Genomic DNA, 243793 nt, shown 5'->3' on the forward strand with positions numbered 1-243793 from the left:
ATCATCTTTGCCCCTCCAGGATCAGACATTGAGCCTGGCATCCAGTATGTGTCCAAAACATATTTGCTAAAATGACATAAAAGCAGAACTCTGGGAGGGGTTCCTGTCATTGAAGGGGGTTGTATCAGCTAGCTCTGGGCTGCAAGTAACAGAAACTCAGCTCAAACGGATTGAAACTGTAAAAAGGATTTATTGGCTCATATTAACAAAGAGCTTAGTAGCAGGGTGAGCTTCAGGCTTGGTTTGATCAGGGTGCCGACTCTTTTCCTCTTCCATTTTCCCAGCTCTGCTCGCTTCTGTGTATTGATTTTTTTCTGTGTGGCTGGTTTTCTTCATGATGTTAAAACAAGTACAGCAATTCCAGGGCTTGTTCTGTTCAGACAAAGATCTCTTTGAGTGGCTAACTTGGAATGCGTCTTTTCCAGAAGCCCACTACGTTGAGTCTTCTCTAGACAAAACTAAACTGGTTACATGTCCATCCTTGAACCAGTAAGCGGCAGCCAGAGGGTGTGATTTAGAAAACTAGCTGGGATTTGGAGCCAGGAGGATGGTCAGCTCCCCGAAAAGGAGGGGCGCATGAGAGAAGTATGGCTATCCCCCCCAAACTGGGGTAGTCACCAAGAGAAGAGAAAGTAGACAAGACAGTCAAAACATCCACTCCAGGAGTTTAATTATATTAAAGTGTGGAGGAAAAAAGTTGTTCTTTGAGTAAAAATCAACCCAGGGAAACTGCCAAACGTCCAGATATTTCACCAGAACCTTGTGCCAGACACAGGAAGATAACAGATTTCTCTGCTTCTCTGAGTGAATTTTGCAGACCGAAACCACAGCCAATTCACAAAGCCACAAACGACTTTACTGAATATTTTTAAAAAAACATGTTTGTTTTTCTGATTATGATAACAATACATGCTTGTTGTTAAAATATTTAAATAATGCAGAAAGGCATTTAAAACAGTGGTTCTCAACTGAGGGCGGTTTTGTCCTGTAGGAGACATGTGGCAAGGTCGGGATACATTTTTGGTTGTTATGACTGGGGGCAGGGGTGCTACTGGCATCTCGTGGGTAGAGGCCAGGGATGCTGCTAAACTTCCTGCAATGCACGGGACAATTTTTTGCAACAAAAAAACTATCTGACCCAAAATGTCAATAGTGTCGAGAGTGAGGAACCCTGATTTATAGGAATGTAAAAATTACCAAAAATATCACCACCCAGAAAAAAACACTGCTGACTTTAAGTAAACATCCTTTAGAATACTCTTTTTAATATACATCCATGCATGCGTGTGCACACAGAGCATAATACAAATGAGATTGTGCATGTGAAAATGTTTTTCTCCACAATGTTAGAGCTCGTCTCTCTCTATTGCCGTTTTTAATTAGTGTTTTTAGTACAGCTTAACACAATGTTTTGTATTTATTTAATACAATTTAATACAACTTATAATATGGTATTTCATTATATGGGTACTATTACTCTGTAGTTTGGCATTTCAGAATTTTTTCCCAATTATGAACAATGCTGCAGTGGACACCCTTCCCCACAGAGAATACTTGGCCTATTATATCTTAGAATAAATGCCTCCAAGTTAAGTTTCTAAATCGCTTTACAGTTTCTGCCCATTGAACAGCATGGTTTGGGCTGCCACTCTGTTCCCAGAGACCTTTGCAGTGCCTCCGTTTCCCTACATGCTCTGCAACACTGAGACTTGCCAATCTTTTTTTTTTTTTCTGTCTTTGCCAATCTGTTAAGTGAAAAATGACATATCATTGTAGCTTTTATTTGCATATCTTTGATTACTGGTGGGGTAGAACTTGTCCTCATATGTTTGCTGGCCTTTTGTACTTCATTTGTGAATAGCTGAGTTTTAATAAGTATTTACCTCTTCCTATTGTTTTGCAAGCACTCTTTGTATATTAAGGATACTAACCCTTTCTAAGAGTCCCATAACTGACTATAGAAGTCTCCCTCCCTCCCTTCCTTCTTTCCTTACTTCCCTCTGTTCTCTTATGCTTTCTAAGGATATGCCTAATGTTCTGGCAAGCATTTCGTGAACTGCATTAGGAAATTACTTTTGTAACAAACCCATTTAACAACCATTCTTTGTTCCTGCCTGCTGATAACGCTCCGAGCCACAGCCGCAGCCTTTGCCCAACTCCGTGTCATTAACCCTTGATCTTTTCTTGCTGAATAGCAGATTGCTTTCTGGGGCTGGGAACACAGTTTCATTTTCACCTTCCCGGCTGATGGAACTGCCACTGGCTCTGTGCCAGACGGCTGTTTATATAAGAAATGATTTGATTATATTGTACAGCCAATAGCAGCCTTTCTCAGAACGAAGAAGCCAGAAACATATAATCAAAGCCATTAACTGTGTACAAAGAAACGCGGCCCACTCTAAATTTCCCACCAACCATAATAACAGTTTTCCAGGGAAAAATAAGAACAGGGTTATGGTTTTTTACTAAAAACGTGTTAAGGGAGAGACTTTTAAAAGGAGATTGTGGTGTTAGCTCAGTTGCACTCTTGAATCAGAACAACCTCGACTCAAATCCCAGCTCTGTAACTTACCGACTTTGTGACCTTGGGAAAGTCACTTAACTGCCGTGAGCTGTGAGTAAAATGGTTGGGACAGTAATATCGACCTCAGAGCGTTCAGAGGATTAAATGCAATCATGCATATGAAACGCTTTCTTAGTCAGAATGTCTTAGCCACAAGGAACAGAACACTTGACGCAGGAAGGGGGAAAAAAAACAAAAAAGAGATAGAGGGAAGATTTATAATTTCATTTAACAGGACTGTTTAATTTGGAGGCATAAAGATGTAACCGGTGACACATTCTTTCCATTTTCCTGCTCTGCCCTTCTCAGCAATTTATGGACCCCCCCCCCATGGTTTCAAGACAGCTGCTGCAGCTCCAGGCATCACCTATAGACATGATAACATCACACAAAGAAGAGGAGAGGTATTTCCTCCCAAGCATCTCCTTTTATGAGGGAGAAAACTGTCCCCAGACATTTCCCCTGCATACTTCCTATTGGCCAAGATTGTCTCACATCTGAAATCCCAAACCAATCACGGATAGAGGCTGAAAATTACAATTGGCTTAGATCTATAATAACTCACTCTGAGGCTGGGGAGGGGAATAGCCACTGTCCCTGAGCACCTGCATGGATGCACACCCAACAAAACTGACCCCTGCTAGCAAACAAGTCACGGATGTGCAGCCACCGTGTCTACTGTAGCACGATTCCTGACACACATGAGGTGCGTCAAAGGCCAGCCCTGGGCAAGCTGCAGACTGGGGGTTCAGGCAGTGCTCCACATGGGAGGACCATGAAGACGCTAGGCCAGGGAGCCCCTCCGTGTGCCAGACCCCTGCAGCCAAACATCCACCCACCATCTCCCATTGGAAAGCTCATGGGAGTCTCAAATCCAACGTGCCATATCTGAACCCAGCGTCTCCCCTTCAAATGACCTCCTCATCCTCCTCTTCCTCCGACGTTGCCTGCCTTGTCCAAGCCAGAGCTGGCTGGCCCTGGAGCCCCCCTGCTTGCCCTCACCATGTGCACCCGCATCTCTGCATCTCTGCCATCGTCCTCCACCCCGATACCCACGCCAGCCCCCCAACCTCTGCTGCTGTCTGGGCTACTACAGCCCACGCTGCTCTCTCTGCCTGTTCCCCCTTCCGCTTGCTCAGCGAAGCTCTTCTGACCGACCCACCCCATTAAATTCCCCCCTCAATAGACCGCGCATCCCTGCACACCTCCCCGGCATTCCCTGCTCACACCTGGTGCTTATTTGACTCGGGTCTCAGCCCACCAGGCTGCAGACCAGGGTGAGAATTGGGTCTGTTTTGCTCACTGATGTTCTTCAGTGTCTGGCACGTAGTAAGTCCTCCATTTTTTTTCCTGAATATTGTACATGGATAAGTTCATTCCCTGCCCTAGAGCCAAAGAGATCTTTCTAAGAAGCACATCTGACCACCTCCCCCTGCTGCCTGAAGCCTCCCACTGTCCCCTTTCCCCTCTGGGCAAAGTCCAAAGGGCTCACCGTGGCTGTTCCAGGCCCTTCAAGGTGGGTCCTGCCCCCCTGTCTGTAAGGTCCAGCCACCCTCGGCTGCTTTAGGTGCCTCCAAATCCCAGCGCTCTCTTGCCCCTGGATTTGCCTATATGCTCTGCCTCTCCCAGTAACTTCGTCTTGGAAAAGAATCCTCTTTTTCCCTGTCAAGCCTCTATTTTAAAGTTGCCTCTTTGGGGGATCCCCCACCAGGCCGGGTTAAGCCCCCCGACGGCATGTGTCCATCCCTGTGCAGGAGTCAGGCCCCCCTCTGAGCCGCTCTTGCAGAGACTCTCAGGGGCGCAACAGAATTTTATTTCCAGGGCAGAGGTGAAAGGTCCAATTCTTAGTGGGTTGGTTTAGTTCTGCAAGGTCATTCTGGAAGTCTGAGTTCCTTCTATCTAGTCGTTCTGTCGTCCTCAATCCATAGCTCCCGGTCAGGTCTGAAATGGCTGCTGCGGCTCCTCCGTCACATCTACGTTCCAGGCAGTGGGAAGAGAGGAAGGGTCATTCCTCTTAAGGACATGACTTAGAGGCGGCACCCGTCACTTCTACTTACATCTCACCGGCCAGAGCTTAGTTACATGGCCACACCTGACAGCAACGAAGGCTGCGAAACAGAATCGCTCTCCAGTGACCGTGTTAGCACGTGCCCCGCTCACGCTCCAAAATGAGGAAAAGGCGATGGACGTTGGTGGGCTCTGGTAGCCCCTGCCACACTCGTCCGCACAGCGCTGAGCACGGTGCTACCTGGTTACTCTGCCCAGCCAGACCATGAGCTCCCTAAGGACAGGGACCATACACGGGGGTCACTGCAGCATCCCCAGCAACTAGCAGAGTGCCTGGCACGTGGTGAATGAGAGTGAATGGCAGAGACCAGAAGTGCAAGGTGGAGAAACTGAGGCAGGGCCCAGTTCAGTTCCACACACATTTTCTGGGTTCCTGTGATATATACGATCCTGGCCTCACAGCCCAGTGCAGGTGACTGGCGGGCAGTATCCCAGCAAACACGGGGTCTGGGGCTGCAAGACCCCAGCTGATGGGGAAGCTGAGGAGTCCCAGGGACAGAGCAGAGTCCACAGTGGGAAAGAGGAGGGGCCACAGGGGCCCACAGGTGGGGCAGGTGCCAAGTCCTGATCCCACCTGACCCTGGGCCCACTGCACTTCCTGCCCTGCCCCAACTTTATCTGGCCTTGGGCCCAGCCCTGAGCACTTACCCTTCCCTGCTCTCCCGAGAGAGGGCTGGGGTGGGGTTCCCTCCCCCAGGGCTGCTGAGGGCAAGGCCTTATGGGAGCTCTGCAAGCTTCAGCCCGGGTTCCAGGCTCCAGCCTCACAGCCGTCATACTCACTGTTCCCTAAGGTTGGATCTCTCTTCCTTGCTGGTCCAGTTTCTCCTTTTCTCAGCTTAGATGTCACCTCCTCACTATTCCCAAAGAGCCACCACTCACCCAGGTGTCTCTCCGCCACACTGGATGTCTTGTTGGCTTCCAGCACGGATCAGCATGTGACCATGATGAGAACATTGTTCTTGCTCATTCATTTGCTGGCTCCTTTGCTCGCTGTCTCCCCCAGTAGAGCACAGGGACCATGTCTGTCTTGTTCTCCACTGGATCCAGAGCCTAGCACACGGCCTGGCACACATGGGTGCTCAGTCCATATTTATTAACTAAATGCATACATAGGTCGTGAAGAAAGCCAGAGGAATTAGCACTGACTGCACTCCTACCACATGCCAGCCACATTCATCACTCACCTTGAGTCTCACCACATCACTGCCTGGTTAGAATCGTTCTTCCCACGTCATAGTTGGGGAAACTGAGGCTCAGAGTAATGAAGCAACTCACTGAGGTCACACCAGTAAGAACGGTATATCGTAGATTTGAAGCCAAGCCTGACGCTGGGGGAAATATTTGCAACTGAACATAAGGATCCTGAAGAGGGTAGTAGAGTCTTGGGTGTGCATCTGTCAAAGCTCATCAGACAGCACACGTTAAACCAGAGGTTCTCAACCAGGATGATTTTATCCCCTGGGAGACATGTGGAGATGTGCAGAGGCATTTGTGGTTGTCGTGGGGGTGGGAGGTGCTACTGGCATCCAGAGGGTGGACGCCAGGGACGCTGCTGAATGTCCTACAATGCACAGGACAATGCCCCAAGATGTCAATAATATCAAGGCTGAGAAACCCTGCATTGAGTGGAAGCACTTTATTGAACATAAATTATACCTAATGTATTGAGGTATAATCTACTTTATGTAGATTTTTTTAAAAAATGATCTATATCCAAAATAGAAAAGGGCTCATACCAATTAGAAAAAAAAAATAAGTACAAAACAACAGTCAAATAATTTTAAAAGGCAAATAACAGATCAGAAAATACAAGTAGTCAAAACATGATTGACAAGGGCCCCACCGCAAAACTGACAGGGAAATTCAAATTATAACAAAAATAGTCACGCTGGGAAAACGTTTTGAAGTGACACTATCCCAGCTGGCGAGTTCAGGGGAAGCTGCCAGTCACGTACCTGGGTAGGGGGAGGGTAATGGGCACAGCCCTGGGGGGAGTTTGGGAGCAGCTGCCAGCATCGCCCGGCAGTTCCGATTTTGTAGAAATTGTAGAGATTGTGCACCTGGGTGTAAAGAGTCTGCGTGGGCATGTTCACCGCGTTATTGTTTACAATAGTGAAATTTTGGTGGGAAACACTGAATATCCATGAACATGGGGTTAGTAATACACTATGGTACGTCCAGGCCATGGAATACTGCACAGCAGGTCAAAATGATGATAAGGCAAATCTCTAAACACATGTCATCAGGTGGAACAAAAAAGCAAGCTGCAAAACCATGCTGATGATCTGTTTCTCTGCAGGTCACACAAGACAAATCCCGGGTAGTTGTCACCAGGGCTGCCCTTCGTCCATCGCCCCTTCTTGTCACTGGTAGCACCCTGATTTTGAAGGGGCGGCAGTGAGCCCAAACAAAATAATCACCTCCCCAGCCTCCCTCGCACCCACGTGTGTGCAATGGGCTGGCCACGTGACCCAGAATGCCAATGAGCTGTAAGCAGAAATCTGCCAGGTGGGGCCCTGAGAAAGTCATCATGTCCTTGATCAAAGGGAAGGACCCAGCTGGCACACACTTTACCCTCCCTGCCCTCCTGCCTGGGCTGAGCACACGTGTCAGGCGGGGAAGCAGCCCTCTCGTGCCTTGAGTTTGAAAGTCACATATCAGAGCTGGTCGTTGGTGACATCCCTGAACGAGTCCACCAGCCCAGAGCTGCTCACGTCTGGACTTCTTTGTCACACAATGAAAATGGAACTCCCATCTGGCAAAACCGTGATATCTGTTACTTTTACTTGCGGCCAAATGCGATCCCTAAGATGCAACAAACTTACCATGGGGAGTGTGTCGCTTGAGTCTTTTGTGATAGAATTGTGTACAACTATTATTTATGCAGTTAAGACTTTTTAGGGCCGGGTGTGGTGGCTCACGCCTATAATCCTAGCACTCTGAGAGGCCGAGACGGGTGGATTGCTTGAGGTCAGGAGTTCGAGACCAGCCTGAGCAAGAGCAAGACCCCGTCTCTACTAAAAATAGAAAGAAATTATCTAGCCAACTAAAACATATATATATAGAAAAAAATTAGCCGGACATGGTGGCACATGCCTGTAGTCCCAGCTACTGGGGAGGCTGAGGCAGGAGGATGGCTTAAGCCCAGGAGTTTGAGGTTGCTGTGAGCTAGGCTGATGCCACGGCACTCACTCTAGCCCGGGCAACACAGCGAGACTCTGTCTCAAAAAAAAAAGACTTTTTTAAAAAACTTAAAATATAAATCAAATAAAGCCTTTCTGGCTAGAGTCTGTGGCTTCTTGCTGTTCCTTTTAAAAAGTGTTTGCTGATTGGCTCAAGCTCCTCTTGACTCACGCAAAAACGCCAAGGGACAAATGAAGGGGCACCAAGAGGTTTCCCCCGACCCGCTGAGGGAGCGGCTGGGGGTGCTGGCTTCTTAGGAGAGCTCCACTCTGACAAGAGCACTCAAGCCTGAGTCTCTGACCTGGAAGGCCTGGCTGCCCCCACTTCGCAACCCCTATCCCTCCAGCCTAGACATGCAACCCCCCAGGCAGTGGCCTGGCCACCTCTCCCACCTGTTTGTCCTCTTCCCAGAAGCAGGACACTCCCTTTATCTCAGGCCAAAGTCCTCCCGGGAAGGGGAGGAATGTCACCTGTCATCACGGGGTGGATGAGTCACCTACTACTGGCTGGAGGCCACAGCCAGTCCGACCCCTCCCTTTGGCCCCCAGCTCTCCCCGGTGGGTGGGGAAGGATGGGACTATCGTCCTAAAAATCAGTGAAACAGCCACCATTTCTGGGGTGCTGGCCTGGAAGTTAAGGCCCTGGGTTCAAAGCCTGGCTCCCGTCCTAACCTGGTGACCCGGGGAGGCACTTAACCCCTTCCCTATCCCCATTAGTGCACTTGCCAAACATTTATCACATGAGCACTCTGAACACCCCTGAAACAATCCTGCCCTGTGGATTGAGATGGGGAGAGACTTTCAAAACGAACAATGATAATAATGTTAATAAATCTGAAAATTCCGCATGTCAATTGGTGATGGTGTCACGGAGAGAGAGGGCAAGGAGTGTTGATGCAGAGGGGCTTGTCAGTGTGACCAGGGTGGTCCAGGACGCCCCTAGATACATTCGGTGGAGAAGGCAAGAGGGTAGCCATGTGGTTATTTCTGAGCAGGGAGTCCCAGGAAGAGGGCACAGCAAGTGCAAAGGCCCTGAGGCAGCAATGTGCCTGGCGTGTTCCAGGAGCAGGGAGGAGGCCAGTGTGGCTGGAGAAGAGCCGTGGGAAAGGCAAGGGGGCGGGTGCAACTGCACAGGACTTACGGACCACAGCCAGGACCTTGTCCTTTACTCTGTGACATGGGAGCCACAGGAGGTTGTGGAGCAGAGGAGGGACGTGATCTGGCTTCCTTTGGGTAGTGAGACGGCTCTAGGGCTACCAGGACCCCCATTGGCCTCCTCTCTTGATGCCAGTGGAGACCCAGAGCTAAGTCTGGGATGACTTTTCCCCAACTCTGATCCCGTCGAAGGCCTCTGGCGCGTCGGGGAGACGACCTGGCGCTGCAGAAAGAGCCCTGGGACCTGGGCACAGGCCTGGCCCTGGATCTGCCTCCTCCCTGCTGTCTGCCCCTGGGGGGCGGGGCATCATTCAAGCCTCAGTTTCCTCATCTGTTAAACGGGGCTAATAGCGGTGCCCTGCTGGTGAGGCTGTCGCCAGGATGCACAGAGAGGAGAGGTGTGCGGGGCCATGGCTGCGGGGGGCTCACAAGGATAAAACGCTCCGACCCAAAGCGAACAAAATAAAGCAAAGCAGCCGCAGCAGGTGGGGGCGATCCCGCTCCTTGGGCCAGTCCCTAACCTCTCGGGGCCTCAGGCCCTTCGTTGGGAAAACAAGGATGATATCCGCACCCCCTCCCCCACAGGGCTGTTTGAGGACTTAATGAATAACCCGTGGAGACGTTTAGAACAGCGCCGGGCATGCCGGATGTGCGCATGCGCTGGCAGGTGGCGTCCTTCCACTCCGGGCGGGGAGGGGAGGTGCTCGGCAGCTCAGGGCCGACTTCAGGGAGCCCGGGCCCTATTGCTCTGCTGCCCGGCCCAGGCCTTGGTGCCCTGGTGGGTGCGGGTGTGGGCAGCGGCCCCCAGCCCTGTCAGATCCAGCCGCAGGTGACCTGGGTCACGGAGCCGCCAGGCGTGTCCTGGGCTCCTTGGGTCGGCTCCCCCCGCTGGGGCAGATTGCTTCCTTCCTCTCCTCTGGGTGCCAGGCAGGCCCAGAACCGCCTGATGTCAGCCGGGCCTGCCCGCCCACTGGTGGGGAGGAAGTGGGCGAGTGCCCAGGGACAGATGAGCTGGGCAGACGTGCCCTGGGGCGGCACAGTCAGGGCTGACGTGGGCACCACGCACCCTGCGGCTTACTGCGCTGGGCCGGGTCTGGTTTGCCCAAGCCGAGCCGGTCAGAGCGGGGCAGTGCAGAGGGGTCGGGGGGCAGGGCGTGCACAGGCCCGTGGTCTGCCCCCACTTCTCAGGGTGGGGTGTGTGTCCTAGGAGGTGTGGCTGGGGGTGACTGTGTCTGGCATGTGAATGTATGTGTGACTTTAAGAAGGCACGTGGGCTTGTGTGTGCGTGTGCGCAGCGGAGCACACGCTAGTGAGTAGGTGTTGGGGGGGGTTCCAGGGCACGGGCAGTGTGTCTGGGTGTGGAATGACAAAACAAGTGTGCATGCTCAACTGTGTGAGAGTGTGAGTGTGTGTGGGGAGGGGCGTGTGCATTCCCTGCTGCGTGTATCCCTCACAGTGTGTGAGAAGTTCTGCAAGGAACCCCTTTTGCATGCAGAGCTCAGCTCCCGTGCACGAGAATGTTCATGGATGGGGCTGGGGTGTAGGGGGGGGTGGATGTGTTTAAAATCATAACAAAAGTAGCCAAGAAGCTCTCCAGAGAGGCTAGCGGGGAAGGAAGAGGGGTGACATCAGATTGAGCACTGACCAGTCAGAACAGGGGCCAGCTGTTAAGATCTGGGCCAGCCGAACCAGCCCTGGTTACCCCAACTTCTGCTGCCACCAGCAGTATCCAAGAGGATTTGACCTCGGGCCATTCTAAGGCAGCCCCTAAACCAAACCAGAAAAGGGTCAGCTTTTCATCAGTCAATATTAATGCAAACATTCATTCATTCATTCATTCACCAGTATTTACTGAGCACCCACGGTGCCCAGACACAGTTCCTGGTACCTGGGATGTATAGTAGCTGAAACCAAGGTGGACAAAAATCCCTTGGCAGGTGGTGCCAGCATACTGGTGGGAACAAGCAGATAATAAAATAAAAGAACAGCATGTGGAGAGGGTTAATTGCTGCCAAGTGCTGTAGATAAAAATAAAGCAGGGGCGGTAGATTAAGAACACCAGGTGGGTTTGCTGTTTTTAAAAGGTTGGTCAGCTGAGACTTCAATGGGAAGCCGGCATTTGAGTGAAGTCCTGAGGGAGGTGAGGGGTGAGCCAGGTGGCTCTCCAGGGCAAGAGCATTCCAGGCAGAGGGCACAGCAAGTGCAAAGGTCCTGCGGTCCATCCCTGGCTTGTTCAAGGAGAAAAGGGGCCAGGACGGATTTAATAACTTTTTAAAAACTGATTATGAAACTAAATGGTACTTGTGGAAAGACCAAACAATAGAGACACGACTAAAGGAGAAATTGAAAATCCACAGGAACAGGAGGGTGGGAGGGGAGAGTTGGAACAAGGATCAGGATGTCTGTTGTGCAGTTCACTCGATAATCGAAGCGGTTTTCCACTTTGACAAGGCAGCACTGAAACAGCGCAGCTGCGCCCAAACTGCCCACCGCAGCGGAACGCCTGGCTTCGTGACGGCTCTCGCCCAGCCCTGTGCGGAGCCAGGCGCGTAGTGGGTGCTTGCTCTGCCTCACATGGCCTCCCAGTCCCCCCTCCGTCCCCGACGTAGAGACTGACTTATTCCCAAACCCCCATGGGCCACCGGCCAGGCCCCCAGCGGCCCCGGAATGACAGTGTCGCCTCTTCCTCTCCTGCTTTTATGAGCTGCGAAGGAGGCTTGTCCCGCGTTGCACAATTGCTCCCTAATTGCTATTTCCTCTCAGTTATGAATTATGTCATGGAGACGGCCGCTCACGTTATTAAACTTCTGCGGCGGCCTTATCGTCTGGACCCCGGCCAGCCACCCGGCCTGACCTACTTTCCCACCGGATTTCAAAACCGCCTCCCTCGTCCTCTCGTTGGACTTTTCCTAAGGAGACTCTGCTGTGCCCAAAAACTCGACGCTAAAAATAAAAACTAGAACGGAGAAGGGGGGCCGCAGCTGGCCCCACCGAAGGCCTGAGGCTCAGAGCAGCCCCCGGTGACCGGGGCCAAGCCCCTCCCCGCCTAGAAGTTTCCTCGGGAAGCCTGTCCTCGGGATGCAGGGTTCCTTTCAGGACAGGGGGGGACACCAGCCACAGTCCCGCGGCCCTGGCCGAGCAGATCCCACTCCCGCCTGTCTCAGCCACGGTGGGCACAACTGCCTTTGGGGGGCAGGCAAACCTGGCTTCCAACCCCGGCTCTGCCTCTGAGCGGCTCACTCATTCACTTATTCATTCATTCATTCATTCACCCGCAGGTATTTGCTCTCTCCTGAATGCTGGCACTGTCCTGGCACCGGGGAAATATCTGAGAGCAAGGAAGACACAGTCCCCACCCTCACAGAGCTGATAATCTAGTGGGCAGAGCTGGGCATGAAACACATAATTTAGTAATGAGTGCAATCAAGAAAGCAAGGCTGTGGTAGGTTAGATAGTGATGGGGACGCCGTTGGCTAAGACGGGCAGGGAGGCCACGCTGTGGGGGGGTTGCTTAACCGGGGCCCGCTTGAGGAGAAGCCCCAGGTCGGGAAGGGGGCTCTGAGTGGGAGAGGTGTGGGGGGCACCCAGCGGGCGAGACGTGAGGAGGTGCTTGCCCTCAGGCTCGGTCACGTGCACGCAATGCCCGAGAGTGAGAGCCTCCTGAAAGTCTCAGCCTGGGCACCTCGCGTGCCTCGGCCTAATCCCAGGCCTGCGGGAAGGAAAGGAATCCAAGTCAAGGGCACAGCAGGTGCAAAGGCCCTGAGGTGGGTCTGTGCCTGGCAAGGTGGTGCAGAGAGAGCCGGGGAGGGACGCAGGGAGGAGACGGCAGGGATGAAGTTGGAGAAGTGGGGGCAGATCTCAGAGGGTCCCTCGAAGGCCGTGGTGAGGATTTGGTGACAGACAGGGATCTATTGTGAAGGCAGAGCTGACAGTACTGGTGGGTGCAGTGATGTCTGCAGGGGCGGAGGGGAGGATGCAGGACCAGTTCCCAGGCTGGATGGCGGTGGCCCCTTTGCTGGTGGGGGAGAGACTGGCAAGTGCTTCATTCTCCTGAGGCTGTTTTTCTTCACCTGGGAAGTGGGGACGGTAACACCAACCTCCCCCGAGAATGTACCATGACTCACCTGGGCTCACCCAGAAAGTCAGTGGCACAGCCAGAACTGGAACCCAGACCCTGCACTCCGGAATGTGTCGCAACAGGCCGGGGCTGAGCCTTGGCACGGGATCCTCCAGCAACGCGAGCTCCCTGCCAAACCGGCCTCGGCAGTGGAGGCTGGATTTTTCCTTTCTGAGTTGTGCTTATGCATGGAGTTGCGTCTCTAACTTGGCTGAAGTTTGGGTCCCGGGTCTGTAAACATATCCTTTTAATTATAATACAAACGGTACATGTTCGTGCAGTCAAAATTTGAAAATGCAAATAAGCAAAACAAAACAAAACACAGAAAAAGAAAGAGAAAGAGAAAGGAAGAAGGGAAACAAGGAAGGACCAAGTATCTAAATGCACCAAGATGCATTATATAAGGACCTTCATTGGAGCATTTATTGACATAGCAAAAGACTGCAAACAGCAGTATCCAAGAATAGGGGCCATTTTTAGCTGCATAAATTAAATAGTCTTTCAATTCTGCGTAGCCACCGAAGTGCACGCAGCAGACCTCTATGTACTGATTTGGAACAACAGCCAAGATGTTAACTGAGAAAACAAGATGCAAACTGATTATAGAATGCTACAATTTGTGTATGTGTGTGTGTGTTTTAAGGAGCGAGGGGGGAATATATTTACCTGTTTGCTGGTAGACACACAGATCGTTTTGGCTTGTCCTTTTGCACTGTTGGAAAGCTTTTGGCTTTTGGTTGTCTTTGTTTTTCCGTGTGCGTGACTGTCTTCTATGCTGCTTTAAGGATGTTTCAAAGATCAGAGACTTCCCTCTTGGACTCGGAGACTTTTCGAAAAGCCTTGAGATAATCTGGGCTGGTGTTTCCTAAGAGCACCCCGAAACCCCAGGTTCCAGAGGGCCCTGGGCCTGGGGAGGAGGCTGCAGGCTGCCCGCGCCTCCTTCTCTGAGCAGTTTCTCTTTCATCTTTTTTTAATAGGCTGGACAATGCTTTTCAGCTGTAAAAGGGTTTTGCCTGCTTTGAAATGAAATTTTTGAAAAACTTTGATCTTGAATAATCTCTTCATTCTACTGATGAGGAGACAGAAGCAGAAAGGAGGAAAAAACATGGTCTCAGCGTCAAGCAGACCTGGGTTCGAGTCTAGCTCTGGCTTTAGGTAGTAAATTTTCCTCCCTGAACCTTAGCTTCCTCCTCCAGGGGGAGAAAAAAACCACCGGAACTTGATCAGTCAGGACGGCCCACGGATACTAAAAGCGGAGGCAGACCCTGAGTGCTTAGCCGAGGACCAGGGGGATCCCAGCAGAAAGACGCCCAGGAAATCAGACTGTCCCTGTCTCCCCCTTGGGTTTTCCGGGACCGGCAAGAGTGTTCCCTTTTCCCCATCTCACCCAGGTCCAGAGCCAGGCAGGCCTCAGTGCATCGGAGGTCAGCTCGCTGCGACCCGCAGGTATTCACCAAGACACGTTCCGCTGCAAGGAGCGGGACAACCCAACACAAAATGGCTTAATTGTGAAGGAAGTGCGTCTTCCCGTATGTTCAGAACCCAGGGGACAGTGTGGTGGCTCCATGGGGCATGCACGCAGCTGTAAGGAGCCCAAGCCTGCTGAGGGCGGCAGGGCTCTTGCTGCCTCCTGCTGCTAGAGATGTGGGAGGAGCCATGGGGCTGATAGGACGACCCTCTCGTGACTCTAGAGTCTTGAGTTCTTTCCCAGTCTCTGCTTGGCCACCTTGAACATGTGGCCTTCGTCCTCATGTTGGTCACGGTTGCGGGACGGCCGTTCCACCTCCAGCGCGTATCCGGATTCCAGGCAGGAAGAGGGCCGGGGTGAGCAGCGTGCCCATCGCGTGTGCCTCCTGTCAAAAAGCTCTTCCAGGGCCCCACTGGGCGAATGTGGCTTCCTCTTCGTTGGTCACACCTGGATCACGCGGCCTGTCCTAGCTGCGAGGGGCCCAGGACAGTGGTGCCTGTAGCTGGCCCGCTGCCCTCCCGGTAACCCCAGGTTCTGTAGACCAGGAAGGCCGGGAGAGTGGTCTTGGGCAGCCGGCAGCGGAGTTGGAAAAGGCTGTGGTTGGGGGTCCAGGGCCTGCTACACCTCCGTTCGCCAGAACTTCTCGTACCCGACCCTCTTCTCTCCTCAGCGCCCTGTGATCTCAGTTCCATCTTAGCACCTGCGTAGATCACCTGCGGCGACAAGTGTGCTGCCTAAGAAACTGTCCCCAAACCCTTGTTCTCAGGAACATGGAGCTGGCTGCCTGGAGGTCGGCTGGCTGGGCTGGACTGGGCTGGGGGCCCTGCTCTGCCCCAGGGGTCCCGCCCCTCACCCTTCTCCTGGGTCCCATGGGCCATTCTGGGCATTCTGTTGGTAGTGGTGGCACAGGCACAAGAGCCAGGTGGAAACATGCGAGGTCTCCTAAAGCCTAGTCTCAAATGACACACTGTCCCTTTCATCTCATTCTATTGGCCAAAGCAAGTCACACGGCTGCACTCAAGTCCGGGGCGTGGAGCTACACTCCACTGTCCTGCAGGAGGACTCCCTCGGCTTTCATGTCACCACTACTGGCTGACATGCCTCTCACCTCTCTGGCTTTTTTGGTCTCATTTATGGGTTCCTCTGCTCTCTCCCTTCAAACACTGGAGGTCCCTAAGGGTTCCACCCCTACTCTCTTCTGTCTCTACACGTGGTCTCTGGGCCATCCCAGCCATGTCTGAGTCACCACCTTTGCACCAGTAACCCCCAAATCTGCAACTCCAGCCTTGGCCTCTCTCCTGAGTCCAGCTGCCGACCGGACATGCCCACCCAAACATCTCACAGGCCCCCCGATATTGTTCCTGCTCTGACCTCAGCACCCTTAGCCTCAGCCCCACCCCCAGATTCCCTCCTGCTTTATTTCCCGTGGCATGCACCCCACCCCTGCAGCTGCCCAGCCCAGAAACCTGGGAGTCAGCGAGTCCCCTCCTCTCCACGGTCCCATGCATGCGGCAGCCGACACTAACAGTGACCACTGGTTGAACACTTCCTATGCGCCGAGGACGGAGCTAAGCCTCATGCAACTATTATCTGATTTACTCCCTGAAACATTCCTCGGGGAGGCACTATCACCAAGTTGTCGGGATTCCACTCAGCACTGCCTGGGGTCTCGCCTAGGAGCATGTCCACGTGGGACACGTGGCCTCACTAAAGCTGCAGTGATCGTTCCCAAACCAACTGATTATATAAACCCCCAGTGTAAAATCCTTCATGAGCCTCATTGTCCCCAAGACCCCAGCTAAACCCCTTATCCCCCGAGACCAGAGCTAAACCTCTTGGGTTAAAGTAGTTGGGCCCAAGATTCTTTCATTTATTCACACATGCATAAAAATGACTGAGCCCACTCAACGTGCCAGGCAGCACCTAGGAGCTAGAGAAACACAAAAGTTGCTGGGAACTTGGGTCCAATGGCAATGAACAGAATACTAGACATCTAACATGTCAGAAAAATAAAGCAGGGTAAGGGAATAGTTATTCTGGGGACCGGCCACTGTATTAGGTGGGAAGCAGAGCCGGCCTGTCTGGTCAAAAGGTATTGCCAGGAAGGAAGTAAGGGGGCAGCAAGTGCAAAGGCCCTGAGACAGAAAGGGGCTTGGTGGTGGCTCTTGCCATGAGCATGAGAGGTGGAGGAGCCACAGTACAGGCTTGGCTTTCACCCCAAATGAAGTGGGAGCCATGGGAAGACTTTGAGCAGAGGAAGGACCTGCCCTGACTTAGGTTTTCACAGGATCCCCCTGGTTGCATGTGGATAACAGTCCTCATGGGGGCCAGGATGTGGACGCGTCTGCAGCAGGAAGCAGGGTTTTGCAGGCCTCATGACACTTAGATCACAGAGGGGTTCAGGGGTTTGAGTGACATTCTCAAAAAGCACAGGAAAACCAAACAGGATTTTCGGGTTAACCAGAATCTGCCGGAACATGGCAGGTACCCGGCATGCCCCAGCCCCAGGCTCCCGGGTCCACCAGCCCTCTCTGCAGCATCGTCAGGGGTGGGGACGCTGTGGTGCTGGTGTCGCCGGCGGGTTTTCCCCTGTGCCCGCTGCCTGGCTGCGTTGGGCAGCCTTGGGGAGGATGTGAGAGCTCAGCACCCCAGCGTGGTCTGGGCGACGGTGGCCCGGCTTCTGCCGAAGGTGCTGACAACTTTGAACCTGAGAACAAACCCTGATGTTCTTAGTTCTGCAGAAACAAGCCCTGTCCATGCACGCTGTACCCCGCAGCACCAAACTCACTTATCGCACTGCACAGTCCTTCAAAGAATAACACAGCATATTTATGTCTGTGGTTTGGGTTCCCAAAACCTGTGACATCAGATAAGTGCGATGTTCACGAAAACAAACAACATCGCACAGACGAAAAGAAAAAAAACTACCCCAAAGAAGCCCCTAGTTTCAGCCTCAACTTCCTCTCCCAGGAGGAAGGGGCTCCTCCGGCGGAGGCTTCACCGCGTGGAGGCTGGGGGTGGAGGAACGAGGCCCTGCCCCCTCCCGCGCTGCTCCCGCCTCAGCCTCCACGTTTGACTTTTGGAGCCTTAAAGTCTCCCCTGCAAAATGGAAATGCTGATCTCCACCTCTTGGGGCTAATGAAAAAATAACAATAAAATGACAATAAAAATGTACCAATAACGGTGACTCTTTGGGTCAATCGTGTTCCACAGGTCACTTTCTTGATAAATCTTCGCATTAGCGTGTGTTTCACCCTCATGTGGGGTGGCCTCTAAGGACAGTTCCAGTTGACAGGTGGAGAAACTGAGGCTTCCAGTAAGAAAAGGAAACAGTTCTAAAACTACCTGGCCACTTTTGGTATATAAATTGAATAAATGAATAATAAAACACATAAATATAAAAATATGGTTAGACAAAATGGTTTGGCAGGATATACGGCCAAATGCCACAGTGGTTTTCTTGGGTGTCAGGGTGCCCAGGGAGAAAGGGAGGCCTCGGCTGTCTGTTTCTCACCGTTTCTGTCTCAGCAAAATGTAGGGCGGCCCTCCGCCCGTCTTATTCTGTTCACCTTGTTTCATCTCTTCAGGCACCGCCTGGCCCCGGAATGCGCCTCATTCTTCATCCGTTTCTGGGCCTCCCACCTGTGCTCCCCGCCTCAGAGCTTCAGGCCCACGGAAGCAGGAACTGTGCCCCGTCCCCAACACCTGGGGTAGTGCCTGGCACTGGTGGGTCTCAGTAGATATTCCTTGACCAACTGACCATGTTTTCTTATTTTTTAAAATATGCTGTTTAAAAAGCATACCGTATAGGTTATTTTCGATTGTTGTTTTAAGTGCTAGTCAGAAAGGAGCTGGCTGGAGCCTCGGCAGGAAGGCATGGCCTCGGGCTTATCTGGCCCAGCGCGAAGGAAGTGGGGACCTCGGCTTCCCGCAGAGCAAGTCAAGCTGTGAAAATCCCGGAGTTTCTCAGCCCAGCCTGCCCTGAGTTCTCTGGGCCTGGAGATCTCCCCGCCTGGGACAGGGTTATCTGGAACCACAGTGTTTAATCTCCCCCGCAGGGCGAGGCTGCCCTGAATCTGGAGGGCGTGTGGGGGCAGCAGGGAGCCCCCCACCCCACCCTGGGCCAAACACAGCCCCCGGGAGGTGTTACTTGGCCTGTGAGATTCAAATAGCTTGGGATTTTGCCATCATTTCAAAAATCAAGAGATTTTGGAAGAAAACAAACAACACAAAAAAATGTTTCCAAAGGGCACAAAATGGGATGAGAATAAATGGACGTTTCTGCCAACATATATGAACTTAGTGCAATTTCGAGTAATGGCCCACAGCATTTTAATTGGATAAAACAATCTTTGAGTTCACAATGAAAAGTATAAAATAAAAGAAATGATGGGAGAGATTAGGACAAAGGTAATACTGCAACTTACTGGGAAAATGGAATACTGAATCCAGGATGGCCGCAGAGCACACTATTGGCAAAAATTAAACGTGGACGCCTACCTTCTACTGCTTCCATCCTTCTGCATAAAGAAAAAAATCCAGAGATTTCACAGGAAGCACCTGGAGTTCCAGCCTGCCCCAGAGCCCTGGCCACACTGGGCCCTGGTGCTCGCAAGGCAGCCCGGTGGCACCTCAAGGGCTCTCCAGGTCACCCCAGTCCCCACCACTCCCTACTGCCTCCTACCTGACAGCCTCCAGTCATCTGTGCGTCTTGCCTGGACACGGTTGTCACAGGTGTTTGCAGTCCCTGAACGCGAGACAGCCCAGCAAGGGGCTAGACACAGCAGAAGCACTTGGGGAACACTGAACTTGGATTTCTGCTGTTGGCCACCTTTGTACTCATTGCATTTTTCTTAGCGGAATATACATGTGGGGAAGAGACGTGGCTTGAGGAGTGATTAAGAACATGGACCCAGGAGTCAGAGAGCCTGGAGCGACCTCTGGAGAGTGACTTTCCCTCTCAGTGCCTCAGTTTCCTCTTTTGCCAAATGGGGGTAACGAGAGCTGTCGCTCGTCAGGCTGTTTGTGGGAATCTCTGCCATCGTCCCCATCAAATGCTGAGCCCCCGGCCCAGCGCAGAGCCGGCGCCAGGGAAACAGGGGATGACGCAAGTGCCCCCCTCGTATCCAGGGCTGTTAGTTGCTTCTAAGGCTCCTAAGGGAGGAAAGGAAAAGAGGAAGAAACGGAGAGAGAAGGTGTGCTGGGTGGAGGGTTTGCTTTTACCTTTGATCTCCTTTTGCCAAAAAGGAGGAGGAAAAGTAAATCAACAGCCCTGGCCTCCTTTGATTCCGCCGCCTGCCCCGGAGCCGATAAGAACCGGCCAGATTCTAACCGGGCAACTCCACCTCCTGGCCTGGCGCTCCTCTGGAGTTTGGAATCCGAGCCCCCAAAGCCTTGCCCCGCGCCCGCCCGCCGTCCGTGCGCACCACTGTTCCCTCCTTGCCATTTCCCACAGTGGGGGGGACGAGATGGAGAGAACTTCCCCGCCACGGAACCCCACACAAAGCAGTCAGGGTTTCCAGACCAGAGAGGGGCCTGGAAAGGGGCCTCTGCACACACTAGAAACCCCCAGTCCCAGGAAGGAGCCCCCAAACTGGGGACTGCTGGGAAGATGAAACCCTCGGGGGTTTGTTCTGGCAACGGATGAAGCGGAAGGGGGATGAAGTTCTTGGTTTGGGGCAGAGACACTTCCTCACCCAGCGGTTGGTGAGAGAAGCCATATGGCACCGTGGTTAATGGTGTGGCTTTGAACCCATCCATCTGTGGCTGTGCGACTTTGGGTAAGTGACCTTGCCCCACCGAGCCTCAGTTTCCTCGTCTGCCCTAGCACCTGCCTCCCGGGATTGTTATGGGTTGTGCCTCAGAGGCACATGAGGTCATGCCCATCGGGTGCCTGGCACATAGTAGGTGCTCACGATTGGATCCTATTATTATAAAATGGCTCAGGAGCTCCAGGGCAGCCTCAGGAGGAGAGAACAAAAAATAACCAGGCCTCCACCCCAGGAAGATAAAACAGGATCAGTTTGAAATCTCTAAAGGCACCAAGGGCCATGCGGTGGACAAGGTCAGGACCTGGGTTTGTTTGAAGTTCAGAAGAGGTAAATTTGGGACAAAGTTTAGCACAAACAGAAGACATTTCCATCACGTTACCCCCAAGGGGGCTCTAGCTGATGGCTGCTGAGTAGCTAAGGGCCGGGGCAGAGGGGCTCGGGGCAGGGGAGTCTCTCCCCCCACCTCTTCCTAGCTGTGTGTGCCTGGTCTCCACCTGTAAGATGGGTTTTGAGGATAGAATATATAATATATGGCATTCAGTTAGCGCTCAATGAATGAGCAAAAGTCACAAGCAACAGCTACTGCCAGCATAGGTGCCAGAAGCAGGGCTTGGTGGAGGAAGAGCTGACAGCTCTTCCCTAGTAAGCCCCAGGCCCAATTCCACACCTGCCGCCCCGGCATGTGCCCTGGAGGCAGGGGCTTGCTCTGCGCATGCTCGAGCGCCAGGGCAGGGACAGCGCCGGGAACGCAACAGGTATTTGTTCAATGAGTGCGTGGCTCTGGGAGCTCTGTGGAGCCAACCTCCACTGAGAGCAAAGCGGGGCACAGAGAGGCCGGGTAACTTGCCCAGGGCCACACAGCCTGCCCGCCCACCGGGATCAGAGCTGGAGCTGGGGCTGAACCGAGCCTGGCTCCCGCCTGTCCTTGCTCTGTCCCTTCATCCTGTGGAAGCCCGCCGTCCCCACTGGGCAGAGGGGGCACAGGGAGCTCCTCTGGTGACTCTTCCAAGTATGTTCTTTCTGGCCCCGTTGCCTGAAGCAAGGACGAACCTTCCGCTCTCTCCCCGGTCGGCTGACAGCCCCAGACTCACAGCCCGTGGGCCTCAGTTGGGCTTCAGACATGTCCTGTGACCTGCACTCATGTGTGTGTTTCCTCATAATTTTGAGTCATTAGCCAACATTTAAAAATTGGAGATTTCACATAAAACCTTCCGGCTTCAGGCAGCGTTAGCCCAGCTGCCCTACGTCCTGCCTTCCACGGCCCTCCTGTCCCTTCGTGTATAACCCTTGTCTTCCGCTGACTCCCTTGAACGTCTTCCTCATCTCGAATACCATCTGTGGGCCACAGTCCATGTTCCAGTCTCTCTTTTCAAGCACGTTAGCAGTAAGAATTGCTGCGAGTTTTTGAGCACTTGCTAGGAGCCTGGCATTTTCATTCATTCAACAAACAGCCTGAGCACCGCCCTGTGCACCAGGGTCATCAGTAAACAGCAGATAAAGATCCCGCCCTCCCTGGCGGGGCTCACGTTTCAGGGCAGGACGAGGGGGAGGAGTACACAGCAAACAGACCTGCAAAGTCCACAGCTGTTCCTTGTGTGCATAAACCCACTGAATCACAGCAACCTACGGAATGTTCATCCCCATTCTCCAGGTGAGAAAACCAAGGCTGAAAGAGAAGTGACTTGTCCACAGTCACCGAGCTAGGAACAGTCCAAGCTGGGACGCGAAGCCACCCCTGCCAGACCCCAGCACCCTCATTCTTTACCTCCCTGGGAGCCTGTCTACGAAGACGCTGGCCCAGTTCCACCTACAGTCACCTGCCTTGCCAGTGGCACATTTGGGAAGGTCTATAGTGTCTGAGGCTGCGGCTGTTGGTGCCCGGGGGCCCGGCTCAACTACCACAAGGCCTCGGGCAGCGTGAGCTCTACCCTCTCTTCCAGCAGCCTCTGACCGGGAAGGCCAAGTGCACGGTCACTCTCTGGCCAGAGCCTGAGGGAACAGGATGTCCTGGTCCTGCTGCCCTGGCCGGGCCCAGTGAGCTATTTTTGGGCATATTTATTGATGGGCCGCGGGTGCCCGGCTGGACTCCTGGTTCAAGGAAGGCCCCAGGCTGGCCCATGATGGCTCTGCTTCTCCAGGCCCTCAGTGGCCCCGGGACAGCCACCGTCTGCATCGTGTCTACACCTCAGGCCAAGGGTGTAGCCTGAGCTGGCCGGCTCCAGGAAAGGCAGGGGTCCCCGATGGTGTGGATAGATGCCAGCAGTGACAAGGACTGCCCGGACTGCTGTTTCCCAAAATTCTGGAGGCTGACTCAATCTCTAGGCAAGCAGAACACAGAATGGATGTGAGAACAGGTTTTAAGACCAGACATGGGTTCAAACCCCAGCTGTGTCCCCTACTAGCAATTTTACCTGGGACAAGCCTGGAGACTCAGTTTCCCTGTCTGTGAAATGGAGTTGATAATGAGCCTCGCTCACAGGGAGGGAACGAAGCTTACTTTTGACAGCAGGTAGCGCAAAGCCTGGCAGACAGCACGCGCTCAGTAATTAGTAAATTTGCAAATAGTGATAGACAGCTGACGTTTATTGGGAGTTTAGCATGCGCTAGGCACTGGGCTAAATTACTGACATTTAAAAAATCTCATTTCACCTCCCAACAATTCCAGGAGGAAGGGGCGTGACGCTCATCTAGATGCCATTATTATCCCTTTGCACAGATAAGAAAATTGAGGTTCAGAAAAATGAATGATTTGCCTAACATTGCACAGCAGTTACGTGGCAGAAAAGACTGGCCTTTGAACACAGGCCCAAAGAGGTGACAGCACTCGCCCTGGTCCCAGGGCCAGGCAGCAGAGCTGTGCACCATGTCCCCCATCAACCCCTGGGGACTGGTTACAGTGATCCTGTAAACATTCAAGTCATGCCAAACCGTGTTCACCTTGGCCACCCCCTCAGTCCCAGGAAGTGACCTCCTGAGCTTTCCTGATGAGGGAAATCCAGAGAGCAAACATTCCGGAATATTCCCTCGACCCTTCTTCCTCCCCTAAGGGTTTTGTTTTCCTGGTTCATTGGAAACCATCTTGGAGAAACTGGCTGGGTTGGCAAAGGCTCTGGGCGACGTGGAGGGTGTCTTGCTGTGCGTGCTGGGGGGCGGGTAGGGAGCCCAAGGCCAGAGTCCACGCGACGTTTCCTTGCCTAAGTGCCCTTCTGGCCGGCACCTGCCTGCACAACCCAGCGCCCCGAGGGTACACAGCACCCTCCCTTGGCTGAAAGAAGCAGCGTTTTGTGATCTGCCCTCTGCCTTTCTTGCCCTCTGTCCCACCGCTGGACCCCTCAAAGGATCATCCTGCAGAAAGCCCATGCCCTTCCCTGCTTCCAGGCCTCTGCTCCTGCAGCGTCCTCCTCCTGGGATGCTTTGCCTCCACCGCCCACCTGACAGGTGCTTCTGACGCTTCGCAGCTCCTCCTGCACCGTGAGGCCTTCCCGGAGCCTCCCCACCCTCACCCCCAACAGCATGGCCGCCCTGGCTTGCGGTTGCTGTTGCTTCCAGGACCACCTTGTGCTCCCGCAATGCCCAGCTGGCAGGTTGACAGCTCCACGTGGGTTTCACACAGACCCTAAACTTCACAGAACGGGGCCCTCCACTTATTCCCCTCCCGATGCCCCAGCCCGGCGCGCCTGTCTTCCCATTTCGGGAAATGGCGCCACCCTCCACGCAGGCACTCGGGTCAAACCCCGGTGGCCTGATTGGTTCCTCTCCCTCACCCCACACCTCCCGTCTGTCACGAGTCCTCAACTGCCAAGTACACCCCGAATCCATGCCCTCATTGCCACGTTCACAGCCACCACCACAGCGCAGGCTGCCACCCTCCTCTTCCACCTGGACTGTGGCCCTCGGCTTCTCCTCCCTGCTCTCCTGGCTCCCAGCTTCGCTCCACTTCACCCACACAGTTGCAGGAAACATTTTAAAAGACAAGTCATGTTCCTCCCCTGCTCAAAACCCTCCAGGACTCCGCATCCCTCTTAGAATAAAAATCCTCCTCCTCACTGTGGCCTATAAGACCTTGTATGATCTGACCCTTGCCCACCTCCCCAACCTCATCTCTACCCCTCTCCCCTCACCCACTCTGCTCCTGCCACACTTGCCTCCTTTCTGTTCCTGAACTCGCAAGCTTTTCCCTACCTCCAGATGGAAACTTGCTTTTCCGTTTGCCCGAACCTTCTTCCGCCGGTGTCTGTCTGGCTCACTCTCTCACCTTCTTCAGGTCTGTGCTCAAATATCACCTCCTCAGGGAAGCCTTCCAGGACCTGCCCATCTCAAATGCTCCCCTCCGTCACTGTCTATCCCTCTACCTGCTTTATTTTCCTTTGCTGTAGTTACCACTACCTGACGTGGAACGCATCTGCCGGTACATTCGTTTTTATCTGGTTTGCTGCTAAATATTTAACAACTGGTTCTCAACAAGGGGGAAGCCCTGATCTTTACACTTACCAATTTCCATGGTGTAAATGCTCCCACCATGGCCAGTTTCAAGCTGCCAATGCGACTTCACTGAACGTGGCATTGGGAAGGCCATTATATACTATGTCCACCATGTGACATGGCATACGGTATGATGTGACACACAGCGTGTCAACGACTTCAAGAATGTGGAGAACAGTAAAATAACTAGAAAATGATGAGTTTGGAGCAGTTGTTATCTTTGTTTTTATTAAATGTATTTGGTTGTAAGTTCATATGATTCAATTTTTGGTGATGGCTGCACATCACAACTAACCCGCAGAACTCGGGAGCCCGTGGGAGCCGGGGTGTGCGCAGTGTGAGGATGGGGACGCGCCCACCCTGCTCCCTGTCGTGTCCTGGGGCCTGGAACGGCAGAAGGAGCTCGTGGTGGGTGCACGGCCTGTATGTGTTGACTATTGTATAACCCACCCGTTCGCATCAGAGAGCACAGGCAGCCTCAACTTGACTTTGCGGGCTAAGTCCCACCCACAGACAGGTTCCATTTGGCTCTCAGAATGTTTTCAACATATTTTAAAATTCATTGCCAACAGTTAAAAGTCAAGAGTTCTTGTTTGTTTGTTTGTTTGTTTTTGCATGAAATCTTACATCAGCCTAGATTGGAAATCTTTCTCTTGGAAAATCAGAAGCTCTGGGCAAAATGGGCCCAGTTCTCTCGTGACAACCGAGGCCAGAACTGGGGAGCTGCCACCCCCCCCAGATGGGACATGAGCTCACTCGGCACTTTACCACAACCCCCACCCCTCCCTCTAGTCCCACACGGGGCTGTTTCATTCCTTACATAACCCACCGGGCCCTGGGGATATTTGAGTTGCGATTGCTGTCTTAGCCTCCATTTTAGCACTTGCCATGGCGTGGGCCTGTCACCGTGTCCCACCAGGCAGTGGGCGCCTTGAGACAGGCTCTGGGAGGTAGACCCAGAATTCCCACTGTGGGTCCTGGCACACAGTAGGCCCACACGTTCTGGGATTTGATTAAATATTTGTTGTCCAGCAAATCCCAAACCCCCAGCTCCGGTAACTGGGGCACGCACTAAACTCAAGCCCCGACCGGAATGTGACAAAGAGGTTGGCCGAGGCCAGGGTTTAAAAATACTTCAGGGCTGGTCAGCTGCGAGGTGCTGGGAGGTGTTGAAACATCCAGGCAAAGGCTGGCCAGAGGCCAGCCCAGACTTCGCTCTGTGCGATGTGGGCTAGCGGGAGGGGTCACCGGCGGGTCCTGGGGGGTGAGGGTGGGGAAACCGGCTGCGGCCCCATCCCCCGAGGCCCTGCTTGGGAAAGGTCAGTGCTGTTTATAAACAGCATCTGGTGACATGACACAATTTCGCATAAAGGGTTACCGGGCAGGGCATGGACGCAGGGCGGCCTCCCCTAATGCCTCCACGCTGTGGTCTCCTGGCGGCGTCGAGCAAGCCAGGATGTCGCTAGCTCTGTGGTCTTTCCGTGGCCTTCGGAGCCACAGCCCAGCCCGCTGGAGCCATGCTTAAAAATAACGCTCCCCGCACGGTCCCCTGGGGGCCAGCCAGCATGGCGGACGGGGAAGCAATGGGCTCTGATGAGCGCCTGCTGGATGCCAGGCGCTGCAGGGGCCTGGGGGGGGGGAATCATCATCCCAGAGGGGGAAACTGAGGCTCATGGAGTGATGCTACTGGCTCAGTTTCCTGGTAAGTAAGTGGGAGAGATGCCACACAAGCCCAGGAGATGAAGTGACAAGACGTCAGGGAGCTCTGTGTCCCACTCTGCTGGGTCCCGAGCCACTGGAGCGGTGTTTGGCACTAGCAAGCACTAAGAGGTGGCTCCCATGGAACTTGTCCCCAGCCTGCTCCTCCTGCCGGCTGCTCGGCTGGGTCACCGGCAGCTCCATCCCTCCAGATGCTCAGGCCAGAGACTTCATCCCCAGCCCCTCTGCTCCTGTCACCCCCACCGAGTCCTTGCTGCTCCTGTCCTGGCCCAGCCCTGCGTCTCTCACCGGGCCCTGCAGGAGCCTCATGGTCCCGTCCCTGGTCCCGGCCTCCATCCCCGCCCCCATGGTCCACCCCCGCCCCGACGTTCTTCCTCCATCAGCGCCTAAAGGGACACAGTCGACTTTTTATCCATCACCCACATGCATCAGGATGCAGCAGGGAACAAAACACAGACATCCCTGCCCTCGTGGAGCCGACGTTACAGGGTTATGGGAGGAAGGGGGGATATGCCTTAACAGATAAGTTAAATATATCGTGTTTCAGATGGCAGTAAGTGCTGAGGAGAAAAATAAACCCGGGAAGGGCACAGAGAACATCAGAAAAGTCCAAGTCTACATGGGGGCGGGGGGGCAGGGGCAGGGACTGTCTTACCGAGCAAATATTTGAATACACACTTGAAAGAGATGAGGGATTGGGCAATGGGGAATTCTGAAGGAAGAGCCTTCCTGGCAGAGGAAACAGCAAGCGCAAGGTCCTCGAGGCTGGACAGTGCCTGGCATGTGTGAGGATGACAATGAAGGGCCCAGTGTGGCTGGAGCAGAGTGAGTGAGGGGCAGCCTGGGAGGAAGTGAGGTCATAGAGCTAAGGGGCAGATCCTGCAGAGCCTTGCACATTAGAGGAAGGACCCGGGCTTTTCTCTTGGGTAGGTGGGAGCCATGGAGGGTTCTGGACAGAAGAGGACATGATCTGAGTTAGGGTCTGAAATAATCCCTCTGGCTGGGTGTGGAGAATGGACTGTCAGGGACAACAGGGAAGGAGGACAACCAGGGGGAGGTGAGTGCAATGGTCCAAGTCAAAGATGACGGTGAATGGGCCCAGGGGGTGGCTGAGGGGGTATGGAGAGGGGAGAAGTCCATGCTCAAAGATCGTGGACCGGCTCTGTTCTGAAGGTGGAACTGGCAGGACATGCTGCTGGACTAGATGTGACAGAAATCACGAAGCTGAGGTTGACTCCAGAGTTTCAGGCTGAGCAACTGGAAAGACGGAGCTTTTGCCTTTCAGAGACGTGTGAGCACCACGCTGGGCTCCACGGAGGGATGGGCACGGGGCCCGGGGCCACACGGGACCTGCACGAAGGCCATCCCTGGTGTGGTGGGCTTTGCTTCTCGAAATTCCTGCCGGGTCAGCTCAGGATTCCTCTCCAGCTCCCCAGCCCCACCCCTGGCCCAGAGGCCCTTATACATCCTGCAGGAGCCACCAGGTCCCTTCTCCCCTTCGATGCCTGAAGAGCAGCAAATGCTTCTCTAGTCCTTCTCGTGTGCCTGGCAAGATCCTCCCTTTACCTCCGTTAAGTCACCTGGTCATCACAAGAATTGAAGAGCAGAGGGCCATGAGTACACCCGTTCTGGGGATGGAGAAACCAAGGCCCACAGAGATTAAGTCGCTTACCCCGGACCACGCAGCCAGCACACGGGACAGGCAGGATTTGACCCGGGGGCCAGGCCCAGGGCTCATTCTCTTAACCGCTGCACTGTCGCATGAGCGGCTCACCGTTGGCTACGAGGCGCTAACCTGGGCTTGAGGGGCTGGGCTGGGGGAAGAGGGCTGCGGCGGCCCCTTTCACACAATGGGAGCAGTGGCCATTTTCTGGGGACCTGCCCCGGGGCCTCGTGCTGCACTCAGCTTTCTGGATTCCACACGCCAGCCGCAGGGGCAGGTATCACAGTGATTGTACCCATGCTACAGATGAGGAAACCAAGAGAGAGGAAGTGCCCCGTCCAAAGTCACACAGCCTGCTGTGAGCGCCTGGGGCTTCAGACCCTGTTCTGTCCCCTCCTCCACACTACTTGTGCTGGTCACCTGCTTCCTGCCTTGGTGGTGGGGGCCAGTGGCCACGCTGCCTTTTCTTTCTCTGGCTGGCGTGGGACAAGGAAGCCGAGGATGGGCAGAGGTACTCGGGATGGCACAGCTGGGTGGTTCCCGCTCTTCGGGCTGGCAGCCTCTGCCTGGTGCAGCCGTTGCTGAGGCCGGCGCTGGGCCGGGGGCTCCACAGCTGAGCGTGCGAGACAGGTCGAGGCCATAGTTGCCTCGGACGGGGCAGAAAGTGGTGGGGTTGTCACGGGAGTCGAGGTTGGGAGCAGCGCAGAGGAGCAGGAGTGTGAACCTTGTGCCTGGGCAGCCTCTTCGCCCCTCTGGGCCTCAGCCTCCCCCTCCACGCGACGGGATGACAATGTCTGCCACAAAAGGCTGCGGTCGGGGCCAGAGGAGAGCAGCGAGGGGCACACGCCGTCTCCGCCTGGCTCTCCGCTGGCTTCAGGGCAGGAAGAGCACGGGACGTGGCTTGTCACACGTGTTCCGGGAACCCGGCACATAGGAGGGGCCCAGAGCCTGCTGGACACATGGCAGAGAAGAAAGGAACCTTCTGGAGACTCACTTTCCTCCCCAGTAAAGCGCATGTTTTCCATTTACATGGACACAGACCCTCTCACCTGGCAAGGTGAGTACTAAGAGCATCTTCACTTAACAGGTAAGAAAATTGACACCCACAGAGGTTCTGAGATTTACCCGAGGTCACAGAGCTAAGAAGTGACGGAGCAAGGATTTGAACTTGACTCCCCCGCCTCCTCAGCATTAGCTCTTCAATCACAAAGCGGGAATAATTACAGCCTGCATTTTGCTGAGCACTTGTTATGTGCCACGCATTATCCTAAGCACTTTACATGCATTAACTAATACTAATTTTGACCTCAGGTGGATGAGAGGGGTGATGTCTTCTTACCATTGTACACACAAAGAGGTTAGGTAAGGTATGCGAGGTCCCAGAGTTAGCAGGCGCAGAGCCAGGACTCAGACTCAGGCAGTCTGGGCCCCCGAGTCCTTGGTCTTAAATCACAGTGCCCTATGGAGAGGGTTAGTAATGACAGGCATGGCAGGCACACAGGAAGCGCTTACTGAATCCTGCAAGCCTTGAACTGCGTGAAGCGATAAGTGGGGCTCTCCTACTCGCAGCCACACTGAGGTCTCCCCTGGGAATTCGCTCGTTTCCACGCCTTCCTCTTGCTCCCACTGGACGGGGCAGAAGCTGCCCAGGGGCCATTTTCCCCCTTCTCCCCCTCCCGCGGGAAAATCCTGTGCGGCATCCACCAGGTCGCCGGCTGCCGGCCAGGGGACTGGCTCGAGCGGAGTTTGGCCAGGTTATCGGGTTTCGTGGTCAGCCACCTTCGCCCCTGACCAGAGCTGTCTTTCCAAAACAGAACATTCAGTCACTGCCTGTCCCTGCGCGCAGCTGTCCTTGTGCCCCGACCTTGCTTTCTGCCCACCCGCCTGGGGTTTTCCCAGTATCCTTGTCTCTTACTGACATCTCGCGAAGACGACAAGAGCGGGGACAAGAGAGTCAGAGAACGGGAAGCGGAGAGGCTGGGAGGGACAGTGAGAGAATCTGAGAGACCGTCAGATACTAACGGAGGGAGACAGAGACAGATACGGAGAGAGACAGAAAGAGGAGACAGACGGAGAGGGAGAGACAGAGACAAAGAAAGAGACACACAGATGGAGAGACAGAGAGAGCCCTGCAGATACCCTCTGCCCTCTGAAGCTACCTCGTGGGCAGTGTCTGCCATCTTGGGTCTGCTTCCAATGGGTCTTGACCTTCTCCCAAGGCAACAGCATCTTCTCCCAACAACCCTCCTCCCCACCAGCCCAGCAGGCCACCAGAGACACCCCCTGCCTCTCTGCCTCACCTCCAGGCACAGTCCCTCACCCAACTACCTCCAGCTCGTCCCCTCCTCCAGGAAGCCCACTCTGCTCTCACAGCTCCTCTGTATACCCTGACCACGCCTGTCTCACGACCCCATGGTCCAGTGGCAGGTTTGCCTCCTGCACCCCGTCGAGGTGCAGGGCCTGGGTCTGTCCTGCTCGCCCGCATCCCTGTGCTCGGCACAGTGCCTGGCACGGTAAATCTGGGTACTCAGTAAACAGTGGCTGAATCAAGGAGGAAATGAGCAGATTATGTGTCGCACAACCTCCCCCCACCCCGCCCCGGCTGAGCTTATCACTGTTCGCATTTCCCTTGTGATAATCTGATTAGGGCCTGCGTCCCTTCGGATCCCAGGATGGCAGGGTCTGTGTCTGTGATAGTCATCCTGTTTTCCCATCGCCTGGAACAGTGCCTGGCACAGAGTAGGCGCTCAAATACTGGTTGAATGAATGAATGAACAAGCCAATGGATGAATCACCAGCCACCTGGAGATTTTAAATCATATATTTTAACCCATTTGAACTCGGTTCACACGCTCTCCATTGTCCTTCAACTCGGACCCCGAGTCCTCGCCGAGGCCCACTAGGGGCCGTTGACAAGATCTGGCCGTTGACACCATCCCCGACCTTTCCCCTTCCAACTCCACTCCCACCGGCACCAGTGTCTCCAGGGCGCCGTGCACGGGAGCAACATCAGCCACCGCCCCTGCACCCCGCCGTTAGTCATGTCAGCGGAGTTGTTTTTTTTCCATGAAGGAGACTGCTGAGAGAAATGGAACACACATTTGCACAAACGACCTCAATGTCACCAATGGACCTTGGTCACTGTGACAGTCTCCAAGGTTCGGCCAGGCAGCTTCCCAGGGCCTTGTCCTGAGACAGGGCTTGAGTCCTGGCTGCTCTGTCCCTCTCCTCCTATCTCGACCCCCTAAAGGGCTGGCTGGGTGGGAGGCGTGTCCCGGGGGCCCCTGGGTCTGGCCTTCACGTTCTGCAGGGAGCCAGGGGAGGGGTGCTACCTGGGCAGACCCCATGCCACCCTTCAGGCTCAGACCAGGCCCCACCTCCTGCCCTGGCCACCTTCCTTGCTCCTGTGGACTCCCAACTGAGCTCATGTCATGCTCAGCTGAAATTCTGTTTCCACGAACCACCTCCTGTGAGCCCTGGTCACAGCCCTAGGAGGTGGGTGCTGTCAGTCATCCCATCGCACAGAGGCAGACGGGGAGAGGTTCACGGTTTGCCCAAGGTCATGGAGCTCGTGTTTCAGCATCGCTGTGACTTGAGCCTGTGAAAAGCCCCAGGTCCCACTTTTCCTCGTCGCTTTTTGTGAGTACCTTAGACTTTTCTCCATTCACAATAATGCTGTCTATGACTAGAAATAATTTCATTTCTTCTTTTCCCATCTGGCTGCCTTGGCACATTTGAGGACAGAACTTGCACAACACACATTGTAGCTCAAGTGGATTATGTAATCTGCAGAGGGATTTTTTTTCGGGAAGTTAAGTTTGCTCAATTATTAAAAATTTGAAAAATAGAGAACAGAAAGAAAAAATAAAAATTTTTATTGGATCACCCACAAAGACCAATTTTCTAGCAGTTTTGTTCTCTGAGTGGCTTTCTTCCTTTTGAAATTTTATTACAGAGTTGTAGTCACACTCTGTACACAATTTCAATTCTTGCGGTTCCCAAATTGTACAAAATCATGTTTTTCCTCTAATTACAAAGTCTTCTTTGATATTACTTTTAATATTTGCCTATTGCGGCAGGATCCATGTTTCCCCTTAATTCTCTGATCTCTCCCTCTTCCTTACCAGTAGAAATTGCAAGTTTTTGCTGGGCATCCGGCCACCCAGGAAAAACTATATTTCCCAGCCTCTCTTGCAGCTAGGTGTCCATGTGACTTAAGTTCTGGCCAGTGGGCTATAAGTAACTTCCAAGTTGGCTGGCTGGAGTGCAGATGGGATGGCCAGAGCCCGACTGGTCCTCTGGGCCAAGGTGGAACAAGAGAACAGAACCTGAGTCCCTGATGAATTTGTGGAGCCACCCTGCTGGCCCTGGGCTGCCACCTCCACACACCTTTTATATAAGAGAGAAACAATCTTCTATTTCACGAACATTCTTAAACCTGGTAATACCTATAACCAAACTGCCTTCCAAAATGGTTCAGCTGACATGTAGCCCCGTCCCCCAGCAGGGCACGTGAGGATCCATTCGGGGCCAGGGTAGAGATTCCAATGTTCAAAATCATTCCCTCTAGCAGCCAAAGATGAGTCAGAGATAGTCATTCTTGATAGTTCTAGAATAAAAGACATTGATGAAAAGTCATTAACCATGAAGCTTAGGAGGCCTAGAATGATCTACTGTCAGTCAAGCGGTCTTAGTTGCAAGTGACAGAATCCACCACTCTGGGTAGTTTACCCAGAAAAGGAGTTTATTAAAGGTTACTGAGTGGTTCGTGGAACCCTCAGGGGCGGTCCCAGGGCCAGGACTGGAGGCTTCGCAGCCGTGAGCAAGGCCCGAGTTTTGGAGCGAGCGGCCCCAGTGAGCCCTACTGAGCGCAGGCGTGCCTTCTACACAAGGACCCCTCCCGCCGTGTCCTCTGGGACCAGATTCTCTTCTGCACCTCTCTCATCCTCTTGTTCTCCTCTAACGGAATGCTCCGGTCACATGCCTGCACCCAAGCCACAAGGGAGGCTGGGGAAGCCAGTTTTCTGGCACCTCCTTTGGAGAGGTTCTGGCTACAAAGGCAGGAAATGCCCTGCAGAGTGTACGCAAGGTGTGGGGCCGCCGGAAAGGAGGGCTCTATGAGTACAGACCCGACTGGGCCTGCGGGAGGGATGTAAGAAGAGCTCCAGCATCACTGTTTTATTTCTCCTCCACTTACAGTGGGAGAACAGCAGAGAGAAGCAAAGGTGACAACAATGCCATTCCCATCCGTGTCACTCATGTGGTTTACCCAGCTCTGCAGGGGCTAAGTGACAGTGCGGACCCACATGGCAGACCCCACGATTTGTCCTCACTCCACCACCGAGCTGCATGTCACCATGGTTACCTGATGTAGGTGTGTCTCCGTGACCACTGCCCACATCCTTCAGGAGGAGGCCGTGCGTGGCCACCCACTGTTGGACAGGCCCTGGGACACAGTAGATGCTCAGCAAAAAATCCTGAATGAAAGAACGATGGCATTTGGCTCCCAGCCTTGGAAGAAACCTTGGAGTCCTGGAGTTAATGTTTATTGATTCACCACTATTTCCTGAGCACCTACGGTGCTCCAGGCCCGATTTTAGGTGCTGGGGATTACTGTGGGAAAGAAAACAGTGGTCCTGGCTGGGCGTGGTGGCTCACACCTGTAATCCTAGCACTCTGGGAGGCCGAGGTGGGAGGATCTCTTGAGCTCAGGAGTTCGAGACCAGCCTGAGCAAGAGCAAGACCTGGCCTCTACCAAAAATAGAAAAAAAAGAAAAAATAGCTGGACAGCTAAAAATAGAAAAACTTAGCTGGGTGTGGTAGCATGCACCTGTAGTCCCAGCCACTTGGGAGGCTGAGGCAGGAGGACTGCCTCAGATGAGGAGCTTGAGGTTGCTGTGAGCTAGGCTGATGCCACGGCACTGTAGCCTGGGCAACACAGTGAGACTCTGTCTCAAAAAAAGAAGAAAAGAAAACAGAGGCTCAAGTCCCTGCCCTCATAGTGGAGGAGACAGACAATAAATAAGAAAACCAAACATATTAATACCACATAACGTGGTATAACACAATGCCCAGTAGTTGCAAATGTCTTGTGAATAAATGTGAAACTGGGTAAGTGACTTCGGGTGCCAATTTAGAAAGACAGTTGAGGAGGCCTCTCTGATCTCAAACTCCTGACCTCAGGTGATCCCCTTGCCTCGGCCTTCCAGAGCGCTAGCATTACAGGCGTGAGCCACCGCACTGGGCTTTGGAGGCCTCTCTGAGAAGGTAACATTTGAGCAGAGACCTGAAGAGCCAAGCAAATATGCATTCTAGTTGGAGGGAACAGCCAGTGCAAAGGCCCTGAGGTAGGAATGAGGTTGGCGTGTGCTTCTTGGGGTGAGGTCGTCAGGGAGGCAAGGGTTACACCCAGTTTCCCAACTTTAGCAAATCTACAGAACCCTTAACTGGTGGAAACAGCGGGTGGGGAGGGCCGAGTTCTTCACTCTTAAGCTTCTCTGGAAAAACATGATGTCAGGAACAGTCAGTAAATCTTGACTTGTCCCAGAAAACAATGGGCCCATGTAACCAGTGAAGTGTCAGGCTGAAAGTAATCGGCCAAAGGGCTGGGGCGCGAGTGGATCATATGGCATTTGTTAACAGATCTGCGTTTGAAAAAGAGCTTCCCAGTTGGGGGTAGATGAAGCTTCTGGCCAACATCAAAAAGATGTTTATTGTGGTGACTCTGTGCAGACATGAAAAACGGAGATTCGCTGCATAGAGATGTGGAAAGATGTACCCGACGTGTTAAGTGAAAAAAAATAGGTCACAGGGTAGTATTATATATGGCACGATCCCTTTTGAAAATTCACTCATTCATTTACAAAATATTCATTATGGATCTACAATGTGCCTGCATACTGCTGGGTAGGGAAGACGCAGCCATGGCTGTCCCAGCCTCCTGGGACTCACCGGATAGTGGGGAAGGCAGATAATGATCAGATCAGTACACAAATGTGTCATCTCAAACTTTGATCAGTGCTAAGGACAGACACCTGGTGCTACAAGAATGTGCACATACATCAAGTGTTGCGAAAAGCCCACAGGATGTACTCCAGAATGTGAAAGGGGTAAAGGCTTCAGGGGACTCCGCTTTCCTTTTGTTCCCCTTTCTTTGGATTGTCTGTAGGTTCTGATTTGTTTATAATGTCATGCTTTCTAATTGAGTGAATTTTAAAAAGCAACAAAATGAGTGCGTGTGGGGGTGGTTGGAAATCATATGTCTGAAGATGACTTAAAACCAGGGAAGGAAGGACACATAAGAAACTGGTGACTGTATTTGCTTCCAAAGGCGGGGGTGGGAGAGAACCTCGATTCTCACAGGATGCCTTTTGAACCCTTTGAATGGGTATGTATTCAGAAAATAATAATAAGCAAAGATATTTTAAAATGAAACTTCAAGTTTTATTTCCATGAAAAATGAGAACACAGGCAACAGTAGGATCTCAATATAAATACGCTCGCTGGGTGGAATTCCCACCAACATCTTAGAGTGATTCTCTCTGGGTAACCTTTTGCTTTTTTCTTTGTACTTTTCTGTATCTTCTATATTTAAAATAAGAAGAATTTTAAAAAGTTAAAAAGGATCCTGTATATGGAGCACTTACCACGGGAGATCCCGTCCGGGGTGCTTTACAAATGTGTTTTTGCTTCATCCTCACAACAACCCTCTCATTTGTTATTTCCTTTTGACAGATGAGGAAACTGAGGCTCAGAGGGTGCAGCCACTGGCCCCAGGTCACATAGCTGGATCTGTCCCACATCTGTCTGATCCTAAAGTCTGTTTTTAAACAGGAAGCTCAGGTGCCCTCCCAGTGTCCTTTAAGGAAATGACATTGCTTTGAAAATCAGGGGGAAAAAACAAACAAACCAAACAAGAAATATTGCATTTTTTTTAACCACTTATTCAAGCTCTGATGGGGCCTGAGACCAGCCAGGCCTGGGGAGGGTTTCTCGGCAGGGCACTGTTTGTATTTTGGGTGGGGCTCTGCTGCCTGGCTGTCCCCCTTGGCACATCCCTGCCTGCTAAACAGCAGCCACGCTCCCCTGTCACTGTGACACCCAGACCCCCTCCTCCACCTCCGCCAGCCTCCTCCCCAGGAAAACTGCTTGTTTCAGTGACCGAGCTCCCGCTGTGGGCCGGCACCCCCGCTGTGCTGCAAGCCACCTTGTGGGTTGACCCTCCCTGCAGACCCGATGCCTGGGTGGCCTTATTTTACAGGGAGACAAAGCTCTGAGAGGCTGGGTGACTTGTCCCAGGTCACACAGCCAGGACTTGGCCGCATGCTGTGCTGTCTACGCTCTGGGACCAAGTGTCCTGCGGCCACGGGGAAGGGGAAGGTGAGTGGAGGGGCCGCAGCCCCAGGCCCGCAGGCAGGGGGGCCACCAGCGCCTGCCCGCCGCCCTCCCGCCAGCTCAAGCCAGCGGGGAGATCCAAACCCGGGCGGGCGGGCGGCGGGCAGGCGGCCACTACGGTGGGGACCGGGAAGCCCAGCGCTCCCTCCCGCCTGCCCGGCAGCGTCCCGGGGCCGCCTGCCAGGCCCCGCCTGACGTCAGGCTCTGACCAGGGACATAATGTGCTGGCGCTGGGGCGAGGGCGGACTGCGGAGACGGCGGGAGGCGGGCGGGGTGGGGGAGAGAGACAGAGAGAAGGAGAGAGAAGCAGGGGGAGACAGGGAGAGACAGAGACGCAGGGCGGGACGCAGAGGGAGGGAGGGAGGCGGGGAAAGTGAAAAGGAGAAACTGAGACAGAAAATAAGAGACAGAGAGAGAGAAAACACACAACTAGGAAGATGTTCAGAGACAGGGAGGGAGGGAGGGAGGGGGGATGGGGGGGCGGGACATGCAGAGGAGGGGCAGTGGCGGGGGCGGGGCGCGGGCTGAGTGCTCCGGAGACCCCAGACCTGCCCTGTGAGCTGGTGACGCCCCTCTGGGAGCCTCCCACCCCTCACCCAGGCCATGGAGTCATAGAAACAGGGCCTCGCTCATCTGGGGAGGGGACAGAGCCCCCCATGGTGTGGGGAGGGGTGGGTGTCCATCTACGGAAAGTGCTGTGGCGGAGCCCTGCCCTGCCCGTGGCCAGTGCTCGGTGACATGCAGGGGAGGTTAAGAGGGCGTCGGGAAGAGAAACGAGATGCCCAGAGTGAGGGCAGGGGTGGGAGTTGTCCCCGTGGGGAGCAACTCCCCCTCCATAGCACCCCCTTCCCTGCAGCCTTGGAGCACCCCCTCTCCCGCCCCCCCTGCGTGACTCTAGCATGAGGCCACCAGCACAGACCTTGGCCCGGCCTTGCCTGTCTTGGGGCCCAACCCCCTGTTTATGGGCTCAAGAAGGCCATGATCCCAGGGCCATCGCGTCACCAAAGCCCAGCAAGGCCAGGCCCTGGTCACTTCTGGCCTTCCGGCCGTATCACTCCTTGTCCAGCTTAATTATTAAATGGCCTGGCAGGGCTGAGGGACTGAGCCAGCTGCCCTCCTGGGTGGGGATAGCTGTGCCCATGTGCCCTCCATTAGTGCAGGGCCCGCACTCCAGAGACCACTGGTGGCACTTGGAAAGGTGAAGATGCAAAGGCTCCTTTCTCTCGCTCCAACTTTTCCCAGAAGCCTTCATCACCCTCATCCTCCCCGCAGAATTCCCATTTATCGAGCGCTTACTGCGGGCCAGGTGCGGTTCTGAGAACATCACAGGGCTCGTTTACTTGATCCTCCCGACAGCCCCAAGACGGTAACTGCTGTTATTATCCCATTTTATAGATGAAGACTCTGAGGCTCAGAGAGCTGGGGTCACTTGCCCAAGGCCACCTTTAAGGAGTGGCAGGACCAGTTACCCCCTTAACCAGAGAGCAGCCACGATTTGCTGGGCAACTCCTTCAACCGCCAGGGTAACGCCACCAGGCAGTGCTTCTCGGCCGGGGGTGATTTTGCTCCCCAGGAGGCATTAGGCTGTATCTGGGGACATTTTAGGTTGTCACGACTGAGGAGCAGGGATGCTGCCCAGGACAGCCCCACAGCAGAAAATTATCGATAGCACCAAGGTTGAGAACCCTGCTATGATGTAAGTTCTCTTATGATCGCCATTTTATAGATGTGGAAACTGAGGCACAGGGAGAGGCTGCCACTTGCCCAAGAAGCCCCCTTGACCCCCTGCTTGTCATCATGAGACCCCACTGCCAATGCCGAGAGCTCCCACCTTAAGGGACTCCTCCTCTGTCCGAGGCCCTTCCAGGTCCTCGCTTGCTCGGTACCGAGGACGCTTCACTTTAATCACTGAGAAACGAGATCGAGTCCAAACGTCGCTAGGAATGTGGGACTGCCCTGGAATGAATGTGTGTGTTACGCACGGCAGCACTGAGGGACATGTGAGATCGACCGCACATGGATTCATGGAGCAAGCACGTTCTGAGCACCTACTGTGTACCAGGCCCTGTCCTTGGAGACCCAGCAGAGGCGCAGGCAGACCCGGCCCTGCTCAGTCTTTGCAGCTGACGCCTAGTGGGAAAGGCAGACAACAAACAAGAAAACCAATAAGCAATCAAGGTCATTTTAGACTGTGTTACATGCCCCTGTGGGGAGGGGGAAGGCCACTCTCGAGAGGGTGGTGTCCAACAGGACCTCTCTGAGGAGATGAGGCTAGAAGGATGAGAAGGGACCAGCCTCGGGAAGAGGGAGAAGGGAAAAGGTCCACGCAGAGGAATGACATGTGCAAAGGCCCTGAGGCAGGCGCTTGCCTGGAGTGTTAAGTACATTGGATGCCAGTGTCTGCAGTCAAATGCGGGGGGAGGAGAGAGAAGGAGATGAGATTCAAGACGTAACAAGTGAACAGATGAGCAGCACCTGGGACCGCTGTAAGGGCTTTGCATGGGCAGGTGGGAGCCCTGGGGAGATTTTGAGCAGCGGAGGCACCAGGTCTGATTTAGGTTCTAACAGGATCCCTTTGGATGCGTTGGTTAGCTGCAGTGGCCCCCGCCAAAGATGTCCATGTCTCAATCCCCAGAATTTGTGAATGTTCCTTAATATGGCAAAAGGAACTTTGCAGCTGTGATTTAGTTAAGGCTCTTAAAATGGGAAGATTACCCTGCATTATCCAGGTGGCCCCAATGTCATCACGGGGGTCTTTATAAGACGAGAGCAGAGGGAGACCTGACTACAGAAGAGGAGAAGGCGGAGAGAAGAGAAAATGACAGACGCAGAGATTGGTGATGTGCCTTGAAAGAGGAGGAAGGGGCCGTGAGCCACGGGACGCGGGCAGCCACTAGAAGCCGAAACGGGCAAGGAAACCGATTTCCTGCTGGAGCCTCTGGAGGCAGCCCCGCCAGCACCTTGGCTTCTGACCGCTGGAACCGCACGAGAATAAATGAGTGTTGTTTTAAGCCACTGCGTTTGCAGTCATTTGTTTTGGCAGCAAGAGGGACTAAGAGAGATGCTGTGGGGAGGACAGCTGCAGGAGGGCCAGGGTGGGAGCAGGGGACCAGGCGGGAGGGGCTACTGCAATAGTCCAGGCAGAAAATGGCGGTGGACGGAGAGAAGTGGCTGCCTCCCTCAGCCGTCCCCGGGCCGGTGCCCAGGACAGAGCAGGCCACCTCCTTCTAATGCCAATGACACTGCTTGCGTTCCAGAAATTTCCGCTTTGTGGGGGTAGTGCCCTATCCTTCTTGAGGTGTCAGACATTCTAAACCAGCACCCTAGGGAACGTGCCGGACAACTGACCTGCCCAGGGCTGTTACTACACAAGGAAGCTGAAGCGGGGAGGTTGGGGTCTTCCCCAAAGTGCACAGCTGGCCAGTGGCCGAGTCCAGAGCTCGGATTCAGCCCTTGCCAGACCCACAGCTGGGGTCTGTCTTAATTTCCAGCCTGCTGGGGGCCCTGAGAAATAAGACTGTCTTGGCCTAAGAGGCACAGTAGGTATAGATAACCCTGCCCGATGTCCTGGCTGAGCCTGGAGAAGTCCATCAATACCTCAAGCTGGAAACTTCTAAGAAATGAGGATGGGGGCTTAGATCTGGGCCCCTGGGTCAAACCCCAGCTTCCATCCTGCCCTGCTGTGTGGCCTCAGGCTAGTGGCCTCCCCTCTCTGGCCCAGGGCTCCTCTAATAACCCCAGCTAAAATTCTGGGCAGAGTTGATAAAGCCTTACGGACCGTATTTTAAAATAAAAAAAGACCCAGTATGTATTCTAGCTGACATGTTATATCAGATTATACTGCTTGGGGCATACAAATGCAGTCATAATAAGTATAATAAACTTAATTGGAAAAATTCGACAATAAACAAAAGAAGAGTTTATTTTTCTCTCGTGCGAATGAAGTCCAGATGTAGGCAGTTTGGGATGGGTTTGGCAACTCCAGGAAGCCCTTAGTGTCTCAGGCTCCTTCCTGCACACCACTCTCCCATCTCTATGTAACCCTCTTTCTCATGGTCCAAGATGAAGGCCACTGCACCAGCCTTCTCGTCTGCCTTCCAGATGGCAGGATGGACAAGGAAGGAGGATGGGCAAAGGACAGAGACCAACTGAATCTCTAGGAGAGATTCCAGAAACTGTCACACAACTCCTAATTTCACCCCTTTGGCCAGAACTCAAGCCCATGGCTGCACCTAGCTGCAAGGGAAGCTAAGAAGAACTATGTTCATTGTGCATGGTCAGGAACTCAGCTAGAAGTCAATCAAATATCTGTAAATCAACAAGATAGTTTCAAATAGTGATATATCCTGTAAAGGAACAAAATGGGGTAATCTGGAGGAGAATGAGGGTGAGGAGACAACATAGCCAAGAACTAAATGATGATATGGCCTGAGGGACAAGCATGAGGAACAGAAAAGCGGGCTGCTCTTGAGATAGAAACAAGCCTGGTTATGGTGAAGAAACAAAAAGATGGCCAGCGTGGCTAGAGGTGGGGCAGGGATGCGGTGCGGGGCACAGCTGGAAGGAAACAAGGTCAGAGATGTCGGCAGGGCTAGATTCTGGGAAAAACAGTAAGGCCCAGGGAGGAATTTGGGATTTTTTTCTCTGAGTGCAGTGAGGTGATATTGGAGGGCTGACTGATGTGGTATCACAGTCGTGAGAATGCCGAGCTCCCTGAGCCCCAGGGGATTGACGGGAGCCCTTCTGAGAGTGTCATTCATTCATTAGCCTCTAATAACTATTAACAGCTGACCTGCTATGTGGCCGGCTCTGTGCCCGGTACTGGGCTGTAGCAGAGGAAATGACCCTTCCCATCCCCGTCCTCGGGAAGAGGGGAGAGAGATGGAGCCATCACAGAAGCGGATCACTGCAGCTCGCAGGCGGTTGCAAGGGATTTGGAGGGAGGTAAACAGGCCGCAAGAGGGCCTGAGTCCGCCCGGGGATCACACGGGACTTCCCACTGTAGGTGATATTTGAGCTGAAATTTGAACACTAAGGATGTATTATCTTGGTGAGGTCTAGAAAGGAGGAGAGAACATTCCAGCTTGTGCAAAGGCCTGGAGGCAGAAAGAGAGTTGCGTGTTCTAGAAACTCAGTGGGCTCCGGCCTGGCCAGGGTTGAGGAGGATGAAGGGGAGGTAACTGGAGATAGCCCTGGAGAGGTTGGCAGAGGTCAGGTGACAGCAAGCCTGGGAGGAGGCGCTCAGGGATTCCATGTTCTGGGCAGGATGATTTATTTGACCCCAAATCCCTGGGAGGGGCCTGCAGCTGATTCAAAACAAGCAGGGACCCAGATCTCCTTGGAGGGTGTTTACAAGCTCGCTGATGACTCGGGCCTCTGCCTTCCCGTGGGTGCCCTGTGCCGGGATGTTCTCTTCTGGCTCCTCAGCCCTGAAACCACACCCTGACTCACGCCTCCTGCCCAGCCACCCCTCCCGCCACCGTCACCGCAGAGGCCGCCAGCCCCGGCCCCACCCCCTTGAAGGATCCACAGACTGGACTCGCGGGACCCCGGCACCCGGAAGACACCCACGTGTCCAATGAGACCTGCCTACTTCACAGAGGGAGAAACTAAGTCCCCAGGAGGAGGACACCCTGCCCCAAAGTCTCACCCAGGACTGGAATAGAGCCAGGGCCTGGTCCCAGGTCTCCTAACAGCTGGTCCTAAATACACCACTTAATTAAAGAAGAAAAAGAAGGAGAAGAAGGGAAGAAGCAGGAAGAGAGGAGGGGAGGGAGGAGGAAGAGCTTGAAAAGCAATACTGAAATGGACAACTTCTAAGCCTGAGCCCTTCCTGGGCAGGGTGGGGGCAGGGATTAGTGTTTGTTGGACAGCCACTATGTGCCAGGGACCTTCCCTACGTCAGCTCGTTCAGTGGAACCCTCACAGTAGGATGAATACAATTCCATACTCTGTTTAGAAAACAGAAGCTATGCAACCCATCCACCATGACACAGCAGTTATCTGGCAGAGAGGAGAACTGAACCCGGGTCTGGCTGCAATTCCTGGCCCCCAGCATGCTCCAGTCCCCAGCCCAGCCTCTGCTCTGCTCCCTTCTTTGCAGCAGTCGCAGTCCCGTCTTCTGAAGCTAAACAGCAGAGGTTTTCACCTGGCTGCCCACAAGCCTACAAATATGCTTCCTTTGGCCCACGGGGCATTTTAATTAAATTTGAGCCAATGTTCACAAATCAAGAGATTTCACATGAAATCTCAGATTTCCACCTCCCTTAAAACACTGTAAGATTTGACTGTGCTGGGCCCACCTTCCCTCCTGGCAAGAAGCAACTGGGAATAGGGGTGTTCGAAGGAGACTCTCGAGTTCTCCACACTCCCCACCTCTCCCTACTGCCTCCCTGGTCCTGAGGCTGAACGTCAGGTGCCGTTTATCACAATACACACTCTGTTATTTTTCTGAGGACAGGGACATATTTTTCTGTGCCCGTATCTCTCAAAAAGAGGAAAACAAGTAATATTCCAAGAAGGGACAGATTTCATGAAAAATGGGAGAATGCCTATTTCTTTGTGGAACTGAGGGATATTGCCCTGTGTTTATTATGCAAACAAAGTATGCCTGACCCTCCCTCCCACTGCTTAGGTTTCCTGCCTAGTGACCCTAGTAGGAGTGTCAAGTTTAGCAAATAAAAATATGGGCTGTCCAGTTCACTCTGAGTTTCAGAGTGACAATGAATGATTTTTCAGTATAAATATATCCTGTGCAACATTTGGGACATTCTTATACTACAACATTTTCTTAGTTGACTTGAAATTCTAATTTAACGGGGCGTCCTGGATTTTATCCGGCAACTTCCTCTAGGGGGGTTGAGAGCGGGTCTCTAAGGGGCTTGCACTTGAACCCAGGTTCCTCCCTGCAGCACTCACCTCACTGAGTGATCTTGGGCAAGTCATTTAAGTTCATCATGAATAGGGATGATAATAGCATGAGGACTTGATGAAATAATGCACGTAAAGAGCTTAGGACAGAGCCTGGCTCCCTTTACGTGCTCAGTAAATGTCAGCTGCGCGGGCAGATGACACCTGTCACCTGCCCAACACCTGTGCCCGTCTTCTTTGCTAACTGAACCCTGATTGGTGCCAACCATACTTGGCCCAGCCCCAGCAGATGAATGTGATTGGTCAAGCCAGTCATGGCACACCCATTCCAGTCTGCCAGGGACTGGTCCATGGTGAGCACGGTCCACTGGTTCAGCCAATGAGACAACAGGGAGTCTGCTGGGATGAGTGCTCCCAGGAGACTTTTCTCCCACCAAAGAGTTGGCAGACCTGCCCCTGTCCCTACCTTTTTCCTGCCATCTTATAACAATAAGGTGGCAGAAAGCCAGCATGCTGAAGATGGTGAAAGTCAAGGTTGGAGGACTCCTAGGCTGACTGCACTAAACTTCCTTTTAAGTGAATGGTAGATGTCCTTATGGCTGAAGCCACTGATGATTGGCAGATAAGGGTCTGGCCTCTGGAGTCAGGTGCCTGGCATCACGTTTCAGTTATGTCACATACTAGCTCTGTGCCTCAGTTTCCCTACATGGAGAATGGAGGGAACGATAGTATCAGCTTCATAGGGTTGTGGTAAAGATTAAATGAGTCCATGTACGTGAAATGCTTATTATAGGACCTGGCAAGTTACACTCACCGTACAAGTATTAGTCACTATGACTCTTCTGTCGCTTGCATCTAACCCTTTCTAACTGGCACAGTCAAAAATCCCCTAAATGCTGTGAAACTCTGAGAGTTGACACTGCATCAAAGAATCTAAGCCCCAAAATAGAAGCAAATGTTGTGCCTGTTTAAACTGAGTAAATGCCAACGTTTCCGCCAGGATGTGTGTTTCTTTACATCTCGTTCACCCTGCAAAGGATCCAAGCAGGTTCAGCGGGCTGCTGTCCATCCGCTCCCAAGGAGGGGAGGCAGGGCACAGGGGTCTGCACCATGCCTGGAAATAAGGGATGGTCCTACCATCTGGAATTTTGGGTGGAAACTCCAGGGCCAAAATATGGTGGACTAAACACAAATGTGCTGGTTGGGAATGACCCATTAACAGTGCATTAAACATAAAGGCATTTAATTATTTCACAGACAAAAGCCTGGAGGTAGACAGTTTCAGGGTCTAGACAGTGCCAGGGCCAAGGAAGCATCTCAACAATGTCGTCCAGTATCCAGCCACTTCCAGCCTTCGCATTCTGCTATCCTGTGTGTGGGCTTTTTGTCATTTTCCTTGTTGCCTCACAGTCACAATAGAATTGCCACAGCCCAAAGCATCACATCCTTAATGAAGTTTAAAACAGGAAGAAAGCGTTGGGTGGTGGGTAAAAAAAAAAATCTTTCTCCTTGAGCTCTTTTAATCTGGGCAGGAAATCTTTCCCGTGATCTCCTTGGAAACATTTCCCTTCACATCTCATTGACCACACTGGTCATATCTCTGCTCTATGCTGCAAAGAAGGTGTGAAAAATGAGTTACAGTAAAGAGTAGTGAGCTAAGGTGACTGGTTTAGCCCAATCTTAATCTCTCCCTGGGGCTGGACCTATCACCTCCTACCCCCAAACAAAATCAGGTTCCGCTGTTGAGGACTCACGGGTCCAGCTATTGGGGGTGTTGCCACAGTGTAAACCTCTGCTTCTTTCAGAAATCCCACTAACGGGTGGTAAAGGGATTAAAACAGAAAAGGGCATAAACTCACAAGGACAGAATAGGCGACTAGAAGGCAGAGAAGGAGGGATGCAGCTGGGTTTTAAAATCTGAAAGGTGGCTGATGGGTGAAGGGGTCTTGCTGATCTGGCCAGAGAAGTCTGGCAGCAGAGTGCAGAAGGCAGGCTGATGGCTCCCCAGAGCCCTGGCAGGGCTGGGTCCTCTGCAGGGGGCACTGAAAACTCTTCCCAGGTCCCTTCCCCGGCTCCACTGCCACAGAAGATTCTGAGGGAAAGAGGTGAACCAGGGAAGCTCTGGCCTCAGGACTGGGCCTCCCCACAGAAAACAAGGGCATCAGGTGTAAATCTACTTACAGAACAGTGAGCCCCCCAGACCCCCTGCCCAACCTGGCCCCCAGAAGCAGCTGCCTGGGACAGGGGAGCATGGCTGGTGTTTTCTCCAGTCTACTTGTGGGTCTCATGCAGCCGTCCCTAACCACGGTTGCTTTGGCACCCCAGGGCACATTTGGCAATGTCTGGAGGCATTTTGATCGTCATGACTGGGAGAGAAGGCCAGCGACTGGCATCTAGTGGGTGGGGCCAGGGATGCTGCGAAGCAGCCCACAGTGCACAGGGCAGCTCCCACCTTGAATTATCTGGCCCCAAATGTCAACAGGGCTGGAGCCCTGGTCTAAGGGGACGATGCCACCACTTACCTGGCGCCCAGGGCAGGCGGGAGGCCTCGGGGCTTCCAGGTAATGGGCAGGATTCTTTGGTTTCCTCTGCTGGAAGGCGGCCCTCCGCCCACCGCATCTTACACCCCTCGCCCTCTCTGTCCACACGGGCCCATTGGCCGGGCCAGGGGATTTTCATGGGGGAAGCTCACCTCATTCCGTCCCTGCAGCTCACTTCGGCCTGGGGACGTGTTCCGACAGCTCTGCCTTCCTCCCCACCGCCCGTCCCGTCGCAGGTTTCCGGGTGGTGGGCGGAGGGCCTGGTGCCATCCTGACGGGTCCAGTTTTCCCGGGGGGGGGGGGGGGGGGAAGGGAGCAGGGTTCTGCCCCTGGAATGCAGGGCCTGCACCCTCAGGCTGCCCGTCCGTCCATCTGTCTGTCCCTCTGAGGAAAGACTGACCTCTGATAAAGGAGTGCAGCCTGTTTAGGAAACTGCTTCCTAGAGAAAAATCCAAATTTCTCCTCTCCAAATTCCCAGAATGTAGTGAGCCCCAGCCTCCTGGGATGGCAGGGCAAGCTTCCAGAACCTTCTACCCCAGCCACACAGACACCAAGAGACTGGAGCAAAAGCTAAGCCCCCGAGGAACTCTGGAAATTTGCTAAAAATTCAAGAGGAGGTGGTGCCCATGCTAAGGTATTCAGAGGCATGTCCCAGCCTCGGCTGTTCCGACAGTGAGCAGTCATCCGTTTTCCTGAACATGGCCTGCACCCTGCAGCGGGCAGGCGGTCCGCTCGGGCTCTCCAGCCGACCTAATAGCTTCCAACTGCCAGCGCCTACATCTCTTTGCTGAGGGTCGTGTCTGGCCACCACGGCCCACTGAGCCCTTGCAGGACAAGTGGCAAGTGCCTGAGAGTTCACGACCCTGGCAGCAGCCCTCAGCAAACCTGCCCGCAGAGTTGGTGGATAAAGCCCCCAGTTTCCTTGCCCCCTGGTGGGAATAGCTTGGAGGCACGTTCTAGACTGGCTCCCCGAGGTCCCCAGTGGGATTGAGCCCCACTTGCCCACGGCAGTAACCTGCCCAAAAGGTACCTTGTGTGGGCTGCCTCCCCTTCCCTGTCTCAGGTCCCCACCCCCTTACTTCCTGAGGTCACCTCCCAAATGAGCAACTGGAATCCTTGTCTCAGCATCTGCTTCCGGGGACCCCCAGCCTGAGCCCGACATGCACTATGGGTCGGATGCACAATTATTTAGGGATCAGAATGAACGTGCTGTCCCCTCTAGGAACCCACAATGGAAAGCCGGACACCACTCAAACAGTCACACGAATGCAGCGTAGCAAATGGTGACAAAGGCTGGGCTGTGAAGAAACACAGGACCTTGTGGTTAAAAGCCTCCAATGGCTGCCCTCTGCTCCCAAGCCAAAGTCCAGGGTCCCCACTGTGGCCCTCAAGGCCCTGCACCATCTGCCATCGCTCTACCTCCCTGAGCTCACCTCCCCTGACTCTGCTCCAGCCATACTGGCCTCCTGGCTGTTTCCCAATTGTGTTGGACACATTTCTGCCCCAGGGCCTTTACACTTGCTGTTCCCTCTCCCTGTACACTTTTCCTTGGAACTTCCCATGGCTGGCTCCTACTGCGGGTTCAAACCCTGATTCAAACATCACCTCTTTAGGGAGAGGCTATCTAACCACCCAGTCCCCACCTCTCCCATCAGTCACTCTCACCATGTCACCCTGTTATGTTTACTCTGTAGCACATATTACAGCTTGAAGTTTCTTTACTTATTTGTTGAATGATCCCTGAATATGAGCTCCACAAATATAAACAAGAGCTCTGTCCCTGGTGCCTGGAACAAAACCTGGAGCAGAGTAGGTGCTCCAGTTTGCTGGATAAGTTAATATTTAAGTCATTGGGGAAAATAATGAATGAATGAATGACATAAGGACATTTAACAGGGGGACCAAACCTTGTCTTAAAATCAGGGAAGGCCTCCCTGAGGAGGTGACATTGGAGCTGAGCTATGAATGGGGATGGGGCATTAACTGAGCCAAAGGGGCAGTAAGAGCTACCCAGGCAGAGGGAACAATGTGTGCAAATGCCCAGGGGGATCCCAGAGGACACACCAGAACTGTGCAGAGGAACAAACCAGCTGTCACCAAAGGTTTTCCTTAATACTTTCCAACCTACTACGTGTCGGGTTCATGGGTACGTGGGGAACAGAGCAGGCAGGTTGCTGTCCCCCTGGAGCTCCCAAGCTGGTAGGAGGACAGACACCAACCAAAGAGTGGGACAGATGTTTACTGCAAAAGGTTGAGTTGCCATTGCATGGCCCCTGTTATGGCACAGTGTGAACTCCTTTTCCAAAATACCCCAGCTGGATGCCGTGTAGAAACACATTTGGCGCGTGTGTGTGCGCGAGCACACACACACACACACACACACACACACACACACACACACACACGCCCCAAAGAATCCCCTGCTTTGCTCATCAAAAGTAGGCAAAAAAGACATTCAGTATAGTTCCTTTTTGTTTTTAATAATTTACTTAATCATCCTCTACCAATGTGATCACCATTAGCACAGCGCTGCAATTTCCTGAGTTCAAGAAAGAATGAAACAGCTATGCCGTTTATATTACAATGAACACTCCCATATAAATTCTCCCCCCTCCAATTTGGCAAGAGCCAAAGCCGGGCCCAGTCACCTAATGGGTTCTATATTAAGTGCTGGGAAGGTGCCAGGTTTTATCTCCCGGCCTCCCAGTTCAGGGCTCATGTTTTCCCCTCCCAGCAGTCAGAAAAAGTTTCCAGCTGGATACTCAAGCCTGTCCTCCCCTGTGCGGCCGCAGCAGAGTTGGTCTCACTCCACGGCCCCACCTCATCAAAGTGTCCGGCACCAGCAACTCCGGAAGAGCCTCTTCCTCCTGCCTCACTGGGGCCTCTGTTAGACAGTCCTTGAGTGTCTGATGAGCTGCAGTCATGGAGCTCAAACTCAGCAGTTAGGCAGTGATAGAAGGACTCTGAGGCCAGAGATCTTGATGTCCTTGCTGTCCCCCAGAGAAAAGTCACTTGCCTCCAGGCACAAACCCCAGGTCCTTCAACAGAGGGAGTTTAACACAGGGAATTGGTCACACAGGTGGTGGAGCAGCTGAGAAGCCACAGGAGGGCAGGGCAATCCGGCAGCAGAAAGCTGCTACTGTCCCTGGGGCTGGAAGGGCAGAGGAGGGGGTAGTGTCACCAAAGTCCAGATGCCAGCTGACCAGAGAGGGGCAGAACCAGGGAAGATCTGCCCAGTGGGAGCTGGACCACATCTAATGCCCAAGGCACAGAGAGAGGGGTGGAAATACCCGGGTTTCTCTTTCCCCTCCCCTCCCACCCTCCAGTGCCACCTCCCGTTGGCCAGACTCCGGAGCAAGTGGCGGGCACGTGAAGTGGGGAGGTTACTCCTGCCAGGCAGAGCCGTTCCACAATGTATACATATTTCAAAACGTTATGTTGGACACCATAAATAAATACAATTTTTATTTGTCAATTTATTAAAATTCTTGGGGGAAGGGAGGGGGTGATTAGGAAAAAATATCTAAAAGGGCTCCTGGGGTGGGAGAAAGTTTGGACACTCTGTATTAGAATGAAGCATGGAGCTGTGGGAGTGCCTAGTAGGGGGCCTTAATCCGACCTGGGAAATCACAGAGTGCTTCCTAAAGGAGGAGGCATTTCAATTCATTCTTAAAGGATACGGAAAAGTCAGCAAAGCTTCTCTGTAAAGGGCCAAATAGTAAATATTCAGGCTTCACAGGTCTCTGTCACAGCTACTATTGTAGATCTAAAGCAGCCATAGATAAAACTTAAATAGATGTGGCTGTGTTCCAATAAAACTTTATTGGCAAAACCAGGTAATGGGTCAGAGTTGGCCCCCAGGCCATAGTTTACTGACCTCTGAGCTAAATAATGGAAGAAGGAGAGGCAGCCAGAGGGCACAGCTTGAGTGGAGGTGTGGAGGTGCGAAAAGAATGGAGAATTAGGAAAGAGCCAGCCCTGTGGTTTTTCTTCTCCCTGGGGCACGGGAAAGAGACGGCTATGTTTGCACAGAGACTCAGGCTCTGACACAAGCTGAGTGCAGGATCCTGAATTCATTCGACCCACAAGTATTGACTGGGTGCCTACCACGAGCCAGGCACTGTCCTAGACACTGGGCACAGAGGTGCCACAGGTGTTCTCGGGGTGGGGGGGGGGGACAGACACTAAACACACAGACAAATGAACAAACAAATAAGCAAAAACGTGCAGCTTCTTCACTAGTTGTGTGACCTGGAAGAAGTTGCTTAACCTCTCTGTGCCCCTGCAGGATGATGCAAACAAATGCAGGCCCAGCACATAGTGTCTGTTCTATAAACATTGCTGCTGCTATTATTTTAAGTCACTATGCAAACAAATACACAATTTTTAAACACTGGCGGCAGGTACGATGCAGGAACAGAGCAGGTGCATGAGAGAAAGAGGGGATGACTTTGGATAGGTAGTCTGGGAGGGCCTCTGAGGAGGTGGCAGTCAAAGCTGCTCTGGATCACATCCCGTGAGCTGATGTCCTAGAATTAGTAGTGTTTGCAGCCCCCATGCCCTGCGGCCTCACAAGAGGCAGTTAATTAAAAATACCTGCCTCTCTGGAGTACAGGAAGGTGTCTTCTCTAATTACTGTGTGAGTGTACAGTGCTTTGAAATCCGAGGATAAAAGCGGACCTAGGGGTGAGGCTCTGGTCACAGGGCGAGGGCGCCCCACTGGGAACTGATCCATAAACCCGAGAGCTAGACTCATGCCCACGCGCACAGGCCTGCTGGAGCTGACCCTCTCTCAGGGTCTAAGTGGAATTTAGGATGGTGGGAAACACCCACCTACGGCGGGGTGCGAGGAGCTAGACTCCAAGGTCATGCACTTAAAGCAGTGGACCCAGCACATGGCAACTAATGGTGCCAAGTTGATATTAGCTGTGTCCAACTTGGTTACATTATTGCTTTTGATGTTGTTGTTGTTGTTGTTACTTACTAGCTGGGTGTTGTCACTTACTAGCTGGGCGACCCTAGGTGAGTTACTGACCCTCTCTGAACCTCAGTTTTCTCTTCTGGGCCTCAATGCTTTTTTCTTTAAAATGGGACAATTATAGCACAGCAGTGCCAAGTGCAGGTAAAGCACGTGACATAGAGCAGAAATAAGAAGGCTTCTGCGGGCAGATGCTCGGGGAGCAGTACCTGGTGCCGGGCACTGCTTCGAGCACACTGTATGTGTTCGTTCATTTAACCTTCACAGATATCACCCCCATTTTCCAGACAAAGACCCCGGGGCCACCAGGAGCAGCCATGCACTCCCCGGCTCTGGAGGGCCCCCATCGCACAAACCATGACTGAACAGCAGCCCTGAAGCTGTGACACACAGAGAGGTTAAGTTACTCACCCAAAGTCACACCACTAGGACTTGGCAGAGCCAGGACTAGACCCCAGGCAGACTAGCTCTGAGCCCTGGGTCAGTGTGGGCCCTGGTCAGGTGGTGACTGTCATGGAGGGTCGCTGGGATGCAGAGAACTGGCTTTCCCTTTGCCCAGGCAAGCAGGTGGCAAGTCTCGATCCGCCCATTCTCATTCCTCTCTGTGCAAGAGCTTGTGTATTTCCGCGGATTTTTCATGTTCTTGTTGTCTCCTAATTTTATAAGAACAACACTTGTATGTTTTAGTGTTTGTGCACACTGCAATCCTAGGAAGCTTTTGAACATGCTGGGACATCAAGCCTCAAAGATTGACACCGAATGAGTCGCTCCCTCCATAATCACACGCTCAAGGTCTTCACTTGCCTCAGAGAGGCAAAGTGGCTAGCCCAAAGTCACACAGCTGGGAAGTGGCAGAGCTGGACTCCAGCCTCATGCTTAATTCCCACATCTGATATCTCAAATTGGTGGCCCATGGGCCAATGCAGCCTGCAGACTGATTTGGCCTCACGATGTTTTAAAAAATTAGAATTTGTTGTCAGTATGTAAAGAAAGGGATATATCCAGCGATAATATCCAAAATATTTCCCCACACTGGCCTGGGCATTGCCCATTCAGAGCGGATGCTGGTGGGCCAGCTGAAGGCATGGACGGTGCAAGAAAAAGCAATACAAAATCAGATGTGGAAAAGGCAAAGCAACGGAGACAGTAGAAAGATCTGCAGGGGTGAGAGGTGGGGAGAGATGACGAGGCAGAGCGCAGGGGACGTTTTAGGACAGTAAAGCCACTCTGCGTGATACTACAATGGTGGATCCGTGTCAGTATACGTTTGCCCAAGCCAATAGGATGCACAACACCAAGTGTGAACCTGAATGTCAACAACGGACTCCAGGTGACAGTGATGTGTCAGTGTAGGGGTGACAATTGTAACATGTGTCTCTTGTGGGGGTAGTGGAGGCGGAGCATGTGTGGGGCAGGGGACATATGGGAATTCTCTGTACCTTCTTCTCGATTTTGCTGTGAACCTAAAACTGCTCTAAAAAATATAGTCTATTTTTTACAAAATTCAGAAAGTCTGACTACGCTGCTCCCACGTTTTCATGGGGCCACATGGTTGCAGCTGAGCTCCAAGCACCTCCTGGGACCGAGCGTGTGGGCCTGAGTCTGCCAGTGCCCTGAGCCTGCCCCTGCCAGGGCATCCACCGCCCAGTCCTCAGGGCATCTGCACCGTGACTCAGGCAGGAAGGGGATTCTCCAGAAGTTCCTGGGTGAAAGTGTGGCCTGCAGGACCAGCCAGTGCGGAGACGAGGAAAGGGGTGACGGCCGCCTTGGTCAGACCCTGCTCGCCATCTTCCCGGCTGGAGCCTGCGGTGCATTTTCCACGGGGCAGAGTGAGCCGCTCCTGATTCACCCTTCGTCTGCCTGGGCCTGCCGTGGCGCCCGGCCTCTGAAGCAGCCATGCTCTGCCACTGAGGTAGGCGGAATCAAGGCCCGGAAGTCTGAAAGGATGCCAACCTGCAAGATTACAATAAAAATGGGCAGGTCATGAAAAATCAGAAGCTGCGTAACTAACTACCCCTAAGGAATCATCCCTGAGATCACGCCCTGAGTTGTATCACCACGCGTTCATTTAACTAACATTTTTTGAGCACTAAGCATGTCCAAAGAGGGCCTCAAGCAGAGAACGCAGGACAGCTGAGGGGCTGGTTCAGTGGCCAACTGAGGCTCAGAGAGGGGAGGTGACTTGCTCAAGGCCACACAGCAATTAGATGATGAAGCACTGACTTCTAACTCTAAAGCCCGAGCTTTTCACCCCTCTGCTATACTACTTCACTTTCACATTGCCAAAATTTTAAAGTCTCGCCCCAAAATATGTTACCAAGAGATGATAAACCGATATTTGAAGACAAAAATAATGTGGTAGACATGATGATGTGCCACTCAGAACCCTCTTCAAGGAAGGCCTTGCTGCTCAGCTCTGGAGAGTGTGGTCAGAAAAAAGTGCTGTTTTTCACATTTGAAGAAAAGCACAAAACTGTTGGTGTAAGGGCTGTGAGTGCTGTGTGGAGTAGACATGGCAGAAGCAGTGTGGAAGACGGAGGCAGTGCTGGGTGGCTGTCCCCTTCATCAAGCAGTGATGGGGACCCCACGCCCCGGATGTTAGAAACAGGACAAACCGCCAGCCGAGGGACACCTCATCCCTGTGTTGGTGGGGCTCTCGGGAAAGCACAGGCCCGGCACCCCATTCCCAGCTAAAGCAGAGGCAGCTGGGCTTAGCAGACTGAGGGCCCCTGGGAGATTACGCTCTAGCGCCTGGCCCCGACCCCTCTCCTCATCTCCCTGACTCTCACTGCACTCTGTGGCAGGCTCTGTTGGTTGCCCACAAAAATATCCAGCCCTTTCCTTCCGGATACCCCAGTTCCACTCCAGTCCCTACCTTCTTCCCGGTAGCCATGTGCTTCGGAGGCCAGGGCGGGTCCCAGCTCTAGTCCTACAAAGTGGGCTGTGATCGGGCTAAGCCAATCATTCCCCTTGCCGGTGACTGGCGTAAAGGTGGGCATGTGACCCGGTCTGGCCAAGGAGAGTGGAAGCTGCAGGAAGTCCACTAGGGACTCTTGGAAAAGTTTCCTTGCTCTTGACACCAGAAAGGGCGTCTGTTCTCTTCTGGACTTTGTGCAGATAAATGCCTGGGGGGCCAGGAGCCTCATAGGACTAGGTGGGGAGGCAGCCTGGAGACTTGCTGAGGATGGCGGGCTGGAGTGATGGAGAGAACTCATGTCCCCAACGATACTGTGTGCTATCCACTGAATTATTTAATTCTAAACGACCCAACTTCTGGGCTTCTTATCTGGCGTATATGAATAAATTTCTTATACCTTAAGCAACTTGGGTTGGGGTTTTCTGTTATTTGCAGCCAAAATCATCCCAACTGATTTGGTCCCTGTGCCCTCCAAATTTAAGCCATTGAATCACAGTGCGTCACAGCTGGATGGCCCAACAGGCCATCTCTCTAGCTATCAGTGGTCCCAGAATGTAGTCTTCAAACGAAATCTTACCCAAGCGTGCAGTTTATACAACAGATAAAGAGAGATGTTGCTCAAGGGAAAGAGAAAACTAGGGGAGAGGGAAGCAGAACCCCACCCACAATGCCTGCTGTTTATTCGTTCAACAAGTATTTCTTGAGCATCTACTATGTGCAGGCACTGGGGACACAGCAGTGAACAAACAACCCCTGCCTATATGGAGCTGGCATTCAAATAACAAATTAGGTTGCAGGAATTGGGGGAACTCTGAGAGCACAGAGTGAAGGGCCCGATCTAGCCTCAGGGGTGCCAGAGGGGGTTTCCTTGTGGAAGTAACATTGGAATGGCCTAGAACATTCTTCTCTCTAGAACAGCCTAGCTACCTGCACGGCTCCCTCTCACCTGCTTCTGGCCTCTGCTCAAATGTTATCTCCACAGAGACCCTCCTTAACCATCCTAGCTAAACCCACATTCCACTCTTGATCTCTTTAGCCTACTTACTTTTCTTCACAGCACTTATTGCTACTTGATACTATATTATTACCCAGTTATTTGATAAACAGTTGTCGTCTGTCTTCCCCACTAGAATACAAGCGTCGTGAGAGGAGATGTTTCATTGATCGACTGCACCGCTTACCCAATGTAGCTAGAACAAGGCTTGGCATGCAGTATTGTAGGTACTCAGTGTCTGTCAGAAGAAAGTCACTTCATGTGTCGTCAATGAAACAGCGATCATAAGAAAACCCCCTTCACGTAACTGAAATAAATAAGGGGTGGCAAACCCTGGGAACAGGCCTGGCACACGGCAGGTGCTAAGCAAACACATTGCTATTATGAAAGAATGACAGAACCAAGTTCAGAAGGACGAATGCGAATGAATTATACATTTGCGGTGGGGAAGGCATGTTTCAAATAGAGGGAAGAGCACATGCCCCGAGGTAACAGTGGGGACCTGGAGAGAAGGCAGTGAGGGGGAGGAAGAGGATGGCCGGAAGTGAGGAAGGAAGTGGTCCACGCAGGGCTTGGGAAACACACAGGGCCGACTACAGAGCGAGCAGGGCCTGTGGGAAACGAAAATGCAGGAGCCCTTATTCTGAAAGTGTTGAGAATTTCAAGATGGCCTTAGCAGAGCGTGAAACCAAGCCTGGGTGCCATGTGACCGCACAGGCTGTGCACCCACGAGGCTGGCCCTGAAGCCATGGTTGGGAGCTGGATTTTATTTTCTGTGCAGGTGAGAAATGGAGACTCAGAGACACGAAGTGACTCTCAGAGTCCCACAGAGAGCCAGGATTCCAATTCAGGTCTTGTTCTCGCAACTTCGTTTGTATCTAGGAGGGCCACAGAGGGACAATTGTGGCTCTGGACGCCCGAGGCCTTGAGGACCAGGATTAGGGGTTTGCTTCCCTTCAGCCCTGAGATCCAGCAGTCAGCAAACCAAATCCCATTCCGCTTCCCCTCTCGTTTTCACAGCAGTGTCTGGACGCTCACTTTCCCAGCTGCAAGCTTGTGCCTATGCGGAGAGTTCTGGAGGCTCTGGGAAAGCTTGGACTTCGGGATGAAGAGGGCAGATGTGGCTGGTGCTGTCCTCCTTTCCTCTTCCTACCTTGAGAAGTGCTGGACAGCCATCCTGCATCCCTGAGGGACAAGCCAAAAGGACTGTGGGGATGCCAGCATGACCCTGGTCTTCTCGGGCCACTGCATCAAGACCAACAACTGCTTCCCTTTGAACTTGTATTAAGTGGCATAAACACTTGCTGGTCTGAGCCACAATTTCCGGTTACCTGCAGCCAAATGCATTTCTTCCTGTCACAGTCACCCAATATCCACGTGGAGATACTGAGGTCTGGGGTGCAGAGGAAACTTCCCCAGGGTCATGCGGTGGGGTCACGAGTTTAGTGACTCACCATCCAGTGCTCCCTCTGTTCAAGCCACACCTCCTGGGCCATTTCCTTTCATTCAGGCTGCTGTAAGCATGGCCAACAGCTGCCTTGTAAATTAAACACTTCTCACGGAGACAGTGACGTCCTTGCCCCTGAATCTTCCCGGTCTCTTACGCAAATAGCTCCAGGCCACCTGCCTCCATGCCTTTGGACCCAGGACAGCTTCCCCACATCCTTTAAAAAGATGAGATGATCAAATGTAGACCTGGTGCTCCTGGAAAGGTGTGAGTCACACATCATGGAGCAGAAGGTTCACAGCCAGGAGTCTGCCCACCCAGCACCACAGGCTTGCATCGAGCTTGTTCACTGCAGCACTGACTCATCTTCAGCTTGTGGTCAGCTCTGACATTCAGATCATTTTCTGCTCATCTTGTGCCCGGCTAGTGGCCTTTAATTAGGTGCTGTCAACTTCCTGTCTCTGTCCATGTTGTCTTTTTTAGAGGATTGTGTGAATACTAAAGACATGATGACGACGATGATGATGATAGCAGTTAGCACTAAGTGCTTTAAATGAATTTAAAATTTTTTTCTCAAAAATCACTGTCTGAGATAAGTATTATTATTTCCATTTCATGGACAGGAAAACTAGGGCTTAAAAATTTAAGTCATTTGCTTGGAGTAACAGAGCCAGGAGCGCTTGGTGGAGCTGGAATGTGACCATGAGTGCATTTGACCCTGGAGTCCGGCTCTAAAGCACGAAGCCAGTTGGGTCTATTAGGATAGATTCAGAAGCTTGACTACAGCAGTTTAGATTATAACAACATTTATTGTTTGTTTAAAAGGCCTCTGGAGACTGGAGGCCTCCTGACGTATTTGGCACCTCAAGGTTGTCATAAGGGCCCTGGGCTCTTGCACTCCCTCTGTCCCATCAACAGCAAGTCAGCAACTCGTCCCCAGCCTGGTCCTCAAGTCACAGATGGTTGCCATAGGTCACCCATCACCTCTTCACATAAATGGCCACAGCAAGGAAGGAAATGGGCAAACAGGTCTCTCTTCATCTGCCTCTTTCTTATCAGAGAGGAAACTCTTTCCCAGAAGTCCCCAGCAGAGCTTCCCTTCAGCCAAGCCGGGTCACGTGACCACCTCTGGACCAATCACAGGTCCAGGAGAATAAGAGGGCCACGGTTGGCAGAAACCAAAGGTGTATTTTACCCTCGGGCTAGATGCATGGCCGGCTGAACGTAGCCACGGGTCTGTCAGCAGGAGGGAAGAAGGAATGGTAGTTGGCAAGGCAACCCCCAGTATCTGATACCCTGGCATTTTAAAACATTTAGCACAAGCAAGCACAATCTTGTTTGCAAGATTATCGTAGGTGGTACATGGCTGAAGTTGTGTGTGTGCTTGTGTTTTTAATAATTTTAGCATTTGTTATATATTTAAGTGCGTTTTAAAAAATACCTATATAGCTAACATCAATCAGAACCATGAATTCATGAATAGTTTTCTCAGGACAAAACAACTATATTTAAGGATTTTTTGAAAAAAATATGAGTTAAAGAAAAATATTAAGTAAATAATAGATCATTTGCTTCAAAATTTAGCAATTGTAAGAATAAGAAACAGTGTTCTATGTTATCCTGTTTGGCACTTTTTCCAACTTCTCAGAGGCATTCTGCCTCCAACCACTCTCCTGAGGAAAATAAACACCCACAAAGATTTTTGCATCATCTGCAAATATGATTCAAATAAAGCCTTGAGCTCAAATATAATCCAGGCTTCCACAGCCGGGAAGGGCAGGCATCTCGACTCCAATCCTTTCCTGGTATTTCTCTGCTGTCTTAGTGGTTTTACGATTTTGTGGGGTCTGCCCCTCCTCTTGTAAGCTGCCACAAATCCAGTTTCTGAAAGAAGAAGATATAAATAATAAACAGAGTGACCCTTTGAGATTTCTTGTCCTTGTCAGGAATTTTCAAATTTTCCTAAGACATGAAATCTTTTCATTTAAACAAGAATTTGAGAGTCCATCATAAGAACTGGATAAATTGTGGCCCAGTGATACAATGACATGTGTTATGGTGTTTGTTAATAGGAATGAGGTAGATCAGTGATCCCCAGTCTTTTCGACACTAGGGACTGGTTTCATGGGAGACAGTTTGGGTGGAGCTCAGACAGTGATACAAGATATGGGGAGTGGCTTTAAATACAGATGAAGCGTCACTTGCCCGCTGCTCACCTCTTGCTGTGTGGCCTGGTTCCTAAGTTTCATGGAAGACAACTTTTCCGAGGATAGGGGAGGGAGAGGAGACAGGGCCTGCTCTGGGGCCGGGGATGGGGGACCACAGAGGTAGATTACTGTGTGCTGATACCAAAAGACGTCCAGGATCTATCATTATATGAGAAAAGCAAGGCACAGAAGAGTATGTATAGCATGAACCAGGGGGCAGCATACTTTTTCTGCAAAGGGCCACTTAGTAAATATGGCTTTGAGGCCACACAGTCCATGTTGGAACCACTCAACTTTGCCATGGTAGCATAAAAGCAGCCACAGACAGCATGTTGACAAATGGACTAGGCTGTGTCTCAATAAAACTTTATTTATGCACACTGAGATTTTTAATTGCATATAAGTTTCATGTGTCATAGAGCATTATTCTTTCAGTTTTTTAAAAATCATTTAGAAATGTAAAAACCATTCTTAGCTTGCAGGCTACACAAAAACAGGAGGTAGGTTAGATTTGGCCTGAGGACTGTCGTTTGCCATTTCACCTATAAACCACTGATGCGAAATGAAATTGTAGGGAAATATATGGAGATATACTCTGTGTGTGTGTGTGTGTGTGTGTGTGTGTGCATGCGCGCGTGGGTTCTACATCCATAGATTCAACCAACTACGGATCGAAAATATTCAAAGATAAAAAATTATGTCTGTACTGAACATGTACAGACTTTTTTTCTGGTCATGATTCCCTAAACAATGCAGTATAACAACTATTTATATAGCATTTACATAATATTGACATAGCATTTACACTGTATTAGGTATTATAAGTAATCTAGAAATTATTCAAATTATACAGAGGATTGTGTAGGTTATATGCAAATATTACACCATTTTATATCAGGGACTCAAGCATTTGTGGATTTTGGTATCCGTGGGGGTCCTGGAATTCATTCTCCACTGATACCAAGGAATGACTCTATATATATAGAGGGAGAGTGAAAGAGATCAAGGGTGTGTGTGGAGTAGAGAGAGAGAGAGATTTGTTTGTATCTCTAAGAAAGGACACACTAAAAACTGGCAACAAGAGGCATTTCTGAACAGGGGATCCGAAGCCTCAGATGAAGGAAGAGGGAAGAAATATTTTTCACCATGTGCCCTTTTACACGGTTGGAGTTTTTCTCCACGTGCTTGTGTTACTTTTGCAAAGCAGAGAACATTTGCCAAAGCAAAAAGGATTCCTATGCCACAGTCAATAAAAATGGGATGATCTAAATAAACATGGACAGTCACGTGCCGAATAACAATGTTTTGGTCAACAACAGACCACATATACGGCAGTGGTCCCATAAGATTATAATACTGTATTTTTGCTGACCTTTTCTATGTTTAGATATGTTTAGATACACAAGTATTTATTTGTATAAATTGTGTTACAATTTGTGTTACAGTTGCCTACAGTATTCAGGACAGTCACATGCTGTGCAGGTTTGTAGCCTGGGAGCAACAGGCTACCCCATGCAGCCTAGGTGGGTAGTCGGCTATGCTGTCTAGGTTTAAGTACACTCTAAGAGGTTCACACAATGACAACATTGCCTAACAACGCATTTCTCAGAACATATCCCCATAGGCAATCACAGCACAACTCCAGGGGGCGCCATTCTTAGGGCCATTTGTGGACTGGAACCCTTGGAATTGTGCAGGGGACCCCTGAGTGGCAGCCCTGTTGGTAACAAAGCTAACACCAACAATTCATATGAAGTGAAATGAATAAGTAAATACTGAGGGGGCAGGGCTGGGGGGAAGTTGTGGGAGGGGCAATACATCTCGCTACTTCTGTCTTATGCTGTTCCTTATCTGGGTCACGATAAAGTCAATGTTCTGCCAATGTTTACCTTTGATTTTTGCTCCAGAGTGGAGGAAAGATGCCCAGGCCCAGCAGGAACATGAGGGTGGAATTTCGAGTTAGGAGAAGGAAAAACAGCTCATCCTGAAATCAAATCGTCTTAAGAACCTCAACATGAAAACACCATTCATTTCACAGAAACACCTCAAGGCTGAGTTGCTTGTGAAACGCCTCCTCCTGGAACTCCAGTCAGATTTCCCAGAAATTTGGGATTCTATGAAACTCATCTGGAAGCATTTTGACCCAGGTTAGAGGGCTCAAACAGCAGCCTCCCACCTAGGTAAGTAGCAGGTGTAGATTTTTGATGAGCAGTGGTTCTAAAATCAAGACATTTAATATAAATATGTAAGTTTCTGGCTTCCCTTGAAACACTTGGAGCTCTGGCCTTCCTGGGCCCACTTTCCCACATGGAAACTTTAGGCTGCAGCCAAGTGGTCGTTGCTCCTTTCAGATGGGGCAAAGGCTCCCAGTTTGCCACAGGCCCCACTCCCCGTCACTGTCCATCAGGACTGCCCCGCTCACCTTTTTCGTTTGTATTTCATTCACCCACCGATATTTATTGAGCACTCACTATGTGCCAGGCACTGGGGGTATAGCTGCGAACAAAACAGACAAAAATTCCTCCCTTCATGGAACTTATGTTCCCGCTGGGGAGACGCTGGACAACAGAAGACGACAAATACATAAATGTCAGATGGTGGCAAGTTCTAGGGAGAAAGCCATGCAGCACAGGTGGAGAGGACATGCTAGGTGTGGTCAAGGAAGCCTTACAGGGAAGGTGACATTTGAGCAAAGACCTGAAGCGGGTAAGGAAACAAGCCTTGAGGATATCTGTGGGAGTTCCAGCCAACAAGAACAGCAAGTGCAAAGGCCCTGAGGCACGACTGTTCCCTGTGTGTCTGTGGAGCAGCGAAGAGGCCAGTTCAGCTGGAGAAGAGTGAGTGATGGGAAAAAAGGGGAAATGAGGTCAGAGAGGTGACAAGGAACCAATCTTGTAGGGCCTCATTGGATCTTTGGCTTTTATTCTAAGTAAGGTGGGAGCCATGGAGGATTCTAAGCAGAGGAGGGACATGGTTGGATTCAGGTTTTGATAGACTCCCTCTAGCTGCATGTGGAGAAGGACTGCGTGTATGTGGAAGTCGGGGACAAGGGTGGAAGCTGGGAGACCAGTGAGGACCTGTCATAGTCCAGGTGCAGGATGGTGGTGGCTGGACAGGGGGTTGGAGTCTGAACGTACCATGTTTCCTGGCTCTTTTTGGCACTTAGGAGAAACCCCCTCACTCACTCCGCTCCAGCCACATTGTCCTTGCTCCATCCAGGCTCAGAGACTTTGCACTTGCTCTTCCCTCTGCTCGGCACTCCTTGTCCCCAGATACTCCTGTGCCCTCCCCCTTCACTTTCTGGAGTCTAACCACGCTGCTGCAGTAGCCCGCATTCCCAATGCTCTCGTCCCTCCTCTGCGGGGTGGGTCTACCGAGCGCCCCTCCCGGCCTACGTATACAGTAGACATTGTCAGTTGCTGTTTACTTGTCCGTCTCCTCCCTTAGAGCACCAGCCTCAGCGGGGACGCAGCGATGTCTCTCTGGTTCGCTGCTGTATCCCTAGAGTCTAGGCTGCGCCTGGAGCAGAGCCGGTCCTCGGTAAGATTTATAGAAAGAATGAAAGACAGAGACAGATCTGGGTCCTGCCACTCATTGCTGCGTGACCTTGTGCAAATGGCTTCTCCCCTCCACAATGTCCTCTTCTGTAAAGCGGGTCTAACGACATAACCCTCTTAGGGAAGCCACAGAAGGGCCCTGGCTCCGTGCAGGGCTCTCCCAAGCTGTCCTGACTGTCAGGTGTCTGGAGGGAGCGAGAGCAGAGCCGGAAGAAAGTCTCCCCCACGGAGCCAAGAAGGAAGAGAGAAGCACATTTGCCCTCCAGAGGGACAAGCCTGTTTTTTCAGGATTCTCAGTAAGAAAGCGGAAGGGAATGCAAGAATCCCAGGGCGCAGCCTGGGTTGTCAGTTCCTTGGCCGTCAGGCCCGGCCCCCTCACCGCCTCCCTGCCACAGTCTGCAGCCCCCTCCCTGCAGCCCTGGGGCCTCTGCTCCCTTGGGAGCGCTGTCCCCTCTGGCTGGACACCCTGCCCTTCCTCCGTAACAGCGGATAAGGGCAGCTGTTCGCGTTGTTGTTGTTTTCATTACTATTATTAATACGTGAACCTTTCAGTGGCTCCAGCCCTCCTAACCAGCACCAGGAAGCCAGAGAAAATGCCAGAAGTAAGAACAGCCAGCAACTACCGAGTACCTACTGTGTACTGTACTGTATTGTATTAATATATAGGTACCAATGGCAAGCCTTTCTCGCTATCAACTCATTTAATTGTCACAGCTTATGAGATGGTTACTACTGTTAACTCCATTTTACAGATAATGAAGCTGAGATCTAGAGTCGTTGTGGAATTAGCCACTGGGAGGCCAGGATTCAAATCTGTAGTTTGGCTCCAGAACCCATTCTTTTAACAATAAGTACACTCTGCTGCCATGATCATGGCGTTTATTATTCGAAATGGTAACATTTCCTGAGCACTCACCGTGTGCCAGCTGCTAGGCTCAGCTTTCATGGACGTCACCTCTGTCAACCCCCTAAAGACCCTAGGAGTTTGTTTGATTATTAAATAGCCCCACTTGACAGGAGAGGAAACTGAGGCCTCAGAAGTTGCCATGCTGCTGTCGACACAGTGTGGCAGACTGTTTTCTCACGCTGCTCACAGCAGTGTCTGCCATCCTCGCCATCTTTTTCTCCTCTTATAAAATTAACAGCTTTCTCAAGATGTAATTTACATACCATACAATTCACCCTTTTAAAGTGTACAGTCCAGTGGGCTTTGGTACATTCACACAGTTGTGCAACCGTCACCACTATCTAATTTTAGAACATTGTCACAGCCCTCAAAAGAAACCTCACACCCATTAGCAGTCACTCTGCGTCCCCACCATGTTGTGAGGAAACCCAAACTCGCCCAAGTGAACCGACCGCACGGGGAAGTCACATGTAGGTGCCCTCCTGACAGCCCAGCTGAGGGACCAGCTGCCAGACAAGTGAAGACTCACCAACAGATGCCAGCCCCTGAGCCACCAAGTCACCCCAGCCTTCATGCTGTCCCAGCTGAGGCCCCAGACGCCGTGGAGCAGAGACCAGCCCTTTTGTCGTGCCCTGTGTGTACTCCCAACCCGCAGGAGCCACGCACAACCAATCCAAGCAAACAGAACGGCTGTTCCACGCAGCTGTGTCTGGGTGTTGTTTGTTACGCAGCAGAAGTAACCAAAACACACAGCCGGCAAGGAGCAAAGCCAGGATTCCAACCCCAATCTGGCCTCAGGGCTACCCCTATAACCACCAGAAAGGCTGGATGACCCCTTGAGTACTGGGGAAGCCAGTGCCCCTTTCGCTCGTCAGTTTGTTGCTGCTGCTGCAGTTGTTTAATACACAAGAATTCATGTTCTTATTCTTTGCAGAAGAGTTAGCACAAATAAGTAAACACAAAATCCACCTGCCATCCCACTGCGCAGGGAGAACCTCCATGAAACACTTATTAACTCACATGATCTCATCATGCACCATGGGTCAAACAGGGTGGAGAGGAGGAAGACGATCTAAACAGTGCAGGTGAGCGCAGGCGCGTGCAGCCGGCAGATCCTGCACTTTTGTTCAGCATGTCTCCAACGCAAGATAACCCCCGTGTCCAGTGGCTGTTTCGATTTTCTGAGAGTTCATAATGCACCATGGTTGAGAGAAAATCGAACACACGTTTCAAGATCATTTTTGACTCTCCACAAAAAGCGACCTTTTTCCCCCAACAAAAACGGGATTGCCTTACTCTCGTTGTTTTGCACCCGACTTTTTCACGTAACAACGTACTTTGAACTGCTTCCGCGTGAGCTGCTTTCTCCTGCCTCCTCTGCAGGAAGGAGGTGCCCTTGGGGGCCACGTGCACTCTCAGTGTCAGTGAAAGTCCACGGAAGCACCAGGAGCCTCCGGTCATGGTGCTGAGTGAGAGAAGCCAGCCAGGGAAGAGCACACACTGTGTTCCATTCCTATAAGTCCAAAAACAGCAAAAGGAGTCTATGAGGTTAGAGTTCAGGATAGCGGTTAACCTTGGGGGGATCCACTGGGAGGGACAGGAGTAGGGGGTGGTTCTAGGTGTTCCATGTGGATCTGGGTGCCGATGACACAAATTTGCCCGCTTGATGAGAATTCGCTGAGCTCTTTACATATGAGGCACGCACTCTTCTGTGCAATTAAAACACACGCACAAAGTTTTCAGAGCATTTGCTGTTCTATATGGAAATACATGTTTAATTTTTTTCCCATATGGAGATATGTGACTATTTAGAGGCCTGGATATGAGGTTGAGAACACAGGTCTGAATTCAGGCTCAGCCACTATTAAGCATGTGACTGTGGGCCAGAGACTGAACCTCTCTGAGCCTCAGTTTTCTCATCTGGGCTCCTTACCAAGCCCAGAAGACACAGGATCAGCCCCTGCCCACCACTCCACCTGGGCCTCTCGTCACTCTCTGGCTTTCTCTCTAAGCTCCAGCCACACTGGCCACCATTCCGTTCCCCCCACCGCAAAGCTTAGTGTAGCCTCAGGGCCTTTGCACCGGCCACGCCTGCTGCCGAGAACTATCCTCTCCCTGATTTTCTTGTGGTTGGTTCCTGTTCCTCATTCATGTCTCGGTTTAAATGTGACCTTCTCAGAGAGACCCTCGCTGACCACTCCCCACACCAGCCATTATCAATTACATTCCCTGGTCTCATGTTCTTCCCAGCATCTCTCACTTTCTGGAATTGTCGTATTTGTTTCTTGCATTGTTGTGGTGGTTGTTTACTTGTTATTTTTTTGGCACTCCCTCTAGACCCATAGACTCTATGAGATCAGGGATCTTAATTGTGTTGTTTATTGCTACATCTCCATCACCGAAAACAGTATATATATGTGGAATTAATTAATCAGTCAATCTATACGGTGGTCAGATTCTACTTCATGGAATCCTTAGGAGGTTCAATGAGATGATGGTTTTGAAAGTGCGTTTTAAGCAGCCAGGTTTACAAAACACCGGGGAACTCTGAAGGCTTTGTCTGAATGTGGTTAGCTCCACTGCGAGGACTCTAGGTGGGCCCAGGATTCCCCTTCAGCTACATCTTCAATAGTCTGATCTGCACTGAAAGTCACTGCACCTTTTGCAACCACCGCCGCCTTTATTTTGTTGGCCATTTGCCTGTAACAAAATCACTAGTATTCTGGTTAATTTATTTATTTCTATACTATTTCATTAACATGGTTTTAAGAAGTTCAAAAGGTACCAAGAGTTTATAATGAGGGGTCTGTCCCTGCCTGACTCTTGCCCCAAGGCAGCGAGTGTCTCCAGCTACCTGATAAACGCTTCCAGAAATTTTCTATGCATAAACAGGCTTGTGGGGGTATATATCTTCATGGTTCCTGTTTACACAAAAAGGATCTGATTGTACACACTGCTTTGTAGCTTTGCTTTTTCTTTTTTCTACTTTACAATCTATCTTGGAGGTTTTTCCATATCACACGTTGTGTGTGTGTGTGTGTGTGTGTGTATGTGTTTTAATTGCACAGAAAACTGCACGCATCATACATACAGAACACAGGAATAAGTGGCCTCATTCTTGTTAAAGACTGTGGCACACGTGTTGGTTTATGCACTCCCCTGTCAATGGACAGCTAGGGTGACCCCAGCCTCTTGCTACTGCAGATGGTGCTGCCGTCACGGTCCTTGTGTGCACCTTTGAGCCCAGGAAAACCACAGAGTCCTTTTGAGTCTGTTAAGGGAACCCAGGAGCTTACTTGTCCCCAACCTCATCTTCACCACCCTCATCCCACCCCACCCTCGCTGGTGTTTGTGTTTTGGCCTTTTAAAGAGTTTTTCAAAATTGACTTTGGCTTCTTGGCCTGAACTCTGAAGTGTTTGAGCTGATAAGATAGCAGGCTTGGCTGAGGGGTGCAGGGTAAACAGTGACCCTGGAGGCCCTCAGCCAAGCAGGGGAGGGGCCGCACTCCCCGAGTCTGTCCCTGTCTCCAGAGCCAGCAGGGGGCCGGACCCGGCTCGGGCCCCAGACCGGCTCGGGAAGGGGAGGCGGCGGGAAGATGGCCCCACAGACCTGCCCCTCACCGACTGCTCTGACTTCGAGGACAGCACCAGGGGCACAGAGCGCGGGCGCGCTTATTTACTGGGCCTCTCCTAAACCAAACAAGACGCTACGGGCAAGTCAGAGCAAAGTCCCGGCAAACCTAGAGACAGGGGCACATCCCAAAGAGGCCTCGCAGCCCGAGGAGCTGAGTGGCCCCAGGAGGGGCCCTGTCTCCATGGCTGTGGCAGACAACATTGGCACGATCTCAGCACAGGATCCCCACGTGGTGTCTGCAGCTATCACATTCCTGGGACTTTACCTGCCTGGTGCTGGTCCAGGCCACAGAGGTGAACATCAGTCCGCGTTCCACCCTCTACAACATTCTTCAGCCTCGGAGGGCAGAGAGGAGACGGGCAGGCAGAACTGCCCAGGGCGCTGGGGCCAGAGCAGGGGCACTGCCTGGCCTAGGGTGGGCCACAGCCCAGCTTAAAACCCCTCCGGGGCTGCCTAACCCAGCCACTCAGGAGGCTGAGGCAGGAGGATCGTTGAGCCCAGGAGTTCAAGGCCAGCCTGGGCAACACAGCAAGACTATGTTTCAAAACAAAAACAAAAACTCTCTGGGGCTTCCCAGGGCTTTTCAAGGCTCCCAGGACCCATGGCCCCTGCACCCTTCCTCCCTGCCCACCTCTTCCAGCAGGGTCTGCAGTGCCAGCCTGGCAACACTCCTCGCCCGCTCCTTCCTCTTCCTCAGGTCCTCCTGCTGCTCCCTCTGCCGGCAGTGCCTCACCTCCCACCGCCCACTAGTTCTGCAATTCTCAGCTGAGACATCACCTCCTCCTCCAGGAAGCCTTCCCTGCTACCCCTGGATGGGCCCAGGGCTTCCTTGGGACTGTCACATGTTCCTGTACATTCCCCGGCCCAGTTTCAATACTCTAAATTGGGGTCACTTGTTTTTGGGTGACCCAAAGTAGCCCAGCATGGCCACAGCCCAGGCTCTATGGCTGACCCAGCTGCATTCAAATGCTGGCTCCACCTCTTAGCTGTGCAACCAGGGGCCTCAGTTTTCTCCTCTGGAAAATCGGCACAGTGATGGCGCCTGCTCCATAGGGTGGTTGTGAGGAAGAAGCGATTTAATACAAGTGCTTAGGACGGCATCTGGCACTGAGTTTGCACTCAGTAAATGTTGGCGGTATCATTACAACCTCTCTCCACACAGACCTTAGTAGCATAAACAAATGCAGCCCTTCAACATGTTCATGAAAATAAACAGTGGTGCGATATGTTAGGATATACAGATGCCCCCCGACCTGCAATGGGGCTACGTCATGATAAACCCTCCGTAAGCTGAAATTATCATAAGTCAAAAGAGCATTTAATACACATGACCTACTGAACATCATAGCCTAGCCTAGCCTACCTTAAACATGCTCAGAACAGCTACATGAGCCCTCAGTTGGGCAAAATCATCTAACACAAAGCCTATTTTATAATAAAGTGTTGAGTACCTCATGTATAGTGCCACATATCATACCCTGAAGAAATATCAATATTCAAGATTTGAAATACAGTTTCTACCAAATACCTATTGCTTTCAAACCATCGTAAAGTGGAAAATCCAAGACGAGCCATCATAAGTCAGGATCTGTCTGCAATGGAAAAGTTTTTGAAAACACAACACTAAGTGGTTGAGCAGCATGATTTACAACTATGCAAACACACACACAGCCCAATACCCTGGCTTAGGGAAAAGGAAAAAAAAAAGAACAGATTGTTTAGTGTGATTGCATTAGAGGGATGGGACAAAAAATAATTTTTCTTCTTTACTTGTTTGATGTATTTTTTTTCCCTAGTCTTCTTTAATAAGCATGGTTTCAAGTTAAATGGGAAAAAATAACAACAAATTTAGAGAAGAAGGAGCCCGGGAGCCCTTTCTGTTCCATAGAGTTTTCCCACAAGCTGGGGCAGGGGGTGGGGGCTGGGCTGGGCTGGGCTGGGGCGGGGCGGTCAGAGAAAGAGCTGCCCTTTAGCAGTGAGGCAAGAGTGGGAAAACCAGCGTGTGCCAGGCAGGGGAGGGCGTCAGCCTGACCAGGGGGAAGTTGTGCCGAGTGATGACAAAGCAACCCCTCTGCCAACTCGAGGCGTAGTGGGACATTTTGGATGCTGCCACCCCCAGAAAGCCTCCCCAGACCCCCAGACTGAGCTCATGGCCCTGCCTAATGCCACAGCCCCGTGTTTCCCTGCAGCATAAGCATCGCACCACAGTGTCCGCAGAGAAAGGGCCCTGCCCTGAGCCCCACATCCTCGCGTTACCTAATCTTGGCAACATGTCTGAGAGCAAGCAGGGAGTTGCTGCTGTTGGCCACATCTCACAGCGGGGAAACTGAGGCTCCAACAGTTTAATAATTTGCCCAAAGTTGCCCAGTTGATGGATGGCAGAGTCTGAATTTAACATCATTTGCTTTCATCCTTGTCTGTGCATCCTTGTTTGTTGCATTCTCATTTTTCGCTAAACTAGATGATGAGTTTCTAGCGTGCAGGGATTGGGTCACAGTCTTCACTATGTCCCCAGGGCCTGGCGTAGGGTCTAGCACACAATGAAGGCCTAATGATGATGGCTGAGTAAATGAACTAATGGATAGATGGATGGATGGATGAATAGAGAGATGAATGGATGAGTGGCTAGATGGCTAGATGGATGGATGGATGGGTGGATGGATGGATGGATGGATGGATAGAGGGATGGATGGATGGATGGATAGAGGGATGGATGGACAGATGTATGGATGAACAGTCAGATGGCTAGATGGCTAGATGGATGGATGCATGGGTAGATGGATGGATGGATAGATGGTTGGGTGGATTAATGGACGAGTGGATAAGTGGAATGCATGCATGAATGAATGGGTGACTGAATACGTAAAAGAACTAACTAAATAAATGATGATGAAAGGCACAGGGCAACTAAGAGTGTGAAAGGGTTTGTTCCTGGAGATTGAATGTGTTCTTTGGAAAGGCTGCAAATTCGCAGCTCTCAGGCTAAATTAGGCTCCAGACATGTTTTGTTTGGTCTTCCAGGGTTTTAAATTTTTAAACTAATTGTCATTATTTAAAAATTAGGATAGTTTAGATTAAGAATCCAGATTTTTAATTTCTGGCTTCTCCTGCAAAATTGAGACAGAGCACATACCAGGAAACTGTCAGAACTGACAGGGCTGAGCCTTCTGGAACACCAACATCCCCACTCCTCCCCAGTGTCCCCCTGGACACCACAAAACCCACCACTCCCCATGTCCCCTTGGGGACACCATAGTCCCCACCACTCCACAATGCCTCCCTGATGTTGAGGTTGGGTGTCAGCTGTCATTCATTATGGCATTTCGTACTGGTGTTTTACTCATAGTACAATTACAAGGAAAATGAAAACATCTCTCATAATTGCCTTTCATCAAAATTGGGAAAATGAAAATAGATAAAGAGAAAACGGGGAGAGAAGTATTTCTTTGTGGAAGTGGAGAATGTTCCGGTGGATCTGATGCACAAGCAATGCAAATTTTCCTGAGGGACAGCAGAGCTGAGTGGGCAAGGGCACAAATGCTAGAGTCTGACAGCCCGGGTTCAAGTCCCAGCCCTACTATGTACTGGTGGTGTGGCATTGTGCAAGGCTGAACCTCTCTGGGCCTCAATGTCCTCACGTGAGTGGCAGAGATGATGTTAGGCCCCACCTCACAGGTGTCAGCAATTTCCTACATGTGAGGCTCTCTAGGTGTGAGCTGTTACCATCTCACGCAGGGCTGGCTTCGTCATTTACGTGACCTGCCCAGCCCCTGAGGTCCTCAGCTGTGGTTCTCAACCAAGAGCAATTGTGTCCCCCAGGGGACATTTAGCAATGTCTAGAGACATCTTGGGTTGTCACAACTTGGGTGGGGAGGGGCTGCCAACAGCTAACGGGCAGAGGCCAGGGACACTGTTAAACATCCTACAATGCACAGGGCAGACCCCCACAGCAAAGGATTATTCTGCCCAATGTCAGCAGTGCTCAACAGTGCTAAGGCTGGGAAAGCCAGAGCTACGGGAATCCAAGTCCCCGGAGAGGCTGGGTTGGGCCAGATACTTAGGAGTCCCTGAAGGCTGCCAGCGGTGATTCCCTCCACGGAGACTGAGGCAGAAGAGGCTGCCCCGGGTGTGGCAGAGGACATCCGTTCTGACCCTGAGCCACTCCAGCCTCGGGATCATCCGTCCTCAAATACTGCCCCATCCCAGGGTGCCTGGACTCAGCCTGTTCCCAGCCCCACACACCAGGCCAGGAATGTGCTCCTGGCGCCTCCTGGTGGCCTTGCCGCTGAACTCCATGATACTTCCCAGCCTGGGACAGTGGGTTGTCGGGAGAGGATGGGGACTTTCCTCAGGGCTGTTCTCAATCCAGACTGGCTGGGAATGCAAGAATTTAAGGTAATGGAACGCAGCCATTACCAAGGTTTAGAAGACAAACTGACATGGATTTGAATCCCAGATCTTCCAATGACCAGCTGGGAGGCCTTGGACAAATCCCATGACTCCTCTGGGCCTCAGTTTCCTCATCTGTAAAATGGGGATGATTTTGCTTCACAGAGCTGTTGGGAGGATGAAAGTAAATTGCATAAACAGACATATTAGATGCTTCATAATCCTCCTCTCTGACACTTGACTTTGCTGTGTTCATACGAATTCATAGCTATTTGCCTTTGATGAACTTTCAATGTACCCACAGTGATTTTTCAATAAATATCAACAAATAATTTTGTTGCAAAGACACACTTACAGACATGGAAAGAGATCCACAATATATTGTCAAATGACCACAGGCCTTAGAAACATTGTATACAATGGGATTCCATTTTTGTTTGATATAGCTATATATTTAAAATATGTACATTTATAACATATATGAGAAACAAAGACTTCATTTTCTTAGTATATAAAGAGCTCTTGCAGACCCATAAAAAAGACAATTATCCAATAGAAAACTAGACAAAAGACATGAATGCTCTGCCACCAGAAAAGAAATGCACATAGCCTTTGAACTTATTTTTAAATTCCCAATCCAACATAAAAAGAACGAATGTGCAGATTAGAACTGTGGGGAACACCTTTTTCCCCTATGGGCAAGGCCAAGATCAAGAAGTCTGATAATACTTGGCCTTGGCTAGAGTATGGGGAAACCAGAGTTCACGTAGGTTGCAGGTCTGAATGATGATTGGTAAGTACAACCTTAGAAGGCATTTAGACAATCGGCGTCAAAAATTTAAAATGCACCTGCCCTGTGACTGGAAAATTCAATTGCTAAGAATTTATCCCACAGAAATAGATGAGCATACATGGAAAGACTTCTGCGAAAGGGATACTAATTGCAGCATTGTTTGTCACAGCAAAAGACGGGAAACACTTCCATGACTGTCACCAGAAAACTGGTTAGATAAATTATTATATTCAGGCAATGGAATATGCGAAGAATGCTCTCCCAGTGCGTATCTGGAAAGATCGCCAAGGTACATTGTTAAAAACACAACAACAACAGAAAAAACCAGCGCAGAACAGGGTGTGTAGTGTGTTTCTATTTAGAGAAACGAGCACAGGAATCCATGTACGTGTTTGCTTATCTGCACTCTGGATAACTCTGTAACAATCCCTCAGAAAAGATAACTGGAATGGCTTCTTGGGTGAGAAGCTGGGAGTTTTGGAGCTGGGTCAGGGGGTTAAGGATTAGAGGGAGAATAGTCACTGCAAATCTTTTGGTACCTTTTGAACTTTTTTCATGTGAATATGTTTCCTTATTAATTTTTTAAAAGTTTTTAACGCATTCATAGACGAGAGAGTAAAAAATGCCCGTGTCAGCAGCACTTCTCTCTGGGTGGCCCATGTGAATTAACAGTGACTTTTATTTTGCTCTTTTTAGCTAATTTTATTTTCTAATTTTTAAAAAATACTTATCAAGGTATATGTGGGCAATTTTTAAAAAAAAATTTAAGTAAAAACCTCGGTGTTTTGTTGGTGATCAGAAGAAAACTAACTTCTACATCAAAAAAGACAAAAAAACACATACACTTCCCTAAACAGATTATTTTTGTTGCTAATAACATCGGAGTCTGAGGTCAGGTGGCTGGAAATACATTCTATGAAAAAGTGAGAATTAATAAAAACCGTCCCGCCACGCACTTGCTGGGCATCCGAACTCCAAGCTTCTAACTCAGACCTGGGTTGGAATTCTGGCTGCCACTCAGCAGCTGTACAAGTCACTGCAACTCTCTCGGCCTCAGTTTCCCAGTCTACAGCAAGGGGAAATCACACAGCCGCTGGCAGGCTCAGGTGAGATAGTGCCGGCGACGCACTTAGGCTGAACGCAGAGAGGGACCCGGTCCAAACAGGGAACAGGCAGAAATTCTGCACACCCACGGGTGACAGGGCGGACGGAGGACGGGATGCCCGCCCGGGATCCGTTCGCGACGGGCTGGGCGCCGCGTCCCCCGCACACCGCGCGGCTCCGCGGGTCCCTCCGACAGTTTGGAGAGAGTGACACCAAGTGGCCACACCTGAAACTACACTCGCAGGCCGCAGGTTTAGAGCGTCTGCTCGTCCCCTCCAGCTATGGGCTTGCGCCAGGCTCTGAGCCTCTCGAATCTCGGTTTTTTCAGCTGTAAAATGGACGCAATGCTGCCTACCTGGCAGAGCAGAGGTGAGCATTAAACAAGGTAGCCGGTGGAAATCCTCTGCAGGGCCGCCGTGTTGCACAACTTCAGGGGCCGCATCATCAAATTGTGCAGACACAGCACCCTTAAGGCACCTGGCTATGGTTGTCACGACTCCCTCAAACAGTGGATTTCCTTTGGCCTCCCCTAGAGTGACTCTAAAACAGAGCCTCCGAAAGTCTAGACCAAGTACAGTGGGGATTAATGGGAAGATCTTAAAGTACAGATCTGATCAGTTTCCTCCCCTGCTCTAACCTCTTTGATGGCTCCCTCATGCCCTCAGGATAAAGTCCATACTCTTCATCATGACCTACCAAGCCTATCAATCTGTCCCCTGCCCGGCTACCCAGCCTCATTTCTTCTCTCCTTCTTGCCCTCTCTGCTCTGGCCATTCTGACTTCTTTGTTATTCTTCAAACAAGTTGAGTGTGCTCCTGCCTCAGGGCCTTTGCATGTGCTATTCTTTCCAACTGGAATGCTGTGTCCTGAGATAGGAACATGGTAATTCCCTCACTTCTTCAGGTCTCTGCTTAAATACTACTTTTCAAAGAGTTCTTCCCAGCCCATCCTATATAAAATAGCAACCCCCATATTCCTGCATCCTGCTGCCCCTCCTAGCCTGTTAATTTTTGTTGTTGTTATTCCATTTTGTCTTGTTTTGTTTCTTGTTCCATATCACCTATTACCCCCTGCCCATATTACACATTTGTTTGTCTGTATCCCTCCCCCCATTAGAATGTTAGCTCCTTGAAGGCAAGGATTTTGTCTATTTTTTTCAGTGCTGTAGCCCTAGTGCCTAGAATACTGCCTGACACACATAGTAGGTGCTCAGTAGGTATCTGCTGGAAGAATGAAGGAATAAATAAATGATGGCAAAGGTAGACAACAGCAGCTCTAGCCCATGTTGCACCAGTTTCAAATCCAGTTGAAAAAGAACTTCTCCTTCCCAATAGTTCTGAAAAAAGAACAGAATTGAGTCCTTGGAATGGAATATACTGATTGTCTGGGCCTGGGTCAGATGCCACATTTAAATCCAGAAGTGGGCTCAGCCCGATCTAAGCCATATGGCAGTGAGCCAGGAGTGTGCTCTATGACAACTGTAATGCTGTTATCAGAGACAGAGGAAACAGGTGCGGGGTAGATAAAAACAGTAGCACCCACCACAAAAAGGGCAGTTATTCACCTGGATGAGTGCCTAGGACTTAGTGCAGGCAGGTCCTGTGAATCAAGAGAGTTCACTTGCCTTCTTTCCTTATTTGGAATAAAGTTGTGTTCAGGTGGGGATGGGCAGAGACTCTATTTACACCACAGGTAGAGCCAGAATAAGGAGCAGGTGATTCGGGCAGTCTCCGGGCACCAATATATCTGTGGTGTTAAAACATGGCTGAAAGAAGTAGAAGTCTAGAGCTAAAAGAAATCTCAGATTTCTGCATGTAACGTCTTACATAATCAGCAAAATATTAATTAACCTCTCTTCTGACACTGATGACAACACTCTTGAGAAGAAATTTAAAAATAAACATTGTTGGCTCTAATCTATCATCGTTGATTAGCTTGAGGGACCCACATGGGCTTATTGCATTATACAACCATCAAGCATACCACAAAGCCCAAGACCAGCCGAGTGGGCCTCCAGAAATTGGCAGTCGTGGTCAGCTAAAATTCTGAAACCATATGGCATAGCGCCGTTACTGGGAATGAGTAATCTATTTTGTTACAGAATCGAAATTCTAAGCTATTTAGTAATGCCTCCAGTGGTAGAGTCTGAGAGAGTTGTCCCCCAAATCAATTTTCCCCTTCTATAGTGATAGGTGCTCCATGGCAACCCATGGCTTGTCTGAATAAAGACTACATTTCCCAGCCTCCCTTGCGGCAAGGGGCAGCCATGTGACTGAGCTATGGCCAGTGAGATGTGAGCAGAACCTGGGACTGCAAACATGGCGGTCAGCCATTTGGACCTTGGGATGGGAACAGTGCACTGGTAAGGATGGGATAACCAGTGAGAGGCCTAAGCCCCTGACAACCTCCTGGTACAGAGCCACCACTCCACCTCAGGCTTCTGTGTGAAAGACAAATGTTATCATATTTCAGTCTCTTATTTTATGTCTCTGGCCCCCACAGATGAAATTATATTCTAAATAATACACCTTTTAAAAAAGTTGGTCTAGCTTGAAAAATTCTATAAAATATTTAGGTAAATAAATCCTCTTCTTCTTTTTAATATAAAGAAGTATACAGATTTGATTCACTTACATCAGTTTATTCCTGTTCAACAAGTACTCAAGACCATCAAAAGGAATATGCCTGCCCAGGGGGCCTCTATGTCTTGACTGCTTTAACAAAAAACACTTTTGGCACCTTTAACTTAAGTCCCTGAGGTCCCTAATTCCCAAAGCTGGCTGGCTGTCAGCAGCATATGGGGAGTCTTTTTTAAACAGATTTCTGGGCCTTAGCCAGTTCATTTGAAGAAGCAGGATTTTGGGAATTTGTCATTTTACAAACACTCCCCATCTTACTAGCTGTGTGAACTTGGGCAAGTTATTTAACTTCCTAGTGCTGCCACTGCCTCATCAGTAAGAGTGGGAACAATAGTCGTACCTACCACATAGGTACTGTGTGAATTTATTTTATATGTACAAAGCACCAAATGTAGCGCCTGGAACAGAGCAAGATCTCTAAGTGTTAGTTATCATTATGCCTGTTGGTGGGAGTATAAACTGATGCAAACTTCCCAGAGGACAATATGTGCTATCTACCAAAATATTCAATATGTGCTCATTGACCCAGCAACATGATGGCTGAAAATTTAGCCTATGAATACGCTCATTTGTCCAGAGCACAAGAATGCTCATTGTGGGATATGTTTGTTCAAAAAGGATTCATCAAGCACCTGTTACACAGTACTGTTATCAGGACAGAATAGGCTATGCCATAGGAACAAACCCCAACATCGCAGCAACTTAACACAGCAAAGGTTTGTTTCTTGCTTTTGCATTATGATACAAATTGAGCAGCCTTCTCTATCTGGAACAGGTGGTCTTAGAGATGGACACAGCAAGCAAAGAGAGAGCTAGAAGGTCACGTGGAATTTCTTAAGGGCTAGGCCTGGTAGTAGCTTCCATCACTTTTGCACATCCCATTGGGCAGAAATGAGACATGTAGTTCCAACCTGATTGCAAGGAAGGCTGGGAAAAATAGACAACTGTAAAGATATTGAGTGAGCACTGTCTTTGTGACAAGTGCTATGTTCAAAGGACTGTTCTAGGAGCTGCAGACCCAGAAGGGGGCAAGACCAACAAGGTCCCTGTCCTCTGAGAGCTTCCCTTATAATGGGGGAGGTAGACAGCAAGCCTCTATTCTAAACATGACCCCTGGCATATGTCATTTTGAACTTGAGCAAGAATATCTGAAGGATATATTTTCAGAAGTTGGGGCTCTTACATCAAAGGGCATATGCCTTTGTCACTTCGATGGCTATGGTCAAATTGCCCTACATGTGATTGTGCCAACCTCCGTCTCCACCACCAAGGTAGAAGAGAGCTTCTTTGCCTGCAGCCTTGCCAGCACAATGTGTTACCAGACTTTTGGATTTTTGCCAATCTGATAGGTGAGAAATGATCTCTCTGTGTATTTTTAATTTGCATTTTTCGTATTATAAAGGAAGTCAAACATCCTTTCATATGTTTATGAGCTATTTGCATTTCCTTTTTTGTGAACTGTGTGTTCATATCCCTTGTCCATTTTTCTACTGAGTCATGGGTCCAAGATATTATTAAATGAAAAAATGAAGAGACAGAACAGAATACATGTATAATCATTTTTATAAATTAAAAGCAAAACAATACCTTGGCATATATGCATACATATTCTTGTATAAACATAAAAATTTTCTAGAAATAACCACAGAAAAATATTAATAGGGGAGTAGACTAGTTGCCTTTTTGTTTTTCGTCTATGAGCCTTAAAAAAAGTTAATTATTTTAATCCCCTGAATTTGGGGGTGGTTTTTTCTTTTTAGCTATTTTTAGCTATTTTTTAGCTAGCCTTTCTGAATGATTTCACTTTTCTAACAATGTACAAGTGTTACTTGTATTTTTTTAATTGTCAGTAAAGGTTATTTGGCCATTTTATTTGTCTTTATACTGCTTATATTCTTAAAACTCAATATATGGTATTTTAATTTAAAAAAATTTTAGAGGCATATTGTATCTGCAGAACCATCATCATCAGGAATTGAGGCCAGTCCCAGAATTCAACTCATGTCTTACACAGTAGAATTGCTTAAGGAATATTTGTTGGATTGAAAATGGAAACTTCTCTTTAACTGAATCACCAAAGATCCAGACGTAGAATGACAATTTTGTTTTCAAGATCAACAAGAGGGAGATCAAAGTTGCTTGCTCAGGATTTCTCACTCTCTTTTTTTTTTCTTTTTTTTTTTTTTAGATGAGGAGGACGGTCCTTTTGTCCCATAAAGTCAAGCGCCGCAGGAAACACTGGGAGGCGGTTCGTGTGAGGACGCCCCTCTCGCGATAATACGGTCAGTCTAGAGGTTGCATCTCACTGGCTGAGCACAGGTCATGTGCCCATCTCAGCCAATCACTGGTGCCAGGGGTTATGCTGATCGGTCACCTGTCTACCTGAGTCTACGCTCCCCAAGCCACGCGGACCGTGGACCTGGAGCCACACAGGTATGGTTCCACTCAAAGGAAGATCGTAGTGCTGGTACCAGAAGCAGGAACAACAGACGCCCATCACAGACAACCTCCTACGTCCAAGGCTGCTGGGGATACAGTGGTGACCAAGACATACGTAGTCCTGCCCCTCAAGGAGCTGACCTCTTAGTTGGGGGGAGGGGAGACAAATTAACAAATGTTTTAAAAATTACAAATTGCAACAAATTCTATGAAAGACAAAAATAAAAGGTTAGAACGGGCATGGTAGCTCAGGCCTGTAATCCTAGCACTCTGGAAGGCTGAGGCAGGAGGATCCCTGGAGCTTAGGAGTTCAAGACCAGCCTGAGCAATAGTGAGACTCCGTCTCTACTAAAAATAGAAAAATTAGCTGGGCCTTGTGGGGCACACCTGTAGTCCTCGCTACTGGCTACTCGGGAGGCTGAGGCAGGAGGATCGCTTGAGCCCAGGAGTTTGAGGTTGCAGTGAGCTATGATTGTGCCACTGCACTCTAGCCCAGGCTACAGAGTGAGACTCTGTAACAAAAAAAAAAAAAAAATGCATAACAACAGGAAACAAAAATTCTTCCTTTTCCGTTGACTCCAGGACAGAAACTGAGTTTGGGAATGACAGATTTGTATCCACTCAGGAAAACATGGATTTGAAAGCCTCATATTAAGTTGTTATCTCAAACTTTTAGCTGTTATTTTCTCCATTCAATAATAGAAAAGAAACAACAAGGGATCTTTAAAAATCTGTTTTTAAACACCAAGTTTGGTTCTCCTGAAAAGGCCAGAAGAAGGAGAATAATTCACATTTTACTCAAGCAGCCCCAGGAGAAAGCAAGTTTGCTGGAAGTACAAAAGGCAAGGCAAGATGCATTTAGAAGTGAGCTCGGAGTGAAAGCAGGCTGTGTGGGGACCACAAGGCAGCCTTTACGCTGGACCTCAAAAATAGCATCTGTCCCCTGGATATTTTGGGAGTGTCCTCAGCAGAGCATGGCAGGAACCAGGGGCCTGTTTGGACATCTCCTCCAAGGGCACACCTCGAGAATGCATCACCCGTTAGCCCCTTGACCCGAAGCCCCACCCAGGCCCCAGGGCTGTGTCAGCAGCAGTATAAATGGTACAGAGATAAAGGGAGACATTTAACCATCCGGAAATCATCTTCTAATTTAGGAAGCAAGCTGCAAAATATCTTTCTCCCTTAATGGCTTGTGTTGGGAATTCGGATTTTGAACTTCTTCTCTTGTCAGGGCACCAAAAATGGCTTCACGTATTAATAGTAGGCGAGTGTGAGGCTTTGGGGACAAGAGGGCTGTGGGCTGTGGGTCTTAGATCATCTAGAATCAGAAGATTAAGCCCATCAGAGCCCTTTCTGGCCCCCTTTGTTTACGCCAGGCTTCTGCTGGGGCGTCTAATCACCCCATCATTGGTGCTATTTTGTGGTAATTATTAAGCACTTTAATACTTGCATAAGGAGGTGCAATCCTTTAATTACATTGCTCCCTGCCTCGTTGTCAGGAGGCGAGTTGGAATTGTTCTCTCTGTTTTGCACAAAAGAAAATGAAGGCCTGGGTGAGCGAACAAGTTCAGGGTCAAAAATTAGTCACCGCAAGGGAGATGGGAAGGTGTGGGCGGGAATCAAGTAGGTACTAGTTCCAGCCCAGCTTAAATTGCTTGAAGGTCTAAATTCAGGGCATGCCCTTCATTCTTGAAGGAGTAGCTGAGGAGTGTGTGTGTGGGGGGGGGTATCTATGTGTGCATTTGTCTGTGTGCTGGAATGTGTCTGGCGTTTCGTGAGTTGGTCTGTGTATATTTGTGTATGTCTATGTGTATTTCTGTTTGTATGTTCACCTATGTGCATCTCTGTGTGTGTCTATATATCTGCCTGTCTTTCTGGCTGTTTGTATTGAAGGAGGGACAACCATGGAAGATAGAGGGTGATCAGGAGACCAGGAAGGGTCTAGTTAATAGAGCTTAGAATGGCAAAGCTAGAAGCCCCTTAGAAACCATCTGGTCCATGCTGAGATCTCATTGGTAATTTGGGTAGATGTGATAGGTGTGATAATAGCATGGTGTGATAGTAGCATGGTGGTCTCATGAAAAAAAGAAAAAAGCGAGCTTCAGGTATTTACTGGTAAAATGACAAGAGGCCTGCTATTTGCTTTAAATACTCTAGCAAAGAAAGAGCAAGTTGTAAGGAGAGAATAAAAATGGGATTGGCAAAGTGTGGATAATTACTGAAGATGTATACTCAAGAGTTAGTCATATGATTCTATTTTTGCGTAGGTTTGAAATTTTCCATAACAAATTTTTTGAGATCATATAAACTAGTCGCTACAAATTGATATCCTGTGGGTAAAATGCCGCTCACAAAAATCTTGCTTCCCCTTTAGAGCCTTCGCTCTCCTTGCCTCAGTCCCCACCGTTCCCTATTGTATCCTGACATTGTTCATCATCGCTCTTTCTTTTTCAGTAGGATTAAGAGGAAGGTAAATGAGTAAGTTCTCTTGGGGCAAAGACTGTAATTTTCTCTCCAAATGTCCAATCTCCACTTCTTTCTTACTAATAGAAACTCCTGCACTATCGGGGGTGGTGATGTATTTAAAAATTACATTTACCAACTTATTGTGAAGCTAAGAGTTGCCCAGTGTTTCTCAACCAAGGGTGACTTTGTTGCTGGGAAGACATTTGGCAATGTTTGGAGACAGTTAAGGTTGTCACAACTTGGCAGAGGGCAAGTGGGAGGGTTTTACTGACATCTAGTGGGTAGAGGCAGGGATGCTGCTAACAGTCCTACAATGCACAGGACTTCCTCCCACAGCAAAGAATTATTTGGCCCCAAATGTCAATAGTGCCAAGGTTGAGTGGCCAGTGCATCCTAAGTGGAAGTTAATGGTTGAGTTTCCAAGAAAACCCTTTGGTACCTTGCCATTCTCCCTGGAATACAAGCATGATGGCTGGAGCTTGAGCACCCATTTTATGACCTTGAGGAGGGATGATCTGTGCTAAAGATGGAAGGAAATGGGATCCCTGACATCATGGAATGGCCATAACTGCTCTTTGGAATGCAGACTTCCACACAGGGTTTTATGGGAAAGAAATAAACCTCTAATTTGTTTAAGCCACTAGAATCAAATCTCTATTGCTGTCAAGCACAATTTATGAATGATTTATCTCTATGCCCAGTTCTCTATGCTAGTAGAGAAAGGAAAGATAGATGAAGAAGGCACCTTGTTTAAAGAAGGAAAAAAAAGGAAAGAGCACATTTCTTTGTAACAATAAAACAGTCCAATCCCCTCGTTTATGTCACTTTTTGGCCCCTGCAGGCATGTAATTTTGCAACTCCTGGACTGCTCAAACTCCTTAACCAAAAAGATGAGGAAACTGAGGCCCTCAGCAGGTAAATGGTGACCTGGGGGCTAATCCACAACTTGGTCCCGCTCTCCCCACATTTCCAAGATACCAAGGCCCATGTGCTGGTAAGAATGTGGTTCTACAGCTAGAACCCTTTGGTTCCACCATTTACTAGCTCCGTGACTTTAGAGAGCTCACTTAACCTCTCTGTCCCTCCATTTCTAATCTATGAAACAAGGATGATACAGGCACCTACTGCCTAGGGCCGTTAGGAAGGATTCACATCAGCCAGGGTCCTGGCAGGAGAGTTTTATGAGCAGATTGTTTATAAAAGTATAGGTGGTGTGTAGGGACCCCAGGGATGCTGCAACATCCCAGGGCTAATAACAAAGGGGGTTCATCACAGCTAGACAGTGACGGGGGGGGCGGTGATTACAACTCCTGCACAGTAACAATGAGGATGTTACCATGATTTACAGATCTAAGAATGGGAGCCCTACAGAGAGGCTGCCTGACACAAGCTGTGACCTCCTTCAGTCAAGGGACGCAGTAGCCCATGGTGACCCAACAGGAGAGCTGGAGAAATAAATACTCAGACTTACTCTGCTCCCGGCCTCCCATCTGCCAGTGTCTCCCACTGGACAAATGCAGCCAGAAGACAGAGGGCAAGAAAGCCCTTTGATGCTGTCCACAAAGGTCACAGCAGACAGCGCAGAAGGCTGGAGACCAGGACTTGCTCTGTGATGGCCAGAGTCTGGGTGGTGCCACTAGAAGGACACCTTGCCCTTCCCCTCTTCCCACTGGCAGGAATATGACCTGATGGCAGGAAGCAGAGCAGCCCCTCAGACAACAAGATGTGAGCCACATGTTGCGGGTGCAGAGCAACAAGACAGCAAGAGTCTGAACCCCAGACGTGGTGGAAACACTATCACATCCTACCGGGACACTGCCCCTTGGGCTGTTCCATGAGAGAGGATTAAATTTTATTTTATGCAAGCCAGTTATTTTGGCTTTTATTACTGCAGCTGAACTAATGGCTTGGCCAATACAAGATTTAATGTATTTGCTCAGGTTTTAAACCTATTTTAAGCTGAGATTTTTTTAAACAAGCAAAAGTAACTGGAAATTTACAGATTGCTCAAAATTACTGTTAAGGATTCTGCTGTCCAGGAGACTCAACATAATACCGCAGGGAGCAGGACTGTCCGGTGGAAAAAAAAAATTTAACATCTAAAATTCCTCTGGAATTAAGATGGTGAGTGAACCGGGTGGATTTGTCGGCACTCCCAACCGCTCTGGAAGCCGGCCTTCCCAGTAGCCAGCAAATAAATCCTGAAGTGAACTCTGATTGGACCAGCTTGTACCACATGTTCATCCCTGAACCAATCATAGCTTTTGTGCCTTGGCTGTTCTGATTGGTGGGTGCTAAGTCACGTGCTCCTTGTTGGGGTAGAGGCTCAAGGGAACTTCCTGAGCAGAGAGAACTTCCGGAAAGGGGGGTTCCCAGGTGTAAATACAGGTTACTAGGCATGGAAGAGAATGGAATGGATCCAGGCCAGGCCCCAATCAGCAAACATCTTTCATATTCACGTTACGAAATGAAAGAAAATTTAGAAGTCACATAAAGGAGCATGGTGCCATTGGTAAGTGCTGTGGGATTTCCCATCAACCATCTGCAAAACTGCTTTTTGGCAAATGAAAGCATTGAACCTGGCTAACTCTCCTCTGCCAACATTCAACATGTGTGACTATCCCCACAAAGTAACTACATAGGAGCAAGGAATGACCCCTGCTGGAGACCCAAGGGGCATTTCCAAAGCTACCAACAGAGCATCCTCTGTGTTTCAGTGAGAGTAACTTTCTGTGATGTACAACAAAGAGGTTCATGTGAAACAAAGAGGGTGATTTATGTACCAAAGGGTGCGGTGCGAGGCTTGTGAATGCCATGGGAAAGATGCGTTCCTTCCACTCAGGGAACAGGAGTCATCCGCTTCAGCCCCAGATGGTAAGCAGGAGTGCTGTTTCATTGAAGAACAGCATGCCCCATTCTGTTCTGTTGGGGCTATTTAAAGCAAGACTGTTTGCAGTTGGCTCTAATTGATATCTCTCTTAGTTTGGAATCCCCCGCTAGCAGACCTTGTATCTTAGTTTAGATTCCCACAGATGCAGACCCTGAGACAAAGATACAAGGACAAATTTGGAAGGAAAAAGGAAAGAAACACCAGTTGGGAAGAGGAAAGAGAGCCAGGGAAGGGAGGACAACCAATATTAAGCAAGTTATCAAGACAGTTACTGCCACGGGCAACTGAAGCTTAATCCCACCGGTGTAAAACACAAGTCTCAGAGTTCTCCTCCTCAGGGGCTGGGGAACTGGGGGTATTTCTTCTCCACCTCCTTCCATTCATCCGTTGAAGGCTGTTGGAGGGAAGAAAAGGAGTGTTTATCTTCCAGCCTCCTCCAGACTTCTTGACTCCAACAGCCAGAAGAAGAAAAACAAAACCAAAAAACCCTCATATGAAAAGATATATTGATAGATGCTACCAGTTAGAAGCTGGGCAGGTGAAGTTGAGCAAAACAGTAAAACCTGGGGGCACAGACAGCCCCTGTCACTCCCTAGGTGCAAGTAGTTCATTTGGGAGGCAGTGTCAAGAAGAACAATGAGCGAGAGGGAACGTGAGCTAGGGAAGGGAGGAAGGGAGGAATACCAGTGAGGTATGTCAATGAGCTGGTTATCTGTATGGGCAGCTGGGGCTCAATCCCAGTGGGCCCTCTGGGAGATGGTGTGAAGTGCACTGCAGAATTGTCTTACAAAGCTGGGATGTTTCTCCACAATGCCCATCACTCAATGGTTGAAGATTGTCCCTGGGGCCATCAACTCCCACACAGTTCCCTTGTGACCTTACATGTGCACATTGAGCACACGGGCACTGGAGGTTGGGTGCCATGGGCATATATAGAACTGTCCACCAAGCTTCGGGCCCTCTGGGGTGGGCCGAGGAGGATGAGAGCGACCGCTGATGCTGGCCAGGAAACTCAGGAGAAGGAGGAAAAAGGGAGGAAGGTACAAAACTAATGCTGATAAAGTGCAGGGTACTTGACATTCATTAGCATGTTTAATTTTGTTTTTATAATTCCCATTTTACAGATGAGAAAAGCTCGGGCTCAGAGATGGAAGGTGACTTGCTCTCGGTTATGTGACAGGTACGTGACAATGTTGGAATTCCAGCTCAGGTTGAGTCTTCTCTATCTCCATCCTCCTCTTCCTCCCCCTTTTCTCTCTCTCTCCCCCTCTCTCGTTTATTTTTTCCCAAATGATGTTTAGAATTATCAAGATAGAAGTCAAGAGAAGTGCCCTTTGGTGTCCTCAAATTAAAAATATGCTTTACAAAAGGCACTTTTAACGCACTCTTTCATTATTCAACACATTTACTAGGCATCGATGATATACAATATACAGAGAACAAGGACACAATCTTTGCCCCTTAGGGTTTATATTCTAGCAGGGAAAAGAGACATTAAACAACTGCATACACACACAGGGGTGGGGTGAGGGAAGCATGTGGACAGAAGTGGGGAATGAGGTGGGATTGGGAAGGCTGCCAAAGAAGGCATTTACTTGGATTACAGTTGTGATACAGGTTTCTCATCCTCAGCGCTATGGACATTTTGGCTGGATCATTCTTGGCTATTGGGGGCCATCGTATGCATTGCAGGATGTTTAGCAGCACCCCTAGCTTCTACCCACTAGATGCCAGTAACATCCTGACTCTGGTTGTGACAACCAAAAATGTCTCTAGACATTGACAAATGTCCCAGGAGGTGGGTAGGCAAAAATCACACCCAGTTGAGATCTATTGTGGTAAAGGTTAAATAAGAAAGGTGGAGGAAGATATCAAAACATGTAACAAGAGAACAGAACTTAGTCACACCCCTAAGGAAGTGGCTTCAGGATTAGACCCACAGGATGGTAGGCATTAGCCAGGCAGAGAGCAGAATGGAATCCCGAGTAGACTGGACAGTATGTGCAAAGGCCCTGTAGCAAGATCTGAAAGAAGGCTGGAGGACAGAGCGTGGCCCTGGGAAAATGGGCAAAGCTAAGGTTACATGGGGATTTGTAGTCTGAGTTATGAATTTTAAATTTTATCCATGGCCACTTTTACTTTTAATGTTATTTCAGGAATGGTTACAATGAAAATAAAAGTAAGCTAAACTACAACAGACAACATCAGGTGCTGGTGAAAATGTAGAGCAACTGGAACTCTCATACATTTGGTGGAAATACAAAATGGTACAGCTTTTTGGACAATAGTTTGGCAGGGTTTTTTTAGTGAACTTAAACATACCATTATGATATAATCCAACAATCCCACTTTTAGAAATTCACCCAAATAAAATAAAAGCTTTTGTTCACACAAAAACTGATGCAAGAATGTTTATAGTGACTTTATTCATAATGGCCCAAAATGGGAAACAATCTAAATGCTCCTCCACTGAGGAAGGAATAAACAAACTGGTACATCCATACAGTGGAATACTACTTAGCAATAAGAAGAGAGTGTGATGCTCTTTTTGGCACCCACCCATCTGCACCCAGATGCTCAAATAAACAGCAAAAGAAAGAAAGAAAGAAAAGAAAAGAAAAATATAATAAGAAGAGAACTCTTAGTAGACGCGATGATATGGACAAATCCCAAAAACATGATGCTGAGTTAAAGAAGCCAGACTGAGAAGCTATGTGCTATGTGATTCCATTTATATGACATTTTGGAAAAGGCAATACTATGGGAACAGAAAACAGAGAAGTGGTTGGCAAGGGCTGGGGGTGGGCACAAGGTAGACCACAAAGGGTCCCTGGGGAATTTTGGGGATGGTGATAGCATGGATCTGTATCTTGATTGTGGTGGTGGTTGGATAACTCTGTGCATTTGTCAAAAATCACAGAACTGTACATTAAATAGGGCACATTTTACTACAGGTAAACTATGCCTTAGTGAAAAAATCATTTCAGAAGCAGACACTACAATAGGACTATCAATTGCACATTTGAGGGAAAAATCAAGGTTGGTGAGAACTATGGAAGCAAATGGGGGACTCGGGTAACAGGGAGCTAGAAAGTCTAGGACTTGGTGAAGCTCAGCCATCCAGACCACACTTGCTTGTGAGCACCTGGAAGAGCTTTAAGGAAATGCAGACATTTCGTGTTGGGTGTGAGGAATGACTGTTTTCCAGCACATAAAAACCAGATAATTCCGAACAGGTAAATGCAAAAGCGGTCTTGAGAAACGCCACGGGACTTCACACCTGTCCTTGTGGGCTTAGCTCAGGGGTAGACCAACCTGCTAGGGGGAAAGCTCAGCAGGGCAGAAAAGATTTCTGTTTGTTCAAACTCTTGGCCATTTTCAGATTATAGATGTGTTTAATCTTGACTCCATTTCAGAAGCTTTGCAAATTTTCTATAAATGTGTCATTAAAATCTAATCTCAAAAACTGGAGGTTGACATAACAGTGAAATTTCAGCAGATCTTCAAGTTACATCTGACCCATCCAAACCTGGGTTTGAATTGGACCTTCATCTTTTTAAATGAAACGCTTTGGTGTCAGTAACAATAAAGACTAATGAGTCAATGACCCTTGTGATTTCGAAACTGCAGTTTTCATCTTAAGGCTGGTGGGAACTTCCACAGAAGTCACAATGTTAACAGCGGGAAAAAAGTGAAAAAAAGATGGCAAAAGTGACAGAGTCATAGACAGTGTCCATATATTTATGTGAGTCCAAATAAATCCTATACTAGAGGTGTTTTTAAGTACAACCATAAATGGCAGGGCCATCACGTGTCCCTGGCTTTGCACGTAGCAGCTGTGTGGCCTGAAGAAGTCCCTTCACCTCTTTGAGCATTACCTTCCTCATTTCTAAAGTGGAAATGTTAACCGTACCTGCCTTAAAGGGCTGTTGTGGGAATTAAATAAGATGAAGTGTGTAAAATGCTCAGTAAGGTGCTGCATTAGTTTTCTATTGCTGCTGTAATAAATGACCACAAATTTAGTGGCTTAAAGCAACACAAATTTATTACAGTTCTCAAGGTCAGAAGCCCAAAAATGGGTCTTATGGAGCTAAAATCAAAGTTATCAGCAGAGCTACATTCCTTCTGGAAGCTCTGGCGGGGGGAGTCCATTTCCTTGCCATTTCCAGTATCTAGAGGCGCCTGTCTTCCTTGACTCATGCCCACCCTTTGCCTTCAAAGCCAACAGCACAGCATCTTCCTGTCCCTCTCTGACCCTGCTTCCTTCCTCACGTCACTGTCTCTGACTTCCGCCCTCTTGCCACCCTTTTATGACTCCTGTGATTACACTGGGCCCATCTGGATAATTCAGGCTCCTCTCCCCACCTTAAAATCCCTAATATAATTACACCTGCAAAGTCCCTCTTGGCACATAAAGTACCATATTCACAGGTTCAAGGGCTTAGGGCACACACATCTTTGGGGAGACCACAATACTGTCTACTACAGGTGGCTATTATTATTAATAGTGCAGCTTGCTGATTACAGACTCCATGGCAATGCAGGCCGGTGTGATTGCTCACGCCTGTAGTCCCAGGTAGTCAGAAGACTGAGGCAGGAGGATCGCTTGAGCCCAGGAGTTCGAGGCTGCAGTGAGCTGTGATGATGCCAGTGCACTCCAGCCTGGGCAACAGAGCGAGATCCTGAGCCCCTCTCTCTAAAAATAAATAAATAAAAATATGGTAATGGAGGATAATAAGGCTGAAATAATAGTAAAGGGGAAAAACGATGCTCTCAAACTACTGTATTGAAAACTACATAGGAAAAAGACTGTAAGAATACACAACTAAATGCTGATAGTGATTGGAGTTAAACTCATGTAACTAGAGGTGGTATTTGGTTTTTTCTTCATTTTCAAAAATGCTTTTATATCACTTGTATAATAAAAAATTTTAAATTAAACTATGAGTAAATAGGAAAATAGAAATATCTTAATTTTGTGTGTATATTATATGTACATATTGTTCTGGTTATCAGTGGCTCATGACAAACCACCCCAAAACTTAGTGACTTAAAAACAACAATTTATTGGTGTCACTCGCAGTTGTGTGGGTTGACAGCTCAGCTGAGTGGCTCTCACCCTGGAGTCCCTCATGCAGTTTTAGGCAGATGGCTACTGCGTTTGATGTCATCTTAACTTGGGCTGGAAGTCCAAGGTGGCTTCTCAGTGCTGTCCCAGCAGGGTAGCTGAGACACCTTCCATGGTGGCTTAGGGCTACCAGAGGCAGGAAGTTCAGAGCTGACCCAGCATCACTTCCACTATTTCCTATTGGTCAAAACAGTCACAAGGTGAGGGCCAGGCCAGATTCGGGGGGGTGGAGAAGCAGACTCCATACCTCAAGGGGGAATGGCACACGCACACGGGGAGGGAAGGAATTGATGGCAGCCATCTTTGAAGTCACGCTGATCTGTATCTTACTCTTCCTCTACCCACCCCTCTTCTGTGTCCTTCCAGGATGTCTTCCTCTTCATCGCTGAGGGGAATGTCGCTGAGGGGAATGTCACTGAGGAAGTTCGTCACAGTTGAGGTGGGCTTTCTTTTTTCTTGGTTAACATCCATTCTGCTTCCTGTGCCAGCATCCCAAGCTTCCTGTGGGGGAACTACTGGTCAGCCGCAGTGCCTTGTATTCTGTTAGCCTATGTGTGGCATCTGACCAGGGCCAAGCCAAACAAACCTTCTCTGAAATCTGAATCTTAGAGTGACAAAAAAAAGTTCGCAGTGGAAACTCTAGATGACTCCCACCAGCTATATGCCCCAGGATGTGCCTGATTTGTCTAAGCCAGGGTTTTTTGACCTTAGCACTGTTGACATTTGGGGGCAGATTCTGTCCTGTGTGTGAGGGATGGGGAGGAGCTGTCCTGTACATTATAGGATATTTCGCTGCATTTCCACCTTCTATCCATGAGATGCCACTAGCACCTCCCTTGGTTGTAATAACCCAAAATGTCTTCACACATTGTTACATGTCCCCTAGGGGCCAAAATCACCCGTTGTGCCTCTTGCTGATGATTGGTTCAGGAATGAACAGGCCCACTCCAGTTCGGGCCAAGGAGACACCAGGGTAGATTTCCTGGGGACTCCTGGCAGCAGCACTTCTTTACTGTCAAGAGAACGTGGAAAGCCACTCCCTCTCTTCCTCCCACACTAGGTGTTTCAGCACAGGACATTCTAGTCGTAATTACTATTGGCAGCTCCACTTTGCAGCCACAGGGAGCCAGCCTTTGGGTGCAGCCAACATGAGATGGTAAAGGAAGAAAGCGAGAAAACCTGGGTTCTCAGTTACATTCTTGAACCTCTGAATCAACCAACCCTGGAGTCATCCTTCCTACCAATAAACTCCCTCGCTGCTTAAGCCGGTTTGAGTTGGTTGGGTTTTCTGTTCCGTGCAGCCAAGGCACCCTAAGTGACACATCCTCAGATGTGACGAGAACACTGGGCAGGGAATGCAATCCAGATCCCCCAGGGCATCCTGTTTACAATCCTTTCCAAATTCAGTTCTGGATTTTTCTCTCTCCATTTCTCCAAAGTGCCTGACATCCTTGGAACAAATTTCGTTTCTGTTCCTGTTGGCCATAACCAATTTCTGTGATATACAATGGGAGAATTCTGTTAGGTCGGTTGGCTAATTTCAGCAGAAGAAACCCAATATTACTGGCCACCGGACCCACGACCGTGGGGCTAGCTTAGAGCCTGTTTGCTGAGTGTGACCGACTCAGCCCGTATTTCACAAAGTGCTGCTTACAAGACCCGCAAGAAAGATTAAGCCTCGTGTGAGCAGGCTGATGGGAAAGTAGACGCAGAAGACATTCCTATAAGTTCTAAGGCAGCACCACAAAAGGGGGTCATGCCAAGGGCAGCCCAGTGGGGTCACCCAATGCATCCTAAGGACCACTAGATCCAGCGGGAGATGAGAATTAGGGAAAAGGGCAAAGAGAATAGCACGATTCTAGGGTCATAGAGACCCTGGCTCCACCACCAACTCGCACCGAGGGAGCTGCTTCTCCCTCGGAGCCTCAGTTGCCCCATCTGTCAAATGAACATTATCATATTAACTTCTCAGGGTCAATGTGAACTTTAACTGCGATGACACATGTCTAACCGGTTTAGTGATATGTCTCAACCTGTCGAGGTGTAACTATGAAACCATTTTATTTTTATAATAATTGCTACCAAATAGTCTTTGTTGAAATCTCCTTCCTCCCCGCGGGCAGTAATCAGGATGACAGAGTAGGGCAGTGGAGGCAGCAGGGAGGGAGCAGCAAGCTCGCGCGCTGCCCTCCGCCGTGCCAGGTGCTCTGCTGAGCACTTTGCGTGTAGCTACTCCCCAAAGCATTGCCGTGCTCCCGTGAGGCAGGAACCAACATTTATCCCCATTTTACAGAAACGGAAAAAGAAGTTAAGTAATTTGCCCAAAGTCATGCAGTTTTTAAGAGGTGGACTTCCTCAGCCTGCCTTTCCCCAATTTTAAAATGTGCCAGGCTCAGTTGCAGAGTTGGGAAGTGAGACAGGGAAGGGACACTGATGAGCGAGTTGCCACTGGGCCAGTGGGACGCAACCCAGTGGGGATCCCTGAGAGACTGCTGAGGCCCTGCCTCCGTGTTTCCCTACCTGAGGGGCAGGGAGCCGGGGTATTCATCCACCAGCTCCCACTGTCCTCAGTTGACGGCTGCTTCGGAAGGCACGAGCTCCCTGGCACCCCCGGCCAGGCCCTAAGGTGCGCTGAGCCCACTGCTGTGTCCAGAGAAAGTGCTCAGCCAGAGAGCTGCGGGTGCTGAGCCCCAAGGGCTGTGGGGATGCAGGCGGGTCCTCAGCACGACCCGTGCACACCTATGCAGCCTTCTCGTTCTGTGGGGAGATTGACTCGGATTTGCAGACACTACTCTTAGTCAGACTGAGTGTTACCTGTAGCCGAAAGCATTCCTGGTACATGAAGAGCAAGAGGACAATGAAGAACAGATCAAAGCCACAATTTAGAGCATGAAGAGACAGGTGACAAGCAGAGTTTGAGGACCATGTATTCAGATTTCCCAGAAATTATTGTGGAGGAGAAGGGACTTGATTTCCAGCCACTTCAAAAGACAGGGATTGGCCAGGAGTGGTGGCTCACGCCTGTAATCCTAGCACTCTGGGAAGCCGAGGCAGGAGGATCGGTTGAGGTCAGAAGTTCGAGACAAGCCTGAGCAAGAGCGAGACCCTGTCTCTACTAAAAATAGAAAAAAGTTAGCTGGGCCTTGTGATGTGCCTGTAGTCCCAGCTACTCGGGAGGCTGAGGCAGGAGGATTGCTTGAGCCCAGGAGTGTGAGGTTGCTGGGAGCTAGGCTGATGCCACGGCACTCTAGCCCCGGCAACTGGGCAACAGAGCGAGACTCTGTCTTAAAAAAAAAAAAAAAAGACGGGGATTACACCATGCTGATTGCTTATTACAGGGAGGGATGACCCTCCCCCTACAACCAAGGCTGAAGAACCTGGAAATATTTAAGTTTGATAGAGAGAGGAAGAGACAAAGAGACAGAGATCCAGAGAAAGACAGAGAAGGAAGACAGAGAAGGGGGAAGAGTTGGGACAAGGGGCCGATCAGTCCAATGAGACAGAGAACTAAAGCACTTGTGAAAACGTGGTTACCAAACTGTTAGCAGTGACCACCACGTGCGGTGAGGCCAAACAGTAAGTTGTGTCTCCTTCATATGCATTTTCAAGTTTTCTTCATTAAATGTGTATGAATTTTGTGACTAGAAAAAAAATTAAGAACAGTAAAAAGTCCCACCTCCAACGCTAGAACTTAAGAGTTTTGCATGAGAGAGTGTCCACCTTAAATTGCTTCTCTCAGGCTGGGCACGGTGGCTCACGCCCATGACCCCAGCACTTTGGGAGGCTGAGACGGGCAGAATCGCTCGAGCCCAGGCGTTGGAGGTCGCAGTGAGCGGGGATTGCACACTACAGACCAGCCTGGGTGACGGGTAAGACTCTGTCTCTAAAAAACAAAATAAATTACTTCTCTCTTGTTCTTGAAATGATTTAAATACACATGGAGTTTCCTTCCTTTTCTCCCTCCTTCCTTCTTCCTTGTTTTGAGAAGACCCGGGTCAGAGGCGGCTCAGTGCCCAACTGGAGCTGAGGCTGACAGTGGGTGGATTAAGGGTAATTTAAGAAGAGAAGGATTAAAAGCTGCTTTGGAACTGAGAATTGGGTTAACCTCTTTTTCTTCCTCACTCTGCCTCTGCAAGAACCATCTTGCCCTAGAGCAGCACTCCCCAGCGTTTTTGGCACCAGGGCCTGGTTTCATGGAAAACAATTTTTCCATGGACCAGTGGGGGGCAGGGGGAGGTGTGGCAGACCTCTGCGGCCCAGTCCCCAACAAGCCACCGACCCATACTGGTCTGTGGCCCAGGGGGTGGGGACAGCAGCCCTAGAGTAATGCAGGAGGGCAGTGGGAAATTGGCTCTGTTCAGGGAGGTGATAAAATGGGGTTTGCTTCTTTCATATCTTCATTTGACAAGCATTCAGGGAACACCTCCTGTCGCCCAGGTCCTGAGCTAGGCCCTGGGGTCGGACCAAGTTGAATACTGCATGGTTCACGTCCTTGAGAGCTGAGAGTCTGCTGAGAGAGACACAACAGGACTGCTAAGACCAATACAAGGATCAGTCCATACCAAAATAGACGGTTGCATGAAGGCTCAAGTTCTGCTTCTGCCTCAGTAGACACAGTTCTCGCTTCTGAAATGAAGAAGTAAGGAGTGAGCAGGGACCAGGGAGGTTCTTATTTAGAAGGACAGTGGTAATGAGTTGGTGCAGGTGGTTTCCAAAAGACCTTGACTTCCAAAGCAACTAGTGCTCTGGGGAAAGAACGTGGCTAAATTTGAGAGCCACAGGCCTAGAGGAAGGTAGAGACAGAAGACAAAGACATGTATCAGTTAGCGTGCTCTTGGCTGCAAGTAACAAAAAGTTCAGCTCAAACTGGCTTAAACAGTAAAAATGTTCACAATCTCTTCAAATAAGTCGAGCGCTAGGTAGTCCCAGGGACAGCTCCACAACTCAATGACGTTGTCAAGGACCTAGGTGCTTTCTATCTCTTTGCTCTTCCACCTTAGCCTGGTGAAAAAATTCTCCCCCTATGTTTCTTTTACAAAAGGTGGAGAAACCTTTCCCCGAAGCTCCTGGGCCGACTTTGCCTCCTGTGCCATTGGCCAGGCTTGAACCATATGCCCGTGCTAATGCAAAGGATGCTTAGCAAAGGGCCATCTCACCTTTTCAGGCTCTGTGATCATGGGTGGGCTCTGTCAGCCAAGAATAAGGGGGAAGGGGACGAGTAGGGAGCAACTAACAGCGTCTGCCTCAGAAGGGAATTAACATTCGCTTGGCTCTGTTTATAAGCCCAGCTGTCCCCCAGATTTCCAGCTTCCCCTTTAATATCTAACAATGGGACCCTGTGATTCTAAGAAGTCCAGACTTTTTTTCTGGTTCTTTCTACAGGATATTACTCAGAATCTCTGAGGGTTGTTCACATGTCCCACGGACCACCCCTGTGGCTGCGTGTGTGGCAACCACAGTGAGCCATTTCTCCCAGGGCTTTTCTAGTGCCCTGTCTGCCATCTCTTAACTGCCTGCACCGGGATGTGGCTCCTGTCCCCAACACCATCTTGCCCAGGATGTGGTACCCAGCCCTCTTCCTTAACAGCCCCCCCAAACATGGCTGGATTGATTAGAATGTAGGCCCAGTTACTATAACTGAGACCCCCACCAACAGTGGCTTAAACAAAGCAGAAGTTTATTTTTACCCAATCAGAATGCTGCCCATAAGTAGCCAGGATGACAGCAGCTGCTCACATCAGCTGAGTGTCAGCCCTTTTGTGTGTCTCATGTGTCAGTGTGCGTGTGACAGTCTGGGGCTGATGGGGTTGGGGTCTCAGGCTCTTTCCATCATGTTCTCTTTCATTTCTACCATGTAGCCCTTACCTGCACAGCTCAAGTGGGTGCCCACCATGTCACATTCCAGGAAGTAGGATGGAAGAAAAGGTGAAAGACACTGCTCCCTGTACCCAGCCTTTAAGGGCATGATTTAGAAGTGGACCCCATCACTTCCACTCATATCCTATTGGTCAGAATGTAGTCACATGGCATATCTAGTTGCAAGGGAAGCTGGGAAATGTAGTCATTAGCTGGGCAGGTGCATGTCCAGCCTCAATCCTGTTTCTGTGAAAGAAGAGGATAGTGTGGCAGGACACACAGCACTTTCCCTCTCAGTTCAGGAGGGCTGTCCTAAAAATAGGGATGGCTCGTAAAGGCACGAGAGGACAATTTAAGATATAAAATTTACAAAAAGAAGATGAGAATGGTTACTGGGCACAATTAGTATCTGACCCAACAGCTAAAATGAGTCCATATCAGTGAACAAAATTTTACTGAAGGCTTGGGGATAACAGGTGGAAATTACAATGCAGAAAAGGAAAATGGGAAATGAAATTGTAAATAAATAGCTCCCGGAGCCCATCGACCTGCTTCATTGTTCCCCGCTGCTGGTTCTTTCTAGCATGCCACCATGTCATGGGAGCCAGCCTGCCTTCCTCTCTAGAATTTAGGACCTCCTCTTCCTCCTCTTAGCCCCAGATAAAGCAAAAGCCCCCCTCCCTCCACTTCCCACAGTGAGTCTGGCTTCCTCGCCTACCCCAGGATATGGCAGCAGCGATATCCATATCCTTCGGGGAAAGCTCCATCCCCACGTGGTGCCCCCTCCAGCTCCCTTCCCTGTGGCCTGGGTGAGGCCATCATTCAGCCACCCCAAATGGGAGTCCTCTCCACGGGCTTCCCTCCGGCACAAGGAGAAGAAAAATTCAGGTCAGCCCTCTCTGCATGGTCAGGTCTCAAACAGAAGACTTTCCACCTTCAGATACAGAAACCACTGAGGCAAGTACTTGATCAAAAGGACACACATCTCTCCCAAGGATTCCAGGAACAGTTCTAGCTAAATCTAAGCTTAGAAATTAATTCCTCTTCTCTAAAAGGCTACAGTCTTGCTACAGCTTCGCCCAAGTTATGTACGTGACCCTGATGCTGCTGTGAGATAGATGGTGGACACTCCAGGCCTCAGTTTCGTCATCTGTGAAATGAGGTTAACGACAGTCCCTGGGTTACTGGACAGATCTAAAGAGACAATAAAGGTAAAGTGTTGGCTTAGCGCAGAGCCTGGCCCTCAGTTAATGTCTACTACATGTGCTGTTTTCATTACTATTATTAAACAATAGTAAATAACTTAACATGTGCATCTGGATAATGTCACTGTTTTACGACTTCCCCCAAGAGCAGTGGTTTCTTCCACAATAAAGGGGGAAGACCATTTCCACCTTCAAAGACAGAAACTGCTTCGAACCCTTTTCAAGAATTTGAAAAATCTAGATCTCACCTCCAGGACTGGTTACATAATGTTTGAGGCATAATGCAAAATGAATATGCAAGACTCCCTGTTCAAAAATTATAAAGAATTTCAAGACAATAACAGCAGAACAAACCAAGTGTGGGCCCCTTCTGAGGATGCGCCCCTGCACAGTTGCACAGGTTGCACACACACCACAAAGCTAGCCCTGCTCACCTTCAGCAGCAGGACAAAAAAATAGAGATGTAAAATAGCAGGTTGCAACATATACTATGAAAACATCTGGCAACAGCCTGGTTTTTCCACTCAGCAACCTACACAAGTATAATAACAACAGCCACATTTATTGAGTCCTTGCCTTGAGCTAGAGACCAGGCTGAGTGCTTTACCCACACTATCTCATTTAATCATCACATCATTTACCTTACATAAAAGATGGAAAACCAAGGATCAGAGATGGTAAGGAGCTTGTCCAAGACACAAGAGCCCAAGCCAGCCAGATTCCAGAGTCCACACCCAGAATCACTGTATATGCAATGCAAGTGTCCCCCCAGCTCCAACTGGAGGATGTTGCAGCAGCCCCTAGACACCCTCCTCAAAACCCTTCTTTGCTGAAAGCATGGAGCTGGCTTTGGTTTCCATCCTTGGGCCCAACTTCCCTCCTCGAACTTTCCCCCATACCTCTAACCCTTCTTTCTCAGAACACATGTGATCGCTCCAGTTCCCCTAAATGCCTCCTCCTCCCACCAGCGATGTCGCTCTTACTTGACAGGCAGCTTGGGATTATATTGATGTATTTATTTTTGTTTTATTTTTAAAGGCTTGGAGTAAAGTTTGAAATGTTTTCCAGGTGGCAGAGAGGTGGGAGAGTCTTGATAAAAATGGGGAAGAGCCCAGTGAAGACTTGAGTAAGGAGATTCTAGGCTGCTAACCTTCCTGTATGTTCTGAAAGGGGGCAGAACTCTTATATATTAATAACATTTCAGACCTGGAAGCAGCATGTAGAGCTAAACTGGGTTCAAATCCTGGCTCCACCATTTCTTATCTGTGTCACTGCGGCAAGTTGTTTAACCTCTCTGTGCCACAGTTCAAAGGGGATCATAATAGTATAAGGCTTCACAGTGGTGGTGTTAAGTAATAATCATCACTATTATTAAAGTTATCCTCATTTTTATTATTTTTAGAGCTCATGGAAGTTCTTAGAGAGACTGCACAGCATCATGGCTGAGAACACAGATGCTGAAACCAGACCACCTGTGCCTAAGTCCCACTTGACTACTCACTAGCTGTGTGACCTTGGTTAAGTAATTAACCACTCTGAGCCTCGGTTTCTACCTTTGTCAAAATTTTCCTGGACAGACTGGCTTAGAGATGGCACATAAGCCTCAGCTGGACCAGTGAGACTCAAGGCCAGAACTTGTGCTGGGCCCAGCAAGGAAAAGAAGCTCTTTCCACTGGAATTGCGGAGCTGGTAGGCCATGAGCCTGGAGTTGCTGGGGTCATCCCGGTTCCCTCTGGAGGACAGCCTGCCTGAGAGTGAAGCCAGCACATGGGGAGAAAGGTAAGAGAGCTGGGAAAAGACAGAGTCACAATGACATTGCTTGAGGTGCTGGATCTGACTGTGCCTGAAGCAAGCCTTCTTTGGACTTCCTCTTTTCATGAGCCAGTAAATTCCCCGTTTTGCAAAAGCCACTTTCATTTGGGTTTTTCCCACTGGAAAGTATCCAGGCTGACACCAGGAGGTTAAGCAACTTGCTCCAGGCCTAAAAGCTAGTGAGTAGCAGACCCAGAATTTAGAAGCTCCTAACGTACCACGATGCTCTACCATCCAGCATGCGAGCCAGCATTTTGTACTTGGGTGTTCATTGATTTCACCTCTTTAACCTCCCTGAGCAGTTATTTTCTCAAATTTTGGTGTTATTCAAATGGGATAACACCAGGCTTGCAGGGCTATTGGGAAATATAAAATTCAAGGTAACACTGTTAGCTAGCACAGTTTGTGGCTGAAGGTTGAAGCTCTGTGCATCCAGTTTCTAGTGCTTTTTCAGCCAACAAGTCAAAGGTGCCCAAACTCTCTCAGGTGAGCACATGTGAATCGCAGAGGGGAGGGCTACCTTGGTGCCCGGATGAATGTCCCCATGGAGGGAGCTGGAGGGAGCTGAATGACCCTGAGGACTCTCGAGCTCCGAGTCTATGAGGTGGAGAGAAGCCCTGTCATCTTGGTTTCTGGAAACTCCCAGGGACTGGTGGGCTTTCCTGGGGATGCCTGCAGCTCAAGGAAGAAAGCATTGAACCAAATTGGCTAAGTCTCTTTTCTTCATGAAGTTTACGTACGTTTAGTGGCAGAGACAGATGATAAACACATAAAACAAATATAGAACATAAATACCACATGGTAACACTGGAAAAAAATAAGTCATAAATGCCTGGTAAGTGCCAAGAAGAAAAAGGGATAGAGTGAGAGGGGACAGTTTATTAGGAGTGGTCAGAAGGGGCCTCTCTGAGGAAGTGACATTTCATGAGAGACCCAGTTTGGGCTCATTCTGAGTCTCAGGCTCTTAGAACTGTGCTGTCTCCCTTTTGAACAGGAAACTTCCGACATCACTAAGTCAGGAGTCAGTGATCTGCTGGAGGCTTAGTAAACAGCTATCCTTCTCCACTGACAACTCTTAGGACATTTAAAAAAGTTTAATGGGTCATTGATTTGTAGCACTGATTTCCTGCATTATCTAAATCCATGAAGGAAAGGCTGGAGAAAGAGGCTGCGTGAGACCACGCTTCAGGCATGCCTGCCAGGAACAGGTTTTAGCCATCATGACACACAGTCATTTGTTTATTTTCTAACCAGTCATCACTAAAGATTCCCAATCACCCCCTGCACATCGCTGAGGGACCCAGGGTGTGGCCGGTTCTAGGCCAGGCCTTGGCAGAGACACACCAGAGCTTTGCAGATCAATGGCAAGCCTCAGAGGGTCTCCGGCACCTGGAGTCCCTCTCCCAACCAAGTAGCAGGCGCTCAGAGAACATGAGAGTGGGGCGAGAAGGAAACAAACCAGCAAAAAACAAAACCAAGTCAGAGATGAGTGCTAAGATGCAAACAAACAGGTTTGTGGTAAAGAGTGGGGATTATTTTAGGGAGGGTGGCCAGGGAAGACCTGTCTGGGAAGGTGACACTTCACCTGAGACCTGAAAGGTGAGAAGCGTGATCCAGGCAGAAGGAGCAGCTGGTGCAAAGGTCCTGAGGTGGGAACTAGCTCAGTGTATTAGGGGATGGCTAGGAGATTGCAGTGAAGAAAGCAAGGGGGAGAGAGGTTGGGAGGTGGGCAAGGGCCAGGTCACATGGGCCTTGTGGGCCAGGGTTAGGCATTATTTGGGTTTTATTCTAAGTAGGATGGGAAGCTAGTGGAGGGTTTTGCATAGGAGGGTTTCATGATCCAAATATTAAAAGCTCTCTCTGGCTGCTACTATGTGAAGAATGGATATAGGGGCAAAGTAGGTAGTACCTGAAATTAGGGATTTCATTCAGGATCAGTATTTGGGATGAGGTTTCACCCTCTGCCACAATAGTGACAGATATATCCAAGTCCCAGTACCCAAGAATGTGACCTTATTTGGAAAAAGGGTCTTTGCATATGTCATTAATTTAAGGATTTCAAGATGAGATCATCTGGATTACCTGGAACTGGCAGATCATTCCGGATTAGGGTGGGCCCTAAATCCAGCGACAGGTGCCCTTGTCAGAAGAGGCAGAGAGAGATTAGACAGACAGAAGAGGAAGCACAGAGAATGAAGCCCTGTAAAGACGGAGGCAGAGATTGGAGCGATACTGCCACAGGCCAAGGAAGGCCAGAGCTAGCAGAAGCTGGAAGGGGTGAGGAAGGATTCTCCCCAGGAGACTTCAGAGGGAACACGGCCCTGTCGGCACAGGACTTCTGACTCTCAGCCTCAAGACCTGGGAGAGAATCAATTTTGGTTATTTTAAGCCACTAAATTTGTGGCAATTTCTTCCAGCAGCCCTAGGACACTAGGACAGCCACTGAACAGGCCAAACTTGGACCCTGTCCCCAACTCCCCTCTCCCCCACCAAGACCTTGTGCATAGCTTTGGCCCCATTCAAAGGCTGCTCCAGTCACTGGGTGGCACCCCCTTGTAGGTATAAGGGCCACTTGGGTTCAAGATGGGCATTCGATTTATTTACTTAGCTTGGCATACAAGGATACGAATGAACCAGCCCTGTTTTCTGTTCCAAGGAGCTCTCAGGACTGTGAGTTCCAGACAAACTAGAACTCAAACAGTGTAAGGGTGGGAGGAACATGTGAGTCTGGAGAGTCACTTAAATGAGCAAAGACTTAAATTAGGCAGCTTCCCAGTGGGGCTCCCAAACTTTTCACCAGAATGGGCATCTTTTGTTAATTTTCCCCCTATGGAACACTCAGTTTCTAAAGACATGGCCTATGAAACCAACTACATATATTCAATAAGAATTCATTTACCTCCCCATTAGTTATTTAAAGGTATGTAGTAGTGACAGTTAACATTTAATGGGCTACCCACTATACTAAGACCATGATCTGTACTCTATCTTCACACCACCTCTCTGAGGTGGGCACTTTTATTATTTCCATTTTACAAAGAAGAGCACAGAGGCCCAGAGATTAATGGTAATTTCCCCAAAGTTGCACTGCTAGTATTTAGTAGATCTGGAATTTGGACCCATGAAGCCTGGCTCCAAAGCAAGCACTCCTCTGGAGATCAGGTTAGAATTTGGGTTTCCATACCAATGTGCAGTGCTGCGCTAGACAAATGATTTTGCTTCTCTGTACCTCGGTTTCCTTGTCTATAAAATGAGAATAGTGCCTATATTGGAGGGTTGTTGTGGTGATTAAATGAGAATGTGTACTTGGAATGCCAGGCACAGTGCCTGCCCCAAGCACTCAAGGAATGAGCTGGAATTCAACTGATAACACCAGGCAGCTGCTCTGGGCAGGCTTGCAATGGTAACAGGGAACAGAGATGATTCCGTCCTCTAGGTTCTCTGACCCCATGGCATTCACAATCTCCATTTAAAGTGCCAGGCCCAGATGTGGATTTAAATTAGAGCTCCCAGGAAGGCAACCTGACCAGCCCTTTTCATGTGTGCTTCAAGGACCACAGGTGTGAGAATTAGCTGGAGTTGGTGAAAATGCAGATCCTGGACCTCACACCCAGACCAGAGGTATCTGACTCTTTTGGAGGTGAGCCCAAGAACCTGCATTCTTCAACACACTTCCCAGGTGATTGTTAAATTTAAAGATCTTAATTGGCTTTATTTGTGATTCTAGAATTGGGCAAGATTTCATTCCATAAACTAGAATGAGCGTTCCAATGAGCAGAGAAGTTTGGTTTTATAGACAGAAAAGGGCCAAGGAAAGGAGAAACAAAGAACAAAAAGTAGATTGGTCATTTCAAATTTACTTTCCTTATAAGGCAGGAAGAGGGAGACAGAACAATAGGGAAATAACAGATTGGTTAACATCAGGTTACTTCAGGTTACTTCTTGTTGACAAGCAGTGGGAACTTCATTACCATGCCAACTGTAACTGGCCTGTTTAGGTAATCAGGCTGTTTATCTCTCTCTCCTGATTTCTTGAAAGGTCGTTAGTGCTGTGCAACTTTTGCATGAGTGACTCCATTTTGATTTTTAGTCCGGTCTGTTGGGGCCTGGGGCAGGAGCTTAGTCCAAAACGATGGCCTCCTGTGATTTTCATTTAACATAATGCACAACAGAATTTGTGCTCCACTTAGTTCAGTGTGAGCAGGATTTTCTTGATACCTTGTGAAATATTGAAAATCACACCAGTACTTCCCTTAGCTCCCAAGCAGAAGTTTCCTACAGAGACACAACCCTTACAGAAGGGGTCCCCAACCAATTATTGAGAGTTGTATAATTATTTCATTATATATTACAATGTAATAATAGAAATAAAGTACACAATAAATGTAATGCGCTTGAATCATCCGAAACCATCCCACCCCCCGCCCCCGGAAAAATTATCTTCCATGAAAGCGGTCCTTGGTGCCAAGAAGGTTGGGGACAGCTGCATTAGAGAGTAGTGGGCCTTCCCCAGTAGCCTGGTGAATCATGAAGCTCTCCTAAGTTTCATGAAAAAAGAGCGGATATCTGGCCTGAGCCGGGAGGCAGGAAGCGTGGGGGACGCTGCCCTCCGCCCCTACTCCAGCTTGGAGCGCTGAGCCCCCCGCCCTGGCGCTGCAGAAAAGATGCAGGACTACGTCAAGGTCACTCGCTCCGCCTCAACCGGCTAGTAGAGTCTAGATGCCCAGACCTGCCCGGGCCTAGTGAGCCCACGCGCCGTGGGCGGGGCTGTCGGGGTCGCCTAGGCAACGGGCGCGCGCCACGCCCGAGCCCGAAGCCCCAGAGGGGAGGAGCGAGCGCGCGCTACCAGACCTCTAGCGGTGCTGAGGCCACTTCCCCTAGCACCTCCCCCGGCTCCACCCCGCGGAAGTGCTTGCTGACATTCTCGAGCGCTGATTGGTTATCCCTCTCCAGGGGCGGAGCTCGCTGCAGGCGCGGTGCGTACTTCCGGCTGCCGGGTTGACATGAAGAAGCAGCGGCAGCTAGGGCGGCGGTAGCGGCAGCAGTCGAGGCTTGCAGCGGGCCTCGGGGCTGAGAGCACGACGCGGCCTGGAGTGGCAGACGGCGCAGTGGGCCGAGGAGGAGGCGCAGCAGCCGCCCTGGCCCGTCATGGAGATGGAAAAGGAGTTCGAGCAGATCGACAAGGCTGGGAACTGGGCGGCCATTTACCAGGTGCGGGAGCGCCCGGGAGTGCAGCGGGCAGTTCACTTAGGCCGCGTGAACCTTCTCCTTAGACCCCCAAGCCCCATTCTCACTCTGGGTCCCGCCCTCCGCCTCGGCCCCACTGCTTGAGGATTAGATTGCACAGCGGCACAGGCCGCCCCCCCCTTTCTTTGTCCCCGGGTGGGCCTGCGTCTCGCCCGGGCCTCGCAGTCCCTTTCGATTCCCCCACCTACCTCATACCGTCCAGCCCGGTGGCCTTTCAAGCGTAGGGGCCCCCCATCTATACTTTCAGCGTGGATCCCTCGCACCTCGACCCCGCCCCCCTGCCTACCCACTCTTTGTCCCCAGGGGTTGATTTAACACCCCCCGCTACTTCCTTTTCTGGACTGGACCACCTCAGACTCTCTTCCTTTGTCTCCCTGGGGGAAAAGGTTACTCCTCCCTCCCTCCTTCACATTTCCTTTCCCCTAGTCTCAGTATGTGTCGAGTCTCAAGGATGACGGTCCCCTTCCCCCTTCCTGTTCATTCATTTATTGGATATGAACTGACGTGCCTATTCCGTGCTAGGCACTGCTTAGGCACTGGAGATAGTGTTTGTTAAACAGGACAGGCGAGACCCTATCCTTAGTGGAGCTTGGAGTCGAATAAGGCATTCAAACACAGAAGCAAATAATTTCCGAGGGTGACAAGTGCTGTGAAGAGAACAACATCCTAACTGGGTAGAGGGCGATGCAGGGAAGGCCGGCTACCTTAAAGAAAGGGATGAAGGAAGATCTGTCAGAGGAAAAGAAATCTGCTCTGTGAGCTGAACGAGGAGGAGCGGAAAGTCAAGAGTATTTGGGGTTAAAGAGCCTTCCAGCCAGAAGGCCTGCGGTACCCACTCCACTGAGGCCAAAACATTACCCTTTCAGGCAGGGAATAGGGAAGGTTAATGTTTTCATCCTCTCTAAAATAGCGTCTTTCCTCAATGAGCATCTCATTCTTTGGTCAAGGCAGAGATAATCTTTGTCTTCCAGTCCTCATCTACTTGTGGGTTATGGAGGTTCGTGGAGAAAAAGTTAGGAAGGTTGGGTTTCTCACATAGCTGTAAAACATTAAAAACACGAAGAGGTCTTCTTTCACAAGCAGCTGAATCCTCTAAAGAAAATGTATACTCTTGATTAAATGTCATTGCGGGGGTTGTGAGAATTAACCAAAACCACACTTGCTCGGTATCTTAAATAAGCAATGTACACAATAGAGAGATTTTGTTACTTGTGTAAAGGGAGAAGGCAGTTTATTCTGCTTTCAGCTTATAGGCTCAAAAGGCAAATTGTGAGATCCATCAGCTGTAGTATTAAAATCTATTTTGAACTCAGCTTAAAAAAGAAAAAAGCTTTAAGCAGTTCTTCGGTATGCTTGACTAACAAAAGCCTTTTTTGGGGAGTCTTGATTTCATGTGGATTTGCATTAAGCTTATTATTTGACCAGATTCTTTTTATTTGGGCTGTAATTATGTTAGCTTCCGGTAGACTAATACTTATAACTACTGTAATCTGTATAAGTGTGATTGATCAATATATAAAATTTGTATTGCATGTCTAGTCTCTGTGAAGTAATTGAATGAATTCACCAGTGATTTTGGGGATGTGTAGATAAATTTTCTGCATCAGATTTAATGCATTAGAGTCTAAAGTGGCTTTAAATGAAAATTGTTGGTCTGAAGTGTTGGAGTCAATATGATATACCGCATCACAAGTGGAGGCATTGGGGGAAAATCTTTTATGTTGAAACTGTCTATGTTGGCAACAGGAAATTTATATTATAAGTATGTTCTTGGTTGAATTTGATTTCTTACAGTTCTGTGCCAGAGTGGCCTTATTTGTCACTCAGGTGTTGTTAAAACTGTGTTAAGCATGCTACTAGCATGGAGCCTATTGGTCTTCAGTTAATTTCCCTTATTGTTCTTAAGTTTCTCTACCACATTTAAACCCTACAAGTTAGTCAAGATGTTGAGATTTCCCCAGCTTCTGAATGGATTGTCACATTCCTGGAGGTGGTTTCTTTTGAATTGTCACAGTGGGTTTTTCTAAACTCTACTGTGCAGATATTTTTCTTTTCTAAAATCGAAATCAGAAGCTCTTTGCCTCTTTCAGTTTAAAAAAGACCGTTTATCATACAACTGTGGCATTTTTAGAAATGTGGCATTCAAATGACCTTGAGTGAGTCTAAAGTGGCTAATTTTCTAAGATGTGTCAGTTTACCAAAACCATTGTTTTTCAAGGATTCAAAGAAATATGTAAAAAAAATTTAAATTGGAATGTTTAAAAAATTAATATTTTATAGCATGTCAAAAGGAGGGCAGCATTATACAAAGTCATATTTTTGTTTTCTTTTGTTTGTTTTTGAGATGGGGTCTTGTTCTGTTGCCCAGGCTGGAGTGCAGTGGTGCTAACATAGCTCACTGAAACCTCAAACTACTGGGCCCAGGTGATCCCTCTGCCTCACCCTCTTGAGTAGCTGGGATCACAGGTGGGCCACCATGCCTGGCTAATTTTTCTATTTTTTGTAGAGATAGGGTCTTAGTATGTTGTCCAGGCTGATCTCAAACTCCTGGCTTCAGGTGATCTTCCTGCCACAGCCTTCCAAAGTGCTGAAATTGCAAGTGTGAGCCTGTCATATTTTGAGCTTGCCTAGTCTATTGTAATTAGAAAAATAATATGTAATTTTTGCTTAAAACTTTGTTTTAACAGAGCAATGTAGTCATTCCTCACCATTCTAACTTCTAATTAGAACAAAACGCTGCAAAAACTTGGAAACAGTTGGGAAAAGAACAAAAGGTGAAGTGGACTTTTGAGTACTGAGGAATGTGGCAGTTTAGAAAACAAATGTTTCAGGGTGAGATTCTATGCTAGCTCAATTTGATAAGTGAGCATAACCATATTTTTAATCTTTAATGCTACTAAATAGCACAGATACTAATAAACATTTAGGTCTATAAAAAGTCAGCTTTGCTAGCCTTTGTGGATGGCTTTAAACATTGTTTTCTAGCATTTAAATGATCTAAAATCATCTAGTTTAAAAAGTAGAGTTAATACTTGGTGAGCCTCGTGTTTGAGTTGGTCTGGCTGTCCAAATGATGGGAGAGAGCCCACATAAGGAAAAGGGATTAGTTTTACTGAGCTAGAGCAAGAGGGGAGAGGGCTTGAATGAATGAAAAGAATAGCTGATATGCTGTAGTTTAAGAGGGTTTGGGTCAGGTGTTTGATTCTTTCTCATCTCTGAATTCTTTGATTCTCTGACATTGTTCACCATGCTTCAGTGTGAATGATTTGATTGTTTCAGATAAAGGAGACTGCAACAGTAGATCGTGACTTAAAGGCAAGATTTATTCCATGTTAGAGGCAGGCTTTGTAAAATGGGCCACTCTTCCAACTGATATTTGTTTTTTATAGCTATTTTCATTATGAAATATGATCTAATACCTGACTAGCTTAAAACCATGTTATAACAATAGTTCACTGAAATTCCTTACTCATATGTACAGTTTATATTTTTGTATTACAAAAAGATGAATATTAAAACTTCCCAATAATGTTTTTTTTAAATAGGATTTTCTTCAGAGGGGGGAAAACACTCTTTTGGGCAGAGGAGAAAGATCTATACACTATGACTCACTTCACTTGAAAAAAAAGAGACAAACGGAAATGACATGGAGAGACTGGGAAGTTCTAGTCATCTTGAGTGACCTGCTAGGTCTAAATGTTCTTGTTTAGCCCTGGTTTGAGTGAACTAAATTTAGTTGTCTGATCAGCGCTTTGGAAATGGTGTAAAGACTTTTGTAATTGTCCGGACTGATATTAAATTAACTGGGAGCATAAGTAGAAACAGTGGAGGGAAGAACTTTTTGCAATCATTATTTGACATCACTGGCATATTTATAGGAATACTATGGTGCTTTTGCAAGTAAGCAAGCCATATCAGATGGTTCTGAAAAGCCAGCTGGGGGATAATGGGAATGCAAGTGGTTTTTTAGCTGCGAGTTATCTACCCTTGGGATCCTGGCCTCCCTACTACATTTTGCATTTTAGCATGACTAGCTCCTCAAAACCTATAAAAATACCTGTTGAATGTATACTGAATTTCATGATAGAAATGAGTAAGAAATTTACTGTGGAGGTTTTTAAACTATAAACTGCTAAAAATAGCAGCCTTTTCTTTGTCTTTCTTTCCTTTTTTTCTTTTCTTTTTTTAAAGGAAGTTGTCTGTTTTCTGATCTTTTAGATTGCAGGATCCTTTTGGCAATTTTTGTTCTATGCTGTGCTTTTACTTGCAGGCACTTTTCCTGAAGCCTACCTGAGCCCATACATATTTTGCGCAGTTTGGCCTCCCTCTCTACAGTGTTCATGCAGATTTGTTCCTGGTAACAACTAATACTGGCACATAGGCTGTGTTTGTTCTTTTATATTGCCCGTGTTCAGTAAAATTGGAATTCTAGCTGGGTACTTGTTTCCCAGACCATGTAGTTTGGCAGCAGCCATTCGGTGTGCTCGTTTTGAGGATCCAGAAATGCTGGGGACTTGGAGTAGTCTGTGATTGCCTCTGCCACATTTCATTGGTGAGTCACCACAGCATCTTTTCCACCACCCCAGTGGTCTAGGTTCTCGTTTTGCCTATAAGCCTGCAGCTGTTTCTAGTTTCACACTGTGGAAATGAGTGAAACTGGTTACCTATTAATATGGTCCTTCGGCAGTCCCTCCACATTGCCCTCTCCTGCACCATGTATATTCTTCACATTATCACTAGAGTAATTGTTCTAAAACCACAGCTGAGCCTGTCACTGCTCTGTGTAACTTCTAATGCTTTCATAATACCTGTAAGGTCCACCTACTTAACATGGCAACCAAGAGTCAGTCATCCCCTCCCATGTGGCTTCTATTCTAGCCACGTCAGAAGGGGCAGCATTTTCCAAACTCATCCTCATCTTTCCTTCCCCTATACTGTTGCTCAGCACTTTGTCTAGGATGCTTCTCCCACTCAGTCAGCCTAACTTGCACCTCCCAGCTCAAATGTGTGCCTCCTTGCACTAGAGTTTTGCTCTGTCACCTGTGTGCTTCCATACAACCTGATACATATCTCTTCTAAAGCCCTGCTTTCGTTGTAGCTGCCTCTATATATCCTGGGTCTGTCTCCTCTGGAGCCCAAGCTTGCTGAGTTCACCTTTTCTAGCTTGCTCGTTCATCTTGGAATCCTCTGCACCTGGCATGGTGTAGGTGCCTAACAAATGTTGGGATTGAATTCGTTGTCAGCACTTTGCTAGCCTGACGTTATAAAGATACACAAACGTGTTTCCCAAATCCCATTCTAGCGGGGAGTGAGGGAGGAGAGAAACAAATAGATTAGCCCACTTTAGTACCAATGGCAGCAATCACGCTGGGAAAACACTACCATGTTTTGAGTCATGAACTCAGATGTGGTGATTTAGTATTGCCTACTGTAGTGGCTTTGAAAGAAAGGCTCGAATTCTTATCCAGTAGAAGTTGATACCACCAGTTTGTTTCACAAAAGCTTTAAATTTAACAACAAATTTGTACTTGGCCTAAGGTGAACTTTATAGGCAGCTTGGAGGTTATAGGTCTGTCTAAGAATTGTTAAATCACTCTGTCCTCGTCATTCTTGATTATTACATAGTTCTTATAAGCCTTCTAGAGGGCTTTCGCATGTGGTTGGTTCATAAAATATTTTTTAATTTTGGTATATAAAATATGGTTCTCCATAAAATTGCAACCCTTACAAAGACTCTCCCTCCCCACACTGTAAACAGTAAAGGCAAACATATTCTGGCATTTGATCAGACCACCCTTAGGGTCAAGAGAGTAGTTTGATCTTTTGTTTTTCTAGTGTCCTTAGTGCCTGGGTGTAGTCATAGTCTTAAAGTGCTGAATGAGTTCCTTACTTTCCTTGGGCTTCAGTCTCTTCCTTTGTAAAAAGATCCTGGACTAAACTGATCATTAAGTTCAAGTTAAGTAATAAAAGTCCTTAATGTACTCACAAAGAGAATTTAATGTTCCTGAAGTAATCCTTGTAAAAACTGCAGTGGTTACTCAATTTTGTAAGGTGTAGGTGGATACAGTTAGGCTAAAAAAGTTATAGGAGGTTTGTGAGCATAGTTAACAACTCAAAAGAATTGGGTCTTTTTTCCCAAGAGGCATTAAACATTTTTAACAAATAGAGTTCATTTGATTAAGTAATATGGGAAAATGAGTAGCCCTGACACACATGTTATTCTTGCAGCTTTTCTCTAAGTGGCAATTGGGTGGTTTTTCCTGTAAAAGATAGAGGAACTGATTCTTGAGAATTTACGAAAGATTCAGCCCCAGTTAGGTACACTAAGAGTAGCTGCCCTTTATGTTGTAATTTTAGAAAGAAACCTACATCTGGTCTAAGCTTCATTTGAATAATATGAAAGTTTACACATCTGCCATGTTTGAGAAGAAAGTACCTAAGTCTCCAGCATTTTAGAGATAATGCATTACTTTGTGTAGAAGTGGTTTATTAGCTGCTGCCCTCTCCTTTTTCAAAGCAGTTTGACATAATCATAAGTATCTTGCTGATAATTTGTAAATTTTGAATATCTGGAAACTGGAAACAAGACCATTTCATACAGAAGATTTTTTCCCCCTATGAAAAGCCAAAGAAAAGTCTAGCCCCCAAATCTGTTGATCTCTGGGCTTTGGTACAAGTAAGTCACAGTGCATTTAAAATACTAACTACTGAGAAATAATTTTCAGTCCTTTTTTTCTCTTTATTTTTTTTTAATTTTTAAAAATTTTTATAAGTATTCTTGAATACAGGTTTCTGATAACTTGATTGATTGATGATTGATTGAGACAGAGTCTCACTCTGTTGCCCTGAGTAGAGTGCCTTGGTGTCAGCCTAGCTCACAGCAACCTCAAACTTCTGGGCTTAAGCAATCCTCCTGCCTCAGCCTCCCGAGTAGCTGGGACTACAGGCGCATGCCATGACGCCCAGCTAATTTTTATATTTTTAATAGAGACAGGGTCTCGCTCTTGCTCAGGCTGGTCTCGAACTGCTGAGCTCAAGTGATCCTCCTGCCTCGGCCTCCCAGAGTGTTATGATTACAGTTGTAATCCATCTTGCCCGGCCTTTCTCTTTAAAAAATTTGTGACATAGTTCGATTTACAGTTCTGGATGCTTATGATTCTACCAAGGTAGTAAAGTGTTCTGGATACCCCATGGTCATTAGATAGAACTAGTGCTTCACGAAGTCAACTCTATAATATGGACTCAGCATACACATGGCAAAACAACATGTGAGGTCTGCATTTTCTCTAGGAAATATACATATTCCTTACTGCTCTTAAGCTAGTACTGTGTCAGGAAATTCTGAATCCTTCCTGAGGATTAACCACTTGTTGGAGTGAACTTTTGGGTCCAATTGGTCTTATGTCCTTGGTTGTGGTCTCTTCACTTCAGAGCTTTCTTTCTAGAGACTGAGGCATGTTTTTCTTTTACAGCTGAAGAAGGAAAAGCCTTGGCTGTGTGTGTGGCTTTTGTGGGTGAGCAACACCACTTGCAAAGATAAGATGAGCGTAGCAAAACTGGGTTTCCAAAATTATATGTTTAAAATTTATTAGTGATTAGAGAAGGAAAATTCTTTCCTTATCTCTGTTAAAACATTTTTCTCTTAATGGATCTCTTATTGGCACATCTCTTCCTTTTGAAGAATCTTATTTAAAAATCGCCACACTGAATTCCAGCAAACAGCTTAGCTAATTTTTATTCTAATGGGTACTGGTTACTGGGAGGATTATACACTATTGCAGATTGCTTACAGGAAAGTGAATATCAAGTAATTATTCCAAATGGCTGGAGTTCTCTTAAAAACATGAGTTACTTAAAAATGTCTAAGGGCGAGATCACTTGTGAATACAACTTCATTCAAAAGAACAAATAAGCAAAGTACATTTAGCATAATACAGTAAATTAGCTTTAAATTCCTTTGATGGGTGAACGTTTGTCACTTTTATATTTATCCTTTTCGGGGATACTGCTGCTTCACTATTCAAATAGTCAGGGCTTAGTTTGCTTCTGTAAGGATAAAGGCAAAATATGCCTTCACTGGGTCATAAATATTTGTGTGGCTAAGTTTTGCAGAGAGAAGGCACCTCTAAGAAGGTATCCAGTGGTCTTTTTTTGGGGGGGGGGGAGGATATATTGTTTTATGGGTTTTTTGGTGGTGGTGTTTGCTTTGTTGTTTTTACCCTGGTTGGAACTTTATTGAATAGCACGTTTGAAAGAGGAGTGTTACCATTGTTGCTCTCCACTACCTGGACTCCGCCTCCCTGGTGCCAGGGTCTTCAGGGTCATCCTGGGTTGGGGTGAAACAAAATGGTGCTGAGATCAGGAAGCTGCTTTAAACCGCGTCAGGTTGACAGACACAAAAGCACATTTTTGGAGCAGCCCCCAGCATATCAGCTGGTTTAGCCACACTTACGGATCACCTGGTCCACATCTCTTGAATGTTCCTTGGGAATCCACACCCCTGTGTTGCTGGGTTTTAATGGAGACCCTTTATGTACCTATCATGGTACCATTACTAAGCATTTTAAATATCTTTCATGTCCTACTGACAGTTTTTCTTGATTAAATTCTAGGAATATTAGTGCCATTAGCAGTATTTTCTTTAGTCCGTTCACACCATAAATAACTCCCCAGGGCTGCTTTCCCCTTATTTCTCTACCTGCTAGTGAGAATGCATTTGAAAGTTTGAGTAACAGGATTAAAGAGTACACAGTGGCTCTTGGTAGGTTCTATACTTGTCCTTAATCACTTGTTTTCATCCTTTATGAGCTTGAATTTTCCCCAGAAAACTTGTCAGAAAACTTATCAAGACATAGGTATCATGCAGAGAGAATCACTATAAAAGTAGTTGAAGTTTAACAAACCTGTTGCCTTTTTTTTTTTCATGACTGCATATTTGTCAGCTAAGCCACCTTTTGCAACTTGTTCCACTACTTGATGACAAACTTTTGTATTTCTCAACAGACTTGGAAGATGTTACTTTTAAAAGTAGGAATAAATGGCTTTAGAAGATGGAGGCATACTTTGGTTTGAAGTGGGAGCCTGGTATGTCCTTCGTCGTCAGTGTGAAATGCAGCTGGAGATGGGTGTGGGCCTTCATCTGAAATTTCCTATCTTCAGTTTGAGGAGGTGGTTACCCGTCTAACCACTTAAGAACTGCGTGGTATGTGCTGTTTATTTACAAGGCAAAAACTGAGCTCTAATGGTTTCCCTTGTACTTGCCTTCAAATTAATAAAATGCCATCCTTTGGTAATGTTTACATGTCAGGTACATTTTAGAAAGGAGAAAGGATATGGCTGAAGTTAAAGGATTCAGTTGGCATCATACCTTTAGTTTTATAAATGCCTTTAATGTTTGATTTTTGTAGGTTGCTCATAAGGAAGTGATAAGTATGTTAGGGTATTTGTGGTTTGAGCTAATTTTAGTCTCCCTTTCACAGCTTGCTTTATGTCCTTTGCCATTAAAACATGCTTTCTAGAAAGATAAATTTTGAATGTAGGACAGTCTATATTCTATACTTGGCTACATCTCAAAAAATATTTTCTTGGTGCTTTGGAAATTAGACAGTTTGAAGCATAGTAACAATTATTTTAAAATCACTGATGCCTTTGCTTAGTGACTCCTCCACTTTTCCAGCAAGTGAATTAGATTCTTTCATAGAGGTTAGGAACTCTTGCTCCAAGCCACTGGTTAAAAAGGCACAGTTGATATTAGAGGATTCTAGGTATTAGAGGATATGACAAGCCCTGCAATGTATTGGAGCAAGGCTTTGCTGGGCTGTGTGTAGGAAACTTTCCCCAGCCTGTCCCCTTGGTTGATAGGGCGTTTTGCTCCTAAGGGCAGGGGACTGTATCTGTCTCCAGTACTCATTAGCTTCACACAGAACAGTTGCATTTCAAAGCTGTAGTCTCAAGCTGCCCTGCTGCCCTTCACCAACTACCCTGAACGTACATACCCCAGGGACATGTGAAGTAATGGAAAAAGAGGACTCAGAGGACCTGGGTTTGGGTTGTGAGTCTATCTTTAACTGTTGTGGGACCTTGAGAGTTGCATACATGACTATAAAATGTGATTAGAACAGACAGCCTTATAGCACTATCTGGATCTGACATTCTGCAATGACATAGTCCCACGAGGAGCCTGGAGGTAGGGCAACCTTTTTGGAAAAATTGGGGCTTCATGTCCTACTCATGCTGGATTTGGTAGCATTGTATGGCTGTTCCATGATCCCCCTTATCTAAAAGTAGGACAGAACTTTGACATTTCATATTAAGTCAAATTAAAACTTGAAAAACACATTATTGATGTCCTTTAAAATAATAAAATGCCCTGTGAGTACATAAATCAGATTATATTATAAAATTCCTGAATGCCACATGGATGAATGCAATTCCCTTAGAAATTCTTCTTATGTCTAAAGAGGAAAGTTGGATTTTGTAATTAGGCCAAAATCTCCCATTTGAGAGAGAAACACACAGTCTGCTCTATGTTCTACCCTTGTTCAGGATAAAACCCACAAATAGCTAACATTTACTGAATTCTGTTTTGTACCCTGGGTACTGTACAAAGTGCTTTACATGCAGTGCCATTTATTATGTGCCATCAATTGGTCTATAATAGCAGGAAATGTTTTATGAGGATACTTAGGTCTCAGAGCCTCAATGTCCTTCTCTGCCAGGTCTCCCGTGTCCTGCATCCAGCTTCACAATACCATTGTGGCAGTGTAGTCATTGCTTCAGCTTCCAAATACATGACTGTGAAGAGAGACAAGGGATTGTGCTAAGCCTCCTCAGCGATTTGTTAGAACATACGAAGAGATAGTTTATAGTTTTTGTCCTTTGCCCAGTTTTCTAACTTCTTACCTAGATGTCACAAATTGGTTACCCACAGTCATATTTTGCTTGGTTCACAGAGTGTTTTAAAAAAAGGAGTTCTCCAAAATCCAAAGGGCTTCCAGTAAAAAATAAAAATTAAGAGTTTAATTTTTTGCCATTGTTTATAAATAAATCAGGAGAAATCACATACCAATCTGGATTTCTGGGTTGTCTTGAAAAATCTGACTGAGCCCACATTGGCAGTGGTCTGCTTAACTGAGGGGCACAACTTCTTTTGGATGGACACGTGTATCTTTAGTTTACCACAGTCCCACAGTGGGTCACTCTGTCCTTGTCTGTGTGTACTACTTGGCCCTTGGTGGCACTTGAGTTTGCAACCCCTGTTGTAAACTGAGTTTTCTCTTGAAGTTTGCTGTTCATGTTAGAGCTAAAGTGATGTTTGGCCTTGTAAATAGTTGGTGTATTATCATTAGCTAAAATCAAAGCAAAGGGATTGAGGGTTAGAGGCTGGGGGAGTGCCCTTGACAGTAAAGTCCAGGATAAAATCCCAGGTCAGATCCTGCTTTCCTTCCTGCCCTTCCGCTTTCCTCTTCTCCTTAGCCCCCTTCTGCTATTTTGAGGAAATTGAAGCCATCCACCATGTTTTCCACCTCGGGCAACTGAGTGTGATTGTATTTTTGTCCCATGTTCAGTTATTTCCAGGAACTATTTTTGATGACCAACTTAGAAGTTAAGCTGGGTGGGCTCTATGGGAATTGATAAAAAGAATGATTTGCCCAAGTATTGCTTGCACTGAGAAATCTACAAAGTAATGTTTTTAATGACTTGCTTTGTGACTTGGTCAAGAATGATACCATTTGTCATGTGTATGAACTCATGGTTAAATGGTTTCTCTACCTTATCTTCTCTGTCAAGGATGAAATAAACAATAGCCATGATAAAAAGAAAATAAACATATAAGTTGCAAGCATTGTGTGTCGAAGGTCTCTCTATCCCTGTTTAGTGACAAAAGTGCATATCATGTTGTAGGATGTGCTATTTTTGATCCTTTTTGAATACTTATTATTCTGTAGAGGCATGTTGTATATGGCACATTAGAAAAAGCAATAGGTAAGGAAGATTCTTTACCATTGTAAAACAGTTAAGGTCTTTGTTCTAAGTTTTGTATCTATATCTCAAAAGGTACAGAAGCTGATCCCATAAGGACAAAACCAGCTCAGTGTTCTCGCACTCCTGGATCACGTGGTGTGATGGCATGGCCACTTTATACTTTTTCATATATATGAATTAAAATCAGCAACTAAAGACCAGCTTCTCTATGAAGCTTTATGTCCATCTTTCATTTGTTCTTCTATTCTAGATGTCTTTGCAGGACTCTTTGCAGGCAGAGTCCATTCAGTCATTCAACAAATACATGAGCAGCTCCTAGGTACCAGGCTCTGTTAGGCAGTGGGGATAAGTGGTAAGCAAGACAAACTTGGTCCCTGCCCTTAAAAAGTTTAACACATTGACTGCCATGCTAGAAAAAAATTTTTTTTTCCTTTGGGCCACGGTGTTTTATTATGAAAATAGAATAAAAACTTCAAAAACTAAATAATCCTTTCTAACTTAATGAAAAATTTGTTACTTTTTTATTGTTTTCTGTGCATGAGTTATATGCAACTTGAAAAATAGTTCGCGCAGCTCCCAAGGTAGAGACATGTGAGTTACATGTGCTTCATGAGGCCCCGGGCTCAAAACTAGTATGAGTTAAATACAACTCACATGGCAGTTAATGTGTAATAGTCCAGCCAACAAAGAGGTTGAATAGAGAGATAATCCCAGTTCAGAGTGGTAAGAGCTCTTATAGGCCTAGGCCCCAGCTGCTGTGGGGATACTCAGGAAGAAGTATCTAATTGGGATTGGGAGCAGATGAAACAGATGGAGGATAGTCTATAAAGATAATATCTAAGTGGAGATCTGAAGGGCAAAGAGGAGTGAGCCCCATATGTTCTCTGGACTGTCTAATCTGGGATTGACTCCTCTGTGCCCTTCTCTGTCATGTTAAGTGTCACTTAGGCTTGAAAGCATGGAATATTTTACTTCCTTCCTCTTTGGTCCTAACTCTGCTCTCCTAGCCCCCCCCACAGTGCATATGCATTGTCCCTCTCAGTGTATATTTTTTCCTCTCTCTCTTTTAATCTATTTCTTCTGCTAATACTTTTAACCTTGACTGCCATAATGGCCTCTGAACCCTTCTAATAGGGTAGCATAGTGGAGGTTACCCCATGTCACCATGTAGTGAAAGCATCTGTGTAGGTGTCTTCTCCGGGAGGGTGGTATTATATTATATGTCAGTTTTATGGCCCCAGAGCACCACATTGCATTGTACTTAGTAGGCAGGCAGTATAGTACTCATTGAAATGAAGTGATAACTTTTATCCAAGTGCGTGTGTAGATCTTCAGTCTTTACAAAAAGCAGAATTATAATATATTTTAATATGTAAAATAAAGATTTTTTAAAATAATCTTCAAGTATGAGCCTGCCCACCAAGAATAAATTGAAAATATGTGGCTAACCCTCTGATCTGCAGCTGACACTATCAGTATAAAGATCTCATTTATTTGTGAGTTTTAAGGGATAGTTTTAATGATGTTGGCTGGCTTTATCCCATTATGTGGTCTGCTTATTAGCAATTCTCAGTACAGAGATAACTTCGAGTGATTCTTTCAAGTCAAGTACCTTATAAAATAACTTAAGTTTACTGATAATTATCTTACTTTTAAATGGCTAAGTGATAGGCGTTAATTTTTAGGCATTTTGACACTTCAGATATGATTACAAATTCTGAGACTTTTATGATTACTTAAATTTAAACACAAAAATTATCATCTTGAGTAATTCAGAATGATTTGCTGATTGCTGCCCATTTTCCATTCTCATATTTATTACTCTTTTTGCCATATAGAAGCAGTCAGAACTAGATATCTGCAAACTATCCAAGTTGTGAAAATATCTGCTCTTTTTTCCTATTTCTAATTCTAGCTTTGAAGATCATGTGTAGAAGTAGTCCTAGGCTTGACATTTATTTTTAAAACGTTGTTGATTACTAATCATTTAAAGATCTGAAAAGGGAAAGGTTTTCCTTACAAATGGGTGACAGTAGAATTAAAAAGTGCTTTATTCTTTTTTCTTTGGTGGGGGAGATGATTTTTTTTTTTCTCCTTCTAGTTTTGCTTTGAAGTCATTTACGTGTCACTAAGTGGATACCGTAGAACTGCAGTTCCCAACCCCTGCTCCATGGCCTGTTGGGGACTGGGGTCACAGAGCTCTGCTACCACCACCCCCCCAATGGAAAATTGTCTTCCATGAAACTTAGGAAGGGGCAGACATGAGTGAAGCCGCTCCCCCATCGCTTGCATCACTGCCTGAGCCCTCCCCATCTGTTTAAAAATTGTCTTCCATGAAACCGGTCCCTGGTGCCAGTTGGGGACCACATGCCTCTGGGTTTTCTCCATCCAGATTTATAGCTGTCACCCCCTGACCCCCAGAGTCTTCACTTCTCTCCTTATGCAGCTAAGACCATGGTCAGTCACTTTAAATGCACTGTCCTTTTGCCCATCTTCTCACCTGTCACCTCTAGCTCTGGGTCAGGCCAGTCACCTCCTTTCTCTTCGTGGGCCCGGGCTCCTCAGTGCTGCTGGAGAAAATCTCCCAGTTTTGCAGATACAGCCACTAGAAATCCAGCCTTCAACCTCAGATTGGTTGCCATCAGCTCTGAAGCTCCAGCCATCCTTTCCACCTCTTCTCTGACAGGGAAGAAGGAGCCTTTATTCCTGTCTAGGGCAGCCCTTCAGTGTGTGCTTTTGACCCCTCCCACTTCACCTGTTCAAGGCACCTTGCTCTGATGTTTTAGTGATGCCTAGGAATGTGTCCTCAGTGCCTACTCTCTGTTACCATCTTAGGTGTGCCAGTTCAGTATTCTCAGCTTCCTCCAACTGAGACTTTCCTTGCTCCATAGTTTCCTTCTCCAGTTGAAATTTTTGAAATACAGAAGTCACTGCACCCATTGTTCACCTTCCAGTCACTCCTTGACCCAGGGAATTTAGGTAGGCTCTGTCCTGCCAAGCCACTGAAATATTCTTGACAAAGTAACTGTTAGCTTGCTTGTTGCTAATCCAGTAGTCATTTTGCATCCTTATTTTAGCACCATTTAATGTGATTGACCTTTCTTTGCTTCTTGAATAATCTCCTCCCTGGTTTCAATAACTCTCTCTTTTTTTCCTTTCCTTTTATTTTGCGTGTCCTACTTTTCTTACTAATCCTAGGTCTCCCTGTGGACGTTTTTCCTCTGTTTTTTCCTCAGTGGAAGGGATTCCTCTCAAGGGTTTACCCCAGTGCTCCTTTCATGCAACTCTCTTCTTTTTGAGCTGCCTCATTTATTCACCGAGGAAGTAGTAACGGCCCTTAAATTCAGAACTCGCACATGCACACCCTGGCACTCTGGGACAGCCTTCAGAGGCACTTTCAGTTCGTGAAACGGTGGTGTTCTGTGTCTCTCTTGGAGCCTTGCATAGGCTGTTCCCTGTGCTTGGAACAGTCTGTCTTCTACCTAGCTGATTCTTGTTCTTCCTTTTAGTCACATCTTAGACATTTCTTTGGGGATGCTTCCTCTGATTTCCCCTTTCTCCAGGTTCAAGTTAAGTGCCTCTTCTAGATCCTCCCATGGCCTCCTGAACTTCTCCTTTCCTAGTTCCTTTCCTGGCACCACGAGTGAGTGTACTGTAATTATACCCTTTGTTCCGTAATTGCCTGTTTACTTACCTATTGCCAAGTAATCTGTCAAGTCTTATAATGGGTGGGACCGCTTTTGTTCCAGTCATTTGTATCTCTAGTACCCAGTATAGTGCCTGGCATATAGGAAGTACTCAGTAAGTAGTTCCTGAATGAATAGACAAGCTGTGCTATTTAGAAGGTTCGTGAATTGGAAATTGAGGTTGATAGGGAGGCTTTGAGTTTATGGTATTGTGTTGAACCATGTGTTACCCACCATCAGTTTAGCATACACTTTGTTTTCTCTATTTTCTTTTAGATTAATTTTCTGTGTGTGTGGTGTTTTGTTAATCCATCTTGCGTTGCTGTAAAGAAAATACCTGAGGCTGGGTAATATATAAAGAAAAGAGGTTTATTCGGCTCACAGTTCTGCAGACTGTACAAGCATGGCACCAGCATCTGTTTCTGGTGAGGGCTTCAGGGAACTTCCAATCAAAGCAGAAGGTGAAGGGAGAGCAGGCGGGTCACGTGGTGAGAAAAAGAGCAAAAGAGAGAGAGGAGGGGGTGCCAGGCTCTTTTAAATACCAGCTCTCAGGAGGTCTAATAAGGTGAAACTCACTTCTTATTTCCAGAAGGGCACCAAATCATTCGTGAGGGATCCACCCTCATGACTCAATCACTTCCCACCAGGCTCTACCTTCAACGCTGGGGATCGAATTTCAACATGAGATTTGGAGGGACCAGACATCCAAACCATATCAGGTGTATCTGCCCAGTGAGATTATGCCATTTCTGGGTGAGAACCGTGTGTAATTCCTGGTGTCTCCGTTACAGTGCCTTGCGTGTAGTTGGACTCCATTTCAGTGGGCCTAATCCCGGCTATGTTGATGCTTGATGGAGCTAAGTCTTCATTCTTGTCTCATCAGCTGGTCCTGCCTCTGCGCCATGCACAGACCGTGCCACTCCAGAGAGGCAATTTCCCTGTGGTTTATTCGTCTTGTGTTCCAGTGTGCTGGCCAAGTATGAGAGACGCCAGTGGTATGAGAGTCTCCCTCATTCAAACTTCATAGGTTTGGTAGCTGGAAGTGACCAGTGTTGACAGGAAGTAGAGGCATTTATTAAAAGCCAGAGAGTTGTCAACTTGCAGGAAGCAGAGCTCTTGTTAGCGTATGATTTTGTGGTTGGCTTGGGGGTCCTCCATAAAAGTAAAGAACTGAACGAGAAGGGGAGGAGTGTGCTTGGGTCTCTAAAGTTAGATCATTTTTCCTAAGCAATTTGGCTTTAGAGTTTCATTGGATTGGAATTTCCTGAGATTTTGATCTCGCCAGAAAGTTTACAGCAAAAATTCTGAGCAGGTGAAGCTTTTGCATCTGAAACTAAATCATTGTTTTTGTTTTTGGCTTTTTTCTGAACATACTATCCTTGGTTCAGCCCTGAAGATTATTCTGTTAATTGTGGATTTTAACTTTCCCCCCATCTCCTGGGTCTTACGAACTGAGTGGTGCTGTTTGAATGAAGGAGAGGAGGGAAGGCATAAAAATAAACTTAAGAGCCTTATTCTTAACTAGGCAAGCTTGGCTGTATAGCTTGGAGCTAAATGGCATGTCTGTTCTTGTGAGAAAGTGATATTTAGGGTTGGGTTGGCTTCTTGTATTTTATTTTATTTTTCTAGGTTTGTCTTTTTACTGGAATTTTTGTGTAAATGTAATTGAATTGAGAATAAAAGCACTTAATTTCACAATTTGCAGAGCGTTTTTCTGTTACTTCTTTTAAATGGTAGAATCCCTTATGGTAAATGACTTGGAGCAAGGGTTGTTTTTTAAGTGAACTGAGATCCAGCGTGATTAGTGGTGGCAGAGGAAACCTAGGACCGAAAAGGAATTCTTTTCACTTTGGTCCGCATCCTTTCCCCCCACTTGCTACTTTCCTGGAGCTCTCAACTGCCTTGCATCAGAGTAACTGAGTTGAAACGTAATAGACGTTTCTTCTGCCACTGCACTCACTGGCCTTCGTTCTGCTCGTCTCAGTTAGACTGGTGGTTCTGAATCCTCAGTGTTATTTATTCAGTATTTTTAAACATAAACATATCTTTTTAACGAGATTGAAGGCCAGAAGTAGGACTGTTGAGAACAAAGTAGGAATAAAGCTTTCAATACAGGGTTGTTGCCAGGAGTCTTATCAAAGCTGTTGCAGATCACGTAGGAACCAAGGAGCCTTTGTTCAGCGTGCTAGGTTTTGCCACGCTTGCTCGGTCCCCTGTTGTATTCTGTGTGTTACTGATCCCCACCCACAGTCGTACTCTTTGTCCTGCTTCCCTCCTTACCATAGTCTCCCTCTATGGCCACCACAACTACCACTAGCAATTACTGACATGTGGGATCTTAGGGCTACTTCCCTATAAGGATACAGGACATGTGTTGGCTATACACATGGTAACCAAACTCTGTGGATTCTTTCCGTGTGTGCCTTGTGACGTGTGACTGAGTGCAAACTAGCAATAAACTCCTTCTTTTGGTATTGAATCTGTCTGTAGTTACTTTCTACCTCTGGACTCCAGGGGACATCTGTAACCTCCCACTGGCAGTTGAAGACGAGGGGTGATGGGAGCAAGCATGTGCTTAAGCAAGTTGGGAGAGATGTTAGTCAACAACCAAAAACCTAACTATGGTAGCCTGTGAAATACAACAGGGTCCATTCGTGGCAAAACTTTGTGTTCATGAATTTTGTTTTTAAGTATCCTCCCATAATCTGTTTGAAATCAAAAGGCTTTGGGTAAAAGCCAGGGCCAGTCTTACGTGTCATGGAGTACCTGGCTTGTGAGGTTCAAAGTTCATTACTTACAGAGTATCCTTTTAAATCTTACTTGGTTCAGATCACAGAATGATGTTCAGATGGATTTTTTTGGCTGGCATGGAGTCAAAATGGCAATGAAGCATGAAAGTACAGACAGTCCCTAATACACAAATGTGTTGTGCTTGAAAAGTTTGAAAGTTGCTTGTCTGGGACCCTGAATGTATTTTCCTGTAGAATCAGCATTGTTGAATGGAGGTTAAATTCCAAGCTAGCCCATAGAACCTATATAATCTGCAACATACCTGAAGTATTCCTGTTAATATAATATGTAATTTGTCCCATATGGTATTTAATATTACACATAATGATTTTATGAATAGCAAACATTCTTGGTTCCATCTGGAGGGTGGTGTGTGTGCGTGTGCAGGTGGGTACATATTCCTATATCCCCTTCCCTGCAGCTCTTGCACTGGGAGTGGTTTTTATCACCTCTAATTAAATATGACTCCCATGGATTTTAGAGTACAGACTGGGTTCAAGGGTGCAGGGAGAAGATTAAAGCCTGGAGAAATATGATCAGGCTGGAGATCAATGACAGGTAGCTCCTAGAGACACTTCTTGGGCCTGGCTGTCTTAATTACCCCCTTTCATTTTCTTCTGGGGTCCCCAGTTATTGGCTTGTTTTGTTCTTTTGTTACCATTTTTTGCTTTTGACCAGGGTTTTTGCCTCTGGTCTACAACTGCATATCCTATCAGAGTCTCCTGTGTTTGAAATAAACATATAGTCTTTTTGAGGGGTTCTAGCTAATTTCTAAATCTAAATGTGGCAGTTATTACATGTTAATTTTGCTGTTAGAAGTCATAGAATCTCAGATGACTAATCTTTGTAAAATGCAAATGGGCAAATCTTTGGGTACGTAATCTCTGTGGTCCCTTATGATTCAGTCACATGGTACAAAGTCGATCTTTTAGGAGGAGAACTGACAGCATAGAGCAGTCGTAGCAGAGAGGACCTAGGAGAGGATCTGAATGGCACAGCTGGGTCTGGCCCTGGCAGTGTTGTGAGAAAATTCTTTTGTCTTTGGAGCTCTCATCTTCTGTACATATATTACCCTTCCTGAACTGGAGGCACTCGACCTATACCCCATTTTTGTCCTCAACTAAACACTGCTACAATGCTAGCGCAGTAGATTGTTAGCTCATGAAGATGCAGGCCGAGAGGCTGCCATGGAGGGCTTGCCCTTTTAAACCGGCGTGTGAACTGGAGGCTCCCTGCTTCTTCACATGAAGCTTTTTGTCCCAGACTTGATGGCTGCTGTTTCACTTCTCAGCAGAAAGGGACAGCCCTGCTCACCCCACCCAGAAAGGAAGATTTGATGTGCCACTTCTGAAAGGCTCAGTCTGGCATCAGAAGGTGGGTCAGGGAAGGCCAGACTGAACCTTTCAGTCTGGCCATAGGTGGAATGGGACACTCCCCAGAACTACAGATTGTTCCACAAGTACCTTCTGGCAGAGTGTGATGAAAGTTTCTGGGATTTTTTTTTTTTCCCAAAATAATTATGGGCACAGAAGGCAGGGGTGGGTTGTCTGGCCATAGAAGCTGTTGTATTAAACAGCACTTTCTGCTTTTAGCCAATTTTATCCAAATGAGACTTTAGGTTTTCTGTCTCTGACTTACTGGCAATTCTTCTGAAACATGTCTAATTATTTTTGCCAGAAACACTTAAGCTATTTTTTACCTGTAAAAATAAGGTACGTTGTTTAAATTATACCAGAAGTCAGTTACCCATAAAATGTTACATGTTTTCTAATGTATTTTTATACTAAAGTATACCAGAAGTCAGTTACCCATAAAATGTTACGTTTTCTAATGTATTTTTATACTAAATAGGTTTCCGTAGGCTTTTTGATGTTTTATTTGGAGAATTATCTGTCTTATAAGCTTGAGTTTTGTTTTTACCACAAAGCTTTTTTTTCTTTTGCTGTATTGAGAAATCCATTGAGTAATTATAAAATCAGTGGAGACTTATGTTTACAAGTTAATGTCTGTATCTATCCTTAGTTGCACCAACTCAAAACCTAAAGTAACCTTCAGCTCTTTAATTTACCCCCACATCCAGCTGATTGCCACATCTTCCAACTTTATTCTTCAGATGTACGTCTGAACTCCTTTCCTTTGCCCTCTTCCCATGCCTTGGTTCAGGCCATCCTCATCTCTGGCCTTTAAAGTCACCTTCAGCTGGGTTCAGCCTCTGCGTTTTGTTTCATTTTTCGTGGGAGAACATGTGATATAAAAAAGCTTCCATTGCTGAGAGTGTTATCTCCAGGTTCCTGGGCCTTACCTAACACAGGTGCGTGAAGCATGTCTGGATAAAGGTATTTGCCCCATTCTCCTGGCCAGCCTTCCCACACCCACACTACACACCCCACACTCTTTGTTGGTGCCATATCTTCTGCCTGCGGAGCCGCCACCATTCTGTTCATAGCGCCTGCCTCAGTGGGGCACGTGCCTCCACTGCCCTACACCGAGCTGTCGTTTTTATTGAATCCCATTGTCTCCTTTTTGGACTATGGGAAATATTTTATTATGAATATTCGTTCTCTGTTGCCTCTGTGAACACATTAACTTTGCCCGAATCCATGTGAGGAAGCCATCTGCCCAGGGGAAGTTAGGATTTATTTGGTTACAGAAAGCAAGCCACTAGAAACAACAATATTTAGCTTCTGACATGCAAAACAGACCTTTGCAACATGCTGTTCTTTTTTAACACTTAATAATATTTTATATAAATTAATATTTCTATTCTGTTCCTTATGCATTATTTTCTTCTTAGCTAGAATATGAACACTATAGAAATAGGAGATTGTCTTTCATCTCTCTGTATCCTCAGCACCTAACATACCATAGTGCCTGGCCTAGAGTCGCCTGTGGACTTGTATCCTAAACACATTTAGCCTTCCTTCATTAAACTATACATACTGCTCCCCCATTCCCCTGAAAAGAAAGAGAGAAATTCCTTTAAATACCACATTGTCAATATCAAACCATGCCCAGGTATCCTCTGGGGAAACAGAGGTTATAGTTTAAAGGAGAAAAGAGGTTAAAATCTGAGCATTAAAGTGTCTAAGGCTTAGATGCTGGCCATTTAAGGTATGTTTTCCAGGGACTAATCGTAATTGCATGCAATTTTTACCTCATAGCTAACTATAGGATTTAGTTCCCACATAAGAAGGGATACCTCTATAAATCCTTCAGAAATGTTTGTGTAATTAAACCATATTGCAGGCTTAGCACTTAAGAATAATCTACATAAGAATTATTCTTGAGCAGAAGAGTCCCAGTTTTCCCTATAAAGCATTATGCCAGTCATCCGTAAATTGATATAAGTTGTGTTGGCACTTAATTCATTAAAACTTTGTTGGGTGACTGCAGTTGCCAGGCAGGGTGTTGATCAGGAACACATACCTGAGATCTCTTTTCATAGTCATAGGAGGAAGACCAACGTGAAACAGTCACACAAATGGTTAATTTTAATTGTAGAGGAAGGTCCAGGAAAGACAAAGGGTGCAATGACAGTGTTTACGCAGGGGCTTTGAGCTGGTTTGAAGGGATCCCTGAGCACTTAAGGGAGGCCTAGAGAGTGACATGGCTAGAAGTGGCTTAGTGATTTTAAGGAGCACAGCCAAGGTGTGGCCAGAGCATTGGTCTCCAGAGCACATCACCTCCTGGCGTAACCACTCCCCTAAGTTAATTTTTTACTTAGAAAGTAAAAAGTAGAACCTCCCCTCTGTTTATCCAGATTTTTTTTATTTTAAGAATTTTCCTTATAAATAGAATTCGGTGATTTGTTGAACAGTCCTGTATTCCCTTCATTCATTTTCCTTAAGCAGCCCCCTGTAAGGGAAATAGTGAGGTTGAAAACAATCGTCAATCTGAATGTGCTCGACCAGCCTACTAATTGTTTAGAGACAGTTTAGCCAGTTCATAGTCTCTGATCTGGCTGCTGAAAGGTACTGTGGGTGGGATCTAACTAAGAGGGAACCATTTAGTGCCATTCAGAATGGGCTGAAGTATCAACAGTGTCTGTAAAAAGCCTGACAGTGACATAAATGTCAAGTGGTCTGTTAAGCAGAGTAGAGTAAGTAGAAAAATCCACATGGGGAAAGTGCCAGTGACAAAGGAGGCTTTGAGAGCTCACTCTTAGTCTTGAGTGACTATTGTTCTCAGGTGGTGATAGATCAGCTAACTGTCTTCACTCACTGTCCCTCTTTGGGACAAGAAACCAAAAAGATACTCAGCACCCTGGTTGGTACATATGTAGTCTGTTGATTTATACTCCCTGGTTTTTAGTATTGCTTGAATTTTCTGTAAGGAAATACAGTATCTTTATAATCAGAAAATACCCTCAATTTTCAATTTGAGGTTATAAAAAGTAAAGAAACAATAGACATGGAGAGTAGAAAGGAAGTTTTAGAGTAATTGAAATTCAGAAAACATGAAAAGAGCAGGATAGGAGTTGGCTGTTAGTTGCAGGGGTAGCTAAAAGCACATGAAACAAAGTTGAAAAAATGTAAACAGGAGATAAAACTGCCAAGGGACTCTAGCCAAGCAAACAGAAAGGACCTGAGAAGAAAAACTAGTTAGGTGTGATCCTGTGTGTAAAAACAAACAATAGAAATTCAGTGTGTATGTTTGCATGTGTTTGAAGAAGAGTATGGAAGAGCAGACACTACTAGACTGTTAACATTGGTTAAGTTTTTCCTTTATATCTTTGTATTGTATGCACTAGATGTGGTTTTTGTAATTTTTGAGGAGAATTTGGTAAATGAGTAAATCTTTGGTATTTAGGAGTGTTTGTATTTTCTGATGGTTTACTCTATGCTAATATCTTTATTATATGCCCTTAGCCCTCTCAGTATGATTCCCTTCTGTGAGCAGGACTGAAGTCAGCTAGCATTCGTCTCTTTCCCTTCACCCACTCCCAGATTTGAAGTATTCTCAGTTGATACCTGTAAAACCAATCAGCAAGATTATTCTACTTTTCAAAAATTCTTCCTGTTCTGTGCCCACCCCCACATTTTAGTAGTTGTGCTCTGCATCACCAGGACTTAGAGCCATTGTGTGGGTGTTGTCTCCCTTACAACCATGCCTTTGTCTTAGACCTACTAGTAAATATTGATGCTCACTGTAAGTTCTGCTCTAAATCTCTCTAGTCATTTTGGTTGCTTGAAGCTCATTCTGTACTAGGTTCCTCAGGAAGGGTTTATGGAAACAGTATTCTGTGAATTAACAGTGCATGTTGATAATAGTTTGTCTGCAATTATATTTGAACGCCATTTTGTCTGTGTATAAAAATTTGGATCACCTTTTCTTTTTCCTTCCCTTTCCCTTTCCTTTCCTTTCCTCTTTCCTTTCCTTTCCTTTCTCCTTTCCTTTCTTTTCCTCTTTCCTTTCCTTTCCTGACAGAGTCTCACTCCATTGCTCTTGAAGAGTGCCCTGGTGTTATTGTAGCTCACAACAACCTCAAACTCCTGGGCTCAGGTGATCCTCCTGCCTCAGCCTCCCGAGTAGCTGTGACTATAGGTGCACACCATGAAGCTCGGCTAATTTTTCTATTTTTAGTAGAGATGGGGTCTCACTCTTCCTCAGGCTGGTCTCAAACTCCTGAGCTCAAGCGATCCTCCTGCCTCAGCCTCCCAGAGTGCTAGGATTACAGATTACATTTTTTTTCCTTAAGTAATTTAAATATATTATTCTGTTGTCTTCTGGTATAAATAAAGCATTACTGTCAATGTTTGACAATCTAATTTATCTTTCTCTTATAATTAACTTGGGTTTTTTGACCTAGATGCCCAAAGGAATTTTTTTTAACTTTTTATTTCAAAATCATTTATTAAACCATGTCTTTTTATTTATTTATTTATTTATTTATTTATTTATTTATTTATTTTTTTGAGACAGAGTCTTGCTTTGTTGCCTAGGCTAGAGTGCCGTGGTGTCAGCCTAGCTCACAGCAACCTCAAACTCCTGGGTTCAAGCGATCCTCCTGCCTCAGCCTCCCAGAGTGCTGGGATACAGGCGTGAGCCACTGCACCCAGTCAACCATGTCTTGATGTTGGCTGTTGTGTGGTGTTCTCCCCCCACAAATCAATGTGTTATTTCAATATGTAGTTACATATCATTTCTTTTTTCTTTTTTTTCTAATATCAGGAATATCTTGAATTAGCGTTTTCAGTATTTCTTCCAGTACTTGCCTTTGGTTTCCTTCTTCAGGAACTCAGCCTGTTAGGTGTCTGCTTGCTCTTCTTTGCCTATTCATCTGTTTCTTTCACTTCTCAAATTTTTTTAATATAATTTCAAACTTACAGAAAAATTGTAAGAATAGTACAAAGAACTGATTTTGGTTTTATTTTTTAAAAATGTTTCCTTACTGTTTCTTTTAAGGCATTAAATGCTGTGTTTATTTACTCATCCTTACTTTGTCTTTAGGTTTTTTCTTTTCTTTTTTGATATCTTAAATCTGTTTTGAAATCTTTTTTCTGGTCATATTATTTCTTTGATTTCTCATTTTGATTTATGTTGCTCTGTAACTTCTATCATTTTCTTAATTTCAGCTTGATTACTTTTCACCTGTTGTGGAACATCTCTAGCTTGATTTTATTTTCCACAGAGATATTATTTTGTCCCTTGTTCTCTTTCTTCTTATAATGCTATAAGGAACTCAATTGCTCCTTTCTTTCTGCCCAGTTTTAAGTGAACAGAGTTTCCCTGTAGTTTTAGGAAAGAAGACATGGGTCAGTGTAGATTTTCTAGCTCAGGGCTCTCAAACTCCCTCTTCACTTGTCCTTGTGAAGCAATTTTAAAAATGACTTTGTACTTTCTAAGATCTTCTGCTTCCTGTCCCACCTTTCATCTCAACCTTTTCCTTGCTTTGCCCCTTTTGTCTGTATCTTGCTCTTTTTATTTTACTCTCAGAAGTTTCTTCTGGGCAGGGTTTGTCCTAGTAGGGACAGTTTTAGCAGGTATAGTTTTGAGAGTCCCTAGGGCACAGGGCCTAGAGCCTGGACTGCTTCAGCACCCTGGGAGGAGGCGGAGCTTGGCACTCCCCTAGGAATTGGAGCCCAAAGAATCTGCTCCCAGTTTGGCTGCTAACCCAGATTGGCCTGGCACACTTTCCAGCGAGTGCCTGATGGTGATTTGGGGGCTGAATCTCTGAGCCATCAGAGTCAACTGTTGTCTTTATCCCACTTCTTCCCACCCAAATGCTGATACTACATGGGTCTTAATAAATGGCTTGTTCCCACTTACTTGTACTTTCAAAATCCTAAGGATGCCTTTTCCCTGGTTTTGTTTAAGTGGTTGTCTGAGGGCGTTGTCTGTGTTAGTTTTGCTGTCTGTTGCTCTGTTTATCTTTATGGAGGGATTCAGAGAGATCCCAAGACTGCGCCAGTGCTTCTGCCATCTTCCCTGAATCGTAAAGTCAGAGTGATCTCTCAGAAACATATCTGATTGTATTATTCCCCCCTGCTACTTTTTAAAAAGTCCTTTTTAAGACTCTCGTGTATGAAAACTTTCAAATATATAGAAGTAGACAGATTAGCGTAATAAATCATTATCTATCACTCAATTCCAGTAATTATAAACTTATAGCTCATTTTCTTTCATCTTTACCCCCCACCTATAACCTCCTCCTAACTCTGATTTGTTTTGAAGTAAATCCTGGTATCATAACAAATACTTCTTTTCAAAAAAGAGAAAAAAATGGAATGCTCAGGGCCCAGAAGAGCCAGTACCAGCTCTCCTTTGGACTCAGGGAGGAAGGTGACAGAGGCTGCTACTGTCCAGGGTCCGGGCAGAGGTACCCACCAGCCTGCAGGTACATGTAGAGCTTAGCCTCTGGGCAGCAGATCATCATGGTGAGCTCTGCTAGGCACAAGGAACTAAGGGCACGGTGCTTGCCACCCCTGCCTCAATAGCGTTTGCAGCAGAGATCTCTGTTACATCCTGAGTGGGTCCTTCTGCCACTGGAAACACTGTATATCACACTGCGACTCTGCCAGCCTTGCTTCAGGGTCCTACGTAAGAGCCTCCTTGGTGCCCAGCCATTGACCTGCTCCTTCCCTAGCTTGTAGGGAGGATGTGGGGAGTGTAGATTCTACATCAGATGGAACGTATTCTCCAGGAATATACCACATCAGAAAATGGGGCTGCCTACTGGAGAAGTAGAGGGGAAGAGGCACATTCTTCCGAGAAATGTTTCTCTCACACCGAGCCATTCCCTGGATATCATAGCAGGAAATTACTCATTACTGGAAAATAACCCATGAGCCTTCTTTTAAGGAGGTCAAATAGAGAACAGTTCCCAAAGTTGGTTTTGTCATTGGTACTTTCTTATGCAGTTGTTTTTTGTTTTTCCACTGTTATCCTCATACTGTATCTGTTTTGTTAATCCACATCCACAGCTTTCACCTTGGTTCTTGCTGACCTGTTTAGCACACTGACTCAGTGAGTCCTTATGGAGGGCCTGCTGTCTGCAGAAATCATGCTATGCTGGTGAACAGGCTAGACCTGTGAGAGTCTGCCCCTTTGAGATACATGGGGAGCCTCGGATAGCATCTCTTCTGGAAAGCCTCTCCAGCGCTGTTGAGCAGAGGCAAGAGGTTCAGTAGTTGTATGTGTGCCCTTTGCACCCCTAGGATCCCAGGCACATGGATGTGGGTTGCAGGTTTTTATAGTATGGTGGGAGCTTGCCCTCCTTTCTGACCTTCCTTTTCATGTGATGGCAAAGGTGTAGAGAGTGACACAGGCAGCAGGCCTCTGAGGTTGCTGCAAGGGAGAATGGCTATCTCCACCCTGGCCCTCATTGCTGAGGTTTCCTTTTAAGTAACAGTGCCGGAACAGACTGGGGGAAACAGCTTGAACATAGCTGTATGATTTATTTCCTCCCATTGATGCCAACCAAAGTCTATAAGGAGAGGTGACAGGTCACTGGTGCCTAGAAGCTCTCTCTTTCCTCTGTACCACATGTGGCTGTTCTCCAGTTAATCCTGAATTTGCTACTCTCATTTTTGCTAGCTAATCTTGATGCCTTTCCCTTCTTCCTGTAGAACAGACTTCCCTCTGACCAGTACTTTCTACTCAGCAGTGTTTGTTTGTGGCCACAGGTGGTCTTCCCTCCCAAGTGGAAACTCATTGAGGACAGGGACAATGACAGAACTGTCTGGCCTATCAACACTTGGCACAACTTGAAATGACAGGACAAAAGTTGGATACAAGTACAATAATGTATTGTGGTCTTGATTCTATTTTTTTGTTTTGAGACAGAGTCTCACTCTGTTGCCCAGGCTAGAGTGCCGTGGCGTCAGCCCAGCTCACAGCAACCTCAGACTCCTGGGCTTAAGCGATCCTACTGCCTCAGCCTCCCGAGTAGCTGGGACTACAGGCATGAGCCACCATGCCCGGCTAATTTTTCTATATATATTTTTAGCTGTCCGTATAATTTCTTTCTATGTTTAGTAGAGACGGGTTCTCACTCTTGCTCTGGCTGGTCTCGAACTCCTGAGCTCAAACCATCCGCCCGCCTCGGCCTCCCAGAGTGCTAGGATTACAGGCGTGAGCCACCGCGCCCGGCCTTGATTCTCAATGTGATCCTCAAAACTTGGCTTTGGCAGCAATCAGTTAAATTTGATACTGTTTGCCGAGTTGTCTTGTAAAGATTCATTTTTTTTGTTTTTGTTTTTTTTAGCCCAGGAAAAACACATATTCTAATAGTGATTTTATCCCCCAAGTTTATGTATTGCTGTTGCATGAAAATGAGACTAGATTTAGTGTTTCTAAAGTTCTTTGTCTTGATTTTTTGCAGGTCCTAAGGATTTGTTTTCCTTTTAGCCTGACTCACATGTCATTTTTTGAGCTTTGGAGGAAGCATATATAGCTAATTGTGTAATATCTTTAAAGGATATTACCTTGCAATAGCTGTTAGTAAAGCCTAAGTTATTTATATAGTAATAGTGACCCCAGGTCTGTATCTAGCAATATGTATATGGATTTTGGTTCCCGTATAGTTTTAGTTGTGGCATTGAGATATTGAGCAAACCCTCTTAAGGAAGGATTTGGCATCCATCAGCTTTCAAAGGCTTCTAAAAATTGATCATATGTTATTAGCAAAGGGTCTAGTGCCTACTTCTATTGTATAGAAATTTAGTTTTACATATTCAGCTCTGAGAAGGCCAATGACCAAAAGATCACACAGCTGTTGCCCGAGGCTTATGACTAGAGAGAGGAAAGAGACCTTTTAAAAAAACTCCATTTTACTAAATATGTTGAGGAGGTGGTAAGATGTACTAATTTGCTGAGATTTTGTGTTTTATTCTTGGATATTATTTGAAGCAGTTACTTTCAACATTGTTTTTTAATTAAATATACCTAATAAAATGTGCTGCGCTTGAAGTTAGAAGTCAAGTAACTATCAGAGAGAGCTATGCTTTTTTGTAAAGATCTGCTTATGAACATGGTGAACAGAAACAATTTAATGTTTTTAATATTTTCTTGTATTTTACTATGAGCTTATATACAAAGTAATACATATCAGATAAATATGGGGGAGAATATTTATTCTGGGGCCATTTTTCTCATTCTTTCCTTACAGAAGAAGAACAAAGTAACAGTAGTGATTTTAACTACACAAATACCATTGTAGGTTTTTTTAAATTCCCTATATTTTAATCTCTTGTGTTCCTCTTGATCTTTAATTTGCTACATAGTTGCAAAGAATGAACATAGCCTGTATCATCTTCTTAAAAACTAACTCTACCTAGTTGTCTATCTCTGGAAAATAGTGATTTGTGTATCCTGAAATCAGAACTACCAGATGCAGCTGCAATTTAGGAGAGGGAGGAGGATGCAGCCTTTTGAGCTACTGTAATACACAAACACAAAAATGACATCCAGCACAGTGTAACTGTTAAGAGGACCAAACCAGAACACGTATCCTTATAATATGAGACTTTAAAAAGAGTAATAAAATGTGCATAATTTAAAATTATAGAAGGAAAATAAACTCCAGATGGGTTTAACAGTAAATGTTTTTTTAAAAAGTGATATTCCCATACAGAGGAAGAAGACTTTCTACCTTTAGAAGCAGTAAAGGAAATTGCAGAGGAAAGGGTCCACAGGTTGGAATACATAGAAATTTAAAGCTACTTTTAAACTTTTTGTTACATAGGTAATGCATATTTGCTATAGAAAAAAATTAGAAAACAATAGTGAGGATCACTCATAATCTTACCACGTAGCAGTAGCAGCTCTCTTGTTGCTGCTACACTGACAGTTTTGTGATTATCCTCCCACACTTAAATTTAATTTTCCATACATGCAATTTTTAAATGTGCAAATAAGTTGGAAAAGTGACTTCCAGCAAAGACAAAGAGTTGATGGCTCTAAAATATTTAAAGAGTTTGTATGACTAAGAAAATCATTAATATTCCAAAAGATTAGAAGGCAAAGGACAGAAAGAGACAAATCATTAATGTGTGTATCATCCTACAGACATTGAGTGCTTGCTGGCCAAGTTAATGCTTTTTATTGAAGTTATGTTTACTGTGCATATAAGCAACTGTTAGAAGGGTCAGACATGTCTTATGTTGTTGTCTGCATATTTTATTGCACATTTTGAAGCATAATAATTAAGATATTATAAATTAAAATGTGCATAAAATATTTTTCTTCTTTAGATGAACTTTCAAAAGTTAATGTAAGAGAAAGTGATAGTCCTTAAACAAGATATCCCAAAAAACAATAATTATAAAGGAAAAGATTGATAAATTGAACTATATTTTTTAACCTGATATTGTGAACATATAAATGACATTTAAATTAAGAACTTCTATTCATCCTGCCAGTATGTGCTAGCTTAAAAAAAGAAAAAGAAACAACAAATAAAAGAACTTCTATTCATCAAAAAAACACCACTAACATTAGGTTGTTTGCAGAAGTAGCCACAAATTTCCCCTACCCCTTTGTGCAAGCTCCTTTGAGTGTGACTCCCATCGAGAGGTAGAGTTCATCTACCTTTCTTCACATTTTGATTTGTGCTTGGCCATGTGACTTTCTTTGGTTGATAGAATACTGGCGATCATGACAAAAGCAGAGGCTAAAAGAGTACTTGCTTAGTGGGGCTTGCCCTCTCTTGCTGCTTTTGAGAATTATACAGTCATTACATGTGAACAAGCCCAGGCTAACTTGTTGGATGGTGAGCAGCATGTGGCCCAGTTATCACCATAACCCTTGCCGACAGCCAGCCAAGCATCTGATACGTGTGTGAAGCCATTGGGCCACCAGCTGACCACAAATGCATACGTGAATTCAGCCAGAATGACTACATGAAACAGGACAAGCCATCCCAGCTAAACCCCGCCCAGATGGCCAACCTATAGAATCATGAGCAAATAAGTAGTTGTTATAAGCCTCTACATTTGGGGATAGTTTGATACACAGCAAAAACTGATACAGAGAAAGATATTTGCAATATATATGACCACTAAAAGACTTGTGCCCAAAATACATAAGGAACACTACATACCATGAAGAAAAAGGTAGACAACCTAATGGAAAAAATGAGCAAAGGTGCAAACTGTCTATTCCCACTGTATGACATTCTGGAAAAAGCACAACTGTGGAGACAGTGAAAAAGATCCGTGGTTGCCAGGTGTTTGGGGGGAAGGTGGGATAGATGGGTAGGGAGGTGGAGCACAGGGGATCTTTGGGGCAGTGAAAATATTTTGTGTAATACTATTATGGTAGATACTTGCCATTAGACATTTGTCAAAACCCATAGAAAGTACAACACAAAGAGTGACCCCTCCTCCAAAACACCTCAGTGGCTCCTCTTGCCTGTTGCAGTGGCATCGTGTCCAGGTGTCTTGTGAGCAGGTGTGACATGTGCCACCAGTCATTTGTTAATGATTTTTAAATGCCAGTGTTTATGATTAAGTTACTTTAAAATAACAAGAGTGGTTGTAAGTCATTTCCATAATGTTACTTTCACTTGATTGCATTCAGATATGCTTTCCTGATCAGGAATTTCAGGTCACCCTAAATATTGCATGACTTCTTAGTGGGGAAAACAAATAGAAAACCACAGGCTATGGGCTAAAATATAAAATGAGTTTTGTCTCTTATAATGTCATGATCAGGTATAGCACATCTTAGCATGGTTATAGTAAGCACTCACTAAACTGATGGTATTAGTTTTGTCAGTAAGCCCTCTTTCACCAAATTGGCCCAAAAAGACTGTTTTCCTGAAACCCTAAAGTTTTTTAGATCTTTGCTGTTTATTTAACAATATCCTAAATTAGCTGTTTGTTAGTAGAGTTGCATCTTACTCATGGATTAGGGTTTTAAAAAGATGAGAAATCTGTGTGTAGGCCAAGCTATCCATAAACTACTCATAATGTATGATGCATATGGTTTTATGTGTACAGCCTGGTACCATTGTTCTTAGGCACATTTCAGTACTAGAACTCTTCATTTAATCCCCAGGAAGAAACACAAAGGTGCAGGTGCAGATAGAGGTTGTGGCCTTTGAGCCATTCATGCTGCACTTACAAGAGTGGCCAGTCAGATCCCTGGTGTTTGGGGGATTGATGGGTGGTGAAGGAGTAGGGGGCTGCAGGGGGAGTAGGAAATGTGTCTACTTTCTTGGGGCCTTTAATCTGTTTTGTTTTGGTATTAATCTTCTATAACCTTGATGAATAGTCATGAATGTGTGTTAGCTCAAAGCCTAGCATCTGTTGTCTGGCTATCTTCTCCACTGGAACGCAAGCTCTATGATGGCAGGACTTTTATCTCTCTTGTTCATCTTCCTATCCTTAGTGCCTGCCACATAATTGGTGCTCAGCCAATATTTGGATGAATCATACATTGAATCTAAACCTGGCTTCATTAATGTATATGCACAGAGTTCTTTAGAAAGCCATACGGAAGAGCTTGGTTGCCTGCTTCCTCTCTTCCCCAAATTGTCGTTGGAGTATTAAAGAAATTCTTAACCAAAACTGGCTTCATTTTGATGTTCTATTTTCCTCCTATTCACACTCCTAAATTGTGCACCAAAGTATCATGCCAGTTTTATAAGATGGTTCTCAGTTATTTCAGAGTAGTAATGTCATATGAGTTCTCATAGTGCCTCAGTCTCTGGGACTGTGGTTGGCAGTCTGGCTCCCTGTAAGGAGAGCTGTGAGCCTTCCACTTTCAGACGTCTGCCAGCTTACTTGTGTCCTTAGTCAACGGTCCCATTGTCTTCTGGCAAACAGCCAGAACCCCAGGGCCTGAAATTATTAAGCTGTCATTATTGAAAGCAGAAGGAAAATAAAACAGAAGTGAAAGTAGATTTAATTTTTTAGACTGTCCTATTACAGGAATGGTTTTGTGGTTCTCAGCATTTAAAAAAATACTGGTTCCAATATGTTTTATTGACATCAATTACTGTAAAGTCTGATTCATTTTCTGCCTATTGATTTCTACCCAAGGTGAAATTCATGACATTTAACAGAAAACATAGTGATTTTTAAAAAGCAGACACTATTAAGGACTGCAGAAATAAGGTTTAAAGTCAGGAACACTTGCAAAAGCAATTTTTATACCTTTGATGATGATGCTATTCTAATTCTCTGTATAAATAATGTAAATAAAGGGTCCAGTAGTTTACTGGAATGAACTTGGAATGCTGTTTCTAAGTTCTGGTTTAAGGGCCAAATTCGTTTTACCTGCATTAAAATTTTTCAGTAGTAGACTACCATGTCAATATGCTTTCACTGACAACAGTGTTTTCTTTTTTTTTCTTTTCCCAAATGTTTTCTTAGAGGTAGGATGCTCCATTTCCAGTTGAATCCCATTATTGTAGCTGGAAAATAATTTTCAGTTCTCAAACTGCATCAGACCTCAGGGAATCAAAAATAGCTATTAACGACGGCTTTGTTCTTTGAAATGATTTAGGGTCACTATCAATGACAGTGCTCTCTTTTTTATATTTTTAAGAGTTTCTTTTTTAAAATGGCTGCATAACCGTAGAGTTTTTAGAATTAGGTAAATGACCATGTTAAAGCTCTATTAAGCTTCCAAACAATATTGCAATTTACTTTGAAGATTCTTTCTTCTCAATATCCTGCCGCGTGACCCTTCACCTCATGTCTGGGTACTGATTTATTTTGAGGTGTGGGCTGGATTCTTCTGTCGTCTGTGTCTCTGAGCTGTGCCCTCATGTTTCGTGTCTTCATGCTGCGGTTTATTCTTTCTTTGACTGGGTTCAATCCAGAGTTTATTCTATCTATTGAAGTTTTTAAAAAATTTTTTTAGTGATTATCAATTTCATTTCCAAGATTTCTCATTTATTCTTTCCTATCTCCTGTTCTGGTTTTATTTCTTCCTTTTTTTATTCATGACATCGTTTTTTATACATGATTCATTTCTTCGTTTATTTCTGATCTTAAGTATATTTATCTTTAAAGTCCCTGACAGGCTGTACAATAAATTGCACATGGAATGGATTTATGTTCTAGTTGATTGGTTGGCAGTGGTTTTTAGAACTAGTTATCTTCTGTGTTTTTGGTACCTTGCTTGCAGGTCATTTTGAGTAGGAAGCCTTTTGTTTCATTTTCATTTGTTCTCATTCTTGTTCTGTTTTTGAGCCTAGCCATGCCTTTGTGGTTTTCTCTAAATTTAATTGACCGTTACTTTATGTTTGGAGCAGAGGGTGTACATCAGAGCGTGAAATTGGCCCCATAGTCTGTACCAGAAGTTCCCCTTGCCAGCTTTGTGAAAGGTTTTCCATACCCCTGTTTCTGCCCTCATCCCTTGATTTGTGGGAAATTTGTAAAGCAATTTGATTGTTTTTTCCATGTAGTTTTCCAAATGCACATAATTGTTCCATTAGTGATTTGTAACTCTGTTATCTTTTAACCTTGCCCCAGACCACTGTACATGCTGACCCAACACTTCTCCAGCTCTGCCAGGGATGGGTATTGTGTGTCCTGCTGCCTTTTCTATGCTGACCAGTTTTGTTCTTTCCTCCCTGCTTCCCTCCCTCCCTCTGTGTCTTATTCAACTACCCCGTAAGATTCTTCTGTGCATGGTTTACTTTTTAGCGTCTGTCAGTTTAAACCAAAACAGGCTTGGTATTGATTAGCCAATTTTTAAGTGTTTTCTTTATTATTCAAGCATTGTAGTTTATCTTAAAATTTAATAATATTGAGTATGAAAATATTTTCCTAAGATTTTTGTAGTAAATTATATTGTCCCTTTAACTTCCATGTATAAGGATGTAGCATTGCTTTCGACTTGAAAAACATTTAACCTCTGATTTGTGTATTTCTCAGAGTAAACCTTGTTATACAGAAATTTTATGTTCTCATTTATAATGAGATTTATGATTAACAAAATTTGTTCAAAACACTACTTTGTAGATCTGGTTTCTACAGTTTTAGGCTAGCCACACACCCCTCCATTTCTATATATATATCTCCCTATTCAGCAACTACTGTAAGAGTTCCAGGAAATGCACACCCTGTATGTTTACTTATTGCATTTTAAATTATTGCCTTTGCTATACTTACGCATTTCCCTTCAGTCTAGCTCTGCCTGTACATTTCTGAGAGCCAGTAGTTTCTCTAAAGTACTAGGTAACGACTCAAACAATCAAATTAGACAACCATTTGTAGAGTGGGGGTTTGAGGGGAGGTTAGAAGATGACATGATAGACACTAAGGCACTTTGTAGTTCCCTGAAGTTCTAGTGAGTAAAAGGTACCATTGGAATTTTTTCTTCCTTTAGATTGTTCAAACAGAAATCTCTGTCAGAACCATTCAAAAATAACCCTTTGAATCTCTGCTTTGAAGCCATATTTTAGTAATTATTTTGGTACTGTCTTATTAGGAGGCTGTGTGGGTCAACCGCAAAAAGTAATCCCAGTACCTTCCATTTTGTAACAAGTAATTGAGAAAATAGGATTGGATCAGACATTTGCTTGTACATATTCCCTTTCAGGAGCACTTCTGTTCTGTAAAGTGAAGAATGTTGGTATAGAGTTAAGGACTCTTTGAGCTTTGGGAGCCTTTGGAACCATCTGTTAGTTCAGTCAACAAAATTATGTTGAGTGCAGGCTCTGGGCCTGAGCCTGTGCTGGGGGGGGACGGAGAGGTGCGAGTCTGGGAGGCCGTTCTTATCAGACTCCTGACTGCTAACAGGATGCTGTCTCTACCTCTTCACTTGGCAAATAGTTTTAAAATGAGTAATGCGTTTTACCACCGAGCCAATGAGAGACATTCACCCAGTTAGTTGTGGGACTGAGGAGAAGGGTGTTAAAATCCAAATTGCTATGTTTCACTTAATGAAGTGCTTAATATAAACATGGAAATGTTTCTGCAAGGCTAGACTGGCTTTTATTCCTGTGTGTTTTCAAGAGAAATATAAATCTCAAATCAAACATTGTAGGCTTCTCACTCAGATTTGACTTTTTGCCTAATTGAATTTGGGAGGTATTTGAATAATGGATAATGAGCTTTTCTGAATAAGTACAAAAATTAATTAACTCCAAGCCCTAATTCATTCTGTTAGCAGCATTTCATGTTATCCCTTGGTATTCATTGGGAGATCATCTGCTACCTTATTAAATGAGCAGAGGAAGATGGGAAATCGGGAGCTCTGGCTCTGGAAACTAATCAGGTGGTGATGGTGTCTGCCCTACTCAGCTTAATGCTCCTTTTAAAATCCCCAGCTCAGCAGATGCTTTGTTTAAACTAGATCAAGTGTTTGTGAGTCTTCCTGGTCCCACTAAATCATGACTTTGGAAGAACTTGCTTTTTTTCTCTCATGAAATGGCTTGCCATAAAGATGGTTCAGATCACTCTGGGTACCCGATGCCTGTGTAAAATGAAATTTAAACCATTTACTGGTGAGCTTTGAGCAAACCGAGGCCTGCTTCAGGAGCACATTATCAGGCTTACTCTCTAGGAGACCACGTCCATTTGACATCTATTGCATGTGGTAGTTTATTCTATCACATTTCTGAAATCTGCACTAAGAAGAGCAAGTAGGCTCTTGAAAAACCACTGAGGAACAGGCTAGGGGACATGAAGAATCTATTTATTGTGTGCTGGTCTCTTTAATTTCCCACTGGTAAAATTTCTAATTTAGTGTGACCCACCCCTGAAATGCTGAGGCATACGTTGAATGGTTCCTGACATGTTCAGTATTTTTGTTTAGGGGACTCTTCTGGGAAACTGTTTCTTGGCAAATTTGTTAGTCTCTTTTGGCTTGTCTCCTAAATTTACCCAGCACTCATTGTCTCATCAGTTTTAAGGCCTTTATTTTATTTTGTTTTCTCTCTGGAAATTTTATACATTCGGTAGATTTAGAAGTATTTGTTTAATCTTTGGTCAACATAATAAAAGATCTTCTAAGGATATTTTATGCTTACGATGGAGGTCTAGTTAAACTTGTTCATTAGTCATGAATCTGCTTTTTCTATAGCTGTTGGAAAGTTAACTTACCTTTGATACAGTTTTAGAATACAGAAATCCTGTTTTGCTGTGATTCTGTAAAGTTTTATGGTACTGTAGTCTACTTACTTGCTTTCTTCCAAACCACTAATGTGAATTACCTTTAATTGTATAGGTACTTATCATTCCTCAGTTTTAAGACTATAATGCTGGCATTTTATCTTACTAAATGAAATTTAAGCACTTGTATTTCCCCTATGCCATTCTAAAGGAGAGAAACATGAGGGGTTCACCAGAAGCAGTGTGATTTCTAATAAATCATCTAGAAACTGACTCTTTCTCACCACCTCTTTACCACCACCCTCATCTTTTGCCTACTTTATAGCATTAGCTTCCTGACTGTCTCCTTCCTTCCATCCTTGACCCCCTGCAATCTCTTCTGCATAGAGCAGCCAAGAGGGATCCTGTCACTGCCATGATCAGAAATCCTCTGTGACTTCCCGTGTGACTCAGAATAGAAGCCAAAATCCTCAGAATTGCTTCTGGAATCAACCAGGCTCTCCCCTGACTTACAGCTTCATCTCTTCCACCACTTTGCCCTCACTCACTCCCACCACAGTAGCTTCCTTGCTCCTCCCCAGACGTGCGAAGCCTCCTTCTACCTGGCATATTTTCCCCAGATGTCCTCATGGCTCACTCCCTCACCTTCATCACATCTCTTCTCCAGTGTCACTTTTACTGGGAGGTCTTCTGTGACCATCCTACTTAGCACAGTCTGCCCAGCTTTCTCTCTTTAAATTCTCTGCTTTAATTTTCATTCAATTTAGCACTTACCATCTGACATATGATTTATTTTACTTGTGTCTCTCTCCCTTAAAAAAGGTAAGTTCTATAAAGGAAGGAATTTTTATCTGTTTGGTTCTTTGCTGTAGCCCCAGTATTCAGATCAGTGCCTGACACACAGTAGGCCCTTTATATTAGTTGGATAAATGTTGACAGTCTGAAATCTAATTATTGTTTAGTGACTAATACTGAAACTATAGAGTGACATTAAATGTAATACCTGAATAAACTGGAAAGGGATATAAGATGAGCCCTGTGATTAACTGTCTGCCTGGCAGTCTCACTGAGTTTAGGAGCCAGAGATCGGAGTGCAAGGAGGCTGAAATGGCTAGAATTGGCAGAGTACTGAAGATGAGAGAGCCATGCAGAAAAAGAGCTCCAGAAATCCACAAAGGGGTCACCTTGAGTCTAGCCGAATACAAAAATGTACTTGATAGGGTGAAACTTCATGAGCCTGGATAAAGAACAACTTGTGGGAAAAGGACAGTTCCTAATACTCATTCAGATTTGCACCAACCAGCATGGAGAGACCTCCATAATACATAGGTCATTCAGTAGAAACATCCAACAAAAAATGATCAGATATGCCAAAAAAAAAAAGAACAGAACAGTGTGATTCATAGCTAGGTGAAAAATCAGACAATAGAAACAAACCCAGAAATGACAGATGATAAATTAGCAGGTAAGGACATTAAAACAGCTATAATAAATAATATATTTAAAGATTTAAAGAAAAACAAGAATATAATGAGAGGGTAAATGGAAGTTAACCAAATATTATAGTACTTCTAAAGAAGAAAAATACAATATCTGAAATGAAAAGTGTGCTGGATGAGATTAATAGCAGCTTAGGCACTGCAGAAGAAAAAAATCAGTGAATTTAGAGACATCCAGATAAGAATACCCAAATTGAAGTACAGAGAGGAAAAAAACTGGGGTGGAGGGAATCCTCAGTGACATTTGGAACAATATTAAACAACCTAATAATATCTGTGTAGTTGGAGTCCCCTCAAAAATAGTTGAAGGAATAATGTCCAAATTTTTCCAAGTTTAATGAAAACTATAAAATACCTACAGACTCAAGAATTTCAGCAAACTCTAAGCAACATAAACACAAAGAAAACTACAATAAGGCACATCATAATCAAATTGCTGAAAACCAGTGCTAAAGAGAAAAACTTAAAAGCAGCCAAAGGGGGAAATTATATACATTACATACAGGGGGAACCAGGATAAAAATAGCTGCACCAAATGCTTCAAATGAAAAAATAGTAGAATGGTATCTTTAAAATGCTGAAAAAACTGTCATGATATATCCAGTGAAACTGTTTCAAAAATGAAGGCAAACGACTTATGTAGGGGGAAAAAAAAAAGCTGAGAGAATTTGTTGCTAGCAGACTAGCACAAGAAATGTTAAAGGAAGTCCTTAAAGCAGAAGAGAAATGATAAAAGATGGAAATTTGGATACGTACAAATGAATGAGGAATGCTGAAAGTGTCATATGTAGATAAATATGAAATACAATTTTTATCATTTTTTAAGTTAAAGATATAGTTGTTTAAAGCAAAATTAAAAGTACATTGTGGTGTTTATGACACATAGAAGTAAAATGTATGGTAACAGTAAATAGGACTAAGGATAAGTAGAGGAAATAGAAGTATATTGTTCTTACATTTTTGGTAAAGTATAATCTTATTTGAAGATAGACCATTAAGAGATATGGCTAATATGCCAACATTGGAGATAAGATGGAATAGCTAAAAAAAAAAGAAGAAGAAGAAGAAGAAGAAAAAGGCAGAGAAAGAGGAAAAAAGGAACAAAGATCAAATGGGGCAAATAGAAGTAACTAAACAACTAGCAGGATGGTAGATTTAAGTCCAGACATATCAATAATTGCATTCAATATAAATGGTGTAAATACCTGAATTAAAGGATGAAGATTGTCAGATTAGCTTTTACACAAAGCATCATGCATCTATATACTGTCTATAAGAAATTGGAAAAAGAAAATCAAAGTAAGTCCAAAATAAGAAGATAGGAAATAGTAAAGATAAGAGGAGAAATCAGTGAAATATAAAAAATGAAGAAAACTCTATGAAAAACATCAATAAAATTGACAAATCTCCAGCTAAATGGGCCCCCTAAAAGAAAGAACACATTAATAATATTAAGAAGGAAAAAAGGGAATTCCTCTGCATAATAAAGAGTCTTAAGAACAACTTTATGCCAATAAATTCAGTAAGTTAGGTGACATGGAAAAATATTTTGAAGGGTACAAAGCAGACCAGTGGTTGCCTTGGGTGGCAGCGGGTTAGAGGTAGGGGGGTTGAATTGACTAGGACTGGAAGCACAAGTGAACTTTTTGGGGTGTTGGGAATATTCTGTATCTTGGTTGCATTGGTAGTTACATGGGTGTAGACATTGCTTAAAATTCACTGAACCGAACATTTAAATGGGTATCTTTTATTATTTACAAATTATACTTCAAAGTTGGTTTAAAAAAACTTCCTGAACTACACATTTAGATCTGTGCATTTTATACAATGAGTATTTTAATTTTAAAATCTGATACTAAAAAAGAATTGTGCAAAAACTTTTAGTTTTCCGATGTCTTTATTAAATGACATCAAGTTTTACTTTCTTTTTTGGGGGGGAGGGGGCACCAGGAAAAAATACATATTAATAAATAATATGACACTTCACAATATGTATTATCCTTTTGGCTGAATAAAATCGGTTGCAACTATTATTGAAATTTTGGCCCTTTTTGTTCATAGTAAGAGTCTGTGAGCCCAGTGGTTTATCTGTGTCAGTTATGTTTCTTTCATATCTTCGTCCAGTCACACCAGCTGCACTGACCAGATGGTTTCACTTCACAGGGCAAAATTTGTCCCCATTGCTGAATGCATAAGTAGAACAATAAATTTAAAACTTAGATGTTTACTCCTACAAATTTTTTTCTATGCTCTGTAGCATTTCCCTGAAAGCTTAATCTAATAAATAATAATTCGATGGATGCGTTACTACTAGATTAATTCGTTTGATCTCAGGTAGGTTTATAATCTATAATCATACTGTTAAGTTATTAGCTGGTCTCTAGTGTGAATCCGAAACTTCCCTGCCATTTTATAGTTTTACACATACATAAGTAGAATAGTAGAATGTGGGCATTCTTTTTTAAATCCCGGTTGAATATGCATGACTCAAGAAGTCAGGCAGTACCATAGTAGGTTTATAATAAAATCCAGGGGTTTGCTGCTTCTTACCTGAGACTGTTCCCAGTCTTTTAGCTCATGGACAATGACTTTCAACTCTTGGAGCTGCTGATTCCAGTTTGTAGACATTTCCATGTTTCTCAGTAAAATGTTTATCTTTCGATTTATTAATGTAGACCTTTATTAAGGTAGAGGATTTAGTTTTCTTAAATAGCCACCCCCTCTGGTTTCCCTGCCCCATACTCCCAGTGTATTACACTTTTTGGTTAAATCAGTCTTCGTTATTTATATTATTTGCCTATGCATGTAGACAAAGATAGTGTTGTACTATACTGTGTTTCTTTTTGAAAAATTTTCCCTGTTCTTAATAATTGCCTTTCTCGTTTGCATAGTTTTCTTTGTACCTTTTGCTAATTGTTCCCATACCTTCTTACAACCTCTCAGAACAGTTGTCTACAAGGTCCTTGAGCACTAACCAGTAGAAATATGGTGCAGCCCACATATACAATTTTACCTCTTCTTGTAGCCACAGTAAAAAAAGATTAAAAGCAGATGAAATTAATAGTATATTTTACTTGGCCCAATTTGTTTAAAATGTTATTGCAATAAATAATGAATATTAATAAAATATTTGAGATATTTTACTTTCCCTTTGTTGTACTTAGTCTTCAAAATCCAGTGTGTATTTTATACTTTTCAGACTGGCCACATGTGGCTAGTGGTTGCTATATTGGATTCAGGTGATTTCTCACATTCAGGTTTTTTTCCTGGCGACATCCCTACTGGAGATTTCCATTCTCCATCTATCCAGGTGGTTGGTCTGTAAGTCTGCCTCACACAGCTGTCGTCTTAAGACTTCCTTTGCTTTTCTTCTCTCTTGAATCCTCTATTTCCTGGATTTCAGGTCTTCTCATTTTCCTCTAGTAGCTTCATTAGGTCACGGTTGTTATAGCAGAAGAAGGCTTATTGTTGACACAGACTTCTCTTGAATCATACTGCTCCAATCTGGCTTGTTTGCCTCTTGTGTCTGTCACATAGTTGTCACCCTGCTATCTTGTCCCTCCAGTTTTTGTGGAAATTTCCTTTGCCTTCATTCTTGTGTTTGATCTTTTTTTTTTTTTTCTCTCCGTGTATCCTATATCTTTCTCTTTCTTGGTTTATTTCTGTATTCAGGTGGAAGACATGTTCTAGTGGATTGCTGAGAAAAGGGAGCGTGGATGGCAAAGTTTTTGAGACCCTGAATGTCAGGGAATGTTTTTATTATCTCTTCTTACTTGAGGACTATTGGGCTGGGTATAGAAATCTAGGTTGGAAGTCAATTTTCTTCAGAATCTTGAGGGTATATTTTCATTGCTGGTCAACTTTCAGTGTTCTTGCAGAGTCTGAAGCCATTCTAATCACCTTATTGTTTGAAAATGAACTGTTTTTTTCTTCTCAGAAACTTATAGAATATTCTCTTTGTGTGCAGAATGCTGGGATTGTACATTAATGTGCCTTAGAGGGGGTCTGTTTTTATCATTATGAGGAACACTTTATGGGTCTGAGAGATTTCCCTCAGTTATTTTTTTGATGTTTTCTTTCCTTGTATTTTTTATTTGTTTGTTTGCTTGACTTTCTTTTTTCTTTATTTTTTTGGCTTTACCTTCTGGAGGGATTTCATCTACTTTTATCTGACTCTTCAGTTGAGTAATTGACCTTGTCATTTTTGCTATCTTGTTTTTAAGTTTCAAGAAACATTTTTATTTATTTTGTATAACATTCTGTTCTTAATTCATAGAGATAAGATACTTTCTTATTTTTCTGGATATGTTAATAATATATACATATATTAAATCTTTTTATTCCCTGCAGTTTGTTTCCTCCAAGGAGGTTTTTCCCTGGTTTTTGTTTTTAGAGACTTTCCTGTTGCATCTAGTCATTGGTAGTGTCTGCACATGATTGAGAGTAGGGGCTTACAGGAGATTGAGAGCCTGAGCTGGTATAAGGGGCCTGTTGACACTGAGCTGGCCACGAGGCCTCCAGGGGGCCTGTTAGTTGCACGCTCTGATGATAGTATCTTTCAGTCTTGCCTCTTACCTGGTCAGATCATCTAGAGAGTACTCTGCCTCCTCTCTGGAGGGGAAGGGTCTAGCTGCCAGTTGTGTGGGTATCTAATGGAGAAAGAGGGCTCCTGGTATTTGGCTCGTATATGGCCACTTGATCCCTTGTTTTTGGTAGAGCACTCACATCTTCCACTGTGCCAGTCTAGCTCCGTTGTGGAGACTTCTGGTTTACATTTCCCAGAAAGTAGATCTTCAGATTTCTGCAGAAGTGTCAAGTGCATGGAAGGAGCTTGGGGGGTGGGATGGCGATCTAGCTTTTCTCAGCTCCATCCCTGTCTGCTGCAGGGAATCCTACCCCTCCTTCCAGAGTGGCAGCACTTCTTGAGCCTTTGGAGGAATCTGGGGTGGAAATGTGGTGTGGTTCTTGGCTTTCCCACTGCTGGCTTGTAATTACACTTTCTCAGACCTGCCAACTACGAATCAGTCTGCTTTTCAGCTTCCAGAATTTTGTTGCTGTTGTCTGCTTTCCTGTTCTCTCCTCGGGGGTTTGTCTTTTTTAATTGTGGTAAAATACGCAAAACACAAAATTTGCCATTTTAACCATTTTTAGGTATACATTTTAGTGGCAATAAATACATTCACATTGTTGTGTGTATTTTTTAATAATAAAACAAATTACAAATAAAAGATTGTTTTATGTGTTTATAGTCGTGTTTTAGGAGAGAGCAAAATTAGACATGTGATTAATCTAGCAGGAGGCCTGATGTGGGTCTTCTCTTAATCCAGGAGTGATAGGATTTGTTCAGCACCTCCTAGGAAAGTAGTTGGATAGTTTGGTGGCATAAAAGTGCATTTTATCTATTTTTAACAATTATAGCTTTGCAGAAGATTGCAGTTGAAACTCCCAGGCCTGGCACTCAAGGCTTTTCAAGATCTGGCCCCCAACCTGGGTCCTCCAGCCATCTGCCATGCCTCCCACCACCCACTCACTGTTCTGGGCATAAGATGGATCTCCAGCCCTCTTGCCTTTGCCATGAAGGATGTTCTCGAGTAAAATATCCTCCCTTCTGTCTCTGCTCTCTTCCTCATCTTTCAGCTTCCAGCCTCTGTCACTGCTTCTCACCCTAGGCCTGTGCTCAGTCCTCTTCATTTTTCCTCTCGTGACCTTGTACATACATCTGAATTACCACCTTGCCTGTCCCCTACTGCCTGGCTCTCTTTGATGTCTGTTTCTGTACCAAGTCTTCCTCGATGCCTGATGTTCAGTTAAATGTCTGGGTGAATTCCTGAAGCCAAAGATCTCAAAAGAAAACTCTATCTTTTTTTGTAGGATATCCGACACGAAGCCAGTGACTTCCCATGTAGAGTGGCCAAGCTTCCTAAGAACAAAAACCGAAACAGGTACAGAGACGTCAGTCCTTGTAAGTATCCACGTGGCCAGCACAGGTCTCACTCTTCCTCAGCTGCAAGGCCTTTCAGTCAAGACTCCTTTAGCCCTGGGGTTTGGTGATAAACCAGTAGCAGCAGAGGTTTATGACTTGATTGTTTCCTATAATAAAGGCATTAGAGAGTTATAGTAATGGTTCATTTCTCCACCATTGTAGAAGGGGTAAAGTTTCAGTTTCTGGAAAATTCAGCAAAGTTCAAAGTATGCTTTTTTTAGCTTTGACTATTTTTGTGATGCATCGTTTTCCTACCAGCTGAAGCAGAGTATAGCAGGCATAATATAACCTTTTCTGCGTGACTCAGCAATAGAATTATTAGACCCCAAGCATTGTGTTGAACTGTGATGATGCCTTGCACAGGCATTCAGGGATGGGGGCTGTTTGTCCCCTCCAACAAATGTGCAAGTCAGCTCTGCTTGGAGTCCCTCCGAGCACCCCCCATCTTTATTGTTTTTCTCCCTCTTTCCTGTTGTTAGCTCTTGCTTCTGGTTATCAGCGTGCCTGCTGGCCTCTGGCAACCTCCTCTGCCTTCTGAGCGATTGGCTTTCAATCTACTAATATCTTAGATGTCAGTAACTAAACATGTTAGAATTTGCGTAAAGTAAGAAAAACCAAAGCTGAGTACAGGACCTGAACTTTTGCCATCTTCTCTAGGCCACAGAAGCCTTTTTGACTCCCCTCCAGAGTCTTTAGACATTGTCAGGTGGAGCGGGCTTGTGGCTGCTGACGTCTCCGTGGCAGTGTGCTCTGCCAGGGGTGCAGAAGATTCAGTAGTCAGTCCCCCAATGGGCACTTCCTGCATGTCCTGTGGGTGGCAGCTGTCAGTGCTCTCTGCCAGGAGGGTTAGCAGTGCATCCTGCCCTGACTGTATGGCACCCAGGTTCCTGGAAGGGTCATAAAAATGGACCTAGAATTGGTACAGAGCATGTGCCTCTTGGCCTGCCACCTTGGTGCTCTGCCTGGGTTTGTATCTCAGCTCTGCCACTTAGAGCCCTGTGGCTTTGGGCAAATTGTTCTCCTCTTTGATCTTCACTAAAACAGGAGTCACACCTATCTCATAGGAGTGTGTGAAGATGAAATGAAACAACATAAGCCATTTAGCCCAGTGTCTTGCTCAGACATAGTAAGTACTCAACAAATGTTGGCTGTGGTAAAGAAGGCTGTTGCCAGGAACATCTGAAGTGCAGTTCTAGGTTATCAGGTGACATGATTGTACCCCAACATCCGATACTCTTGATTTAGCACATCTAGGCTGAGGCACCTCATAGGTATTTATTTAAAAACAAAAACAAAAAACGTCCATGATTCTGCTATGAAGTCCTGGCCAGAAACCTCCAGACAGCTGATCTGAGTGCAGCAGAACAGTCACTGTCCACCTCTTTCACACAGTACCAGGATATCCTGGGTCTCTAGCTCTTGCTATATACTTGCTCTGAATTTGGGAATGTCTGTAATATTCTTTTGCTATGCTTTTTATCATTTCTCATCTAAATGGTTTTATGAACCAGTCTTACAAGGAAAAAACAGCAATTAAAATGTTCTTCCAGGGAAACAATTCCCAAACTTTTTCACCTCCAGTCTCATTGCTCATCTTTCTCCCCTACTCCTACCCTCCAATAGAAAAAGTAATTATTAAGGTTGTAGGGGGAATGGGGAGAACGATTCAAGGTAGCAGGTGGCCTCCTGCCCGGCTCACAATGCTGGTGGTGATGACAACAGCAGCAACAGTAACTGGGCACTGGCCTTGTCCCGGGTGCCGAGTTAGGCCTTGTGCACACATTACTCGTTGACTCTGTGACCCTCTTGTCACCTACCATTCAGCAAGCAAAAACAAGGCTCAGAGGATGAGTTATTTGCCCAAAGTCAACCAGTACTATTTGAACCCACTCACATAACCCACTATTGCCAGCCACAGTTTTACCTAAATGTGTCAATTTGTATTAAGCTTGGAGTTCATCATCCCTTGTGCCATGCCAGAAATAAAAGTACCCACCTGCTCTTATTATTAATAGCTACACTAACAGGATAGGGAAAGTGGCCCTCAGGGAACCACTGCTTTTCTGACAAAGTAATGATGAGAGAAAAAAAGTGACTGCGTATTTTTAGTAACCTGGGGCAGAATTTCCAAATGAGGTCATTTCTAAAAACTAATCTAAAAGGTGCATTTAATATTAAAGTTTCAGATTTGGATTTGGAGATTTTTCCAAGTAAATTTTATTTAAATGTCTTTGATTTGATTAAGATATGTTCTGAATTTGAAAATTTTAGGATCATTTAAGTTCATTATACTTGAACTTCAAAAAAAAAAAAAAACTTTTTTTTAGAAAGGAATTCAAGGTATGACTTTTGACACTGCTGTGTACCACTGGACATAGCGTAGGTTGAGGTGCAATCACAGGTTGCACCTATTATAGCTCATTGTACCAACTACAGCTGTGGGGACTGGGTGGATTTTTTGTTGCATTTTGTTCCCTTTTAAAGATTGAAGCCACTATATTTTTTTACCCTATAAAAGTTTATGTTAAGCATCAGAGAACAGATCCTCTGATGCCCTCTCCAGCCACAGCCAGCCCGTCAGGTTTAAGGGAGAGTGATAAGCATCATAGGAAGATAGGACCTAAGAACAGATTTCCCAAGTAGGATGTGTGTATGTTTTAGTGTAGTTTATCACTGTTGCTGTGTAGTGTGAAGTTTCAAACACTTTAGAAAAACCTTTCTGGAAACACCAATCATTCCATATTGATGACTAATCTTGACTGAAACAGCCAGGCCTCAGCCACTGTGAATGGCCTTACTGCCATCAACTCACCTTCTTTGCTTTTCAGTGGGGTGCACTGCCTATGTGTAGATGCTCTGCTCTTCCAGAGTTAGCCTCTGAGTTCTGGTTTGCCTTTCAGTTGACCATAGTCGGATTAAACTACATCAAGAAGACAACGACTACATCAATGCTAGTTTGATAAAAATGGAAGAAGCCCAAAGGAGTTACATTCTTACCCAGGTAAGCAGATTTTAATGTCAACTTAAGAGTTTTAGGGTCCTGTTATCTACACCTCAAATAAAATCTGCCACATACCTGAGAAGGTCTGGTTTTAAACAAACCAAAAGCAACTGGTGAGGGGAAAAAATCTTCCTTCGGAGGTTCATTTTGTTTGTAACACTAATGTTTTCGGGGAAGTACGATATGACATTGCTGGGAGTGAGAGCTTACAGAAAGCAGCGTTAACGTGTCAAAATTGCCTGTAGTCTGTTGGCTCGAGGCAGCAGAGCTATGGCTGGCGGAGGCCTTGTACCTGTGTTGATTCCGGAAGTATCTGCCCCAGAGCATCAAATGCTTCAGATGGCAAATCTAAGAGAGTTGGCAGTAGACCAGGAATCTTTGTCCAGATAGCCATTCAGAACAACCCAGCAGGTCCTCATTCTTTGGCCCAGAAAAAAGCATCACTAGATCATGTGAACAAGCATGAAAATTCACTTAAAATTCCTATTGGGTTTTGGCATCTTTATGGAAAAAAATCATGAGAGTGGTTTAATAATTGAGCCTCTTGTAAAACACTTAATGGTATGTGACTAAAAGACCTTAGGTATCTGTGAAAGGGGATAAAGTAGTTTCTTTTTAATTAATTTTCTTAAATCTTAACCTGTTACCTGTAAGTCTAAACAGTCTTAAGTTTCTTGTTCTATTTTTCATTATAATTTTTGTTTTCCTATTCCATATCAGCTTATCAACCTTATATATGGCTTTAGGCTATAGGGTGATTTTTGAACATCATAATTCTTAATATTTGAAAATTAAAATTCTAGGGAAGCCAGAAACATTGTGAAGAAGGACAGCTTTGGGCAGGGAGCTAGATTAGGGCATACCCAGCAAAGGCCCTTCTTCAGGGCTTTTTGGTCCTGTCCCACTTCCTCCCTGTCCATGACCAAAATCAGCCCAGTTGCCTCCCAGTCAGTGTGTGGAACATCACCCAAGCTGTGTGTAGTCTCGTGGGGCCATTGCGGAATTTCTTGCTGTGTGAATGCAGGGAGGCCTTTACCAGGGCCTGAGCCCCTCCCCCACCCCCCTGTCCTGCAAACACCTCTAGGGTGTTTAGAGTGGGCTGGTGGGGGGTGGTAGATGCCTAGGGGCGGCAAGCTGATGAGAGGAGGTTGAGGCAAAAATGGCTTCTTGAGGACTTCTCTTTTTGGAAAAGTCCAGTTTCCTGCTTCCCAATTTCAGCCATTCAACTTAGGCAAGGGGTCAGGAAGCTCTTCAGCCATCGTACACCGTTAGAGGGTGTATAATGTCAAATGGAGCATTAGGAATCACTGTGGAAACTCATACCACTGTCCTGCCCACCCCATGCCCTAGCAGTTCCCTGGGACATGGGAATTTCTGTCCTGTTTGTAAAATGGTACCAGGGATGTTGGTAAGCTACTTACACTGTGTCCCGTTGCCCTGGGATTTACAAAAGGCATCAAATCAGTCTGACCCCAACGGAGCACCCCTAGACACTGTAACTAAAACATTTCCCAGGCCTCAAAACCCTTCCCATTTTTTATTTTTGGTGTTCATTATGCAAATAATACCAGTCTCTAGTCTCATATTTTAAAAACAGAAGTATAGAAGACTAGAGAATAATGTCCAAGGGGCCCCTTCTTTACCTGCCCCACGACGTCCCCGCTAGGTGTGAGCTGTGCCCTTGAAGGTTGTGTGTGATCGTCACCCTTCCAACACATCCTAAACCAGGGTGGTGTTGGGGGGTAGGGAGGGCCCTGGGTGGGGGACGGAAGGCTCAGTTGGCCAGCCAGGTGCTATGAGATTTCTAGCTGTCAGGAGCTGTTTTCCTGTTAGCTGTGGGGAAAGGGCCACCCATGTGTTCTGCTGCCGAGTCCCTGCAGCACAGTGCTGACGTGTCTGGTTCAGGCAGTAAGTTCGAGATGAGTTCTGGGAAGAATGAGAGGGCACTGAGGGATAGTGTGGTCATACAAAATGTGACAAGACTTAAAGGGCAACGATTTAAAGAATAAGGACAACCTGGGTGAAAACAGACGAGAAGTGGTGCTGGCCCTCGGAAGTAACAGGCTCTGATGTGGAGGTGATCGGTGGTGTCCCCTCCAGGCAGTACTAACAGTTGGGACAAACTCGGAGACATCCCTACCCTGTGCCCATTGCCAGGTGGGCTGGAGTGAGACAGGGGCTAGCTGCTCAGCAAACACCCCACTGTGCCCCAGTGACAGTGTACTGCTTGGGCCACCTGAATGACTGTTTGTGTGTCCACATCTCTTAAGTTCCTTGGTCCACCGATGAAGGCTGTCTGTGGTCAGGCTTGTCCTTACAAACAGTAAGAATAGTAGCTGGCATTTTATTAGGTACTTAGTGTATTTCAGGGACTGCGCTAAGCCCTTTATATATATGAATATAGTTAATTTTCACAAGTCTATGAATAGGTACTGTTGTTAGTCAAGTGAGATAGATGGGGAACTGAGACAGGGAGAGGTGAAGTGACTTGCCTAAGATCACAAGATGACAAGTGATTGGAGCTGGGGCCCAAACTGAGGGTATCGTTAAGATTGGTCCTGTCCCCACACTGCTTCTCGCCTGCACCCACGAGTTTTGTCCTGTAGTGCTCCTGCCCTGAGGGCTGGGTTTCGGGGGGGCCCCCTCAGCTGGCCAGCCTGAGCCAGAAAGCAGCATCAACGATTTCTGTCCTGGCTTGGTCAGCCCTGAACTGAGATGTGGAAATGACCTTTCACTGCGTGGTAGAAAATAGAACAGCAGTTACTGACCACTAGGCAGGAAGAGGCGGGTCTCTGTCGCAGCCTTGGCCACCACTCCACCTCAGCTGGTGAGGACCAAGGGCGCTGTCATCCCCTAACCACCAAAGGTGAGCTCACGCTGCAGTGTGTTTATGTTTCAGATGTCACACGTTGTGTAATTGTGTTTGCAGGGCCCTTTGCCTAATACATGTGGACACTTTTGGGAGATGGTGTGGGAACAGAAAAGCAGGGGTGTGGTCATGCTCAACAGAGTGATGGAGAAAGGGTCGGTAAGTCATGGATTCATTTGCCATTTATGTCACCGTGTGTTTAACAGTCCATAAAGTTACCATTTTGTCTGAATTTCTTTATTTTCTTTATTGCTTTTATATTGCCCTTAGTATCATTTTTATTTAAAAAAAGAAATGCTATATAAACATGTGTTGTAAACAAGTCAATTAAGTGAATGGGGGGGGTAAAATTGCCCCTGACTCCTTCCCACGCCCATTGGTCGTCTCTGCAGAATGTGACGTGTGTGTTTTCCCTTCATCTGTGGTTCCTGTGCTGCTGTTGTTGCTTTATGGAGTTGGGTAAACCTAGTTTTACTTTGAAAAGCAAGTTTTTGGTGTATCTTCATCATTTCTGGTTTTTTAGCTGGTAAATGTGTGCCTCCTTGAGCCACCCGTGCTGAGCTGTGGGGGCAGCTGGGCTCTGGATGAGAAATGCCTCCATAGGACACCTAGTCCCGTCTCCTCAAAGTGGACGTGGTCTGCTTGGGCACCTGCTTCAGGATTTGTGGCGTTCCACGTTCTTTGCTACTCTTAAAATGTCCCTTGAGATAGTATGTGGACACAAGGTGTACGTTTTGGGCAGGCCACCACCCCTCACGCCTCTGTGCCTTTAGCCACCCCCACCTCTCAGTGTGCTCCCCTCAGTCCATTCTGCACCGTGCTTCCAGAATGATCTTTGTCCCTCAAGTCTGACCACAGCTCTTCCTAGCTGGAAACCCTTCTGTGGCTCCCCTCGCCTCATAGGACAGTATACAACGTGGCTCACAGCACCCTGCATATCTGGCCTAGTTCCCCGGACCCGGGTGTCTCCTCACTGCACGCTCCAGCCAGGAGAAACTTTCTCTTTTTAGTTGCTTACCACGTGCTCTGGGCTGAGGAATTGCAATGCCCCTGCTCATCCCACTCCCAGGCAGCCTCAGTGTCTGCCCTCAGCTCAGCCTCTGGCCTGCGCTATCCCATGCCCCCCTTGCTCTGTCGGGATTGCCTCCTTCTTAGCAGCCTCCCTCCTGCTTCGGACTGTACGTGTGCAGGCTCTCCTCTCCTCCCCTCCCCTGCCCTCGCTCCTCCCCAGCCCTGCCCCCACTTCTGGGGCTCCCCAGCCTTGGGGCTCGTAACCCGAGGAGAAGATGAGCTGAGGATTGTGGACACTGATAGGAACGTGTGGCCCAGGAACAGAGAACTGGGTGTTCCCGGACCTTGCCAGGTCTGGGCGCAGCTGGGGCACCACTCTCACAGCTGTCCTGGCCACCTCGGGTCACAGACATGGCTTGCCAGAAGAACATGAGGGCTCCAGAGAAGCCATCCCTCCAAAGAAAGCACAGTCATGGCCCTAGAGCATAAAAAATACAAGTGTAAAGAAGTAACACATCAAAGGAAACTTCAGCAGTGAAAACTTAAAGCATTAACCACAAAGTTTTTTCCCTCCCCACACACAAAAAGAAGCAGTATTAGTTACTGACATAAAATATTCCTCTGTGGACAGCACATGTTTAAAATCATTGGGTTTTGGGATATTTTTTTTTTTTTGCCTCTGCCCATTTTTTTTTTAAATGCAGGTATGTATTTATTTGCTCAACAATAACAGATAAGGAGTGTTCAGTTGCTGAAATTATGCATCTTATCTTAGAAAATAACTTTTTCAGTGAAAGTGGTTTTTATTTTTTTCCTTTCTGCTTCAGTGGTTTGATTAGTAAAATGTGAAGTTACAAACTTGAAGCAAATCACCACCTTTCACCACTCTTGTCAGCAATTTTGAATAAAGAAACAAAACATTCATTTCCCACAGCACACACTGTCCGCAAGGGAAACAGACATGCAGCAGCCTGTGGACGGGCCCAGCACAGGTGCAGGCTCTGACCTTGGCGCTGCTGACGTTTGGGCCGGGTCACCTTCTGCTGGAGAGTCAGGGGATGTTGCTTTTTTCTTTTCTGGCTCAGCAGCATCTCTGAGGCCAGTAGCTCCCCTACTCCAGATGAGGCAGTCAGACGGGTCTCCATGTCTGGACTCTAGATTTTATCCAATGTCCCCTGGCCCCCGGTTGGGATGCACTGGTCTATTTGATATTGAGGGCTAGAAATTTTAAATCAAGACATTTATTCCAAAATTATCAGGTAGCATTTGCTGTTTTCCTTATTTCTTTCTTTGTTGTTAAAAGTTCTGGTAAAACCTCTTTGCTCTTAGCATGTGGTTTGCTTTAGGACGTGTTGTCACATTACAGCAAGGACTGTGAATAGCACTATAGTCACACAGGCCCTACTCTTAGTCATCTCCCACCCAAGGCTGACCACAAATGGATCGTAGATCCACAGCGACCACCTTTCCCATTGGATTACCGTGTTGACCATCAAAAAACATGGCTGGGGCCGGGCGCGGTGGCTCAAGCCTGTAATCCTAGCACTCCGGGAGGCCGAGGCGGGTGGATCGCTCCAGGTCAGGAGTTCGAGACCAGCCTCAGCAAGAGTGAGACCCCCGTCTCTACTAAAAAAATAGAAAGAAATTATCTGGCCAACTAAAATATATATAGAAAAAATTAGCCGGGCATGGTGGCACATGCCTGTAGTCCTAGCTACCTGGGAGGCTGAGGCAGTAGGATTGCTGAAGCCCAGGAATTTGAGGTTGCTGTGAGCTGGGCTGACGCCACGGCACTTGCCCGGGCAACACAGCGAGACTCTGTGTCAAAAAAAAAAAAAAAAAAAAAAAAAACATGGCTGGTTGGTTTTATTATAGTTTACTTCGATAATGTGACAGTACTCCCTGTTTGCCTCTTTAAGTACTCCATTCCACTCGGGGTTATCTGGGCATACAGATTGGCCTGAAAAGCAACGTATGGTTTGAGATTCTTAAAGTTCCACATCAACATTATTACTCCCAGAGAGCTGGCTGGGAAAAATCACGAGAAGTCACAGTGTCTTACTTGCTCAGCTGCTCTAATTATAAGCTAGCCACACAGCCCGTGGTAAAACCAGCTTGTGGGGAGTTTTTGTTCAATGCATATTTGTTTTTTGGTTTCCTTTCTTAAATAAATAGTGTAGGATGCTCCCTCTTATTTTTGGCAAACCTGCCTGTTACCTTTTGGGACCCCATGCTTCCTGGAAGCCAGTTATACAGAGGGTGATTGTGTGTGTTAGACTGGGGTCATCCAAATGGCCACCGTTCTCATTGGTTCAATTTAAAAACTGACTTTAGACATGTTGCTGTAGAGTATGCATGTGTATGAGGGTTGGGGCGGTTGTGTAGGCTTGGGAGGGAAGCACAGCAGGTTTAATTTGCCGTTGCAGAACACTGCCTGCATCTCTCCTGAAAGCGCTGCTAAACCACCTGTCTGCTCTCAGGTGCTTTCGTGCACAAGACACTGCATTTTGTATCATGAGTACCTTAGGATACATTCATCTCTCACACTCTGCTTCCTTAGTTCTCTGTGTTAATCGTTCTTTGGGAAAACCAAATCCTCCATCGCAAGGTCACTACGGATGACTTTGATAGGTGTGTCCTAAGACCGAGTAGCAGTTTGGGAAGGCTACAAGGACTGTCACTAACATCTGCTTTCACAGTGGAAATGGCAGCTGCAAGACACGCCAGTATGTTGGCACCAGGGCATTCCTGTCTGTGCCAGCCCAAGATAGGACTCAGTTTGAACTTTGCTCTCTAATACAAATCAATCTCCTTTTCAAGGTCCATGTATATCAGCATAAGAGGATAACTGGAAATAGGGTTCTTGTGTCTAATTTTTTATTTTGTATGTTTAAAACAAAAATTTCTGTAGGAAATGACAGCAGAACATAGCATGTTACTACAAATGCATAAATGTTCTTAAAAATAAATATTGGGCGATCGACACTTAGTTGTATGACAGAATTCCTTAGTTGTAGAGTTCCAAAGTCTTGGTCTTCATCTAGATTATAGAGATTTGTTAGGCTTTATATTTGATTTTGAAAGTGAAAGCTTGCTGTATGGAGGTGAGATTTAAGAGACTCATCTACCCTGCTCATGAGACAAGGAACGCTGGCCTCTTCCTCTGTAGCGACAGCCCCCTCTGCGTTTCTGATCTCTGCTTCCTTCTCTCTCTGCTCGCTGTGTTGAGTGCCCACTGCAGCACAGGTGGTCTGGAACCTACCAGCTCAGTCTCTTTGTTTCTGGAGTCTTGAGGCATCACGAGCTCTAATTAGTGGATGCGTGGGAATAAACACATCCTGTCATGTTCTTCTGAGGTCTTGCTCTTGGCTGCCCCACCCCCACCAACGCTGGTTGAGCAAGGGTCTTGCTATATAATTAATGCCTTTGTGTCCTGAGTGGCAGAATTACTTCGGTGCTGACAAATTGGCCCCATTCAAGGGGTTTGTCTTTGGCAACTCATTGTCAATGTAGGCAAGTAACGTGGGCTATGCCTTTAAACAGCCGTGCCTAGGCTCTTGAGGAAGCTCTGTTGGCTTCTGGTCTGGAGCCATGAAGTTTGGTGCTATGCTGGCATCACAACCTGCTGTTTCTTAATTTATTTCTCTCTTTTTGCTTTGGTTTTGTTTGGGAGGCAGCTTCCAGGTTTATTAGAGCAGGACCAATAGGTATCTGTGGTTCTGCCTTCACCTTCCTCACGTGCCTCTTGTCTCTTCGTTGCCCCACACAATGCCACAGTTCCTGGGCCCGCTGCCAGAGTGGGCTGTGATCGTGTTTCTGCTGGCGCCTTCACCAGGTGCTCTTCTGAGCCTGACTTCTCTGCAGTCACTCCCTAGCCTAGCCTAGGACATCCTAGTTGCCTTCAAAACCTGCCTCTTGCATAGAGCTTTCTCTGATCTCTTTCCTGGAACCGGGGCCAACCTGAAGCATATCCCTCCTCTGAATTCCTAGGGCACATCCATAGTGTTTCCCTCAGCCCTTCCCACAGTCCACCTTGTCACTACTGGGCACAACAGTCTCTCCTGATGACAGAGGGCTGGCCCTGAAGTGGCTTTCTTCACCCACATCATCCTTTGCCCCAGAGGAGGTATTGACTGAGTCAGTGCATGTGAACTATAAGTGTCCTTTACCAAAGAACTGTTGACATACTGACACTTGGTTTGACGGAATTGTAAGGTCTCTGAGGTTTCCTCTTCTAGGCACATGGTCAGTCCTTTTGGCTCGTAGACCCGACAGCTTAGCCCTTGTCAACCTGCCATTTTTGTCCAGAATATTCATCCACAAGCTGAAAGATTTGAATAACTGGTTGAGAGACTTAGTTCAAACAAAGTATGCCACAAATTTGAGTCCAATTTTTTTTCTTAGACTCCAAATAAAACCGAACCTTTATGACTTTGCTTGTTTGAAAGAAAACCTTAATGAGCTACTTTTAAATCAAGAACATCAAATAGTTTCTGAGATTATCAAAGTAGAGCATCAAAAATATTTTTCTGAACTGAACCAAACCCTGAGGAGCCCTCTGCACGCCTTCTCCGAAAGTTAGTGTGCATTTGATTATAGCCATTTGGCCTTTCCAAAGGGCTTCCCCTGCAGTCTCTTCCGGTCTTGTTTGCAGTTGCCTGTGAGTCTTCTTTGCAGGGCAAGGCACCTGCACTCTGTACCAGCAGCCCACTCAGGTCCTTGGTAATATCTGAAATGGCTACATAAAGGAGTTTGTGAAAGGCGAAGCTGTTTGTGCAACCTGGCTTCATAGATGGTGACAAAGGGTCAGATCCCCGCAGTACCTCATTGCTTCGGATAACCAGGGGCTGCTGGATTTGAAAGTCTGAGCCCTGTCTGCACACCCAGTCCTGGACAGGATCTTCACAACCCCCGTCCTCCATCTCCCTGAGAGGCCAGCAGCTGCACTAACCGCGACTTCCATGTTCAGAAAACCCCAGGCCTTTGGGTTATCGTGAAGCTCATGGAATGTACTCCATGCTTCCTGCCATAGGAAAACAGTCAGTTGCTCACAATAATTCAATGTTATTTCCTCCCCTAGTTAAAATGTGCACAGTACTGGCCACAAAAAGAAGAAAGAGAAATGATCTTTGAAGACACAAATTTGAAATTAACGTTGATCTCTGAAGACATTAAGTCATATTACACAGTGCGGCAGTTAGAATTGGAAAACCTTACGGTAAGTGTGGCGTGCTCTTGGGTGCTTCGGCGGTCACTGGTTGAGATGTATCCTTCCTTGCGTGATATTCTCTAACACCACTGTTCCCACATCTTGAGCAAGATGTGGTTTAGGCTCACTCCCCTGCCCTCCCCTAAAAAAAAGAGCAAAAAAAAAACAAAGATGCGGTTTGGGCACTGGTGAGCAGGGCTTCCAGATGTACCCGCCAAGTGACCGGGAAGGCAGAGGCCGTAGGTGCCGCCTCCTCCGCAGAGCGCTCTCTCTAATCTGTAATGCTAATTAACACCGGTTCTTAGGGAACAGGGAGTTTCCTACCTAAAAATGATCGATTCCTGCTCATGCAACTGCAGAGGGATGAGTGGCAGCCTGCAAGTTCAGCGCCCACGGGGCATGCTGGTGCCTTTGCGCTGCTCAGTCCCCTCATCTGTAGTGAGGGAGAAGGGCCCCCAGGCTGATTCCAGTGTCCTAGCCAGTGGGGGCTTTCTAGGTGAGGTCTTGGGTTTACTTATTGTGGGAAGAACTTACAACATCAGCTGCTGGTGCTAAGAGATGGCCCTGGGACATGGTAAGGCACTGTGCTAAGCAGCACCACCTGCCCCTGGGGGTTGGGAATAATTCAGCTGGAGCCACGATTCAGCAGGGTCCACACTGGTGCTAAGAACAGTGAAGGGAGCTCCGGGCAGTGCCTGGGGATGCTCATAAACACGGTGGTCAGCCACTAGCCTCTGGAACCCAGCTGTCTGAGGTTGAATCCTGGCCCCAGCTCGTCAGACTGTCGGGCTTGAGCAAGGGACACCACTTCTCATGGTGTCTGTTTCCTCTTCTGTCAGGCTCAGGTTTGTAAGGGTTCCGGGAGGTCCCACATGGGAAGGGTTGGACCAGTACCAGGCTCAGGGCACTTGATCAGAAAGGGATGGTTGGTACCGTGGGGGGCATCACATGGGCTTGTCTAGGGGAAGGTGGGGTGATGGGAGACCACTTGGAGTGGGGCTCCTGGGCCTTGTGGAAGGGTGGGGCTCTGCTCCTGGGTTAATCCACGTCTTCACTTTTCATGCCCTGCTTTATAGTCATTGTGGCTCCTGTTACTCAGTTCAGAGTTAAAAGTAAGATCTAGAACTTAGCGTAGGTTACTGGGAAGTAGAGGAGGGGCTCAAGCTGCGTGGTTTCTGAGGAATGCAGTGGTACAGCTGCTGCGATGCCTTCTGCCCGCCCTGGCGCTGGAACCACCAGCCCTGCCGCAGCCGTGTGGATGGAGGCTTCTCAGGAATAGCGCTGGCTGTGCGTTGGAATGTGCCTGGAGGATTATGTGGTAGACTTTTTAAAAAATGCTTTTTAGCACTTGCAAGCCTGAGATTAAGAGTGACTTCTGGTAAACTCCTGCTTGAGGGAGACTGAATTTAGAGCACAAGACCTTTAAAATGCTTTTTGCTTGGTAGAGCGAATACTCCTCATAGGTTTTGATGTTAGGATCTGTTTGCTCCAACAGACTTTGTTTTTAAAAAGTCTTTTCTCAGCCATTGGTGTCTGTTCAAGCACAGGCCAAGAATGAATTCCTTGCAAGAGGGTGGGCAGGTGTGAGGGAGGGTGTCAATAGGAGGGAACCCACACCTTTTTAAAGATCAAAAGAAAAATTGCTTTTGGCATGTCTTTTTCTTATTCAGCTTTAAAAATATTTTTTAAGTGCTTGCCTTTCCCCCTGAAATAGAAGAGATATTTCTTTCTCTTTAATGCCATTAAATGGAGATCATTTTCTAGGGAGGAAAGAATGGAATTGCTTAGTGTGATTCTGTAAATCATCCTACGGTGCAGACCTCCTGGCACTGCAGAAATACCAAGTGTAGTTAGTGGCTGAGGTTACATTGTATTGTGTGTTATGTGTTTTCGTTACAGTAGAGTCGGGGAGGTCCCAGTGACTAGGCTGTGAGGGCCAGGTGGTATCTTTGCCCCTACATGTTTTGCATGGTGCTGTCACCTGGTTGGCATGTGGTGGACATTTGCCAAATGAAGGAAGACATTGTTTGTAAGCAGGTCTCTGGCTTGAAGCATTTCATCATCAGCCGCTCTCCAGGTGGCCTGGGGACTGTCCTGGTACCTTGGAGCAGGGAGACCCTCAAGGCTGGCGTGGTTTTTGTCTGCAGCCTTCTTGCCGCATCCACGTTTGGAGACTTATGGTCCTGGGGCTCTTTCCCTTTCACGGCCTTTCTGACCTGAGTCCCTCTTTCCACATGCTCTTAGGTTAGTAAAAGTCTTGAGCACTCTCCCCCCACTGAGAACCCCCTTTGATCATGGCCACTGGAAGGCTTGGGGAAGCGGCAGAGCTGGAAACAGCACCCAAGGTCATTCTTCTGCTCCTTTGGGGCAGACCAGTCCAGGGGAAGATAGATTTGGGGACAAGGGCTGAGGTCCTCCTTCAGAAGTATCTGCAGCAGGTCCTGAACATGGCTCTCCACCAGTGAGCCTCAGCCTGCTCATCGGGAAAGTGGGAAGAATGGGAGCACCTGCCTGCAGGGTTGGTGGGAGAACTCGCTGCCAGCGCACGCACGCTCGGCTCAGAGGGCAGCTGCTGCTCCTCTCGTCACAGCCTCCTCACGACCATCTCCAGCTGGGTGTTGAGCCACACGTTCCAGTCTTTGGAGACTGAGTAGGTTAATTAATTTTTCTCTAAAATGACAATCCTCTGAAACTTCCAAATAGTCTCGAAAAGCCCTGAGTTGCCCAGAGCTGGTGCCCTGTGCATGCGGGGACTTTCACTCTTTCATGGGAAGCCTTGCAAGGATCTATGACAGGATTCTCGTGGGTGGCAACACAGTGTCGTTGTGACTTGTGAGGCAGAGAGGAACCATTTGTAACCGTGTAGCCTGTGGAAGTGATAGGGACATTGGAGAAAAGAGGTGAGGGGACAGTTCCATCCTGAGGGACAGTGAACTCTAAGCAGGAACACCCTGCAGCTTCCGTGTTGAGCACAGGCCTGGACCCAGCGCTTGGTGTTTGTTGACTGGGTGCAGGGGCCCTGGGAGAAAATCTGAGCATGAACATTCCTCTTAGAGTTAGGTGAGTGGAAAGTCTCTCTGTGTGTACTTGGAATTAGTGACGTATGTACAGGTGATTCTCTTAGAATCATCTTGAGTATTTTTCTCTTTCAGACTCAAGAAACTCGAGAGATCTTGCATTTCCACTATACCACATGGCCTGACTTTGGAGTCCCTGAATCACCAGCCTCGTTCCTGAACTTTCTGTTCAAAGTCCGAGAGTCAGGCTCACTCGGCCCGGAGCACGGCCCCATCGTGGTGCACTGCAGCGCCGGCATCGGCAGGTCAGGGACCTTCTGTCTGGCCGACACCTGCCTCTTGCTGGTAAGGAGGTCCTTGCAGGTGCCAGGGAAGAGCTGGGAATGCTTTTGAACTCCTGCCCTGGCCTGGCCGCAGCTCCTTTGGCAAGTGCATTTCCTCAGCTTTGACCTTCACTTTGTAACAGCTCCTCCCCTGTGAAAGTAGCTTTGTCCTAAATAGCTTTGTTTGCAGGGATGCTCCTAATTTTAACGTGGAATCCAGACAGCCAAAGAATCCTCTTCTGTCTAATTCTTAACTCTTTTAACCCTGTGTTCAAAATGGTCGCCATTTCATGCAGTTTCTCACATTTTCTAGAATTCCTCTGCCTCCCTGCTGTGGTTTTTCCTAAGTAGAAACTGGAGCACTCCTCTTCAGAAACATGAAAAGTCACGTTGCACTTGAAAGTTGGACCCGGGTGAATTGTGTCTTCTTGGCTTTCAGATGGACAAAAGGAAAGACCCTTCTTCCGTTGATATCAAGAAAGTGCTGCTGGAAATGAGGAAGTTCCGGATGGGGCTGATCCAGACAGCGGACCAGCTGCGCTTCTCTTACCTGGCTGTGATCGAAGGCGCCAAGTTCATCATGGGAGACTCTTCCGTGCAGGTCAGCATCGCTTTTGCTTTAATCCAAGTGTGCTGGTTTTAAGTTTTTGTCTTTGGAGGTGGCTGTCAGTTGTAAGAGTTCAAACACTGTCAGATGTCAGGAAATAGGTACCCTTCATGTTTAAAATAGCTAGAAAGTTGTCGAAGTGCTCACCATGTTCCAATTTCTGCCTTTGAAGTGCTCACATAGAGAATATTGATAGTGAGAATAGAATATTTTCAAAAAAATTTCATCTTCCAAGGGTGTGGCTGGAGCCCCGGGAAGCCGGGAGCCCCTTGCCAAGCCTTCACCTCTGCTTACTAAAATGAGCGTGTTTTCCTGACAAATCAGCCCAGAGTGAACGCTAATGGGACTTCCTCTTGCTGCCCTTTCAAGGATCAGTGGAAGGAGCTCTCCCACGAGGACCTGGAGCCCCCACCCGAGCACATCCCCCCACCTCCGCGGCCACCCAAACGCGTCCTGGAGCCACACAATGGGAAATGCAAGGAATTCTTCCCAAACCACCAGTGGGTGAAGGATGAGACTGAGGAGGATAAAGACTGCTCCGTCAAGGAAGAAAAAATCAGAAGCTCCTTAAGTGTCCCCTACAGCACGGAGAGGTAATGTGAGAGGGTGCCATCTCGTGGGGGCGAGGGGAAATGACCTTCTGTTCTAGAAACACATGCTGGTATTGAAATCCTGTGGACACAGCCTCCCCTTGGCCAGCAGAGCTTCCCCGTGCTTGGAAAGACGGGCTCCTGCACTGTACCTGCTCCTGTCTGGACTGTAGGAGGCTCGGTTTGGGGCACAGTGTGGCCATGGGGAGGGAATGGTTTTGGTAGGGTTCTAGCTCCACCTGGTGGTGCTCATTGGAACTGGGGGCTTGCTGCAGCTGAGTCGGATGTTTCCGCCCATGGCAGTGCCTTCCCCGAGGCCTCTGCTGGTCCTGGAATTTGATGTCCAGGTTTACCATGTACCTTCAGTCCCCATAGTGGTCCTTTGGGGAACTTAACCTTTTTAGGTAGTCTTGCCTAAAGTAATTGCCATCTTACTTCCTTGCGATTTGATGAACATTGAGCACCTATTGATGGATGTGGAATACTGCGATAACTAGGACGTGTCCCTGGCCTGTTCTAGCCCATGTTGTTAGGAAAGAGGCAGACCCCCAGTATATGGTGCTGAGAGCCCGTGGACAGTGACATGGTATGGGTACATGCTGAGGTGGTCAAGGAAGGCTGCCTGCAGGCGGTGGCACTGCATGGAAGCTTACAGAATGAGTAGGAGTTAGCCCAAGCCTGAGACTGCTGGTGGCAGTGCCCTTGGTACCTCCTTTTTGGAGGGAAGTTTTAAGATGTGGGCACACTTTGACCCAGCAGTGTACATCCAGAACTTTAACCTGCAGCAGTTCTCAACCAAGTGTGTAAAGATATGTATATGTAGTTGCATTTATTGTAGCATTGTTTATAATAGCGAAAAATTGGAGATGAGCCAATGATATATCCAGGGATTAGATAAATTATGCTTCTTCCGTGTGTTGGGATATCCTGTAGCTCTTAAAGAATAAGATCTGGGTGTACCGATGCGGCCAGACATTGGAGTTGCAGTACGTGAGAAGGCAAGTTACACAACAGTGCATACACCATGGGTCCTCCAGCTGAATTGACCCTCACGATCAGTTACCCAGCCACCTTGTGGACCCTACCCTGGGTGTGGGTGCTGCCTAAAGTACCTGGGGGTGGGTAGGTGACAAATGGACTTCAGGCTGATTTGGCTTGGCCTAGTCATCCTTCCAGGCAGAGGGGGCTGGCGTGGGTTAACATCACCTTGCTCTGTCTACATATGGCTCATTTTATGATAGATTTTGTCCCATAACAATAGTGTCCTTGCCACCCATCTTCCCCAAAGTAAGTAACCCATCTCTGCCCCTCTGATTCCTCAGCACGAGTCAAGACACTGAAGTTAGAAGTCGGGTCGTGGGGGGGAGTCTACGAGGTGTCCAGGCCGCCTTCCCCGCCAAGGGGGAGCCATCGCCACCCAAGGAGGAGGAGGAGGACCACTCTCTGACTCACTGGAAGCCCTTCCTGGTCAACATGTGCATGGCCACAGTCCTCACGGCCGGCGCATACCTCTGCTACAGGGTATGTTTTCACTGACAGCCGCGCTGGCGAGGTGCGCATGTGCAGAAAGCACTGGCTGCTGGCCCGGTGTTAGGATTCAGTTCTGTGGAACATCTGAGCCAGTCTCAGAAGAAACAGATCAAAGGTTTTTAAAGTCTGGAACTGTGGAAGGGCTAACAAGAGAATTAAGGATTGATGCACTGGGGTTTTAAGGAGCCCTGTGGTCCCAAGAATATAATAAGAGTCTACTCTCAGGGCCTTAACCTATTCAGGAGTAAGTAGAGAAAATGCCAAATATGTCTCTCTCTCTCTCTCTTTCTCTTTCTTTTTGTTCATTTGTTTTTGGAAAAAAAAATAGAATTACAACACATTGTTGTTTTTAACCTTTATAAAAAGCAGCTTTTTGTTATTTCTGGAACAAAACAAACCCAGGTACTTATGAAACTTTCTTGTACCCTTAGGTGATATAATCAGATATACAATTTATATTTGATTTCCCAGGGAAAGAATTCCAAACTTTTATGAATGTAAACTCCCTTGGAGAAGAGGGTTAGGACGCTGTCGCGCCCAGTGTGCACACTGAGCCTGGACAGTGTCTTCGAGCTTTCCCACTTTGAGAAGAAAACCAACAAAAGGCCGTCTCTAGAAAACAAAACCCGGCTTCTGCTTTTGCTCAGGGTGTCCCCGCTGGTTTTCCATTGTTCATTTCTCCATCAGTCCTCCTCGTGACAGCCATCTCGCTCACGTTCCGGCCCTCGTCACCCCATGCCCATTAGTGGGTTTCCTCGAGGCCCCTGCCTCAGGGTCGGAGTTCACCACAGGGTGGCCACCAGCACTTCACCCCGCTGCTGGTCCAGAGGAGCGGGTTCCACTTCATCTGGAGAACGGTGCCATTTCAGTAGAAATCCACGCATTAGACGTGTGTTGCTGTTAAAGTAAGGGGAAGCGAGGGGATTAGCCTCAGAACTCTGGTCATGGAAATCACCTTACAAGACCTTTTTCATCGTTTTAAATATTTTACTTCTTTCCAGGTGACCATCTTTGAGTACATGAGATGGTTTTGCAAAATGTAAACAATTTTTTCCCTAGTGATTTTTGGGGAGGGGGGATTGTTAAAAAAAAAAACCAAACCCCTTTGGCTGCTTCGCTGGTGGCTCCCTCAGAGGTTGAAGTCACCGGGGGGTGTGGCCAGGGTCATGCACGAGTCGGCAGCTCTGCGGGTGCAGCTCTGGGCTCATCTGAAATGTTTGGTTTCATTCCAGTTCCTGTTCAACAGCAACACATAGCCTGACCCTCCTCACTCCACCTCCACCCACTGTCCGCCTCCGCCCGCAGAGCCCGAGCCCGACTAGCAGGCAGGCTGCGGCAGGTAAGGGCCGCCAGACAGCGCGGAGCCGGGCCCCGGACAGACGTTGGTTCCGCACTAAGACCCCCTTCCCTGGCTGTGTGTCTCCCCCTCATCCTTTTACTCCCCCCCCTTCCCCTTCCTTCCTTCCTTCGAGTTTCAAATCCACAAGCCATTTTTAGAGGAGAGCAAAGGCGAGTACTGTGCTGGTGGCACAGAGGAAAGGTGGCCCACGCCAGTCTTGGGGCTCACCCCATCCAAGTGCTCCCTCTTGGTGCATCCCAGCATGTCCCGGGGGCGGCGCACCGACACCCCCCCACAGGCCTCCGTGGAGTCTGCGTGTAGTAAGCCTCTCCACTCCATATTTATTTTTAAGTTTTTTCCCCCAAAGGTGTCCATAGTGCACTAGCATTTTCTTAAACCAATAATGTATTAAAATTTTTTGATGTCAGCCTTGCATCAAGGGCTTTATCAAAAAGTACAATAATAAATCCTCAGGTAGTACTGGGAACGTAAGACTTTGCCACGAGCCTGCTGCGTCAGACCAGTACTGGGAAAGAGGACGGTTGTAAGCAGTCGTTATTTAGTGGTATTGTGGTAACGTGAGAAGATAGACAATGGTATAATATATAATGAACACTTGGCTATTTAATAAGATACATGATGTGAGATTACTTTGTCCCCATTATCCTCCCCCTAGAACCTTGTTCTCAATCACCGCTTTCCCCGTGTGTATTAGAATGCATGTAAGGTCTTGTGTCCTGATGAAATACCATGTGCTTGAAATGAGAAACTTCGGTTTCTGCTTACTAATGTGCCCATGTCCAAGTCCAACCTGCCTTTGCATGATCTGATCATTACACGGCTGTGGTTCCCAAGGCTGTTGGTGAAGTAATCGCCATTCAGCAATAGAGTGATGTTTTCCAGTAACAGATACTTGCCTCATTCCTGGCATGACACTCTGGTGACTTCCTGGTGAGACCTGGCCTGTCCTGGTACAGCTGGGTCTCACTGCAACTCAGACATTCCAAGGGTTTCAGAAGCCATATTCACACCTCACGCTCTGGACGTTTAGACAAGCAGGGACCCCCCCCCTCCTTTGGGATCAGCCTCCACTATTCCACGTTCACACTCTCCTTGAGCAGACCGTGATTTGGAAGCAAGGCAGCTGTTGGAAGCCACACTTCTTGAAACAGCCTGGGTGACGGTCCCTTAGAATCAGCCTGCTGCCGTCTCCGTCCAAGTTCGCCTTGCTGAGAGAGGTGCGTCTGCCCCTACCTTGAACCCTGTGGGGACTGATGGTGCTCACGACTCTTCCTTCGAGGGGAACTTAAGCCCTCCACGTTAAGTGGCTTTTTTAACAAGAACAAAAAGGCAGCTGTAGCTCCCGAGCTACTCTCTTGCCAGCATTTTCACATTTTGCCTTTCACGTGGCAGAAGCCAGTGCAGAGAAATTCTGTGGTGGGAACATTTGCAGCATCGCCCCACGGAGCCTTGGTGAGGTGTGGATAAGGCTTAGGTGCCAGGCTGTAGCATTTTTGAGTTGGGCTTTTTTTTTTTTTTTAAGTCCTGTATATGTACGTAGTAGTTTGAGTGTGTATATATAGTAGCATTTCAAAATGGATGTACTGGTTTAACCGCCTACTTGGAGAACGATGGCTCTCCACCTTGTTACACGTATGTTAGAGAGGTAGCGAGCTGCTCTGCTATATGCCTTAAGCCAATATTTACTCATCGGGTCATTATTTTTTACAATGGCCATGGAATAAACCATTTTTACAAAAATAAAAACAAAAAAGTGAGGTGTTTTGGTATAATACCTTTTCAGGTGTGTGTATACATGGATGCATGATTGGGTGGGTGGGGGGCGTGTCTCAGGGTCTTCTGTGACCTCACAGAACTGTCAAACTGTACAGTTTTCCAATTTGCCATATAAGTGATGGGTTTGCAGTTTAGTTGCAACAATAAAATTTTTTTTCTAAAGAACATGGATTTGGGGTGCTTCCCATGTCTTTGCTTAATGACCCTAAGCCAGGATGGGCGTCCCTGCTGATGGAAAACAGATGTTGTGGATCCAGTGGGGTTAGAGTTTTCTACAGTTAAGACTTACGAGGCTTCCTGGAGTCGTGAGTGCGCTGAGCTGGGAGAGCTTTCCCTTGCTAGGGAGCTTGTTTAACACTCAGGCCTCAGCTTCCAAAAAACCTTCCCCAAAACCCACCCTTCACATGTGTAGGGCCCTCGGATTAACAAACTTGAAGTTGTTTGAAGAACTGTTCTAACCTCAAAACCATGTCCCTTAGCCAATTGCCTGTAAGAGACACAATGGTTGCCACATCTTAGTATGTCTGTAAAGTCATATTTGATGTAGAATTGACTTAGAAATGATATTAAAAAATTAGTATAGTCTCTTGTGTACAAAATTAAACAACGTAAATTGGCCCAAAGTGATTTTTTGACTTTTTGTTTTGAAGTAATTTCATACTTGCAAAATGTTGCAAAAATAGTACAAAGAATTCCTATATATGCTCCAAGGTTTCATAACCATTTCAAAGCCAGCCTCCCAGCTGGGCCCAGGGGACTGGGAGACAAGTGACAAGGACAGGTTTTAGTCAGGTGGCTCCAGAGTACCCACAGGGGCCTGGGGACTCGGAGGGCAGTGCTGCTCCCACTGTCCCACTTCAGTGTGTCACATATAAAAAAAAGGCGTCTAAGCTTTCAAGAAGAGGGAGAATGCCCATGTGAAACAATTAACCAAACTTACGATTTTGGCCTTCTGCGCCATGTGATTCCTCTCCCAAAGGCCAGGCTGCAGGGCGCCCGGACAGGAGAGGTGTGCTGGGAGCCTTCATGAGCATGCGGAAAATCCCAGGGCGGTGTCCAGGGGCACACTGCCCAGGGCCACCCTCCTTAAGCATCTCACACAGCGCAAGTGGAGAGAGCACCACAGGACGGCAGCAGTGACTATCCCCAGCAGGCTGTTTGGGGAAACAACCACTATCTACAGTTTTAGGTAAAGTGAAAACACCAATTAAAATAGTTTAATTGAAATTTCGGAAAATTAAACATATGAACAAGGCAAATAAATACTAAGTTAAACCGGAAAAGCACAAAATATATACAGGATGTTTAAGTGAGAATGTTTAAGTTACAAAGTTCTCCAATCCCACTTTTGATAGCAACATTCCAACTCCAGGTTATCTCTGGCATTAACACAGACATCTCAGGCCCATGGTTTGTTTTAATAGACTTAAATAGGCAAATAATTTTCTTTCTCTAAAGCAACATGTTCTTCCGTGAAATCTTCCTTCAAACCAGCTTATGACTTCTGGAGCGATTTATTTAATAGGCCCGAAGGCGACCTGTTTAGCAATTTTGATGTGCTTGGCCAAAGGGAATGGTAAGTTTTACTGCCGTGATGCCCAGGGCTCTGCGGCTGGCGAACAGGGCGAGAGTAAGGCCCCGCTCGGCCAGCTGCTGTCCCTGGGCTCCACTGGCATTCAGGCTGCAGCTCAGCTTAAGAGTGTGGGTTGTGGCAACCCTGGCTTTGAACCTTCCCGCCTTCCCCAGCTCGCCGAGGTGACGGCTGCTGCTGCTGAGATGGCTGGAGCCACCGCAGTCTGTCATTAGCAGGCCCGGCCTGGCGGCCTCCTCAGTCCCAGTACTTACTGACCAGAAGTGCTGAGCCAGCTGCCATGCAGGGAGGCCTCCAGTGCCACATATTCATCCTGGAGCCTTTTATTCAGGGCCTCAACGCCTGGCCGTGGCCCCTTTGTAGCATGGCAGGCGGGTGCTGGGCTCAGCGCTGCATCCTGGGGAAGGTCAGGCAGATGCTCGAAGCCGAAAGTCCAGCGCTCATTTGAGGCCGGACAGCCTTGGAAGTGCAGTGCGCGGCCTTTCCCCGCTGCCATACAAAAGCCCCACTTGGGCCCTGGGCCGTGTGAGCGGTCTGGAGCCCCAGGCGAGGCCCCGACCCTCCTGCCCTCCTGCAGGGGCGCACAGCACCCCTGCCACAGCTCAGGCTCTGCATCCCGGCCAGGCAGCAGCAAAAAACCAGATGCCAGGTTGGAGCTCATCAGCCGAGGCTTTTTAAAATATTGTGATTTCAACATCTGCCTCCTGGCAAAAGACATCTCTTTGTTCTGAGCAGAGTTTGTCCATCCTCTCGAAAGCCTGGTGTCCTTTTTCACCTGAAACAGTAAGGTGATCTGTCACTTGGTTGTCTCCCACCTCGGTGTTTCCTATTCTGGCAGGCCAAGGTGGCCCCCGTGCCCACTGACGCCTGGGTCTCGGGGGTCTCTAGAGTCTCTAAAGGGGCACGCCAGGAACATCTGGGGAGCTCCCACCCAGTGATTCGCGTGGCCCGAGGGCCCCGCCCCTACCTCTGCACCAGAGGCTGCGTAGGAACATTGCCTCTGACTTCCGTTCACCAGGGTTAAGAAGTTACTGAAGTTTAAGACGACAACAGAACACTTCCTGCCCCCTCAACGGTGAGGGAAACCTGCCTTGGCCAGAGCGCAGTTACATGTGGAGGCTGATTCTGCACCGGGGTTGCTGATAGCGCCGGTCCCAGGCGCAGTTTTGTCTGTTGTGAGAGTTGGGAGTGGCCTCCCTCGCACACCTGTTCTAAGGGCCCCGGGAACCCCACTGCACACGACGTCTGACGCTCTACTTTACCGAAAGACAGTGTGGTTTCCCGAGCTGCCGCTCGCACATCCTCCAGGTCAGATTGGCACAGGCTGGCGATCTGATCGATGCTCTCAACGCCCTGTTTGACGTTAGGAGCAAAAGGGTCCATTAAGCCCACAGGACGTTTTCAATAGCAGGTAGAATCTACTTTTCTCAGCCCTGCAGGACCAGCCCTAGAATGGTCTCTGGGCCTCCTCAGCCCCTTCCTTTTTGTGCAGTTCCAGGTTTCTTACGTGGCCGCAGGTTCATCAGAGGTACCTTTGGACTTGGAAAGCGTCTCACCTCTACAGTCCTCTGACATCTGCGAGCGAGCCAGGCCATTAGCAGAGCCTGTCTTTATGGCTGCCTTCTAAAAGGAGACCTCTTTCCTTCTGGACCTTCCCGCCTCCCCCCCCTGCTCTCCTAACCCCACCCGCCAGGGCAGCCTGTGCCAGGAGGCTCCCATTCAGCCGGGTGTCCAGGGGCTGCTCTCTCCTAGAGGCCACGGACCACTGTGCACTGCAGCGCCCTCTGCCGGCTCCCCACCCTCTTGCTGGTTTTCTGATTCTATCCAGGTGCGTCTCCCTGAATTTCCCAGAGTGAATGGGGTGAGTTCAGTCTGTACTGCACTTTTATCTAGCAAATGGACAATGATGTTTTAAAACAAGAATCCCAAATGCAGATAAGGTTGAAGTGGGCACCTCACATTTATGGGAGTGTAGGCGGGTGGGTTGTATCAGGAGTCTCAAAAAGTTCATTTTCTCAGGCCCTGGGTAACAGTTGGGGAGGTTCTATTCTAGCCCAAGGAACTATCCAGAACAGCATATGTTTTTAAAAAAGTTTTATGCACAGAGATGCTCATGACATTTATGATCAAAAAAGTAGATTTAAAATACCCAGATGTTCTACAATATGAGAATGGGTGAGCAGGCTAAATTATACACTGGATAGACCCTTCATGAGGAATTCTAAAGCTCTGCCGGTCTAACACAGTTCTCATTTTGTTCACTGTTTTTAAACCACGTTTGATATGACCAACAATCTCAAATGTGCACACACCCACAAACAAATATACCAGAATGTCAACGGTGGTTTCTGCTTCGTACCTGGGTGATGAATAACTTTCCTTTACATCTCTGTATTTCACGCTTTTTCTTTTTTACAGTGAGCTCGTTGCAGTTTGAAATTTTTCAGTTGTGAGTTTTAAAGCATGTCATTCAAGAGCTGAGAAGTAAATCCCTGGGGCCCCTGCGTGTTCACCCAGAGCCGGAGCGGACGCTAAGTACTGCCCGGGGCCCGGTGCTGCCACTGAGGGCTGCTCCTTGGAACCCACTCGTTCAGGTGTTTTGCTGGCAGCGATTTCTTTTTCTCTTTTTTTGGTGCCAGTGGAATCACGGTGAAGTTAACTAACGTTAACATTAACCACAAGCAGTTTCTCTGTCGGTCACTGGTGGGGAGACAGGACACTCACCTTTAGCTGCTTGAGCGCCAGGCACGCGGCCTGCTGGAGCTTGGGGTCGTTCTGTGTCAGGGCGTCCGTGTAGAAGAGCAGCGCCTAGGAAGTGAGGTGGCCGTGAAGGGAGGGGTGGGGGTCAGACTGGCGCTGGGCCAGCCATCCTCCCGATGCTGTGACAGCAAGGCAAACGCTGCCAACCTTCTAGACAAGTTCGGGACATGGGCCGTTACCCTTGGCACCAGCTGTATACAGTCACAAGATCTATGCTCTGGTGTTTATCCCTAAAAACTGATCCCTGAGCTGATAAAATGAAGAAAGCTCTTTTTGTCTAATGATGTTTCAGAAATACATTCTGAAACTGCTGTCTATAAAAGGCTAAATCAGAGAGATCGCATGTCCAGCTGGGAACAACAGAATTGAAGGTACAGGGGTCGTCCGCATGGGCCGAAAACAGGCAGGGCTGCTGCCTCTTCCAGTCACAGCTCTGGCCCTGTCCTCTGAAGTCACTTCACCTCTCAGCCTAACTTGACTCAGCTGAAAATGAAGCTGCCACTTGTGTCACAGCTTGTCACGAGGATTAGTTAGAAAGCGAACAGGTGTGCGCCGGCCCACAGGAGAGGCTGCTGATCAGCTGTGAGGGGAGACCCCAGGAGTGGGTCACACCTTCGGCACGAGGGTGACAAGGGGGAAGGGCCCAGGCACAGAGTCGGCTCCAAGGGACCTGTGCCCAGAGCCAAACAAGAGAATGGCCGGCCTTCCATCCGCAGGTGGCTCTTTCTAAAGAGAACTGTCTGGTGGGAAGATGAGACTGACCCGACACTGCTGCTCCCCACATGGGGCACCGGGGAGACGTGTCTGCCCACCCTCTCTAACCCGGAGGTACCAGGGCCATCACAGCTCTGACCCCCCATCCCAATCCGAGGCCACTTCTGTCACCTTTTTTACAGTATTAAAAGGTACACACAGTCTATACCCCCCCCCAAAACCAAAATAAACCTGAATCAGGGAAGCCTTTAAATCCACCAATTTTCAGAAACTATAGAAGACAGAGAAACACGTTAAACTACATCGTACTGTCAGCAAAGTCTAGATACTACAGGATGACCCGGTATCTTCGAGAAATGAATTGCAAGGGAAGATAGAGATAGTAAACTTCAGATTAAATGAAAATTGGGAGACATCAGCCAGTCACACGCGTGCACCTTATGTAGGTCCCAGTTTAACAGAAAACCCAAATAAAACACTTAGGACACTTGACACCTGGAAATTTGAGCATTAGATATATTGAAGAATTAATTATTAATTTTTTAGATGTAATAATGGAATTATAATTTTTGAAAGAATTCTTATCTTTTGACACATAAGTCAGATGTCTGGGATTGCTTCAAAATACAGTGGGGGAATGGCGTGGGGAGGCCAGGACAGGCCGTGGGTTGACAGTGGTTGGGCTTGGCTGACAGGTGCATGTGGATTCATTATATTCTGTCTACTTTTGCGTGTGTCCAAAAGTGCAAGTAGATTTAAAAAACAACCACAAAGTAAATACATGTGTTCCAAGAAGGACTGTTAGCAATGTAAGCGGAGAGTTCCTCTCCAGTTTGGAGCTGAGACAAGGGTGCAGCCTCAGTGTCACCTTCCTGCCTCAGAGTCAGGTGCCTTACACGTACAATAGTCACAGGCCAAGAACCAAAAAGGCAAAGGAGTCTAGTCTGTTGGTTTGCAAATGAACCGAACACCAGGAACAGTTACCAGCTAAGCCACAAACATTCATTGAAACTAAATGAAGATGACCATCAAAACTAAGAAGAACATTCGACATGCAAGTGAGATCTCAGATCCCAAACACATGTCACTTCAGGAACGCCGAGACAGGTGGTAGGCTTGCAGTGTGCACGTGTGTGAGCCTCGGGTGGCCTGGCAACACCAGCCCCCCAGGCCCCTCCAGAATATCTCCCAGCCAGTGCAGCCCGGTCGCTCCCTCCTTTGTACCTCTCTGTGACAGAACGCCTGCCTCCCCCAGCTCACACCCCTGCAGCCAGGGGGCTGCCTCCTGCCCCCAGCACGGTACCTTTTCCCGGAAGCTTCTGTTCCCGGCCGCCCTGGCCAGGCGCGCGCTGGCTGCCCTGCACACCCGTGGGGGCCCGTCCAGCTGGAGCAGCGCCCAGGCTCTTAAGGTCTGGGGCAGGGGCTGGAGCTGGCCCAGCCGCTTTCCCTGCAGCTTCCGGACCGCCTTGGCCTGCCCCGCACAGCACAGCTCCTCAATGAGCGTCACTGGAAGACAGGACAGGGGAGGAAGGGGCCCAGGTCTGCCGGGCTGGAACTGGGCAGTACAGCTGCAGGTTTGTGTGGCCACTGCCATTAGCCCCGAGCAGGCAGAATGATCACCAAGGCCCAGTCTGGTTTTTTGACCTCCTAGAATCTCTAAGGAAAGCTTTCTAGCAAGGGGTCAAATACACCCTGAAAACTAAAACCGCAACCCATACTTGAGGGACTCCGGCCAGCTGAGATCACCCTCCCAACCTAGCTCTGACCTCTGCCTTTCCCTGGAGCTAGCTTCACCCCATAGGTTGAATGCCGAATCGCATCAAATCTAGGTTCTCAACAGCTGGAGGGGAAAGATGCAGGGCTCTGAGAAACTGGGACTAAGAGGGCTCCACGGATACTCCTCTGCCATAAATGTCGCTTGGAGGGTACCTGCCACCGCCCCAGCCCTACCTTCCTTGGTGAGCTGGGTGAGGTGCTTCTCCAGGTCGGAGACGTTCTGCCTCTGCAGGTAGCTGTGAAACTGGAACCAGGTGACAGTCTGTTCTTCTGGGAGCGTGGCCCCAGGGAGCAGCCCGCCGCAGCTGACCACCTGCTCCAGGAACCTGCGGCACACTGGCCAGGGCGGGGGGAGTGTGAGGAGAAACCAAGACCTCGGCCCTTGGAGCTTTATGGAGAAACAGCTCTCCAATGGCACGTGGGAGGGTGTCCCCACCGCACCTCCTGTGTCCCTGAGGGGGGAGTGTGCTCCAGCTGGAGTCCACAGGCCCCAAGTCAGCTGCTCCTGGGGGTATCTCAGTGCCCTGGGCCCCGCACCACACCTGAATCTGATCCCAGAGGCAGGGCCTGGGAATATGCATGTCAACTGTCTGTCACCCTTCACTTAACAGAGAAAAATGCTACAGCTCTGGGTTCTGGGGCAGGGTCCAGCCAATATTTCAAGATGTCCTTGTCAGGCCTTGCTGTCACCTTCCCATAAGTTTCTCTCATCACCCCTTAAGAGCCCTGGAGGGGGACATGGGGTCTGTTCCCAGAAAGATGCCCCAACCCACTGATGTGTGTGTGCAGCTTCGGGGTCTCACGGGCTGCCCGTTAGTCTGTCTGGGGAGGCCCTTTCTCCCCCCAGTAAAAGGAAGATGACTAATCTGGCCGAGAATATCTTCCCTTCGCTGCCACGAAGACAGGGCTGGAGCAAGGCCTGTTGTGACAATCCCAAAGGCCCCGGGGGCCGGGCTGGGGAGGAAAGCTACCTATTTCCAGTTGTCCTGGGTATTTCCCTCTGACTCTGTGCAGGAACATTTTCTTGAGCTGGTCCAGTAGCGTCGTTGCAGGGCAGGACAGGACCCCGCCAGGCCCCGTGCACCCCCTCCACAGCTGCAGGCACCCCTTCCTCCGCGAGGCCTGCGGAATGACTGAGCGCCCGGGTTCAGGGTCTGAACGGGGAAGGGAGGCCACGAGGAGCCCGAAGATTTCCCTCCACTGGGGCCTGAGAGGTCGGGATGCGGTGCAGGGTCCCGCCCCTGCATTCCCGCGTGACATGGGTCACTATCCCTCCCCTCCTCCCAACAGCCCTGGGAGCGGCCATTGTCACCAGCCTCCTTTTGACAAGGAACCTAGGCTTTTGAGAGGAGAGGTCCTGGGGGGCAGAGGCTGGACTGGGTTCACAGCTACTGCTTACTGGGGTGCGTGCTCTATACCTTGAACTGGCCTGGGATTACCTCTCTGAGCCCCGTGCACTGCCCCCCCCATACAGATGGGGCGGCTGAGGCTCAGAGAGGTGAGTCGTTTGCCCAGAGTCACACAGCCAGCTGAAGAGCAGGTGCCGGTGCCTCCAAGGCTGCCCACCTCCCTCGCCTCCCCCGCGCAGCGCGTGCCACCGCCCCACTCAGCTCCAGCTAACTCTGGGTGTCAGGAGGGAGGTGAGGTCCCCTGGGCTTTGTCCCCCGGGCTTTGTTCCGCATTACTGCCTGCCATGCACAGGAGCAGCCCACGGGGGGCGGGCCGTTACTCACTCTCTTCAATGGATGCTGCCTTGCTGACCTTCTCAAAGTCAAGGACAGAAAGCGTCTCCAGAACCTGCTTTTGCTGCGCCACTTCCTCCAGGAGGCGTTCCTGCACCATCCTTGACAAATTGGGGGAGGCCAGTTTCTGGGAAGCAGCCCACAGTGCTCCAGGTTAGCAGGGAACACGCCCTCTGAGGTCATTCGTCATCACTGTGGCTCCCTGCCCTATGCCCATCCCTTCTGTCCCCATGGTGGTTATCATCTGGGATTGCCCCTTCACCAAGGTGGCTGAGCTGCAAGGGCCCACCTTTGCCACTGGAGGGGTCAGCCTGCCTGAAAGTGGAGCCAACCCATGTTGCAAAGCAGAGCTGAGAGGGAGAGACCCAGTCCTGATGGCATTTGAACCCCTGGATCCAGCTGGGCCTGAAGCCCGCCTCTGAGCCTTTCAGTGCCATGAGCCAATACATTTTCCTTTTGGTCAAGCCAGTTTGCATTAGGGTTCTGGCTTCTACAAGTGAGAGTCACAGCCACAGCCTTTGGCTCCAGGCTTGGGCTGCATCGGCCACGTGACTATTCACCCAGACCCTGGCCTGCCCCTTCCACGGGGGACAGCCTTGGTCTCCCTGGCTCTCAGGGTGTGGGCCTCACCCTCACTGTGCCTCCCACCCCCTGCGACATGAGACTTGACACACAGGACTCCCCGCCCCAGCCCAGCCCCCCAGCCACCTGCAGCAGAGCTTTGCAGACGTGCAGGTGGGCCGTGAGCAGCATGTCCAGCTCAGTGGCGCCGGCTGTGAGATCCCTGGATGACGCTGTCAGTGATGGCGGTGGGGGTGGCGTCCTGTCCTTTCTGAGGTGGATTGAGAAGAACCGAGTGACCATCCGGTTAGCAGTTCAGCTCCCTGTGAGGGTGGAGGAAGCCCTCCCCCCGAGAGCTCTGGACCAGGGAGGCCAACTCCAGGTCCCAAGTAGTCAAACTGAGGAGAAAACTAAGAGAAAAGGAAAAGGAGCAAAAGGCGGCAACGCTGAGAACAGGTGCCGGGGTGGCGTGAGCCCAGGGCAGGGGGTGGGACGCAGCTTTCCAGGGTAGCCGGTCTGGAGTCAGAAGACTGAGGTTCTAACTAATGCCAGCTCTGCGGCTCCGGACAAGTCTGCCTCCCCAAGGGTCTGTTTACTCATCTGCAAAATGGGGACAGGAAGCCCAGGCTCGGCCCAGGAGGGCCCCTCTCACTGTCCCCCGGCACGGTGGCAGTGGCAGCTGAGGGCTCGCAGCAATTCAGGAAAGGTGGAGGTGACGCTTGGATGAGGCTGGAGAGAGCATGCCCTCCCCGTGGGATTGAGAGAGACGAGAAGTGTAAGGAATTTAGACTTTATGGTGTTCTCTCCTGCTGAGACTTGGGGACAGGAGGGGTCCTCATGACGGGCACGTGGGGCTGCCTAACCGCCAAGGAAGCTCGCGTCGGGGCCAGGCAGCGGGACAGGGAACAGAGTATCGGGTACCGCACCACCTTGGTGAGGTGGGGGCCAAAGAGCTTCCACGGTGTACTCAGTTGGGTTTCTGTTTTTCCCTTCGTTTCAGACAGGGTCTCACTGTCACCCAGGCGGGAGTGCAGTGGCTTGGTCACAGCTCACTGCAGCCTTGAACTCCTGGGCTCAAGCGATCCTCTGCCTCAGCCTCCCGAGTGGCTGGGACTACAGGTGTGCCACGACACCGGGCTATCTTCCCAGTTTTTGTAGAGACGGGGGTCTCACTCTTGCTCAGGCTGGTCCCAAACTCCCGGCCTCAAGCGATCCTCCTGCCTTGGCCTCCCAAAGTGCTAGGATTACAGGCGTGAGCCACCGCACCCAGCCTTTGATCATTATTTTTTAAGATTTAAAAAATAGTAATAAAAGCCCATTCCTTGGAACAGAAAGCTCAGGCGGGGTTTCTCATTCACCCGGCGGTCGCCGAGGCTCTGCGCCAGGCAGCGGGCGCGGGACGGGTGCGGGGGCAGCACGACGAATGATCAGAATAAGTAAGAGTCAGGACGAGGGTGACGGGAGAAACAGACCAGGAGGCCGGTGGGGAGCACGGAGCTGAGGTGACACAGAGGGAGTGCTGGTCACCGTGGGAGGGGGTGCACTCACCCGGGACCCTGGGAGCCCCCAGACAGGGACAGCCCGTCGGGGGCGAAGTCGGCGCTGAGGAAGGCGAAGCTCTCCAGGACGCAGGCCGCCAGGCTCTCGGCCGACGCGTGCTCCCGCCGGGCTCCCCGGGGCTGCGGGCGAGCGGCCGGGCCTGAGGGCGGTGCCGGGCCCCACGCACCAGGCCAGGCCCCTGGCCACGGCCCTCACCGCAGGCCTGGACGGTGTCACGGTCACAAGCCCCAATCCCACGCACCGTCCCTCAGCACAAGCCCAGCCACCGGGCCACGACGGGCACAGGGCATGGTGCTCCCCAAGGTCCCTCCTGAATGACCCGTGACAAGATGTGGAGCAAAATCTTGAGGAAGACAGATCTGAAAAGCCTCCCCCGAGTCCCAGACACCTGTGGGGACGAGGCAAATGACAGGAACGTGTGAGCAGTCCAGGCAGGGGCCACGGGAAGCCGGGGAGACGGCTCCCCAAAGAGGCAGAGCCGCGGTCTCTCCAGCACTTGGGAACGTGGGCCAGTGTGGCCAGATGGCTCAGTTGTCTAACAAAATCTAAACATCTGGAATTTTATGGGAAACCTCCCAGGTTTTAAATATGGACAAATTCCAAATTATTTTAAAAATCTGGAATAGGTCAGGCCAACATATCTCTGGGAGGCTCAAACACTCGCAGGTCTCCCCGGGGAACGTGGAAGGAGAGATTTGTGTCACCCTCTGAGACAGAGGAAGGGAGCCTGCTACAGCCACTGCCACTGCCAAGTCATTAGAGCCTCCTGGTGACGGCTCCCTTCCTGGAGGTTTCTGTCTTCTTGTCCCCAGCGCCTGGCCGTCTCCAGGGCTGGTTTCCCTGCACACCCAGGCGTCGTCCCACACAAACCACACCCAGGGTACAGCCAGGCAGAGGCTGCAGACCAAAATGGGGATCCCCAAAGTACAGCCCAAAGAGAAAACCTCGAGCAACAGAGAATCATATGGCTACTTGCAGAGATTTCACTTTCTGATAGAGCCAAAGTGTATATATATGTGTGCATATATATATATACACATACATGCATATAGACAGTTGATTCTCATTGTTCAAGGTAGTTTTATCTTATAAAGTCACAGCAATAAAACAATTAGCAAATGCTGAACCATTGCTCCTAAGGGAAATACTGGGTTAGGTTCCTGTGAACCCCTGGTCACACCATTTTTATCAAGGCGATCAACTTAATGCAGCTTGTATGCGTGTCTCTGTTCAAAGACACCTTATTTAGTAGGTATTGCTGATTCATTAACATCGAGCTCACGGCCAGCAGCACCACCACTAATGCCCATTTAACACACGGGCTTTCCTCGTAAGGCACATCGCAGCCCTGTCATACTTGGGAACACCAGCCAGCGCTATACTGGGCATTTGGACACTGAAACCGTCAACAAAAAGCACAAGCATTTGAAAAACGTGGCACTAAGTAGACCCCGGATAGGACACTTGTTGACGGCACGAGAGCTGAAACAAAAGGGCAGAACGTCTCCTCCAACCTCGGCTGGGAATGTGCCCATCAGGTGACTCAAACCTTTTGCCGTTCTGCAAGTCCCCAAAAATGACTCTGGAAGTGCCTCGAGTACTGATTTGGGGCCACAAATTTTAGCAAGTAGGTAAATTCAGAAACACGGAATAGTGAGGGTGAATAATGAGGGTCAACTGTGCATGTGTGTAGATACAGGCACTCACACATTTATACACATAGAAACGGTCTCTCTACAAAAATCAAACTAAAAGCCAGGCTCTATAATCATTTCTATTGTTCTGACTAGGTCTGCCAAAAAAAGAAAAAGTTCCTCAAGATGTTCAAAATTATGGTATTACTTTCAGATTTTTATGTAAAGCGAGTATCATTTTTCAAAATGCAGGTGTGCCACAGAAGTCACGGGCGTGCTGACCCAAATCGCTCTGTGTGAAAAGGCTGTTAAAAAGTACAAAAAAGATGACATTATTTCTTCAATTTTCTCCCTGAAATTTCCAGGCAGATCTTTTTGGAAGACCATGGCAGTGGTAACAGCAAACATTTTTAAAAAGTTACTGGCTATAAAAAGGAGAAATTAAACTTTTTTTCACCTGTGCCGATTTGTAACGTTGGGGATGAAACAGTCACAGCTCATGTTGGAAGAGAGCTGTTCGCTCTCTCAGTGCCAGTGCGTGTCTCGCACAAGAGAGTGGTGTCATAGATTAATTGCTACATCAGTACATTTTATGTACGTTTAAATTTATGTAAACAAAAAAGTCAAATAGAAGAATCCACCCAGGTCCACATCTCTGAGAGCCACCTGCCACCTGAGCCCTCCTGTGAGCTGAGAACGGGCCCAGGTGAGAGCCGGGACGAGAAGGGTCAGTGTGGGGTGCGTGGCTGAGGCAGGCAACTGCGTGGGGACTTCCACGAAGCCAGCTCTGACCCTGAGGACACTGTAGGTTTGGGTTCTTAATGCCAAGCCGCAGCCCCACCCGTCCAGGTCAGAAGATGTGAGATGTAATCCCGGCCTCCTCCTATGATCCTCCCAGCCCGACGAGGGCTCTTGTCACCCCCACTTATACTACGAGGAAACCAAGCCTCAGGGAGACATCGCCCACCTGGGTCATGCAGGGGTGAGCCCTGATGCCAGCCCAGGCTGCCTGGCCCCCCCAAATCCCCCCTCCCAGCTGTCATGCCATCAGCAAAGCAGGGCCCGCCGCCCGTGAGGGGTGGCTGTACCTTCAGCCGGTCCCTGAAGCTGAGGACCTGGTACTCCAGCTCCCGGAGCTGGGGCTGGGCAGTGTCCGCGGACCTCAGTGACTCCAGGACCTCCTGCAGAGGCCTCTCCAGGGCCACGCCAGGCCCATCCGCTCTGTCCTCAGTTTCTTCTTCATCTTGGCCTTTCTGGCTACTCGAGATCGTGCAGGTGTGGAACAGGGGGCCCCGTGGCAGGTCGGGGCTCTCCACCCCGAAGTTCCTCCAGCCAGGCCGCTCCACAAATGCGCTTCCTGCCAGGTGGGCCATGTCTGGCAGGAGGCCCGGGGACGGGGGTTCCTCCTGGGCCTCCTCTTCAATGGAGGCATCGGGGCCGGTGGCCAAGGGCAGGAAGCCCACGTCTGAGGTGGACGCCGACGTGCTGGTCTCCGTGTCTCGGGGGTCCTCGGAGCTGAAGGAGTCCATCTCGGGCAGCTCCTGACTCTGACTCCTCAGGCCCGGACCCCGAAGGTCACCGTCAGACAGGTAGCTGAGGATGGAGGTGGCCCTCGGCCCACCTAGCAGCAAGGCCTGCTGCGCTGGCTGCCGCAGGACAGACTGGAGAGAGGGGACACAGGAGCAGCCTCACCAGCCACCCCAGGGACTGTGTGAGCCCCCAGCGGGGCTTCCCTGCCAGACTCGTGCTCTGCACACCCTCGCTCTGGGGGTGACAGAGCTCTGCCAAGGCGGCCTGTATCCCAGGGGCAAGGTAGGACCCTGTCCTCCTCTCCACGCTTGTCCCTTGTCACCCCTCTACCTCCTTTCCACCCTCAGCAGTCTTGTTTCTCACTCATTTCTACCACGGGGCCTTTGCACTGGCTGTGCTCTGCCTGGAACGTTCTTCCCCACATGCCTTCATGGCTGGTGCCCTCACCTCCTCACGTCCTTACTCAGGCGTCACCCATTTCCTGGGAACTCTTCCCTGGACACCCTCTTTCAAGTGGGAACCCCCGCCTGGCCCTAGAAGCCCCCCTGTTCCTGCCCTTTCCCACGGTCCTCGCATCCCTCAGGCTGGCTGCGCGGTTCTCCGACTTTGATGTATTTCCGCCCGTGGAATTTCGGCTCCCTGAGGGCACAGTCCTCGCCTGGCACACGGCAGAGCCTGGCACGTAGTTTTGAACGAAGCGAACCAATGAGGGGCCTGACGCATGCAGTGGGCTCGTCATCACAAAGATGGCGGCAGCTGTCGTCACGCATCCTGGCCTTACCTGCCCTGCTTCAGGGCCTCCACGTCAGGCCTCACTGACCCGCCCCACACCCCACGAGGGTGGCACCGTTCTAGCCTTGAAGGGTTGGTTCTCAGGCCACACTGGCGGGGAGTCCGCTGCCAGGATCCGAATCCCTCGCCATGCCCTTCCCAGCCCCTCGTCTCCGGACCAGTCATGGTGGATCATGTTCCTACAGTCTGTTGCTATCAAGCGTTCTTTTAAGCACTTCCCATTTATTAACTCACTCAACGCTCACAATACCCCCATAAGGGCCATACTGTTATTCTCACCTCTGATACAGAAATTAAAGTCCAGAGAGGCTGAGTGACTTGCCCAAGGTCACACAGCAGGTGAGAGGCAAAGGCAGGACTTGATCTCAGGCTGTCTGGCTGCAGAGCCCATGCTCTTGGCCATAGATGATTTTTAACCCAAGTATGCTGGGCCCCACCATGCCGGACAAGAAAGCTCCCTCTGCCTCCGCAAGTCGGGGGGCTCACGTGAAGCCACCTTCCCTACTGAAGGCCTAGAGGGTGACAGGAGGTTTGTCCACCTCAGCATCCCCCTCCCCCTGGCTGGACAGGGTGTGCCTGGATTTTGTCCCTACTCTTGGGGCTCCTTACTGCAAATGAGTCCGGCACCCCCACCTCCAGAGCAGCCTCCACGTGCCCATCCACACACCTTAGGGGCCAGCTCCCAGCAGCACCCCAGGACCCTCGCTGGGGCACCGACTTTCAGAGACACTTGCACTCACATAGGACGATTTGCGACAAGGCTGTTTATTGCCCTGTCATTGGTGATAGCGAACAAAACAGAAACCACCTCTGTGTCTCGTTAAAGTACAGTACAGCCAAGCGTGGACTGCGACACAGTGTCAGCAAGGAATGGACCAGCCCTCTGGGAAGCGAGGGAACAATCTCCAATATGTCACTAGGTTTCAAAGGCCACTATGCAACAGAAGATGGAAGAGAACGTGCATTTGCTCGTAGATGGCACAGAGCATCTCTGGGAGGGTGTGGGAGAAATTGACAACAGGAGTTGGCTCTAAGGAAGGGACCCTGGAAATCACGGGAAAGAGAGATGTCCTCCTGCACGCTATGCCAAGTACCACCACTGGAAACACACATCAAGCTTAACACAGGTAAAACGAGGCCACGGCCATGGCTGGGGTGGAGAGAGCCCATTCCAGGTGTCCCCAAGAAGCAGCCAAGCCCAGGACCCAGTCTAGGACAGAGGGGCCTGCAGCAAAGTACAGAAAACCACCCAGGATGACCCCAAGGGAGGCTGAGCCGGAGGCTGGCGACACCTGGGGGCGCCGGACTGCTCGGCCCAGCCCACACCCCAGCATGGCCACGGCACCCCTGCCCCGGGAGGGGCCTCACTCACCAGGTAGTATCTCTCCCGGAAGCTGGGGGTGCTCGGGGGTGTCCAGCTGTACAAGGAGCCCTTCCTGCTGCCCACAGAAAACTTGCCCGTGGGGCTGGGCGACACCAGGAGGCTCTCGGTATCAAACGGGCTGGAGGAGAGAACAGACGGCCAGGATGTCACCAGTGCCCGGAGGCCATCTCAGGCTCAGACGGGCCCCAGGGGCGTCTGCGGTTTGGGGCAGTTGTCTTCATCTTACAAAACAGTGACAGGTTTCCTTAGCACATATGGTGTGCAAAGAGCTCTAGTAAATTCTCTATGGGAATCCTTCTTTTTATCCTCATGACAACACTCTATGGCTGGGGAATTATTAATATTTACAGGGGAGGAAACAAAGGCTCCGAAAGATAAGTAACTCGGTTAGGCCAGTGTCAGCCAATCACAGCACAGGCCTGAACTCACACCCAGATTCTCTCACCCCAAAGCCTTAAAGTTCACCTCGAAGTGCAGCTTACGCTCCAAACGTCACTGCGCTTGACGGACTCTAGGGAACGGAGGCTTGGGGAGCGCCAATGCCTTGCTCGGTCCCATGGTCCCAACTCCCTTGGACACATTCTCAGGCTCCCACTGCCCCGAGGGCCCTCAGCCAGATGGTGAGGGACAGTCATTGGCCACCACACGTGAGCGATACCCTCCCCCCAGCCTTTAAGGGCCCCTTTGAGAAGCTCAGCAGGCCAGCTGGGGACACTTAGTTCTGCCATTTTCTGGTAAACCATGCCAGACCCGTCATCTGTGACAGGGGCACGTGCAGAAGAACACGTGTGACAAGCACATACAGGTTGGGTGGGAACCCGAGGTGAGTGTGTGGAAGCAATGTGGCAAGTGACGCTCCCCTGGCCCCCGCCCAGCCCTGGCCTTGGAGCAGGTGGGTCCTGGTAGCCCCTCCCTAGCCCCACCCCCCACCCCCAAAACAACCTGCTCACTGCGTTGGCACAAAGACCTAGCTCTCAGGCCACAGGGCGAAGCTCAGAGGCACTGCGGGCACCTTGTCGGAGCCCTCCTCTCTTCCCGGGCACCTGTAGACCAGCGGGACCCCAGACTCCTTGGACTTGCCCGGCCTTGCCCACGGCCCCATACCCTTGAGGGTCTCCCGGGCAAGCTGTGTTTGCAGCCCCGCCAGCCAGGCGGCACCCTGAGTTGCAGGTGGGTACGCACCCAAACTCAGCTAGCTCACAGGGGGACAGAGCAGCAGCTCTGGCGACCCCTGGACTCTGATGCCCACCCCAGGGAGAAAGGAGAAAGACCAGCCCCAACTGGCCAGAGTGAGCCCAGGACGGAGACGCCTGCCCGGGAAAGAGGAGGGAGCTCCCTGGACAGGCGCAGCTCATTCGGAAGCAGGAGCTCTGGCAAGCAGCGACCTCAGTCAGGGCTGGACGGAGCCTGGCCCAGGGCAGGATGTTCCCAGGACATCAAACATCGGCCTCTGGGTCTGCAGCCCAGAGGGGGATTCGAGGAATCAGAACTTCGAGGGGTGGGCAGGGCTGCCCCTCGCTGGGAAGGCGTGGGCCTCCATGGCTGGGGGCGGAAGCGAGGGCAGGGGTGCCCGGTGACCGGGGAGCGTGGGGCCAGGTGGGGTCGGGCAGGCTGACCGGGGAGGGCCGCAGGGCTGGCCCGACTCACTTCCACAGCACCTCCAGCTGCAGCTTGATGGTGCCCAGCTCCGTGATGTCCACCACGATGACCTGCGGCCGCGTGGTGAAGAAGTCGGCGACGTCGCAGGTGACCGCGCCCACGGCCAGCGAGCTCAGGCCCCGCAGCTCGGTCACCTGGGGGTGGGGGCTGGAGGGTGGTGTCTGAGCCGAGCACCGTGGCACCCCAGCCCCGCCCCAGGCCTCCCCCAACCTTGATGTCGAAGTTCTCGTGCAGGGTGGGGATGAAGGCCTTCTCCTCCTCGTCCCAGGTCTGGCTGTCGTCCGACTCGATCCTGCCCTTGAGCTTCCAGCGCTGGCGGCCCAGGCGCATGAGCACCTGCGGGGGAGCGGAAGAGAGGGGCCGTCAGCGCCCCAGGTGGGCACCCCCCTTGCCACCTGCCCAGGGCCCTCCCTGCCAGGCAGAACCCCAGCCACGACCCGGGTTCCCAGCAGCTCCAGAGGGTGGCCATACCTCATACTGGTCTCCGGGACACAGGCGTGCGTAGCCCACCAAGCCTGGAACACAGAGATGAGCCGATTTCCCCTCTGCCTCCTCTGCAGATCATAGGCCCTCACGGGGTGGATCCCCCCAAGTGCAGGATTTCACTCTGTCACCCAGGCTAGAGGGCAGTGGCCTCATCATATCTCACAACAACCTCAATCTCCTGGGCTCAAACGACCCTCCTGCCTCAGCCTCCCGAGCAGCTGGGATTACAGGCATGTGCCACCACACCTGGCTACTTTTTAACATATTTTATAGAGATGGGGTCTCCCGATGTCAAGACCCAGACTGGTCTTGAACTCCTGGGCTCAAGCGATCCTCCTGTCTTAACCTCCCAAAGTGCTGGGATTGCAGGTGTGAGCCACCGTGCCTGGCCCCGAGTGTAGGTTTTCAGTTTGGGGGGAGGAGATGGCAGGGATAAGCCATCACCATGGAAATGGACAGGAGGGTGCCTGGGCCTCATGGCTGAGGCTCAGAGAGGAATGGGACTTGCCTGAAGTCACATGTCACACGAGTACAAAAGCTTGGGCTGGGATTCTGGCCAACACCCCCTATCCCCAGCACAGGGCCCCCAAGAAGGCCTGACGCCCCATCCAAATTGGTCTCCGCCACACCCTCCCCCCAGGCCCAGTTACCTTTCATCCTGACGTGGAACTCGCCCAGGTGAACCTCCAGGGCGCCTTCAATCAGCCACATGTCCTGCAAAGCCCCCGCAGGTGGGCTCAGCTGGCTGCTGGGGGCTAGGCCACGGGGCCAGCAAGCATCCTGCAGCCAGAGGCCACAGGCAGAGCCACGGGTCCTCCAGGCCCCGCTGGCCTGCCCCACGCTCTCCCCGCACGGTGCCCGGCCCACCTCGGTGCACTCGTGCAGGCTGCGGCCCAGCTCCTGCAGGCTCTCGCGGGAGGCCCGGCTCGGCGGGCCCCTGGAGAAGGCCTGCTGCATGTTGGAGGCCCCGTCGCGCAGGCGGCACTGGATGCAGTAGCCTTCGTAGAGCTCGTCCACCTGCAGCGGGCGCACAGGCTGGTGGCGCTGTGCCGAGAGGCGGGTCCCACGCCTGCCTGCCGACCTCTGCCCCTCTGGGACAGGCCACCCCTGAGCGACGTCCAGCCCAGCCCCTGGCGGGGGTCACCACCCTGCGCTGTCCCACTCGCAGCACTCTCACCTCCCCACCCCCGTGAGCACGAGCCCACCGGGCAGGGACACGGCTGCCTCCTCCGCTCTGCACCCAGCACCTGGCAGCGACTGGCACCCAGTCGGTACACAATAAAAACAAGTGAAAGACACCAGTGTGTCACCTCCCCTCTCTCTGCCCAATTTGTCAACTGTACAACAGGAGATGGTTTTGTGATGCTCGCCCACCCCTGGGGGACTAAAGCAGGACTGTGAATGGGTTCACAGACACAGAGCTTAAGGGCCCTGCTGTGTGTCCCTGGGCAGATCCTCGCTCTTCTCTGGACCTCTGCTTCCCCATCTGTACAGTGGGGTGGGGTGGGGTGGGGTGGGGGACTCACCCTTCCCAGCCCTCTACGGTTGAGCATGGGGTCTTTCTGCATAAACCAAGGGAACAGCCCGCACAGTCCTGGGGGAGCCCAGACACCCCCCAGCTCCCACCTCAGGGCTGAGCCCTGCAGTCCTTTGACCGTCCCCAGGCTCAGCTTTGCTCCCTCCCGCTGCCCCTGCACCCCAAGTCCCTTCCCCGTTCTCAGAGGGAGCCTCCCTGGGCCGCCAACCCAGCTGAGGCCCTGCAAGCTGAGACCGCCCCACCCCGAGACACCCCAGGAGCCGGCTGACCTTGCTGATGTGAAACTCCATCTTCCGAATGTGCCTTTCCACAGAGCGCATTTGCTTCTCCCGGAAAAAGGGAAGATGCTTTAAAAGTAGCCTGGGCCCCGGCCGGGCCCCCCACCCTCCCGCAGGTCCTACGCAGAGAACTGAGCTCAATGGGGCCAGCCCTCAGCATCCGTGAGAGCAGCTCAGCGCTGAGCCTCAGTTTTCCCATGTGTAAAATGGGGGGAAACCCGGGTGTTTCCCACATGCAGTGCAGACACTGTGCTTGTCCAGCCAGGCCCCGCCCACCCTGCTCCCCACACGCGGACTCACCTTGTCCAGGTCGTAATAGAAAGCCTGCAGGGAGGAAGGGGGGCAGTGTCAGAGCCCCGATGCTTCTCCAAGGCCCACAAGGCTACATCCCCGGGCACCCAAGCTCAGAGTCAGAGGATGACGAGCCGGAGCCTGCAGCCAGCCCTGCTCCCCTCTCTGAGGTCTGCAGAGGTGGGCTGTGTCCAGGCCAAGGAGGCAGAGGGATTAAACACCACGTGCACTTCGCGGGGGGCACTTCTAGGTCTGACTCTGCCGTTTCCCAGCTGTGTGTCTCAGGGCAGGTCACTCAGCCTCTCTGAGCCTCCATTTCCTCACATAAAAGGGGGTTAGTGATCGCACCTACCCACAGGGCTGTAGTGAGTAAAGGGCACAGCAGGTGCTGTACGAAACTGAACCCTGAGACTTGATTGCTCAAGGGGTGGCTTCTGCAGTGACCAGAAGAACTCGAGCGTGGGGGAGGGGAAGCAGCCGGCACCACCCCAGCTCAGCCTTAGGGAACAGTGAGCTCCCGAGTCTGGCCAGCAGGGGCCAGGGTGTGACCGACAGAAAAAGAGCATGTGGCTGGGAGCAGGCAGACCTTTCTGTAAAGGACCAGAAAGTCAAGACTTTAGGCTTAGGTGGGCCACGTAGCCTCTGTTGTGACAACTGTGCCACTATCGCATGAAAGCAGCTGTAGACAATGATACAAATGAGCAGATGTGACCAATAAACACTTAAAAAAAAAAAACAAAAGCAGGCTGTTTGCCAGCGTGGATCAGAGTCACTACCTGTGAGTCCCGGGGGGATCCTGTGAGGCGGGCGATGCACTGGGGTGAGACATGGGGGGCCCTAAACTGGGATTTCATTTCATAAGACAACTACTGGCCCCAAACTTCCATATGCATTTCCTGACTATATGACCAGGGAGAAAAACATGCAAAGATAAGTGCAAAGTTATCCTCGAGGGTTAAACAAGGTGGGAGGGGGTAAGTGTCAGTCGAGAGGGAAAGAAGGATCGACTCCCCGAAAAGCCTGTTTTCCCACGTCTGTATTTATGTGAGATCCTGAAATTAAAACTCCACTTAAGAAGAAACAGGAAAGATCCCAAGCCTTCGAAAGGAAGGGTGAGCGCCCAGCAGCTTCTTGGAAACAGATGTCTGGTTAAATGGGAAGCAGCAGCGTCCAGGGTGGCAGGACCCCACGTGAGCATCTCGTGTGGCTTCAGTGCAGTCACCCGTCCCTGGCCTCAGTGTGCCCATCCATGAAATAGGAGCAGCTAAAACATACACAGATTCACACACTCGCCTACCTTGGAGTTACTTCCAGAACCAGGAGACAGGGGAGAGGGACGCTGTGGGGAGGACCTGTGCCCGTGTGAGGGGCGGGTGCCGGGAACTGGGGTGGGGTCTTGGCAGCACTTCCTCCCCCAACCTGCTGCTGCCCGATGGCCCCCTCCCATGGAGGGCGAGGCACGGCTGAGCCTGCCAGGCCTCCCCCTGCCCTGCCGGCTGGCACACGCGGGGCTGGGGCCCTTCCTCTCCCGCCCGGCCTATCCCAGGCCTCCTCCGCGGGAGCCAGGACACAGAGGTGGCAGCTGCTGCTCTGACAGAAACTCATCTCCCCTCCCCGTTTTCCAGCCCCGCAGTCGGGCTGGTGGCCTGCACCGCACCTGGGAGCCCGGGAGGAGGGACGCTGGGACCACTGGCGGGGAGGAGAATCCCGCAGCACCAGAGCCTCTTGCGTTTGTTTCCAAAGACTCAACCGTGAAGGGTAGGTGGGGTGGGTGGGCACAGAAGAAGGGGCACTTCCCAGACTGGAAAGAGAGACCCTCCTGGCCCAGGGGACACAGGCCCCGGAGCAGCAGGACTCTGGCAGTGTGACCAGGTAAAGGACAGGCAACCCAGTTAAATTTAAATTTCTGATAAACAAATAACTATTTTAGGATGAGCATGTCCCAAAGGTCACATGGGATATATTTATACTGAACAATTATTTGTTATTTATCTAAAAGTCAATTTAACCAGATATTGCTTTTCTGTTTGTTTTCCTTTCGGTTTTGGGTTTTTGCTAACTATGGCTCTGCTAAGACGGGGGCCAAAGCCCAGAGCAGGCGAGCCTCGGGCTGGGCAGGGCCTGGGTCGGCCTCAAAGGCGCTGCCCTGGTGACCGCAGGAAAACCGCCAAGCAGCTGGACATGGGGAGGCACTCAGGCTCGATCAAGGACGGTGTCAGGGGCCACTGTGACACACCTGAGAGTTGACACCTTTCCTGGCATCACATGAGGTGCCCCAATTCCAGGGCACCCCAGTAGCCAAGGTCTATCAAATAGGACCCTCTAGAACATGCACCTCTACACACTTGCCTACCCTACGGTCGCTTCTAGAACCAAGAGAGAACGTGAGGTGTGTGCGTGACCTGCTGTACCTGCCTGTGAGCCTAAATTCATCGGGGTCAAGTCAAGCGAACCCGGCATAAAAGAGTCTGTTCCGTGAGCCTCGCGGTTCCTAGACAGAGTCACACCCGAGGGCGAGGGAGGGTCCCCGGCTGCCTGGGCGGGAGGGGCGGGAGGGCTCTCACCAGCCTGGAATTCCGCCGGGTGTCCTTGTGGCGTCCAGACAGGTAATCGAGCTCGGCCTGCTGGACACACAGATATTCCCTGCAAAGAGAATGGGGAAGAGTTTTAAATTGGAAAGGAACAAGGAAAGGAAGAGAGGCAGGCCAGGTGGCCCGTGTCCCAGCGTGGACAGCAGCCACAGTTCCCAGCGAGGCTCAGAGGACACCTGGTGGCTCCCTCCCGCTGAGGGCCGCGTGCCCAGCACCGCACCAAGTAGGTTACAAGGAAGTTCTTGGTTAATTCCCAAGCCCCACAAGTAGGTTCTACTGTTATTATACACATTTTATTTTTTTTTTTAATTTTGATTATTTTTTTTTTTAAGAGATGAGGTCTCGCTACATTGCCCAGGCTGGTCTTGAACTCAAATGACCCATGCGTTCTGCAGACAGGCAAACTGACCCTGGAAGGCAGCAGGTGACGAGGCCCAGGTCGTGGGGCAGGAGCGAGGCTGAACCCAGGTCTGAAACCACGCCGTGGCCTCCGGGAGCCGAAATCCTCACCCCTGTGTTATGCCCTTTCCAAAGCCGGGGCCCGGCCCTGGGGGAGGGCAGCGTAGCCCGCCTCCCTCAAAGTCAAGGGTCTGGACTCGGGGGCCCACCCTGCTCCATCGTGGACCTGCTAAGTCACCCCAGGAAGGTCACTCACCCTCTCTAGGCCTCACTTACGCCCCTCAGATGTGGCAGAGGCAGCTCTCGGCAGGCTGCCACTCGCCCAGGGGCTGGCTCCCCAGGGAGGAGGTGCCACTGGCCCCAGACACACGTCTCAAACATGCCACCCTTAGGGGACATCGGAAGCTGTTGTGGGAGACGAGCCCCCTGGGGTAAGGCCTCTCCCCTCCACCCACACCCAGCTCCCACTCTGTCTCCAGCGCTGGGCAGAGCGGGACAGCGAGGGTCACGGGAGGAGGGTGAGGGACGCTGGTGGTGTGGGGAGGTGACATCTGCCCTGAGCCCAGGTGACACAACAGAGCAGCTCAGCGTTGGTCCAGAGTCGATTTGGTGGCTTTTAATCCCACTCCCCGTTTACTGGCTGTGGGATCCTAGGCAAATTGCTTCCCATCTTTGGGACTCAGTTTCCGTGTCTGGAAAGGGCAGGTAAGGGGATCCCTTAGGGTTCTTGAGGGAGCCAAGAACACGATCAGTATAAACCACCAAGCATGTCGTGTGCTGCTGTCAGGAATTAGCGAGAGGGAGAGCAGGACCGCTGGGAGGCTGAGGAGCCGCAGTCCGTTTGGCAGACGCTGCCGGCTGCACTGGAGAAATGGAGCCGCCCCGGCCCCCGACTCCGCACTGCCCCCGGAAGCTGTCTGGCAGGAGCCAAGGCGCAGACACAGGAAGGAAGATGGCACTTGGTGATGACACACAGCCAAGCCACAGTGGGAACAGGGAGTGAGTCATGAAAGAAAAGTCTGGAGAGGCTGAGGGTCAGAAAAGACCCTGAATGCCCTCCCAAGGGCAGTAGGGAGCCATGGAAGAGACTTGAGCAGGGGAGGGCCTGGCAGGGTGGAGAAGGGAAAGGGCTTGGGGGCAGCGGCTACGAGAGCAGCAGGGAGCGGCACATCTCTTCATTACCTCTCTTGGTAGCACCCAGCGCCAGAAGCTGTTTATCGATTACGTTATTGATCATGTTCCTTCTTCATCGCCATCTGCTCCTCTGCACCGGGAGCACCACAAGACCAGAGTCCTCCCGCCCTATTCGCTGCCGGTCCCCAGCGCCCAAAGACCAGGCTGAGCGCGTGGCTGCACCCCCACATGCTTGTTGATGAAACCAATGACCAGGAGCTCCCTCTGCCACCTCGACAGACGGACCCGCCCGCGCTCCCCAGGAAGAAGCAGAGGGAGGCAGGCGAGGCAGAAGGACGCGCTGTTTAAAGGCGGCACACGGCCCTCCTTACTTGAGGCCTCTCTTCAGCGCTTCAAAGATCTTCTTCACCTGCTGGGGCTTGGGGTCCGAGCAGACCCACCCCTTCCGCAGCGTGCCGTACGTCTTGGAGGATTTTGCAGGCATTCGTGACCTCACGGAGTTCCTGTCGATGGACTTTCTGTGAGAAGGGGTGCAGGGGAGGAGAGGTCAGAGCAGGGCTCCGGCCAAGCCCTCCCCAGGGGCGGGCACTTTGGGAACAGTGATCAGAGCCCCAGGGAGTCAGGAGACCTGGAGTCCTGCCCGCATCTCCACCAGGCTGTGTGGTCTCAAGACAGTTGTTGAAACTCTCTGGGCTTCACTTCCCGCCTCTGTAAAATGAGAGGCCTGGATTTGAGGATTAAAATAAAAACCTGGTATCAGAAATAAACTTACAGTGAGGATATAATCAAGCAGCCCAAATGCCGACACTCTCTGCTCAGCATGCTCGGCCTGTGCAGGCAAAGCTGTGTGGGAGGCCACATGGTAGCCCTGTGGTTTACCCATGGGATGGGCTTTACCTGCCCAGCATCCATCCCCCTCCCTGTGGGGCATCTCCCCAGCTCTGCTGCTGATACTTGTGGTTTGCGGGGTACAGGCAGCCTGACACAGCAACACACACACATTCCCACGTGGACACGCACACACAGGCATTCTGAGGCAGACCCACGTCCCAGGCCTGCGTTAGTGAACACATTCTGCTCCTGTGGCCAAGAAGAGGCACGAGGCACAAGTCTAGCCAGTAACCACCAGAATTCACAGGAGGGAGAAGGGTTTTTTCCACTAGCATTGCCCACCTGGGAACACACACCTGGAACTTCCAGCTTCCTCTTTTTGCCACCACGTGGGGAGAATGGAGCCAACAGAGAGACACAGATCAAATCTCTGTTACAGTGAGTTCCTGGATCCAGCTATGCCTGAAGCGGAACCTGCTGGCGGACTTCGCAGTTACATGAGCCGGCTGGCTCTTTTTTGCTGAAGCCAGTTGGAAATGGGAATGTGTACTGCATGAGCCTAAGGACTGTCCTCCAGCAGTGATAGCTGGGTCCCTCAACCTTAAAGACACAGCAGTATCTCAGGACCGATTACAGTGGCACAGGGTTGGGCACCCTTGTCACAGCACAGAGCTGGTTTCTTTGGCATCTAGGCCTCCCTCTCAGGATCCTGCAGCTCGCCCGCTAGGCTGAGGACCAGGCTGCTCATGCAGCCTTTGCTCATTAGAGGTATTAAAGCCCACCCAGCCCTCTGAAGGCACGAGCTATGACTTTGTGACTCGATTCTCACAGAAGAGACACGGGTGGAAAGTGACTCTTAGAACCTCCAAGTCAATTGTTAAAGGGGAGATGCTAGCACTTCTCTCCGACTCCTCCTCTTCCCAGGGGCAGGAACAAGAATGCTCTGGAAGCCGGCTTCAACCACGTGGACAAGGGCCCCCCGCCACCCAACGTGGAGATGGCAGAGCAAGCAGAGAGGAGGAATATGGCCCTGAACAGCCTTGTGGGGGGAGACACCGCCCCGCCCCGCCCGCCCACTGGCTCGGGACTGCTGAGAGAGGGATGACACCTTACTTAAGTGCCTGCATTTGGGGGGTTCTTTTGTCAAAGCAACTTCACCTCTGCACTAACACACTACCCAAGCCTCAGTTTTTTCATCTGTAAAATGGAGGGAACAATAAAACCTACACCAGAGGGTGGCGCCGAGAATTCTATCAGATGCCAAGCCAAATGTCTGACACAAAGGCAGTATTGTTACAATAATCACATCTTATCTGTCACTGTCCCCTGGGTCCCTCCCCGCCTGCAGAATAGTAGGTGCTCGTTAAATACTAAGCTAAGACTAATGGGGAAGCACAGCACCCCCAGGGAGTGGGAGAACAGAGATCCCGGCCTCGGGGCGCTCAGCTCTCTCTGGCAGGCAGAGCAGGACAGCGGGTTTACCCCCAGGATTCCCAGTTAGGGGACAGAGGGAGCGAGGGCAGAAGGGGGAGCCGTACAGTCTGAGTGGGCAGAAGGGGAAGCTTTTACCAAAGCAGAGCTGGGGGGCTGCCAAAAGCCCGGACCTAGAGCCTCTCCAGCTTTGGGGACCCAGGATGGCAGGGGTAGAAGAGGGTCGGCTCCCAGAGAAAGTCGCCACCTGCACCTGCCTTCTCAGTGAGAACTGACGTCCCTACAGGGCAGAGAGGTCAATCTCAGGCCACGGCTGCAGGAACCACCGACACCATGCGCCAGGGGCCTGGGAGCTGGGTGAGAACACACCGCAGGTCCACCCTGAGCGCCCGCTGTCGCCAGGTGCTCGCTAAGGGCTTCATAGAAATATCTCAGTCAGCCTTCACAACCACCCTATGAGGCAGGCATTTTTTTAAAACACATTGCCAAGTAGGGAAACTGAGGCTCAGATAAGCAACTTGTCCAAGAAATAGCTTGTCTGTGCAAACTCACACGTGTGCAAACCCAGGATCTCGAGAACCCAGCTTGGAGCAGGGTGCAGAAGTCTCCCAGGGTGTTCAGAAACACCTGGAGGACTCGACCGACTCAGATCGCCGGCCCCGCCGCCCCCAGACCTGGGGTGGGCCTGAGAACATGCAGCTCTGACACGTTCCCGGGTACTGTCACTGCTGCTGGGGCACGGACCACACTGAGAACTCCCCACTGTGCTTCACTGGTGAGGTGTCCCCCCGACAAGGAGGCCCGGCTCTGAGGACTCCTCGGAGCCCTTTGGAGTCGACTGCACTTTTGAGGTCTAAAGTCAAGGGCAAGGGACTCGTTCAACCACACACCCCCACAGAGCAGGCTCCTCCCAAGTCGGGTGCCGCGATGGGAGCCGAGGGGCCTGGGTCCCACCCTCAGGTGCACAGGGAGAGGCAGAGGAGCACGGTTGCAGAGCCAGGCAGGGGACAAGCAGGACAAGCTCAAGCTCCTTTGCTGGCCCTGAGAAAAGGGCCATGGGCCACCACCCTCGCCTGGCCCCCAAGAAGTCCAGCGGGCGGCCAGGCCGTATTTCCAGCTGGGCCAGATACTGCACATTCCACACACGCACGTGGGCACCCGCTGTTGACTCAACGTGGGAGCTGTCCGGGCCGCCCCTGCTGACGGGGACCAAGCCCCTGGAGTGGCTGTGCACCACGGCTGCACAGCCGAATCACAGACCACACCAGAGGGTCTGGAACCCCGCCCTGGACCCTCAGGGACCTCGCTGAGCTAGAGCCCATACTGTCTGGTGGTTAGGATGCAAGTTCCGGGTCAGCCCATGTTCAAACTCCAACCCCAGCAGTCAGTCCCCGGCACTTCACCTACCTAAGCCTCAGTTTCTTCGTCTGTAAAAGGGGGACAATAAGAGTGCCTGCCCCCACGGAGCTGTCATGAGATAGTATACGTTTGTTAAATGAATGACTGCGTGTCTACTGTACACTAGTTACCATTCTAGAGGCTGGGGACAGAGCAGTAACCAAAACAGACAAAAGCCCTGCCCCCGTGAGCTGACAGGCCAGCTGGGAGAGACTATGGTAAGTGGTAACCAGTATATGTGCCATTACAGACGCTGGGGTTTATGTCTGACTCCCCCACTTACAAGCTGTGTGACCTCTCTGTGCCCCAATGGTCTCATCTGTGAAATGGGGTCCAGGGCAAGGTTACACAGTTTAATAGATATACAGGACTTCAAGCAGCACCTGGCAGAGTAAGTGCCATATATATGTGGAAGCTAAATAAGTTTTTTAAAAAGAAGAAAAAATCAGATAACACCAAGTGCCAAGGAGAAAAATCCAGTATCCAGTGGGAGGGGAAGGTCATGGATTTAAATAGGCGGACAGGAAGGCTCCTCCAAGCGGGGAGCGCAAAGGCAGGCTGGCAGGCAGCTCTGGGGTGAGGCTGCAGGTGCCCCCTTGCCACTCCCGGGGGCCCACAGTAAAGGTGACGTGCACAGAGCCGTGGGCACGAGCATGGCACATCGGCGGTGCTCAATCCCTGTTACCTGCTGCAATTCATAGATGTGAAGTGACACTTCCCAAAGCCAGAGAGGCGTCATGCCCCCCACCCCCAACAATCCTTGAGGCCACATCACCCACCTCTTGGACTGGGCCTTCCACAAGGTTGCCATCTTCAGGCCGGCAGGGACGGTCAGGGCTGCGGCCTCAGGGAGAGGCTGGTTTCAGATGGGCCAGGGTCCCCCGGCAGGCAGGCAGGCAGCTGTGAGGCGGGGCTGCAGGTGCCCACTCACCTGCCAGCCCCCAGGAGCCCCCAGTCCCCAGCAGGTGCGCACCCTCGGCCTGGCCCCTGTTGATCCACCTGGGGGGCCCCGGCACCCTCACTGCGGTGGCTGTGCCTGGAAGCTCCCACTCCCCGGGAAGCTCCGAGCCAGCGCTCCCTGTCTGAGGTTCAACAGGACAGGTGTGGCGGCCGCTCTGAGGGCCTGCCCAGCAGGGGAAGGTGATGCGCAGGCGGCCTCTGGATGGTGAAATCAGGCTGCATGTCTGACCCGGGTGTCACACCAGCCAGGCAGGGAACAGCCTCCGGGGGCGGATGGTTCGCCAGCTCTGGGAGGACTCAGTAAATATTAAACAGCCCCTGGCATGCCAGACGAACTGCCAGACGAGCTTCCAGACAGACACGTGTGACCCACTGGCCCTAGCCCTCACATGAGGCCACGGCAGTGCCGCCCAGGGTGGTGGTCGGAGGCCTTGGAGTGGGGCGGCTGCAAGTGCAGGACCTGGAGCCAGGCAGGCTGGGCTCGAGCCCTGCCTCTGCCCCCGGCCCCCAGGCAGGGCAGTTACAGGACCGACTGCAGGGGCTTCGGGTGAGGACTCCATACAACAAGGACACAAGCTCAGCATTTATCTGGTGTTCAGTGACACTGGCCGGTCGGTGATGATGACAAACATGGCACTTGGAAAGTTCACACTCTACTCTTGGTGATTTGTGTGTCCTGACCAAGTCTCCAAGGCCCATCTCCCTTGGTACAGCCCAGGACACCGAGCCTGCATCACTCGCCTCTGCTCCAGCCTGTGCCACTAGCTATGTCACACACGCAGGGCCACCCCTTCCTGTCCTCTTTCTCCAGCCTCTTCTCTTTGAAAAGTCAAGGGCTGCTATTTTGTTTGCACACCCCCACTTCCCAGCCATCAACAGAGGAATCCCCGAGGTGGTGAACATGTCCTAGTGCTCCTCACTTAAGGGACCCCTGCCCGACAGCCTGGGGGGAGGGAGGCCCGGCTGAGGGGCAGGAAAGGGGTGAAGGGTAGCTGTGCCTGTCGATCGGGGCAGAATGGGACAGAGTCAGGGCCTGGCCCTCTTTATCCCCTCTGTCCGTCCTCCCATCTTCCTACCCAACCCTCTCCAAAAGTCCAGCTCTTGGGAAATGGCCTCGTTATAGCAATCCTTCACACCTTAGTGTAAAATTCCCCCATCAGGTTGCTTCTCCAAGTGAATTCTCTGATTGTGGAATAAAAAGGCCTGTCTAGAGTCAAAGGGGTTTCAAGGCAACAGGGTGGGAGGTGGGGATAAAGGAGGCATCAGCCCCCCACCCCAAGTGGAGCCCTGCTCTGCTGTCTGAGGTTATCTTGCCCAACTCGCCCCAGCACTGAGCGCGGGCAGCCGGCTGCGTTTCAGCCTGTCTTGGTCACCTGGGAAATGAGGCCAGAAGGTGAGGCCTGAAACCAACCTGGCTGTCCCACCTCAGGGCCAGGGGTCCAGACCCCGGGGAGCGGAACAGAGATGGGAAGTTAAAAACAGACATTGTGGGCAGTTTCTTCCTCACCTGGCACAAGGGGGCTGCAGAGGCAGAGGCCAGATGGTGGCCGCTCAGGGACGTCAGAACCAGCCCAGGCCCAGCGTCCTCTGGAACCCCCCGACACTGAAGCCCGAGGAGGGGTCCAGGATATCTGTGGCCATCGGGGCCATCTTTCCTAGACTAGGACTTGGACATTGCAGGACTCTTGCTGACGGCCGGTAAGCCCTGGTGTCGTGGGGACAGATCACCTCTGTCCTCCTCCTCCCCAGAACGCTGACCCCAGGAATCTGGACGGTAAACAAAGGCAGGGACCATCTGGGGGCACTCTTTGGGCATCCACACTTCCCATGGATACAGGAAGTTCAGAGGCCCCCACAGGCCTGGCAGAAGCAGAGCCGCGGGCAGAGCCACTTACAGAATTCGTGGGGTCCAGGGCAGAATGAAAGCGCAAAGCCTCTTGGGCAAAGTTTTAAAGAGTTTCTAGGTGGCGACAGCAGAGCATTCAGTGCAAGTGCAGCGCACGGACCGCGTGCTCACGAAGCCGGCCTGGGCTGCAGGGTCTGCGGACCCTTCCCCACCTGCCAGACCGCACGGGGTCCCTGCAGCGCCTCAGTGGACCAGCTCCACGCCAGGGCAGCTTGGAGGGGTTCGCACGGGCTGGACGCCCCCGTGGCCGGCACCCTGCACAACTGACCTTCTCGGCCCTGATGACAGCCCCCACGGGGGACCCTGAAGCAGCCCAGGAAGAGGCAGCTCAGAAATGGTTAAGTCGAGAAATAGCGTCATTTCCTGGCTGCTTAAACTTAAGTCCTCCCAGCAGCACTTACGGAGCACCTGCTGTGTGCTTTTACCATGGCAGCGTCCACACTTCCCCCTCTGGGGTGGGGCTTGGAATTGGGAACACTGGGCCCTAATCACTCTGAGCTTTGGCCAAACTTCTTCCCGTCTTGGGGCCTCTGCTAAACCCTCCAGGGGCTCCCCCCACACTGATACTGTCTCAACTCAGTGCAGCCCGCGAGGCCTGCAGGGACCCCTCCTTCCCTGACCACCCTCCCACATGCCAGCCACGCACCTGCTTTCTGTCCTTTAAAGCTCATTCCCACCACCTCAGGTCCTTTGCACACGCTGTCCCCGCCATCTGGGAGGCTCCCTCAACCCCCACCCATGGGCACACGATCAGAACGGCTCCTGTTCCCTCGGGCCCTCGCTTAACGTGCCCTGACTCACTGAGGCCCCCCTCGGACACCCCAGCCACCCTCCCTCACCCCATTTTAGTTTCTGCACAGCACTGGCCACCAGCCCAACCTGTCCGAATCATTGTTCACTTATTGTTTCTTGTCCCTTCCCCCGAGGGCTGGAGCCCAAGAGAGTGGGGCCTGGGTCTGTCCCCAGAGCTTGGGACAGGGCCTGGCCAGAATGGCTGCTCTATAGATGTTTGTTGGGTGAACAAGGGATTCCTAAGGCTGCTTCCGGCTGGGACACTCCAGGGTTTCAACTCTGAGATGTCGCTTCTCCCCTCATGCCCGGGAACCGGGCAGCCCAGAGAGGAGGGGAGCACTGGGGGGTGGGAGTGGGGGGCTGTCACGTACCAGTTGACCCTTGGAACGAGCGCATAGAGGAGGCACCTGGCCTGGTCTGGGGCTCAGGGTCCCCCAGGACCTGCATGAAGCCAAGGCCCGCAGAAGACGGAGCAGAGCTGGCGGGGGAAGAGGAGCGGGAAGGGAGCTGCAGGAGGAGGGCACAGCGTGTGCAGGGCCTGGAGGGGAGAGAGGCCGGGGCTGGGGCACAGGGCGAGACACTGGGCAGGCCAGGGTCGGGGGCCACTCGGCCATGGACGGGACTGGATTGTATTCTAAGTAGGATGGCAGCCTCTGGAGGGTCTCAAGCAGGGCAGTGGCATGATGGGATTTGGTAGTTGATCGACTCACTGACCGATTCGGTTCTGTACTTTGCTCTGGCCAGAGACCCCACCTGTCCACCCCATCTGCTCTGACAGGCAGAGGCTCGGGTCCCTCTGGATGTCTGAGAACCGTCCCATCCCCGAGGCCTGCCAGCTGGTGGGCAGTTCCCTGGGACCTAGGACAGTGCCCTACATGAGGCCCTGGAGCCAGGGGCAGCAGGCCTGGGCCCATCGGGCTGTGGCCTCAGCAGCAGAAACACCTTCCTCCCGGGGACTCAGCACCTAACGCTGGAGGAGACACATGGCGGAGCGGCAGGCACGGCCCAGGCAGCGCCTCCCAGGGACTCACAGCCAGAGGGTCAGGGCTGATGCCCGGCCCATCCCTACAGAGGCTGCTCCTCACCCGGAAACTTCCCGCAAGCTCCTACTGTGTGCCAGCTGCCTGCCTCATTGTGCCTCATGACAGCCCTGTCATTCCTAGTTTTGAGATGAGAAAAACAAGGCTTAGAGAGGCAAAGTCACTTGCCCCAGGTCACAGAGCCAGGATAGGTGGCACCATTGCCTAATGTTTCAAACAGGAAGAACATTCCTTCCTAACCCCGCCCCTAGGGACTAAGGTCCCAACTCGGGCCCAGTTTTGCTATGTGACCTTGGGCAAGGAGCTCCACCTCTCTGAGCCTCAGTGTTCTGATCTGCCACGTGGGCCTGTTGAGCTCCGGCAGATCCACTTCCAGAGCACTTGAAATAACTGTTCAGGTCTCAAGGAGGTGGTAGGTTTCCCCCATCACCAAGAATCACGCCCACGCACGCTCACGCACACACACGGTGCTGGCTCCGAGCCGGGCATGAGCTCGAGCCTCAGGGTCACCGGCAGTAGGAGGATGTCCCTGCCCTTCCCCGGCCCTTGAACAAGCCCCACACCCCCCGCCCAGGCGGACTCACGCGATCCTCCGGCTCTGTGCACTGCTGAAGCCCGCGAAGGAGGCGCTGCGGCCCACGACCCCCACGGCCCCTGCGTCCCCCGGGGACAGGAACCGCACCCGCACCGACATGGCTGCCACCTGCAAGGAGAGGACCGAGAGTCAGCCTGGCCCCGACACCTAGTGAGTGCTGGCCACGGCTGGCCACCTTCCACCACCACCTCTGGGGCTCACGACAGCCCAATCGTCCCCGGGTCCCAGACGGGCAAACAGGCTCTGCGAGGTGAGGGGACCTGCCGGGGCAAGTGGCAGGAGCAGAATACGAATCCAGGCCTCTATACTCCGCGCTCAGGTTCTTAATGCCCCAGCAGTGCTGCTTCCACAAGTGGGGGGACGGCACCCCCTGAACCCAGCGCTTCCCACCTCCCCCAGCCCTGAGTACGGCCGCACACCAAGCACTGTGCTGGAGATGCGCACTGAGCAAGACAGGCAAAGCCCCTGCCCTCAAGGGCTCCCGGCCCAGCAGGAAGACCCCCAACCACTGACGGCTGGGCACGGAGCATGGGGTGGGGAGGCCCCGGGGGAGCTGACCCAGCCACGGAGGAGCTGAGAAGCAAAGGCCGAGCAGGGGTGAAGGGCAAGGGTGTTCGGGGCAGAGGGAACAGCACAGACAGAGGCCCGGAGGCGTGAAAGGATGTGATGTGATCCAGAAGCAAAAGGAAGTTCGCTGGGCGGGGGCGCCGCTCCAGAGGAGGGCGGAGAGGCCGGCTGAGCGGCCATGGCAGCCGCAGGGAGGGCTTTGGCCTTGCAATTGGGCAAGTAACTGGGAGCCATGGGAAGGTTTAGAGCAGCGGCTGACAAAGCCCGATTCACATGAGGGCAGACTGGCTGGCACTGGGGACTGCCACTGCCCTGGGTCCGTCACCCCGTCTCTGACCCAGCCTGCAAGGGGGTCAGCCCAGAACGCTGGCTGTCTTCTCTTTCTTCCAAACCATCTCTAGATCGGAAAAAATGCCACCACGTCCCTTGGGAATATAGCCCAGCATCTTCCAGCACAGGCAGTTGGAAAGTTCTTCATATCTAACCTAAATCTCCGCTGCTACAGTTTCATACCTTGCTCCTCAGCCAGGGTGTCAATCCAAGGAGTCCAGGGACTCCACTGTCCAGACCAAAGCTACAAAAGAGCCCCAGTCCACCAAGGCCCCTGATTCCTGCCTAGGGGGACGCCCGCGTTCCAACACCCCTTCCCCGAGCAGCCTCCGCACCTTTGTCCACGTGGCTCCTCTGCCCGGAGTCGCTGCCTCTATTGAGCCACATCTGCCCCGTGTCCGGCCTTACATTCAGTTTTTGGTTAGCGCTGCCAGGGCTCCCAAGACGCCCTCGCTCTGCACCTTCCGGCAGACCTGTGCGACCCCTGCCCCACGCCCCCACGTGTGCTGTAAATAGGGACGCCCTGGAAACAAGCCAGACCTGGCTCCAATCCCAGCTGGGCCCAGTGGTCCCAACTGTGAAATGGGATTCAGCAAACAACCTCCCGCGGTGGCCGTGGGAGGGACCGTGGGAGCTCCGGAAGAACAGCTGTGTCTGTGTGATTGGCTGACAGAGTCCCCAGCCCTGGAGGGGCGCCAGGGGGGCCAGGTGAGCGACTTCTAGCCGTGACAGAGGAAGGTAGCAAGCCCAGGGGCAGGAGCTGTACCAGACTGTACATCCATTAACAGCAGTGCTGTGTGCAGATGGGGAAGTTGAGGCAATCTGGTGATGAGGCATCATTCATTGAGCGTCATTATTAAGCCAGCCCTGCTCTAAATGCTTTACGTCAATTATCTTATTAAATCCGCACAACCCCCGGAGGAGCAGGACCTATTGATGACCTAATTTGATAGACGGGGAAACTGAGGCTCAGAGAGGTGACAAGACTAGCCCAAGGGCCCCAGCTGGGAAGCATCAGAGCCGGGTTTAGAACCCAGGGTGTCGGCGTTTGTTACTCTACGTGGCCTCACCTGGCCCCACGGCCCCCATCTGTGCTGCGCTGCAGCCAGCTGTTCCCGCTCACAACCGTCAACTGCCGAACTCTCAGGAGCTGTGTGAGCCGCTGACCTCGTGTTGGTGTCAATACTTGAAATCAGCCACACTAGGAGAATTTACACCATGGAAATGGGCAAACGCTACAAGTCAGGGCTTTTGTTTTCTGCTGCTTGTTAAACTTACACCAGCTCACCACTGCCCCTACCCCGGTCAGCACACACCCAGGGTGGGCCTGGGAACCTTCTGGAATTGCCTGATGACCCCCAGGCAAGCTGGGCAAGGGGATGAGGAGGGAGCAGGGAGGGGGCAGCAGCCTCACTCGGATCCCCAAGGTCTGCAGTTGGGACATGGACCTGGAGCCGGTCTTGGTCCCTCCCCACCTCCCCCAGCAGCCTTCTGGGTCATTCCTCCATCTTCACCCAGGTCACTCCACTTCAGGGTCAGAGAAGCACTAAACATCTCCTCTCCTGCAGTACACTAAAAACAAGCCCACGTCTTCCTGGTCGGAGTGACAGAAAGGAGGACAGAGGAGAACTAAGGTTCAGCACAGACCCCCACGCCTGACTGTGGGTTCATTACGACAACATGAGGTTCAGTGACCCCGTTTTTCATATGACGAAAAGGAGGGGTGTGATGGGGCCCAGAGACTCACATTTTTCCAGCTGAGGTCTGGCTCTTTCCTGCACAGCATCTGCCACGCGAGACTGGCTTGCTGGCTCACTCCCCTCATCATCCAGCCCAGACGTCACCTCCCCAGGAAGCCTTCCTGGACACCTTCCCCTCCTGGCAGTGTGGGGCGTGTCCTCTGGGCTCGCACAGCCCCTCATTCCCTCTAGCTACAGTTGGCGGCGAGAGGTGACTTGTCACTAGCTGGGGGGCTCCCTGCGGGCGGGGATCTGGTGTGTTCTTCCCTGGTGCTTGGAGAGGTCACAGCACATCTCTGTGCAGCCAGAGAACAGCAAAGAGAAGGCTGAGGCTGCTTCCGCCACTTCACCCCAGGGGCAGGCAGCGCATGACAACAAGAGGAAGAAGAATTACCACCATGTGCTCGATTCTAAGAAGGCAGAGGTGGATGAATGTTTTCTGTAAAGAGCCAGATAGTAAATATTTTTGCCTTTGCAGGACATAGGGCTTTTGTCACAACTACTCAACTCTACCGTTTTAGAGCAAAAGCAGCCACAGACATTGTGAAAATGCACGGCCATGGCTGTGTTCCAATAAAACTTTCTGCATAAAAGCAGCAGCTATGGGCAGTGACGGGTAGCCCTGCCTCCGGCCCACGCACACACAGCCAGACCCAGGGTGGGGGCAGGTAGGGGACCCCAGAATGGAAGCAGGATTGTGGAGGGGACCTGCCAAGCCAGAAAGGTAGCATTGAGGAGTGGCCTAGAAAACTCAGGCCCCCATGCCCTATAGGCTTCAGGGTGTGGGAGCCCAGGCCCCCGTGGGCCCCTGTGGGCCAGCCGCCCGCGACAGCTCCCAGACAGCTCAGCTGCGCCCCCTCCCGGCTGGGCCTGGCGGTTGGCTGCTGCAGCCTCACCCAGACAGGCTCTCTGGAGTCGGAGGAAACAGTCCTCCCCCTGAGAAAAGCAGGGACGAGACCCCAAAATCTCAGTAGCCTCCTGTGGGCAGCTCCTGACAAGTCCCAATGAATGTCTGTCACCTGCAACCAAGAGTGACATTCCTAATGTTCAAGCACTGGCACAGCAGGGAACTGAGGCAGGGTGCTGGGGCAGGGTCTCAAAGACCCCTCCCCTCCTGCAAGGGCCCTGTCCCTGCTGTGGCTGCCGTTAGCCCTGTAGCTGCTGGATTGCGGGCAGGTCTAGGAAGTCCCAGGGAGGCAACTGGGTGAGGGGGAGGGACACTGCGGCTCAGCTCCGGGCAGCCCTGGGTGGCCAGCCCTCTGCAGGGCCCCTGGGCAGAGGACGGAGGCACAGAGGACATGCAGTTCTCAAACCTTCGGTGGCAGACAGGAGGCCTCTTCCACTCCTGCGTCCCTCGCTGCCTCTCTCCGGCCCGGCCGTCAAGGCAGCACACGCTTAGACCAGCAGCGTTGGGACCCAGCTGGTACGTGCAGGGACAGCAGGCCAGCTGCTGCCAGACACTGGGACCGTCCCGGGCCTCTGACCCCAAGGTGCAGCTGGGAGAACGGAACCCACTCCCACTAAATCTGTCTCGCTCACTGCTGCCCAAAGCTGCCCCGCGACTCCTCCGCCCACCAGCCAGAGGGAACCTGCAATTTCACCTCATTTAGAGGTGAAGTGGCTAAATTTAACGTTGCGGGCTCTTGGGGCTGGGTGGCTTTTATGCCTGAGTCCCTCACTTAGGGCTCTTTTTTATCCACTCAAATGCCAGCCAGGGCTTAGTTTGCTTATAGGAGTTTCCAAAATAGCTGCTTTGGTTTAGCATGAAAGGAAATGGCAAAACAGCCCGGGATGTGGCTTGTGAGTTTATGCAGAAGACGGACGGGCGTCCCGGGAGGCTGCTGGGGGAGCCAGACGTCTGCACCTGAGGGGGCCCGACAGAGCGCGGGGTCCCACTCCCCCATTTTACTGATGGCAAGACCAAGCCCAGGGGGGTCACAGGACTTGTCTGGATCACCCAGAGGTGCCTGGAAGAGCCAGAGGAACCGGAACACTTTCTTCCTGCCCAAGCCAGAAACCACCTCCAACTTTTGCACAGCCGAGCCCTCTGCCTGGCACAGCCTGGCCCCAGGCCCCATCCCCACCCCCCTACCCCGAAAGGCCCTCCCTGACCCCTGGCTAAAGCTGCCTCGCCCCTCACCCTATTTCATATCCCTTAGAACTTCCCACCCTTCCCAACTGTCTTATCAGTTCTCGGGGTCACTGTGTGGGAGTTTTTCTGTCTTGTCCGCAGCTGTGTGCGGTGGTTGAATGAGTGATTACTGAATAAATGAATGACTGAAGGACATCTCTTCAGAACTGTGTCTGGAGTTCCTTTGCTCCGCTTGTTCACCAGCACACATGTACTGAGTACCTACTGGATGCAGGCGCTGGGCAGACAGGTGTGGACTAGTCCAGCGGAGGGGACTGGGAGACAGGCAATGAGAACACAAGGTGATGTGACCTCCATGACGGGGAGTGAGCTGGGGCCTGTGGGAGCCAAGCAAGGACCCCTAACCCTGCCCCAGGGGACAGAGTGACTGCAGAGAACCCCTGGGGCAAGTGCCATCTTAGGTTGAAACCTAAAGCAGGCGGAGGTATTGGCTTGGCAGAGGGAGAGGATGGGATGGAAGAGTGTGCTGGGTGTTGGGAACAGCATATGCAAACGCTCAGAGGCGAGAGAGATAGGACCAGTTGCAGGAAGTGCAGACAGTTCAGTGGAGCATCAGGTGCTCTATGAGGGGAGCCCTGAGAGGTGAGGCGGAGACCAGACCCTGACGGGAGGTGAGTTTAAGCTGCACCCGAGGAGAAACAGGCAGGGCAGGCCTCCCGCGCCCTCGACTTTGGCAGAGTTCGCTCACCCCTTCAGTAAGCCACCTGGCCTGACGGTGCCGAGTCTCAGTAAACCAGGAGTGAGCGCCTACTGCACACAGGGCCCTGACACAGCCTCCATGGGACAAGGAGCAGTCGCTCTGGGGAGGCCCCTGCCTCTTTGGCCCAGGGTTGGGGTCTCCTGGGCCTACGCAGACCAGATTGTCTACAGGAAGCCTGGACCCCTGGCCTCGCCAGCTCGCGCCAGGTTTTGCCCCCTGGATCCCGTGCCTGGCTGGCCCACCCTTGCTTCCCTGCTGGCAAGGCCGAGCCATGGCGTGGCGCCTCTGCGCCCTTGACCAGGACCCAGGGAGGGAGAACCCCGAGGCCCCCCTCACCCTCCTCGCCCTGCTGGGCCCCTTGGCCCTGCTCAGCACCCCCGTCCTTCCCGGCTGCAGGGGGGGTCCATTTTTCTCCTCGAGCCAGGTTTTGTCCCAGCCAGGACAGGTGTGCCCAGGGCATGAGGAAAATGAGGCTCCAGCTGCACGTGATCTTGGACAAGTCTCCCCTGCCCCCCACCCCGCACAGCCTCTGTTTCCCTGTCTGTGAAATGGGAGGGTTGGGCCAGAGCTCGGGGCTCCCCCACGCACGCAGGACACCCTAGGCCAGGTGACAAGCGCACCCAGACCCCACGGCACGCGGTGAGAAAGCTGTCCTTGCCCGGGTCCCTCTCCACCTGGACGCTAACACCGTCACTCTCCCTGCTCAGCCAAGGACAGAGCTGGCTCCAGGCGCAGAGATGGAGCCCTCAGGTCGTTTTGTTTGGTTGAATTTCTTTGAAGGTAACCCCCACTTAGAGCCACCTGGCTTCCGTATGGTGCAGAGTGTTTGTTTCTAAACTGTGTATCTAGGTGAGGGGAGTGACCCTTGGTTTGGGCAGAGCAGGTGGGAGCCCTCTCAGGGCAGCCGTCACTCCTGGGTCCTGCCGCCTGGCTCTGCCGCCCTCTGGATGCACCTGGAGCCAGGAGGGGACACCCCAGGCATGTCCCTGTGGAGGCTGCGGCCTCATGGCCAGAGAGCCATTGAGCATTCTTCTCCTAAACCTGACTTCTGGTCTAAGAGAGGAACAATCAGCGCCTTGGGGAGCCCCAGCTGCGCCCCGGGGGCCACCCTCCCGGGACTTCAGGCAAATGGACACTCCCCGACAGCCGGATGGCTCCACGCCTGGCTCGGGAGGCAGGACCCGGGCCAGCAGGCCCTCACCTCTCTTTGTCACGGTCCCCAGCCCCGTGCTCGCTCTGCTGGGGGTTTCCGAGGTAAAGATGACTCACGAAGTTCTGTGAAATCTCCAGAGGGAATTTTAATTTAAATGGCCCCATCACTGCCCGGGTGACCCACTCTTACCAGCCATGCGGGGTCGGCCAGGGGTCACCTGGAAGACAAGCATCTCTTTGGGGAAGGGGCCTCCTGGGGCCACCATGGGGGTGGGGCTGCGTGGGGGTGCCAGGCGGGAAGGCGGCTGGACGGGGCAGAGGGAGTCAGGGAAGACAGCAAAGGTGGGGTGTGGGGGTGACAGCTGAGCCTCGGGACACGCAGGGGGGCTTCAGATCCATCTCAAAGCCCCCACCTGGCCTCTAGCTGTAGGAGCAGCAGTCAAGATGGGGACAGGCCGGGAACTGAGATGAGGTGAGCAGGGGGGGTGCAGAGGGACCCTCCTGGCAGGGAGGGAGCCAGGGACCTGGCGGTCCAGGTTCCAGGCCAAGCGCCTCTGTGTGACTGTCACAGTCTGAAGACAGTAATAGCGCTCACGACAACCAGCACGTCCCTGTGCTAGGCGTAGTTCCAAGGATCGACTTACTTATTAATAATGCCCCATACCCAGGGAGTCCGGCCTCGAGCCTGCGCTCGAGCCCGCCAAGCAGCAAGCACCCCCTTGCTAGGCCCCGGACGCTGGGCTGAGCCCTGGACATGCACGCAGCACCCCCTGAGGAGGTCACTTCTGCCAGCCCATTGTACAGACCGGGAGACTGAGGCTCCCAGAGATGGAGTCACCTGGCTGGCAAGTGGCAGCGTTTTCTCTCCAGTGCGCACCCTAACCAGGAGCCCTCCCAGGAAGGTCTCACAACCTCGGCACTGCTGACATTTGGGGCCGGATAATTCCCTGTTGTGATAATTGAAGATGTCTCCAGACACCGCCACATGTCCCCTGTGGACAGAATCGCAGGATGAGAATCATCACCTTAAAGGCAGCTGCACAGACCTGGGCCAGAGGGCTCGCTGATTAGCGTGGTGGCTTAGGAATAATTTTCTATGAGTGAAATAAGTAGTACTGAAGACACTTTGGTGTTTGGTTGGTGACAATATTGTTCGGACATCGTCCCCCTCACACAAACAGGGTGTGGGGATCCAGCAGGCCAGGGCATGACCTCTGCCACCCCCAGCCCTGACACACACACATGCACACATACATGCACGCACGCACGTCTGGTCACCTGCCGAGGACGTGGACACAAGCCTGCAGGCCCGAGCCCAGGGCTTGAGCTGGGAGGAGCAGGTGGCGTCCTCCAGCCTTCGGGGCCTGTTCGCAGAACAGCGGAGTCTGCACGAGACCTGCCTTCACGAAAGCCCCACCTGGTAGCGAGCCTGTGGGTGAGGAGACACCAGGTCTGCAGCTACCTCCCCTTCTGCCCAAAATAACCTGACCCCTGTGTGGTCAGTCCACACGGCAGGACTTGGATCCAAACCCAGGCGGCTGAACTTGTAAGGCCGCCCACTGGTCACTGGAGTGAGCTGCCCCAAGTCCTCCGTCATCTGAGGGACACAGACACCCCCCGACACACACACAGGGCTGGACATCAGAGCAGCTTCCCCCCACCAAACAGCCGAAAGGACAAAGGAAGAATCCACTCCCGCCGCCGTCTCTGGAAGAACATTCAGGTTCCCTTCCTAGAGTGACCTCTGCGTTAGACACAGCGGGCCCAGCGCATGGGGCCCACGAAAATGTTTGAATTACTTTTAAAATCAGAAGACAAAAAAAAGAACTTTTAGGTCAAAGAAAATGTTCTATTATATAATAGTAATATATCTGTCTTCATGCCACACAGTTGTAATATATGCTTGTGTGTGTGTGTGTGGCACGAGCATCCCAGGAAGGCCAGGGTGCTCAGCACCAGGGAAGTCACACAGGGCCCTGCCCTTGGCCCCTTCCAGCCCTCCCCGGGCCTGTCCCCACCCGCCTCCAGCCCACGGGCTCCCCCACATCTCTTCCCAGCCCGGGCGCGTGGTTAAACAGCTGGGTTTAGCGTGTCCTACCTTCCTCCCTTGCCAGCCCTCCCTGTTCCCAAGTCCCGTTGCTTGGCCACGGGCCTGGCCAAGTCAGAGGGGCTGGGAGCACCCAGCAAAACCTCACACTTGACCTCATCATCTCACTTAACCCTCGTGAGATGCATCGCTGTGGCCACTGTGTCCCCTGTTCAGCTGCCTCTAACTAGGGCTGGGGGAGCCGAGAGCCCTTGGATGTGTGTTGGCACCGTCCCAGTAGGACATCCCCCACCCCCCACCACTCTGGCATCTCCACCCCTCTAAACCCCCTGCCCCACGACCAGCCCCCAAGGACTCTTCACCCACTGCCCTGCCCTGCTGCTGGGTCTGTTCGGCTCACACACCCGGGCTCCCCTGGCCCCGTCTCTGCTGGTCCCGGACGCTCCCAGCCAGAGCGGGAGCCCCCTCCACCCTGCAGACCCCTGGCCAGCTCCTCTCGGGGAGGAGCCTTCCTGCTCCCTCGTTCCCTCTTTCACATCTGACGACCAGTCCCAGGGCTGCGGGAGGCTCAGACCAGGACACAAAGGAAACCGGCTGACAGGACGGCCTCCCTGGGGAAGGGGGCCAAGGCTCCGGGCAGCAGAGAGGTGGAGACTGACTTTTTTTTTTTTAACTGTTTACTCCAATATTGAAGTATAATTTATGGGCCAATAAACCGTGCAGATTTAAAGTGCATAGTTTAAACAGTTTTGACAAATGTATACACTCGAGCAACCACCACCCAAATCAAGATAGAGAACATTTCTATCACCCCAGAAATTCCCTTTCCCCGTTCCAAGTCAGTCCCCCCTCCCCCGCCCCAGAGCAATCATTCTGACTTCTCTCCCCAGCGTTTATTTCCCTCCCGGAGAATTTCGCAGGAAACTTATTCTTCCCTTTATACCTTTATTCACGTTGAAAGGGGATGTCCCGTGCCCGTGTTTCTTATTCTAAATAAAGAACCCCACCCCCAAATCCCGGCACTCCCTCTCACCATCGCTGCTTTACTTTCTTTGTGGGTCTCCAAGCACTCTCGGACATGACCCTATTTCTTGTGTGTTCTGTGTCCGCCTGCCGTGGCCAGAACAGGTCTCCTAATCCCCCCAAACACAGCCTGATTGGAGTGATGCGAATGCTAACTGCGAGCAAGTGTTCAACGGAGATTTACTGAACACCTACTATGTGCCAGTCAAGATAATTCACTTTAATCCACACAGCTACCTGGTGAGGTGGGACTATTATTATTTCCATTTCACAGACGAGAAAACCACAGCTCAGAGAGGGGAATGATCTGCTAAAACTCACACAGTCGTTAGGTGGTGAGGCCAGGATTCGAACCCTGGTTTGTGGCACTTCAAAGCCTCTCTCTTCACCCCTACACAGGGTATTTCTTATTATAAAGAAGTTTGGGAGGGAAATGTGAGCGGGCAACTCCAGAAAGGCCTCTTTCTGCAGTGTCTAAGAATGGAGCTCGCTCCCCACCACCCAGGAGGGCAGGAGCACCACTGTGCCCCTTGCCCTCCCCTCAGAGGAACTCATGACCCACTCTTGTCATAGGAAAGGCAAAGCCTGTTCACACTCCATCCTCCTTCTGCTGCTCCTCCCAGGCAAGAAGGACGTCAGCCTCCCCCGCCCCTCCCACACACACAGCCGGGGCGAGGAGGGCAGGAGGGAAACGCTGGCATTCCCAGGCATCAGAGGTGGTGGGGGGCACGGGGCCCACGTCAGAAGGACGCGTAGGTGGGTGCTGGCCCAACCTAGACCCTGCTGGCCCTGCGTGTCGCTGGGGACACAGCCCAGGGCTGCTGAGTCAACCCCCTGGAATGCCTGCGGCTGCCCCAGGCCAGCTGGTCCTGGGACTCCTGCACAGGCACGTGGGCTGTTAGCAGCGAGGGACGTGGTCAAGGGTTCAACAGAGATGAGCCATCTGCTCCTCCCGAGGTAAACAGTTTACAAGAGACAAGTCAAGGCAGCCTGCGGGTCTGGTTTTTCTTGGACAGTGAGACAGGCACAGTTTCCTTTTCCTGCCGGTGCCGACTGGAGAGAGACGGTCCCAGGCACTCTGACCCCAGCTCAAGTGTCCCCCCCACCCGGGGCAGGAGCGTGTCTGTGTGCGGAGGCAGGAAAGGTCGGATTTTTGTCACATCTTTCTTGTTCCATTATCAGGACTGAGCGACTTTATGCCAGACTGTTAACCCACATCTTAAGGAACGTGGATTTCCTCCCAAGGGAATAGACTTATTTTCTAGAACCCAAAACTTTCAATTTCAAGAATCTTCAGCCTTAAAACCATTTTCCGTTGGAAGAAGACCCCTACTGGTCTCCCCAGGCATTGCACCCCTGCTCCACCAGCCACTGCAGGCGCCTGCACAAAAGAGAGGGGGCTCCTTTCTGGATGCTGAGTGGCGTCAGTGAATTCTCAAGCATGTGAGATATGTATGTGGCTTAACAGCCAGAAACAAACAGCTTGTGCTGGAATTGTAATGCTGGAGTTTCCAAAAGTGTTGCAAAACATTTCAGGCAGACACTGGAGTTTGTGTACTACAAGATGTTTATCAATTAATTCCTTCTTTGCCAAACGTTCTTACCCGGGTCTATTGGGAGATGATTTCGGTGGGAACGCATCTCCAATTTTGTAATGAAAGTCACCAGGGAAATAGGGCTTGCTTTACAGAGGTTCATATTACAAACAATGTGGCTAGAACAGGTAGTCCCATAAGGACAAGGATAGTGCTAAGTTTGGAATGCATGTAAAAAAAAAAAGTGACAACCAGGGATGAGAATTTTGGGACTCTTTGCAGACCTGCCAATAGCCTGTGCGATGCACATCCACAGATGCACATGGAGGGTGGTGAGTATAAGCCTTAGGGCCAAAAAACACAAGTTCAAGCCCAGCCTTTGCCTCTTTCTAGCTATTAATACATGACTTAGGACAAGTCACTTACCCTCTTTGAGCCTCAGTTTTCTCATCTACAAATTGGAAGCCACTGAAATTATCTTCCCATTACCTGACTTCACAGTTGCAAGGACTTGCTCTTTTTCTCCTCATTCAAAGGAAAACACAGACAATAATTTATAGCTGTTCCTACTGCTTTGTGCTGTTAAGATTAGATACCTGGGGTAGCGTGTGGGCTTCCTGGGGCTGCCGTAACAAAGTACTACAACATGTGTGACTTAAAACAGAAACTTCCTGTCTCACCGTTCTGAGGTTAGAAGTGCAAAATCAAGGTGTGGGCAGGGCTGTGCTCCCTCCAAAGGGTCTAGGAAAGAATCCCTCCTCCCCCCTGGCGGTGGCTGTCAGTCCTTGGTGTTCCTGTCCCCTAGCTGCATCACTCCAGTCTCTGCTTATGTTATCACAGGGCATTCCCCATTTCTTATAAGGACAAAACCCCACTGGATTAGGGCCCACCCAAGGACCTCATCTTAGCTTGATTACATCTGCAAAGACTCTATTTCTAAATAAGGTCACATTCACAGGTACCCGGCGTTGGGACTTCAACATATCTTTTTTGGAGGACACAATTCAACCCATAACAGACAGAAAACATTTTGTTTACCCCAGCAGTTTGATGATTTTTTTTTTGGATGTGCAAAGCATTTTAATGAGTTGGGTTTTTTGGTTGGTTGTTTGTTTTTTGATAACCCCAAGCACTGGTGTGGTGGGAGGGGAGACGCTAGACTGTTCCATATGAGAAAGCACAGAGATGTTCATGTCGGTGATTGACAGCTAGAGAAGGGCAACACTTTGGGGGGGAGTAACAGGAAATTCTCTCAGCGGTGGAATTTTAGGATGGGGATTCTAGAATTTAGCTCCAAGTGTGTTCCCCCTGGGTTCCCACTGCCCAAGCTCTGTGTACTTTCTCTCTTCTTAATGGGACAACATTTTCCTTTAGAGGAATTATTTCCTGCCCACTGCTATTCACCTGATTGGATTGACCCAGGGCCCCACTGTCCCCTGACCAAGGGAAGCACAGGACCCAAGCCAGGCTCACCAGACTCCACTCCCTGGAAGAAGATAGTGGGGCAAAAGGACAGGGAGACAAACACGCCAGACTTTGTTTGTCCAGGCTGCGGTGCCGCTGGACCTCCCACCCCGTCAGTTCCCAGGGGCCCCGTGTCAGCAACGCATCAGGAAAACGGAAGAATGGGGGTAGCGTCCTGCATGGGAGGAAAAGAAAAAGACAGCAGTTTTAGGAGAAGGATAGAGGTTTTTAAAAAATTAACAAATCAGCACAAAGGTACCCAGAAGAAATGTTAAGCCCCCGGAGAATCCTTGGGGAATGGGGAGGGCAGCAGGGTCCTGAGTTTCTATTGGGGTCTCGGGCCGTGGTTGAAGTGTCAAGGCAGGGAGGGGTACCCAGCAAGAAGTCTGGAAGATGTGGGCCCCCCCAGGGCTGACACTTGGCAATTCAGACGCAGGACGGTGGTGACAGTTCTGACAGTTCTCCTCTGGAGCATGGGGACCCCTCGCTGTCAGCCAGGGCATGGAGGCCTGGGCCAGGCCCACCTCCCCAGCTGGGGGCTGGGGGCTGGGGGCTGGGCCCTTCCCACCCCGTTTTGCTTCTGGGCCTCAGGCTTTATTGCTTTTCCTGCTTAATGAGGGGAGGCTCACTCAGCCCAGTGGCGATTCCTGTAAAAGCCTTTTCTCTGACCCAGTGTGGCGAGTTTACGGGGAAGCGCTCCCTGAGGGCTAGACTGGCTGGCAGCTGACGCTTTGCCCCCTTCCAAGGACGTAATGAGGTCTGAGGCTTCTAATGAGAGGCAGGGGGTGCTCTGGGCGCCACAAGCCCTGGACTCAGGTCGGAGCAGCAGCCCCGCGGGGCTAACTAGGCGTCCCCCGCCTGAGCCGAGCTCTCCTCGTGGGGAGAAAGGGGACACGGGCACATGCCCCACAGCCTGGCTGTCAGACTTGTCCTGGTCTGTCCCGGCTGCTATGACAAAGTGCCCTAAGCTGGGTGGGCGGCTAATAAACAACAGACGATTGTTTCTCACTCTGGAGGCTGCGAGCCTGAGACCAGAGTGCCAGCACGGCTGGTTTGTGAGTGTCCTGTTCCGGGTGGCAGACTGTGGTCCTCGCACGGAAGAAAGACGGCGGGAGAACTCTCCGGGGTCTCGTTTACCAATCACGAGGGCTCCACCCTCCAGATCTCGTCCCCTTCTGAGTTTCCACCATCCCAATACCAGCACCTTGGGAGTTAGGTTTCAACATATGAACTTCAGGGTGGCACAAACAGTCAGTCAGTGCCTAACAGCCTCCAACAGGACTGCAGATGTCGAATCAGCCTGAAACCCACAAGTTCTCGGCCAATGAAAGGAAGTATCAATGTCACTGTCACTCTCATTATTAGTACCTAAGACCTTGCTTGGTAGTCAAAATATCAAGACCCGCTTTGCACTGGCTTCCCTGAGGGAGAATTTTTTTTTTTTTTTAAGGATTTCCGCTGCTGACCTTCTTTCTCCTCGTCTAAATGAAGCCTGAGGCCAAGGCCTTACGCTTGTGAGAAAGAAGCTGACCCTGACCCAAGCAGAGGGGTGAGTCCTGTCTCCTAGCTCTGTTCCCAGCATGGGCAGTCCCCAGACCCCACCCCGCAAAATCTCCCAGTCTGCAAACCCTGAGGGCCCTCTGACTGCTCTTCTGGAGAAATCACTGGGCTCCGTCCATCCCACCCACGTGCACAGCCTCAGCTAGAATCCCGGCCGCTGGGGCACGCAAATATGCAAATCAGGTCCACGGTGAGATGCCACTGCACATGCCCTGGGATGGCCACAATCATGAAGGCAGACAGTAACAAGTGTCGGCATGGATATGGAGCAATTTGGAAGACTGGTACCCTGCTGGTGGGATGTGAGACGGTGTAGCTGCTTTGGAAACATCTGGCAGTTCCTCAAATGATTCAGCATAAAGTTATTAATACAGTACGACTCGGAGATTTCATTCCTGGGTATACACTCATGAGGACAAAACCTCTACAACAGTATATTCAGCCCTATACAAGAATGAAATACTGATACACGCTGCAACACGGGTGAAACTTGAAACATTCTGCCAAATGAGCGGAGCCAGACACAGAGGCCACATATGACTCCACTTATATGTGAGTCCTTAGAGACAGAAAGTATTAATAGATTAGTAGCTGCCAGGAGCTGAGAGCCGAAGAGAATGGGAGTGACTGCTAATGGGTACGGGGCTTCTTCTGGGGAGGGGATGAAATGTTCTGGAATTAGTGGTGATGTTTGCATTACTTTGTGAATATGCTAAAAAAACACTGAATTGTATGTTTTAAAAGGGTGAATTTTATGGCACATGAATTATATCTCAATTTTTTAAAAGTTTTCCTTAAAGTCCTGACTGCTATTTACTAGCTCATGAACTTGCACAAGTCACTTGGCCTGTCTGAGCCCCAAGTTCTCCATCTGTAAAAGAGGAGCATAACAACAGTAATTCATAACTTTCTAGGTTTGCTGAAGGCACATAATAAAATATAGGAAAGCTCTTGCCCCTGAGCAATGCTCACTAGGTGGAGGTTTTAGAATTCCTGTTAGAATCAGTTACTGGGCTAGTATAAATTTGCTAGAATGCACACTCTGGGAGGCAGGGCTTTTCACTGCTAAACCCCCAGGACCCCAAGGAAAAGTACCTGGTGCGTAGGAGCCATCCAACAAACATCCACTGAACGAATGAATGGAGGAATGAACGAATAAATGAATCCCTGCACCTCCAGTGGCTTTGGACTCTCTTTTATTAGGCTTGTACCAAATCTTGCACTTAGGAGGTAGCGGATTAACAATGATCGAGTGAGCAAGCAAATTAATTAATCAATCAATGAGTCTCTGCCTGGATAGTGAAACTCCCAGTTTATGAGGTAACCCAGACTTCTTCATTTGTGTACATTTCCCAAGTCCACGACTCTAAATTCTTGCTGAAGATTGTCTCCAGGACAGAGAATGGAGCCTTTTGCCAAGAAGAGGTTGCGTGCATCCTCAGGCCTCCAGTTTAAATAGTGGTGGCTTCACAGGAAAAAGAATTGGGGACCCCAAGAAGTTGTGGGGAGCTCAGAGGGAGTGGGGAGAGCGTTCCCCAGGGACAAACTCCTTCTGGCCCTCCTGCCCAGCACCTCAGGCACTCTGCCAGCGGGACAGCAGCCAGGCACCCGGGCTCGCTGCAGTTACCAAGCGATCCTAAGTACATCAAGATGGGCGCACTGACGCCAGCCGCTCTGAGTGGATCTGGAATGAATTGGGGGGTTGTTAAGATCGCCGACTTAAGCCTCTTCTCACAGGAAAAATATTTATTTCACCGAGCTCTGCTTTTTGGAAAGCTGCGCCTGTAACAGTCTGCATCGATCTAGCAGAGTTTTGGCTACTGCTGGTTTCTGTCTCCCTCCTGTCTCAGTCGGCGTGGGCTGTGTGTGCATGTCCAGAGCACACACTCCCATTGTTAAGCAATCAGCCAAAGACTCTGCCAGGACACTCTGCTCTTCTTTAACCAGAAAAAAAAAAATGGACACAATCTGAGCTCGTGGTGTGAAGCGCGAGACCTGAATGTTTCATCTTCAAGGATGCCTGCTTGAGAGGGGCAATTGCTTCTTCACCTCCCTTTTTATCTAACAACCTGCTTCCTCCCACCCCAGTTTTTTTTTGGGGGGGAGGAGGGAGGAATACAGATGAGTGTGAGGGAGAAAGTAAAAATCACTCCTACTCTTCCAAGGGCCCATGGTTAGCCGTCACTGAGTGGTCGTCCTTTCCCTTCCTTTTCCACTCTTTGGAGCCGAGGGGCTGGGGTCTGAATCCCAGCTCTGCCACTTGCTGGCTGTATGACCCTGAGAATCACATCACCACTTGGAACCTCTGTTTCCTCATCTGTAAAATGGTATAGTAATAGTGCTCACCTCTTTGGACTGTTGAAAGGACTAAACAAGAGAAAGTATATACAAAGCTTAGCAAAGTTTTGGCACTTAGTGAATTCCCAATAAATGGTACCGTTTTTTATAGGGTAAATATATACAATTTTTATGCCTTCTTTCATAAAACAGTGTAGTGTCTACATGCTCCCATTTCACTATTTTCATGATCATTTTTTATTTTTTTTTTTAGAGACTAGGCCTTGCTGTGTTGCTCAGGCTGGTCTCAAACTCCTGGGCTCAAGTGATCCTCCAGCCTTGGCCTCCCAAGTAGCTGGGATTACAGGCACACCTGGCTTGTAAACATTTTTTTCTTTTTTTTTTTTTTGTGAGATAGAGTCTCGATCTGTCTCCAGGGCTAGAGTACAGTAGCGTCATGATAGCTCACTGCAACTTCAGACCCCTGGGTTGAAGCGATCCTCCTGCCTTAGCCTCCTGAGTAGCTAGGACTACAGGCAGGCACCACCACGCCTGGCTAATTTTTCTATTTTTGTAGATATGGGGTCTCGCTATTGCTATGTTGCTCAGGATGGGCTCAAACTTTTGGCCTCAAGCGATTCCCCCTCCTTGGCCTCCCAAAGTGCTAGTATTACAGGCGTGAGCCACCACACCCAGTCTTATAAGCATTTTTAATGACCATAAAATATTCCATTGTAGGCCTATACCTACATTAGTCTTTTAACTGTACCCTGTGGATAGAAATAGAGGTTGCTTCCACAATATTGTAAAGATTGCTGTGATAAACATCTCTAGGCTCAAATCTCAGTCTACATTTGAGGCTCTGTCTTTAGAATGAATTCCCAGAAGTTGAATTATTGGGTCAAACGGTTTGATCACTTCCAACAGCCTTAATATATTAAACTTAGGACTGCAAAGGCAAGTTGTTTTCCAGAAAGATTACCCACAGATGTGTATAAGAGATTCTATCTTACCACTACATTGAGGATTATTACCTGTTAGTTGTTGCTAATTTGATAGGCAAAAATGATATCTCATTCTTTAACTTGCATTTAAAAAAATTTACCAACTACTTTTCTAATACTGGTTTTATTAGCTATAATGTGTTGAGCATTTACTATATACCAAGCATAAGGTAAGTGCTCTCTGTAAAATATCTTAATCAAACTTCTGGGTATATCTTTACCCAAGGAAGTAAAAGCAGGGACTCTAGCAGATATGTGTACAACTATGTTTGTAGCAGTATTAGTCATAATAGCCAAAGGTGGAAGCAACTTAAGGGTCCATCAATAGAAGAATGAATAAGCAAAATGTGGTATGTATGTATGCAATGGAATATTATTCAGCCCTGAAAAGGAAGAAAATTTTGACCATGCTACAACATGGATGAACCTTGAAGACATTGTGCTAAGTGAAAAAGCCAATCACAAAAGGGCAAGCATTGTATGATTCCTCCTATATGAGGTTCCTAGAATAGTTAAAGTCATAGAGACAGAAATTAGAATGGTGGTTACCAAGGGCTGGGTTGAGGCAGGATGGGGAGTTAGTGTTTGATGGGTACAGAGTTTCCGTTAGAGAAGACGAAAAAGTTCTGGAAATGGCTGGTGGTGATGGTTGCACAAGAATGTGAATATACTTTGCATGCTTAAAAATGGTTAAAATGGTAAATTTCATGTTATAGGTATTTTACCACAATAAAAAGTCTTCACTGATCTTCACAACATCCTATGAGGTGGATGTTATTATTACCTTCCCCTCTTCTTTCAAAGGCGATGAAACTAAGACTCAGAGAGGTTAAACATGTTCCTGGAGTCACACAGCTTATACATAGTGAAGACAGGTCTAGATGCCAGGTCTTACTCGTCAAGGCTACGTTATGCCACAGGAATTCTGGTAGACCTGGGAGCCAGAGGGGAAATTAAAGTGAATTCAAGGTAGCACAGGAAATTAGCAAGTGCACAGTGCCAAGCGGAACCGTTGGCCCTGAAGGCCCAGAGTTCAGTTCTAAATTTACTCTCTCTGACCTTCTTGTGGGTTCTAAATTTGGCCAAACAAGTTCTTCCAGCCCAATTAATGACGTGGGCACATTGTTTTGAAGATCAAACCTTTTTCCTGGTATGAAAGTAAAAGAAACAACGCGGAGCTTGCTTGGAGAAGCGGCGTCCCGCCCGTTAGCAGCCAGCTGAAAACCGTCCTGAGCTTCCCACCTGATGGCAGACACATGTGGCTGTCGACCGAGTTCCCGAGGACAGTGATTAAAACCACTTCCTGAACCCAAGTCTGAATTTCTCCTCCTGAATGAACCAGAAACAAAGCCTTGGAAAATATCTAAGCATAAAAATTCTAACAAGAACCAAACTTAAAATTCTCTTAAAATTACAAATTAAGAACAAAACAGGCCTCTTTGGTGGTCTCCATGCCAGGCAGGAATTACATGGTCTTTAGGGCCTCTCTGGCCAAGTCCTGACTTCTCTGGGAAGGTATTAGGGTCACTGACCTGCTCATGACCACTTCTCAGACCCCCTGCCTCCACCGAGGAGGAGCAGACACGCGGTCCGGCCACCAGTGACTGAACAAGCCTTGGACACTGGGCCCAGGAGAGACCATCCACTCACTGGTAGCAGATATATGATTTTTGGTGCTTGGCCCAAAAGGATGAGCCTGGACATCAGATTCCCTCCCTCAGGATTGTGACTCAGGAAACAAAAAAGGAGATCACAGTTGGTAGAGATACTTGAGCTGAAAATTCATGGATACTTGGGCTTGGGGTGGCCATTTTGGGGGCACATGGACACAGCTGTATATGGAAGAGGGGCAGGTACTGTGGGACTCTGAATCCCAGTGATAAAGTGGCTGGATCAAGCTTCACCTGAAACCTACCCTACCTGTCTTAGTCCATTTTGTGTTGCTATAAAAGAATACCTGAGAATGGGAAATTTATAAAGAAAAGTGGCTTATTTTGTTTACAGCTCGGCAGGCTGAGAAGTTCAAGGGCATAGCCCTGGCTTCCGGTGAGTGCTTTTGTGCTGCATCACAACATGCAGAGAAGGTCAAAGGGGAAGCAGACGTGTGAAGAGGGGAAAACCTGACGGGTAGGCTGGCTTCGATAACCCATTCTCACAGGAATGGATTTGATTGGAGGAGTAATTCAGTCTCGTGAGACGAGAACTCACTCACTGCTGAGAGAACAGCACCCCGCCATTCACGATGGATCCACCCCTTAACCCAAACACCTCTCCCGAGGCCCCGCCTCCCAACACGGCCACAGTGGGGATCAAATTTCCACATGAGCTTTGGTGGGGACAAATTATATCCAAACCACAGCTTGATCCCTGGACTTTTCAGTTATGTGAGCCAACAAATCTTTCTTCAAAATAGTTTCTTGGGATTTTCTGGGTTAAAAAAATTTTTTTTTCTTTTCTCTCTCTCTTTTTTTTTTTTTTTTTGGTTAGAGGAAGGGGTCTCACTTTTGCTCAGGCTGGTCTTGACCTCCTGACCTCAAGTGAGCCTTGGCCTCGGCCTCCCAGAGTGCTAGGATTACAGGCGTGAGCCATCGCGCCAGGCCAAAAAAAATTTTTATAACCAAAAGAAACATCTCAATTATTTAATACTTGCAACACATCCCTTTGTTACCTGAAGTTGTTAGAGTAGATTCCTGATTCACGGAACCCAAACATTCCTCACTAAAGCAGGCAGAAGCCCTTTGGGAGAGTTTAGGTTCAGAGCAATGTCCCTGCCCGTCCCAAGTGACAAGCTCCCCTTTCCTGGTGCGGAGCATTTCCAGGAGGCTGAGAAGTTAGGGCTCGGCCGCAGGAACACACTGTCCTCAGGACGACCCTTCTCAGCCCCAGGACTGCTGTTATCAGAGCGTCTATTGCTCTCTGAAGGTCCTGGACAAAGGGTGAAGCCAGGAACTCCTGAGACTAAAGGGCAGGTCAGGGGCCTGGGAGAGGAGGGGACATGTGTTTCCAGTTCCCTGGGGCTCCCACAGTACAACTGCTGTCCTCAGCCAACTTAGCTGACCACAGGGACAAATCGCACATGCTCCACAGGCAGTGACCCACTGCTAAGGGTGCTACTGGGGGTAAACTGAGTCTCACTGGGGCGAAGGGCTTAGCAGTGAGTGGACTCACTGGGATTTGAACCTGGGTCTGGTGGGCTCCAAGCGTGGCAGCTTTCCCAGTACGCTGTGGGAAGCGCTGACGGCTGCAGGCCTCCCGTTGTGGCCACATCTGCCCTCGCACATCTGCCCTCGCGTTTCCCTTCCAGCTGTTTCCACAATCAGCGGCCCCTCCAGACGTCCCTCGGAGGCTCCGAGGAGCTGACGACTGATGAGGAAAAGGATCGGCTGCGAACTTGAATCTTCCTCCAGCCTCCTCCAGACCCACCGGCGGCGTGGGTGTGTCCCAGCCCACCTGGGAGCATCTGCTCTTGTCGTCAGAGAGGGCCAGCCCTCCTAAAGAAGGAGCTCTCAGAAAAGAAGGGGAAAGCCAAAAACAGGGAAATTTCCAAATGGAAGTACAAGCAACGGTAATTGGCCGCGTCGGTGCCTGGGCACTGCGTGTCAGGCAGCCGGCTGCGTTACGATTTCACTCCAAGCTCAGGGCTGGGCTCAGCAGAAGGTGCTGAGCCTCTGGCAGGTGACATACACGCCCAAAGTCACCGGCTAGTGAGTGGCAGGGCTAGGTCTGAGCCCAGGTGGTGGACTTCACCCCTGCGGCTGTGTCACTGCAATCCCGCCCCTGGGGGAGCTGGCGCAGCACCCTGAGCTGCTTCTCCACCCAGCGTGCCCAGTGCCTCTGCACACCCCCAACTTTCCTCCCGAAGGATCCCCCACCGCCCTCTCACCACGGTTCGTACCGTCTCTCCTGGGACGCAGGGGTGCCAGGAACCCACCGCTCACTGGCCTTGGGACACGAGGGGAGTCAGTTATCCTTTCTGAGCCTCCGTTTGCTCGCCTGTCCAGTGGGAGGTTGTATTAGACCAGAAGTTTTCAAACTCCTGACTGCACCTGTTTGTGGGCCATGAGCTCCACCGAGGGTGTCACGGCAGGCATTTATTTATGTCATTCGGCCTCTGAGGCCACCATGCTTTCTGCAGCACACCTGGTACTTCCTGGGAATGACCGGAGGTCTTCCCAGAGCTACTGCCGGGTACAGGGTGCTTAATGATTCTGCGATGGCTCACATACTCTGTTCTGTTCCTCCTCACAACGTCTGCCAGCCCCTGGAGGGTGGCGCAGTGGCAGAGAGCCAGGCTCAGGCTGGGCGACCCGCCTATCCAAGCCTCCAGTCAGCATCTGTGCATAGGGATGATTCCACCTACTTCGCATGGCGATTGTGAATCCTAATTAGGATGATCATGCAAAGACCTTAGCACGGTGAGAGGCACAGAGTGAGCCCAACATCAGTCCACTAAAATTGTATTAAGCTCATGTCACATACATCACAGTGGGCTCCTGAGGTCAGGACACCCTTTTGGTCCCTTCCTCCAGGCACATAAGCAGCTGTTCTCCCTGTGACTGGGCCAGGCTGGAGAATAATAGCTGTGTCAGAGCCTGTCTCCACTTCCCGGCTTCCTTACACTGGTCGCCAGCCATCTGTCCCCCTTCAAGACAACCCTGACCCCCATCCCAGAAGGAACTAACTTCACATCCGCCCACATTTGAGAATGGCTGTGTCCTAGAGCACGTTACCAGGCTGGACTGTATTCAAGGTAGGCCACCAAAAGCCCACTGAGGTCCCTACAGTGGATAAATCGCGTGACTGCCGGATTCTCTGGGAGTCCTCCTGCCTGTGCACCCGCGGCGACTCGCTAGGGCCAGAGCAGCAGCAGAGTTCCACTCCCCTCTGGCCCCGAGTCTGTCTCTTCCCCACAGCGGCGGCCGTCTGCAGTGGAAATCTCCGCTGAGGGACAGGCTTTCTCTCAACACTCAAACAAGGCAGGATCCCACAGGAAAGGGGGTGGGCTGAGAGTCAGGGGGGCTCTGTGGCTGAGCTCCTGTGTGACATGGGGAAGCCACTGAGCCCGGAGCTGCAGTGCTCTGTCTCCGTTGGCTCAGAGTGAGAATCGCAAGTTGTTTCAGCTCGTGCTCCAGCTCTGGTGGGTGCCGGCGGCTGGGACGGATTCCGAGGCTGTGCTGGGCTCGCTAGGAACGGGTGCTGTCTTCCATCAGCAACGGCTGCCAGGGATCGAAGGAGGGGAAGATCTAACGGCACCACGGGTTTCTCACCAACAGTCAGGTGGAGAAGAACACGGCCCGGCAAGACCAGCACATCCTTACGGCCACCGTGATACGGCCAAGCAAATCTCCGGCCAAGTCAAGGAGAATCCGCCCTGAGACCACCCCAGCCCCCACCCCACACATGCCACTAGATCCAGCCATGCCTGAAGCCAAACCTAGTCCTGGACTTCAAATGTTAGGAGCCAGTAAGTCCTCTATTTTCTTAAGCCAGTATGAATCAGGGTTTTGTCCCTTACGACACCAAGGGTCTTAATGTAGATTCTGTGCCTTTCTTTTTCCAGCTGGGACCCCGCGTGGGGACTAAGGAAGGGCTTGGCTAGTGTGGCAGTGGGAAGAGCTGAGCCCTTTTATTTTTCTTCTCTTCGGCCCAGCCAAGACCCGAGGCCTAGAACGCAGAGAAATAACCCCGTTTCTTCAAACGTAGAAAGAACCATCTTGCGGGGGGATCCCTCCCAAGGGGCCACCGTATGGTCTTATGTGATAAGACGACCTCTGCTTTGGGGGAGTGGAGGAAAAAGTGGCGTGAGGTGTCTGGAACATGCTTCCAAACCTCCTCCTAAAACGAAATTTTCACGAATGCTTTTTCCTTAGCTTCCTGGGACGCTGAACCTGGCTTGGTTGAATTGAGTTTTAAAACATTGGGATAAATCATGAATACCTTGGGACAGGAACATTAACCACCAGAGTTAAAGTCCCCTCCACCCCCACTTGTCTCCTCCAGTTAAATGGACTGGAACCTCCACCCTGTCCCCAGAGGAGACGTCCCGGCCTTGTCCTTGAACATTTCACAATTGGGTTTCTGCTGTAAGTTCTGAACTTGACTCCACTGCAGCTGGGCTCACTGCCTGGCTCCTGCCCAGCGAGGGGAGGGCAGGGACTGTAACCCCAAATGCACAGCTCTGGGCACTTCTGAAGTCTGGCTCTGGGAGTTTTTCCTAGGGCAAATTCCTCTCTTCCCCACTCTAGGAACCTGTGAGGTTTCACAGCAGCTGTGGCAGTGAGGGTGGCAAAGGCTTTGGGGTCAGATAGACTTGGGGACACATTCTTGCTTTGTGATTATGGACAAGTCACTTAACTTCTCTGAGCTTCAGTCTTCCTTTCTGTAAAATGGGGGCAATGATACTACCCACGGCGCAGGGCTGTTTCTGAGACTTCAACGTTCTACTGCTATGCAAGGCCTGACAGAGTTGGGGGGGTGACAGTGTCAGTGTTCATGACAGTCTCCTTGGGGCTGGGGCGGAGGGTGGGGAAGAGTATTTGGGACACTCTTAGAACTTGTGCATCGTCCCGCTGTGGGGGCGCTGCCCTGCTCTCCCCCAGCTGCTCTCAGTTTGAGACTCGCTCCGTTACCCCTAGAGAACCGTCTGCTTCTCCTTCCAGAAAAGGCAGATCTCTCGCCCCCTGCACTGGTGGGGAAACTGCGTCTGCCCAGGCCTTGTGTGGACGGAGGCTCCTGACCACCCTCGGCTCTGAGGCCGTCAGGAGAGAGAGGACATTCCGAGTGCGGGGCAGGGGTGCCCTCCCGCCTCCTGGTCCAGGCTTCCATGGAACCACCTCAAGCTGCCGCAGGGGCCTCCCGCCGGCCGTGCCCCTCTGTGTGTCTGCACAGCAGCCAGAGCTTTCGCAGACAAACCCGAGTCACATGCAACCAGACATCTGCGGTGGCTCCTCACAGACTGCAGTCGGAGGCTCCGGGCCCCTCTCAGCCCCAGGAACAGGCAGAGCTCCTCCCTGCCAAGGCCCCAGCAACTGTGCTTCCTCTTCAAAGGATCCGATCCTCCTCCTCCTCACTGCGGTTCCTCTCGCCATCCACACACAGCTCTCCCCACACGCAGAAGGGAGTGCCTCAAGTGCGGGAGGCCGTGCGGGTGCATGTGCATGTGCACACACCACACACGCTCACGCGTGCACACAGGGCACATGCTCACATGCACGCACTTGCACCCCTCTTTACCCAGCCCACTCTTCCTCTGGGCCCCCTGACCCAACCCTGGTTCATAACGACCTCCCTGGCCCCCCAGGCTGTGGCGGGCCACTGCCGTCACACTCTCGTCACTGCTCAGGTTCTCCTTCAGCACATCCACTACGTCTGTGACTAATTACGTGTGTGATGACTTTGGTAACAGGTTACAGCTCGAAAGATATTGCTCACCTTTCCTCTTTGCCCTCCTGGGTGAACAGCCCTTCCCCTCTCCGACCTGGGGAAGGTTTGGGTTTGCACAGAAGGAACACAGGAGAGGGCCACAGCCACGTTCAGTTCCTGACAATCAGCGTGGATTTTGCTACGAGACAGGAGACTTAGAAGCTTCCACTTTGCGCTGACCCTCTGGGGGTGGGGGAGGAAGCTGCACTGAGACCACCCCCCACCGGCCTTCGACGGGGCACCTGGAGGTCAGCAGGTTGAAAGCGAGGAAGCCCTGATGTTCCACCTTCCCTGGCTACACTGGGGCCTCTGTGGCCAGGATGGGCTCGACATGTCCCTGCTCGGGTAGGGGACACCTCGACAGGTAGAGTGACCCACAGAAGGGGCTGGTGGTGGACAGCCCCGGGGTCAGAGGCAGTGGGGAGGAGGAGGTTCTGAGCCAAGGTTGAGACAAGTCCAGCAGGCAGGGCCCCAGGCCCAGAGCACAGGTTCTGCCAGGTGCCGGCTCCAGCCAGAATGCCACAGAGACAAGCAGCGAGCCTGGGCATCGGACACAGTGAGAGACCCCGACTCCTCCATCCCCGGGGAGGCTCATCATCCCTGCACCTCCTGGGACACACACATGCCTCGATGCCAGCTTGGGAGCTGGGAAGAGCAACAGGAAATTTGAGGCCGAGTATCACCTAAAGGCCGAAAGAATTGGATCAGCTTAGACTAAATCTAGTTTTTTTTCCTCGTTGCCCTATGACTGAGATTTGTGAGAAATATCAGATCAGTTACAGGAAAAAGGAAAAGACATTTTCTCTGCGTACCCACGTGCCAGGTGAGTAAATGTGCAGCCCCGCGGTGCACTCCGTGGGCGGCCCCCGTGCTGCGTCCGCCACAGGGTAGGTGCTCAGCACACACCCACAGGAGGAGCGAACTCTGTGTGACGGTGCACAGCGGCCTGTCCCTGCCACTGGGGAGGAGGAACAAGGCTCTTTTCTCGGCTTCCTCCGGAGGACCAGGTTTGAAGTCAGATCCCAGTGGGTTCAAACCTTGGCTTGGCCTTGTGGCGGGCAGCTTTGGACACAGCCGCAGCAAGCCCACCTCCCAGCATGAGTGTGGGTGGACACTTCTAATGAATAGAATATGGCAAAAGTGACAGGGTGTCACCTCCAAGCTTAGGTCATAAAAGACAGTGACTGGCCCCACCCCTGGCTCTCTCGCTCACACACACACACACACACACACACACACACACACACACACACACACACGCTCAGAGCTTCTTGGCTCACTCACTGTGACACAGCAAGCTGCCACGCTGGAGATAACCCACATGGCAAAGAACTGAGAGCAGCCTCCAGCCAACGGCCAGTGAGGAACTGAGATCCTCTGTCCAACGGCCCACAAGGAACTGAGTCCTGCTCAGGGTCGCTGAGAGAGCTTGGACGTGGATCTGCCACAGGTGACCCCTGGGCTGACTGCAACCCTGCCGACACCTGGATCGCAGCCCGGTGAGACCCCGAAGCAGAGGCCCCGGCTAAGCCATGCCTGGATCCCTGATCCACAGAAACCAAGAGATAATAAACACAAATTGTTTTAAGCCACTCAGTTTTGGGGTCATTTGTTATGCAGTGATAGGTAACTGATACAGCCCCTCATTAGCTCGGTGCTCCTGGACCCATTTCTTAACCTTTATGTATGTACCCTTATCTAAAAATGGGCATAATAGTGGCACATCCCACCTCATAGGCTCATTGTGAGAACCAAGAAAATGAATGAATGAATGAATGAATGGGTGGGTGGATGAATGAATGAATGAGTGGGACCACTGGCTGGAGCAGTGAGAGGATCACAGAGTCAGGAAATGAAGCCTGAGGGGTGGGACAGGATAGGGCTCTGAAGAACCCCCCCTGAGCAGCTGTGACAAGGCCAAGAGTCCAGCTGTCCTGTCCCCAGGGTGCAGCCCTACCTCTGTCCTCACTTTACCCCAGCCAGTTCCTCCTGGGGCTCCAAAGCACTGGTGCTCAGAGCTGCCTCTGACCAGGGGCCAGCAGAGGCCTGGTGAGAGCCGGGCACTGCAGGGGGCATGGCCAGGGGGCCCAGCATCCTCCGCCCTCCACTCAGCCACCCACACACTGGGTTCTGCCATCCCTTCCTCATGGATTATGTTCCCCTTGGGGCTGCGGTTGCCCAAAAGCTGGCTGGGCTTGGCACCGTGGAGACAAACAAACCAGTGGCCACGGCATGATAGCCCAGGAAACTGATCCTCGTGGGAGAGCCACAGCCAGCTGGCCTGAGTCCCACGGCCTGGCCCTGGCTCCCCTGGCGGCCAGTCTGGGGGCAACAGGGACAAAGGGAGGGTGAGGCTCCAGCTCTCACCTCGTAACAGATGCCAGACTCCAAGCCAGGGGAACAGACTTCCCACCTGGGAGCACGTCACAGTACCCGGGAACCTTAACAAATATCACGCCCAGAGCCCCCACTCCAGCCCATGTGGTCCCCAAACCTGAGTGGGAATTGCCCAGCTATCAGCCTCCGAACCAGAGGCTGGCCAAGGGCTTGACACCTTCCCTACCCACCACCCCAGGCCTGGCTGCATCTTCCCGTCCCCTCGGGGCTGGAGCCATGTGGGCAGAAGGGCCAGAGGGGCTGTGCGGCCATCGTCTGTCCTCCCCTCACTCCTAAGCAGGATTGTGAAGACAGACCCTTGTCCACAGGCTTGGAGCCTGCTTGTCAGGCCACAGTAGAAGATGGATATTTGCGTGTAACCCCCGTGACACTGGTACGTGGGCTACCCTAGCACCGGATGTGCTAAGGGCCTGAAAGGTGGATGTCTACCCCTTCCCTACGGGGCAGGTACCAGGAGGAGGCTCCTGCCCACTGCGCGGAGGGCAAGGCAGGAGCCCGGCCCTCGATGCACAGCTGGAAGGTGACGGGCCACTCCTGTCTGCACACTGGCCTCTCTGCACGCTGGCCCGCTTCGTTCTCTAGACACTATTACCACCACGACAACAGCGGTTAACACGAGACTCGCCACATCCTAGCCGCTCATGGAACACCCACAGACCCTCTGAGGCAGGTCCCGTTATAATCCCTGTTCTAGAGAGGGGCTGTCCAAGGCCCGGCTGGTCAGTGGGGGAGGCAGGGTTTGAACCCAGGCAGCCTGGCTTCAGGACGCTGCTCTCTGCAATGTGTCCGGCTCCGACATGCTCACCAGCCGCCCCCAGCAGAGGCAGGCAGCCTGGCTCTGTCCTCGGGGAGGGCCTGATGTCCCCAGGGGCTTGTTGCTACAGCCGGCAGCTATTCCCCATCCCAAGGCCTGGGTCTCCTTCCTTCCTTCCCCACCCCGAGCTTGTGGCTCTGAGAGGCTCCTAATTGCACCCATCCCCCATCAGCCAAAGCAAGTTATTTCCACGTCCAAGACACAGGCGTGTTGAAATGTAAACTGCTGTACATCATCTGCCGCGCGATCATTCGTCTCCGTCAGGCCGCGCTCCAGCCCCACCAAGCCTCTGCCCTCCTTGCTGTCAGAGAAACAGCTTCCTCCTGCCAGCGCCAGCGCCAGGCCCGGTCCGGGAAGTCAGGGCTCCCTGACCCGACGGAGTGAATCATTTCGAGCATTTATTTAATAGCATTGTCTCCATGATGAATAAATCACACCTTACTAGGCCAGTTTTCAATTTGTAGCCCCAAGTCAGGGCTCCCCAAATGTTACCAGATGTCAGGGATGAAGCATATGGGTCGGGCACGCTCTCGCACGCGCTGGGGTCACACTGGCCCTCCATGCGCAGGAGAGCCGGGCGCGAGCGGTCGGGAGCAGGAGCAGAACCTCGGTTGGCCGTTACAGAGACAAGATCCCTTCTTCCCTCTTTCCGTAGACTCGCTGGGGCAGACGTGTCTGGAGGGAGGAGTGGGCCAGGAAAGAGCGTCTCTCCGGTGCCTGGGATTCTGGGACAGAAAGTACGGCCGACTCCGAGCTCTTGGGATCGGACTGGAAGGTCTCGGACGAAACCTTGCCAGACTTGGAGTCAGAGAAAATCTTAACCCCAGCTTTGCCATTTGCTAGCCCTGTGCCCCTGAGCAGGTCAGTTCACCTCCTGGCCCTCAAACAGAGATGATCCCAGTACCCTCTTCCCAGGGTCACGAGAGGATCGAATGGGAAAAGGAATGAAAGGAGCTCAGAAAAGCGCCCAGCGCATCGTACGGGCTGAGCACACACCATGGCGAGAGTAACAATAGCTAATATCTATCGGGTGGGGGAGGGCATTGAATAGTGTCACCCCTAAATTAGTGTCTACTCCGAGACTCAGAATGTGACCTTATTTGGAAATAGGGTCTTTGCAGATGTAAATAGTTAAGATGAGGTCATACTGGATTAGGAGGGGCCCTAAATCCAATGGCTGGTGTCCTTAGAAGACAGGAGGCCGCACAGGAGAAGGCCATGTGACAACGGAAGCAGAGTTTGATGACGCGGCTCCAAGGAACAAGCCACACATTCTCGACCACCCAACATAAGGAAAGGCTGGGGAGGACCTCCCTTAGAGTCTGCAGAGGGAGCATAGCGCTGCTGACACCTGATTTCGGACTTCTAGCATCCAGAACCCCGAGAGAACACATTTCCATTGCTTTAAGCCACCCAGTTTGCGGTACTTCATTACAGCAGCTGTAGGAAACAGGTACAGGTGGTGACTAGGTACCAGGTGCTCTTGTAAATGTGTCACATGTGTGGATTCACTTACCAGCTCACAACAGCCGTAAGAGCCCCTGCTATTGTTACCATGATGCCACTTCACACAGGAAGGGAGTGAGACTCAGAAGTTAAGGGATCGTAGCTGGATCGTACTTTGAATTGGGTCTATCTGGTCGAAAGCCACTGTCACAGGCTGGTTCTGTGTTCCAAGAGCTGGAGCCATTTCCCATGCAGTCCTCACCATGGTGTGTTGTCTTCATTCACATCTTGCAGTTGAGGAAACAGAGGTTCGGACAGGTGTGTCCAAGGCCACACAAAGTCAGGTTCATCTGACCCCAAAGCCGAGGCATATGCTGGTGACCAGACCACACTCGACTGACTTGTCAACGTGAGTGCTTGGAGTGGCCCTGAAATGCAGGGTAGGGAACAGCCCGCACCGGGCCTGGAAGGCAGCAGCTGCCCAGGGGACGTTGCTCATCCGCTTGTTCACTCATTTGGGTCGGTGCCTTCGGCAAGCAGGGCAGGAGATGCAGGGCCAGCATCAGAGGTGCAGGGAGCCCTCTGGCCCATTAGAGACCCTCAAACAATCCCTGAAGTCGTTCCTGGATTTACCGTCGCAGGGTTTTCTATAACTGCTGCTATGAAGCAGGAGGGTGGGGGGAGATGGGAAAACACAGCAAAACCTCACAGTGCAGATTCCTCTCCCCGGGGTCAGCAGTGTTTTTCCACCAGGAAACAAGAACAGTTCATCTGAGTTTCTTCACCCTTTGTCCCAAGAGGCAAAAATGTCAGAAATGTGCAAGGGCTCTGGCCACCGAGGGACACTATCTTGCCCCCATGGTCTGCTTCCTGCGTGGGGCTGAGGGTCAGGGGAAGCGGGTCTGGTCCCTGCTGTGTCACGTATTTGCCGTGGGGTGTGGGGTGAGGCTCTCCCAGCTCTAGGTCTTGGTTTTCTTACTTCTAAAATGGGGTGATCACGCCTGGCCCCTTGTCTCGCAGAATTAACATGTAGCCAACTGCAAAACCGCAGGCAAGATCACAGCAGGTTCCCCTGCATTCTCCCCAAGGGGTCCATGACACTAGAAATGGCCCCTCAGTGCCCCTCCAGACCCTACTTTAGAACAAGCACACTCAGCCCCGTCAGTCAATTCTCTCGTATTCACCAAGCACCAGCTGCACCTCTGTGCCAGTCTCTGGGAGGGTATTTACAACTATTAACACGGACAATTAGTAATAGCAACAATACCACCATTTATTGAGGATTTGCTAGACCCGAAGCAATATGTGCTTTGCCTCATTTAATTTGCACAACAAACCCGTGGGATACGTTTCATTAGCACCCTCGTTGTCGAGAGAAAACTCAATTCAGACGGAGTATGATTTGCCGAGGCCATGGAGTCAGGCTTAACTCCCTTTAGATGCGGCTTCCAACTCAGACACCGTTGTCTGCAAGCGCCTGCGGCACACACACTCCCATGGACGGGACATTTCTGACACTGGCTTGCATGTCTTGTGCCAGACACAGGGTCTCACCCTCCACGTGCATTAGGTCTCTGAGACCTCACCAGACCTTCCTGTTTTTACTATTATTACTATCCTGCTTTTCAGACGAGGACACGAGGCCCGGGCATTACGTGGGTAGAGGCTCCGGGAAGTCAGGACCAAAATCGGCCGTCCTGACTCCACATCTCAATAGTCAGAGGTTTTGCCCCCCTAAAAGAGAGCCAGATCCCACGGGTGCTAAGCTTGAGTCAGATACAGCAAAGGGTGCTGGAACAGAGATTTCAGGGCGATTCGCAGAGGAAGAGATCACACAGGAGGGGAAGAGCCTGCAGGGCACAGACTTCCCCTCTCCAGACCACCATGAGGGCATTTCCCAGGAGCCCGGGCACTGGAGGGTCCCACCCCAACCCCCTGAAACTCACCTTGTGGCACCTCAGGAGGAATCTGTCCCACTCGGCTCAGGGAGGACCCGCCCCCACCTCCCAACGCACCCCGCAGGCCCCTCTGCAGGCCAGGCCCAGGCTGGCGTGTGCCGCACCTCCCTCCTCACTCTACAGCCCCAGGAAGGAACGTCAGGAGCCAAGGTTACCGTGGGGTTCACGTACTTTAGGGTGGAGAGGCTGGCCCACCAAGCCACAGGCAATTCAGCAAAGCCTTACGTGTGATCACAAAAGATTGGAACCGATTTTCTCACATCCCTCAACAGGGGACCAGAATAAGATACTTTGGCAACACCACAGATGACTTAAGTGTCAACAGAGAAAGAGCGGGAGAGTCAAGAACAAATAACACAAGCGGACGTTTATGAACGACTTTGCACACTGTCAGGCCTTCTGTCAAGGGCTCTTCATGTATTAACTCACTTAATTCTTACGTCACTCCTAGAAGGGAGCATTATTGTCCCTTTAAAATGAGGAAATTGAGGCACCAAGAGGTTAAGTCCCTTGTCCACAGTTCATGGCTAGTAACGGCAGAGCTGGGATTTGGTGCAGGGCAGTGGGCTCCAGAGCCACATCTAGACCCAGTGGCTCAGCTTCTGCGCTTTGCCACGGGTCCCTCTGCCAGGAGCTGCCTGGAACCTGGGAAAGAAGGGAAGCTACAGGCAACCCTCAGCACCCCCAGCCCTACCCGGCCCGGGCGAGCAGGTGTCATTAGGAGAGGCTCAGCTGAAACCTCCATCTGCAACAGATTCCGATAACTCAGACACAGTGGTAGCCAACTTCCCTGCACAGTCAATTACGGCCCCGGGGCCCACTGATTATTTTCATAGCCTTTCCTGGAGTCAAGACAAGGAAAACTAAACGATCCACAGGACCCCTTTCATCACTAACAGCCGGGTTGCATGGTTGGGGGTGGAGGAAGGAAAAGAAAAATCACTTTTTTCCCCCGCTTTGAGTTAATCAACAGAACTGGAGGCTGGGCAGCCAGTATGTCGGTGTTGAGCAAAGCTGTTCTCAAGCAGAACTAATTGGCAACAGAAATGGAATTTTCTCCCCCCAAAAAAACATAAACATGCTTTATCCAGAGAATTACCCTTTGGAATAGGTATTCCAGACATGTCGTGTGCAGCCACCCATGTGCGGCCGGCAGTCTCGGCCCGACTGGGCCAAAGGGTGGCTGTGCCGGTTACACCTCAACCAGGTCGGCCTCTTTTGCAAGATGGTCAGGAAGAGCAGCAGCCCCAACCCGCCCAGCCTGCCCGGAATGGACCTCTGCTTTCCTGCTGCCCGTCCTCACTTCCTGGGAACAGCCTTTGGCTTTGAGGGGCCCCCCAACTCTGATTTGCAGAGACTGGTTTGAGTGGCACTAACACCCCCTCCACTCTGGGGATGAGCCCCACAGGCTTAAGCCAGTGAGCACGCCCCAGGGACGTGCTCACACAGCAGCCTGGCAGGGGTTCCAGGATTTGAATTTGACTCCGTAGGACAGAGGAGTTTGTCAGGCTTAGCTGCTAAGACCCACCAAGAGGCAGCACAAACTCTAGAGGAAACAGAATAGCTGGATTCAAACCCAGTTCTGCCATTTACTACCTGCGTGATTTCTGACAAGTGACATAAAACCTCTCTGTTCCTCAGCGTCTGTATCTGTGAAGCGGGGCTCGTAAGCGCACCTCCATCTGCAGGGTCTCACATTGCGTGTAAGGCGCGCAGAGCAGGGCCTGCCGAGGAGTGAGGGTTCGCCCCGTCCTGCCACACTGTTTGCCACACGTGGTGAGAATCAGACTAAACAAAGGCAGGTGTGGGAAGGGAAGGTTGATGCTCTCGGGTCTTCAATCCCCACCCGACGTGTTCCTTCCTACAGCACAGCTGTCAGGCTTGGGTCCCCTCCAGGAGATGCTGTACCACAAAGATGTGGGACGTCACAAACATGCCGCCGTGCAAGGCTTTTGGACGTTTCCAGACCTGGAGATGCACAGTTAACGGCAGCAGGTCTGTCCTTGATGGTGGCCAAGACCAAGGGGAAATTCCACACATTCAAGTAGCCAAAAGGGAGACGTCTGACAGGTGCCACGTGGTGGGGAGTGGTGTATGAATGAGCCATTGGAAAATAATTCCACATACTACGTCACAGTCCATGTGACCCAGCAATTCTACTCCTGGGTCCATACGTGAGACACGCTCCTGTGTGTGTGGGCTAGGACAGGTGCAGGAGCACTCAAAGCAGTCGTGTTTATGATATAGCAAAACCAGGCCGGCGCAGTGGCTCACGCCTGTAATCCTAGCACTCTGGGAGGCCGAGGTGGGAGGATCGCTTGAGCTCAGGGGTTTGAGACCAGGCTAAGCAAGAATAACTGCCTGTCTCTACTAAAAATAGAAAAATTTGCCAGGCGTCATGATGCGTGCCTATAGTCCCAGCTAATAGGGAGGCTGAGGGAAGAGGATCACTTGAGCCCAAGAGTTTGAGATTGCAGTGAGCTACAATGACACCACCACACTCTACCCAGGGCAACAGAGCAAGACTCTGTCTCAAAAAAAAAAAAAATATATATATATATATATATATATATATATAATATAGCAAACAAAACAGACACATGGAAACAACTTGAATGCTCGTAGATAGGAAAAATCAATTCTGATATACCATGGAATAGTACACAGCAGGGAAAAATGAATGAACTGCAAGCCATATGCAAACATACCCATGAATTTTAGTGATAAAATGCTTTATGAAATATAAGTGTCAGAAGACAACACATAAATCCTTTTTTAAAGTTCAGACATAAGTAAAAGTAAATAATATATTATTTTGGCATATATATGGTAAGTGATAAAACTATTTTTTTAAGCAGGGGAAACTGGGATGATGAAGACATTCTGGAAACGGGTGGTGCTGATGGTCACATGACATTGTCAATGTATTTAATGCTGCTGAACTGTACACTTGAAAATATGCTACGTTGATAAATTGTATGTTATTTACCACAAGTTTTAGAAAAGCCAGGGAAAGATGAACATAAAATACCAGATATTAATAGTAACTAAATTATCATCAAAGTTCTAATTCTCAGCTGGGCAGTGGTTCACAGGCGTTTATCTTTGTAACCCGCTATAGAGAGAGTGTGAGATGAGATTTCTTCTTTACTGAAAAGTGGGAGTGTCTGAGCTCTACTCGAGTGTTTTGGGGCCATGAAAATTTGAGTCCTGGTCGCAAAGTAGAGACGTGGTCATCAAAGCCAATCCCTCCCTACAGCCTTCAGGACGTCTTCGACGCGGGCATTGAAAGGGGATGTTTTAGGTCTTCAGGGCTGACCTGGAAAAACATCCAGGATACGTCATCAAGTGAAAGAAGGAAGATGTAGAATAAAATGTGTAGAATGATCCTATTTTTGACAATTAAAATTACATAACAAAGAAAAATACGAACAGGAGTAAATGTATGGTCTGAGAAAACACACACCCGACTTTTTCCGGGGGTTGCGCAGGGTGAGAGCGGGCCGGCTGAGACCGAAAGCCAGGACGGCCCTTGCTACCACACGAAATAGTCACAATAAAACATGTGCATTTGTAGTTCTTTTAAAAACTGCCGTGGGCACGGCCGCCGTCCTGGACCACAGTTGCGCTTCTCTGAGCTGATGCCCCCACCTGGGCCTCTTCCTTGGCCTCGCCTATAAGAGAAGCGGAACTTGGGGAGGAGAAAGATTTTCCCCTCGTGCTTGCTGGCTTGGGAGGACTGGAAAGGGCCCACCTGGCTCCTAGGGTTTCTAAAAATAAAACGTTGTCTAAACTTCCCTATAGGTTTGGCTTAGCTGTTGCTTTGACTGGTTCCAAGATGCCGTTTCAATGATAGCATCACTCGCTGCACATGAAAATCAAGCATGGCAGGCGCGAGGCCTGCAACAGGATGGAATTACCAGGGAGCCGCCACCGTCGGGACTCCACAAATGCCCGGAGAACACGGAGACAGCGGATGCGATGGGGAGTGTGTCCCAGGGCCACTGTCACTGGGGAAGCTGGGGCCCAGACGCTGCTGGAGTGGAGTGGACAATACCTCCACCCCCACTGAGCCTTGGCAGCCACTCCGGGGCGGAGGCCAGGAGAGGGGAGTTTGGCTGCTGGTTCATTTTAAGCAAGAGGAGGAAGTCGAGGGGGTTGTGTCCAAGGCCCTGTGAACCCCTTTGGGTGAGGGCTGAGGACTATCCATGATGGGCGTTTTTGGTTTTTTGAGACAGTCTTGCTCTGTTGCCCAGGCTGGGTTACAGTGGCGCAGTCATAGCTCACTGTAGCCTCAAATACCTGGACTCAAGTGATCCTCCTGACTCAGCCTCCCAAGTAGCTAGAACTATAGGTGGGCAACACTGTGCCTGGCTAATTTTTTCATTTTTTGAGAGATGGGATCTTGCTATGTTGCCCAGGTTGGCCTTGAAGTCCTGGCCTCAAACAATCCTCCTGTCTTAGCTTCCCAAATTGCTGGGATTTTAGACATGAGCCACTGTGTCCGGCCCATGACAGGATTTTCAAAACCCTGGGCACAAGCATAGATGCTGTGAGGCCAGTGGCATGAGGGTAAAGGTTTAACAATCAGCTCTCCAGGGACGTATGTGCATGCACACATGCACAGGCACACACATGTATATATACACACATCCACACATACATACACACACATATACTTAGGTTTATTATAAATTGTATTGATGTAAAGGATGTGCAGCACACACTTTAGCAATATAAATAAAATTTATGATATTCTTTTTTTGTAAATATAATTAATTCATTTAAACATAACATTTTGATTTTTGCCTCCAATTCCTCTAATCAACCTCTGGTTAAGATCGATGAAGAAGTGTAGTTCTTCAGAAATAGTGTTGGGTATTTTCCTTTACCTTATAGAGTACAGGCAAAGTGAGACAATAAGGAGCATGTCAGAGCTTTGTTTGTTCATCAGTGAAGTGAGCAACTTCCTCAATTTTTGGCACTGGTCACAATGTAACAGCTGTAGAGCTAGCACACGTTTATGCTTAATCAGCATCATTAATTTTTCCTCCCTCACTTTCTCAAATCTAGACAATCAACAAAACAATAAATCAAGCCCTGAGCCGTCCTGGTTGCCAATTTCCATAGTGTAAATATTCCCACCACAGCTGCTCTCAAGCCACCAGGTTAAAACCACTGCAAGTGGAGTAGGGAAGATTATGTAATATTTGCACCATATGGATATTAGTACAACAGGTGTAGATAACCTCAGCAGAACAGGTAATAGCAAAATGTGGTTTAAAGGGGGGGAAGGGATGAGCTTCGAGTACTTGTCACCTTTGTTTTTAATACAACGTATTTAATTGTAAGTTCATACAATTTAATTTTTAATAATGGCTGTGTTTAGCAACCAATTCACCAAATTCCTGAAAATCTGACACTCAGCTTTTTCAAGCTGTACTAACTGGCTCCGGTACACCTCTGCGTGGGGACCACACAGCAAAGACTGTCACTGAGCTGGGAAGGAAGCCACTCTCTTCACAGCTACCCGGAACCCAGAGTGTCTCCGGCACTAACGGGCGGGAAATTTGGGAGTTTCCCGAGGTAGCACCACGCACGCTGCCGTGCTCAGCCGGGCAGGGAAGCTTCTCCAGCAGCCTTAGGGGCAAGAGGAAGGACGAATAGGACAAGAAACCAGTTTGTCAGCACATGTGACATAGCCCTTTGGAGCTCCCGGAATGAACTGGGGACCCCAGGGCGAGCGCCGAGGTTCCAACAGGGAGTGGGTGAGGGGTCTGCACCCAGCAGCCGTCTGGGGAGTCACTCAGCACAAACGCTGGACTCAAGACCACACTGTGCTTTCAACAGCTCGCTGGGCTTCTCAGAAGCTGCATGGCCACGGGCTTGTTATCACTGACATCCCTGACAGTGGCACTCCAGGTCCTCAGTCATTTCTCCAAGCCCATCCTCACTCCAGCCTCCCCTGTCGCCTTGCCTGAATGCCCTGGGGAAGCGGCGGCGAGATTCTCCTCCTCTCTAAACTTGTGTCTTACCCTCAGACACCCCCACCCGGTTCACAGCTAAGTGCTCTTCAACCAGAGTCACAAAATCAGAGTTGCAGAGAGATTTTAGAGAGGTTCTAAAATAATCCCTTTGTTTTATAGATGAGGAAACTGAGAGGAGGGAAATGACTAGCTCAAGGTCACAAAGAACATCCAGGGTAGAACTGGGTAGGGTGACCAGCTGTCCGGGTTTACCTGGGACTGAGCTGGGACAACAACTGAGGTCTCGACTCATCCCCAATATGGGGAGGGGGAGGGTGTTGTAGGGCTGGGTGCTGAGCCAGTCCCTGAAAGAAAAGTACAGAGCTGTTCCGGGATGGAATTTTCCAAGGGAAGAGAAAAGGGGAGGCCACATCTGGGCGTTGGGACCTTTAGCTCTGGCCCGATGCCTGGCGCCCTAGGGATTTCCCACCTGCTACGGCCTTGCATCCTCCTGCTCGGTGCCAGGGAGGCCCTAGCTGACTTTATCTGCATCTCATCTCCCGGCTGCTGCCAGCCACAGCTGCAGGGATGTATATGCAAATAGCCTACAATAATACCAATATGCGATTCCCCCGGGGAAGGCATGTGGAAAGCACTGTACGTGTTTCACAATTCTGTTTCATCCAGAGGAGCTGCGCGGGCCCAGAATGATTTGAAACAGATTTTTGAAAAGGCAAAATAAAATTGGAACAAAACCTAGTGGAGGCATGTGCCACTCTCCCTGCCCCCAGCTCTCTCCACCCCTGACATATAAAGCCTCTGCCCCCATGCCCCAGGAGCCTCCTGCAACAAGGCAGCAAATCTAGGAAATTGCACTGGGCACTTGTCACTCAAGCCTGGAGCCCCTGCCCCATCCCAGGACAGTGAGCCCCAACCCTGGGCTGAGACGTCATCCGGAGAGTTGAACGATGCTTGTCAGGTGTCGGCCTGTGGCTTCTCTGCCCAGCCTCTGCCTCCCTCCTGTAGGTAATGCTCCCTTGACACTGTATTCTCCTTCACCCCACGTCCTGGAATAATTGCAGAGCCGGAGAATACAGAATCCAGACGACCGAGGTGGACAGGAGAGTTTAGCCAAATTAAAGTCAGAAAGACCTGGGTCTGATTCTCATCTCTGCCACTAATGGGCTGTGTGACCTTGGGCAAGTCACTTCACTTCTCTGAGCCTCCGCTTCCTTGGTATACAATGAGGACAGTAATTCCTACCCCACAGGGGCTTTGTGGGGACTCCCTGAGCTAGTGCTCCAAAAATGTCAGCACAGTGCCCGGCACAGGGCAGATGCACAAGAAATAAAATAGCCGTCATAGTAAGACTCTTAAAGATCACCAGGTCAACCACTCCATTTTAGAGATGGACAAATAGAGGCCCAGGGAGGGAAAGAACTTGCCCAAGGCCACACAGCAAGACACTGCCCTCCCATCTCAGCCTGCAGCCCGGCTGGCCCCTCCTGCCGCGGAGCTCCAGGTGGGCTGCGAGGAAGGCGGCCCCCAGCCCCACCCTCTAGAAGCGCGGTCCACACCAGGCGGCACCAGGGAGCACATCGGGCCGTCACTTCACACTCACCATCGAGCAGGTCTGGACGTGCGGGTCCAGCCACGCCGTCCTCCTCGCGGCCGCCTCGCTTCTCCAGCTGCCGCCGGACCGAGCTAGGGCTCGGGAAAGTCCGTCTGGACCCGCCACCGGGCGCCGGCCCTGCTCGCGGAGAAGAGCGCCTCTGGGATCCCACTGCGCCCCCAGTCTTCCTCCTGGGGTTGGGGACCGCGCTGCGCGGCGCTGATAGCGCAGCCGGGGCTCTTATCTGGCCCGTGTCAGGGTGCAGGCGCCGCGGAGCCGGGGTTCCAGGAAGCCGCCCTGGGGCCCCCCAGCCGGCTCCCCGATGCTGCCTGCCGCTCTGGACGCAGCCGATTGCCTGTCAGTGTCACCGCGAGCTCCGCCAGCAAGAATTCCATGCTGGCCCCCAGCAGGCGGGGCCCCCACCCCTTGACGTCCCACCCCCCACTCCCATTTTGGCAAGGCGACTGGGAGAGGCAACTAATGTCAAGTCCGCACGGCGTTTGTGGTCGTGTCCTGAATCTTCCACGATTAATCACGGAGCATCTGATTTCTACTTTGCCTCAGAGGGGGGCGGTGGGGACGCCTGGAAGTTTCTGTTTACTCCACTCTGCGCTGGGCCCTGTGCTAATCGCAAACAGACTGGGACGCTGCCACCCTCCCTCCTCCAGGCTCTCCTCCCTCTTCTTACCTTGCCACTTCCCTCTGGCCCGTCCTCACTCTCCTTTCCCTCCTTTCTCTCCTCCTTCCCATCTGTCCCCCTCTTCCATCCGGATCTGGCCCTTTGCACACCCCTTCCGCTGGCCAGGTTTCCCCAAGTCCCCTCTCCTCCCTGCACCTCCCGCCGCTAGGCTGTGAGTTAGCTTGGCCCTTTTCCTTGCTATGGTGAATGGTCAGGGCTCATTTGCTACTTTTTTCCTTTTTTACAACCTAATTATTTCAGGGTTTGGGGTTGGCCCTCCCCCCACACCCCTGTTACATTTGTGTGTGTGCGTGTGTGTGTGCAGCTCCTACAAACTTAACGGTGTCTCCAAGTCAAGGGGTGGGGTCCGGGCTTGGTGAGTGAGCGGCTCCTTTTGTCAGCTGGACACATCTCAGCTTTCTGTTTCTGTTCAGCGATGGACCCAGGAACAAAGCACTCATTTACTGCCCCCAGAGGAGGAGAGGCCGGGCCCTGCAGCACATGCAGGGCCTGTGACACCTAGAGACAATTCCTCTCTCCCTCCCCTTTGCTTCCTTCCTCCCTGCAGCTAGTGCAGGAAAGAAGCCGGAAATACACAGCCCCAGAGAACAGAAGCCGACACCGCCCCCCCACCAAGGCACACACACTCGGAAGGGTGATTGGGCAAGACCTTTGAACACCAGGAATGAGCATCTCCCACGCTCCTGCGTGTGCACAGGGGGCGCACAGAGATGCTTGCTGAGAACTGTCTACACAGGAAACCACGGACGTCACTTGGCCATCCAGCCAATAATGACTGGTTGAATAAAACGTGATAGGGTTGTACAATGGTGTACTAGGCTGTAGTTTAAAAAGAGCTATATCCGTATGTATCAACAGACATGGGTCTCCAAGACATATTATTGAGTGAACAGGGATCAGAATGAGACATTCAGTGTAATTCTGATTGTGTAACATTCCACCCTTACACACACGAGATCAAACACTGTATAAACCAAACTGTGTCGTAACCTCTGGGAAAAGGGTCTGGGGCTGGTGCTCTTGCCTATAATCATTTCATTTCTAACAATGCAAATGAATTAATCTATCACTTCTGTCCCAACCAGCTTCCTTCTTCAGAGACACTGCACCCCATATGGGGAGGAAATCTCACCCCAACCATTTGCCTCCTTGGACTAACTCACAGAATTCTACAATAGGCCAGGTCTGAAATAAACAGCATTTCTTAATGGTGAATACAGAAATTCTACAAACACTCTAGTTTGAATCACCTCCGGTTAGATGTTTAGAGCCTGGAGCCAAGAGTGATGTACTACAGAGGGAAATTCCTTCAGGGCAGGAGAGTGTCCCAGCGATTGTGTCGTGGGCCGAGTTCTCCTAGAAACGAGAAGAGCAGACACGTATTTGGAAGGAGGGTACTGGGAAGCGATGACTTGGTTTCGGGAAGCAACTTACCGACTCTAACTTATAAAACGTCAAAAACATTTTGAAGCATTTCTAAGGAATGAATGTGAACAAGTTCAGGCATTATGCAAAGGGTGGTTGAGAAAGCACAGTTTCAGTTTAGCCACTTCCCGCCCCTTCACTAAATGTAGGGCCACGTGCATCTCGCTGGCGGGACAGGCACACGGCCCTTGTGTTCGTGACAAGGTGCTCGCCCACGTGCTGTCGGTAGGATTCCCCAGTGTGCTCTTTTCTTTCACTTGTCAAAAGCCTGCTGGGTTTGGAACACAGCCGGGGGAGGCACCGTAGAGAAGACAAATGACTTTCCCCGCAGCCCCCTGCCAGTCCAGCCGGAGCACCCAGCCCTGACCCCCAAACTCAGGGGTGAAAGAAACTCCAGGTTTGGAACCCAACAGAGTCAGACCCTGGGTGTCCAGCCACCTACGGATGAGGCATAGCTCGACCACGCAGTTTCCCAAAGTGAGGCTCCCGCAGGGTCGTGCCTAAGCTGACTTTGGGTGACACGCAGACTGAGCACTAAACAACACCGAATCTCATAGTGGGGAAGTCATCGCCCTCCTGTGGCAACACTCATTCAATCCCTCTTGGCCCGGGAGAAAGTCTCAGCTTGAGCGAGTCTGTCGTTAACACCTCTCTAACAAGAGCTAATCTCCCTTTGTCGCAGAGAGAAAGCAGGCCCTGGACTTAGGTCACTCGGCTGCTAACAACATCTAGCTAGAAATGTGTTTGGCAAGTGGCAATGGTTTTGCATGGACACTTCCCTAT

At 49.6% G+C, this 243793-nt stretch overlaps 2 protein-coding genes, 2 long non-coding RNA genes and 1 other non-coding gene across 5 annotated transcripts; 3 read left to right on the top strand and 2 right to left on the bottom strand.

The window, feature by feature from the left end:
• The first annotated feature begins 36291 nt into the window (after positions 1-36291).
• On the top strand, positions 36292-39592 carry LOC123622719. The gene is made up of 2 exons (XR_006729622.1): positions 36292-36566; positions 38308-39592. It is a non-coding gene; the product is annotated as an uncharacterized LOC123622719 (long non-coding RNA).
• A 54968-nt stretch (positions 39593-94560) lies between these two features.
• On the top strand, positions 94561-94688 carry LOC123622957. The gene has a single exon (XR_006729694.1). It is a non-coding gene; the product is annotated as a small Cajal body-specific RNA 11 (non-coding RNA).
• Positions 94689-102305: 7617 nt separating this feature from the next.
• Positions 102306-168515, top strand: PTPN1 (protein tyrosine phosphatase non-receptor type 1). The gene is made up of 10 exons (XM_045529259.1): positions 102306-102564; positions 146944-147034; positions 149956-150056; positions 152986-153084; positions 159017-159154; positions 162298-162507; positions 162925-163086; positions 163462-163685; positions 165005-165203; positions 166445-168515. Exons 1-10 carry the CDS (start codon positions 102502-102504, stop codon positions 166466-166468), a joined length of 1311 nt encoding a protein of 436 aa, XP_045385215.1. The 5' UTR covers positions 102306-102501; the 3' UTR covers positions 166469-168515.
• A 992-nt stretch (positions 168516-169507) lies between these two features.
• RIPOR3 (RIPOR family member 3) lies at positions 169508-241189 on the bottom strand. Its single transcript, XM_045529260.1, has 22 exons — positions 240895-241189; positions 201710-201828; positions 193139-193285; positions 191208-191286; positions 188653-188676; positions 188344-188397; positions 187405-187554; positions 187188-187251; positions 186523-186566; positions 186262-186387; positions 186040-186185; positions 184381-184510; positions 181775-182347; positions 179041-179171; positions 177640-177763; positions 176923-177058; positions 176161-176322; positions 175364-175525; positions 174717-174919; positions 172664-172747; positions 171202-171292; positions 169508-170714 (listed from the first exon to the last, which is right to left on the bottom strand). The coding sequence occupies exons 1-22, from the start codon at positions 240895-240897 to the stop codon at positions 170614-170616; spliced, it is 2853 nt and encodes a 950-aa protein (XP_045385216.1). The 5' UTR covers positions 240898-241189; the 3' UTR covers positions 169508-170613.
• On the bottom strand, positions 217182-223452 carry LOC123622722. Its single transcript, XR_006729623.1, has 3 exons — positions 222439-223452; positions 220055-220204; positions 217182-218306 (listed from the first exon to the last, which is right to left on the bottom strand). It is a non-coding gene; the product is annotated as an uncharacterized LOC123622722 (long non-coding RNA).
• Positions 241190-243793: the final 2604 nt, after the last annotated feature.

This window comes from Lemur catta, chromosome 17 (assembly GCF_020740605.2).
Source record: "Lemur catta isolate mLemCat1 chromosome 17, mLemCat1.pri, whole genome shotgun sequence".
In the NCBI taxonomy this organism is placed as follows: domain Eukaryota; kingdom Metazoa; phylum Chordata; class Mammalia; order Primates; family Lemuridae; genus Lemur; species Lemur catta.

Coding starts and splice junctions, on each gene's coding strand:
- RIPOR3 (XM_045529260.1), bottom strand. Junction 177,764..179,040: donor GGGGGCTCCCAGGGTCCCGG/GTGAGTGCACCC, acceptor AATCCACCTCAG/AAAGGACAGGACGCCACCCC. Junction 177,059..177,639: donor TCTGCAAAGCTCTGCTGCAG/GTGGCTGGGGGG, acceptor GCTGCTTCCCAG/AAACTGGCCTCCCCCAATTT.
- PTPN1 (XM_045529259.1), top strand. CDS start 102,502: ATGGAGATGGAAAAGGAGTTCGAGCAGATCGACAAGGCTGGGAACTGG. Junction 147,035..149,955: donor GTACAGAGACGTCAGTCCTT/GTAAGTATCCAC, acceptor TTTGCCTTTCAG/TTGACCATAGTCGGATTAAA. Junction 165,204..166,444: donor GCGCATACCTCTGCTACAGG/GTATGTTTTCAC, acceptor GTTTCATTCCAG/TTCCTGTTCAACAGCAACAC.